This window comes from Dryobates pubescens, chromosome 36 (assembly GCF_014839835.1).
Source record: "Dryobates pubescens isolate bDryPub1 chromosome 36, bDryPub1.pri, whole genome shotgun sequence".
Lineage (NCBI taxonomy): Eukaryota > Metazoa > Chordata > Aves > Piciformes > Picidae > Dryobates > Dryobates pubescens.
Window position 1 is genome coordinate 185,720 of NC_071647.1, and position 222,365 is coordinate 408,084.

At 62.1% G+C, this 222,365-nt stretch overlaps 29 protein-coding genes across 50 annotated transcripts; 11 read left to right on the plus strand and 18 right to left on the minus strand.

The window, feature by feature from the left end:
* The first annotated feature begins 7,100 nt into the window (after positions 1-7,100).
* On the plus strand, positions 7,101-13,515 carry VAT1 (vesicle amine transport 1). The gene is made up of 6 exons (XM_054176857.1): positions 7,101-7,428; positions 8,749-8,956; positions 9,272-9,442; positions 9,521-9,610; positions 10,518-10,759; positions 11,766-13,515. The coding sequence occupies exons 1-6, from the start codon at positions 7,105-7,107 to the stop codon at positions 11,865-11,867; spliced, it is 1,137 nt and encodes a 378-aa protein (XP_054032832.1). The 5' UTR covers positions 7,101-7,104; the 3' UTR covers positions 11,868-13,515.
* Positions 13,516-22,050: 8,535 nt separating this feature from the next.
* Positions 22,051-25,279, minus strand: IFI35 (interferon induced protein 35). Its single transcript, XM_054176586.1, has 10 exons — positions 25,117-25,279; positions 24,985-25,057; positions 24,790-24,931; positions 24,410-24,545; positions 23,964-24,088; positions 23,515-23,659; positions 23,191-23,315; positions 22,810-22,999; positions 22,467-22,573; positions 22,051-22,317 (listed from the first exon to the last, which is right to left on the minus strand). Exons 1-10 carry the CDS (start codon positions 25,277-25,279, stop codon positions 22,126-22,128), a joined length of 1,398 nt encoding a protein of 465 aa, XP_054032561.1. The 3' UTR covers positions 22,051-22,125.
* A 468-nt stretch (positions 25,280-25,747) lies between these two features.
* On the minus strand, positions 25,748-27,580 carry RPL27 (ribosomal protein L27). The gene is made up of 5 exons (XM_054176842.1): positions 27,539-27,580; positions 27,323-27,405; positions 26,990-27,159; positions 26,551-26,661; positions 25,748-25,839 (listed from the first exon to the last, which is right to left on the minus strand). The coding sequence occupies exons 2-5, from the start codon at positions 27,401-27,403 to the stop codon at positions 25,791-25,793; spliced, it is 411 nt and encodes a 136-aa protein (XP_054032817.1). The 5' UTR covers positions 27,404-27,405; positions 27,539-27,580; the 3' UTR covers positions 25,748-25,790.
* A 165-nt stretch (positions 27,581-27,745) lies between these two features.
* RUNDC1 (RUN domain containing 1) lies at positions 27,746-31,929 on the minus strand. Its single transcript, XM_054176971.1, has 5 exons — positions 31,567-31,929; positions 31,006-31,164; positions 30,564-30,762; positions 30,210-30,317; positions 27,746-29,315 (listed from the first exon to the last, which is right to left on the minus strand). The coding sequence occupies exons 1-5, from the start codon at positions 31,873-31,875 to the stop codon at positions 28,450-28,452; spliced, it is 1,641 nt and encodes a 546-aa protein (XP_054032946.1). The 5' UTR covers positions 31,876-31,929; the 3' UTR covers positions 27,746-28,449.
* A 259-nt stretch (positions 31,930-32,188) lies between these two features.
* Positions 32,189-39,578, plus strand: LOC104300572 (putative protein PTGES3L). Of its 3 annotated transcripts, XM_054176935.1 has the most exons (17): positions 32,189-32,250; positions 32,668-32,781; positions 32,899-32,965; positions 33,270-33,368; positions 33,775-33,864; positions 33,958-34,011; positions 34,791-34,913; positions 34,978-35,137; positions 35,609-35,666; positions 36,018-36,174; positions 36,264-36,380; positions 36,984-37,114; positions 37,272-37,338; positions 37,525-37,616; positions 38,552-38,606; positions 39,130-39,224; positions 39,360-39,578. In XM_054176935.1, the coding sequence occupies exons 1-17, from the start codon at positions 32,243-32,245 to the stop codon at positions 39,562-39,564; spliced, it is 1,692 nt and encodes a 563-aa protein (XP_054032910.1). In that variant the 5' UTR covers positions 32,189-32,242; the 3' UTR covers positions 39,565-39,578. The 3 variants fall into 3 exon arrangements, with proteins under 3 accessions (XP_054032910.1, XP_054032909.1, XP_054032911.1); XM_054176936.1 differs by lacking the exons at positions 32,189-32,250; positions 32,668-32,781; positions 32,899-32,965; ... (1 more) ...; positions 33,775-33,864; positions 33,958-34,011 and adding an exon at positions 34,653-34,717; XM_054176934.1 differs by lacking the exons at positions 34,791-34,913; positions 34,978-35,137; positions 35,609-35,666; ... (6 more) ...; positions 39,130-39,224; positions 39,360-39,578 and adding an exon at positions 34,233-34,358.
* Positions 39,579-41,401: 1,823 nt separating this feature from the next.
* G6PC1 (glucose-6-phosphatase catalytic subunit 1) lies at positions 41,402-44,872 on the minus strand. 2 transcript variants are annotated; one of them, XM_009900856.2, is made up of 5 exons: positions 44,606-44,872; positions 43,967-44,076; positions 43,194-43,302; positions 42,910-43,025; positions 41,402-42,430 (listed from the first exon to the last, which is right to left on the minus strand). In XM_009900856.2, the coding sequence occupies exons 1-5, from the start codon at positions 44,833-44,835 to the stop codon at positions 41,919-41,921; spliced, it is 1,077 nt and encodes a 358-aa protein (XP_009899158.2). In that variant the 5' UTR covers positions 44,836-44,872; the 3' UTR covers positions 41,402-41,918. The 2 variants fall into 2 exon arrangements, with proteins under 2 accessions (XP_009899158.2, XP_054032663.1); XM_054176688.1 differs by lacking the exon at positions 43,967-44,076 and having other exon boundaries at positions 44,606-44,870.
* Positions 44,873-48,718: 3,846 nt separating this feature from the next.
* On the minus strand, positions 48,719-52,345 carry LOC104300573 (membrane primary amine oxidase). The gene is made up of 4 exons (XM_009900868.2): positions 50,776-52,345; positions 50,392-50,677; positions 49,569-49,698; positions 48,719-49,408 (listed from the first exon to the last, which is right to left on the minus strand). The coding sequence occupies exons 1-4, from the start codon at positions 52,343-52,345 to the stop codon at positions 49,106-49,108; spliced, it is 2,289 nt and encodes a 762-aa protein (XP_009899170.2). The 3' UTR covers positions 48,719-49,105.
* Positions 52,346-53,751: 1,406 nt separating this feature from the next.
* Positions 53,752-57,265, minus strand: AOC3 (amine oxidase copper containing 3). 2 transcript variants are annotated; one of them, XM_054176868.1, is made up of 4 exons: positions 55,699-57,265; positions 55,003-55,206; positions 54,589-54,719; positions 53,752-54,096 (listed from the first exon to the last, which is right to left on the minus strand). In XM_054176868.1, exons 1-4 carry the CDS (start codon positions 57,263-57,265, stop codon positions 53,812-53,814), a joined length of 2,187 nt encoding a protein of 728 aa, XP_054032843.1. In that variant the 3' UTR covers positions 53,752-53,811. The 2 variants fall into 2 exon arrangements, with proteins under 2 accessions (XP_054032843.1, XP_009899171.2); XM_009900869.2 differs by having other exon boundaries at positions 54,589-54,718; positions 54,921-55,206.
* Positions 57,266-61,098: 3,833 nt separating this feature from the next.
* On the minus strand, positions 61,099-67,209 carry PSME3 (proteasome activator subunit 3). The gene is made up of 11 exons (XM_054176661.1): positions 67,039-67,209; positions 66,437-66,469; positions 66,051-66,113; positions 65,463-65,567; positions 65,112-65,160; positions 64,389-64,501; positions 63,848-63,916; positions 63,555-63,622; positions 63,360-63,414; positions 63,061-63,147; positions 61,099-62,652 (listed from the first exon to the last, which is right to left on the minus strand). Exons 1-11 carry the CDS (start codon positions 67,078-67,080, stop codon positions 62,572-62,574), a joined length of 765 nt encoding a protein of 254 aa, XP_054032636.1. The 5' UTR covers positions 67,081-67,209; the 3' UTR covers positions 61,099-62,571.
* A 67-nt stretch (positions 67,210-67,276) lies between these two features.
* On the plus strand, positions 67,277-71,560 carry BECN1 (beclin 1). The gene is made up of 11 exons (XM_054176660.1): positions 67,277-67,517; positions 67,601-67,668; positions 67,744-67,802; positions 68,146-68,236; positions 68,454-68,590; positions 69,028-69,222; positions 69,387-69,533; positions 70,106-70,255; positions 70,331-70,391; positions 70,714-70,856; positions 71,187-71,560. The coding sequence occupies exons 1-11, from the start codon at positions 67,391-67,393 to the stop codon at positions 71,353-71,355; spliced, it is 1,347 nt and encodes a 448-aa protein (XP_054032635.1). The 5' UTR covers positions 67,277-67,390; the 3' UTR covers positions 71,356-71,560.
* An 854-nt stretch (positions 71,561-72,414) lies between these two features.
* CNTD1 (cyclin N-terminal domain containing 1) lies at positions 72,415-75,327 on the minus strand. The gene is made up of 7 exons (XM_009910901.2): positions 75,156-75,327; positions 74,994-75,069; positions 74,604-74,778; positions 73,968-74,130; positions 73,407-73,551; positions 72,964-73,060; positions 72,415-72,528 (listed from the first exon to the last, which is right to left on the minus strand). The coding sequence occupies exons 1-7, from the start codon at positions 75,325-75,327 to the stop codon at positions 72,415-72,417; spliced, it is 942 nt and encodes a 313-aa protein (XP_009909203.2).
* A 355-nt stretch (positions 75,328-75,682) lies between these two features.
* LOC128899001 (cytochrome c oxidase assembly factor 3 homolog, mitochondrial) lies at positions 75,683-76,488 on the plus strand. The gene is made up of 2 exons (XM_054176928.1): positions 75,683-75,911; positions 76,000-76,488. The coding sequence occupies exons 1-2, from the start codon at positions 75,710-75,712 to the stop codon at positions 76,110-76,112; spliced, it is 315 nt and encodes a 104-aa protein (XP_054032903.1). The 5' UTR covers positions 75,683-75,709; the 3' UTR covers positions 76,113-76,488.
* A 392-nt stretch (positions 76,489-76,880) lies between these two features.
* On the minus strand, positions 76,881-89,114 carry WNK4 (WNK lysine deficient protein kinase 4). The gene is given in 21 exon segments (XM_054176588.1): positions 76,881-77,189; positions 77,191-77,250; positions 77,330-77,424; positions 77,546-77,748; positions 77,873-78,293; positions 78,391-78,481; positions 78,690-79,276; positions 79,413-79,568; positions 79,688-79,748; positions 80,047-80,202; positions 80,271-80,387; positions 80,455-80,596; positions 80,688-80,755; positions 80,826-80,956; positions 81,142-81,427; positions 81,502-81,721; positions 81,796-81,884; positions 82,473-82,630; positions 82,736-82,956; positions 83,477-83,649; positions 88,623-89,114. Coding segments are annotated over 21 exon segments (4,221 nt in total). The 5' UTR covers positions 89,100-89,114.
* A 3,169-nt stretch (positions 89,115-92,283) lies between these two features.
* VPS25 (vacuolar protein sorting 25 homolog) lies at positions 92,284-97,142 on the minus strand. Its single transcript, XM_054176946.1, has 6 exons — positions 97,047-97,142; positions 96,758-96,903; positions 96,609-96,662; positions 96,176-96,264; positions 95,614-95,689; positions 92,284-95,083 (listed from the first exon to the last, which is right to left on the minus strand). Exons 1-6 carry the CDS (start codon positions 97,091-97,093, stop codon positions 94,971-94,973), a joined length of 525 nt encoding a protein of 174 aa, XP_054032921.1. The 5' UTR covers positions 97,094-97,142; the 3' UTR covers positions 92,284-94,970.
* Positions 97,143-97,385: 243 nt separating this feature from the next.
* On the minus strand, positions 97,386-101,255 carry RAMP2 (receptor activity modifying protein 2). Of its 3 annotated transcripts, none has more exons than XM_054176989.1 (5): positions 101,118-101,255; positions 99,599-99,677; positions 98,675-98,791; positions 98,246-98,348; positions 97,386-97,855 (listed from the first exon to the last, which is right to left on the minus strand). In XM_054176989.1, exons 2-5 carry the CDS (start codon positions 99,657-99,659, stop codon positions 97,600-97,602), a joined length of 537 nt encoding a protein of 178 aa, XP_054032964.1. In that variant the 5' UTR covers positions 99,660-99,677; positions 101,118-101,255; the 3' UTR covers positions 97,386-97,599. The 3 variants fall into 3 exon arrangements, with proteins under 3 accessions (XP_054032964.1, XP_054032963.1, XP_054032962.1); XM_054176988.1 differs by lacking the exon at positions 101,118-101,255 and adding an exon at positions 99,870-100,116 and having other exon boundaries at positions 99,599-99,748; XM_054176987.1 differs by lacking the exon at positions 101,118-101,255 and adding an exon at positions 99,865-100,116 and having other exon boundaries at positions 99,599-99,748.
* Positions 101,256-102,054: 799 nt separating this feature from the next.
* Positions 102,055-113,546, plus strand: EZH1 (enhancer of zeste 1 polycomb repressive complex 2 subunit). Its single transcript, XM_054176656.1, has 20 exons — positions 102,055-102,090; positions 102,612-102,732; positions 103,286-103,414; positions 103,717-103,836; positions 104,110-104,230; positions 104,355-104,528; positions 105,283-105,385; positions 105,597-105,760; positions 106,532-106,623; positions 107,336-107,516; positions 108,300-108,496; positions 108,893-108,984; positions 109,526-109,566; positions 109,670-109,795; positions 110,376-110,554; positions 110,791-110,886; positions 111,191-111,272; positions 111,404-111,484; positions 111,854-111,938; positions 112,055-113,546. The coding sequence occupies exons 1-20, from the start codon at positions 102,080-102,082 to the stop codon at positions 112,113-112,115; spliced, it is 2,256 nt and encodes a 751-aa protein (XP_054032631.1). The 5' UTR covers positions 102,055-102,079; the 3' UTR covers positions 112,116-113,546.
* A 632-nt stretch (positions 113,547-114,178) lies between these two features.
* On the minus strand, positions 114,179-122,717 carry CNTNAP1 (contactin associated protein 1). The gene is made up of 24 exons (XM_054176816.1): positions 122,618-122,717; positions 121,405-121,506; positions 120,938-121,131; positions 120,696-120,843; positions 120,322-120,525; positions 120,069-120,253; positions 119,838-119,981; positions 119,250-119,511; positions 119,021-119,170; positions 118,757-118,928; positions 118,562-118,668; positions 118,337-118,456; positions 118,001-118,204; positions 117,753-117,909; positions 117,510-117,637; positions 117,223-117,390; positions 116,924-117,142; positions 116,607-116,846; positions 116,275-116,511; positions 116,004-116,131; positions 115,790-115,883; positions 115,437-115,670; positions 115,275-115,322; positions 114,179-115,189 (listed from the first exon to the last, which is right to left on the minus strand). Exons 1-24 carry the CDS (start codon positions 122,694-122,696, stop codon positions 114,999-115,001), a joined length of 3,915 nt encoding a protein of 1,304 aa, XP_054032791.1. The 5' UTR covers positions 122,697-122,717; the 3' UTR covers positions 114,179-114,998.
* A 1,954-nt stretch (positions 122,718-124,671) lies between these two features.
* On the plus strand, positions 124,672-126,733 carry CCR10 (C-C motif chemokine receptor 10). Its single transcript, XM_054176927.1, has 2 exons — positions 124,672-124,782; positions 125,651-126,733. Exons 1-2 carry the CDS (start codon positions 124,771-124,773, stop codon positions 126,731-126,733), a joined length of 1,095 nt encoding a protein of 364 aa, XP_054032902.1. The 5' UTR covers positions 124,672-124,770.
* Positions 126,734-128,906: 2,173 nt separating this feature from the next.
* Positions 128,907-135,757, plus strand: PLEKHH3 (pleckstrin homology, MyTH4 and FERM domain containing H3). 3 transcript variants are annotated; one of them, XM_054176949.1, is made up of 11 exons: positions 128,907-129,184; positions 131,300-131,355; positions 132,019-132,107; positions 132,289-132,483; positions 132,641-132,798; positions 133,708-133,831; positions 133,974-134,271; positions 134,377-134,584; positions 134,801-134,937; positions 135,063-135,183; positions 135,271-135,757. In XM_054176949.1, the coding sequence occupies exons 1-11, from the start codon at positions 129,035-129,037 to the stop codon at positions 135,733-135,735; spliced, it is 2,001 nt and encodes a 666-aa protein (XP_054032924.1). In that variant the 5' UTR covers positions 128,907-129,034; the 3' UTR covers positions 135,736-135,757. The 3 variants fall into 3 exon arrangements, with proteins under 3 accessions (XP_054032924.1, XP_054032925.1, XP_054032926.1); XM_054176950.1 differs by having other exon boundaries at positions 134,801-134,928; XM_054176951.1 differs by lacking the exons at positions 132,641-132,798; positions 133,708-133,831.
* Positions 135,758-138,438: 2,681 nt separating this feature from the next.
* Positions 138,439-146,226, minus strand: TUBG1 (tubulin gamma 1). The gene is made up of 11 exons (XM_054176952.1): positions 146,080-146,226; positions 145,772-145,884; positions 145,145-145,312; positions 144,874-144,942; positions 143,756-143,835; positions 143,098-143,224; positions 141,332-141,418; positions 140,998-141,147; positions 139,432-139,584; positions 139,053-139,214; positions 138,439-138,664 (listed from the first exon to the last, which is right to left on the minus strand). The coding sequence occupies exons 1-11, from the start codon at positions 146,126-146,128 to the stop codon at positions 138,467-138,469; spliced, it is 1,356 nt and encodes a 451-aa protein (XP_054032927.1). The 5' UTR covers positions 146,129-146,226; the 3' UTR covers positions 138,439-138,466.
* Positions 146,227-146,387: 161 nt separating this feature from the next.
* Positions 146,388-153,440, plus strand: RETREG3 (reticulophagy regulator family member 3). Its single transcript, XM_054176947.1, has 9 exons — positions 146,388-146,609; positions 147,354-147,460; positions 148,540-148,570; positions 149,596-149,722; positions 150,403-150,487; positions 150,842-150,979; positions 151,473-151,552; positions 151,873-152,005; positions 152,418-153,440. The coding sequence occupies exons 1-9, from the start codon at positions 146,428-146,430 to the stop codon at positions 152,840-152,842; spliced, it is 1,308 nt and encodes a 435-aa protein (XP_054032922.1). The 5' UTR covers positions 146,388-146,427; the 3' UTR covers positions 152,843-153,440.
* A 3-nt stretch (positions 153,441-153,443) lies between these two features.
* On the plus strand, positions 153,444-156,242 carry PSMC3IP (PSMC3 interacting protein). Its single transcript, XM_054176589.1, has 9 exons — positions 153,444-153,450; positions 153,927-154,004; positions 154,411-154,625; positions 154,699-154,788; positions 154,854-154,965; positions 155,042-155,187; positions 155,502-155,555; positions 155,753-155,812; positions 155,896-156,242. The coding sequence occupies exons 1-9, from the start codon at positions 153,444-153,446 to the stop codon at positions 155,953-155,955; spliced, it is 822 nt and encodes a 273-aa protein (XP_054032564.1). The 3' UTR covers positions 155,956-156,242.
* Positions 156,243-157,289: 1,047 nt separating this feature from the next.
* Positions 157,290-159,744, minus strand: MLX (MAX dimerization protein MLX). The gene is made up of 8 exons (XM_054176956.1): positions 159,651-159,744; positions 159,312-159,348; positions 159,079-159,168; positions 158,627-158,733; positions 158,361-158,460; positions 158,061-158,160; positions 157,709-157,910; positions 157,290-157,363 (listed from the first exon to the last, which is right to left on the minus strand). Exons 1-8 carry the CDS (start codon positions 159,693-159,695, stop codon positions 157,307-157,309), a joined length of 738 nt encoding a protein of 245 aa, XP_054032931.1. The 5' UTR covers positions 159,696-159,744; the 3' UTR covers positions 157,290-157,306.
* Positions 159,745-161,226: 1,482 nt separating this feature from the next.
* COASY (Coenzyme A synthase) lies at positions 161,227-165,062 on the minus strand. Its single transcript, XM_054176679.1, has 9 exons — positions 164,403-165,062; positions 163,847-164,061; positions 163,559-163,690; positions 163,156-163,345; positions 162,670-162,734; positions 162,112-162,196; positions 161,871-161,968; positions 161,636-161,782; positions 161,227-161,408 (listed from the first exon to the last, which is right to left on the minus strand). Exons 1-9 carry the CDS (start codon positions 165,010-165,012, stop codon positions 161,352-161,354), a joined length of 1,599 nt encoding a protein of 532 aa, XP_054032654.1. The 5' UTR covers positions 165,013-165,062; the 3' UTR covers positions 161,227-161,351.
* A 286-nt stretch (positions 165,063-165,348) lies between these two features.
* HSD17B1 (hydroxysteroid 17-beta dehydrogenase 1) lies at positions 165,349-167,037 on the minus strand. 3 transcript variants are annotated; one of them, XM_054176925.1, is made up of 6 exons: positions 166,889-167,037; positions 166,575-166,736; positions 166,111-166,290; positions 165,943-166,036; positions 165,648-165,831; positions 165,349-165,573 (listed from the first exon to the last, which is right to left on the minus strand). In XM_054176925.1, exons 1-6 carry the CDS (start codon positions 166,983-166,985, stop codon positions 165,412-165,414), a joined length of 879 nt encoding a protein of 292 aa, XP_054032900.1. In that variant the 5' UTR covers positions 166,986-167,037; the 3' UTR covers positions 165,349-165,411. The 3 variants fall into 3 exon arrangements, with proteins under 3 accessions (XP_054032900.1, XP_054032901.1, XP_054032899.1); XM_054176926.1 differs by having other exon boundaries at positions 166,111-166,357; positions 166,889-166,970; XM_054176924.1 differs by having other exon boundaries at positions 166,575-167,002.
* On the minus strand, positions 167,036-170,978 carry NAGLU (N-acetyl-alpha-glucosaminidase). The gene is made up of 6 exons (XM_054176590.1): positions 170,581-170,978; positions 170,234-170,381; positions 170,014-170,160; positions 169,750-169,835; positions 169,267-169,523; positions 167,036-169,042 (listed from the first exon to the last, which is right to left on the minus strand). The coding sequence occupies exons 1-6, from the start codon at positions 170,976-170,978 to the stop codon at positions 167,826-167,828; spliced, it is 2,253 nt and encodes a 750-aa protein (XP_054032565.1). The 3' UTR covers positions 167,036-167,825.
* A 1,961-nt stretch (positions 170,979-172,939) lies between these two features.
* ATP6V0A1 (ATPase H+ transporting V0 subunit a1) lies at positions 172,940-194,061 on the minus strand. Of its 11 annotated transcripts, none has more exons than XM_054176712.1 (22): positions 193,903-194,061; positions 193,676-193,754; positions 193,332-193,429; positions 192,749-192,877; positions 188,532-188,614; positions 187,848-187,974; positions 186,742-186,824; positions 186,099-186,192; positions 184,806-185,018; positions 184,265-184,415; positions 183,895-184,034; positions 183,277-183,434; positions 182,731-182,821; positions 182,177-182,295; positions 181,669-181,885; positions 181,048-181,155; positions 180,274-180,345; positions 178,179-178,286; positions 177,672-177,689; positions 176,093-176,210; positions 175,683-175,854; positions 172,940-173,264 (listed from the first exon to the last, which is right to left on the minus strand). In XM_054176712.1, exons 1-22 carry the CDS (start codon positions 194,017-194,019, stop codon positions 173,171-173,173), a joined length of 2,589 nt encoding a protein of 862 aa, XP_054032687.1. In that variant the 5' UTR covers positions 194,020-194,061; the 3' UTR covers positions 172,940-173,170. The 11 variants fall into 11 exon arrangements, with proteins under 11 accessions (XP_054032687.1, XP_054032686.1, XP_054032685.1 ...); XM_054176711.1 differs by having other exon boundaries at positions 180,274-180,354; XM_054176710.1 differs by having other exon boundaries at positions 180,274-180,354; positions 188,532-188,617.
* A 2,926-nt stretch (positions 194,062-196,987) lies between these two features.
* On the plus strand, positions 196,988-208,693 carry CAVIN1 (caveolae associated protein 1). The gene is made up of 2 exons (XM_009910898.2): positions 196,988-197,690; positions 207,117-208,693. Exons 1-2 carry the CDS (start codon positions 197,271-197,273, stop codon positions 207,780-207,782), a joined length of 1,086 nt encoding a protein of 361 aa, XP_009909200.2. The 5' UTR covers positions 196,988-197,270; the 3' UTR covers positions 207,783-208,693.
* Positions 208,694-210,098: 1,405 nt separating this feature from the next.
* STAT3 (signal transducer and activator of transcription 3) lies at positions 210,099-221,265 on the plus strand. Of its 2 annotated transcripts, XM_054176723.1 has the most exons (24): positions 210,099-210,192; positions 214,042-214,188; positions 214,707-214,851; positions 214,997-215,095; positions 215,441-215,536; positions 215,618-215,699; positions 216,068-216,162; positions 216,329-216,480; positions 216,882-217,040; positions 217,152-217,244; positions 217,519-217,578; positions 217,832-217,861; positions 217,967-218,060; positions 218,144-218,191; positions 218,388-218,471; positions 218,560-218,658; positions 218,786-218,921; positions 219,100-219,152; positions 219,241-219,335; positions 219,574-219,713; positions 220,012-220,227; positions 220,425-220,467; positions 220,756-220,865; positions 220,947-221,265. In XM_054176723.1, exons 2-24 carry the CDS (start codon positions 214,061-214,063, stop codon positions 221,000-221,002), a joined length of 2,313 nt encoding a protein of 770 aa, XP_054032698.1. In that variant the 5' UTR covers positions 210,099-210,192; positions 214,042-214,060; the 3' UTR covers positions 221,003-221,265. The 2 variants fall into 2 exon arrangements, with proteins under 2 accessions (XP_054032698.1, XP_054032699.1); XM_054176724.1 differs by lacking the exon at positions 210,099-210,192 and having other exon boundaries at positions 213,719-214,188; positions 220,012-220,224.
* The last annotated feature ends 1,100 nt before the right edge of the window (positions 221,266-222,365 follow it).

Below are 222,365 nucleotides of genomic sequence, written 5' to 3' on the forward strand. Positions count from 1 at the left end.
CCAGCTCCAGCAATGCTACGGGATCGGGATGTGTTCTCCCGGGGAGACGGGCAGAACCAGGAACACCAAGGACTCCAGATGGGAATCCGGAACCTCCGGTGACCGTGACCAAGTTCGGCCGGTGCGGGAAGCAGACAGGACTTCTGCACAGCCTCCTGCAAAAAGGGCAGCAGCTCCCCGAGCCCTGCCGGGTGCGGGCAGTGCAGCTATAAATGACACGTAGTGATTTTAATTAGCAGAATGATTGAAAAAGGAAAGGCTTCTCCCCCACGAGTGTTTTGCTGGCCACGCTGCAGCAAGATTTACCGTAATGCAAGCTCATTTGTCAGAGACAAGCTGTCACCAAATGCAGCAAAAGACAATGAAGACAAAGCAAGTCTGAGGAAATGGAAATTAAAATGTTTTGGCAGTGAAACAGGATTTATTAATGGGCTGAGGGGGCAGTTTGTTTTTGCTGAAATCACAGTCAGTTTTCATATATAAATATTGGTGCTCTGCATGAAGAGAGAATGACTAGAGAACAGAGACATGATGCAGGGCACTGTGCCATACAGGTGCCCAGATCTTTCCAGTGCTGCCTTGCTTTCTGCTGGCCCTGCCAGCCTGGCACTGACCAGGATGTGCCAACCTTGGTCAGCATGTGCTTTGGAGAGCTGGCTGCCCATGCTCCTCTGCATGCCCTTGGGATGCACCCCCAGGACAGGGGCCAAGTGCAGATGGGGTTGAAGGTATTTCCTTTGCACATTCAGCTGGTCAAGTGACAGTTCAGGTCCCTCTTCAGCATCACACACAGGAAAAGACCTCAGAGCTGAGAGGACAAGGCTGTCCTGGAATCATGGAGTGTAGCTCACATCCTCACCAGGAAGCTGTCAGATGTTCCTCACTCTGCCATGGGAATTGCTGCAGCACCTCCGTGCCTCCCAGTCTTGCCTTAATATGATGAGTAACTGTCACATGCCTGTCTGCTTCCACCCTCCCCAAGGAAAGGAGCTTGTTCAGCATTGTGTCATGTTTTGTAAGCCCTGTAGGGCTTTTTTACCTTCTTACATGTGTGCTTGTTGCTCAGCTTTTATGTGGATGAACGGAAAGAAGAGCTGGTTGTGCTGGTGACTGCAGGTGAAGGAGTGCTGGGTGGCCATAGGAGTCACCTGGAGCAAGCTCTTCCCCAGAACAAGGCCCTTTCTTCTGAAAGCTCTTCACTTTATTTCTTAATAGAACTTTTTTTCTTCCAACCAGCAGATTGACCCTGCTCCAGAGGAAGCTGGAAACTGCAGTGACTACTCGAGACCCTGTTTGACTTCCCCATGGGAGGAAGAGCAGCTGAGAGTGCCTTTTGCTGGGAGCCAATTGAGGCACTGTCCCTGCTAAGCCTTGTGTCCCATTTGGTGCAATGCACCTTTTGGCAGGAAACACGTGCCAAATATGTCAGGCAGCTGAAAGCTACAGTGTGAATCTCCCAAACAGGATGCAGAAACATGCTGTGACTATCACCATGTATGTGAGGTGACAGATGACTCCCACACATTTGCTCCTGAAAATGGCTAGATGCTCTCTTGCTGATCCATGCTCTCAGGGATTTTAACTGCTATTATGAATTAACTTTTTTGTGTTATTTCTTGTACAAAGAAACTAGAGGACATCCTCACAATCTGTATTAGGGAAAGGTACTGGGAGAAATAAACCTTTACCTAGGCATTGTCCCTGAGGCTGGGACATCTTGTTCTTGTGCTGACACAGAACCTCAAGGTCTGGTCCTCTCCTACCAGTCACAGGCTCTGGGCCTGATTTTAGATGTGCTGAAGTGGATGAGTGTGTCAAGTGAGGCATCTCCTGCTCTCTGCCACTTGGCTGTGACCCCTGTGAGACCTGTGGACATGGCATGTGAGAGGTGCATGAGTGTCACCCCTGAGGACACAGACAGAGCTCATGCCCATCCTGTTACACAGTGACACTTTCCTGCATAGTTAGTTTCATACTTACCTTTTCTGTTCCTTTCATCTCTGTCTGCAACATCTTATTTCCACTGGTAAGCCTCTAAACTGGGACAGAAACAAGGGACAGGAACAAGGGATCTAGTCTTAAGTATATTTTTGGACTTGTCAGATATGTAAAAGAGCTAGAAACTTGCCAGACAAGATGCAGACTATTGCTAGCAGTTAACACTCAGCATTTAATCCTGAATGGTGTTTTACTTGATGGCTTCCCCTAAAAGGTGAAGAGGTGGAGAAGCAGTGAAGTTTGAACAAGCTAGCAAAAAGATAAAAATCAACAGCAATTAGGAAGGTTAAAAGAAAGAGAGAAAAAAATCCCTGCCAAATCCGCTTTCATGTGTCCAGCCTGTTTACATTCTGTGCTAGAATAGCACTGATCTGACTCACTGCTGGCATTAATGAAGTTTGCACCGCTGGGTGAGCAATTTAATTTATCTCAGCAAGCCAAAGCTCATTATAACAGTCCGCAAATGCTATCAGATGAAAGCAGCATCCTTCAGCAATCTCGGGGATGAAAGCAAGGAGGCATTCAACTGACAAGGCTTCTGCTGGGAGGACTGCAGTCGGAGCTGGTGTGTTGCAGGCTGAGGCACAGCACCTCCGTTACTGCTGCAAGTTTCTCTGCTTCAGGAAAGTGATCTGGAGCCGCTGCAACTCCTCTGGAGGTGAGCAGTTCCTGTTTTTTTGCTCTCTCAGGACATCTCTCATTAGGATTCATCAGGCCCAGCAGCAGCTGACGAGACATGTGGGGATCGGAGGAACACCACAGGTTGGCTGCGGACTGATTGCTCTCCCGCGGCACCAGGAGGCTCCTCGGAGGGACCGGGATTCGTGGTGCCGAAGGCACACAAAGGGTCAGGGTGGGAGGATGGGAAGGGCTGACTCTGTCCCCTTGGGTGTGGGCGCCTCCTTGCTACACACATCCCCTCCCACGCTGGCCAGCTTCTTGAAATGCAGCTTCCCTCTGCGCTAGCCTCCCCCGTCTCGCTCTGGGTGGAGGCTCTGTCTGGCGGCTCTGGGTGGAGGCCGTACAGCACTCTCTCGTTGTTCCCGGTGGGGCTGCGGCGCCCGGCACCGGCTGTCGGGGTGACAGAGCCAGCCCAGCTGGACGCTGCCTGCCCGATGAAAGCAAGGAGGCAGTTGGTTTTGCAGTTCTTTTCCACGTGGAGAGTAGCAGAAATGGGCAGGGCAAGAAATAAACAGAGACAGGCCTTCAAAATGTCAGTTTCTTTTCCATTGAATTGCAAACACGAATCGCATATCCTGAACACAAATTGGGGGAAACCGGTTTTCTTTCTAGTCTCCCTTGAGCCGGGCCCAGCAGAATGAAGCAGCATCCCACGGGCTGCATGTGTCTGGACTGGACCAGACCCCTCCCTTATACCCGGCAGGGCCGCAGACCGGTGGGAAGGTCCCTCCTGCGATCTGAGGGATGAGGCTTTCCTCGAGAGCTACTCCAGTGGTGCTATCTGCTGATGAGGGTCTCGGGCTCTGATACCCACTGCTGTGTTTCAGTGCCGTGCTTGGTTTTCCTGGCAAAGCAGCTCACATGGCCCGGGGTGAGCCAGGGGAGCGATGAGCAGCTAGCAGTCAGTGCACAGCAGTGTGCACTCCCTGGGAGCCGGGGCCGTCAGCAGCAGAGCATTCAGTGGTGCGGAGGAAACCGTCTTCCACTGCAGCACACACACCATGCTACCCAGTCCTGCCTGTTGTGCGGTTACCTAGTCCCTTGAAGGCCACAGTGAGCATGCTGCGGGGAAGGTGCTGCGTTTGCAGCACATGCTGAGCAAATCGTCGGCTTCTAATGGGTGCACAGGATGTGTGTGTGCTAGCCCTGTAATCTGGGGACTAAATTACTGCTGCTGTGCTGGAAGGTTGAAGTTAAGGGAGATTCTCATGTCACAGGATTTCTCCAAAGGCCACAGTAGAGAAGATGTCTGCCTCCAGAGGACATGATGAGATGCTGCTCTGTGCACACCTGGGAACCAGCTGTGGTGTTTGCTGGTGCTGTGCTTCCTCAGCCTCTGCTGTTTGGGTTCATGCAGGGGAGGATGCTGGAGCTGCCCCATCAATGGCAGGGCTCTTTGTGGGAATCATACCCTGTGCTGGGAGGATTTTTTCAATCTGCTGTCACTGTGAGGAGTAAACCAACTTTTACCAAGCATCAGTTACCACTTGACACTTGCCTCCATTGTCTCTGCTCAAAAGCAGTGCAGGGAACTGTGGCTGTGAGTGGCAGGAATGTCTGAGGAGTTGTGTCAGACCTCTTCCACCCACTGCCCTACCTGTCAAATGTAATTTACTGTGATGTAGGCACGATGTCATCCAGGAGGTGCAGCATTCCTGGTACATGTGATACATCTGCGAGATCTCATCTGTGTCTACCTCTGTGTGCTTCCAACACTCTGCAGACTTAGGTGAGGAACAGGGAGAAGAAAGGCAGGAGGACTCTTTCTCATGAGTTCCAAATGAACTCAGATCACTGTGGGTCCTGGCACCCTGTGGTGTCTGACTTCAGCTCCAGGTGCTTCATCTGTGGCCAGCTGTGGAGATGCCCCATGGTGGGCAGCCAGTCTCCAACCCTGAGCTGGGTCCCAGGCAGCCTCACTGGTTGAGGGAATGCTTTTGTCAGCCTGGCCCTCTGGAGTCCATCCTGAGCAAGCCCTGAGGCCAAGACTGAGCTCCCTTAGGCAGCTGTCTGCTGACTGCTGCCAGGCTTTCTTATCTCCTGCTGTTCATTGTTCCCATGACCTTGAGAGCAGAGAGGGAGGTGGAACAAAGAACCAGGCAGGGCAGGCTGGCACTACTCTTGCTGTGGCACATTCTCCTCCACCCCTGCCAGAGGCTATCGGGGAGCAGTGGGAGCCTGCCAAAAAGCAAGCAGGGGCTTTAGGATGAGGCACAGGGATATTGGAAAGATGAGCACCTGTGAGGGGATAACGAGAACAGTTTCCTCAGTGGCCTGTCCTACCGCTGGCTGTAAATCACAAGTCAGTGCCATTCTGTAGGCCCCAGAACCTTGGCTGCATGCTTCTGTGCAGTGAAAGCCACATCTGGAAAGCTTGCTGAAAAAAGGGCTGGAGGAATGAACACCACTTCCACTAAGAAAACTTGTGTTTTTTTCTGGCTTCCCTTTATGAGCCCACACCAGTGTCCCATCTCAGTTGAGCATCCAGCTACTATGCTGTGTGGGGGCTGGCAGATCTGTGGCACCTCCACATCAACTTCCTGCAAACAGCAGCACTTCACCCACACCCATGCTTTGGCAGAGCTGTGACCAGCTGAAACTAGCCCTCTTAAATCTTCAGCTTAAATATAGCAGAAAAATTACAAGAGAAGAGAATAAACTGAACCAGGTGAAGTAAGATTTACAGGGAAAATGTTCCTAGACTGAGCTGATAAGGAACAATTGACTCAGGAGCACAGAAGAAACAGACTATGCCCCATGCAAAATTCCCCTGCCTAGCCTGTTGTAGAGCTGCATGCAGCTGGAGCAGTAAGGCAGAAGAGGAATTTGACTCCCCAAATCTACTACCTTCATCTACCACTCAGGACCTTTAGAAATCATCCCCTTATCTCAGGTATCCCTAGAGGATCCTTCCTGGCCAGAACATTTAATCCACCACAAGAGCCCTGACAGCTGTGAAAACAAAACACTGGAAGGACAAATGTTAGGAAAGTTCCTAGGAAGAACAGTAGGAGGTAGAGGATTGTTCTTTGACAGCTCCTTTCTAATTCTGGGAATGAGCACATCTGTATTTCTCAGAGCTGAACAGTAGCAGACAAAGGTGTAGACTGTCCATGCTGGACTATGGTCCTATCATGCAACTGGACATGAGCCTTCTCATTGTTCCCACTGCAGCCATCCAAACACCCATAAATATGCCACACTGCAGAGCCAGATGATGTGCAGCCTCTGCCCTCCCATCTGCTTTCCTGCCTTTGTGCTGTGCTTCCTGAGCAGCCCCAGCCCACCCAGCTGCCCAGCAGCAGGGCCAGCCCAACCTGGGGCACAGCTCTGCAGGACAAGGCCACATCCACGCAAAGCTCCCTCGGCCCTGGTCAGCAGAAGGCATTTGTGCAGCCAGCGGCTCTGCTGCCATAAACAAAGGCCCTGGAAACGTTAGGCTACAGCCTGACAGCAAATGCTGCCAGCAGTGCTGCAAGGGCCTACAGCAGGCACTGTGCCAGATTTTGCTTGGCTTGGGAATTCTGAAGCACTGGAATGACACAGAAACTCCCCAGTACATGTTTTGATTATCCTTCAGGTGGCCTTTGCTTTCTCTTTGTGGGTGATGTGCTTTTCCAGGGGCTCTGTGACTAGAGCAGTCACCCTGCCGTGGTTGTGGGGTTATCTGGGATGTGCTGACAAGGGAGCTGTGAATCTTTGCACACCAAGCTGCAGTGAATCAGCAGTAATGACGGCAAGTGTGGCCCACGGGAGCTGGACACAGACCCGAGCAGTGAATCCGTGGAGAGGGCTGCTGTCTGCTGGCAGATGCTTAACAACAAGAAGGGCCGGATCCGTCGATCTGTCTGTGCAGCTTGCCGTATTTACTTGTCTTTAGTTACAGGACCAGAGGTCTACTCCTCCTTTTTCTTGTGAGCCAGTCCATGCCTTGTCTCTGCTGCACGCAGCCATTTCAGGGCTCTGAGCAGAGAGATGTTATTAACTCTCTCTGTGAGTGACATCAGTTACTCATCAATTGTGGCGGTAACTCCGCAAAGCAGCCACGTCAAACGTGTCTCCAGAAGGATGTGTGCAGCTTGTTTGCCAAAAACAAAACAAAAAGAAAGCAAGCGGGAATGGCGCAGAGGAAGGGTTCGGCAGAGCTGCAGCCGCAGCCAGGGGCCGGGAGGACTTTCACTGATTAGGGCCCCGACGGAGGGTGTCGACTCTCCACTGCCTTGGACCTGCCGCGGAAAGCGTCCCCCGGCACGCCGCGCTGCGGAGGTGCAGCAGCGGGCGGGACCGGGAGCCGCGACCGGGAGGCGGCCCCGGGATAGCCCCGCCCGCCGCGGTCGTGCCCCGCCCCCGGCCGCGCCCCGGCCCTTCCCGGCCCGCTGCCGCCCCACTCCTGCAGTCGCCCTCGCTGCTGCAGGCTGCTGCGCCATGTCCACCGAGCTGGCTCCGGCCGCCGCCCCTGAGCAGGCCCCCGGCCCCGAGCCGCCAGCAGGCGGTGGGGAACCGGCCGAGCACCGGGCGCTGGTGCTGACTGGCTTCGGCGGCTACGACAAGCTGAAGGTGCAGGCGCGGCGCGGCGGCGGGCCGGGACCCGGAGAGGTCTCGGTGCGCGTCCGCGCTTGCGGCCTCAACTTCGCCGACCTGATGGCGCGACAGGGGCTGTACGACCGGCTGCCGCCGCCGCCCGTCTGCCCCGGCATGGAGTGCGCCGGCACCGTCCAAGCCCTCGGCGATGGCGTTCGCGACCGACAGGTGAGGGACGGCTCGGGCCGGCCGGCCCCGCCGCACTGCGGAGGTTCCCGCCCCACCGCCCAGCAGGTGCGGCCTCGCCCGGGCCCCGCCGCCGCCCCGTCGTGCACCGAGCCTCCAGAGTCCCGGTGCCGGCAGCTGTGCCTGGGCTCTCCACGGGCGTGAGGCGACGACGCGCTGGCGGCCGTTGCGGTCCCTGCGTGGGAAGCGGCCGCCGTAATGCGTCCCACCACGGCGGGACCGCAGACAAAGCCCCTCGACAAAGGGACTGCGCGGGCAGGACGGGTCTGGCGCGTCCCCTTGGGCCCTGGCCGTCGCTGGACGGCGAGAGCATCGCCGGAGCCCGGGCTCTCCGGGCCGGCTCCGTGGGGCTCGCCGGCTGTGCCTGCGCACCGCGGGTGTTGGGCTGGGCACGCTGGTGAGCGCCCTTTGAATGCCAAGGGCGTGGAAGGAGCCGTCTGAGGTGCTGAGCTGTGGGCAGCACTGGTTTAGTTGCTGCTGTGTCAGTGGCCATAAGCCTGTGCCCACCGAATTCCAGCAACGTGAGGAACAGGAGGAGTTGGTTCTGTGTGTCCTGGACCTTTGGGTCTTGGGACCGTTGAAGTTGCGGTGCTGTAAGATGGTTGTGTGTACGACTGGCAAAACAAAGCATCTCAAGAAAAATCTGGTGTGTCAAAGATGATTCCCTTGCCTCTGGGAAAACATCTTGATGTGCTCAAGTGTAAGTGCCAAACCCACACGCCCAGGAGCCTTTCTGCTTGCTTGCCTTGGCTCTGCCTCTTCTCCACTTGCTGATACAACTGCTTGGTGTTTTGCTGCCTGCTTCCCCTTGCAGAGAGGGAGCAGATATTTCTTGCACAGTGGGATGAGCAGATTTTGGGGGATGTCTGAGGCTTAGACCTGGGAGGTTTACCTAAGGCTGGACATGCTTTTTCCAGTGATGATCCCCTTAAGCCTTGCCCCAAGCCTCCTTCCTGTTGGCAGAATGATCTTTACAAGAGGCAGCAGAAATGCTTCAGGGTGCTCAAACTCCTGCTTCTGTCTTGGACAAAGAGGGCAGGACGCAGCCCCCACCCTTCTTACCTCACTGAGTGTCGTTGATCCGGGTTCCTGCCATGCCTGCAGGTCCATGGTGAGAGGTGCTGGGGTGTGATTTGCCAGTGAATGGAGCATAAGCTGCAGGCTTCTGCCCAGCCCCCAAGGTGCTGAGTCCCTGCACTGAGAACAGTGTATTTGTACCTGGTTCTGGTGTACAGAGGGAAGGGTGTGATGGCTTCTGTTAGCTTGGGCCTTGTTTCAGACTGCCTTGTCCTTTGATCTTAGGTAGGTGATAAGGTAATGGTCCTGGCTAGGTCAGGACTCTGGCAAGAAGTGGTGAATGTGCCGGCCAGTCAGACCTTCCTGATGCCTGAGGGGATGAGCTTTGAGGAAGCAGCTGCTCTTCTTGTCAACTATATCACTGCCTACATGATCCTCTTTGACTTTGGAAACCTGAGACCAAACCAGAGCGTCCTCATCCACATGGCTGCAGGTAAATAGCTTATTGCCAGCCTGAGCTGAGACTCTTGGCCTGAGTGGGTGGCATGGATAAGAAGCAATCAGCATGGGGCTGGACTGGCAAAACCTCACCTGCCAAAGTTGTGGGCTTCACACTGATAAATGCTGAACTCATCTCCCAGCACTGGGGGTCAGCCTGCCCCAGACAAAGCCTTGATTCCATGTGAAACAACTCTGTACCCTCCTAGTCCTGTGCCATTGGTACAAGCAGGGACAGTTTGTCTGGACAGAAGCTCTCCTGACTGCTGGGGCTGTTTGCTTCTAAGTCTTTCTCACTGTTGGCTTTCAGGTGGTGTGGGAACTGCTGCCATCCAGCTGTGCAAGACTGTAGAAAATGTCACCATTTTTGGCACAGCATCTGCCTCCAAGCATGATTCACTCAAGGAGGGTGGAGTCACTCACCCCATCGACTACAGAACCATGGATTATGCAGAGGAGGTCCGGAAAATCTCTCCCAAAGGTAATGTGTGGTGGAGGACTTTACTGCTCTCCATTTCTTTCAAGTGCAAAGCTCCTATTTACATTCCCTTCACTCTAGGTGTTGACATTGTCCTGGACCCCCTGGGAGGGTCTGATACGTCCAAAGCGTTTAACCTGTTGAAGCCGATGGGCAAGCTCATCACTTATGGTAAGTGTGGGCATTGTGCCCAGACTCCAGCCCCTGTGGTGGGACTTTGTGGTGGCAGGGTGGGTGTCGATCTGCACCAGAATGCTCCATGCTGCTCCACACCTGGATGCACAGCTGTGAGGGAGCATTGCTGTTGCCAGGTGCTGTAGTTCTGTTGCTTTATAAAGGTCTCTATGATGCTTCACCTGGGTGAGGCTCTGATGGGAGTGAGATTTGTGCCTTGTCCCAAGCTCTGGTGACAGGCTTCAAGGCTCTTCCATGGTGAGACAAAGTATGAGCTGGTGCCTGCAGGGGAAGCTGGAATGTCCTCACAGAGGAGCACTGCGTAGCTGCTTTGTCCCGGCACAGCACTAATAGAGCTTTGCTTTTCTTCTAGAGGATGTGTGGGTGATGAGGTTTGAGGTTACTGAATGCTTATCTCTCCATTCCCCAGCCTGAAACACTGTGATTTTGTCCCATAGACAAAGCTGGCCCACAGCCTCCAGTGAGATTCCAGACACTTGCACCACTGTGCTGCTTCCCAGCGTGCTCCTCTTGTCCCAGCCCTTGCAGCCTGTGGCTCTCCTGAAGGAGCCTGGCTGTAGGAGACAGGGAGTGCTGTCCTGCCAGCTGGGCTGGTTGTGACTCCATCCTCTCTTGCCTCTGCCAGCACTGCAGTCTAGCTGCACTGCTGCTGCCCTGCTCAGAGGGGAGTTGTTCTCTGCTTGGGAGTTGATAATCCAGATTCTCTCTGCCTTGAGGCTGAGACAGATATCTGTTTCCACTGAAGGTCAACGGGAGACATCCTCTGTCTTCCATCACTCTGTGGGCTGCTGTTGCCCTGCATGTTTCCTGAGCAGCTACACAGGAGCCACTCTCTCTCAGGCTGTGTTGATTCCAGCTCATCTGTGGCTTGCTTGCTTTTTAGGGGTAGCAAACCTGCTCACTGGGCAGAAGAAGAACCTCGTGGCTATGGCTAAAACCTGGTGGAACCAGTTCAGCATCAATGCCTTGCAGCTCCTCCACCAAAACAAGGCTGTGTGTGGCTACCACCTTGGATATATGGATGAAGAATTTGAGCTTGTTGGAGGTGTTGTAGCCAAGCTGATTAACCTCTATAGCCAAGGCAAAATCAAGCCCAGAATAGACTCTGTATGGCCCTTTGATCAGGTGAGTCTGAGCTAATATTCAGTCTGCCAGCACCCAGAAGTCACTGCTGATTGTTTTCTGCATGGTAAGCTCTGGCTCAGTGCAAGCTTCTGGTGTGTGGGCTGAGCTATTGCAAATGTTTAACAACCATCTGTTCCCAGCCACATAGTGTCTTTTTTCCTTTTAAGATATTAAGGGGGGAGTAAAATGGCTGGGCTCTTCTGCCTGAGTGCACAGAGCTAGGCAGTGCCAGACAGTGTCCCTGTGGAGCAGGGCAGGTGCTCAACTGTGCTCCATAGGCAGCAGCAGTCCATGCAGAGGCTGGGTTATGCTTCCAACTAGAGCCTGCCCTCAGTCTGTTCCCTGTCACTACACAGACAGCTGGGAGGGTTGTTGCTGCCCTTCCACTAGAGACAAAGAGCCCAGGCAGTGAAGCAGAACAGGAATGGTGGAAGGGAGCAGCAGGTTTTTCAGCAGCTCTACTCAGTGTTGTACTCATGTGTCCAGGCAGTTTGGTTCTTCCTGTGGAAGTCCTTTGCTAGGATAGGACCAAAGGACTTGGAAATGATCAGGTGAAGTTAGTACTTGAGAACTAGTCTGATGCAAATGCTTAAGGAAAACCTTATTGATTCCATACACTATTTTACTTCAAAATAACGCTAATCAAAGTCTGTGCACAGATTCTTCTGTGGTTATGCAGATGGTTGGAGCATGGTCATTGGCTGGGTTTCTGCAGTGCTTCTCTCTGGAAAGGAAGCTGTGGTGGCTAGCACTTCAGTCTTCCATGGCTTGTGGAGCAGAGCATCCTTGTGTACATTACAGTTGGTTTGTGTGAAGCTTCTGTGCCCAGCTCTGTCCAAAATGCTTCACTGCAGAGGCACACAAATGCTTGGTGCTTGCTTGGACTGGCAGGAAAGCTGCCTCCTGGGTGGCTCTCAGACTAGTCCAGGTGGACCCAGGGGCACAGGAAGGGCATGGCTGCCCTGCATGTTGGGTGTGGGTCTCATGAGATTCCTGTTTCTTGCAGGTGGCAGATGCCATGAGGCAGATGCAAGAGAAGAAGAATGTTGGAAAGGTCATCCTGGTTCCTGAAGCACCCAAGGAAGAATCAAAAAAAGAGCAGAACTAAGAGGAGCTGTGTGCAGGCTGAATTCATGGTTTAACTTCCTGACCTCTTTGGGACCTGGAAATGGACAGATCAGTAGCTTCTGTCTTCTTCAGTACCAAACCAGCGTGGCTAAAGCTCAGATGAGGTTTGCATGCCCTCGTTGTGACTGACCCTTTGCCAGAGATGCTCTCAGCCCAAGTTCTTTTGATTTTGTACCTTTTTCTTGTTTCTGTCACTTGTTTCTCTACTGAGTTTCCAAACTAACCTTACTTTATTCTGGCAGCTGAAGCTTCCAGGCTTCAGCTGGTGACTGCTGGCTGCATGGCTGGTGGCTGCAAAGTCAGGGTGTAACGTGCTGTAGTAACTGCCAAGTATCTCCCCAGAAACTGAGCCCTGCTGAAACATTTGTGCTGTCACCTTTGAGAAGTCTGTTTCAGCAGAAAGGGCCAAGCTCAGGAGCCAGCCAGAGGAGCAGCACAGCTGGCCTTGTCTAGCTCTGGCACAGGCTGCTCCTCTGTTTAACCACACTCTTTCCCTTCTGCTTTTGTAGGCTCTAACAGCAGTCAGTTAGTGGCAGGTTGTGCTGTCTTTGCCTTGCAAATAACCACCCTGGCGTTCTGAGCCTGGCACGTTGCACTTCATCTGCAGTCACTCTCTGCAGCTGCCAAATAACCTGCTGGGCTGGGTCTGAATACAGAAGAAAAGTTTCAGTTAGGTAGCTTGATCTTGTCCATTTTCTGATTCCAAACTGTAGGGAGATCTAAACTGTGTCTGATTTTGAGAGACCATAAGGACTCAACTGTGTCTCAGATGACTGGAACGATTGGTGTTGGCTCTGTGCTTCATTAATGTTGGGCTCCAAGCTGGTATTGTTAAGGCTAAACTTCACCCTCATGTTTGTATTTCCAAGGGCTGCCATGCTGACTGGGAATTCAGCAAGATGGGAACAAAATAAGCCCCTGCTAATGCTTGCTTTGTGCTGTGCCCTGTGTGCTGGGGAGGTGTTGCAGTTCAGGAGGTAACCTGGGGGAGCCAGCTCTGTAAGCCTGCCCAGGAGCCCTTCTGTGGCACACAGTTCCCTAAAGCTATTGCCAAGTTACTGCTGTAGATGGGAACCTGCCCAGCTCTGTCAGGCCTCTTGGCCTGGGCACCTTGAACAATTTAAATCATGCTTTCCATTTTCTTCTAGCTAGCTCCTTAGATACCCACTCAAACCAGGTCTTGCCCTATGGCTCAGTGCTGCAGTAGGGTTTGACTCTTTTTGCCATGAAACTGCAAATCTTGGGACCCTTGGGCTCTCTTCCAGCACTGAACATTCAGGAGCTGCCTGGGGTGCTCCTCCCAGATCAGAACTTGGTCTCTCTTCCTCTGTTCTCCCATGCATCTGGAAATGTGGCAGTGCAGAGACCTAAGACTAGTTCTGTGAGCACTTAATGGTTCCCCTGCTTCCCGCTGGACCCTTTCTTCAGCCGTGAGTGACTGTGGTGCTGTTTGTGCTTGCTTTGAAGCTTCCTCACAGATGTAGGTACAGCAAGCCAAAGGCATCATTTTGGACTCAAAAGGTAAATCTGAGGGTGCCAAGAAGCATTGCCCATCCTGGAAGGGTTCAGGAGCAGAATCTTGCTATGAGGAGTCCTGCTGAACCAAACCCTGCCACTGGAGAGCAGCCAGGGCTGGGAGTTCCTGTGCAGGACAGGAGTGTGGCTTCTTCCTCATCCTGCTCTGTGTCCAGCAGGGCTCCTCTCTGTGCAGCCTGTTGTCAGGCACTTGGGCTCAGCCCTTAGTTCTTCAGAGGTGCATAGGCACAGCCTCCTGGGGGCTTGCCCTGGCTAACTTTAAGTGTTAGAGCAACCCCATTCCCTTTGACCTCAGAGGAGGGCTGGAACCCTTTTACAGATCCTTGTCAGCCCATCTCTTCCACTTGATAAGTGAACTTCATGAACATGATCTGATGAAACTCACAAGCACAACTGTCAAACTTCCTGAATCCAAACTCTTGCTGCTTCCCCTTTCAACCTGCCCTGTCTTGCTAATTTAGATTAAATTCAGGTGTCTACTGCTGCTTTACCAGGTCTGACAACAGAAGGACTGTCTAAATTGCTGAAATGGGAAGTCTGGACCTGTTCCTCCAAGAAACTGGACTTCAGCTTGATGAAAGAGCAGCGTGCTCAAATGACACGTGGCCCTGCACATCTCCAGGCTCTGCAGACTTACAAGGGGGCAAGCTGCCCAGCTCTGCCTCAGGCTGGCATCCTTCCCTCGCTTTGCTCCATGCCTGCCTTGGAGCAGGCAGTGCAGCCAGGCTCTTGTGCTTTGCCTCCTGATGCCATGGGGAGGAGTGGGGAGGACAGGGGCCAGAGTCTTACAGCTTCTCATGGGACACCCCTGATGCGCTGCCTTGTGGTATACCACAAAACCAGTGTCTCAGTGCCTTCTTCTACATGCCTGTACAGACTAGAAAGTCACTGGAGCCTTTTTCATTCTGGCCTTTCAAAGTGTTGCCAAAAACCTGTTTAGGACTCTTGTTCAGTCTGTTGTGAGCAGCAGTTCTGTACTCTGACTTACTGTGAAGGAGACATTTCCTTTCCACATCCTGCAGTCTGTCCAGGGCCCTGCTGGAGGCCCTGTGCTCTCCAGTTGTAGAGCCCTTGTCTCCCCCAGGGCAGCTGTTTGGCTCCAGCCAGTCCTCCAGTGAGGCTTTATCTGCTGTTCCAGCCTTGTCTCTCTGGAAGCAATCCCAGCTCCTGACTCTTGGGCAGCTGCTCATGTGTCTTCTACCTACAAATTCCTGAAGCCTTTATCAGGGCAGGAGCAGTTCCCTTCTGTTAGAGTTTAGCACCGACTGTTTTGTGTCCCTTGGTAGCAACAATGTTTGGGGTTTTGGTTATTTTTGTGTTTGTTTGGTTTTTTAAGGACAAACATTTTAAGGGCCAGTAAGTATAGAACCTATGTAAAACAACTTCAAGTGTCTTAATAAAGTTAACCAGCAGGTTTGTATACTAAGGACCAAAGCAAAACACAAACCATGGGATAAAAAACATTCCACTCAGTGTTGCTCTCACTGTTTAGAGCAAAGTCGTGCTGGTGAGATGGGAGATTCCTGTGCTTGAACTGCATGTGCCATTCCTGCTATCAGAAGTGCAATTCAATGTTTATTGTACTGATTGTCTGATCCAAAGGTTGTGCCATGAGGAGTCCGAGTGGAAAGCGTGAGTGAGGAGTCCATGAGCAGAGAGGTCCCTGGCCCTGCCCTGTGTGAGTGCTGCTCCTGTATTACTGCCATTGCCTTTCCAGACTGGCACTGCTGGGCAGGGGGAAAATGCAGCTCCTTTGCTGTCACCAGGCAGCTTCTGTCATATCTGGATGGGGTTTCTCTCGGTCGTGTTGCACACTGACTGCAGGAGGGAAAGGGCTCAGGAGCAGCCTTGGCTTGTGTGGAGGAGCCTTGACCTTGTTGAGTGCTTTGAGTTAAGGAAGTTCAGCTGCTTCCCTGCAGACACCAGGGAGAAGAAAGAGCTATTGTGGGCTGCAGGCTTTAATGGGTGCAGGATCTTGGCCCAGGAACAGCTGCTGTCAGGGAAGTAAAACCACTCCTGGTGCTTGGTGGAGTCCTAGTGTGCAAAGCCCTGGTGATGGCAAAGTGTGACTGGCAAGCAGTACATGAGCATGATGTGGAGTGTGTCAGACCCTGAGCCTCTTACAACACATGGTTTGGTCTGTGCTGTCTGTGTTGGTTTCAGATGTGTGGTGCTCATCCTACAGCCATGGAGAGTCTTTGTTCAAGTGTTCTGCTTTGTGCATGTAACCAAGTTGGACAGAAGCAAGCGTGCCAGTGCTGTGCAACCTCCTGTCCTACCTTACCACATGCCTTATGTGTCCCAAATGTTCATTAAAAGTGTAATAAAACTCTCAGTGGGATGCAGCTTGATTGCTGGAATGATCCCACTGCCCCCAGCTCAGCCTCTGGGACGCTTCCATTGTTTCTCCGGGTAGTAAGTGGGATGCATTCACCTGATAAATTCAAACCCTCCTAGGGTGAGAGAATTCCTCTGCCTTCAGGACAGCTGTGGATTGTTGCATTGGCTGTTTGCAGTGATCTCCCACCCTGTCCTCAAGGAGAGCTGTGGGGGCTTCTTGTTTGCAAAGCCCTGAGCTGGCCTGCCCACTTTATTCTGTGCCTGTCTTTGTAGCCAGCTGAGATCGAAAGGGGTGGCTGGGGTGCTGGTAAGACAAGGCATGAACAACTACTGCTAAAAATAAGGAGAATACATCTTGTTTATTTGTTTCTCCAATTAAAGGCTGTCCCTGCCTGTACATTGCCGTGGGAGGCAGCAGGAAGCTGTTAATGGTCTCCCCGGGGGTGCCTCAGGTCCCAGAGCAGGTGCTGGGGAGGGGCTGCAGCTCAGGGCTGCCTGCTGCAGGACTGAGGTGTCTTGAGTTAGCTGCTCACATTAATCATAGATCAGCTCTGCCACAGCCTGGGGTGGTGGCTGAGCTGGAAGATGTCTATCGTGGCAGGAGGTGGAAGAGACCTCCAGAAGTGGTGGTCTGCACAGACTGCTGCCCAGTCCTGGCTGCTGAAAGCCATGCTGAGGCTCAGCCTGCAGATGGTTTTGAAACAAGCTGTGTAAGTGGCTGCCGAGGATGTGCATCCAAGAGGAGCTGGAGCTTCAGGGGAACTCGAATGCATGCTGAGGGCAGGGATGGATGCAATAATGTGCCCCTCTGTGGCTGACTGTGAACACAGGAGCAACTTGGGCAAACACCTCCTGCCTCCTGTGCTGTCTCTGCTAAGCTGCAGTGGTTTTCAGACGGGAAGGAAGGTGAACTGAAGGCAGGAGCTGTGGCTGCTCAGGCAGGGACTCAGGCAATGCCCAGGTTCTTCAGCACCATGCAAACCTCATGGAGATACTGTCTGTCTGGATAGCCATTCCTGTGGGCAGAGAGGGAAGCGTTGTGAATGCTGCTGATGGTGTGAAAAGCAGAGGGGAGAAGCACTTTGATTCTGCCCCATCCCTTCAGAAGGAGTGAGGGTGGAATTCCTGCTCCCTGGGACCTGCTGCTGCCCACAGGCACAGCTTGCACCCAGAGCTGGCTGCAGAGCATGGCCATGGGAAAAGTCAGGAAAGCTGCAAGTGAAGAGGGCACAGAATTCAAATCTGTGGCACTTACAGGTGTGGGAGGGGCAAGAGCTTTAGCTGTGGCTGGGTTGCCACACCACAGCTGCCCTGCAAGCTGAAGCAAAGGAAGGCACCAACTCTGCCATTGAGGCAGCCTGGAAAAGCCACCCATGCCGAGAGTTCCTGAGCTGCAGTCTGTGGTTCTCTGCTCCCATTGCTACAAAAAACACCCTTGGAAGCTTGGGAAGAGCTGGGCCATACCTGGCTTTGCCTCCATCCCAGGAGGTCTTGTGTGGGATGAGGCCCCACGTCACCTTCTCTTCTCCATTGCAGGATTTGATCTGGAACGTCAGCCCAAGCTCAAATGCCTTCCTCAGCAGCGCTGCTACCTTCCACCCATCCCTGTTGTCGGGCAGGAAAGCACAGAAGTCCCCTCCTCTGTAAGGCTGTCCTGGGTGGGGGTCACCAACCTTTGAACAGGAGGAAAGGATTTTAAACAGCAGCCTGAGCACAGCACCTCGGTGCTGCCTTCTGAGAGTTCTGTCAAAGTGCACAGAGGGCTGTGCCCACCCCCAGGCTGCCAGTCTGAACTAAAGCCAGAGGTTACACACCCAGCAATAGCAGCAAGCTGCTCCCAGACCTGATGTGGAGCTTTTTGCCTTACCCAGGTCAACACCTCTCCTGCTTCACAGGGAAGGAATGGAGCTGCAGCTGTCCTGACTCCTCCAGTGACAGACCTCACTGCACATCCCACAGTGAAGCCCCCACGGTGGGTACCTACCCCTTGCACACCATCAGGAATGCTGTAGGCCACCTGGAGCATTGGGTCTGAATAGCAGCCAAGCAGATTCTGAGGCAGGGAAGAGATCTTGAACGTCCCGGAGATCTTGTGGCTTGTGGCAACCAAGGAGGAGCTGCAGCAGGCTGGCTGCATGCTGTCTGCTGCAAAGCATGTCCTGCACAAGGCATGCCCACAGGGGGCCTGGCAGGTCACACCTGAGCCCTGGCAAGCATCACATCGGCCCAGAGGGGCCTTACTGCTCCGCTGGCCAAGCCTGGGACCTCCTGCCTGCTGTGGCATGAAGGCAGGCTCCTCCTGACCATTACTCCTGCCTGCAGGGAGTGAGGCCTGCTCCTGGCCCCTGGGCTCTGCTGCAGGTGGCAGCTGGGGTGCACAGGCAGGTGGGCAGCGAGGAACAGCTTCTGCTGCAGGAACCAGTGAGTGCTGCTGTCCCAGCACCTCACTGGGGGCTCCTCTGCTCCTGTCTCTTGCAAACTGGAATTTGTCTGGCAGGACCTGCTTTAGCCGAGCAGCATCAGGCTCCCCCACAGCCAGCTTTCTCTTTGGCTGTTCCTGGGATTCCCTCAGGGCAGCAGGGCTTGGCTTGTCTACCACACTAGGGCTCAGAAGGTTGCCTCCTCCTTGCCCAGACCCAGAATCAATGTGGTCATTGGCATCATGCTGCCCTAGTGCCTGCTGAATCCTCCAAGGACTGGGTGACCTCTTTTCCTCAGCCTGTGGCAGCTGGGCAGCCCTGAGGACATCTGCATGGTTGGCTTTATCGCTGACGTTCAGGTGCTGCAGGTCCATCTGCACAGCCTCCAGCAGCATGTTGGATGGCTGGATGACACCTGAGCTCCCTCTGCTCTTCAGCCCTGAAGACAAGGATGAAGACTTAAGGGCAGAGAGTCTCCTGCAATTAAACACACGGAGGGCCTCAGTGACTCCTGGCAGCATTGCCTTGGGGTAGGCAAAATGCAGCTTGTGCTTGTCCTTGGTGAGCGCAACCTGCAGGGGGTTTGCTCGCAAGAGGCTGCACAGCTCGCTCAGGGCACTGTCATCTGGACCATCTACAGCGAGCTCCGAGTAGCTCATGCTCTGACACACAAGGTCAGGACAGTTCTGCACAAGAGCTTCCACCTTCCACTTAGCCTGGAACAGCTTGATGCTGTCTGCTGCCTGCAGAGTCAGCAGGGTGCTGTCCCCAGCGTGGCGCTCAGAGATCTGCACACCCCCAGCCCTGCACAGCTGATTGATGGCAGCGCAGCAAACATCTTTCAGGTAAGACCACTGCAGAGCGTCCAGGCTCATGTCCTCACTCACCCCACTGCCTGCTGGGCCAGTGACCTGGGGCTCGTCACTCTCCTTTGACCTTGTCAGGGAGAAGCTGTGGGAACGCCGCAGCACAGGCCTGGATTGAAAGTTCTTAGAGTCCAAAGCAGAAGAGGCATTGGCTGTGCCAGTGAGGGACTGCTGCTTGATGAGGCCTGGGCCTCTGGAGTCCCCAGGATGCTGCAAAGTGCTGCTTTCTTTGCCCTCAAAGGGAGACAGTGCCTTGTGTCTTGTAAGCCTGGCACTTCCTTTCATGTATTCCCGTTCTTTGGGGTCCTTCTGCTGAGATTCTGCTACTGACCCCAAACCCACATCTGTTGTGGAGATCTGAGGCTGATACTGCTGGGTCGGCACTGTTGGGGCACTTGGACCTAGAGCATCTGTCTCTGCTAAATGTTGCCCAGGAAGCTGTGCCTGTCCTACCTGATCCCCAGCAGAGCCCTGAGCCCCACTGTCCTGAGCCCTATCAGCTTTCAGAGTGCTAAAGTTGGCAGCTAGCTTGAGCTCAGCTTTCAGCTCTGGTCTGCCTGGGCTGAGCCCTGGGGCTGTGGTGTCTGCAGGTGCTTTGGGCTTGCACTGTGGAGCCTCTGTGGTGCGGGAGGCTGCGGGGTGTGAGGGCAGGGAGCTGCTGAGCATGCCAAGAGCGTGTGTGACACCTCTTCTGGTGCTGAAATTCTGAAGGTGCTGCTTGGCCTGGGACACATCCACAAGGTTTCCAATAAGATAAAGCTGCTTCTCATCCTCATGGCAGAGCAACTGGGGATACAGTTCCTGCAGCTCTTGCATCAGAGCCCTGAGTGCCTGGCAGTCCATATCTAGTCCTCTCTTAGTGATCTTCTCCTTGCGCAAGCTCAGCTCCAGCTGCTGGTAGAGCTGCTGCAGGGCCAGGCAGGCATGCTGCAGGGCCTCGGTGTCCCCAGCCACACCTGCCGGTGGCTGGAGGTACAGTATGGCGATGCCGTCACTGCCCACAGCCACCACGTCCACGTGATGCTGGCGCAGCACACCTTGGTACTGGGCAGCACAGAACCTCTGCATGTACAAGTAAATGTCCAAGTCCATGGCTAGGGAAAAGTCCCCCAGATGCTCCACAGCTTCCCCACCCCCTGGGCCCTGAGCTCGCAGGACTTCAGTTGCCCTGTTGCACACCTGCTGCCAGCTGGGCAGCCTTACTGACTGGGTGGACTCAGGCACTCGCTGGGGATGGTGCACGCTGCTCGCTTTGGCCACAGGGCTGGAACCTGGCAGAAGGATCTCTCCAACAGCTTGGCTCTTGGGGTTCAGGCTGCCCAGCAGGTCTCTGCTGAAGGCCTGCAGCTCAGTGAACGGTCCCTTGACCGTGCAGTGTGCGTTTCTGGAGTCAAAGTCAAACTGCAGGTTGCTGCAGCCTTTAAGCAAGTTCCTCAGGAGGGTTTTGCCAGCAGGAAGCTTGCCATAGTCAACTACCACACAAGCACGTATCAAGATCTGTAAATAAACAGCAAGGGAGTGAGAGCAAGGACCAAAAATAACCCCCCTCCAAGGCACAGGCGGAGGCAAACGCACCTGACATGCCACAGCCCCTGCATTACTACCACAGAAAAGTCAACGTGATCTACCACCTCCCTCAGCATTGTGCTTTCGAAGGAGAGGGGAGGACTGAAGGACTCAGGCAGCCCAAGCAACCTTTGGACCTTGTGCACAGTAAAAAGCTTTCTGCTTCACTTCTACAGAGAGCTCTGCAAACAGCTCGGACCCAAGAAAACCACTCTCCTTTCTGCATCTGAAATGCAGTCGAGCCCTGGGCCTCCCAGAGCTTCAGGCAGTCTGGCACCACGCCCTTGTTTTCCGTGCTCAGGCAGAAAACAAGACACGGCTCCTGCCACACTCTTGAAACAAGAGGGGAAGGCACAAATTCTCCAGTGCCTCCTAGAGAGCAGCATCTCTGTCTCCTAAGCTCTCCTGAGGAGAGGAAAAATACACTGTGCATGTCCAGCTGATGACACGGTACCCAGCTAATGACACAGCAGAGTCATTAACAGGGTCCCCTGTGTGTCAGCAGATGGGCTGCAGAACAATGCCCCTTCGCCTCCGCGTCCTCCTCGCCTGGACGGGCACGGACGCCCCGCAGCCTGCCTGGCTGTCCCTGGGCAAATGACGCATTCCTCATTTGAATACGAACAACCGCGGGGCGCTTTATGTCTAATTAACGCTAAGGAGAGAGTCAGAGCTGCCGGGGCCGTCGGGGGTGGCTGCCCCTCGTACCTCATCGGGGCTGAGCTCCGCGCCGTGCGCCGTTACCTCCAGCGGGTACCGCCGCCCGCCGACCGACAGCACGTGCTCAGCCTGTAGGACCCGTTGGGCGACTGCGGAAAAAAGGCACCGGCACCGTTAGCCGGGTCCGCCCCGACCGCGGGACCGCGGCAGGGGGGCCGGGGGCACGGGTGCGGCCGTTACCTTCCGGCGCCTCGAAGGTGATAAGAGCGCAAGTCCCGGGCAGCACCTGCACGTCGGCGATTTCGCCGCCGCCGTTGCGGGAACGCAGGAAGTGGATGGTCAGCTTGTCGGCCACTCTGTCGGGGGGCAGCTCGGCGGGGAAGCCCCGCACCCGCACCGTGCGGCTCGCCATGCCCGAGAGCCCCGGCGGCAGCGTCCCCCGCCCCGGCTTCCCGCTCACCGTACCGGGCGCTCCCACTCCCCGGTTGCCTCCCCGCGGAGACCTTCCGCTCCGTCCCAGCCCGGCCCGCTACCTGCCCCCAGCTCCGGCCCCGCCGCCGCCGCCACCGCCCCGGGGAAGCGAAAGCGAAACCGGGGCCGCCCCACCTCCGCGGGCACCGCCCCCGGCCCGCCCCGAGCTCCGCTCAGCGCCGCCGGACAGCTCGGCCCGGCCCGGGGACCCGGCGCTCCTGGTCCCCGTGCCCGCGAAGGGCCTAGCCTTGCACACAGGACCCGCTCCCAGCCAGCCCCAGCACGACAGACGCAGCTTTCCCTGCAGATACTTTAATTCTGTTGTGCCAGCGGCCACGCCAAACGCCGCCGCCCCGGGCTGGCCAGGGCTTGGCCAGGGCTAGTCTGCATCCTCCGTGAAAACAGCCACCCCCACTTGTCCCGCCGGGATGTAGTCCAGGGCGTCCACCTCTCCCCCACCACGGCTGCCCTTCTGGAAGTGGATCTCCAGGGCGTCCCTCATGGACTCCTCGTTCAGCACATCTGGGATCCCCGTGAGCAGGACCGTCCGGGGGCAGCGGGAGGGATGGAGCTGGGCAGAGCCAGGAATGAGCTACAGAGGTCCCCGTGGAAGGGGTCCCCTCGGGATGGCACTGCTGCATGGCAGCACAGGAGTGGGGGCTTCAGGAGCTGCCACCACGGGCTAGCAGGCCCTGCTTGGCACAGGGTTTGTGCCCTCACCTGCAGGTTGGTGATACCTCCGCTCATGCATGGTGATATTTTGACCTCGTATTTTCCCTTCCCAAGAAGCACCTGGATGTGTCCTCTCTCAATTAGCTGCTCTGCCACTGATGATGGAAAGGAAAGCCCTGAGCCACCCAGGACTTATGTCCCTGGCATAGGCACCAAGGCTGGCACTGCCCAGCCCCAGCCCACCTGCACCAGCAGTCTCAGGACAGCCTGGACTCACTCTGCCTTCCCCGTGCCCCACAGGCACAGCTCCATCTGCTCTCAGGAGACAACTGGTGCACCCCCAGAGCCAGATGGGCTGACCCCCTTGGTGGCAGCTTGACACCCCACACACCTCCGTCCTCTGCAAAGGTCACCATAACCCGGTCAGAATCGTCCAGGAACTCTATGGTCTCCACCTCACCACCCCCATTCTTTGTCTTGCTGAAGAAGAGCTCCAGCTTGTCCAGCAGTGCGTCCTCAGGGATGCCCAGGCTGGGCAGGCCAGACACGAGCATACTCCTGCTGCTCAGAGTCAGCCCCATCTGTGGGTGGCACAGGCCAGTCAGTGCCAGGGCAGGGCTGGCCCCGGCGCAGTGCAGAGCTGTGGCACTAACAGGCTGAGCTGGGGTGGTACCAGTGACCTGGCAGAGGTCACTGGGTAGCGGTGGAGTGCAGCACAGCAGAGCTGGCACATGCTCAGGTCAGTCTGCAGCTCTGCAGTGCAGGGACCTACCTCCAGGGCAGAGGGCATCAGTAAATCCACGGGCACTGCTCGCACTCGCACCCTGCACCAATCCAGCTCCTCCCCGCAGCTCAGCTCCACCACATGTTCCTTCATCTCTAGGATCCTCTGGGCCACTGCAAGCAGGGAGAGCCCCCACAGGGCATCAGCCACCTGCTGTGAGTGCACAAAGGATGGGACACAGGGCAGCCAGCACTCTGGGGAGGGGCACAACCCCACGCAGCACTGGCAGAGGGGACAGAGCTCTGGCCTGGGGAGGAGACACAGGGCCAGCCCCCAAACCAGTCACCCAGGACACCTGGCTGTGGCTCTTACCCTCTGCCTTCTCAAAGGTGATAAGGGCTGAGCCACCCAGCAGAGGGTAGTGGATCTTTGGGATCAGCATCAGCTTGTTTGTGTCCTCCTTGCTTGTCACAAGTCCCTTAAACACCATGCTCCTCTCTGGCAAGGCTGGCAGCACCTAGGTTGGAGCACAGAGCACCTGGAGGAGACTGGAGCCTGCTCAGGGCCTGTCCCTGACAATCCACAGACTAGAAACAAGCTCATGGCTCAAACAGCTGGAGACCCTCAGCAGACTCTCATGGAGTATGGCTGTGCTTGGAGTCCCAAAGCTGTAATTGGAGCTTCTGGCCCTGGAAGGAGCCACCCAGGAGCAGAAGCTGTGCCAGCCATCACACAGAGCCCAGCTGCAGTCACCTACAGGCTCTCCAGACAGGGTCCTGCACCTTGCCAGCAGACCCAAGTGCCCAGACACACTCTGTTACCCTTGCTGGATCCTCCCAGAGGAGCCTCTTCTTCACTCCTTCCACCTTCTGTTTCAGCACCTGCTTGTCATGCTTCAGTCTGCTCCACTCCTTCTCTGAGAGGAAAATGGCCACCTGGAGAGAAAGAAAGAGAAGAAGAAAGAGGGGGCAGCACAGAACCTCCAGAGCATGAGGGGCCACAGCATGCCATGACTTAAGCACAGCACTGTTCCTGGACATCCAACTACTCTGCTCTTGACTGCCGGCAGCCCTGCCTGGCTCCTTCTGTTGGAGCCCAGCCCTCCCTCCACCCCGCAGCACTGACTGGCTTCGTGGCACAGGCCTGATGTGGTGTCCTGTGAAACTCCTGCTGGGTCCAGACTAGAGTGATCTGCGAGCAGTGAGCCAAGCACGCAGCGCCCCCCGCCCCTTCCCAGCTCAAGTCCTCCACCAGCAGGTTACCTCTTCATGAATGCGTAAAGGTATTTCTTGCTTAAGGTTTTTACAAAGCTCTCCTTCCCTCAGCTCTTGTGTCTTTTGCTCTACAGCTTCCTTGGCCATCTGTAGGTTCACGCGGTCTTGCTCCAGAGCAGCACAAAGCTCCTGTGAGAGGCATCATCAGCCAGTGAGACCGGCGGTGCGGCACCCCACTTGCACACACTGCTTTGGGAAGGATCCCACGCGGGGTGCAGCCCACAGACCCTACTATGGGCTCTCTTAACCCGGGATGCTCCCCCTCTGCCAGGAGAAGTCAAGAACCTCGAGCCCACAGCCGAGGCTGGCCAGAGGATGTGCCTGGGCGGTGCGGACCCCTCTGGCTGCGGCTGTCGGAGGCAGCAGGACGCACCTTGCAGCGCTGGATCTCCTGCCGGACGTGCGCGGAGGTCTCTTCCGGGCTTCCATTCTCTGGGCTTTCCTCCTTCGGGCTCTCGGGCTGAGAAAACTGGATGAAGGAATCCTGGGGACAGGAGTGTCCTGAGCCATGCTGCCTAGCCCCGCGCCGCGCCCCCCGGCCCTCAGTCCCCGGCCCTCAGTCCCTCACCCCGGGCGAGTCCATCTTCGCGGCGCTGGCGGAAGAACGGTGGCAGCCGGGACGGCCCCGCCGGAGGCCCGGCCTCGCAAGGGCAACGGGGAAACCTTAACCGACCGGACCGAGCACCGGGACCACCCCAACCGCCTGCTTGAGCCCCCGCTGCCGGTGAGACCCCTCCGCCGGTAGGACGCCGTCGCCTCCTGCCCTTCGCTTTCGCTTTCCGGCACGGCTCCACCCCCGGCGGCAGCGACGGAAGCAAGGGCAGCCAGCAGCTGTGCTGACCGCCCCCCAAGCCCTTCTCCATTCCCCGCCACCTTCCCGCACCCGCGTCCCCGTGGACGCCGCTTCTCCAAAGCCCCCGCCGGTAAATCACCTTTTGGCCTCTGCAACAGTCAACCCGCAGCCCCTCCCCGCCCCACGGCAGCGGGACCACTGCCACGGTAAGGCACAGAACCCAACGCTGAACCAGCACAGCCAGAGGAGCTGCACCAGTCACCCTGCCTCGTGCTGGGGACGTGGGCAACCGACACGGGAACCGCTCCTCCTCCCTCCCCCTTTTTCTCCCTGGAATTGCTGCAGCTTTGGTAAAGCCAGGACAGGAACACCACCACGCACCCTCCAAGCAGAAGGTGCCCCAGGGCAGTGCCAGTGCAAGCTACACAAAGCTCTGCAGCCACAGACTGTGGTGGCTTCCCCTGCTCTTAGACAAGTGGAGAAGGAGCCTCCCCCCACTGCAGTCCCAGCAACGCCTGGGTTTGTACAACAACACAACACAGGTTGTAGTAAACATTTATTGACACGGCCTCACTGCAGCTTCAGAATCGCAGCTTCTGGAAGAACCACTTATTCTTGCCTGTCTTGTACCTGGAAGAGGAGGAACAGGGCAGTTAGGAGTGCTCTGTGCCAGCACTGGACCTGCAGACAAGCTGCCCATGTAGCCCCCTGAGCATGGGCTGCTACTAGACCCACTTAAAGCATTTCATCTCCCAAGGGAAGCAGGTGTCAGCTTCCTACTGACTTCATGAAGCTGCTTCATGCAGCATCCCCCCACTACAGTGGTTTCCACCCACCACACACTGCAAGAAGTGCCACACAAGTTGGGGGAGAGGCATCAGACAGCCCCAGAGAACACTTCGACACAGCCAGCACCTCAGGCTGCCTGCCAGACACCCCCGTCCTGTCAAGGCTCACAACACGGAACAGGACTCCTGACTGGACACTCTCAAGTGCCCCACCAAGTCCGGTGACAGACAGCAGATAAACTGGCAGCAAGACACCCAGAGATTGTCACCTGGCCTCTGAAAGGTCCCACTGGAGGTGGAGCGAGGCTGCAGCATCATCACAAACACCAGCCCAAGTCTACAGCTGCTGGTGAACCATTTCCCCATCCCAACCCAGCAGCTCCCAGCACACATGGCTGTGTGAACACATGCAGGCCGGGAGGTGAAACACACTCCACTGCAAATGTGTTCAACCAAACTGGGGTACAAGTGGCCCACCTGGCATCGCCTCAGCTGTGGCACACCAAGAGACAGGAGCCAACACCACGGAAAAGATCAGGAACTTCCAACTCACCTCTCCTCAAACTTCACCTTGGCTTCACGCCTTGCTTTGCGTTTCAGCGCGGGGTCCCTGAACACATCCTTATTGACCACGGTTTTGTCCAGGGGGATATCAACAGAGTACCTGGGCAAGAGAGTGACAAGGTTTAGTGCAGCCACGGTGTCTGGATAGGGGTGCCAGTGCAGCAGACAGCCTGAAGCAGCCAAACACAATTAGTGCCACCCGTTGGTACCCCAACATCAAGGGAAAAAATGACTGTGGCTAGACCAAACCTGCCACGTTTCAGGAGTCCACCCCTGTTCCCCCACAGCCTCACACGCTCCAAGCCCCTGTTTTGCAGAGTGTTTGTCCAGCCCCGCCACTAAGCCTCAGTGACCCCAGCAGTTCCGAGATCGCTGCAAGAGGAGGGGACGCCCCGGGCAGCAGAAGCCGGCACACTGCGGACACGCACCGCGTGGGCATCAGATGGTTGTAGTTGTAAACCTTCACGAAGGACTTGATCTTGGACCTCTTGGCGATCTTTTTCTTGCCCATCGCAGCGGTCACCTTCCGCGGGTAGCGGTCGATGCCGGCCACCAAAGCGTGGCTGTACGGCCGGTCCGAGGTACCATCATCGATGTTCTGAAACACACCGACCGTCGCCGGCGATGGCACCGCGGAGCGCCAGCCAGCGCCGCCGGGAATCCCCAGGGGGAGCCCGCCCAGGAACGGGCGGCAGCAAGGCGCCAGGTTCTGCCCCGCCGGGTTCTGCCCCGCCGGGTTCTGCCCCGCCGGCTCTGCTCACCTTCACGATGACAGCCTTGCGCCCCGAGTAGCGGCCGGCCAGCACCAGCACCACCTTCCCCGGCTTCATGAACTTCCCCATCTCTGCAGAGACAGCGCACGGCGGTCACGTCCGGGCCTGCGGCCGCCTCCCGCCCCCGCGGCCGGCCCCGGCTCCCGCCTGATCCCGGCGAATGTCACGGATGGCCCCGGATCCCGCGGCCGGGCCCGCACTCACCAAAGCTCCGCGGCGATGGCGCCCAAACAGGAAAAGGAAGCAGCAGCGGCGCCCCGCCCCCTGCCGCACTTCCGCTGCGCCCCCAAGCACCGGGCCGCGCATGCGTGGGGCGAGCGCCTCCCCGCCGCCCCTGCCCGCCCCTGCGGACCTGCGGAGGCTTTAACCGCGACTGCGGCGAGTCGGCGCAGCCGCTGCGCAAGGCTCGTACCGAACGGCGATCAGACACAGCAGCCAGACGCCTTCTCCACACACGCACTTGCTAAAGCGGTTTAATCATCCCCGGTCCGGCACCGGACGCGGGCGCGCTCACCACTGCACAGAAGCTTCGAACAAAGAGCTCGAGGGCTGCTGGGCAAAGCCCGCCCCCACCCGACTGCTCCCGTGGATCACCGAGCCCCCAGCACTGGAGGAGTGCAGTCCCTGCACCCGCGGGTCAGCCGAATTCATAGCGGGGAGGGCAAGTCCCCTGCCACCAGGCAACCCTCTGATGGGCATCTCGCAGGGGCATAGTTCAGAGCACAGACTAAGAAACAGCCGAGGGAGGGCAGCCCAGGAATCGAGCTGTAGGTTCAACAGGACCTCAGCTGCCTGCAGTCTCCGTGGCCAGGCCCCCACTGCACTCAGGGCTGCCAGCTCCATGCGCTGGAGCACTTTCTGGTTGCTTGTCAACCATGTGGTTCTGCTCCTCAGAGCTGCACAACGGGGCGGGGTGAGGTGTTGCACAGCACCCAACCTCCAGCAGCTTTGCAGTGTCAGCCCTGTAAAACACAGAGTTCCAGCATCAACACGATTGGATTTCCCTAATTGCAATTACCAACTTCAAAGAGCCAAATTTGGTCTTAAAAAAGCCAGGCTACTGGAGCCCAGCAGCTGCCTACACAGGAAAATGTGTGATCTACAATAAAAATACATCAAAAAGCATCTTTGATGTTTTTCAGCTGCCGGACAGCCAGGTCAACTGGGAGGTTGAATTTTAAGTTGCTCAGGCGGCTGAGAACATTGAGGGCACTCTCGAAGCCTGTGTTTGCCATGTAGCTCCAGGGCTGGTAGTGGGACTGCACCAAAGCTCCAGATTTGCAGATCAGGTTGACCCAGGAGACCAGGCGCTGCTCGTTCAGCGCCATGCACACCAGAGCCTTCAGCTCGGAGTCTGCGCTGCGCTTGAAGGGGTCATGCTCCGTCAGCACCGTGTGGATGGCTGTCAGCAGGCTCTGCTTGGGGGTGGTGGCTGCTCCTCCCGTCACAGGCAGGGCGAAAGCCTGGGAGAGCTTGCGGGCTGGGGACTCCACGAAGGCTTGGCCGTTCTTGGTGTTGTAGTACTTCACAAAGAGCTCCCAGGGGTGCATGGCCTGCGGCGCCGAGCTGAACGCAGGAATCAAGCAGGCAATGGGTGCCAGTACCAGGCTCATTCCTTGGGAAGGGGCATAGAGCCCGTGGGCCATCAGGTCTCGCAAAGCTATGGCCAACTCCTTACGCACAGCTAGGGTCAGCTCATCTCTGCCTGCTAAGGGAATGTCCTGCAGATCAGTGGGACTGATGATGTGGTCTTCCTGCTGGTGCTTCATAGCAAGCTGCCTCACCCTCTCTACTGACAATTCCAGTTTCTTAATTAGGGGGGAGTAGTCCTTGCTGGCTTGGTCCTTCTGCCAGAGGGTGCGAGGAATCTGACCAGCAGCACAACCAAACTGACTGACAGCAAATATCTGCAGCACAGCCAGCATGCGACGCATGAGGTGCAGGCCTGCTTCTCGCATCTTCCTGGCATCTTCTGGGCTCACTGATCAGGTTAGAGAAGAGAATAAATACTCTCATTAGGAGTCAGCACTTTCATACACACAAGGAAGTGCAAATATCTGCTCCTCCTCAGGAGGTTTTGTCACCAGGACTGATGCTCCTTTTTAGAGCTTCAAAGCACTGAAGCCAAACAGAAAAGCAAACATTTGCACGGCCTGTCGTCCACTATCTCACAGAGAATGTATCTCACATCTCACTTCACCACCTCCCTTGGCAACCTGGTGGAACAGAGGAACAGGTTGCTCAGGAGGTGGTAGAGGCCTCAACCCTGCAGACATTCAGTCAAGCTTGATGGGGCTCTGAGCAACCCAATCTAGTTGGGGATGTCTCTGCTTACTGCAGGGGAGTTGGACTAGATGACCTTCAAAGGTCCCTCCCAAACCCAGTGTATTCTATGGTTCTGAATCCTACAACAGCTTTCTATGTCCAATGAGCAGGAGATGCCTCACACCACAAAGGCAAAGGTATTTCCTCTAGGGTACTATTCTGGTTCAAACACAACTCTGTGGTAAGTAGACCAGTCTCAGATTACACATCCAGCTCACAGAGCTAAGAGCTGAGTGTTAACTACACTGCACTGTAGCCAAAACATGTACAAGACAAGGCTGCTAAGTCTGACTGCAGTTTGCACCAAGTATCAGAAGCTGCTTCTACTCCAAATCTCCTCTGAGGACCAATCCCACCCTCAGTGTCATGCATTCAGGTTCTGTGACTACTCTAAAGATCCCACAGAAGAAGGGTGACAAAACTGGACACAGAAACTAGCTGCCAGGAAAAAGCAAAGCAGCCTGCTGTGACCAGATGTGGGTTCAGGCTTGGTTATTGAGCATGTTGCTGTAGGATCCATGCTGGAAGCTCCAAGCCGAGCAGTGCCCACCTCTGTTTCCAGAAGGTTGGGTACTTGATTTGAAGGAGCCACCACCATCTTTTCTGCCTGCACATTCACAGTGTCCATCTTCTGCCTTCCCAGAGCTTCCAACTTCATCTAGAACAAGAATTTCACACTGTCATTTCACACCTGTGAATTTAAGCTGCACACCCCAAGTATCAAGGTCAATATCCATTAGACCTCTTTGCATCTTTTCCATTCCCCCACCATCAATTCAGGGAAATCTGTTCTCCCCCAGGACCCAGAACCCCTTCCTACATCCTCTAACATCTGCAACATCTGTCCTCACAATAGGGAATTACAAAACAATTCAATCTGCTCATCCAAAACCCCAGCACTGACCCTGAATGAAGTTGATGAACATTTCAAGGTCCCTTATCTGTGTCTTCAGCTGTTCCACCAGCTGCTCCTTTACCCTGGCTGGGTTAACAATCTGTGCTATGGCAGCATCCACACGCTGTCGCAGTTCCTCTGGAGACAGCGTTGCAATATCTTCACTCAAGTCCATGTCCAGCTTCTTTATCAACTCATTTATAATCATCTGTAAACCACAAGATAGTAGCATGATCTCACTGTGTGGTGCTGCTGCCCACGAGCTTCAAAATGCTCCTTTATCCACACGCTGCACACAAAACACTGCAGCAGACACGGGACAGGTTTACACAGTCAAATTACTGATACTCCATTACAGCTGCTGGCAAGAAACAAGGACTGAGCAACTCCTGCAGTCCATAAGACTACGTAACACTACAAGGTACAGGCAGAAAGGCTTTGTGAGCCTTACCCGTTGTCTTTCCATAACCACAGACTGTGGCAGAGAATCATAGCTGCCCTCTTGGTAAGCAAACGTCTCCAGGTCATCCAGCTGTGTCTTGAGCTGCAGGATCAGCTCCCTCTGCTTCTCCTTCTGGACCTCACTTTGCTGCTGCTTCTCTTGCTCACCCTGAAAAAAGTTGCCAGTAAATAAGTTGAACATTTACCATCATAGCCAAGCCTCAGAGAACAGGACTGTGGTTTGAGAGTTTCTCTCAGCCCGAGACGAAGCCGTGCCTGAAGGCCACGGAGAGGCACGGCTGGAGCTCCACGCCCCAGCCGGGACGCAGGAAGCGGTGCTGCGTCCCGAGTCACCGCCGCGTCTCGGGCGGAGCAGGAAAGGCTCACACGGTGCAAGTCTTTAACGTCTGTTAAAGCCGAGTCCTTCTCGGACCGAGCGCCCCAGCGATAAAACGGACGCGCGCCGCTGTTGACGGGCTTTCGCACGTACCGGTCTCGCGTGGCACGCTACGCCATGCGAAAGCAGACGGTACTCCCTCACCCACCAGAGTCGCGTCCCGCCGGCACTCACCGGCGCGGGCCCGGGGCAGCCGCGGAAGGCGAACTCCTCCAGCTCCCTCAGCAGCCGCTGCTGCTCGCCGGGCCCGGCGCGCGCCACCTGCCGCAGCCGGAACTGAACCTGCGCGAAGTGCGAGGCCAGGGCCAGCAGCGCCCCCTGCAGGCGGCACCGCTCTGCCCGCAGCCGCGGCACCGACTGAGGCGACCCGCCCGCTGTCGCTTCCTCCTCCGTCTCCTCCTCGTCCTCCGCCGCCGCCGCCGACACGGCACCCACCGGCGCCCAGCGCTCCCCCGGGCCCAGCGGGCCACCCTCCGCGTCCATGGCTGCCCCTACCGCCGCCGCGACGCCGCCGCCATCTTGCCGTCACGGCGCGGGGCGGGGGCGGGGCCTGGCGGGGGCGGGGCGTAGTCAGAGCGTCCCCTCGCGGCCCGGCGGGACCGCTGCGGTGGGGCCGGGGGTCCCGGGGTCGCAGGGCTGCGGGTCCCGGGGTCGCAGGGCTGCGGGTCCCGGAGTCGCGGGGCCGGGGCGTGTGGTGTATCCACTGCGGGCAGCGCGAGGAGGGCCAGTGACCGGGCCGCGAACTGGCTGCGCTCTGCCCGGCTGATCCCAACTGCCGGTCCCCGCTGCCGGCCCCCGCCGACAGCCGCGCCCCCGGCCCGAAATAGCGCGGGGCGGGGTCAGCACCGCCATGGCGAGGTGAGCGTGGCCGGACGGGGCTGGCAGCGCCCGGTCCCCGGGGCAGTGTCCAGTCGGGGGTTTCGGACACCCGCTCAGGGCCCGGAGCCTGAGGCTCCACCGGGTAGGACCCCCCGGTTCGGGGCAACGGGGGAACGGCGCCGGGAACGGCAGGGAAAAGCGAGGGCAGGCCAGGCTGCCGGGGCCCACTGGCTGCCGAGGCGAGGGGCCGCGTGAGGAGCGGGAGGGGAGTGCTGTGTGCCCACCGACTGCCACCCACTGCCCACTGCTACCATGCGACCAGCCCTGGGGCTCGGCCCAGGCAGGGGGCACATTTGGGGCACCTTCTTGACCCAGTCCCCACATCACGCCTGGCATGGTCTCATGACACCACTGCTGGGCACCGTGGAACTCCCTGCTGGTCTGTTCATTCCCAAGGCAAGCTGCCAAGACGCTGTGGTACGACCGCCCGCGGTATGTCTACCTCGAGTTCTGTGTCGAGGACAGCAAGGATGTCAAGGTCGTCATTGAGGACCAGCGGCTGGTGTTCAGGTGAGCTGCAACTGCCCTGCCGGCCAGGACACAGCACTGAGCAGGGGCTGGTTCAGGGGACAGGGCTCACGTGGTCTCAGTCCTGCCCTAAGCCAGGCTGTTGCTCTGTTTTGGCAGCTGCAAAAACGCAGATGGTGTGGAGTTCTACAATGAGATCAATCTGTATGCCAGGGTCAACTCCAAGGTGAGGCTTTCCCCCAACAATCTGTTCTCCAGCCTGCATCAGGCAGGGAGTTAAACTCAGCTCATGCAGTCTTGATGACACGACTTAGAGATGAATGCTCTCCGTTTCCCAAGTGGGGTGGGCACAAGGCAGGGAGCCCTGACCCTGGGCCTGGCAACTCACAGTGGGCCAGTAATCACCTGCCTCCAAGCTTCTATATTCCTCACAGCCTGAATGTGGCTGAGCTTTAACCCTGTGCATATCTGCAATGGATTGCAGAGAACAGCCCAGCAGACACGCAACTGAGGCACTGATCTCTTGGCAGGACTCACAGGAGAAGCGCTCTGACCGCTCCATCACGTGTTTTATGAGGAAGTGGAAAGAGAAAGTGGCCTGGCCCCGCATCACCAAGGAGAACATCAAGGTGTGTGTGGGGCCCCAGTGGCCGGGACCAGTCTTGGTGCATATGCTGTCCCCGTATGGCACCCTGTGGTGCTCAGCCTCCCCTCAGACAGACACCAAGTACCCTATGTGGGCATCCCAACAGAGAGGTCCCAAAGAGACCAATCTCATGGTCACTGCCAGTCCATGGACTCTGCCCTCCAGGAGGGATGCAGCACCCTTTCTCTTGGCACGGGCAGGGTCAGGCCCAGCACCAGCAGGCAAGGGGACTCGTTCCCCCTCCTACCCTTCCCCCAGGCTGCCCAGCCCCTCGCTCCTGCGGGAGCAGCCTGTCCTTGCCCCACAGCACAGGCCCTGGGCTGCAAAGACAGGACTGCCTGGTCCCCGCCGTGCTGCTGCCTGTCTCAGAAGATGCTCTTTTCCCACAGCCGGCTTGGCTCTCTGTGGACTTTGACAACTGGCGAGACTGGGAAGGTGATGAGGAGGTGGAGAGGGCCATGGTGGAGCAGTACGCAGAGGTGCGCTGGGCTGCAGGCTTCAGGGTTCTGGGCAGGTGCGAGGTGGGGGAGCTGGGCATTTGGAGTTCCTGCAGCTGCTTCTTTCCCATCCAGCTCCTGGAGAAGGTGACGGACAAAGGGCCTCCCCCCGCCATGGACGACCTGGATGTAAGCACCACCGCCAGACCTCCTTCCCCAGACCCTGCAGCAGATGCCCCCTGCCGAGACGAGCCTCTGGCTCTCCACCCGCTCCGGGATGCCGGCAGCACCTCCAGCGGCTCTCTTCGGGCAGCCCCACCCGAAGCCAGCTGGGACGTGCTCTCTGGGCGACCGGGGGCTGCGTGGCCGATGCCCACCTCCTCCCCGTCACCCTGCTCCTCCTCCCGCAGGATGACCTCTGAAGCCGAGGCCCTGAGGACGCTGCGACCACAGAAAGACTCCCAGTGCGAGCGACGCGGGCAGGGCGCTCCGGGGGAGCATAGCCACCCAGCCCGGTTCCCCGCAGAGCGCAGCGGATCCCAACCCAGGGCGGCGGTAGCCGTCCGGTCTCCCCGTGCCGGTTACCCGCGCGGGGCACGGGGCAATAAACGTGAGCTGTTGTCGTTATCTGCTGTCGGCTCGAGCCGCCGAGAGCCGCCCTCCGCCTGCAGGCCTTGTACCGGGGGCGCGCGCAGTGCGCATGGCCAGGTAGATCCCGCCCAGCGGCGGGACCGAGGCGGCGACCGCCAGCGTCTTGTCCCCTCTCGGCCGCCGTCCCCGCCGGTCCCATGCTCGCTCTCGGCCGCCGTCCTCCCCGTCCCCGCGCCTGCCGCCCCGCGTCGCCCTCGCTGCCGGCATGGTGTTCCAGTGCCAGCGGGACAGCTGGGCCCGGCAGGTAGCGGAGGGGCGGCCGGGGCGGGGGGCGGCGGCGCGGGTCGGTGCTCACGCCGCCGGCGTCTCCGTTGCAGTTCGCCACCAGGGTGGTGTCGTGCCGGGCGGCGGAGCTGCGGCCCGAGGGCGGCGGGGAGCCGCTGCGCGGGTTCCAGGTGGTGCTGGAGGACACTATCCTCTTTCCCGAGGGCGGCGGGCAGGTACGTGCCGGGCCGGGCGGGAGGCCGGGGCCGAGGTGGCGGCACTGACTTCTTGTGTCCGCAGCCCGACGACCGCGGCCTCATCGGCGATGTGCCGGTGCTGCGTGTGACCCGGCGGGGCCCCGAGGCCATCCACTTCGTGCAGGCGCCGCTGGAACCGGGCGCCGAGGTGCTGCTGTCGCTGGACTGGGACCGACGCTTCGACCACATGCAGCAACATTCAGGTCCGTGCTCGGCCTGACCGGCAGCGCCTTGTTGCAGCGATGCGGGCAGTGCCGCAGCCCTGACCGGGACAGCGTCTCCTGGCTTTCACCCTGGCCCCACGTTGGGCGCAGTCAGTGCCCAGCCTGACCCTCCCTGGTCTGGACAGGGGGAAGCCTGACAGCTCTGTACCAGGGTCCCTCCCTGGGCCTCCCCTGTGGGCTCCTCTTGGTCTCTAGACAAATTCACTGTCAAGGGGAAGGAAAAATCCAACCAGCATGCACTGTGGTGTCCTTGGGGTTCAAACCCCATGGGGTGTTGGCTGTGTTTTCTCTCTGCTCCTGTGTGGTAGCATGAGCCCCACAGTGCCAAGCACGTGCCTGGGCATTTGCAAATATCACAGGGAATGTCAGAAGATAAAACACAGTTTGGCCAAAAATCTCTCCCCTGGTGTGCAGTGGCACTCAAAGCTGTTGCCTGCCTCTCTCTTGTAGGACAACATCTCATCACTGCCATTGCAGAACAGATGTTTGGGTTCAAGACAACTTCATGGTGAGCTGGGAAATGGCTTCTTTTGACCCCGGTCTTACCTTGTTTGGTGTTTGCCACCATGCTGGGCAACAAGGAGCTGAATGTTGATAAATCAAAAGTAGTTTGCCCTTGGATGTTTCACTTGGGCTGAGGGGGCCTGGGAGAGGTGACTGACCTGGAGTGAAGCTGTGCAAAGTATTTGTTCTGTCCTCTAAGTGTGTGGTTGGTCTCTGGTACTTTGCAAATAACAGGGAGCAGAGAGGTGTCTTTAGCCTCAGTCACCACATCCTGGCAGTGGGGTGGCACTGAGTGCTGCAGAGGGACCTTGCAGCTGCTCTGAGCTGCAGCAGTGGATGTTCTTCATCGGTGCAGGGAGCTGGGCCGTCAGCGAAGCCTCATTGAGCTGGACACCCCCTCCGTGACTGCAGAGCAAATAGAGGCCCTGGAGAGGAGTGTGAATGAGAAAATCCGGGAGAGGGTGCCCGTGGCAGTGAGGGAACTGGCTGCAGATGACCCTGAGATTGAAACAGTTGAGTGGTGGGGAACTGATGATATCCCTGGGAACAAAGCAGCTGTGGCAGGGATGTCACCAGCTTGCCACTGTCCTGCTGTTGCCAGGTGAGAAGCCGAGGTCTGCCAGATGACCACGTGGGCCCAGTGCGAGTTGTTGACATCAAAGGCATAGACTCCAACATGTGCTGTGGGACTCATGTCTCCAACCTGAGTGACTTGCAGGTGGGGGCTGCTGCTAAGCTGTCTCTGGGAGCCCTGTTTCACACAGTCAGACCCAGCACAGCAGCAGCCCCTGATGGTAAAGGGGTGACAGGAGCAAGGGGCAGAGCAGCAGGCAGGTGCTGATAGTCAGGCTCCATTCCTTCATGATCCAGAGCTCAGCCCTGCCCTGAACTGTGGTGTTTCCCAAGCTGCCCATGCCCCTGTAGAGGGGATGTGGTGGTGCATCGCTGGGTTCTTATCACTGTTCCCTCTGCTAAAGCACCAATTCCTTTGCAACTTCGTCACAAATGAGAAATCCTCTGGCAGGGAGGGGGAGATAAAATTCTAGAGCTGCCTTTAAGTGTTTCTGTGTTTTCAGTCGTGGGTTGGAGCCTGTGTCCCAGCAGAGACAAGGAGATGTACTCAGAGTGCCAGCCCATAAGTAGCAAGTTGTGTTAATTTCACCCTATTGACTCCTTGGCTGTTGTTATGTTGACCTTGTGGCTGATTTCAGTCAGTTCATTGTCACTGATAGCCAAAACACAACAAGGCATAGTCTGGTAGGAGCTGAAGAGCTGTGTGAGTAAAAGCAAACCACTGTGCTGCTCTGATTTTCTTTTTAAGGTGATTAAACTCCTTGGCACAGAAAAGGCAAAAAAGAACAAAACCAACTTGGTTTTCCTGGCAGGAAACAGAGTGCTGAAGTCAGTTGAGCAAAGTCACAGTACTGAGAAGGCTCTAACATCACTGCTCAAGTAATGCCCTTTCCACTTTGTTCCACCTTTGCTGTTCCTCCTGGCAAATACCACAGAAGCATCAGGGTGCAGCTGCCTGGTGCATTTCGTGGTGTATCTGCCTTTGTCCCTTGCTTTGTCCTTCAGAGTGGTGTCCACATTCTCCTTGTTCTTTCAGGAGTGGACCAGGTGAGCATGTAGAGGCAGTGAAGAGGCTTCACAGTTCAGTGAAGCTGCTTCAGAAGGTATGAGGATGGCTGCCAAAAGCAGACTGTGGCTGCCTGCTGTAGACCTCAGCTTTATTCTGATAGCTGGGGCTGGAATTGTAGACATCAGGTTTTGTGGTTATTGTGAGAACTGCTCCTGTCTCTGGGAACAACTTGCTGCCCACACTGCCTCCTGCATCTGCAGCTTATTTGCTTTTCTTTCAGAATAACCTGAACCTGCTCAGAGACTTGGCTGTCTTGATAGCCCAGGACTTCAAGAGCAGAGCTGCTCAGAGTCAGCTGTTTGTGCTACACAGGTATGGTGGAGTTCAGGTGTTTTGCACCTTTTAGGGCAGCTGCACCTCTGACACCTGTTCAGGCTTCCAGGAAGAGTGTAAACAAGGTGAACAGAATATTAAACTGCCTCAGCCTGCTGGAAGGTTCTGTGATCAAAGAATAGAATAGAATAAACCAGGTTGGAAGAGACCTCAGAGATCATCAAGTCCAACCTATCACCCAACGCTATCTAATCAACTAAACCATGGCACCAAGCACCCCATCCAGTCTCCTCCTAAACACCTCCAGTGATGGTGACTCCACCACCTCTCTGGGCAGCACATCCCAGTGGCCAGTCTCTCTTTCTGGGAAGAATTTTTTCCTCACCTCCAGCCTAAACCTCCCTGGCACAGCTTGAGGCTGTGTCCTCTTGTTCTGGTGCTGGTTGCCTGGGAGAAGAGACCAGCCCCTGCCTGTCTACAACCTCCCTTCAGGAAGTTGTAGAGAGCAAGAAGGTCTCCCCTGAGCCTCTTCTTCTCCAGGCTAAGCAACCCCAGCTCCCTCAGCCCCTCCTCCCAGGGCTGTGCTCCAGACCCCTCCCCAGCTTTGTTGCCCTTCTCTGGACACCTTCCAGCATCTCAACATCTTTCCTAAACTGAGGGGCCCAGAACTGGGCACAGTCAAGTCACTGAATCCTTCTGGTCTTACAGCAAAGAAATAGCTGTGTTTGAGCTCTCTCGGCCCTTGGTATTTTCAAGTAAAGCTGAGACATTCTATTTCCTAAACACTCAAATAATTGCTGATGTGCCCCCAGCAGTGCACAGTAAGGATGTAGATGTGTCTGAAAAACTCAGCTGCATCCCAGCAGCAAGAGGGCAAAACCCCAGCCCTGACCAGGCTTTCGATTCCTGATTGGTATTTCGGACTCTGGGGATTTTTGCTTCCTTCTGAAGTGTTTTTTCACCCATCCCTACAGGAAAGAAGGTGACTCTGAGTTTATGAACATCATCGCTAACGAGGTCAGGACAGAGGTGAGCTCCTGCTGAGGACTGACCTGGCAGTGCTGCCTGTTCCCTGCAGGCAGAGCACAGGCAGGGCCAGCAGCTCTCTTGTGTTTGCCCTGGGCAGGTCTGCTTCCTTTCAAAAGTTACATCAGTTTTTTGTCCCCACCAGCCTCAGGCTGCAGGAGAGGGAATCCTCAGCCCTCAGAAAAACAGCAGTGAAAATTCAGAGCACTGTAGATGAGCCTGTCCCCCAAAGAGCCTCACTGGCTGGTTTAACCTAGACTGGACTGTTTCAGTTGGAAGGGAACTACAACAATCCTGCTTACTTAGTATCCTCCTGTGCTCATTCTGTCCCCCACTGAGCATACAAAGTTTGTAAGACACCCCACACATGCTTTTATTTTACTCTCTGCAAGCTGAGCCTGTCTCCGTGATGCACCCAAACTCTTGAACTGTTCAGTGCTTGGATGGGGTTTGTGGTCAGTGCCTGTTCTCTCTCTGACAAGGAGGGCACTGGTGATTCTGGAGCAAGACCCCTTTCTGTCTACAGGAAGCCCTGCTGTTCTTGACTGTGGGGGACGAAAAGGACGCAGGACTCTTTCTTCTAGCTGGCCCTGTTGAAGCAGTTGAGAATCTGGGTCCCAGGTAACACATCCTGTGGTTCCTTTAACAGCATTTCAGATGAAGCATCTGGGCGTGGACCCTGTTTGCTCTCTGGAGCAGGTCAGGCCAGGCCAATCTCTTTTGGGTGGCCTTCACCCTGTACTGTTGTCACTGCAGGGTGGCAGAGCTGCTGGGAGGCAAAGGAGCTGGGAAGCGAGGCCGCTTTCAGGGCAAGGCAAGCAAGATGAGTCGCCGAGGAGAGGTGCAAGCTCTGCTGCAGGAGTTCCTCAGCCAGAGAAGCCCTGAAATGTCAGAATCAGTTCTCCAAAGCAGGGCTCCTCCCTGCTTGGCAGCAGCTGCCCCAGCAGCTCTCTCAGAATAAAGACACAGACTTGGGCAGCTGGTGCAGAGAGGTTCTGTGAGTGCTGTGCTGGTGCCTGCGGCACTTCGCTGAAGGATTCTTTCCTTTCCCCAGACAAATGCTGCACCTCCTTAAGTGACTGCAAGTGGTGGTGAGCTGTCCTCAGAGCGCAGCAAACACTCCTGGCTCAGCCAGGGTGGAGCGAGCTGGAAGGCAGCATGGGTGCCCTGTGGACAGGTCATTGTCCACCTTCGTGTGGCAGCCCTTGCTGGGGTGTGGCTCTTCCCAGCTCTTTTGGAGCATCAGGAGTTTCTCTGGGTGATGCTGGTGTAAACTCTCTTGGGATCAGGCAGTGCTCTTGGCCCTGTTCCCCAGCTTCTCTGCCAGCGTGGGGCCTGGCGCTGTTGCAGTCTCAGCTGCAGAACCTAAAGGGCGCTGTGGAGCCACTGTGGGGACTTGGCTGCAGGGAGATTTTTTTGCCTCTCCTGCTAGGAATGGCAGGAGGGGAGGGCTTTGTTCAGATGTTGATCATAAACAGAAAAGGAAGAAAAGAAACCAATGCCCTAAGGAGGTTTGTCATGAGCCCAGGACAACAGCAACCCCAGGACACAGCATTTCTGCATGTGGCTGATGTGATTCAGCCCAAAGACCTTTGCCAGCTGCTGGGGAGCAGCAGCCACAGCACTGGGTCACAGCTGTGCCACCCGTTCCTACCACTGCCTCTGCTGTCTGAGGCTGCCTGCCCCCAGCCTGCTCCCTGCCCTCTGGTCTGGCTAAGCTTTCCCCAGAGAATTGAGTCCACAGCTTTGTCGTGGAAGGACCTCTAACATGGCTGGTTTTAGCACAGGGAGGGCAGCAGTGCAGTGTGGTCAGAGGGGTGATGCCCTCTCACCTGATGGCTCACAGTGTTTTGGCAGCAGGAGGGCTCTCATCTGTGGGCTGGCAGAGGCGGCAGAGCCTGCCTGCTGCTGCCACGCAGGATAAAGGCCCATCCAAGCCATGGCAAGGCAACAGATGTCACCACAGCTCTGCTGGCCACCACCTCCCAAAGGCACTGCAAGGCCTGTGCAGGGCAGATGGCGTTTCTGAAATGCACACAGCAGAGAACACCACTGGTGCTTACAGCTGGGCCTGGGGCAAACGCTGCAGGAACCAGGGGGGATGCTGCACATGCAGACGCAGGCAGGAAGAAGGTCTCTGCACCTTCATGTCTGTTTTAAACTATCCCAGGCAGAGGCTGTTTACTGAGTTAATTGGCAGCCTGCCTGGCTTTGAAGTCAGTGGGGCCAGCCTGCAGCCAGCTGCCTACTAATGAGGGCTGAGCAGGGCCCTGCAGTGACACAGCTGCTTCCTGTGCCCTGAGCACAGGCTGGAGGCTGGGCAGTGGGGCCTTGACCCCACAGTGCAGCCAGCAAACCCACAGCAGCTCTGTCCCCACACTCTGGGTGCTGGTGCAGTCCCAGGGGATGTGCTGGGTCCCAAAGCTGTGCTTGTCTCTGTGAGCAGCAAGGGGATACGAGTGTGGCTGTTCCTGGCACAAAGTGCAGCCAGAAACCCTGGACCACAGCACAAAAAGCAGTTTGTCCACTCTGCTGTGCCCGATGGCACCTAAGGGTGAAAGGGGGCAAGGCCCAGGGGACCCTGGCACTGCCCCTGCCGGCGGTTTGCCTGTGCCTTGCAGGTGGTGGCAGGGAAGGTGTCCCTCCTTCCCCAGCAGGCCCTGCACCCGAGAGCTGGTCCCCACCCAGCCCCAGCAGTGCCCAGACACAACTCTAAACACACCTGCAGCTTTAATGTCAGGGGTCTGCACACAGTCCTGTGTCCATCTGCACCCCAACAGGCAGGCTGCATGCCCATGGTGCCTGTTGCCCCACACTGCAGTGAGTCCCAGACACCTTGGGGCCAGGGCTTCCCACAAGGTAGCCCTAGAGCTGCAGCTTGCAGTGTCTGCCTGTTGCTTCTGAGCACCCACAGGGCAGCACCCTGCTCCCAGTGATGCCAGCTCCAGCCTGTAGCATGGAGGTGTCCTGTCCCCATGAGCCACAGGAGAGCACAGAGCCTTCTCCCTGCTGATGCTGAGTTCCAGGCTGATGACCTTTACCCGTGGGCACAGGAAGGGCAGCAGGAGAGCCCTGGGGGTGCAGGGCTTGCTGTGCCATCAGCTGGCCACAGACTGCCCAAGTCTACAGCTGGCATTGTGGGTCCGTGCTGTGGGAGCCATCCAGCAGCGCTGCCAGTCCAGCCTCCACAGCTGCTCCTGGTGCAGGCTCAGTCTGTGCAGATTCACAGGGGGCAAACTGTCCCTGTGCAGTGGCCCAGTGCCTGCCCCCGAGCCCAGCACCAGGGTGGCCGCACCGTTACCTGCAAGGACAGCCCTAGACAGACTTCTTGTCCTGTGTGGCCAGCAGCTGGGAGATGCAGTAGGGGATAAGGCTAACGGTGGCCAGTGGCACAGCTGCACTCTTGCAGAAGGAGAGGATGTAGAAGAGCAGCTGCACGTGGGAGGGTGGCTTGAAGGCATCAAAGAGGTGCAGGATGAGAAGGGAGGAGATGATGCAGCCCAGGCGGAAGGGCAGCTGCTGGCTCTGCTTCCCCCGGCAGCTCTCCAGGTACATGTGGGAGTGGAGGGCCAGCCCCAGGCCGAAGAGGATGCCCAGGTTACGGAGGAGACTGGCAAAGGGGGTGGTGTCAATGTGGACCCACTCGGGGCGGGCACACCACCTTTGTGCCTTCTCCAGTGTCCAAAGCAGGTCCACGCCGACCACCCGCAGCAGCAGGTAGAAGCCCAGAGCAAAGCTGAAGAGGAAGAAGGTGATGCCCAGGTACCGGCGGAGGCTGGCACTGTAGATGCAGCGGACGTGCTGGAAGGTCTCAGCCACGGCCATCCCTGCCAGGGACAAAGTGGGAGAGGAGGTGGCACTGATCGGTGAGCAGTCGCTTGCTGTGGCGTGGGGGAGCCGGGCAGAGTGCACTGCCGTGGGCACTCTGGGGGGAGACTTGTGCCAAGGGCTACCAGGTGCTCCTGCACGGTGCCAGTTGCCACAATGGCCATCTCTCTGCCCCATTGCTCACAGACAATTCTGCTTCTTCACCCAGTGAAGACCCTTGCACACCCCAACCCTGCCCTGCCTCTGCCATCAGGCCACATTCACCATCCCTCAGAGCCAAGCAGCAGCCGGCAGTGTCCTGCCTGCCCAGCTGGGACACATGGCTCAGATGCCCTCCAGGGCAGCAATACAGAGCCACGGATGCAGCTTTTGCACCAGAACCCCACAGGTGTCTCAGGCTGTGCACCCTTCTGGCTGCTACTACGATCCAGCAGGGGGGTGCCGCAGGGAAGGGGCTAGGGGGGCCCAGGGCCCTCACCTGAGATGACTCCAGCGATGACCTGGTGGGGGAAGTGGGCGGCAATGAAGACTCGGGACAGGCAGACACAGACTTGAACTGCCCAGAAGCCTGTCCAAAGCACTCCCCAGAGCACCCTGCAAGGGACAGGCATTCATGTCAGCTGCTGCCACCTGCCCAGCCTGTTCCCATGCACTCCCCAGCCGGGTGCCACAGCCTGGCTATGTCTCGGTGGGCTTGGCTGTGCACCCATCAGCACCAGAGCAGCCTCTGCCCAGCACAGATGGTTTTGGGATGCAGCTTACCAGTATTTGAGTGTCCTCAGCTGCTTCTTCCCCATGGCAACAGAGAGGAGGGCTGTCACCATCACGTAGTACACACCTGCTGCACCCATGGCATGGCCAGAGGGGCTCCCTGGGTGAGAAGAGAGCCCCAGGTCAGAGGCCCCCCGCTTCAGAGCCTGCTGTGCACTCATCCCTGGAGAGCTCCCAGGGATCTGCAGTGCCACCTCTATGGAAGGCAGCCAGCTTTGTCCCAGGGTGTAGGCAGTGCCGGAGCAGAGGACAGCATGGCAGGGCAGTGTGAGAGCACAGCACTGACTAAGTGGCTCATCTGCCAGTCAGGAGTGGGCTGAGGGCTCTGACCATCCTCAACAACTTGCTCGAGGCCACCTGCAGCCCTTCCCTGGCTCCCGCAGAAAGCCGTGGGCAGAGTACAGACAGAGCTGCTCCAGAAACAGGCAAGCCCCTTCCCCACGGAGCAGCTGCCCACGTCTGGGGCTGGAGGGCAGAGCACGTCCCTGGCAAGGGCCAAGGCTGTGGCTGAGCACGGGCAGGAGTTTGTGGTGAACTGCCACGTCTGCACCGAGGGTCAAGGTCTGCTCTGCACAGGGGCTGCCCTGCCTCCACCTGCCGCCGGCGTCCCCAGCGGTGCAGCAGGGACCAATGCCGCAGCCTGCTGATAACGGTGCCCCTTCTGCAGGGTCTGAGATCCCGAGTGGGGACCTCGTGTGCAGAAACCCTCGTGCAAGTCCTTGCTGACCCTGGGAGGGCCGGGGGACCCGGCCGGGGAACCCTACCGGGGCCGGTCTCGCAGGTGAGCGGGAACTGCTGGATGGGTGGGGCGGAGATGTTGCTGTAATAATCCGTTTCATGGACCCACCAGTAGGGCCTCTCCCCAAAGAGGATCCTGAAAAGAAAGGAGAATAGGGACTGTAAGGGTCCTGGGCACCAGAGTGGGTGGACACAGCTGTGGTTTCTGCTCTGTAAATGCAGTCCAGGGCATCCCAACAGCCACAGCATCCATGGACAGCTGCTGGCTGGCACCAAACCCTGCCAGGCTGTGGTGCCAGGGTGGATCAGCTCCACATTAGAGCTGAAGCTGTCAATGAGATGCCTCATGGCTGGGGTGGTGGCTGGGTCCCTCGTGTGCTCCCTACCACGTCCCCTCTGTGTCAGAAAGGCATCATCACTGCCGTGGGAAGGGAGGTGCTGGCTGTGCCCCAGCTTCGCCGCAGGAAACGCTCACCTGGGAGATCAGGGGAGCACCAAGGCTGGAGCCCACAGATCAGAGCTGTGCCAGGACTCTCCTGCAGCCCCCCGTGGTGAGGGGCTCTGTGCCAAGCCAAAAGCTAAACCCTGGTCAAGGCTGAGAGCACACACCTGGCCTGGGCTAGCCAAGCTGTGCCACCTGCCCAGAGGCAGCTGGTGCCACTCACCACTTGCAGACGAGGTTGAGCCAATCACCGACCACAGCCACCCAGAGCAGCCGGATGCCCACTGCCTCGCTGCAGTGGAACCAGATGGGGAAGAAGACAAAGAATGTGTTCCTGAGGTCAGCAGCAAAGGAGATGAAGAGGAACCAGTCCTGGGATCCTTGGAAGTGCTGCTGCAGCCAGTGTGTGGCCTCGATGCCTGCATTGTGCAGAAGGTTCATGCTGGACTCCATCCTCCTCAGCAGCGCTGCCCACGGTGCGGCTCAGGCTGTCCCAGGCTCTGCGGTGCCAGGGTTTTATACGCTGCAGGCTCTTGTTTGCCACGGGCAGGTTGCTTGTCCCAGCACTGATCTTTGGACCCAAAACCACTTTTTGCCAAAGGTGCATCACCAGGGGGTGTTACAAACATGTTTGGAACAACTTACGTAAAAGGGGAAAAGAGGCTTCGAGGGCGGGTGCAGCCTGGCTGCTCCAGCACCAGCACCTTAACCCTTCCTGGCACCTCCCCTCCCTGCAGTGTGCCAGGGCTGCTTCACCTGGGGGGCTCCTGCAGGCCCTGCTCCTCCTGGCACCCAGTGCTGCAGCTGCATTGCTCCTACTGCCCCCCAGCGTTTGCTCTGCTGTCAGAAGGAGGTTCAAGCAGCGTGAACGGTGGAGCTGCTGCAGTGCTGAGCTGTGACATCACACCAAGCACCACCAGAGCATCACAGGGATGCCAGCAGCATGGGTTGGGTTGTGTGTGGTGTGTGGGGCTGGCTGCCACTACCCCCACACCCACTGAGACCTCCAGCTGAGGAGAAATCGCCTTGCTGCCAGGCTGATTAATCAGGACTCTGAGCAATGGGAAACTTTCCAAGCCATTTCTGGAGCTCCCTGCAGCCTCAGTCAGGAGCTTGGGCAGCTCCTGGCTGCCAGCAATGTTTCTTTGATCTCTGGTGTGGGGTTAAAGGACCTTTGCAAATGAGGTCCCAGCAAGGGAGGACTTTTCTCCCAGCATGGCTCCCCTGGTCAGCCCTCTTCCTGAACCAAGCTGCCCTCTGAGATGGGAATGAAGCTGAGCACTCTGCTGGTTCTGGCGCTAGGTCCCTGCCCATGGCCTTTCCCTACCCCAGCCATACATTGTTGCTGGCAGCAGTGCCAGCACCACAGCATTACCATTCTGTTCCTCCCCTGGAGGTTACAGTAAACAAGTGGCACAGGAAACTATTTCCAGGAGCCCGAGGACACAAGGTCAGCCTGGCAGCAGGAACCCCCTCCCCAGCTCTGTCCGCCTGTCACGCTGCTGGCGTGTGGGCTCGCAGCCCGGCGGCAGTGGCAGAGGGAGTGGCACAGGATGCACAGCCGGAGTCTGCCGCAGCCGAACGGGCAGCTGCCCGTTGGAGGGGGCTCAGGCAGAGGGTTAATGATTAGCAGCCAGTGAAAATGCATCACTTATCTCCCTCCTCGAGAAAGTTCAGGTCAGGATCCTTGGACTCTTGTGCCACTTGCCATGGTGCAGAGCAGGCAGAGGTCGTGTCCAGCGCCGAGTTCTGCCCACAGCGGTGGGCTCCGTGCAGTGGCATCTGCGGGCAGCATCCTGCCTCTTGCCTGTGCCTAGCCTGGGGAGCCACGGGGTTTGGCAGGGAAAACCACGGAAGCCCCCCTCCTGGGACACAGCCTGGAGAGCGACCGGATCTGCCGGGCCAAGGAAGGGGGATCCTGCCCGCAGCTGCCTGTGCTCCGCTGGCCGTTGGGCAGTTCAGGATCTGCCTCCACCTGCCTGGCAGGGCTGGGGCTACCAGGATAGATCTGGCACCGCAGAGCAGCCACTCACAGGCTCTGCAAGGAGCTCCTCCTCGTCCCCAGGGAGCTGTCCGCCGACTCTCCTGGGCAAAGGGAAACGCGAGCGCATCCAAAGCCTGACCCTGTGCTCAATATCGTTGTCCCTGCTCACTGCAGGGAGGCGACTTTTAAAGGTCCCTTCCCACCCAAACCATTCTGTGACTCTATGAACTCCATCCCGAGGGTCGGAGCGTGGCTGGAGCAGCATCGCCATGCTGGGGAGCAGGAGGGAGACCCAGGGCAGCCAGGGCTGCGTGTGAAGGGAGGCAGCAGCAGGGGCTCACGCCGGCCCTGCCGAGCAGCAACTTCCCTGCTGTGCCACGAACCGGGAACGTGCGGGAAGGGACGCAGAGAGCCCGGGACGGGAGCGCTGCAAGGTCTGCAGGAGCAGCCCTGGCCACGGGCACGCCCCTGCCCAGGGGAGCTGCACCCAGGCATCCCAGCCCCCAGACTCAGCTCCCAACCTTCAAAATAACCCTAACAAAGTAGAACTTTGCACGGAAATGGAATTACTCTTGCAAAACAAATTCCCCAACAGCTCATTCCCAGGATCCTCAACCGAGAGCGGCTTTAGCCAGCATGAAGGAATGCAACAGGCTTGGCTTCCTCGACAGAAACGTTTTGAAACAGTCAGCAATTAATTGTCCCCATGAGATTTTGCAGCAGGAAATGAGGGCAAAAGGTGTTGGGGGGTGGGGATTAGCAGCCTCCAGTCCCCTTGCAATCGCTGCAGGAAAACTGAGGCCACAGGAAGGAGAGGCCATGAAAGAGGCCAGGAGCAGCCACCTCCTCCTCCCCTGCAGCAGGCAGCTGTGCTGGCAGCAGCACCAGGGACATGCACTGAAAACCATCCAGGGTGGCTTTCCCAGGGCAGGAAGTGGGTAAGGGCAGGGTCTGTGTGCAGAGAGCCCGGGACCAGCTGGCAGCCCGGGATCAGCTGGCAGCCCGGGATCAGCTGGCAGCCCAGGATCAGCTGGCAGCCCAGGATCAGCTGGCAGCCCAGGAGCTGTGCACCTGGGCTCACTCTGGGACATGATGTCCCCATGATTCTCCAGGCACCGGATGCAGCTCTGGGAGGTGCAGGGCACATGGGTGCTGTAACACAATGTGCTGCACATGGTGCCAAGGTTTCATCCAGAATGTTCCCAGTATCCTGCAGGGGCTGGGGCTGGGCAGTGAGCTGGGCCCCTGCCAGCATGGGAGCACATCTGGTGTCACCTGAGTCAGCTCACAGGCAGAGTCTGGGCAGCATTGGCATGAGGTGGGGGCAGGAAGCCCCTGGCTGTGACCTTCCCCCCACAGGGAGCATCCCACCTGCTGCTCCAGAGCCTGGCAAGTGTCCCTGGGGTATAGCCCCCCCTGCCAGCCCAGGACACACAGGAACAATTGCAGACTCACACTCAGCCACATCCTTGAGATGCCCACTCCTGCCCAAAATCCCTTCCGCGGTGCAGGGAGCCAAGCTGGCTCCCGGGGTGCCATCATGCCAACACTGGGGTGTCCTGAGTCTATTCCAGCATGGCCCTGGGCAGACCCAGCCCCCATGATGCGGGTTCAGAGCTGGGGGGATGCCAGCCATGCCTCCAGGGACATGCCAGAGGAAGGCAGTGAGGCTGGAGCTGAACCATCCTCAGTGTCCTCAGCCCAGCCTGGCACAGTAGGGATGGGCACTGGAGGCTGTGAGATCCTGCAGCGCAGGGCTCTGGATGCAGCTAGGGGTGCAGGAACAAGGGTCCCTGTGCCGGGGGCGCTGAGTACACCAGGCAGCAGCCAAGGCCAGAGCCAATTAGTGCAGCTCGGTGTGGCTGTTACTCATTAACTCCCTTGTTTGTCCCACATTCCCCAGCAGGAGCCTCCTGCCAGCACCAGGGTCCAAGAGCCAGGGCACGGCTGAGGCACACTCATGCGGCCGTGCTGAGCACTGCCCTGGCCCCGCGGCCCTTGGGCTGTCCCACAGCAGTGCCAGGGCTCTGCACCAGCTGCAGGAGCCACAGCAGCACCCATGAACCATGCAACAGTTGGGTCAGAAAAAGCAGCTGAGTGCCAGTTTATTGGGAAGGTGAAGATGGGACCTCAGCCCGAGGGGTGCCCCTCCTACAGCTGTGCAGTGTGCTGCTCCTGCGGGCTCCTGGTGCAGCCCAGGGCAATGTCCCTGTCCCCAAGGCTTGGATTCACCACAGCAGCCAGCGGCACGTGGGCCCCAGCAGCTCTGGAGCTGCAGTAGCCATGGGCCAGGGTGGATGTTTCAGGCATTTGGAGCTGCTGGTTTGCTGTGGCCCAGCATTCCCACCACCCTTGGCAAAACCTTGGCATTGACTTTGGCAGTGGCAGCACCAAGACCCTGGGTGCACCAACCTACCTTGGGGAAGTGGCAGGAGCCATGGTTCCAGAGCAGGAGAGCAGCCATGGGCACCCCACAGCAGTTTGGGTGGCATCCTGGATGGAGTTTCCAAAACTCTTTCCTAGGGGCTGTTTTCCAGAGGATTTGAGTCCTTCTTGGTAGTATCATGGTGCTGAAATGAGAGCTGAGCCCCGTCAGAGACCTGACTCTGAGCACCAGACACCCCAGCTGTAGGCAGAGCAGGACCTGCTGCAGGAGCAGGGCCCTCTCAGGATGCAGCCAGTGGCTGGACGCAGACTGTCTGCACCAGTGGGGACAGGGCAGCAGTGGCCCCAGCCTGGTCAGAGCCCACCTGGCAGCGGTGCCAGGGTGAGGTTCAGAAAGCCTCTGTAGTGGAATGGGGGCAGCTGGGGGACACAGGCAGCAGTGATGGACAAGCAGGAGAGGGGGTTGGTCCCACACACCCCAGAGTCCTGCTCGCCACTGAAGTAGACCCCATCGGGTGAGTCCACCGAGGGGTCTTCATCGAAGTAGTTGTAGGGCCTCAGGAGGAAGCCAACGCTGTTGCCCACGGTCACTGTGTTGGGGACATCTTCAGCATGGGGGACATGCAGAAACCCCACAGAGATCCAGGCGACCAAGTCCTGGGCAGGAGGGGAGCCAGGCACCCTGTCAGCCTGAGCAGCACCCTTCCAGCCCAGCAGCTATCCAGTTTGGCTGGAAGGGTGAAGCCTCTGGCTGGAGCAAGAGTCAGGGCCATGCCTGCAGTGCTCAGCTCCTCTCTGCCCAGGGGTCCCAGCTCACCTCATTGGTGATGGTCTCATTGTTGACGAAGTCAGCGAAGGCCACAGTGGGTGTCCAGGGGTCATTCTGGTTGTAGATGCTGGTGCTGGAGGGCTCCTCCTCCTTTCGCCGGGTCACAGCCAGCTGGTACCTGCCAGCACCGGGAGCAGAGGGGCTTGTCTGTGCCAGCACAGGGCAGCCACAGCATCACTGCTGGGAGGTGCATTGGCAAACTGGGGCTGGATGCATGCTGGCACATGCCAGGGGACCTGATCTGCCCTGGGTCAGGAAGGGAAAGGGCTGGCAGGGACCAATGTGGCAGCAACAGGCAGCAGCCCCAGCACCCTTGGGATCCTGAGCATGCCCAGGGCTGCTCCAGCCTGGCCAAGAAGCAGGAATGTCCAGGCACGGACACTGCTGCTTGCTGCCCTCAGCCACAGCCACAGTTAGCTCCTGCAGCCAACCCCCAGATGTGAGCCATCAGATCCCACCCCAGCAGAGAGCAGTTCGTGCTTATCTCAGAGACTTCCTGTCCTGACATGAAGATGCCAAGCCCCGAGGACGCCAGCACAGGGAGTTTGTCCTGCAGTCTGGCTACACTCACACCCCAGCTGCTCTGAGTGAACCTTATCTGGAGTCAGATCCCTGCCTGTGACCTGCAGCTTTTCAAGGGATGCTCAGAGCCAAAAGTTCTGCACGGTTACTGCTTAACCCTTCCCAGCAGCCCAGCAGCAGCCTGCTGAGAAGCAGCAGCCTCTCCTCCACCGGGAACAGGGTGCCAGGGTGGGAGGACAGAGGGCTGGGGTGGGGCAGGGTCCACTTGTGCCCCAGCACTGGCACTCACCTGCCCCAGCTGATGGCCCTCTCCATGGGGCTGCTGATGGGCAGGTGCTCCCCGGCCGAGCTGGTGATCTGGATGCGGTAGCTGCGCGGATGGCCCCAGCGGTTGGGGTTGGGGCTGGCAAAGCAGAGGTAGCGAGGCAAGGGCGCGTTGAGCGGAAACGCCGCCTCCTCCTCCGTCTGCAGCCTGGCCCTGCGGAGGTATGGCCGCTCCAGGGTGCTCTGCTTGCTCCAGGGATCCTGCACAAGCTCATACTCCATATCCTGGGTCTCCAGGGAGTTCAGCTGCCCTGGGAAGCAGAAGGGAAAACGCTCTCAAGCTCCACACCCCTGGCAGAGCCGCAGCCCACAGCGAACCGAAGCCATATACAAAGCCTCCCAGACCTACCATCCACGTCCAGGTCCACCTTGTAGTGGATGTGGTGGAGGTGCATCGTCCCCAGTGTGTGGGGCCCGACTCTGTTTCCGTAGTCGGTGCCTCGGCCGTGCAGGAAGGAGGAGCTGATGTAGCCAGTGGCATGCACCCGGACCTCCACAGCGCCGCTGCTGTGGAACATGAAGTCCCAGATGTAGTCGTAGTTGATGAGGGTGGAGATGGTGCGGATCACCAGCACGCCCCGCCGCAGCCCGCCGAAGTACAGCGACTGCGAGTCAGAGAAGTGGCGCCGCAGGGGGATGGCAGCATCGTGCTCAAAAATGCACAGGGAGTTTTGGTTGGTTTTGGGGGTCTCTGACTCCACCAGGTAGTGTTGGTCCACGTAGGTGGCTGTGTAGGGACAGTCGAGGCCCCGGACGAGCTCGTAGGCGAAGCGGCCGATGCCGAAGCTGCCGTCAAGGTACCTGGTTGACATGCCCCCGGGGCAGTTGGAGCCATACAGGGCTAAGGCTTCCTGGAGACTCAGCTCATAGATGATCCTCTTCCCACGGTACCTGATGTCAAAGAGGCGTGGGCCGGAGTTTGGGTTCATGCCGAAGGTCACGCTCCAGCCCTGGAAGGTGACGCGGTTGTGCTTCACACTGTAGCGGGGACCCCGAGGCTCGTAGTGCAGGGGACCAGGCGACGCTGGTTCTTGCCGGGGTCTCATGGAGCCCAGCACCGCTTCAGGCTGGGGCTTCTCCAGCCTGATGACCTCCAGCGTGCCAGTCACAAAAGCATCCTCCAGGTCCTGTGTGCTGGCCAGGTACTGGCCATTGTAGAAGACTTGGCGCAGCTGCCAGTGGGAGACACGGAGGTCCCTGTGCTCCACCAGCACCTCCAGCCCCACTGGTGACAGGTAGTAGCCAGTGCCAGGCGTGTTCTGGAAGAGCACAAACCAGGTGGCACGGTCACCAGACTGGAAGCCCCGCGGGGCCGTAGTGAGGATGGCCAAGTCGGTGCCATCAGACTGACAGCAAGCAGCAAGGAAGCGCGGAGCCTTCCTCAGCTCCTGCCGGATGAGGGCGTTGATGTCTGCGTACTCCCTGCCGGTGACAGGTCTGCGGTGGTACGGCAGCGGCCCCCCGTACCTCCGCACCGTCACATCCCGGTGGTAGGCTGGCATGGGCAGTGGGCCCACCACGTACTCGGTGACGTTGGGCTCTGGCTGGTTCCCAAAGTAGAGCACAGCCAGGGCCTCCCGGGGGGGGCGAGCCCCCCCCCCATCCAGGAACCGCAGCACCTCTGCCTTGGCAGGGACCTGCACGTCGATGGAGGCAATGCAGTTGTCGGAGGGCTTGGCCCTCGAGGCATCAACCAGCTGCACCCCGAGGTTTCCCTGCAGGTACTGCACCACTTGCACCATCTCCTCGGGGCTCAGATCCGCAAAGACCAGGCTCTGGCCACCATCGGTGTCCTCCTGCTCCGGGGGCTGGTGCTGGCAGGTGCTGGGGCCCTTCCCTCTGGTCAGCAGCACACAGACTAAAGCAAAGATCGTGGCCAAGGCCAGAACCAGCAGGATGAGCACAGTTTTCACGTTCATGCCTGCTGGGACACTGGGAGCTCCCGTGCTCGGGCAGGACGGGTGTGCGGCTGCAGAATCCTCCCAGCAAGCTGCCGGCAGAAGGGGCTGGACTGGACTGGGCTGGGCTGGGCTGTGCTGGGCTGGGCTGGGCTGGGCTTGGCCGGGCTCGGATTTTCCCTGTTTTCTCTGCAGGGTACGGCCCAGAGGAGCTTGCAGGGCAGGCGTAGGGGGACGGTCCCAGATGTGCTCAGAATTTGCTGGCAACCATAAAAGGCAGCTTTGCTCTGCTTCCCCAGAGGGTCACCACTTTGCTAACACAGTGCTGCTGCATCTGTCCTTCCCCTCATCCCACACACTGTGCTGCAGGCCTCAGAGTGGAGGATTCACTCAGGGGAAATAAGTGCATCTCCCTGTACTTCCTTCTCTTAACCCCACAGACACAAACAGGCAGGCTGCAGAGACCACAAGGACCACCAACTCCACCAGTACCTCCAGCCTCCCATGTAGAGTACTGTGATGCACAGCACCATGACCCCATCCTGCTGCAGTCCCACCAGCAGCCCCTCTCTAGCCTGTGCAGGGACATTGCAGCATTGCTTTCTGCTGGCCCCGTGTGTGGGAAGGCGCCAGTCCTGCAGCCAGGAGTGAGGGAGGGGACAGCCATTTGTCACTCTCCCAAAGCCTCCTGATCCTGGGCTATGTTCTGGCACCGATGGGATTGTGAGGAGGAGGGCTCCAGCGCCCATCCAGCATCCTGGCCTGGCCACACAGGTCCCACACCCTGGCTCTAGCCCAGAGCAGGGCTGGATCCGGTGTGAGTGTGGCCAGCACAGGGCTGGCCCATGTGGCTGAGGTTCAGCTGTTTTGTCCATGGGCATCCTTGGGGACAGCACACCTCAGCCCTGCAATAGTCCCTTCAGTCCCCTCTCCTGCAGCCAGCAGCAAGTGACCGAGACGTGCAGCCCAGGCCGGTCCTGGCTGTGTCCCCAGCCCAAGCACTTGCAGAGCTTGGTCCTGCCTCCAGCACCCCAGGATCCCCAGCCTGACCCTCTAGCTGAGCCACCCCCATGCCCACTTGCGTGCCCAGAGCCTTGCTACTGGGCTGGTTTGAAGAGGCAGTGGGGACCCAGCATCCCCTCCAGCAGATGCAGGTGTGGGTCATAAGAATGAGACACTCACGAAAGCACTGGGCCAGAACTGTTGTCTTTAACCTGAGACAGGCACTACACAGCTCTTGCTTCTACAGCAGAAGAACAGGGACTTGTCCTCACTTTCCTCCTGCAGCAGACTCAAACTCAGCAACTAACAGAGAGAATGCAGACTCCTGTCTGGCACCATGCCAGGAAGATTATGCTTTCCTTTTAAAGAAAGATAGGAAGTGAAGTCCTTGCACAGCTGGAAAGGAGACAACCTCACTAAAGCCAAACACCTGAGGCAGAGGAGGGACCCTGCTGCCTCAGGGCCCCCCAGCACTCCCTGCGGCGTCACAGCCTGCTGCCGTTTCGGAAGCCGTCGTAGGCGAACGGGGGGAGGTTGGGCAGGCAGGAGGCAGCTGTGGGCAGGCAGGCGATGGGGTTGGTCTCGCATGCCGTGGGGTCCTGCTCGCTGGTGAAGAACACCCCATCGTGGGAGTAGATGGAGGGGTCCAGGTCATAGTAGTTGTAGGGTCTCAAGAGGAAGCCGACTGAGTTTCCCACGGTCACCGTGTTGGGAATGTCCTCAGAATGTGGGATGTGAAGGAAACCAGCAGTTATCCAGGCCACCAGGTCCTGGGCAGGGAAGAGCAACAAGACTGTGGCCATTTCAGAAGCCTGCAGGGACTGAAACCTGCACAGGGGCCACGGGAGTCACAGGAGAGCAGGATGGGACCTCCACAGCACCAGCCTGGCCATATCCCCACACGCTCAGCTCCCCCTCCCCAGGATGATCTCCTCCCTGCCTCAAAGACCTGCCTGCAGCTACAGCCACAGAGGTCACCCAGCAGCAGGGTCCCTGCTCTGAGCCACACAGCCAAGCTCTGGCCTCACAAAGATTTCCCTGATGTTTTCCACCATTTCTCTATAGGGAGAAACAAGCTCCTGCTCCTCCCTGATCTGTGCCCTCTGACCAAGGTGCCAAGTAGGCACAGGAAAAGAGCTGCTCAAGCCCTCTTCCCTCCTGCCCCAGGCCAACTGCCCTGCAGGCTGTGCCAGGGCCACTCTGGGGCTGCCATTCAGCGCAGGGCAGGGTATTACAGCTCCCACCCAGGGGTCCCAGCCCACCTCCTCGGTGATGGTCTCATTGTTGATGAAGTCAGCAAAGGCAACGGTCGGCGTCCAGGGGTCGTTCTGGTTGTAGATGCTGGTGCTGGTAGGCTCCTCCTCCTTCCGCCGAGTGACAGCCAGCTGGTACCTGAGGACAAGAGAAGAGACAGGAGCAGCCCCCTGGGGCATGGCAAAGCTAAAAGCCATCTGCCCAGAGAGTCTGCAGAGCACAAACATGCTCCTAGGGAGCAACTGCAGCCCAGGAGAGTATTTGCCCCGTGATGCCACCCCAGCTGGCAGGGCAGGAGTCCTTCTTTCAGCACCTGCTGTCCCAGTCAGAGCAGCCTAACCTTGCCCAGCTGATGGCCCTCTCCATGGAGCTGGCTTCAGGGATATGGTCCCCTGCAAAACTGGAGATCTGGATCCTGTAGCCACGCTGGTGGCCCCACTTGTTTTTGCTGGGGGCAGCGAAGTAGAGGTATCTGGGCACCTTCGCCTGGAGCCGGAAGGCAGCCTGGTCCTCCGTGTCCAGGACCTTCTTGGTGAGTCGTGGTCGCTCTATCTGCTGCTCTGGGCTCCAGGGAGCCTGTGTCCTCTCAAACACCATGTCATGGGCCACCAGGGAGTTTTTCACCCCTGCAAAAGCAAAAGTAAAGTCACCGAGGAATGTCCAGCCCACCAGGGTTCCTCACAAGAGGTACAGGGACAAAGCTGAACAAGCTGAGCCCTGCAGAGCATCAGCCCAGCTGCCCTGCTCAGGTTGCAAAAAGAGCTTTCCCAAGTTCCAGGGAGCACCAGCAAGAGGAGGCTCACACCTTGGGTACTACAGACAGGGCTGTGCCACGCTGCCTGCCTGGCCATGCCCACAGCAGCACTGCCAAGGCAGGAGGAGCGAGGAAACACAAACATCTTGTGGCTGCCACCTTTCATCCTTCGCTGGGCTGAACACAGAGCCTCAGGCAATTCCCACTGCCTTCAGCTCCGTGACCCTGACAAACTATTTTACACACAGAAAAATAATTCTGCAATTAAAGGAGAGGTTGGGAGAGTCAAAAAGCAGAGTTCTGATGTCAGGTGTCCAGAGTTCCCCAGCATAAGGTCAAACAAAAAAGGAAGACCCAGACCTACCTCCCACATCCAAGTCCACTTTATAGTTGATGGAATGGGTATGGATTGTCCCCAGCGTGTGCTCCCAGACCCTGTTGCCATATCTCAGACCATCCCCATGGAGAAAGGAGGAGCTGGGATACCCAGTGGCCTGCACCTTGCCTTCAAGGGCCCCGTTCTGGTAGAAGATGAAGTCCCACACGTAGTCGTAGTTGCCCACGGTCGCGATTGACCGAATGACCAGGGCAGAGTTGACCAAGCCCCCGTAGTAGAGCGACTGCAAGTTGGAGTAGTGGCGCCTCAGAGGGGAGCCCAGGTTCTGCTCAAAGATGCAGAGGGCTCCTTTAGTGGTTCTGGGGAGCTGTGAGTGGGCGAGGCAGTGAACATCCAGGTAGGTCGCTGAATAGGGGCAGTCGACGCCGCGCACCAAGGGGGAGGTGTAGCGCCCGATGCCAAAGCTGCCGTCCATGTACCTGGTGGACATCCCCCCAGGGCAGTTGGAGCCGTACACCGACAGCGCCTCTTGGACGCTGATCTCGTAGGCAACCCTCTCCCCCTGGTGTCGGATGTCAAACAGGCGCAGGCCCCTGCTCACGCTTATCCCGAAAGCAAAGCTCCAGCCCTGGAACAGGACGCGGTTGTTCCTGACGCTGTAGCGGGGACCCTGGGGCTCGAACTGCAACGGGAAGGGCGCGGCCGGCGGCGCTCGGGGCTTCATGGACGAGAACTCTCCGTCCCGCGGCACTCTCCTCACCTTCTCCACGCGAACGCGACCCTGCACGTAGGCGTTCTCCAGCTGTACCATGTCCCTGTAGTACTGTCCGTTGTAGAAGACCCTGTTCACGGCCCACTGGGACATGTCCAGGCTGCTGTGGTCCACCAGCACCTCCAGCCCCACCGGGTGCAAGAAGAAGCCACTGACGTTCTGGAACAAAGCAAACCAGGTGATGCGATCTCCAGACTGGAACCCCCGGGGAGCAGCTGTCAGGGCTGCCAGGTTGGCTCCATCGTACTCCAGGACCTGGCGCATGAAGGAGGGGGCTGTGGGGAATGCTTGGCCCCTCAGCACCTCTGCGATCTGCTGGTACTCCACAGCCAGCGTCGGTCTGCGGTGGTACGGCAGCGGCCCCCCGTACCTCCGCACCGTCACATCCCGGTGGTAGGCTGGCATGGGCAGTGGGCCCACCACGTACTCGGTGACGTTGGGCTCTGGCTGGTTCCCAAAGTAGAGCACAGCCAGGGCCTCCCGGGGGGGGCGAGCCCCCCCCCCATCCAGGAACCGCAGCACCTCTGCCTTGGCAGGGACCTGCACGTCGATGGAGGCAATGCAGTTGTCGGAGGGCTTGGCCCTCGAGGCATCGACCAGCTGCACCCCGAGGTTTCCCTGCAGGTACTGCACCACTTGCACCATCTCCTCGGGGCTCAGATCCGCAAAGACCAGGCTCTGGCCACCATCGGTGTCCTCCTGCTCCGGGGGCTGGTGCTGGCAGGTGCTGGGGCCCTTCCCTCTGGTCAGCAGCACACAGACTAAAGCAAAGATCGTGGCCAAGGCCAGAACCAGCAGGATGAGCACAGTTTTCACGTTCATGCCTGCTGCTGGGTCCAGAGGCTTTCACTACAGCTTCCAGAGCAGGGTTTCCAGCTGCTGCCCCTGTCAGTTTACACTGCACTGGATGGATTAGCAGGGAAAGCACAAAAGACTGGGAGAGGCTAGGGGAGGAGATCTGAAATTCGTGGTGAAGAGAAAGGGCAGCTCTCCTCTCTCCGCTGCAGCCTTCCCTGTCCTACTCCACCAGCAGTGCCCTGAAAGAACTTGTGGAGATGCAGGGTCAGTGACTCAGACAAGTTCCACATAATTCTGTTGCTTTTTCAGTCCAGCCTAGCTTCCTGAGACTGCCTGTAAAAACGAAGCTCCTGTAGCCAGCCTGAAGTGGCTGGGACCACTGTGAGGCTCTGACAAGCTGGGAATTGTTGCCACACTGCAGAATTTCACCTCTTTGCAACTCACCAAATTTCCCTGTTTATCAAGCTGCTTCCTTGTAAACATTCTCCCTGGCACCTCCATGCCAAGCTTGGAGCTACTTCTTATTTTATGTTTAAATCTTCCACGTGGAAGCCTTTGCTGAAAACACATCTGTGTAGGAGCAGGAAAACTTTGGCAGGCATGGAGAGACGTGGTTCAGGATGGGACTCAGGCTCCAGTGCACAGTGAACAAGCAGCTCTGTCTGCACCTCTGAGCAGCCACAGACTAATTAATCCCCCAACATCCCTCTGAAACAAGACGATGCAGCTTTTGTCTCTGCCTCTGATTCAAAGGTAAACTGAGGTGCAGCTCCCAAGAAGTTCCCTCAAGACCCAAACCAGCCCAGCCTGTAGCAGGACGCCCCAGACAAGGGCAGTTTCTGCGCCACTGTTCCCAGGCACTCCCAGGACTTCCACCAGAGGCTGAGGCAACCTTCTGGCACCTCCATCAAAGGTCTCTGCTGGTCTCAGCCCTGTGGAAAGGGCTCGGTGCTCCACGGTGCCATGCAGCAGATGCCTGTGGGATGCAGTCCCTGCCTGTCCCTGAGCTGGTGCTGAGAAGCATAGGGCTGGGAATTCAACCCAACATTTCCACTCTTGCTGCCAGCCTCACCTCACATCACCCTGGCCTCCTTCCCCTGTAAAAGTTTCCTGGTGGAAGACAGCCCCTCAGATTCAGCACTGCCTCCAGTTCCTCCTCTACAGCAGATCTTGCCCTGGACCAGCTCCTCTGCGGTCTCCTGGACGTGCTTACCAGACACCACACTGGCAGGCAGGAGGCCACGTTGCCATAGGACACACTCCATTATCCTCACCACCAAGGGCAGCCTCAGCCCTCTTTAGCCCAGGCTGCAGCTGTGCAGGCCAGTGCCAGGCACATCATCTGTGTCCCACCAGTCATTGTGCCCATCCATGTGGGTACTGTGCCTGAAGAGGGACTCACTCTGTGGCATGGACATGAGAAACGGGGAGAGGCAGGATGGATGGGAACAGAGCTTTGGCTACACAGGACACAACAGCTACAGGTTTGGGAGGCACCTGGCTGACACAGACTTCCAGGTGGACTCCCATGGCAGAACCAGGAGCCTCTGAGCAGCCTCCAGCTAGGCAAAGCAGCCTGACTCCCAGGGCAGCCTTTCAATCCCCGAGTCAACAAAGGCTTCAAGGATTCCTGAAGATTAGCCTTGACAGAAAACGTCCCCTCTGCACTCTCAGTGGAGGCTCACACCAAAAGGGAAGAGCTGCTACCCAGCTGAGGCTGAGCAGAGCCAGGACCTGCCTCCTGCCCCCCAGGGATTTAAGATGTGTCCTGCTGCAACATGCACTCACACAGCTGAGCCAGGCTGCTGCAGGAGCTCTGGGGCTGCCTGCACAGTGCTCACCATGACCTTGCCTTAAAGCACAGGAACAGCAAACCTCTCAGCTTTGATTTGTCTCTTGGGATTGCAGCCCAAGTCCCCAGGAGCCCAGGCCAGGCTGCAATTGCCAGTGGTGGTTTCCAGCTCAAGAGATAAGGACAAACTCCATGGGCCTCAGAGCCCCACAGATCACAGCTCAACCCTGCAGGCTGCCTGGCAGATGGCTGAAAACACAGCACAGGAGCACTGCTGTGTGCCAGGTGTCTGGGGAAAGAGAAACCCCAGCAAGAGTATTCTATGTTTGTCACAGGTCCTCAGGACAAACCAAGGCTCACCCAAAGTGATGCTTTGGGTGCTGCCTCTGCCCTGCTGCAGGGTAGTGCCATGGATGCTCTGTCCAACACCACCTCTGCTAACTCTGCCCATGGCTGCTGCACTCCTCAGGCTGAGGACTTTCAAAGCCTAGTACAAGCAACACGAGAATTAGCCTGCACATTCTGGGAGCTCTGTTTCAGAGTAAACAGAGCAGCCCTGGATCCATCTCCATCCTGCAGCAGAAACTAACTTCAGGAAGCAAAGTAATTAACTGTGGCTGCAGAGCCAGGAAGCCTGTGTCAGTCCCTTACTGAGGGAAAGCAGTCAGGGATCTTTAAGGGCCACCCCCCCCACACTGAACTGCTTGTGTACCTTCTCCAAAGCAGCTTAAAGCTAACCTAGAATTACAAAACCCCAAATGATGTCTCCCTAGCAGCAGTGCCACTTGTTTGTGACCCTTTTGGTGCATGTGCCTCTTCCCACAGCCCAGCTCCCCAGTCCAGTCAGTCCATCAGCCTGCCCACTTCACATGGGCAATTCACATCCTACCAATGTTTATTTTGGACAGAGCTGATTTAGGTGCTGCCCATCAGTACATCTCCTGTGCCCACCAATGCATCTCCCACGTCCCCCAAACAGAGAAAGGAGGAGAGGAGTTTGCTGGGTTTCACTTGCACGTAAAGGTGGAGTTGGCAAAAAATAGTCTGAAATTTATAGAAACCAGGCGCAGAGACAGCTTTTGTCTCATGGAAACTCAGAGTCAGCAGTTGCCAGACAACTGCTGCCTGCCGTACAGGAAAGCCCTTTGCCAAGTCTCCTGACACAGGCAGGTCTTAAACCCGGCCCAGGCCAGACCTCAGACGATCTGGGAAGCTCCCACCTCACAGGGGCCACTGGGGAAGGAGTGGAATTGCCCGAGCCCTGCCCGCGGCTCCTGCAGCGCTGCAGCCCGCAGCTGCTGCTGCCTCTTCTCAGGGGTGGAAGGGTCGAGAACCCGCGACTCCGAGCCCTGACTGCTGCTTCTCCTGGTCAGCAAAGTGGAAACCACTACCCTGGGACTGAGGCGAGGCTCACGGACCACAAACGCTGCCCACGCTCCCTGCCAGCACCCACCCGGCCGGCAGCCTCCTCCCGCAGCACCGCGAGCACAACTCCTGGGACCTCGGCTCCCTCCGGCACTGCCGAGGAACTCCGAGTCTGCCAGCTGAGCTCTTCCGACGAGCTCCGGCTGCCCCAGTCCCCATCGACCCCTTCTCCAGCTCGCCTCCCACCGCCGGGGAAGCAGAGGAAGGTCCGCCCGCAGCGGCAGCTCCGAGCTCCTAGGGGACGGCTGCCGCCGCTCCGGGGCTGGGCAGGGGCTCCCTCTAGTGGCACGGGGAGCTGGCCGGCGGCTGGGGACGGGCGGGAGCGTCCCGGCAGGAGCCCCCAGCCCGGGCTGCGCTGCGGCGGGCACGGGAAGAGCAACACGAACTGATGAACCCCCCCGCCAATGTCTACCGTGCCTGCTTTAGGGCCAAGGTGGCACAGATCATCCTGAACCCAGCCCAGGGTCCACAGCAAGGAGCACCTGGAAAGCAACGCAGGCCAGCTCACAGCAGAGGGGAAAGAGGAGAAGGCAGGGAAGGAGCAGCTGGATGTGAGAGGCAGGAGCAGGACAGAGGCGAGCACTGTGCAGCCAAGGAGCTCAGCACCACACACAAGGGGCTACCTTAAAAGAATTCCAGGTACCTTGTTTTAATTTCTTGACATGGTAAAGTTTACACACTTTGATCAGGCAGAGCCAAACAGGTTCAAAGGAATCATCAATACAAAGGAGCAGGAGGGGCTGGGCTGCTCCCAGACAGCAGCCAGGACGCAGTTGGTTTGTTACTGAATATTTATTAGCGGGAAGACTAAGAGCTGACTGACTACAAACAACAGAAGAGTCGATAGCAAAGGGCCAGCAGCCCCCCACACTCTTAGGCAAAGGCCTGGGAAACCAGCAAGAGACAAGAGAGCTCCCAGGTGTGGAGGCAGAAGAAACGATGTACAAAAAGGAGGGCAGGGGGAGCTTGCTCCATTTGTCCCCATGGGCACAACGAGGGCAACACTACTGCAAGGTACTGCACAAGGAGGGCATCCAGGTGTGCCAGCAAGGTTCCTGAACAGATCATTCACCCCTCCCCAGCAGAGCACTTCAGCAGAAATAAATAAAACGTCCTGGAGCAGCCTGCAGCCACACACAGGCTGGTGGGACACAGCCAGCCACCCCAGAGGTGGTTTGCAGTGGAGCACCAAACGTCCCAGTGGCTGGCAGTCACTGGGCACACAGCTGTGCCCATGCAGGGAAAGACTGCAAGGTCTGCAGAGGTCCTGGGCAGGCACTGGCCACCTTCACCCCAAGCTGCCTCAGCTGGCCAGCTCTGCCCTGCAGCAGGGAGCTCTGCCAGGAGGCAGCAGCTCTGTCTGTCCAGGTATGGAGACCACCAGGGCTTCAGCATCAGACCTCCAGCCTCTCCATTCCCTCAGCCTGGGCAAGAGCTTCTGCTGAAGGAGCACTAAACCCTATGTGAAGTAACATTGGTTTCAGCCAAGAAAGTAGCTCCAGCTGAATGGCAAAGAGGAGCAGAAGCCACCTGAGCTGCCGAGCAGCAGGGCAGCCCCCAGCCCCCAGCACCACCCAGCACTCTGCACCACAGCCGGCAGGGCAGGAGGCAGCGAGGGCAGAACAGGAGTGCAGAGCCCCGAAGGGGCAGGGTCCCCCCTTGGCAGAGGGGCACAGCTACAGCCAGCAGTGAGGAAGAAGCTTCCCCACACTGCCCCACCACCTGGGCTCACCCTCCTGCTGAACAGCCTGCCCCAGGGACCCCAGTGAAACCTCCAGACAGGAGATGGGACAGGGCAAGGGCTTGGTCTCTACTGTGGTTCCTACTCGGGTAGGAAGCAAGGCATGAAGGAATGTTCCTGCCTGGCTGGTGCTCTCTGCAGCAGCCCCTAGGGCACCCCAAAGCAGCCTTCCCATTACCAGTTACTAGAGGGAGGGAGAGCTCCTGAGGCCTGAACAAAACCAATCACAAAACTAGGCGAGAATTTCTTTAGAGTTTAACTAACAATGCAAGACTATTTCCAGCCAGCTTCCCATCTCCATAGTCACGTAACAAACCAAGGCAATGACGGTCTTCAGTTGACTGAACAGTTCTCAAGTTCAAACATTGACACTTAGTAGAGGGTCTCAGCGTTGCTGCTCCGAGGCCTCTTGATCTTCTCGATGTTTTTAAGGATCATGTCATGCAAAGTGACCTGTGAGAAGAACAGGGACTCAGACAGGAAGGGTGAAGTCACCCAGAGCTCAGCTTTCCCTGTGAGCACTGGTTAAGGGCAGCACAGCTGGCATCAGCACCACCCCCAGCCCTGCTGCAGTCACACCCCCAGCTAAGGGGTGGGCCAGGCTTTGCAGAAGCCACTGCATCCAACACCAAAAGGGTTTCTTTGGAGACACCAGGAAGGGCTTGTACTGCATGAGGAGCTTGGGATCATAGGTTCCCACAGAGGAACCCGTGCTAGGCTCCTGTGAAGGTTCAGCTGCAAACACCTCCACTGCTGGATGGTGGAGAGGTGACAGCTGGCTCTGCTCAGGAGCCAGGGCAGAGCAGCAGGGTCAGAGGGCTCTCCCCAGACGCCCAGGCAGCAGCAGCTGCTGTCACTCACATATTGGTTCCTCAGCTCGGAGATGATGAGGCGCAGGCTGATGTACTCCTTCTCGTCGATCTCGGTCACCGTGCGGCGGTAGTCCTCCTGCGGGCAGGCTCAGCTCAGCCACGCACACAGCAGGGCCCTGGCACCAGGCAACCCCTGCTGGCCTGCCCTCCTCCAACACAGAGCTCCTGCAGCACCCAGTGATCCCCCCTTCTCCCCAGGCCCCCAGCCAAGAAGGGCAGTGACGAAGCAGTCGCAGGAGTCCCCAGAGCAGCAGCATGCACGGGGAGGGTCTGCACCTCCCTACTCACCACGTGAGGGTACTTGGCTATTTTGGAGACCAGCTTTGCTCTTGTGATGTAGTATCTGGCAAGGGAAAGGAAGACTGAAGGTCAAACAGCACCAAGACCTTAAGGCTGAAGCTTCCCTAGAACAGCCAGGGGACCTTCCCCAAAGCTTTCCCTTTTCCCTAGGGGATCCCCAGAGGTCTGTCCTAGGATGCCCACCTAGAAATCTGGTCCAGGTAGGATGCTGCCTCGCTCTCCACAGTTCGAAGCTCAGCCACTGTTTCCTCCTGCAAGGGAGACAAGGAAACTGAGCTTCAGGAGACTGCAGCCACCTATCAGCACTCTGAAAGGAAGGAGTCTCCGCAGTGACAGGTCCTGCTCGGATCTGGGCTTTTAAACTGCACCACTCCTGTGACTGCAGCTCCTGGACACCATCCAATGAAAGACTCCAAGGAACCCAAGAGATCTGTGTCCCTCTCCCACAGCAGGGCACAGAGCCAGTGGGGCCTCACCTGAATAGAGACACCAAAGTTGTTTCCATCTTCTATCCTGGGAATGAGAAGCTGCACCCACATTTTGACCTGCAGTGAGAGATCCCAAGGCTGGTCAATGCCAACACCTCCACAGAGACCCCTCAAAAGCTTGACTAAAAGGCCCCCAGGACTCTGCCTCTGATGTGGCTTTCATGATCAACTCTTGCAGGTGCTGATGCAGCACTTTCTGCTGTGAGACCCCAAAGCCACCACAGGCACAGCTGCCATGGGAAGCTCTCCTGACGGTGCCACAGAGCTCTGAGGTGTCCATGACTGTACAAGAGGAAAAGCCTTCAGAAGGAGGCTGTGTAACAGACACCCTCCTCCTCCTCCAGGTGAACTACGTCTCCTTGAGGGCTCAGAGAAACACTGCTCCCCCACACCTACATCCCAACCATTTTTAGACATTTTAGTCATGCTTCTCCTCATCTACAAAGCAGAGGGGCCCTCTCCCTCCCCTCAGAGCAGCCTTGATGTCCAGAAGCAAAAGCAGCCCACTGCCTCCCTTGCTCACACCCACCGTGTTACACTTCTCAATGAGCAGCCTGATTTCTGGTTTCACTTTCTCAATGATGTCCACCAGCTGCTGGTTGCTCTTCAGCATCCCATTAGGCATCACAAACACTTTGGTACCTGGTGGCAGAGGAGAGAAGCACCTGGATCAGCACCAGATGAAAGGCTGGGCCAGGGAATTGGCCTCAAGGTCCACCTGAGTGTCTTATCTCCCACAGAGGCTTCAGTGGACACTGAGTCAGACTATAGCTGACCTGTGGGGAAAGGGAAATCTCACATGGAACAAGAGCAGCTACCACAAAAGAAGGAAGAGAGAAAACACAGAGCAGAGATGAGAGCTGAAGTGCTCCAGGCTGCTGAGGCTGGGCACAAAGGATTTTCTTGGTGCAGGTGTGAGCTGTTTCTGCTGCAGCTCCATCTGAAGTCTCCAGACACAGAGAGCTTTCAGCACAGAGCCCCTGGGGATCAGCTGCCTCTCCTGGCCAAGCTCAAGCAAGTACTACTTGTGTCTGTCAGGGAAGTGCTAATTATGCTTCCAAGAGCTGGAACCTGACTCCCCCACAGCAGAACACCTGCAGGCCAGGCTCTGAGAGGTTGCAGTGGCAGGCTGCATGAGCAATAGCTGCTGTCAAGACAGGGCAAGTGGGGTTCTTGTGATCTCACCCCCCTGCATCATGGTGCACTGGTTTGGGGGGCAGGCAGCAACACAGGGACTCTTAGGGACTCTTACCCTGAAAGGTCTCTTCGGGGTCTTCCAGCTTCCTCTTTTTCATATTTGGCTAAAATATACAAAATGTTTTACTCACAAACCAGTCTCAAGCTAAGAGAGTGCTGCAAAGGAAATGAGGAGCACTTCAGAGCCTCTGCTGCACTCCTGTTTCTAAGCACCTTTAAAGCACAGGAGGGCTGCAACGCACAGCATCACCTCCAGCAGACTTCCCAGGCTCAAGAGACCAATTCCTAAAAGCCTCTGGCAAAGCCAGAGCCTGTTATTAACCACAACCACCCTGCTGCAGCACAGAGCAAGCCATGCAGTCTCAATTACGAGAGGCAGGGACGAGAGCCAAGAGGGTAACCTTACCCCATCCAGCCCATCATGGCTGTTTGTGAGGAGAATTGGGTCAGGCACCGGGAGGTTCATGTCCGAGTGGATCTGAGTGAGATCGTGGATGTTCAGGATAGGCTCCTGGAAAACAAAGCAGACTTGTTGCTCAATTATGAGCTAGCAAATTCTCTCCCACCAAACACAATGAGAAGACAAAAGATTCAGACCTTCCTCCTACTCAGCTACAAAATAAGGATGAATGAAAAACACCCAGAACAATAGGCCTGGGATCGGACCCCCCTCCACCCAGCAGCATCACGCCAGCTCCAGACTTGTGATCAAAGCTATTAGCTGCCTGCAGCACTGGAGTGGCTGCAGGGTCACATCCTCACGAGGAGCAGCCCAAAGTGGCTCAATGCTGTGGTGATCCCACAGAGAAAGCTGAGAAGGGAAGCAGCCCCCCTGGAGATAACAGCGCTGACGTGCACGCAGGCAGCTGAGCCACAGCTCTGTGTCCCGGTGACACGGTGCAATACACCAGCAAAGACCCAGGCCCAGACCTGTTACATCACTTTCAAAAGGCAGCTTAACAGTGAAGAAGGATCCAAGGAACAAATACCTCACCTTGAGGAACCCATCAAGTTCTAACAGCTTCTTTGGGAAAAAGTTTGCCACCAGGTCTTCAGCCTGGAAAGGAAAGAACAGAAGATGGTGTGAAACACCACCACGAGGCTCCCACCTGCAGACAGAACACCAGGGAAATCCCCTGTCTGAAGGCAGGGAACAGCAGAGCATGTGCGGGGCTGCCAGGCGAGGTGCTGAGCCCAGGCAAGATGCCAGCAGAGCTGTGAGGCAGCCCCACTCCAGCAAGTGACCCGATGCTCCCAGTGCTGCTCCCAGTGCTGCTCCCAGGAACGGCTCAAAGCACAACGAGTTCCATCAGAAGGGTAAGGCCCACAGCCTCCCCCCTGCCCTGCCGCGTTCTGGGGCTGCGGCAGAGGGACACTCACCTCACTTGTGATCCGCTCCCTGAAGGAGTCAACCTGCAGAGGAAAAGCACAGCTCAGAGCCGCTCTCAAAGCTCAGCACAAACCAAGCACCGAGCCCTGCAGCTCTGGAGCTCAGCCGCAGCCGAACCCTGGAGCTCGCCAAGCACCTCTCCCGTGAGAGACCCCCGAGGCCTGGAGGCGCCCCAAGCACGGGGCAGCAGCTGCCAGAGGACGCTGGAAGCGGATGCCTGCCTCGCCTCATCCACACGGGCCGACCTCAACGGGACAGCACGGAGCAAAGGGGGAACGGAGAGCCGATCGGCTCCCGGCCGGCCGAAGCTCCACTGGGCCGCACACACCGGGCCCGTGCCGGAGCCAGCGCCCACCCTTCCGCAGGCACCGCTCGGCAGCGGCCGCAGCGCCGGCCGCATCCCCGCCCTCCCGGCGCCCCCGCGGTGCTGGGGGTGCAGAGCCGGGCGGCTGGACCGGGCGGGCCGCGCTCAGCAGCCGCACAACCAACGGCTGGGCCGAAACGGGCGGGAGGCGGCCCCGCGCCCGCCCCGATCCGGTTCCTCGCAGCGCAGTCCGACCGGCGGGGGGGCGGCGGCGGGAGGGGGGCGCACCTTGAGCTTCACCTCCGGATCCACCTTGAGCAGCGAGGCCATGGCGGCAGCGGGCGGGTCCGGGTCTTGCTCTGGCGCGGGGCCGCGCTACCGCCTGCCCCAACACCGGCGTCGCCGCCACCGGAAGTGACCTCACAACGGCGCGCCCGCCAATGCCGCGCGCGCCCGCCGCCCGCGTGACTGTGCCCCCCGCCCCGCGCGCACGCGCCGCCGGGGCCGGGCCGCTCACGGGGGCGGGCGGGGAGGGAAACGGCCGCGGCCGCCCCGCGCGGCGCCGCCAGGACCCCGTCCGCCGCTCGCGTCACTTCCGTCGCGCGGCGATGGCGGAGCGGGCGCGGGGCTGAGCGGCGGCATGGAGGGGACGCGGCCGGGCGCCTGCACCACGCAGGTCAGCTTCGTGTGCCAGCGCTGCAGCCAGCCGCTGAAGCTCGACACCTCCTTCAAGATCCTCGACCGCCTCACCATCCAGGAGCTCACCGGTACCGGCGGGGCGGGGGGCCGGGGCGGGGGGCCGGGAGTCGCGGCTCGCCACCGGGCCCCGGTGACATCTCCTCTCCCGTAGCCCCGCTGCTGACCACAGCCCCTGCCCGGCCCGGGGACGCGCATGAAGAGGACGGCGTCCTGACGGAGGTACGGCGGGGTCGGGCGCGGTGGGACGCGGCGGCCGCCGCCGGCTTCCCCGGTGACTCTCGCCCTGTTCCCTAGGAGGCCTTCGCGGAGAACCGGCAGGATGGCGTGTCTCGGAGGTTCATCCCGCCAGCCAGGTACGGCCGCCGCTGCGCTGCCGCCGGAACCCTCCCGGCTCGGAGTCCCGGCCGCCCCCCCGGGGGACGGCCCCCCCCGGATATCCCCGCTGCTCGGAGCCGCTCGTTACCGTCGTGTCACCCCCCTAGAGTTTCCCTCGGGCTGCTCTGTGGGCGGCGGTGGGGCTGTGTTCAGGACACTGTCAGTCCGTGGCAGCTCAGCATGATGCATGGCCCAGCAGAGCCCAGTCCCGCCCTTTGCCCTCCTGCTTTCCACTCTGGAACCAGTCTGAGGTCCAAGCCCGGCGCTGGGCCTGCCTGCCCGGGGTCCCTGCACTCAGCTCTCGATAAAATTCTTTCCAAGAATGATGTCCACAGAAAGTGCCAACAGCTTCACGCTGATCGGAGAGGCGTCGGACGGCGGCACCATGGAGAACCTCAGCCGCAGACTGAAGGCAAGTTCAGCAGGCTGGCACCTCGGGGGCGCCGGCACCGAGCATCCCTTCTGCCAGGTGCTCTCCCAGATGAAACCACAAAGCTTCCCGCAGCGCTGGGCTGCTGCTGTCTGTCTGGGTGAGCGGCGCAGAGCCGGCTTGTGTTAAACCGAGACAGGACCTGCAGGCCCATTCTGGCTGGGGCGGCACCAGACCTGAGGGAGAGCTCTTCCTGCAGGTCACTGGCGACCTCTTTGACATCATGTCCGGGCAGACAGACGTGGATCACCCCCTGTGTGAGGAGTGCACAGACACTCTGCTGGACCAGCTGGACACGCAGCTCAACATCACAGAGAATGAGTGCCAGAACTACAAGTGAGTAGCCCAGGGGTCACCTGGGCCTGGGGGCTTACAGTCATGCTTCAGCTTTCCCTGATCAGTAAGACACATCCCTGGCTCCAGCAGCTGAGCTTTTCTTTGTCTAAATGAAATTAAATGAAAGATTGCTTTTGAGAGCTCTTTGGTTCCCAGCTTTGCCAGCTGCAGCCTGTGGACCTTCAAAACACCACCAGCACCTGCCTGTGGTGCCCAAGGGCTGCAAAGGGACAGGCAGTGACAAGCCCTCAGTCACCATCCCCCTTCCCTGCTCTCCTGCCTGCACTTCTGGTTTGCAGTGGAGAGCTCAGGGTCAGCGAGCAGTGAACCCAGAGGCCCTGGCTGTGCTCCTGTTGGCCTGTGCAGGCAGCCATGGAGCTGGGACTTCTGGCAAGGGCTTCCCAGCATTCCTGTTTGGCAACTGTGGCCTCCCTTAGGAGGTGTCTGGAGATACTGGAGCAAATGAACGAGGATGATAAGGAGAAACTGCAGATGGAGCTGAAGGAACTCGCGCTGGAGGAAGAGCAGCTGATCCAGGAGCTGGAGGACGTGGAGAAGAACCGCAGGGTCGTGGCTGAGGATTTTGAGCGAGTCAGGGCAGAGGCAGAGCGACTGGAGCAGGAAGAGGCTCAGTGAGTGAACTGCAGCCATTAGGTAACAGATAAATGAGAGCTGAATGTGGAGAAAGCTGCAGGTAAAGCAGGTTGGCTGCTCTCGGCCAGACCCCTGAGGCTGTGAGCAGCCACAGCCCTGCCAACGCTCTGCTCAGCATTTCTTGTGCTGCTCTCATCACAAGGTATCAGAAGGAGTACTGTGAATTCAAGAGGCAGCAGCTGGAGCTGGATGATGAGCTGAAGAGTGTGGACAACCAGATGCGCTACGCCCAGATGCAGCTGGACAAGCTGAAGAAAACCAACGTGTTCAATGCCACCTTCCATATCTGGTAAGGCTCTGGTCTGCAGCTGCCCGAGGCAGTAAGGCTTGGGCCAAGTCAGCTGCCCACCACAAAGCAGCTGCACGTGGCTCCCAGCAGTGGCACCCGAGAGCGTTCAGTGCTGTGCAGGTACATTGGGCTGTGACATGGTTCTGCAATGCTGGCACCAACCCAGGGCCTGCCAAGGGCTAGGCTCGAGTCAGCACAGGCAGCTCAGGGCCTTTGGGGTTTGTTTATGACTCTGTCATAAGACAAGGTCCTGGAGAAGGGTTCTTTGAAGCAGCTGAGGGAACTGTTTGGTCTGGAGGAGGCTGAGGGGAGACTTTGCTCTCCACAGTTCCCTAAAAGGAGGTTGGAGCCAGGTGTGGGTTTGGTTTCTTCTCCTTAGTATCAAACTAGAGGAGGAGGAGGAGGAGGTTTAGGTTGAGCATTAGAAGAAGCTTCTTCCCTGGTAGGGTTCTCAAAAGACTGGAAGAGGCTTCCCAGGCATTGTGGTCCTTGAGGGTCGGGGGGGGGGTGTGGCAAGCAGGCTGCAGGTTGCTCCTGCCCAGGGCACCCACCTGCAGCTGTCCCTGTTGCAGGCACAGCGGCCAGTTTGGCACCATCAACAACTTCAGGCTGGGCAGGTTGCCCAGCGTGCCCGTGGAGTGGAACGAGATCAACGCTGCCTGGGGGCAGACGGTGCTGCTGCTGCACGCCCTGGCTAACAAGATGGGCCTCAAGTTCCAGAGGTACAGCAGCCCAGACACAGCTCACCTGGGCCTGGGCAGAGCACAGCCTCACCTGCCCCTGCACCTTCCTTCCAGGTACCGCCTGGTTCCCTATGGCAACCACTCCTACCTGGAGTCCCTCACGGACAAGTCGAAGGTGAGGCCCTGCCCAAGGCGGAGCGCACTGGCCAGAGCCTCACTCCATGTCCTGTCAGCCTACTGCTGCCAGCCAGTAGCATTAACAGTGACCATTGACCCATGTGTGGCAGCTGGCCAGGGCAAGATGGCATCACTTGGGGCAATGGGTGGCAGTTAAGAACCCAGGGCTGCAGGTGATAACCCCAAAATGAGTCCCACTTATGTGCCACAAATCACTTTGTCACAGGATGATCAGAAGTTGAGTCTTTGCCTAGGCTGAGGAGCTGTGATGCCCATGTCTAAAAGGAGGCCCAGGGGTGCCTGACATTTCTCTTTTCCAGGAGCTCCCCCTGTACTGCTCTGGAGGCCTCAGGTTCTTCTGGGACAACAAGTTTGACCATGCAATGGTGGCTTTCCTGGACTGCGTGCAGCAGTTTAAAGAAGAAGTGGAGAAAGGTGAAACTCGGTTTTGTTTGCCTTACAGGTGAGTGGTGCTCCCTCAGGTGTCAGATTAACCCCTCCTGTGCTGCCCAAGTGCCCCTGGAGCAGCTCACAGCACTGCTCGCTCATTCCTCTTCCTCTGGAGCGTCCCAGCACGGTCCATAATGTGCAGCATTACCACAGCTGCTCTTAGCTTACCTGACATCTAAAGCTGGTTCCTCGGGTGCAGACCTGGGACCTGCTAGATCTCCCTCAAAGCCAAACTGTTCTTAGATGGAGTAAGAGAAAGAGCAGAGCCCAGGTGTCACAGCTGGCAGCATGCTGAGATGAAAGCCTTGTGCTGGTACTGCCTTAACCACTCTGTGTTCCACAGGATGGACGTGGAGAAAGGCAAGATCGAAGACACAGGGGGCAGCGGGGGCTCCTACTCCATCAAAACTCAGTTTAACTCTGAGGAGCAATGGACAAAGGCACTCAAGTTCATGTTAACCAACCTCAAGTGGGGCCTTGCTTGGGTCTCATCCCAATTCTACAACAAGTAGCCACATCCAGCAGGAGCCAGGCAGCAGAGGAGCAGCTGCACCTCGCTGGGGCAGCTGGAGCTGTCTCCTGCTCCCAAGCAGTACAAGATGTTTACAAGACCAAAAACCCACCAGACACTTTATTTAAAATGCCCTTAGGATGAGTAGTAGGTAGCAAAGCAATATGTAAAGTTGTGTCACTGAGCTGAACAGAATAAAAGTTCATCAGCCAGCCTGTAGCTGTGAGCTGCTGTTTTGGGGCACTTCTGGGGTGTGTGAATCGGTGTCCCGCTTCAGAACCACCCCAGGCTCTGCTGCGGCCACCAGGGCCTGGAGAAGGGAAGCATTCCAGGAAGCATAGTGGGAGAAGGGGCAGAAGCTCTGCTTGGTCACTGAAGGGTAACTACAGCATGAAATAGTTTCTGAGTTGCATCAGCACTTCCTCCTGCCACTGGGGCTGATCTGGTTTGAAGCAGTGCTGTGAACTGTGCCTGTCCTGCAGCCTGCTGTCCCGTGGAGCTGTGCTAAGCAAACAGCCTGCTTGTCTCCAGGGTGTGCTGAGGGCATCATAAAGAGGTGGGCTCTGCCCCCTCCACAGCACTGGCATCGAGCTGCTCTGAGCACTGGCAGGGAAGGCAGGAAAGAGCAGCCCAGCTGCAGCAGCCTGCCCAGTCCTGTTAGAAAGCAGCAAGTGGAGGACAGCCCAGCCCCCTGCTGCTGCTGGCAGTAGTTTCCCAGCAGACCCCCAGGCCTGTCAATGACTCAAAACACAGCTCTGAGTTTTACTTTATTCAAAGGAAGTTTACTCATAGCTTGGAAGATGCAGCTCCTCCAACAAGGCTTTGCTACTGGAAGGAGCATTTCTAATGCTGCTCAGCTCCTTGTGCCTCCCTCCACAGCATTTCTAACACACAACACACAAACCATTACAGAAAACCTGGTGCTCAAAGCCAGGCTGTGCTGGGTGCTCTCTGCAGTGTCACCAGTGGGCCCTTATCAGCAGCAGAGCTGCTGCCTGGCCATGGTAGATAGAGCTGCTGGGGCCACAGCTTTGTGCTCTGCAGCTTTGTTCCGCAGCTCCTAGAAGTGCTGCTGTGGAGTGGGGCTGCCCACAATGTGCTTCAGCACTGCATAGGAGAACTCTGAGATGCTTTGTGAAGTAATGCCAGTGACAGAGCTCAAGTGCTCTACAACCTTAAAGAAACAAGAGCCCAAGAGAAATTAGTTCACAGAGACCCTTAATTCTTACAGCCCAAGGGGAGTTGGTGTTTACTTGATGGGGGCTGGTCTGGGGCGTGGGGGCAGGTTTGTGCTGTTTTAAACTTTCAATGCTTCTACTACAGAGGTGAAGTGCAAAAAGCCACTCTGCAAGGGGCTGCCAGTGGGCAGAGCTGGGATCCCTTCACCTGTCAGTGGTGTCTGGGGGTGTTTGTTCTGGCAGTGAAGGAGCTGCAGTGTGAGATGTTCACGCTGGTGCCAGCAGAAGCCTTCCTGTGGACGTCCCCAAGCACCCTCACAATGCTACCAAGCAGCAATTTCCTGCTGGGAGCCCTGACAGATGTCCCCTCCCTGAGCCTGCCCCAGGAGCACACAGCCAGCCCTCAGTGCCCTGCAGAGCTGCAGCCATACCTGTGCCCAGTGCCTGGGCTCCAGGATGAACATGCTGGTGCTGATGATCCCCACAGCCAGCAGCATGGAATCCTCCTTTACTGCCAGGAACTTTGCCCTACAGGGTAGAAATGTCTTTGAGCTTCACACAAAGCACCTTCCCCTATCTCACCACCCAGCCTATGGCCACACTGGCTTCAGCCCAAAATAAGCCCAGCACCACTAACTTTGATTGGCAGTGCCAGAGCTGGAGTTTTACCACCAAGGTCCACACTCTCCTGGCCTGGCCCTGAGCAAACATGATGCAGCACAAGGCTTTGAACTGATATGTTGAGATCAACAATGCTCAGAGCCCCCAGCCTGGGCCAAAAAACTGCTCTTGGCACATTTCTGTGCTATTTCTCAGCTTGCTTTGAGGTTTTAACTCAAACTGATCTCAAGTTACAGTCACCTGAGCTACTCACACCTGCAGCTGGCTTGGTGTTGAATTTTCGACGGCAATCTCCAGCAGGGTGTTGTAGATGAGCTCCCTGGTGAGATAGGAGAAGTCCAGCAGCTGCACACACATCTGATGCAATGGCTTCACTGGAAGCAGGCACCCATTATATCCTAGCACAGAGACCAGGCATGATCAGCCACACCTTGAGTCACCAAACCCAGCTAGAGGGAAGTGTTCATTACTGTAAGCAAGGGGTGAAGCTGTCTGGGGACAGCTGCCCTCTGTCCCTGCCTGCCAAGGGCCTTCTCAACCCCCGCATGATTTTGCTCAGGCTGTCAAAGCTGGGGCAAAGAAAACTGTAGAGTCTCTGCAGCCAGGGTGGGTTTGGAGGATTTAAACTCTGAGCCTGTCACTGAAGGACTCACAACTGCTGCCCAAAAACATTCATCAGATCCTGCCAAGGGCAAAGTTCTCATCTGAAAAGTAAAGCCCTGGACAATTGGGAACCTGCAGCATGAGATGCTTTGGTTAGGGTCAGCACACTTTGAAACCCTTCCTTCCCATTCTCTGCTGTCACTATTCTCACCTAAGACCTCCAGAAGCAATTCCACATAAGCCAAGGGTGTGGACACATTGATCTGGAAGTGCAGAGTTTTCAGAACAGCCAGCTCTGACTCCAGCAGCTCCTGCTTCGTGTAGGAGTACTTTAAGGACTGCAGAAATTGTAAAGCTGTGTCACTGTTAACTATCTGAGGAGGGAAAAAAGACACAACATCTTCTAGGCAATAAGGCCCAGAACAAAGCACTCCCTTGCTCTACTCCCATGGATTTTAAGCACCAAGCACTGCTCTGAGGGTGCTGAACCAGCTTCTAAATCCAGCTCAGAGCTTCTCGCCCAGTTTTCTTTCCTCTACTCCCATAGACCTCCCTGGGCTGGTAGGACCCCTCTCTGTAGCTGTGCAATTTTCAACAACCACAGGCTGAGCTTTCCAGCTGCTGGAACTTTTTTCCCAGCACTTGGAACATTTCCTGACAAACTGCTACTTCATGACGATTAAGCTGCCCCAAATGGAAGAGATTCAGGTCCCCATTTCAGTACCCTTTGTATTTTGTCATTGCTGCTGCTTTGCAAAGAGGAAGTTTGCTTTTTGAAAGAGATTAACACACTGCAGAATTTACTCTGCTGCTAAAAACTGTTTTAAGAAGGGTTTAGCTGCCTTACATTATAGTGCAAGGAGAGTTTGCTCGCGAGCTGAACGCATGACACCAGTCGCAGCACAAAGGTGTCGCAGATCTGATCCTTCAGAGAGCTCCAGCTGCTCCCTTCTCCTTGTTCGTGGCTTCTGACATTGTCTCTGGAGGACTCACAGATTTGTTCTACTTGCTTGATCATAAACCTACAAAACCCACAATGGCTCAGGAAAGTTATCTTCTCCTAAGAAAAGGGACTCTGCATGTGCTCAGAACACACAGACAGCTCTTGATTTGAATTAAGCAAGAAATAAAGCTCTAGGCACCCTACAGAACATTAGACTTTGTTTGAGAGGGCAGAACAGACTCAGGCAGTGCAATTGTGTGACAGAAACACATCAGCACTGGGAGCATTTGTTACCTTTCAAGCAGCTCCACTGCTCGGTACCTCGCTGGCTGGTCCAGGTGCCACTTCTCAGCCAACAAGAATATGAATTCTGCAATGAAGTGCAGCAGTCACTCTGCTGCAGCCAAGCTCACAGCTGGTACCCAGCCCCGGCTGGAGCTGAGGAAAGAGCCTCACCCACTATCTGCGTCTCTTTGAAGGACCCAGCCTGATCCGACAGCTCGCTCAGGTGTTGCTCATTCTCCATGGCCAGCTGCATCAACGTCTCCTCCACCATCTCCGGAGAGAACTGGCCGAAAACAGGCCCCGGGTGGTGGTGCCGGGACATGGCTCGCATCTGGGACCCCATGTACCGGTTCAGGTCGGAAGCCTCAAAAAAAAATCGCTTCAGAGGCACCACGGCGTCAGCGGGGCTGGGCAACAGGGCCCCAGCAGCGCAGGGTCCAAGGGGCAGCTCCGGGAGGCCGCGGCGCTGGGGTCGCTCTCCGGCTGGGCTGCACCCGAGCTCCCGGCTCCACGTGGAGCCCCGCTTCAGCGCCTTACCGGTCACGTGGCCCGACGCCACCAATCAGAGAGCACCCCCTCCGCGCGCCGGGCTGCAGCCAACCACGCGACGCGCTGCTCCCGCTACTTCTGCGCGTGGCCAGCTCGCACAGCCTGCGCTCTTCCGATTGGCCAAGCTCCGTGCCGGATGTGACGTCGCGCATTGGGCGGAAGCGGCGGTGGGGAACATGGCGGCGCCGCGGGAGCCGATCGGTGAGGCAGAATTCGCGCGGCGAATCGACCCCGCACGGGAGCCGGGGCTCAGCCCTCAGCAGCGCCAGCATATGGCACAAGTGGAGCGCGCCCAGCGGCAGCGCGCTCTGCAGCGGCGGCTCCGCAGCCGAAACTTGCTGCTGGCGCTCGGTATCGGCGCAGTGACGTTGGGCATCTGTATCCTTGGGGAGAGGACCGGGACAGGGCGGGGGGCGCTGCGCCGGGGCTGCGCCTCCTGTTTTCCTTGACAACCTCCCACCTCCAGACGGCTACACTTTCTACTCGGTGTCACAGGAGCGGTTCCTGGACGAGTTGGAGCAGGAGGCGGAGGCGGCGCGGGCGCGGGCCCGGGCGCGGGCCGAGAGCGCAGCGAGCTGAGCACGGAGGGCCCGCCCCAGCCCCGGTAAACCCCGCGAGTGGACTGCAGCCCCCGAGCCTGGAGCATGGAGCAGCTACCCTCGCAGGGGTCTGGGCCTGCACGGCGCTCAGTGCGGTCCGGGGACACGCAGTGGCGGAGCTCCCCTGCAGGCAGAGCTCCCTCTGGTGCAGGCAGCTGCCTTCTGCAGACCTGACGCAGCCGCTGTCAGGGACCTGCCCCTGGAAGGGGCAGGGGTGCCTGTCCCTTCCCACAATAAATGTTCTGTCTGGAGACTGTGTCAGTGCCTGCTCTTAGAGCAGCTAGTTCCAGAGACCAGTTCAGGCCCTCCCCACCACTCAGCTGCCTGCTGAGGTGGAGCAATTCTTCATTTTCACTCTACATCATCTTGCTCAGTTTGTGCTCTCCTCACGAGCCAGCAGCAAAGTCAGTGCCCACGATTCCCACTAGACAGATGCAGACAGAGCCCGTTTGTATTTCGTTTGTATTTAAGAAAACACTTTTCAAACACCAGTTTGTAACAAAGTGCACCCACAGCCCTTCCTGGTGCACCCCCTCCATTGCCTCACAGGGACAAGGGAAGATTCCTGTTCCAGGTGAGGATGGCAAGGAGCAGGGCAGCCCCAGGGCTTCAGGCTCCAACCACACATTGCCCCAGGAGGGCAGCAGGGCTGCAGTGGCCACAGGGCTGAGCTGAGGACAGCAGCACGGGTGAGATGGGATGGGGATGTACCATGACTGGGGTGCAGTCAGGGTGGTTGTGCTTGGGTTCAGCTTGGAGTAAAGTCATGAAGGATGGGGACACCTTGCACTTGTCCTGCAGCTGGGATTGGGCTTGAGCTGGGAACAAGGAGGAGGGAGTTGCCAGGGGCAGAAGAAGGGAAGGTGAGTGTGGGGAAGGTGAGTGTGGGGATGGCTTGCCCTCCCTCCAATACAGAGGCTGCAGGTATCCTGCTGTGGGCAAAGGGCACAAAGGCAAAGGCAGGGATCAGATTCCCCAGGGCAGGCACCAAGGCCTGAGGGCAGTGGCTGCCCCCAGGGCCAGAGGTGCGCTCCCAGGAGGTGCAGAGGCTCTCACCCGCCCCCAGGGCAGCAGGCACTTGGTTGAGGTAGTTCATGAATTCACTCCTGGCCAGCTGGCTACTGGGGAGAGAAGCAGTGGTGAGCTGGGACTTGCTGGGAGCACCCCGAGGCTAGCAGCAGCGGCACCAGCCCTTACCATCCGGCCCAAGTCGTCGGCGAAGGTCACGCCCTTGAGCCGCTGCTCCTGCGAGCCGGTGCTGCTGCCGCTCAGCGAGTTGCGGCGCATGATGCCTGCCGGCACAGACTCGCCTGAGCAGGGGGCGCCGGGCTCGCGCGGCCCCCTGCCCCTTGCAGCCCTGAGGATCCCCCGCCCGCAGCCCCTGCCCAACCCGCGGGGCCCCGGGGGCCTCACCTGGGGGCTGCGCCAGCTCCAGGCGCTGCAGGCTGTTGCGGCGGGAGGGGTTGAAGCTGCCCTTGGAGAGGCGCCGCTGGCGGCTGGAGAGCATCGCGGCGGGCGAGACGATGCCCAGCGGCGGCTGCTTCCCCATCCGCTGGTACAGCTCCTCGATCTCTTTCTTCTGGGTGCTCTGCAGCAGCTGCACCTCAGCCAGGTGCCTGGGGAGGAGATGAGGGCTGTCGGCCGGGCCCTGTGCCGTGCCCAGCCGAGCCAGGGCGGGGGGAGGGGGCAAATCCCTCCCTCCCTGGGCAGGCAGGACCCGCGGGCCGCGGGGCTGCTCACTTCTGGCGCAGGTTCTGCAGCTCCTCCCAGATCTCCTCGTCCTCACTCTCGGTGTCATCGCTGCTCAGGTAGGACAGGCTGCGAGGGTAGCTCAGCCACACCTGGCTCACCACAGCCTGCGGCAGGCTCTCTGTGCCCTCCTCCCCGGGGCCCTCCCGGTCACTCTCTGCCGGTGCCACTGTGCCCTCCTCAGGCAATGCCTGCTCAGCCTGGGGCTCCTGCTCTGCCCTCTCCAGAGCCGACTCTGAGTCGCTGCTTGTGCCGCCAGGGGCCGCGGGTGGGGGGGAGCCACCGGCCAGCGCCTCCGTGCCAGGCTGCTCCCCCTCGCTGCTGCCCTCGCTGCTGCCCGGCGCCGGGGAGGGCACAACCGGCTCCTTGGTTGGTATCACCTGGAACCGTCCCAGGATCTGGGGCTTGGCTTCTGGTGGGGACAGAAGGTGGTTGGTGGGGTCCTGTTCCTGTGGGCAGGCGTGGGCATCATGGTGCCTCAGCACTGGCCTGGCCCTTGCCCACCTCACCTTCGTTGATGGGCGAGAGCCGGGCCTCAGCTGTGCTGGGGGTTGGCGACTCTGAGACGACGAGGCTGGGCTTGGGGGAGTTGGGTGGCACCTGCAGGCACCCAAATGCTGTTAGTTGTCCTTCACTGACATCTCCTGCCCCAAAGCAGTGCTGTTCCCATGTCCTGGGACCCACTCCCCATCAGCCCTCCCTACACGCCAGGGGCTCCCTGTCCCGTCCCATGGCAGCATCTGCAGCAACAACCCCATGCCCCAGTGCCAAGTCCCCACCTCGAGCAGCTCTGCAGCCCTGCACTCACCACACTGCCCTCCAGGCTCCCCCGTGCAGGCCTGTTCTGTGGTAGCAGAGGGGTCCCCATAGCCTCATTGTTTGCAGGGCATGGTGGGGCTGCTGCCCTGGGAGGGAATGGCATGGGCCCCTCAGCAGTGGGGACGTCCGTGCACACCGACTCTCCAGTCCCATCACAGCGCGGGGCTGGCTTGGCCATGCTGGTGGGGTTGGGGTGGACAAAGCGTGGGGGGCCCAGGAGCAGGCTCTGTGGCCTTGGCAGCAGTGGGGGATAGAGATGCCCACCCGAGCTGGCGATGGAGGAGACAGCAGGCAGCAGGGTGTGGGCCACGCTCATCACTGCCAGGGAAAAGACATTGGCCAGGGACAGGAACGGGGCGGTGGGGGACCAGGCTGTGCTGGTCACAGGGGAGGTCAGGGGACTGCTGGGCCCACTGGGGACCGGGGACGTGGGGACCGGCAGTGGGGGCAGGAGGTCTCGGGGCAGGGCTGGTGGGACAGGGTCCACTGGGGGACTCGGGGGGGTCTGCGGGACCACCGGCGATGTTGTCAGCCAGGAGGGAGCCATTGAGCCCAGAGGCCAGGTCTGCACAGAGCCTGCAGAGAGAGCAGCAGCAGAAGTGACTCCGGTGAGCTCCCCCCAGACCCCTGTGAGCACCCCCTGGTCCCTCGGCCAGGCAGCCACCAGGCCAGGAGGCTGCACGGGCGTGCCTGGACCTGCCAGGGCTGGTACCTGTAGGGGAGCCTGGCAGTGGTGCCCACAGCTCCCCGGGTGCTGAGGCTGCCAGCAGCTCCACAGGGCTGGAGGGGTCCTGCTCCAACATGGAGCTGCTGAGTGATGGCAGGACAGGGGACTGGACTGAGAGGCTGGGACTGGTGCAACCCAGATCTGTGGCACAGGGGTGACAGTGGTTCTCACCTGGGTCAGGATGTGCCCACAGGAGCCTGGGCTCAGCCCTGCAGGGGGCTGGGGAGATGGCAAAGGGTCGCAGAGGGGCAGACACATACCACTGAGTGAGGATGAGGAGGAGATGGAGTGAGAGAGGTCCTGCAGCTGCAGGTCCACCTGCTGAGAGGGATGTGGCTGAGCCCAGGTGGGGGCAGAGACCTCAGACAGGCTGAGGCAAGGTCCCACTGCCGTCCCCCTCCCCCTCCCCCCCCAACAGCCCCACTGTGTGCATGGACAGGATCTGGCACTTTGCTGGGCAGGGGTCTGGTGCAGAAGGTGGCAAGTGGCCCCGAGGCGCAGGCCTGTGGCTGCTCCTGCCCGGGGCTAGAGGGACCCTGCACCCTGGCTCCCCCCCAGGCTGGGTCCTTGTGATCTGGGCATCAGTCCCAGCTCTGGTGGGGCCAGGGTGGGCACTCACGGGGCTGCCTGTGCCACGCTCGGCCTCGGGGCTCTCCGGCAGCTCGGCAGCGCCGCGTCCGTCCTTGCGGAGCAGAGTCTCCACACGGTGGATGATGTCCCGGATGCGGTGCACAAAGCCATCCCGCTCCGACTTGAGGATGAACTCGTTGTGGACCTGGGGGCGGAGGAGCTGCTCAGCACCAGCAGGGACAGGCAGACCCCCACCCACCCTGCTCCACACACCATGACGGCTGCGATTTCCTCTGGGTTGTCCCCATCCAGGTCAAACTTGAAGGTCACCATCTTGTTGTTGTAGGTCTGCAGCTGGCACTCCACCACTCGGTCGCTCTTGTCAGAGATCTGCGGGCGGCAGAGGATGCTCAGCCTGGGCAGTGCCCCCTGCGCCCCCCGCGCCCACGGCACTCACGTTGGTGATGCGCAGCCTGGAGCGGGCTCTGCGCCGCAGCAGCTTCCCCGCGGCTCGCTTGGGCGGCGGCTTGGCGCTGCGCTCGCTGGCCGAGAGCCCCTCGTAGCCGTCGCTCATGCCGGACGCCACGTCTGAGGGGTAGCTGCGAGAAACCCCAGCCCCAGAGCGTCAGGGAGGCAGGTCCCGGCCGCCAGGCTTCCCGCCCCGCCCTAGCCTGGCCCCCATGGCCTCACCTGTCCACCGGGGAGGAGAAGCCGCTGGCGGGGGGCAGGCGCTCGGTGGGCAGCTGCACTGCGATGCTCTGTGGAGAGGGAACTGCGTAAGCGGCACCAAGGCGGCACCAACCCCCAGCCCCACTGCACCCTGCTCACAGTAGGGAAGCAGCGCCCAGGGCGGGTGGGGGGTGGGCTGGCAGGGTCCCCCGCCGAGAAGCTGCTACGGGCCAGGTCGGGGGAGTCCAGGAAGCCAGAGGAGCTCAGGTAGCCGTCAGTCTCGCAGTCGGCTGCAGAGGAGCACCTGTGTGAGCACAGCTGGAGCAAGGCCCCCCGGGCCTGTGCCCCCAGGAACAGCTGCGTGGCTGCGTGCAGCCCCAGCTCTGCCTCCTAAGCCCAGGTGCCCCCACTGCCCCCCCACCCCAGTTCCCCCCGCTGTCCTACCCCACTTCCCCCACTCTGTCCCCACACGCACAGGTGGCCGAGGAGTAGCTGGTGTGCCGGTAGGTGAAGTGCTGGTGCTGGTCAGCCTCGGGCTCCTCAGGCTCTGGGGCGAAGGTGCTGCTGAAGATGGAGTCCCCAGAGCCAGCAGTGGCCAGGGCAGGCGTGGGGACACCGGGTGGCAGCTCGGGCTCCACGGGCAGGGGCACCCCCTGGGCACGCCTCAGCTTCTCCCGTTTCCGCTTGATGGCCACCACGCGGTCCCGCACCGCCTTGGCCACCAGCTTGTAGTCGGCCTCGCAGACAAAGCCCAGGACCACCTTCACAGGAGGGGACTTGTCACACGGAGGGCAGGGCCCTGTGGTGCTCAGGGCCCCTCTGCCCCCTTACCCACCATCTCCTGGGCCACCTCTTCTGCCACGTCCTTGTAGAGCTCGAAGAGGAACTCGATGGCATTGTTGTCCTTGTACTTGCCGTGCAGCTTCTTGGTGTCGTCCATGCGCAGCCAGAGCTTGAGCCCAGACTTGATGCCATCATCCTCCTCAGCCAGCTCCACATGCACCCCGGTGTCCTCCTGGAAGAAGGAGTGCTCCAGAAGGTCCTGGATGGTGTATCTGCAGGGAGCAGAGCTCAGCGTGGGGCTGGGGCAGGGAAGAGGCCCTGCCCCCAGCTCCCCTAACCCTCCCACCTCTCGTTCTTGTCCATGCGGATGCAGCCCTCGATGATCTCCTTCAGCTCTGGCACCTTCACCTTGTAGAAGCTGCTGGGCTTCAGGCCCTGGGAGTGACAGACACCAGCACTTCCTGTGACAAACCCTGGCACAGTGACAGGTTTCCAGGGCCAGGTGTTGTACCCAGGCTCTGTGGGGCCACCGTGCTGCCAGACACTCCCCAGGCAGCTGCAGGGAACAGGTGGAGACGGAGCTGCCAGCCCAGGGCCCCACTGGATGGCAGCAGCTCCTGTGGCGGGTCCACGTGTGCTCAGGGTAAGGATGCCCTAGGGCTGTGGGTTTCCACCCCAGCAGGCAGCAGGCAGCCAGGACCAGCTGGGACAGCCACAGTGCCCCAGGCAAGGAGTGGCCAAGCAGACCCACTCCTGTTCCACCCCATTAACATGCTGGCAGTGCCTGGTGCAGGGCAAGGGACAGAAAGGCTGGCCAAGCTGTTGTCCCCGCTGCTCCCCATGGGCCCCATGACCTGGCATGGCACCCTCTTGCCACCCACACTTGCACAGGCTGCACAGTGACATTTTGGGGACCAGTGAGGCCCAACAGCTCCAGCTGACCAGCCCCCCCCAGCCCCCTCTGCCCAGCTCCTGTGCCCGTGGCGGCAGCGTCGCCTCAGCCCGGGGGCCAGGGCCACTCACCGAGGTGACCTTGCGGTAGATCTGGGCAGCGTTCTGGCACTCGGAGTAGGGGTACTCCGAGGTAGCCATCTCCAGCATGCACATCCCAAAGGCATAGACGTCCACGGCCTCGTCGTACTTCTCCTCGTACATCTCTGGAGCCATGAACTCAGGGGTGCCTGGGGATGGCAGTGGGGCTCAGCACCCCCAGGGCACCGACCACCCACAGCCCCTGAGGGGCAGCCACAAGCCTGCCCCACCCCGGGGCTGTGCCAGGACCCCACCTATGACGCTCTTGGCGAAGGAGGCTCTCTTGAGCGTGGCCAGGCCCAGGTCCCCGATCTTGACGGAGCCGGTGGGGCCGGTGATGAAGATGTTGTCACACTTGAGGTCCCGGTGGATGATGGGGGGCGAGCGAGTGTGCAGGAAGTGCAGCCCCTTGAGGATCTGCCGGCTCCAGCGCTGCAGCACCTTCAGCTTCATCTCCTTGAACCGCTTCAGATAGCTGCCAGGGCACCCGCGGGGCTCAGCCCCCTGCCCCAGCCTACCCTCCTCCTGCCCTCACACTGAGCCCATCTGGACACAGGTGCCCATGCAAGCTGAGTGGCAAAGAGCATCTTGGAGCCAGGGACCCCTGATGCCTGCCCTGGCTGGGCTCTGGAGAGGCAGCACCAAAACTACCCAGGAGGAGCTGAGCTCTCTGAGCCCTTGGTGTCAAGGAGCTAGCGAGTGGTGAGCGCTGCCACCAAGCATGGCACTACAATGCCCAGGCCACACTGTGCCCACACAGGACAGTGCCAGTGAAACTCCTGAGTCTCCAAATAACCAGCAGCAAGCCTCTATTTCTGTTGCCAGCTCCCAGCCCTGCCTCACCATCCACCCAGACCCCACAGGAACCCCTCATACTCCCTCATTCCCACCCAAACAGTACCCAGGCGGGGGGAGCAGACCTGTCCCTCAGCTCCCTGTCACCACAGGGACCTCATCCTCTGCCCTGCACACTGCCCCTGGCAGTCCCCACTCACGTTTTCAGGGTGCCAGATGTCATGAGCTCTGTCACCAGCACGATGCAGACCTGGCCTTTGATGGATGACTTCCAGGAGTCGTAGAAGCGGACGATGTTGGGGTGCTGCAGCCCCTTCAGCATCTCCACCTCCTCGCTGAACCGCTGCCGCTCCGTCTTCGACAGCTTCCGCGTCTGCGGGAGCCCGCGGGACCGTGAGGGTGGCACCACACGAGGTCCCCACAAGCACAGAGGGACTGACTCACGAAAGACCTTCAAGTCATCATCCCCACTCCCCACCCTGGCCCTCCACAGCCATGGACCCCGATTTGGGGAGGGTTGGCCAAAGTCTTCCTGCAGCCAGAAGTGTGCTTCCCTGCCGCGGCAGCTGCCCCGTGCCGGGCACACGGCTCCCTGCCGCTGTTGCTCGCAGCCCACGGTCGGTGCCCACCGCCCCAGCACAGCAGGAGAAGCCCCAGCCTGCAGCCATCGGCCGAGAGGATGCAGGGGGCTGTCCAGCTGCCCACCAGCGAGCCGCGTGCAGACACGATGGCTGTGGCCCCTCTGCCCCCCAGGACAGCTTCGTCCCCCCACCGGGACAGCACCGGGCACCGGGGTGGCACGGTGCCGGGCCAGCCTCAATGGGGCCTTTGTTGGGGAAAGCAGGCGGGGGAGGCTCCAGCCCAGGTTTTTCCATGTTCCTCCTGCTCGAGTTAATTAAAGTGGAAACTGAAGCTGAGCGCTGACAGCGCACAGAGCAGAGCTGGGGCCGGGGCCAGCAGGGAGGACACAGACCCCGCATCCTGCAGGAACATGGCCCCGCAGTGCTGCAAGGGGAGAGAGAGGTCCTGTCCTGAGCCCAGGGAGCAGCAGGAGCAGCAACGACTCCACCACATCCCAGGACTCCAAAGGGCTCGGACACTGCGGAGCCTGGGGACCTCCCAGCCGGGACCCCCATCCACAGCCGCGGCAGGCCAAGGGAAGTCGAGCTGCCCCCGCTCCCACCGCGGGGCTCCCGGTGCCCAGCCCGGCGGCCGCCATCCACCAGCCCGAGCAGCTTTCGTAATATTTTGATTGCATCACAGCTGGCCCCGCGGCGGGGCTGGAGCCGCTCCATGATCCCCTCTGCCGTTAACACAGGCTCAGGGACCCGGCGCAGCCCAGAGGAGAACCTGAGCCCTGCTGCAGCCCCATGAATGGGACCTTTCATACCCGAGCAGGCAAACAGCAACCAAAGCCCTTGCGCAGCGCACCGGCTGCCCTGCCCAGCGCCTCGGCCGCCCTCAGTCCCCCTGGCCTCCCACTGCCCACCAGAGAGCCCAGAGACTTCGCTGTGCCTTACAAGGACACAGAGAAGCCAACACAGGCTACAAACAGGGGCAGGGAGGGAGCCACTGGCTGTCATAGCTCTCCCAGCTCAGCAGGAGCAGATCCTGCTTGGAGTGCTTGTGCTGTGCCAGTGCAGCCCCCACCATACCACCTCAACGTTAGGTAGGACCCCCAGCGTGAGACCACCTCTCCTAGGGTGTCTGGAGAAAGATCTGGTGGAGCCAAGGTCATTCCCCAAGCCCATGCCAGGACTACTGGGCTCTCCTGCCACTATTTCTCCTGCACAACCAAAGAGGCAACCAGTCTCATGGCCAAGTGACCAAGACTGCCCACCAAGCACCAGCACTGGGGAGCAGAGCCTGATTTGGCCCCAGCCCAGCCAAAGAAGCTGCTCAGCCTAGGACTGGGTACCAAGGAGGGCAGGGCAGGCAGGGCTGCCAGCAGAGCCCCCATGGCACACAGGGACAATATGTCCTCTCCGGGCAGCACCTCGTGCAGGGCAGAGGAGGACATTGGGCATGGCAGCACAGGGCTGAGTGAGCAGCTGGGTGGCAGTGGTCCAGCCCCAGCCCACAAGCCAGGAGCTGGCTGCTGGGGAGCCTGGCATGGCCAACAGTAGGAGCCAAGGCTATCACAGAAGGGAGGCCCAGGCACAGTGGCCAAGGATGGCTCTTGTTCCTGTGGCATGAGGCTCTCCCAGGGGCTCTCAGGAGCTCTCCCTGAGCCCCTGCAGGGCCCTGGGTCTGTGATGCCCTGGGCAGGGGGTCCCACTGGCCCTGATGGGCACAGCTGAGCTGCACCTGCAATGGGGGCACTAGAAAGGAGTTCACAGGAACACCCATGGAGTGGGCACTGGAGACAGCCCAGCACCCTCCAGCTATGGCCACAGCACCTCCAGCCACAGGGAGGTCAGGAGTTCCCTGGCAGAGGAGTCAACACAATAACAGCAGTGAGTGCCCACAGCCCACTGCCTGGCAGGGGTGACCCCTGCACACTCACAGGTGCACAAGCAGACACGGTGCTCGAGTTCAGGAGCCCACAGTACCCCCCGCCCCGAGCAGTCCCCACAGTGTCCTCAGACCAGCCCCCAGGCAGGCAGAGCTCCTGTGCCTGTGCAGGGCTGAGTCCTGGGCACTGCCCCAGGGCCTCACCAAGCTTGGTCACAGCAAGACTCAAACCACAGCGCAGGCAGGGTGGGCTGGGCATGCGATGGGCAGGATGTTGAGAAGCTGCAGCAGCTTGGGAAGGAAGGTGTCCTGCAGACTGCAGTGCAGCCAGCTGGGGTTACCTGCACGACCTGGGTGTGGGAGCAGGGGGAGGCATGGCAGCACCCGCTGCCCAGGCTGCTCTCGCCTGCAGGGAGCCTCAGAGGACCCACAGGAAAACCACTCCTGGCCAGGTATTTACAGCTCCATCCCTCTCCAGGCCCCTGGCTTCCTCCCTGCTTCCTCCTGCCCCCCCACCCCAGCACCTACCAACAGAAATAGTCCCCAGTCTAAAGCTGGAAAGCACAAACAGGTCACAGCAGGTCTGCGGGATGCAGGCAGGAGGCAGAGACAGACACTGCCTTCAGGACTGGGGGGCAGTGGCACAGGGGACCAGGGACAGGCAGGTCCCCAGAGGGGCCCCACAGGAAGGCAGGGGACGGGCAAAAACAGGCACCGGGGAGGGATGGGCAGGGCAAGGATGGCACTGAGAGCTGGGATTTGGAATCAGGAACATCAGAGCAGCTGGACAAGGCTCTCTGGACCAGAACAGGTCAGGGCTGAGGTTAGGTATTCATTTAGAATCGAAAGGCAATGGGAGGAGAGCTGAGAGACGCAGGACAAAGCTATTTTTGAAAGGGCAGAGCCACAACCGCTTTTACTTGCGGCTCCCAGTCCCATATTTGTGTCACAGTGTCCAATTCTCCCCATTGCTGAAACAAACAGACTTCAAAAAGTCTGCCTCTGTGCTCTCAGCCCCTCATGGGACACGGATTTTGGGACAGGAGACACTGGGAAAAGAGCAGCCATTGGGACAGAGCCAAATACTAGGGGAGAAGGGAGAGAGCTGGGAGGGATGGAGTAGGGGGCACTGAGGAAGCACTGGGAGTGGAGCTGAGGCTACCCACCCTGGCCAGCCCCTGAGGGGCTCTTGCCAGCTCTGCTACATGGGGCCCTGAGTACATGCAGACCCTGCCCTGGGCTGCAGAACAAGCACCGGGGGCCTTATCCAGCCACAGCAGACATGCAGGAGCTGCTCTGACTGTGGGGTGGGGACAGGTGGCCACGGGGCAGCACAGCACAAAGGGACAAGCAGGAGGGCAGGGAGCAAGCCAGCAAAGGGGAGCCGAGGCTGAGGTCTGAAGGGGGGTTGCAGAGGCAGCCAGGGGAGAAGCACCCAGGTTTGTCTGACTCACCTGGAGAGCATCCTGGGCTGGCCAAGGAGAGCCCTTCCTGGCCAGCAGCAGCCTGCTGCTTCCCCACCCCCCGGAGCGATGCAGGGCTCAAGCAGGGCCCGAGAGCTGTGCAAGGCAGGGAGGCCTGAGCCAGCTCTCAGCAGCCAGCTGAAGCTATTGTGCAACCCACGAAGGCACAGGGAGACCCAAGACCTCATCTTCCTCACAAAGAGGCCACAGTCCAGAAATCACCCACTGCTGTCTCAGAGTCTCTTCTTGCACTGCTGGGCTTCAGCCACCCCATGGACCCAGCCCAGGCAGCTGCCTGCAGCTGCAGCAAGGTTTTGGGATCAAGGCAGAGAACTTGCAGGACACGTTTCTCTGTAAACAAGGACTTGGACCTTCCAGCTGCAGCAGCCACCCAAGACAGGGGCCTGTCAGAGACTTTGGACTTCACCAAAGCCCCTCCCCAAGGGGCTCCAAGGAGAAGAGGGAGCCCCAGACACTGCTGCCTGTGGACCTCTGTGAAGATCAGACCCATCAAGAGCACCAAGAGAAAACGTTGTGAGTGCAACACCTTGACTGCTGCCCTCAGCGCCCTGCTGTTAGCATCCCACTGCTGGGCTGCAGGAGTGTGGCGGCAGAGCTGAGGACGCTGCTCAGAGACCTGGAAAACCACCAGCCCAGGTGCTGCCAGCAGAGAGTCCCCAGCAGCACCACAGAAGCCAAATGCAGGTGCCCACAGACACAGCTCCAGCCAAGGACAAGCAGGCAGAGCGCACCAAGGTCACCCCAGGCCCTGCTTCCGACTGATGCCCAGCCCTGGCTCGCTGTAAGTGCCGTGCCCCAGCACACACCGAGGGCTGCCAGAGAAACCTCGGGGCCAGCTCCAGTACTGCCACAGGCAGGCAGAGCCCAGCACCAGGGAGGACACCCCTGCCCTTGCTGTCCTTTCAGAGAGAAACCTGTGAGCTGGTGGGCACTGCAGGAACAGAGGCTGTTCAGCCCTGGCAGCTGGTACTGGATCTACCTGTAAATCCCCAGAGTGGGAACTGGCACTGGGAATGTGGGCAGCGAGGAGGTGATTGTAAAGCAGCATGTGACAGGCAGGACAGCCAGGAGCAGCAGGAGTCTGGGCACAGGCCATGAACCTGAGCAACGATGGGCACAACTCAGGGCCCTGAGAGGAGAGGAGCAACTGTGGGCACACTGCCCTGCTGGGCACGACATGCCTGGCAGAAACGGAGAATCTCACGTTCCTGCACATTCTGGGACAGGCTGCAGCCCCAGGGAGATGCCCGGGCAGGCAGCAGCAGGCAGAGGGGCTCAGGGTTGGGCGTGCTGCCCACACCGGGGAAACCGGATGGAGAAGGGTCCAATTGCCCCTGCCCGACAACCCCGGCCGCGGGGCTCAGGTCTGGGGGAGGAGACAGGGCACAGACAGGGGCAGCAGCCGTACCTGCAACTCGCACCAGGCCACCTCCACTGTGGTCTCCGTGTCCAGCCCCTTGTAGACGGTCTTGAAGGAGCCGCGGCCGATCTCGATGTCGAACTTGAGGAACCGGCCGTCGGGGGAGGTGGCGACCGCCCGCGTCTCCACCTCCTCGCTCTCCGTTTCCTCCGGCTCTCGGCGCCCAGCGGCGCCCGACGGCGGAGGCGGCGGCGACCCCCCGCCCGGTGCCGGGTACCCCAGCAGCTCCAGGTCGGCCGAGCTCCGCCGGTTGAAGCGGGAGGACGCGCGGCGGGAATCGCGTCCTGAGGGCCTCCGGCCGCGGCTGCGGTGCGGGGTCCTCCCGGGTAGCCCCGGCTCCGGCCCCGGCTCCGGCTCCGGCTCCAGCTCCTGCTCCACCTCCGGCTTCGGCGTGGAGCCGCTACCCACCCGCTCCGCCTCGGGCTGGGACATGGCCCCAGCAGCTGCGGGCTCAGCCGCCAGCATCGGCTCGGCCCGACCCGGGGCAGCCGCTCCCTCTTAGCTTCGCACCTGGTGCTGCCGCGGCACCGCAGCCGGGACCGACCGCCGAGCCCCGGCTCCGGACACCGGCCCCGCCACGGCCCCGCCCGGCAGCACCACCCCCGCCCCGCCCGGGCCCGCCCCCACGCGGCCACCGCCCCCCGCCTGCGCTGCGCCACCGGGCACCGAGGCCGGGCACCGAGGCCGGGCACGGGCCCCGGGACGGGCGCCCAGCACTGCAGCTGTAGGCACGGGCTGCGCGCAGCGGGCGAACGCCCCGCGCTCTGGCACCGAGCCCCTGGCACCCCGGCACCAGCCCAGGAGGATGATGGGCACTGCCCAGTTTCCCCCAGTCCTGCCTGTGGCTGGCCAGGTGCTACGAGCAGCCCCTCCCCGCGGTGCAGTCCCCAGGGGGCTCCGGGGCTGACGTGACGGAAACCCCGGGGTGAGGCATAGCCCAGGGGCCGCGTCCGCCTCGAGCATTTCCTCGGAGCTTCTGCCTTCGGGCTCCGGAGCTGCGTCCCCGGGACCAGCAGCGAGCTGCCGTCCCGGGCAGCCGGTCGTCTCCGGGCTTCCTGCGGTCGAGATCCTGAAGTTAGGGTCACGCAAGCGGGAAGATGCAAGCGTGTGTCCGCGCCGCCGAGCCAGAGCCTGGACAAGAGCCGGTTGTCTCCGCAGGTTAAAGGAGGAGGTTGTTCCACCCGAGGAGGTGTTTACACAAAACACAAAGCAGCGGAGGCCAACGCTAATTTATTTTCCCTAAGGTCAGATTGTTTCTACTCAACGATACCGGAAACATTAAGGAGAGGATCGACAGCGGAGTGCGGCCGCGGCCGCCTCGAATGTGAACGCAGCACACGCTGGGTGAAACCAGTGCAGGATCCACAGCACGGCTGCACCCCACAAACGCCGGGCAAGCAGGAGGGCAAAGCAGCATTTAATGAATGCTCCTGCAGGAGCCCTGCTGGGGATGAGGGTCTGGTTTTGATCCCCTACCCAGGCTGCCTCTGCTCTGTTCCTTCCCCATGACCCCTCACTCACCCAGCCCTGTTCTCCAACTCCCCAGGGGGAGCCAGGTGCCACCCCCCAAGGAAGGGCTTTGGCCGACGGCTCCCAGCAGCACGGGCTTGGTGAGCAGGGAGCTGTGACCACATCCTGACCTAGCCCTGTGCTCCCTGAGGCGTGCATGGGGCACAGGCCCAGGAGAAAAACCACCCCCGGCTGAGATGCTTGTCCAGATCCTGCCACCCCACAGGGCTCAGTGGCCACCCCCTCTCGGGGTCCCTGCCAGGCTATGCGCTGTCCAGGCCCGAGGACATGGCCCAGGCTGGCAGGGAGCCCCAGCTCTGCAGCAAGAGACACAGAGCCAGGCAGGGATTTCGTCTTGGTCTCTGGTAGCTCATGTGCCCTTATCGAGCATTTTCATCTTGAAACAAGAAGCCTCAGAAGATCCCAGAGGAGCAGAGGAGTGTCCCTGTCCCAGTGAGGCCCCTGCAGACAGGAGAGGAAATTAAGGGTGAAATTTGCTCCAGGAGCTGCTCTCCCACACCTCCCTGATGAATGCCCTAAGAAGTTGCCTAGTTGCCCCCCCAAATGCCACCTCACATCACAAGCCTGGCAGCATGGAGGTGTCTCAGGCAGGGGGGGTGTATCCCCTCCTGCCTGGCCCAGGACAGCAGCTGGAGCCAGCCTGGCCTGAAATCAGAAGGCTCCTGCTCCACGATCAGCTGCCCGTCACAGCATTCCAACGGTGCCCACAGCTCCCTGCCCCTTATCAGGGTGACATTTCTGGGCTGCGGGTGCCAGTGCCAGCCCTTCCCTTTGAGGAACCGCTGCAATCAGGCAATGTAATCCATTTCTCACTTGCGTTTGCCTGCCAGGAAGAGAACAGGGGACTGTGTAATCGCTCTCCTCAGGATTAGATCATGAATCAAAGCTCAGCTCCTTGCTCCAGCAAGCCCTGCCAGGAATTGTCTGTTCTGATCCCAGAGCTCAGGGCAGGATCATGGAGGGCCCAAGCTGGGTCCAAGCACAGGGGTGCCCTGCCAGTGGGGGCTGTGCAGCAGGGGCTGTGAGGAACACGGTGCCCATCCCAGCAAGGGTCAGAGTGAAGGAAGACTCCACAGTGACCCAGGGCTTGTTTCACAGCTGGCCACAGCACCCTGTGCCCACAGGAGCTCCTGGCCTCGTCTTGCCATGTCCTTCCTTGTTTCAACAGAGCTCAGGGAGGAGATGTCACCCAAACCTGGGCTGTGGCTTTAACCCCAGGCAGGTAGCTTCCTCAGCCCAGTCACAGACCTCTCCTGCCTGCAAGTTAATCCCAACATATAAATTTGTCAAACTGAAACCACTCCTGCTCCCAACTTGCTGCATTAAATGAAAACCATCCTGGCACTTCCCTGACCAGCAGGATCTGCGTGTGCACGGCCTGATAGTGCCTTATCTCGGCACCGGCCCCCCGCGCTCCACCTTGCCCTGGCCAGAGAGCCCTAATCACCAAGGCCAGACGCGGCAGCTGCCTCCGAGCAGCCACGGCTGGAGGCTACCGCAGCTCCCCTGCGGGAATCACCTCCTCCAGCGAGTCCCTCCGAAGTGCCCCTGGGTGCTGGAGCCTGAACCGTGCCCACGGTGGTGCCACACGCCTGGAAGTGCAGAGGTTTGGGTCTGTTTTTTTAACTCTCCAACGCCCAACGTGAGAAGGGACTGACCCTGCTGCAGGGCGAGCGGCAGGCGAGGGGCCGCTGGGAGGGAGGGGAGGGGGCGCTGTCCTGCGTGAGCACAATCTCCAGGACCTCTCACTGTGCAGCTCTCCCCCGAAGCATGGGGACAAGGTGGGAGTGACTGCTCCAGGTCATGGAACACTGTGGCCAGCAGCTGCCACGTTCTCAACAGCCCAATTACATCTCCCCCATCCCAGCCCCTCACTGGTGCACTTCTACAGCAGGGCAACTTCACATCAGCTCTGGGCTGGCTCTGGGGTCCCAACCCCGTGACTACATCATGAAATAGTGAATAAATATAAGGAATATTATGCTGAATAAAGATAAGGAAGCCAGTTTCAGAGGACAGTTAAAAGGCTCTGCTTTACCTGCAGGCAAGAGCTTACATCACCATGAGCTACAAATTACCACCACCCTCCACAGAGGGCACAGCCAGGGAGGATGCGCTCCAGCCCTCCAGGGCAGCAGCTCCAGCCCCAGGGCCTGTCCCATGACTCCAGGCAATCACTGGCAGCATCTGTGGGCACCTCACTGCTGTAGTGCTCACATAGTGCCCAGTGTAGGAACTTGGTCCCATGAGGACTTCACAGGCATGGCTGGATGTGACCTTTCATAACCATCTGAGAGGGTATGGAAAAAGGAATTTTACACCATGTCCCTTCTGCATCAGGAGGACAAACTCTTCTTCTCCTGTGACTAAGTAAGCAACTAAGTGGGAAGCTTAAAAAGGGCAGAGTATGGCTGCCAGGAGCACCTTGGAAAGAAAAAGGCTGGGTTTAGGCTTATCTGATGTCACATCAGCCATTTCCTAAGGAGGGAACAAATTTAATTAAGAACACAGCCTCGCCTCAAGGACAGCCAGGTTACAGCACACAGCTCGGAACACAGCGCAGGGAGGCCGGCACCACGCACACAGAGAGCACCAAACACAAACATCCTGGGGCTGGCTGCTGGAGACTTGCTCTTCGGGATCAAACCCAGCTGCCATCAGGCACACAACAGCCAGCACAGAGCACAGCTCACTGCTGGGGTGTGACAGCAGCAGGAGGGGAAGACACAGCAACCAGAGTGGGAAGGAGTCCCTCGGGTGGCAGGAAGCGTCAGATCTTGGACATCAAAACAAGCCCAGGGCAGAGACTGGTGGTGGACAACTCCTGCAGAGACTTTCCTGGCTGGAAACAGAGGGAGGTTCCTCATCCAACCAGTGAGCCCCGGCTTGAGCAGAGCCTGTGCCAGCTGCAGAGACACAGGCACTGCCTCTGCCAAAACATGCTGTGGAGCTCCCAGCACATGGCATGGCACAGCCTTCCCTTCTGCAGATGTGACTGGCAGCAACCACAGGGAAGCTGGGCTTGCTCTGCCACCATCAGACACTTCCCAGAGACAGTGCAAGATGCCACCAAGCCAGCTCTGCATCACTAGCACCCCTGACCCCAGGGCTGCCACATCCAACCTCTGCCCTCAAACCCCATGACTTGGGTGGGGACTGAGCCCAGGCTGGCAGAACACACCAGAACGGGGCCTCAGAAACCAGCCCAGACTGCCCCTGCAGCTCCAGAGGGAGCAGGCTGGCATGCTCAGGGCTGCCACACTTACCACAGGCTGTGCCAGCCCCTTGGCTCATGGAAGAAATCCCAGTGCTCGCAGGGATAGTGGTGTCCAGGAAGCACTGGAGACTGCAATAGCTCAGCCTGTCAGTGACTAGGCACAAGTTCCACCAGTGCCTTTGTCCAGCAGAGCAGCACTGCTGCACCAGCACAGAGAGCCCTGGGCACCAGCCCTCAGCTCGAGGGATGTGCTCAGATCAAGCCAGCACATCCCACCGAGCTCAAGCCAAAGGGCTCCTGCTCCAAAAAGGAAATCTCCTCATCTCCAGGTGCCACAAACTCAGCCTGGACTCCAACATCTCAACCATTGCCCACAGTTGATAGCAGCTGTCAGCAGCACTGCAGCTGAACCAGTGCCAGGTCATCCCCCAAGGGCAGGAGGATCTGTTCAGCATCGACTGGGTGCAAGCGCAAGGTGCCAAGCAGCAGGCACACCTGCTCTGCTAGATCCTGACAACACCACCACTCAATCTGATCATGAGTTGTCCCAGTAGGACCCCACCTCTGCCTGCAGCAAGCTGAATGCTCAGGCAAAGTGGGAAAGCGGAGTGTGGTCTGTCCCAGCAGGGCCTCCCAGTCAGCAGGCACGGATTGAGAGGGCAAAGAATGCCCCTGGGCTGTGGTTCCTGACAAGTTTTCTGGGCACTTAGCAACCAGTGCTGAGAATCTGAAAACTTAAATGGAAGCCTCTGCCAGCTGCTGCTGCCCAGAGCCTGTGGGCTGTCAGTGGGCTGTATGTGGAAAATGGAAGTGCACAATGCCCTGAAGCCACACCGCAAAGCCCCTCTTGCTCCACAGCTCTGGTGTGTGAAAAGAAGCATTTGTGGTGCCTGTGTCCCACTCAGGGAGCGGCTCAGGAGGACCCCCCAGCTCTGAGCACACTGCCATGATCCCCTGGTGCAGCAGGGAGCCATGGCTGAGGGGAAGGAATGTGGCACACTGCTGGCTTGAAAAACCACAGGTGGATGGGAACAGGCAGACTGCTCTGCAATACAGCTCGTTTTAATTACTCCAAAGTGATTCCTAGCATCCACCTGCCCTGCTGTGCAGCTCTGCATCCCTGACCCTGGGATCTGCCACAGCTCAGCAGCCACAGCGAGCCCTGTGCTGCCTTCCACCTGCCTGCCCACGCTGCGGACGCTCGGTGCCAAAGCCACAGCAGGCAGGAGGAAAGGAGGAGCCTGCTGGGGCCCAGCTCAACCAGCTGCTGAGAGGCTGCCCCGTGGCCCTCACAGGGATGGTGACTGGCAGCAGCAGTCACAACTTTTTACTTCTGGATGGTGCCTCTCAGAGCTGCCTAGAGCAGCTTTAGCCTTCCAAACACAGTCAGCAGGGAGAGAAGACAGATGGATGACCTCTGGATGTTCCTAACAAGTCACATTTTTGGAAGGCTTCATGGATTCTCCTTACCCCAGGAACCCCCCTGAATGTGTGGCTGCTTTGCAGTCACAGCTTGAAGCCCGGCCAGGAGGTGAACCTCCGCAGCGAGAACTGCCTCAGCAGCTGGGGAAGAGGAGAAGGGACTCTGATCAGAAGAACTTGACGCCTCGGCCGTCATCCAGTGTGATAATTTCAGCCTTGTGCTCTTGCTGCAAGGCTTGAAGGGCACGGAGCAGCATGGTCTCATCCAAGCCGTGGAACTCTAGGGAAGAGCAGAGATTCCCATCAATAAGAGAAAATCATCACTCTGGAAACAAACAGGCTCCCAAAGTTCAGGCAGTGGTGGCAGCAGAGCAGGCGGCTCTGAAGAGCACATTTCCGACTCTGCCACCACAACATTATGGCAAACCCAGAGCTGTGGCCACAATAATGAACTCATCCCTATGCTGCTGTGCCAGAAACACAGCCTGAAGGTCACAGCCAGAAGGGAAGGAGTCACAGCAATTTCAAAGGCAGCACAGAAGATGGGCACAAAACCAAAACACTCTGTACCTCACACCAGACAAAGCACTGGGCACCAGAGGGACTTGTGTGGTGCAAGGAGGTTTGAGACACAAAGAGAGATAACAAAGGAAGATGTTGATGCAAAGCCCTTCCAAGGTGTTTGGCAGCAGTGAGCGCTGTGAGCTTCTGCAGGCCACTTCCAGACGTGAGGTACAACACACCAGCTGAGCCTGGCTCAGGCCAAGCGTGCTCTGACAGCCTGCTGCAGAGCCCCAGGGGTGAGGTTACCTTCGTTCTCTGTGTCGTCTCCACTGACCAGCTCATACAGCGTGAACACAGAGTTGGTCAAACCGTTCCTCAGCACCTGCAGGCAGAAAGGCAGCAATGGCAAACCTCAGTCCTGCGGCTTTGTGCCCTGGGCACCACCACTCACACAGCTCAGTGCAAGCAGACAGCACCCAGCAAGCAACAACACTCCAGGATAGTGGAGAGTCAGAAAATGATGCCCAAAGAAACTCAGAGGGTTCCTTCCCCAGCCCCCTTTCTGCCCAAGTGTTTACAATAAGGACTGTGCCAGCCGAAGGCAGCACTGCGCTGTCCTCACTGCAGCCACCTGCAGCAGAGCAGGAGACCACATCCTCGGCTCCAGCTGCACCTTACAGGAATTAAAAGCTGTTAACATCTCTACACTTCTCTGCAACAGAGAGAAATGGAAGAAGAAAGGTAAAAGCAGCAAGGGAACAAGAGAAAAATACTGCAGTGGTCTTTTGTCAGGATCAGAACCAATGGCACCAATCCTGCTGGACAGGTGAAGCCTGAGCTGTAGGCGAGGTGGCTCCTAAGTTCTCACCCACTGATAGATGAGTTTTCCCCACTCTTCAGGTCTCCTCCACATGATCAGAAAACTGGTTTTGTTCTTATCTAACCATTCCAGATTCCCTAAAATCAACAGGGAAAAAGTATTTAGCCACAGCACAGGTCTACAGCAATGATCATACGTGCAGTTCTCATGACAGATTTTATGCCCACAGGTAGCTCCCGGGCCTCACCGTGCAGCTTCTCGCACCAACTTGCTGAGTGTCTCCAGGGGTACCGAAAGAATTCCCCTTTCGACTCCCTCTCTCTCTCCCACCCCAGCTTAACCTGCCCCTAGAGCGCAGGGAAGGCAGCTCCAGGCAGCGGCACCGACCCTGGCCGGTGTCTCCCATCCCTCCTGCCCTGCTAGCTGAGGGTCGGGCACTGGCCGGAGCAGACGGATGAACGTAAGGACAGACGGCACCCACCGTTCTTGCGGAGCTCCTCCAGCACCACCTGGATGGACTCCAGCGGGAGCTTCCCTGGGCGCGTGTTAAGGAGCAGTCACCGAGGGCGGGAGGCGGGTGCGGGCGGCAGGCGGGGGCACGGGGCGGCGGGGCCGGGCCCCAAAGGATACGCTGCAGGCGGTGGTTGGCGAAGAGAGGACTGTCCTGGGCCTCCCGCACCGTCATGGCCGGCAGCCGCTGCTGCTGGCTGTAGGCGAGCGCCAGCGCGCACCAGGCCGAGAGCTGCTTCTGCCGCGTCTCGCCGTTGGGCTGCAGCCTGCGGGGCTCCGCTCAGCGCCGGGCCGCGACCGGGCACAGCCGGCCCCGCCCCGCCCCCCGTGCCCCGCCGCCCCGCCCCGGTTCCCCCGCCCGGCCCCCGCTCCCCCGTCCCGCCCGGTGCCGGTGCCGCCCCGCGCTCACGTGAAGAAGGGAGGGAAGCTGTACTGCCAGGGCCACGCGAAGCTCATCGCCGCCACCGGAATCGCCGCCGCCGCTTTCCGGCCCTCCCACCCCGCTTCCGGCCCGCCCACCCCGGGCTCCCGCCAGGCCCCGCCCCTGCTCGGACCCGCCCCTGCGGAGCCCCGCCCGGCCCGGGGCTTGCTGGTTGCCCGCTGTGGCGTTCCGGTGCCCGGCTGGGCACGTTGCCCGCGGAGCCGCGCGGGGCTTCCGCCGCTCCCGGTGCCGCCCCACGGCGAGGCCATGCCGGGGCGCTACTGGCAGCGGGAGTAGGGCTCGGGGGCGGTGGCGGGAACGGAAGGAAGCGAGGGCAGAAGAACCAGCGCCAAGCGGGGTTTGGAAGCGTTTAATCCCCAGCTGGGGAGGACTGAGTTGCCAAAGCCACAGCAGAACCCGGGAGCTGATGCCGAGAGCCCCCCAGGGTGTCCGGTGGTCCCGGGGCTCGGGGCCCGTGGGGCAGCGCCCGGGCGCAGGACCCGCTGTGCCGGCAGCAGCCGCGGGTGCCCGGGCAGCAGCGTTACGGCTGCGCCTTGCCGTCCTTGCTGCGCCAGATGACCAGGGTGACCAGGAAGGGGATGAGGCAGATGGGGGCGATGATCATGGCCAGCAGCACGTCCTCGGGCGGGTCGAAGTAGACCTGGTGCTGCAGGCTGCAGTTGTGGAAGTAGCGATGGTGGCTCTGGAAGATGTACTGCTCAGCCAGCGCATTGGGGTAGCCATACTGCAGGTGGTCGGCCCAGCCCTCGAGGCAGTGCTGCAGAAAGCTGTAGGGCCTAGGGACATGAACAGGCATGTGCAGGGGCACAGGGTGGCTGTGGGGCACCAGAGCTCTCGAGTGGCCCCAGGCCTCTCTCATCCTAGCAGCACCTCTTAGACTGCCGAGGGCTTGCCCTGCCCCAGCCAGCTCCATGATATTGGGTCCTTCAAGCTGGGGACTGGTGACTCTGCCCAAGCTGGAGCTCTGCCCAAGGCTTCTGCTCCCAGCAAACTCTTTCTGCTACCTTGGAAGCTGCTCTGCTTGCATGGCCCAGGGACAGAGGAGCCACCGAATGCCCCACCAAAAAGTCCCCACATGTGGCTTCCCCAGTGCCAGTCAGAGCTCCTGCCCACCGTGCCCCTGCAGTGCTGCCCAGGAGTGCTCTGGCTCTCCCACTGCCCCATACCTGCTGATGACCTTCCATTCGCACAGCTCCGCCGCTGTCACGTTCCTCATCATGTCAACAAAGTACTCCCAGCACTTGTGTGTCATGTTGGTGTACATCTCCTCTGCAGGGCAACAGTGCTGAGAGCTGGCACCACACCCGTGCTCAGCTCAGGCCAGTGGGGAGAACACAGGCACAGTGTGGGGCCAGACCCCACAGCATCTCTGAGGAGATGCCCTGGAGCACAGCAGGAGGGCAGCCTGCTGCCAGATGCCCCCACTGTGGCCAGTGCCAGGGAAGGCTCTGTGGCACAGGCTGGCTGCTTTGGGGTTGGACAGAAAGCACACAGCTAGGAAAAAGGGGGAGTCACCCTGCAGGGCAGATCTGGTACTGGCAGGGCATTGTGAGCCCCACAGCACTGCCTGGCCCTCATGAAGCCCCAACACTTACCCACGAGCTGGGCAGTCACTGTCCAGTTGAATACAGCCACAGGAGGACTCGTCCTGGCATCCTGGCTGAAGCCCTCCACGTTGGCACCTGTGTGGCAGAGCCCAGTCCCCAGGAGTGCTGGGGAGGGGAGGGAACAGGGTCAGCAGGGGTGGGCACTGGCCAGGCCTCTGCAGAGGCTGGGGTCTGCAGGAGAGAAATAGTTTTAGGTGTCCCTACTGGGTGATGGATCCAGCAGTCAGGGTGCAGGAATTGTGCTGCCTGGACCCCAGGCAGGAGCTATGGGGATGGGGCCAGACAGGCTGTTGGCAGCTGCCCAAGGTGTTGGAGGGACTGTCTGGGGGCTGCGAGCCCTGGGCTGTGGGTCACAGCATGGGGACAAGCTGTGCCCCCAAGCTTTAGGGAGCCAGCAGAGGCTGCCCCCACCCCCACCCCAGCTCCCTGGGCAGCTGCATGGCCACCACCACCACGGAGGGCTGGGGCAGGAAGAGGAAGCACTGGGCATGGCACAGCACTGCCAGAGAGCCCCTCTGCCCACCATCTGTCACACACCCAGCATAGCCCTCCGTGGGCATGGGGTATGTACCTCCTCTGTCCCACCAACCATTTGCCCACTGCCAGAGCCACTGAAGCCCCCATGGCCCAAGGAAACCACCCCGTCTATCTTCTACCCTTGTTTGAGGGTCTGCAACACAGGGCAGAGATGCCAGTGGCATGGTGAACAACCCGGGTGGGCCCTGCCTGGACTGCTCGTGCAGAGCCCTGGCAAAGCCATGCCAGGCTGGCTCCGTGCCGGGCTGGGCTGAACCAAGACCCCGGCCCCGGGCCCCATGCACAGGAGGGCGGCTGTGTGTGGGGGGTGGTGCCAGGCACGGAGCCTCCCGCCACCGGCAGCCGCGGCCCCGGGGCTGCCCCCCGCGCACTTACCCCAGAGCAGCAGCAGCCCTCGGGAGAGGCGGCCGGAGCCCGCCTGCGCGCACGGTGCCATCCTGCGGAATCCTGCCGGCTAAGGACCGGACAAGTATTTCAATGGGAATAACAGGAAGCAACTCCTTTCCTCTGACAGGGGCAGTTTGACTACAGGAGACGCGTGAAAAATGAGAGTGCTCAGCGCGGTTTAAAGCGGCTCTCCGGGCGGGACCCCGGCCCCCGCGGGCATCGCTCCCGCGCCCCGCTGCCCGGGCATCCCGCACCTCACCCGGAGGCTCCGCTCCCCGCACAGCACGTCCAGTTTTACGAGGCCGCTATTTGTTTACTTGTGTATTTCTCTTTAATCCTGTCTGGGCTGGGTTGTGAAATCCCTCGTCTCCTGCGTGGAGGGCAGGCAGCCCGGAGCCGAGGGGAGTGGACGGGGAAGCGTAATGTCCCCGGACAAGCGCTGCCGCCCGGCGCGGGGGCGGCGGGGAGCCCACGGTCCCCACACCACGGCGTGTAGGTCCCCCCGGGCACCTGCCCCCCGGCCGGCATCGTTGGGGCAGCCTCGGCCCCTGACAAGGACCGGAGGGCAGTGGTGTGACCCACCCGCGGGTGCAAGGCCGACGGGCAGGGAGGTCGGGAGCCTTGGCCGGCGCTGCCAGTCCTCAGCCCTCCTCCTGCACTGCCCAGCTGGCAGACTCCCGGCTCTGCTGGAGCCCCTTGCTCCTGGCACAGATCCTACCTGTGGGCCTGCACGCCCCCACCGAGGACCACCTCAGCCCCACGGGTCTGTGGTTTTTATGCCCGAGGACCAAGCTGAGGCTGGGTGAGCTCAGTGCACCTCCGTCCCGGGCACAGTATGAGACCAGCACTTCCCCTTTAACGGCCTGTGCAGTGTGTGAACCGGGGTGGGGTGAAGTCCAGCTCGAAGGGACCCTCCCTGCTGCGGAAAAACGACCTTGCCGGGCTTCCCGCTGCCGGGACACGTCCGGCAGAGCTTCCCTGCATGCGGCAGCTGCAACTCCAGGGCACTGTGGGACCCTTCATGGGCGAGTGGCCACATCTGGAAGCCATCAGGTTCTGGCGTTCTGGGGGCTGCAGGGTCAGAGCCCCCGGTCCGGCTCTTTGGTGGAGTCTCTGGCAAGGCGGTGGGAGCCTCTGCCAGGGAGACACCCAATGATTTCAGAGTGGCCCCTCCTGGGGCATCCGCAGGGGACAGGATGGGCAAGGACAGGACAGTGGTTACCTGCCAAGGCCTGGGGCTTCCCCAGCCTGGTGTGCCCAGTGCTCCCTGCCAGCCCCCGCCCCCGGGTGCTGAGGAAGGTGCTTGGCCCATACAGTGTCACGATCCTAATGCTCCTCCACCTGGGGCAGACTCAGGCATCTGGAGCCCTGAGCACAGGAAGGGCTAGGGAGCTACAACCAAGCAAGACAGGGAAACACGTTCTGGACCCTCTCTGAGGACTCACTGTGCCCGAACTCAGGGATGCCTCCGTGCAGACCCCTGGCCGAGGGTCTCAACTGCTCTTACCCCGCGGGAGCAGACGGAGGAGGCAAGCAGCAAAGCATCCGCACCCCGACGAGCATCCTCCTGCCGCCGAAATCGCTGCGGACAGGCTGGGGCTGCGCCCGGGGATTTATCCCGGTGCCCAGCCTGACCTAGCGCTGCCCGAGCCAGTGCCCGGGGAGATCGGGAGGACGCTGAGCCCTCGCCCCGGCTGACTCAGCGAAGCTCTGAAGGCATCAGATACGGGCCCGAGTGGGCCGAGGGCATGAGCCAGCCCTGTTCGTCCCCAGCAGTCACCCCCGGCCCCCCGACCGCTCAGTGGAATGGAGCCGCCGCCTCGGGACAGCCCTCAGTCCCTGACCGGCGGTGCCTGCTGTGAAAGACGGGGCTCTCTCCAGGACAGGACCCGACGCCGCCCGCTCCCCGCCGACTGGGCCCCCGGAGCAGGAAGGCCGCTTCCTGCCAGGCGCCACCGCAGGAACTCGGGGCCCGCCTGCCCGCGGGGCCCGGCTCCGCCATCGTCTCGCAGCGGCCTATGGGACGGCTCTGCGGGGAACGCGGCACCGGCGGGTCGGTCTCCCCCGGGCCTGGAAGGCGGCAGCACCGGGGTGCTGACAACAACCCCGCCATGCGCTTCCCGTGGGACCCGCCTGTGCCCGCAGCAGGGCCGGAACGGGCTGGGGAGAGCCCGCGGGGAGACGGGGCCGGGTGCACCCGAGTATGGGCGGGCATCGGGGCGGGCATCGGGGCGGGCTGGGCACCGGGCTCGTTCTCCGCAGCCGGTGCGGGAGTTCACTGGGCTGAAACGAGTCTACCCGAGTCCCGCTGGCTCGAGTCCAGGCCCAGCGCTGCCCGACACCCGCTCGCCCCGGCGGGGCAGCGCCGTGAGGTCCCGGCCGGTGCCGGTACCGGCGGGGGGCGGGGCGGGGCGGGGCGGGCGCGAGGCGGCGCAGGCGCAGTGGCGCAGGGGCGCGCGGCCTCCCGCGATGGCCGAGGAGTGAGTGCGGGGCGGGGGGCTGGGGCAGCCCCTGGGGGGCGGTAGGGTTGCCGTGGTACCGGCTGGGGCCAGGGGCGGCTGCAGTTGTGCGGGGTCGCCGGGCTAGGACCCTTCTACCCTGCTCCCCGGCTTCGGCTGGCCCCGGCCCGCTCCGGTGCGCGTCAGCGGCGCAGCCGGGCTGCAGCCCCCGGTAGGAGCCGGTGCTCCGTGCTGTCGCCGTGCCAGCCGTGCGGCTGCGCTCAGGCCCTGCCGGGAGCTCCCGGTGCCGTCACGGTCTGCTCCTGGGCTCTGCCCGCGGTGGGGTCGCGGGGCTTGGCGGGGCGGGAGCGGCTGGGTCCCGGGCACGCCGCGGATGGTGTCTTCCAGCTCCCCGGGCTTCTCGGCGCGCTCGGTGCCGGGGCTGTCCCGTACAGTACGGACGCGTGTTCGCGCATTTGTTTAGCCCTGGTGCCTGTAAATCCCCAGGGACTGTCGGGACTGGAGTCTCCGTTCTGAGGTATTTGTACTTTATGTACTTGTAGAAAAATGGAGATGGCCACTCCTGCCACGTCCAAGTGCATCATGTACTGGAAGAGAAAAGTCAAGTCTGAGTACATGCGGCTGCGGCAGCTCAAGAGGTTCCAGGCGAACATGGGAGCCAAGGTGAGGACAGGACCTGCCAGCCCCAGCTGGGGAGTGTCGGTGTCCTGAAGGCTCTGATGGAGCTGGCAGCTGTCGGCTGGGAGCTTCTGCGAGTGGCTGAGCTGTGCTTTGGGAATTGCTCAGCTGTGTTTGAGTTCAGCCTGGGTGAGCTGCAGGAGATGCTGCTCCTCATGCTGTGTCTGCCCTGTCCCTTGCCGAAGTGCTGGGGTAGCTGCAGCAAGAGGAGTCCTTTCCACTTGTTCTTTCCCTGCCTGGCCTCCTTGGTGCTGGTGGGTCCAGGCCACTGACTCTGACACTGTGCTCCTTGGCAGGCAGGGGTTTGGAAGAGGTCAGCTGAGATCAGGTATTGTCAGGAGCTGCTGGCTGTTGGACACATTTTCAGCACAGTTTTGTACTGAGACTGAATTTAATTAGAAATCTTTCTAATGAGCATCAAGCATTTGAAGTGCTCTGCCCTGCGTGCACTGTGGTACTCGAACAGCCTCCCAGGAGGGGTTTGGTGTTCTCAGAGTGGGATTTGTTAAATCTCGAGTGCTGCTTTCTCTCATTCCAGGCTCTGTTTGTGGCCAACTTTGCAAAGGTTCATGAAAAGACTCAACTGCTGAATGAAGACTGGAAGAAGCTTCGAGTCCAGCCAGTGCAAGTGATGAAGCCAGTCAGCGGGCACCCCTTCCTGAAGCAGGTCTGGGCAGGAAAAGTGCACAGCAGCAGCAGGAAGGGCTAGAGCCAGGGATTTGCAGGGAGCTGTGAGGATGTGAGGTCGATTTTTGTGTGTGCTGTCCTTTGTCAGTGCCAGGCAGTGCCTCTCACTCTTCTGGGCTGCAGAAATGGGCAAAAAACTCAGACCCCAGAGGCTTTTCCTGTGGCAGAGTCCCAGAGAGGGGACACAGGACTTTGCTGTGTTTGTCCTGAAGTGTGATTTCCCCCTGGTTGCAACAACCCCTGGGGTGGTTTCCTCACTGTCCTCTCTGTACTCTATTCCAGTGCACTGTGGAGAGCATTTTCCCAGGGTTCCCAAGCCAGACATTGTACATGAGGACCCTGAACACAGTGGCACTGGTGCCCATTATGTACTCCTGGTCCCCCCTCCAGCAGAACTTCATGGTATGTAGGAGGGCTCTGGCTGGTGCCGCTTGTTACGCAGCTGTTTATTGTTCTTAGTGGCGTGTTCCTGTGAGCCTCGGAGACGCTGCTGCTCTTCTCTAACACAACTTGCACTTTCAGGGGTCAGAGTTATGCTGCTGACGTGGGACAGTGATGAGATGTTGGTGTTGTGACATCTGAGGCTGGGCTTGGCTCTGTGCTGCCTGTGGGTCAATGAGCAGGAGCTGCCCTGGGCCCTCGCCAGCATCCTGAGGCCTGTTGGGTTTCTTCCAGGTGGAGGATGAGACTGTGCTGTGCAATATTCCTTACATGGGGGACGAGGTGAAGGAAGAAGATGAAACTTTCATTGAAGAACTGATTAACAACTATGATGGGAAGGTGCATGGAGAGGAAGGTAACATGGTCCTGCGAAGCAGAGAGAAGGTTCTGGTTGCTCACAGTGCTGCGTGGCTGCTTGTGATTTCCCACCCGGACGGTGGTGGCAGTCCCACGAACTGGCTGACATCTCTGTGTTTTAGAAATGATTTCAGGGTCAGTCCTCATCAGTGATGCTGTGTTCCTGGAGCTGGTGAATGCCCTGAATCAGTACTCAGATGAGGAAGAGGAAGGACACAACGATTCTGAGGTTAAACAGGAGGATGGAAAAGAGGAGCTGCCCATCACAAGGAAAAGAAAGAGAATTGCAGTGGAAGGTGAGTTTGGCCACAGGAGTTGCATCTGTGTTGCTCACATTTCCACCTTGTCCTGCCCACTTAGCTGGGCACACATCTCCTCCCATTGCTTCTGGTTGTGTTGCTGAGGGCAGTGACCAGCCTGGCAAGGTCTGGTAGGTGGTGAAAAGCAGAGGGGACATTGTTCATTCTCACTGTCCCCTGTGGATGAGTCATCTGGGAGAGATTTCCGTGGTAAATGAGCCAAGTGCTGGGCTGTTACCTGAGGTCTTGAAGTGCTGCTCTGACAAGTGCCTGTCAGTGAGGTCTGATTCTGCTGTCAGGCAGAGGCAAACCTCTTGGATGCCTTCCAGCCCCATTCTCCTTGTAGTATTCTCCATCCCCCTCTCCTGTGGCACTTGGAGTTCCTGTTGCATGGGGGATGCCCTGGTTTGTGGCACTTTCCCGTGTCCTGTGTGGCCTGAGGAATGCTGACTGGCAGTTCTTTGTCTTTGCTGCGTGTGGGTATCACAGACCGCAGAGCCTTGTGCGCATGTAGAGCATCACCGGCAGCCCCGAGTGAAAACGAGCAGGGATGGCCCTGGAGGTGTGGTCAGAGCTCCCATCCCTGCCCTGTGCTGCTCAGCAGGCACAGGGAGAGAGCTTTCTCTCTTCTGTGTGGGCCACATTGCTGCCCTTTAAAATCCAGCCCCAGTCTTCAGATCCAGTCCTGCACACTGCTGGAGTGGCTCTCTGTGGAAGGAGGGGTGCTGAGTTCTGCCTCTCCTTCCCTCAGGTACCAAGAAGTGCTCCAAGAAGCGGTTTCCAAACGACATGATCTTCACTGCCATCTCATCCATGTTCCCTGAGTATGGCTTCCCTGATGACATGAAGGAGAGGTAGAGACTCTGCCCAAGTTTCTGGTAGCTTTCCTAGCAGCGGCTGGGCTCTGGGTTTCAGGGAGCAGCGCTGTGCTCTGAGCACCATCAGCAGAGCAGGGCTAGAGTCAGAAACTTCAGCCCCGAGGTGCTGCTGCCAGGGTCCTGCTGGCCAGGTGCCACATCCCCCCTCAGGGACCCACCCCCCATGGGTGCTGTGTGTGTCCAACAGGTACCGGGAGCTGACAGAGGTGTCCGACCCCAACGTGCTGCCACCACAGTGCACGCCCAACATCGACGGCCCCTGCGCCAAGTCGGTGCAGCGGGAGCAGTCCCTGCACTCCTTCCACACCCTGTTCTGCCGGCGCTGCTTCAAGTATGACTGCTTCCTGCACCGTAAGTGCTCGGCAGACCTCCCTGCAGCCCTTCCCTGCTCCCGTGTGCTCCGTGCCCAGTGCCCGAGCTGCACTCTTAGAGGGTGCTGCCTCCCTGGAGTTTGCCGCAGGGCCGTGGCAGCTGGCAGCGGCACAGAAGCCTTCTGCAGAGGTGGCTTCCTCTCTCCCCTCCAATGGGCAGGAGAGTGACCTGTGTGGCCATGCCCTCGCGCACTGCCGTCCAGCACGCTGTGCTTGAGGCTCCTGGCAGGCTGTGCCAGCGCCCTGCCACCATCAGACTTTGCTCTTGCTTTGCAGAAGCTCGTCAGGGAGAGGCATGAATGTTCCACTCCGAAGCCCGGACATGCCCCTGTGTTTTGTTGCCTCACTGGAACTTACAGCTTCATCTTAGTCATGCTGCTGCTGTTTGTGCAGCAAAAGCCTTTTGGACCCCGGTTAGCTGTGGGGGCTGCTGCTTCCCAGGTCCGAGGGCTTCTCTGGAAAGCCACAGGACTCATCCCAGTGAATTATTCTTTAAAAGATACAATATTAAGGCCATGTGGTGGTTTTGTTTCAGTCTGGAAGCAGGGCTTTTCCTTATGGTCTCCCCAGTGTTCTGCCATTGTTGCTGAGTCCTGCCATGGGCCAGGTCCTGCACACTGCTCCCCACTGCCCTGCTGACCACATCAGGGCCCTGCTGCCCTTGGCTGAGCTCCTGCTGCCCCTGGTCCTTGCAGCATGGGGGGAGGCTCCTGGGGGACATAACAATAAAGATAACTTTTTCTTCTTTCAGCTTTTCACGCCACGCCTAACGTGTACAAACGAAAGAACAGAGAGACCAAGATCGAGCCTGACCCGTGCGGCGCCGACTGCTTCCTCTGGCTGGTAGGTCCCTGTGGCGCTGCCTCTGCCACCACCACCTGGCTCTGTAGAGCTCTGGGTCCAGATCACCACTCTGATGAATTTTCAGGATTAGTTCTGATTGCCACCAGATCCAGGGGAGCAGGGATCCAAGTGCAGACCTTCAGATGCCTATTTTAGCAGATCTCCAACAAAGACTGATCTCACAGCCAGCACAGCATCGTGACAGATTATTGCTCTGGAGTCAGACCAGTGTTTGGAGAATGGAGCCCAGTCCAAAGTGCTGGGGAGGGAATCCAGTATTCGTGGGGAAGGCTGTAACTGTGTTAAAGATGGTCCTTGGGTAGTGCAGCCCAAGGCCAGCAGGGTGAGAGCTGGCTGCAGGGGGCAGGGTGTGCTGTGGTTGGTCAGCTGAGGGTGCCCTGGGGAGCTGTGAGACTGCAGCAGAGGCAGGGCCAGGAGAACTTTGTTGCCAGGGCACAAGACAGGGGAGCAGACTGCAGTGCCAGCGTCAGGGAGCCTCTTCCAACCGGACAGTGATGCCGAAGGAAGCAAAGCGGGAATGTATGGCATGGGCAGTGGGCAGGGCCTGAGTGGTTGACGGAGTGACCACGCGTGGGGGATCTTCCACCCTGTCCTGGAGGTGGCAGGGCAGGACTTGTCCTGGGGCCTGTGGAGAAGCCTTTCTTTGTTCCTGGTCGTCTGCCACCAGTGCTGTGTTCTGCTCTGGCTGCAGGAAGGGGCCAAGGAGTTCGCTGCGCTGCACAACCCCCGGTCCAAGTGCTCCGGGCGGCGCCGCCGCAGGCACCACCTGGTGGCAGCTTCCTGCTCCAGCACCGCAGCGTCCGGCGCGGCGGAGACGAGGGAGGGCGACAGCGACCGCGACACGGGCAACGAGTGGGCCTCCAGCTCCTCGGGTACGGTGCCAGCCTAGAGACACCCCGTGCCCTCCAGCGGGGTGAGGACAGTGGCAGCCTGAAGCCGGGGCTCTCCCTGACTCCCCTCTGCTCCCACGCAGGGCTGTGGAGTTGGGGTTGGCAGAGTTGGTGTCCCCAGCTGGGCTTAAACAAACACGAGGGACACGAGGCCCTGCCCTGCTGTGTTTCTCTGCCCTCTCCCAGGAAGGAGAAATGTTGCCAGGCAAAGCGAGAGCTTTGCTGGGACCTGCAAATCCAAGAGCCCTCAGCTCTGGGCACCTTGCCTGCCTGTGTGCCAGGAAAGTGCCTGGGCAGTGCCAGCCCCTGCTGTGGCACAGAACAGTGGGCAGGGAGCTCTTGAGGTTGGGGCTTGTCATGGACCTGCCAGGGACGAGTTGATGCTGCAGAAGAACTGTGAGCTTCCTCCTGCCATGCTGGGGGCAGTGGTGTTGGCCAGGGCAGAGTGAGCTCCTGGGAGGCTGAGGGCTCCCCTGTGCCTGGGTCTCATCTGGCTGGGGTGTCCCTCATCCTCAGGCCTCTCTAGTGCGGGTTGTGGAGCTCAGTCCTGGGCCAGCTGTGCACAGGTGGCACAGGGGCTTTGGTCCTGCCACCCCAGCTGGTACCAGCACTGGGCTGTCTGACTGGAGGCAGAAGCCTGGGGCAGGAACACAGTGTGGGGCTGCTGGCAGGGGGTGAGGTGTCAAGCACTGCAGGGGCCCTCTGCCCTTGTGAGCTGTGATGTGGAGGTGCTGTGTTTGGCCTGACCCCTGCCTTCCCTGCCAGAGGCAAACTCCCGCTGCCAGACCCCCACCAAGCAGAAGCTGATCCCAGCCTCCTCCCAGCTGTTCACGGTGGAGACTCCGCAGGAGCCGGTTGAGTGGACAGGAGCTGAGGAGTCCCTCTTCCGTGTCTTCCATGGGACCTACTTCAACAACTTCTGCTCCATTGCCAGGCTGCTGGGCACCAAGACCTGCAAGCAGGTGGGTGCCTGGAGAGGGCAGGCCCTGCAGCACCCAGCCCGGGGGCAGGAGCAGGGCTTTGGCTGCTGCTTGTCTGTTGTTTTCTCTGCCTCCAGTGGCCTCGGGGAGTGCCTTGCCTCAGCCCTTCTGGGGCTGCTGTCACTTTGCAGGGGTGCTGCTCTTTGCAGAACCAGCTCCTCACCTGCCGCTGCCTCCAGTGCCCGGTCTGAGACTGGACACGCTGGCAGGGCAGCTGCACTTGGCGCCTGTGGCCAGTGAAACTGGGAGCAGAGCTGCCTGCACACTGGCTCCGGGACTGGGACCCCCTTGTGTGCTTGCTGCACTCTATTGGTGCTTGAGAGAAAAGCAACCTGAGTGCAGTGAGCTGGGCTCTGCCCTGGCTCTGTTCCCCGGCAGGTTTTCCAGTTTGCCGTCAAGGAGTCGCTCATAACCAAGCTGCCAACCAATGAGTTAATGAATCCGTCCCAGAAGAAGAAAAGGAAGCACAGGCAAGTGCTGGACAGCCCTGGTTGGTTCTTCAGATGCCACCTGGTCCACTGCTCTGTGCCTGCACATTCCTGGTAATCCCCATCTGGCTCCCATCTGCACACATCCTGCTGTCGCTTGGAGCTGCTGGCTGGGGGCTGGCCCCTGGCCTGGCCCCCAGTGCAGTGGCTCTGCAGCTCTGCACTCCTGCATCTGGGCTCAGCCCCGAGCAGAGGTGCCATGCCTGCAGCAGGGCTGGTGCTGCTGTCTCCATACTCAGTGCAGCCTTGAGCTCAGCTCCCTGGCTTGTAACCTACTGCTTGTGTGCTGATCCCAGTGTGTCCATCATTAGTCTGGCTCTAGCAGCTGCCTTAAATAACTTCTGCTGTAGCTGCTTCATTTTGCCTTTCCCTGCTCTATAGCTGCTGGTTATTAATTCATGGTGCTGCCAGGCAGCCTGGCATCAGCCATCTCCTGCTGCACTGCTTGGTGCTGCTGAGCCATCTGGGCAGCTCTTCTTGGCCAGGCTCGCGTCCCCTCTGACCCTCTCTGCTTCTCTTCCAGGCTGTGGGCTGCGCACTGCAGGAAGATTCAGCTGAAGAAAGGTACTCAGGGAGTTTGCACATTTCCAGCTGCAGAGCCCTGGGCCTGCTGCTGTTAAACCTCTGCAGTGTGCAGCTCCTACCTCAGGCACTTCTCCTGTTGCAGACAATTCACCTACCCAGGTGTACAACTACCAGCCCTGCGACCACCCCGAGCACCCCTGTGACAGCTCCTGCCCTTGCATCATGACCCAGAACTTCTGTGAGAAGTTCTGCCAGTGCAACCCAGACTGTAAGGAGCAACCTGGGGCTCTGGGGTGGGAAAGCAGCCACCAGGGGAGAGTGCAGGGCTGGGGCTCGCTGCTTTATTCTTGCACTCACTGCCCTGTGAGCTGCAGCATAGCAGTCAGTAAAGTCCACAGGGAGGCTGCTCCATGCTGCCTGTGGCTGTGGGCAGCTGGGACATGAGCTGGATGCTCATCCATGTGTCTGCATCCAGCATCAGCAACCATGGGTGATGCCTCTGGGGTCATTGCAGCTCCAGGGTGCCCACGCTGCCCCTCTCACCGTGTCTTGGTGTGCGCTCTCTTGGTGACTTCAGGGGGCAGCAAGTTGGCCTGGGGGCTTCTGTCTGCTGCCCAGAGCAGGGTGGACATAGAACTCTTTGCCAGCACAAAGGCCTCTTGCACTCTCCCTTTGGCAGCAGGCTGGTGAGCAGGCAGCGGGGCCTTGCTCACAGACAGGCTCTGTCCTGTGCCTGTCCAGAGATAAAACCTGGCACAGGAGGAGCCTTGGAAGGGCCAGGACACTGCATGGCTCCCCTGTCCCCTGCAAACCCTGATGGTGCTGAGCCCTGGGCTGTGCTGCTGCAGGTCAGAACCGCTTCCCGGGCTGCCGCTGCAAGACGCAGTGCAACACCAAGCAGTGCCCCTGCTACCTGGCCGTGCGCGAGTGTGACCCAGACCTCTGCCTCACCTGTGGTGCCTCGGAGCACTGGGACTGCAAAGTGGTGTCCTGCAAGAACTGCAGCATCCAGCGAGGCCTCAAAAAGGTACTGACAGTGACTGGGCTCGGGGGCAGCCAGCAAACTGCTCCTGCTGCAGGAGGAGCGGGGAGGCACCGGCAGCTGCATGACTGTGCCCAGGCACTACCCAACCTAAGTGTGTGTGGCTCTGCTGGGAGGTGAAGGGCTCTGCTCTGCTGCCCTCTGCTCTGCCCGTGCCCAGGGTGTGTTGGGAGGCTGTGGGCCTGCTGACCATGACCTCTTCCCTTCCACCTTGGCTCCAGCATCTGTTGCTGGCGCCGTCGGATGTTGCTGGCTGGGGCACCTTCATCAAGGAGTCCGTGCAGAAGAATGAGTTCATCTCCGAGTACTGTGGTGAGGTCAGTGCCCTGCCTGTGCCAGCACTGCAGTGGTGACATCAGTGCCCTGCCCATGCTGCAGTGGTGGGGTCAGTGCCCTGCCTGCACTGGTGCTGCATTCTTGGAAGGCTGCATTTTGGGACCCATCTGGGTACCTCTAGGCCCTCCCCTGTGCGCACAGTGTTGTGTGCATGCTGCTCCCTGGGAGCCCAGCTCTCATCTCTGCTCCTTCCCTGGGAGTCCTGAGGAGCTCTTGTGGGGCAGGAGGGCAGGGGCTGGGTGAGCTGCTGCTGGCCCCACGTGCCTCGTGGCGTTCTCCCTCCAGCTGATCTCGCAGGACGAGGCTGACCGGCGGGGGAAGGTCTATGACAAGTACATGTCCAGCTTCCTCTTCAACCTCAACAATGGTGATTGCCTGCAGCTCTGTGGCGGGGGGAGACTGGGGCTTGGTGATGGGCTGGTGGCCAGGTGGGTGGCCTCAGGCCCCTGGAGCCACAGGCCTGGCCTTACCCCCTACCTTTCTCCTTTTTTCCAATAGATTTTGTGGTTGATGCCACACGCAAGGGAAACAAAATCCGGTTTGCCAATCACTCGGTGAACCCCAACTGCTATGCCAAAGGTGAGGTGCCCTGCCCAGGCAGGCCTCATCGGGGCGTGGCTCTGGGGTCCTGCTCGGCTCTGGGACTGTGAGAGATTTCCTGAGGTCTCTGAGCCTGTGGGAACAGCAGAACTGCCAAGTCCTGGCCAGAGTCTCCTCTCTGCAGCAAATCCTGCCCCTGCTGCTGAGGGTCTCACTCAGCACTGCGGTGACCCTGGCCTTGCGAGGAGGGGCAGCTGCTGGAGAGCAGCTGGGGTTCCCTGGGGAGCACCCCCTTCTGCTGGGCAGGGGCCCAGGTACCCCCTGGGGGTGCTCAGGCAGAGCAAACATGCTGTGAGACCTGGCCTGAGTCAGAGCTGTGTGTCTCTGATGTTGTTTCTCTGGTTGCAGTGGTGATGGTGAATGGAGACCACCGGATAGGGATCTTTGCCAAGAGAGCCATCCAGGCTGGGGAGGAGCTCTTCTTTGACTACAGGTATGCAGGGAGCAGCCAGCTGGGCCTGGGGCACAGGGCAGACCCCACTGCCTGTGCAGACATTTGTGGGGAGCTCAGGAGGTCATTCCAGCAGCCATGGTGCCCCTCTCTTGTAGGTACAGCCAGGCAGATGCCCTGAAGTACGTTGGCATAGAGAGGGAGACAGACATCATCTAGGCTCCATGCGGGGCGGCTCAGCACTCCTCACTGCTGCACCTTGTTAGTGATGCCAGGTTTGCTTCATGCTGCCATGACTGCTGCTGTCCTCTTGCTGTGTGTGTCACAAGTGCTGCTGTCCCTCCAGATGCCCAGAGAGAGGCCTGGGGCAGGAGTGTGAGTGGCTGTTGCCAGGGTGGCACCTCTGCCAGCCCAGGGAGGGCAAGCTCAGAAGTGCTGTACTGCAGGCAGTCTCCTGGGCTGGAGCCTATGGGCCAAGGCAGCTGGGGTTGGAGGAAAGCTGTGGTGCAGGAGGAGAGACAGTCAGACACAAATTCTTAGTCTCCTCCATTGTCTCCTGATTGCTGGAAGAACAAAAATGCACCAAGACCATGGGGCATGGCTGCGGCAGAGGGTCTGGTGGTCCCCTCCAGCCCTGTCCCCTGGCCTTGGCTGTTACCTCCTGCTGTCCTGTCCCGTTGATAAGGATGGTGAAAGGGTTGGAAGCCATAGAGATGTGGATGCAGGGGTCCTTGGGCCCCAGGCTGCTTCACTGAGGCCATTTCCTTTCTGCCCCAGCTGGCTGGGGGAGGGAGATGGCTTGGCCATGGCTGGCCTGGCACGATGCCTGAGGGGGGGAGAGCAGCACTATGCAAAGTCACTTTGGGTAGGGACATCACTGAGCTGCTTACAGATGATGCTGTGGGGCACAAGAGGCGTGGAGGCAGCAGAACCTCGAGAGCCTGAGGAGGTCCTTCCGGCCTGTGACGTCTCTCGGGGCTGTGGGGTGGCTGCTTGGCTGGTGGCTGTGCAGCTGTGTGGCCCTTCTGGGGCTGTGGCCTGGATGCTTCTGCTGGACAGTTTTGGGGCTGTGGCCTGGGGAGCTCCCCTTGTGTGGCTAGGGCTGCACCCAGAGCAGGAGCTAGATCTTGGCTACCTTCTGCTTCCCACCAGGCACTAGCACGAGTGGTCACCTCCATCCTCCTCTGTCAGGACAGTCCCTTGTAGGAGGTACTGAAGACTACAGGAGCCAGCAGTGGGTACCCATGGGGCAAGAGCCTTTGCTTGCACAGGACCATTTGGATGGTGCTGTGCCAAGGTTTGGACAGGGCACAGCAGAGCTGCTGCTGCCTGTGGGGACCCAGGGAAGGCTCTTCAGAAACCTGCCATGGAGGTTCTGATGCTGGCCCTGGAGAGAAAGGGGGAGAGCTCCCTGGCAGGGTGAGGTTCGGCCTTAGCACTCCATGCAAAAAGAAACAGAAGCACTTTAAACTGGTCCTGGTTGGCCAGCAGCTGGGCCCTGTGTGGTGTGCAGGGGGGGCAGTGTTTAGGGGCATTGCACAGAGGTGAGCAGTGCCCTGGCCCAGCTCTGTGGTCCTTGAATGTAGAGAGGTCTGGGTCTGCCCTGCCCTCCCTGGCACAGTCCTGCGCCATGCCTTTCGCAGTCCCCTCCTCCTTGCTGTCTGTGACTCCATCCTGGGGCTTGGGGGTCTGGAGCAGCACTTACAACCCCAGCACCTGCCTGAGCCCTGCTCCCTGGCACCTGGCTTGCCCCAGCCTGCTCTCAGCTCAGTGTCCTCTGCCACTTTGGCCATATCTGCACTATGCCAGGCTTGTGTCTGTGGTTCGGTGATGGTGAAAATGCACTTTACAAATACTGTGGCTTGTAGCCTTTGTCATAATAAAGTGGTAGCAAATATCCTCCCCCGGCTTGCTGACCTCTGTGACCACAGGGAGCAGCTGGCAGCAGCCCTTCCCTGATTGTCCTCTGCCTAGCTGCCCCCTCCCTGGTCATCGGCACCCCGCAGCCCAGCCAGGCTCAGGAGCCGCCCGAACCGGCAGTGGCTGCACGCTGGGAGGGGATAGAGGCGGGCAGTGCAGCGAGCAGGAGGTAGTGTGTGTGTGTACGAGCACCGCTGCAGCTCAGCTGCATCCAGCCCAACTGCGTCCAGCGCTGCCTCCAGCCCTGCCTCTGCATCCCGCTCCAGCCTGGGGGTCGCTGCTGTCCACGCCGGTCCCTGCCCCAGGCCCCAGCGGAGCCGTGGCAGGAGCAGTGCGAGCGGCAGCCGGGGGGGTGTCAAGCGCCTTCATTCTGCCTTTATTGGAGAGTCTTCACATCTCATTCAGCACAACGGGGGGTCAGAAATAAAGTGCCCGGCAGAGCCAGGCCTGTGGGCAGATGAATGCGTTCCTGTAACGTCGCCTGGCTGCAGCACAGCGACAGAGCAGCAGCTTTGCTGGGCTGAGAACCGGCGCTTGGCAAACTGCAGACTACCGGCGCACAGAGCGCGGCGCCCGACAGGAGCTTCCCGTTGGAGTTTTATACAAACCGATAGAATAGAAAACCCAGAGTGTGGTAGAGTGTCCGGCAACAAAAACGTTAGAAAGGATCCGTACCTGATGGTGTGAAAGCAGCATCTCAGCGAAGTGCGGCGGCGTCATGCGCGGCAGCGCCTGGGAGGGCAGGGCGCGCCCAGGGGTGCCCCGGGGCCGGGCACTGCCTGTTCCGTTGTGGCTCTGGCTAAGCGAACAGCAGCGGGGAATCTACGCGCGGGCATTGCGAACAGGCTGGCGACAGCGGGCAGGACTGCCGTGCCCAGGGTGTCCCCGCCGGAGGCAGGGCAGGATTTGGCAGCAGTGGGAGGCAGAAGCCTGCCCCTGGCGCAGGAGCCGCCGGCGTGCCCGGGGCGAGCGGGGCCGGGGCTCGGCAGGTCGTGGCCGCGCTCCGGGGCCAGGTCGGTGGCGGCCGCGGGGGGAATCTGTCGGTCGGTGCGGTGAGGTCCGATTCGGAGGCGGTGTTGGCAGTTCAGGTGTGCCCGGCCCTTTGGTCCCGCGACGCTCGCTCGCACCCAGGCAGCTCCCAGGCCTGCGGGGGCTGTGAGCCCGTCCCACCCCCGGGCCCTGCTAGTCCCCTTTCGGCTCCTCCAGGATCTGGGGCAGGTTCTGGTCCTTGCGCACCGACAGCGGCTTGGCAGCGCTGCCGTAGTCCTGAACCGCCTTGGGCTCGTTGGTGTGGTAGGAGCCCTTGTAGCGGTGGTGGTAGAAGTAGAGCAGCGCCAGCAGCACCCCGAACAGCAGGAGCAGGAAAATCACAACTGCGGGGCAGAGGCAGTGGTGAGGGGCTGGGGGGTGCAAGGCCGAGGCAGAGGTGGGGGGACAGTGGCCAGGGACTTCACTTACACCCGATGATGATGGCGATCCAGCCGTCGTCGTGCACGTGTGGGAACTCTGTGGAGACAGAGGTGGATCAGCCTGGGCTGCAGTGGGGGCTTGTGCTTGTAGCAGAATCTGCACAGCCTGCTGGGGGCTCCCTCTCCACCAGCGTCCCACCATGGCACCTACCTGTGCCCATGTACCAGGGGTCCATCTCAGGAGGTATGAGGATGGTGGTGAGGGGGAGCATGGAGGCACAGCTTGACTCTACCAGCTCTCCCCTGATGCTGTAGGGCTGCAGGACGCTGGTGGGGCGGAAGATGGCTTTGAGTGGGACCAGGGTGTTGAACTTCACCCCCGAGAGGCAGCCTGAGAAGCCAGGCGTGTTGTAGCGCTGGATCTCGGGGTCAATCACGCCGGTCTCTGTGGGGGCACAGAAGGAGAAGGCTCATCCCCTGCGGAGGGCAAGGACAGTGCTGTGCAGAGGAGACCTGAGAGATCCCAGGGTGGGAGGGGGCAGCCAAGGACAGGATCAAGCTCACCCATCACACGGCCCAGGTACAGGTTTTTGGGTGAGTCCAGCTTGCTGTCCACGAACAGGGAGAACTGGTGCTCCACGATGGGGAGATAGTCCACCTGGCAGGCAGGTGCACGGCATCAGCACCCGCTGAACCTCCTCCACCTGCTGCCATCCTGCCTGTGCCCCCTTCCAGCCTGAGCCCAGCCCTGCAGCCCCCCCTGGCTCTGGCCGGGTACCTGTGTGTAGAGCGTGCGGTGCAGACGAGTGATGTTGACGCGGTGTGGCCTCCCGTCTGTCACTGGCTTGGTGGTGAGGGCAAAGACATAGGGGCTGGTGCCCAGCTGGTAGCGCAGCTGCAGGCTCCCTGCAGGCAGAGCAGGACTGACAGTGGGTACTGAGCTCTCGGGGGATAACTCCAGCCTCTCCATGGGGCGTCCCATGTGGCCCCAGCACTCGTGGAGGTCCCCGCAGGCCATGAGGAGCCCTGGGGTGAGGAGCCCTGCTCACCATCATCCTTGATGAGCACAGCCATGTAGTCCCTGACGAAGGTGCTGACGTAGAGCAGCACGGCCGGCGCTGAGGTGGTGCTGAAGCTGAAGCTGACCTCCTCGCTGGTGAGGTTGTAGCCGGGCAGAGGCTGCCAGGGGCTGCTGATAATGCTGGCAAACTCGCGGGCGGCATACAGCGACATGGGCAGGATGTTGTACCGCACCCAGGTGCCCTCCTCGAAGTACCCACCGATATCTGTGGGCAGCCGTGGGGTGACAGGAGCGCTGGCTCCTCTCCCCTCCCCTCCCCACCAGGCTGGGTGCGGGGTGGGGGTGTGTGCAGCTGCTCACCGTGATTGCAGAAGGGACCGTCAAAGGCGGAGACGCTGCAGTTGCAGCTGTAGTGGCTGTAGCGCTCGACACAGAGCCCGCTGTTCTGGCAGGGCACCGGTGGGTCCTGGCAGTGCCCAGTGCAGTTGACCCGCACACCCTCGGTCTCGTTGGCCTTGCCCTCCAGGTTCAGTGTCACCCCGTTCATCCGTAGTGCCCGCAGGCACCCCAGGAATGGGCGCATCTTGTGCTCTGCTGCACCTGCAGCGGGGCCAAGACTGAGTGCCCTGTGGCCCCTGGGCAGCTGGGGGTGCGGGGCCGTGGCCAGGGGCTCTCACCGACGTAGAGGGGTCTGTCAAAGTCCAGGCGGACGAAGCTCTGGGGGGGAGCTGCCCGCACCACCCAGGGCAGCTTGTCCACCCGCAGCCGTGCCAGCTTGACATTGAGCTCAGCCTTCACCTGGTGCCACTCATCGTCGTTCCAGGGCACCTCCCCCCGCACCGTCACGTTCTCGTCCCCGTTCCCGATGTCGTAGGCAAACACCACGTCCCTGGTGGCTGCAGGGATGCGGTGTTGGGGAGAGGTGCCCGGTCCTGCCACCCCGTGTGCCCCACACCCTCCCCCCCCCGCCCCATACTGTTGAGCTCCACGCGGATGTAGTTTCGGGAGCCAGGGTTCTCCAGGAAGACGCCAGACTGGGCGGTGGTCTTGAAGTAGAAGGAGATGTCAAGGCTGTGGTTGGCCTGGAAGGTGGGGAAGAGCAGGGCCGCACCCCTGTTGAAGGAGATGGTGTTCCAGGTGTTGCCTGCAGGGAGCAGGAGGGGCATTGAAGGTTGGGCATCGACCCTGCACGGGCACATTGGCCCCACAGGCATGGGACCTAGGTGGGCACAGGTGCTCTGCAGGCAGGATCAGGTCACTCACGGTCTCCATAGCACCGCAGGGGCCCCAGCAGGAACTGGGCTTCAGAGCCGGTGCGGTTCGTGTCTCCCACCACAACCTGGGTGACAGGCAGGTGGTCCACGAAGGTCAGCAGACCCTTGTCTGTCCTCCTGCAAATGATGTGCATCAGAGGGGCCCTGAGGGGCTTCACCAGCCCAAATTCCCACCTGAACTCCTGCCTGGGCTCCTAGGAGTCTGTCTGCAGCCCCCACCCCCCCAGCTCACCACAGCGCATGGTCAGCATCGCAGTTGCAGAAGTGCTTGGGGTCGACGCAGTTCTTGTCCAGGCCGCAGCCGCAGCGCCGGACGCCCGGCCGTGAGCCCCCCCAGTAGTAGTGCCGCTCGTCGTGCCGGCCCATCCAGAAGCTGAAGGGCGGCCCATCTGCAGGCACAGGGGAGGGTGAGGGCACGGTGCCACAGCACAGCCGCATGGCACAGCCCCGCAGCGTGCCCCTGCTCCCCGTGGCACTCACAGGGGGTGTTGAGCAGCCGGGAGCTGTAGCAGTGGAACTCGATGCGCTGCTCGCAGTACTCAGAGGCGTTGGCCAGAGCTGACACCTCGGCCCAGGACGCGTTCCAGTACTCCACGGCCCCCAGGTAGGGCTGGTCCACGCTGGAGCCTGTCACCCGCGTGGCGTAGTGCCGGTTGTGCCGGATGATGGTCCACGCTCGGTCCTCTGCAGAGGCAGGGGGCAGTTAGCACTGCCTGCCCTGGGGCACCCCTGCTCCCACCATCCTGATCTGGCCCCAGTGCACAGGCAGAGGCTGGTCCGTGGGGGCAGAAGGCAGAGGGACCCCAACACCCCCACCTCGGATATCGCAGTAGACGGTGAAGGGCTTGAGTGGGCCACTGCCATCGGGGTCGATGGTGTAGTTCCCTGAGGTTTTCCCACTGACCCGGTAAGCATCGCATGATTCCTTGTAAAGGGCTGGAAGAGGAAAAACAGGCTGGGGCCAGCTTGAACGGGGTGCCAGGCAGCTGGAAGAGCTGTGGGTGCCTGGCCTGTCCCCCCACCCCAGGGCCCCAGACTCACATTTGTGACAGGTCTCCCCTTTGTAGCCGGTCAGGTCACAGATGCACATGAAGTCATCCCAGGACTGGACGCAGCGGCCGTCGTGTTCACAGAGGTTGGGGGTGCACCTGGGGGCACAGAGAGCTCCTGTCCTGCCGCTGGCACAGTCCCCTGGCCCCCTTCTGTCCCACCCAGTGCTGCTGTCCCACCCAATACCTGTCTGTGATGCCACAGACGTTGAAGTACACATTGTAGTACTGTGCCAGCCGCTGCAGCGCCAGCAGCTCCACGTCCACAGGCTGCATGTCCACATTCAGCATCTGCAGGCAGCCGTGGAAGGCTGTCTGGTTCGACCGGCAGCCAGTGACCGAGGCTGGCTTGGGACAGCCTGCAGAGCACAGCAGAGTGAGCAGCCCTGGGGTGCCCTTTGGCCCTGGCCCCAAGGCAGCCCTGGCCCCAGGCCCTCACCCCACCACCCACCTCCAAAGAAGTACTGGCTGCCGGTGCGGAGCTGGAAGGGATGTGCCACCCGGAACTCGGCGCCGTCATCGTCGTCGATGGTCACCACGGCCGAGCCGTCCCGCGCCACCAGCTGCACCGAGTGCCAGAAGCCATCGTTCAGGCGATGCCCTGCGTGGGAAGAGGAGAGGATGTGGGGTGGCCCTGCCACCAAACCAACCCCTGCTCCTGAGTCTGTTCCACTGCCCACCTGCTGCAAACTCCAGCTTCTTCTTGCCGGGCTGGGCGATGGAGACGTTGATCTGGCCCTCGCTCAGCACCACCTCGAGGGAGCCCAGGTTGTCAGCAAAGCTGGTGTAGAGCAGCAGCCCGGCGGTGTCCCAGGAGCGGAAGCGGAAGCTGACGGCCAGGCGGTTCCGCCGTGGGATCCCTGGCACCCGCACGTAGTTGTTGATGCCAGCAAAGGTGATGGGGTTGTTCAGCTGGTCCTGGCAGTAGTGGCCCACGCTGCCCTGGGGATGACCACAGGAGGCGGTGAGGATGGGGATGCTCCCCCTCCCCCCATTCTCCCATCCCTGGGCCCCTCACTACTGGTCAATGCTGTTGCCTGGCAGCACCAAGCGGGCGCCCCAGGCCAGAAGCAACCTTGCGCGGTCAATGTGGCACCGCTTGGCTGAACATGGCACTGCCCAGCCTCACATCACCCCACAGTTGGGGGAGCAGCCTGACCCCAGGGCACACCCCCACAGTGGGACTAAGGGCTTGGCCCTCCTCCAAGAAAGGGGTCACCCCACAGCAGGGATGGGACCCTGGGGAAAGAGCCACCCCCAGGCAGGACCTCGAAGCGGATGTTGGGTCGGCGGTGCCTGGCCAGGTCAGCAACGTTGACCCCATTGAAGATGATGTTCTCCACACAGCCCCGGAAGTTCTGCCGGTAAGTGAGGTGCTGCTTGTCGTGATCGATCACTCCCCCGAAGAAGACCTGGGCAGGTAGAAGGAGAGTGTCAGCCCCTCTACAGGGCACATTCCAGATCAGTGTCCTGGCAGTTCCCCCCGCTGCTGCACCCACCTCAGTGTCGAGGTCGAGCTGGTCAAAGGTGCCACGGCAGCGGAAGCGTTTGACCTCCCCATCCAGCGTCAGGTTGAGGTGGTGGCCGAGGCGCTCGATGTGCAGCGAGTGCCAGTGTTGGTCATCCAGGAGGCTGCCCACCGCCACCGTCGTGTGGCTCTCGCTGGCGTGCAGTGGGCTGCTGCCTGGGGAGGGGCAGCCTCAGCCTGCACCCTCCGGTCCCTCAACCCCCAGCCCCCCAGCCCCAGCTCACCTAAGCTGATGTGCAGGAGCAGCTGGGCCTGCTTAAGCTCCACTGTGATGTAGTCGCCCTGTGAGCCCTCCCCATGCATCAGCACCCCATCCTGCTCCAGCGTCTTGAAGTTGAAGGAGATGTCATCCTCGAAGGTGCTGATCCTCTTGGCCCGGAAGCGGTAGGAGATGGCATCGTCGCCATCAAAGAAGAGCACATGGGACCCTGGGGGGAGCAGAGCAGCGCCGGGCACATCACTGCCCGCAGCAGCAGGTGGCCCAGCACAGGGACCGCCAGAGCTGGCTGCAGACTGCTTGGACGCAGTCCCCTCTGGGAAGGGTTTTCTGGACATGCTGGGACGCAGGGCTACTGGTGCCCCTGGGCTGGGTACTCACGGTAGGGGCAGCCATAGAGGCCCAGGCGCAGCCCAATCTTGCCCCGCGGGTTCCAGGCCACGGGGATGATGCGGATGTAGCGCGCCAGGATGGGGTAGTGCAGGTCGTGCCGCACCACTCCGCTCTCGTTCACGTTCCCAAAGAACGTCTGCAGGCGACAGGCTGCCGTCAGCACCTTGCTCCAGCCTGCTCTGCTGCCCCTCAGCGACCCCTTCCCACAGAGCCCCCGGGCATGCCCGTACCCAGTTGCTGCCCTGCTGGAAGAAGGGTTTCCAGCTGGTGGGGTGGTCTGCGAAGAGCAGGATGTAGCGCGTCAGCCAGTCGTAGGTGTTGAAGGTTCCCTGCGTGGCCACGGCGTTGATCCGGTGCTTCTGCATCAGGTCGATCTGGAGCCAGGGCTGCTTGTCCCGGGGGTCGGGGGACCAGCCACTGGTGCCTGCGGGGTGGGAGTGGCTCAGCTGGCCCCGCAGCCCAGGGACCCAGCAGCTCCCCTCTGGAGGTGGGGGAGGCTGCCTGCTCAGCCCCACAGCAGCACCCACTGTGGGTGAGAGCTGGAGCGCTTTGGGGCTCTCCCCCACCCCTAAGGGGATGCCGAGGGCTCTGCCATGGGCACCTGGGGATGACTCAGCCCCACACAAGACTTTGTCAGGGGCACCCCCTGCCCATGGTCCCGGCCCCATCTGCAGCCCAGTCCCGCAGGGGGACTCACTGTGCAGCCGGGCAAAGCTGGGCGAGTAGAAGATGTTGTATCTGGAGGAGGCACCGAGGGATGAGGAGTAGAGGGGAGCAACCAGTTCATCGTAGCAGGGTCCTGAGGAGAGAGTGGGGCTGGGACACTGAACCGGGCCGTGTCCCCGTGGCAGCGCCCTCGGGCTCGGGGATCCCCGAGGACTCTGGTGACCCACAGGGTTCTCTGGATCCTGTGGGCTCTGGGGACACCGCGGCCGGGTCCCGCTCTCCCCTCCCACTGCAGCGGAGCGGACACACCTCTGCGGGCCCCGGCGCCCGCTCCAGCCGCCTCCGCACTGACGTGGGCGCCAGGACCCCACCTGCCCCGCCCCGCCCCACCCCTGGCAGAGCCCCTCCGGTCGGGCCAGAGGGAGCCCGGGGGGCCCGGCAGCGTTTGCCGCATCCCAGCCCTCACTACAGGGCCAAGCTGTCCGTGATGCATCACCCCCTGCCTGCATCCCCTCTGCCTGCATCCCCCCTGCCTGCAGCCCTCCCCGCCTGCAGCCTTCCCCGCCTCCATCACCGCAGCCCGCGCGTCCCGGGGCCCTGCGGGGAAGAGGCCGCAAAGAGCTGCTTGGTGAGGCCGGGGTCTTGCCAGTTCTCGTTCACGGGCAACCGCCTCCCGCCCCGGGCCCGTCCCCAGCCCGGTGCAGTCCCGGGAGACCGGACCGCGTCGGCGGCGCTGGCCAAGGTGCTGGCGAAGCCTGGCCGGGTCCCGCGGGGCTGCACTCTCCAGCCGGGATGCCCGGACACGGGATCGGCTCAGCCCGGGGATGCCGGTGCTCGAGCCCACCCCCCCGCGCTATGGACACGGGGCCGCACCGGGCGAGGGAATGCGGCGCAGCGGGACGGGTGCCCAGGGCACCCCTGGGCATCCCCGGGTATCCCGGATTCCCCGGAGACTCCGGCTGGGTGCGGTGTCTCCGCCGGGGGACCTGCGGCGGGGAGACCCCGGGACAGGGCACAAGTGACGGCGCCCGGACGTCCGTGTCCGTCGGTGACCTTGGGGACGGCGCGGACCGGGGCGTCGGGGGATGCCGGGGGATGTCCGGGGTAGAACGAGGGACGCCAGGGAGAACGGGGGCAGCGGGTGAGGCTCAGGGGGCCGGGGTAGGTCGGGGGCGCGGGGCCAGGGCGGCGGGCGCGGTCCCGCAGTGCGGAGCGGCCGCTCCCGGGGCTGCGGCCCCACTTACGTGCGAGGCAGCCGGGGCCGGTGGACAGAAGCCCGGCGCAGGCGGCGAGCAGGAGCCCGAACAGGCGGCGAGGGCCCATGTTGAACCCCGAGCGCCCCGAGCGCCGCTGCTCCCGGTGCTGCAGCCGCACGGCGGAGCGGGGCCGGCGGCTCCGCCCATGGGGCGGTGGCGAGGGAGACGGCGGGGGGGCGGCCCCGGAACCGGGGAGGGGGCGCATGGGCCGGGCTGGGGGCAACTTTAAGCCTCTGCCCCCACAAGCCTCCCCCGGTGCCGCTCCTCCAGGGATGTTCCCTCCGGGCCTCTCGGGTTCCCCGGTCCTCGGCTCAAGGCCCAGTGCAGTTACCGCTCCCCTGGTCTGTGGCCAGTCCTTGTGCGGCGGCTTGCGAGGGCTCAGGGTAGGAGTGCGTGGGCAGCGCGGGGCAGACACGCGTGGGTCTGCTCCTGGGCATTAACTGCAGCCCCCGACCCCTGCCGTGCCCAGCCCTGCCCCGAGCCCTTGCATCGGGCCGCCTGCCGTGCGCCCCCCGCCCTGGCTTCTCCGAGATGTGATCCCCTAGCCGTGGCGCCCCCCAGATGTGATCCCCCAGCCGTGGCCCAGCGCCTGCAGCAGCGGAGGGGCGGAGCGTAGCAGATGTGGCAGCCGTTTGATTGCAGCCGTTTGTAATCAAGCTGCAGATTAAGGGCTGCGGGTTTTGGGGTCACTGTTCTCTCCCGCGGTGAGCTGGGATTTAGCCCCTGTCTGTTCCCAAACATCCCAGACACCCACGGAGGGGGCAGGGGGCTGTCAGCCACATGACCTACATACATTGCCTGCCTCACAGGCCCCACAGTACCCAGTATCCCCCTGGCTCTGTGAGGACTCCTCCTGCTCCCAGGAGCCCCAAGCCCAGCTCCAAGGGATGGGGATGCACTGAGGGTCCAAGCTGGCTCCAAGCAGGTTCCTGGCAGCGTGAGTGTCACCTGCAGGCAGCGGCCGCCAGGGCCGTTTCGTGCTCAGGCAGAACCGAGGTCGGGGTGAAAGAGGGAACAGAAAGCCGCAGGTGTGATGGGGTCATGGAGCAGCCAGGAGCACTTTGGGAGTTCTGCTACTGGGAGCTGGAGACATGTGCCAGGGATGAGGCCAGCAGCCTTCTCATCCCCCAGACTCTCACAGAGCCTCTCAGTCCGTCCCCAGGAGAGCCACAGCCCCACACAGCCTCATCCTGACACCACAGGGAACCAGCCTCTGCCCAGCCCCACTCCACCCAGAGCCCAGCAACTCCACAGCCCGTGGGCACCAACAGCAAGATCCTGGGGCTGGCAGGAACTATGCCTGCTCCCCATGCCTGGCTGGAGGCAGCTGGAGAGGCAAAGACAGAGCTGGGATAAGCCACAGCAAAGTCGGTTGTGGTGGGGAGAAAGGGGGATTGAGGGATTAGTGCTGCAAACAGCACAAACCCATCAAAGCCAGGGATCAATTTGCTGCCCGCCTGGGGAGAGGAACGTGGAGCCTCTGCCCCACAGGAAACAATCTGCTCTTTAATGAGGAATTCCATTGTCAACAGCCAGCAAGATGCCTGCCTGGTGCCACAGGGGTGAGGGGGTAGAGGGGCATGGGGATAGGGGGTGGGTTGTAGGAGTTGCAGGGCAGGGCTGGGACACCTGGATGAGGAAGATGCCCTGCACCAGTGGCCACCCCAGTTCCTGGAAGTGCCATGTTTCCCATCAGGATGAGCCATTCCCAGACCAGACACAGCTCTGCTGGTCCCAGCTTACTGCCAGCCCACAGCAGCCCGTGCTCCACTCTGGCCTCAGAAGCAGCTCCTCAGGAGCCACTAACAGCCCTAGGGTTGGCCGGGGTCTCCTGCATGCGCTGTAGTCCCTCAGTCAGGCCCTGCTCCCCCCAGCAGGGTGCTCTGAGGCTTGGCCCCAGCACGACAAGGGCTGAGCAGAGCTGCTATTTCTGTCCCCAGAACGCAGGTGCTGCTCACCAAGCAGAAGACGCAGGACCGGCTGCGGCGCGGGGTCACACCTGCCCCCTTGCTCCCCTCCCACAGGGCTGGGCTTGCGCTCTGCACAGCTCTCGGTATCGGCAGCAGCGCCGTGGTCAGACCACAACTCCACCACGCCAACGGCTCCAGAGCCACGGGCCAGGGGCAAGGTCTGGCTGCACGATGCAGGAGCAGGTGAGGGGGCTGTGGAGTGGAGGAGTTCGTGGGGGGCCGGGTGGGCACCACCCTCGCTGGCTCTTCTTGTTGCTTGTAAACACTTCTCTTATGGGCTGGCTGGACCCCAGGGAATGCAGGGCAGCACTTGGTGCTGCAGGACCCTGAGGCTTGGAGCAGGGATGGAGCTGGGGGAGCTACTGGGGAGTCAGTGTGCCCCAGAACTGGCTTCAGATCCCACCTGCAGCCCCAGAGTGGGTGGTGGGATGAGGGGAGTCTACCTGGACTAACTGACAGGTTCCAGAGCAAAACTGCTCTGTGGCAGAGCCGTGCTGGATCATGACCTGCGTGGCTGCAATGCTGTCCCTCCATCCCAGAGAAAGATCAAGAGGTTGGGAGCAATGTGCACAGCTGCAAGGCACTAGGACATCCCTGAGTGGGCAGTGTGGGGCTGTGCCAGCACCGGGATCCTCAGGGCCATAAATGGGTGAGTAGTTGCCTTGGACAAGTCCCCATGCACACTGCAGGGATGCATGTGGAAACCCGTCCAAACCACCCACTTGAGGATGCCAGAATGGAGCCCTGAGGGGACATCAGGAGCAGCTCCCCCGTGGTGGGGACACGCTTAGCTGTTGGGGGTGGTGCTGTGCCAGGAACACCGTGGCTGGGGTCACGTCTCCCTGCCCGCTCTGCGCTGCAGGGGAAGCACACAGCTGCTCTCGCAATGACTGAGCACAGCAAACCTGCAGCTGCAAACCTGCAGCTGCCTCGGGCTGAGTGCAAGACAGAAACTGCACTGAGTGCAGGGCCAGAGGTGGTGATGGATCTGGGGGAGGAGGCATCTGGCTGCCACCTCTGAGCATCCCTTGCTCAGTTTTACTCTTCACAGGTGACCCCCAGCCCCATCGTGATGGAGCCAACTGCCACCACTGACTTCTACCCCTGGGAGTACCACAGCTCGTGGGAGGAGGCCATGCTGCCCGAGCTCTGTGAGAAGCAGGCAGTGCAGGACTTCGCCCGTGCCTACCAGCCTGCTGCCTACCTGCTGCTCTCGCTGCTAGGCGCAGTGGGCAATGGGCTGGTGCTGCTCACTCACACTCGCTACCGCCGGGCACACAGTGTGACCGACATCTGCCTGCTGCACCTTGCCCTGTCTGACCTCCTGCTGCTCCTCACCCTGCCCTTTGCCGTCACCAACACGCTGCAGGGCTGGTCCCCAGGCACGGCTGCCTGCAAGGCGCTGCAGGGCCTCTATGCCCTCAACTTTTACAGCGGCTTCCTCTTCCTCACCTGCATCAGTGTGGATCGCTATGTGGCCATCGTGAGGGTGCCAGCTGCATGCCGCCTGCGCCCCAGGGCTCGCCGCCACGGCTGGCTGACAGCAGGACTGGCCTGGCTGCTGGCACTGCTGCTGGCACTGCCCCAGTTTGTCTACGGCCAAGCGGAGCAGCACCAGGGTCTCCAGCTCTGCCGAGTCGTCTTCCCCAGCGCAGTGTCACGGGTGGCCCGGGGGACCACCAACGTGGTGCAGGTGGTGCTGGGCTTCGCAGTGCCCTTCCTAGTGATGGTGAGCTGCTACGCCGCTGTGGCCCGAACGCTGCTGGCAGCTCGTGGTGCCCAGCCTCACCGAGCACTGCGGGTGCTGCTGGCCCTCGTGCTGGTGTTCGTGGCCCTGCAGCTGCCCCACAGCCTGATGGTGCTGCTGGACACAGCTGAGCTGCTGGCCAGCTGGGAGGTGACCTGTGCCCAGAGCCGCCGCAAGGACCTGGCACTGCTGGTGACGGGCGGCCTGGCCTACCTGCGCTGCTGCCTCAACCCCCTGCTCTATGCCTTCCTGGGCCAGCGCTTCCGCCGGGAACTGTGGCTGCTGGCAAGCGATGCTGGCTGCGTGGGGCCCCTCGAGCCACGCTGCCCAGGCTGCCCCAGTCCCCGCCGGCGGGCGTCGCTCTCCACCTGCCAGGACATTATGTAGGGACACAGTGCCCACGGCCGGGGCACGACCCGCACGGTGCCTGCTCACACGTGGGCAAGAGCAGCCCCACAGCGCGCAGGAGCGCTGCCTGGGCCTCTCGGGAGGACCCTGCGATGTCATGCGCGCTGCAGGGGGCTGTGCGATGTCACTGCGCTGCAGGGCACCGTGCGGCGTCACGCGTGCTCTGTGCGGTGTCACGCGTGCTGAGGGGGGGCTCTGTGGTGGCAGTGAGCGCGGGGTGGATGCGCACAGGAGAGACCGAGGGGGCAGCTGGTGCCTCGCTCACAATAAACCCCGGTCGAGCCCCGCTGCCCCAGCGCCGTGTCCGTGCGGACCAGGGCTGTCCCGGGGAAGCGTGGGGCGCTGCTGCGGGGGAGTTTGCTGGGCCGGGGAGCGGGGCGCACCGAGCGGGCGCTGCCCGGGGCGGCCGGCAGGCGGCGGCAAAACGCCGCGCGTCGCGTCCCTGCCTGGTCCCCTCCCCCGCCGCCGGTCCCTCGCCTGTCCCTGCCTGTCCCCGCGGCTGTGCCTGGACACGGAGGAGCCAGGCCGCGGAACGGGGCGAGAAGACAGTGCAGGGACTGGCAGGTGCTCCACGGTGGCTCTGGGGAACTGTAGGGGTATGTTCGGGTCTGGCACACTCATTCCCCTCTGAGCGGAGGTCGTCCGCCAGTACAGCCCACACCATCATCCCTCCAGGCACGGTGCCAGACGGGCTGGGGCTTACTGGGCTGGTGACAATAGAAGCCGCCGTGGAAAGAAAGTATCCTGGGTCCAGCTGGAAGCCCCCTCCAGGGGCTGGAGGCCAGAAGAGCCAGAGGGACTTTCCTCTCCTCCTCCCCCAACTTCCTGCACAAGCTCCTCTGCCTTGGCACAGCCTGGCCCAGTAGCTCCCACCTCCCACAGGACCAGAGCACCGTGGCTGGGGCTGGCATGATTCAGATACCTCCACCCCCACGGGGCTGGCACCATGCCGAATGGCACACGGCCACTGGCCAGCAATACCTAGGGCCATGCAGCAGCCCTGTGCGCTGAGCCCAGCTGAGTGGAATACCAGCTTGGACGTGCAGGGAAGCTCCTCTGGGTCCTGCCCGGGCTCCCCCCCAGGCTCCTGCTCTGGATTAGCTCAGTGCCGGTGGAGAGAAGACATTTCGTGGGCCGGAAGAGTGATTACTGCTGAGTAAGCAGCCGCAGGGCTGGGGTGCTGAGCGCCCGTCCCCCACAGCCTGTGCTGACCCTGCTGCCGGAGGGAGCAAGGGCCGGATTCTGGCAGTCCCTGGCCAACAGCACAGCTGCCCCACTCCCTGCCAAGCCAGCGGCTTCCAACGGCTCTGATCCCTTTCTCTGCTGCCCATGCAGCTGTGCCACCATCTCCCCACATCCCCCACCGTGGCAAGAGGGCACGGTCGCAGTGCCCTGGTCTGCATTGGCGGCCTCAGAGCAGAGCTCAAGCCCCGGCCCAGGCCCGGTGCTGGCTGCGTGGGAGGGAGCTGGCAGCCGGCGCTTCCTGCGTGCGCATCCCAGCACCGCAGGCTCCCAGAGCCGGTGTTGACCCAGCAGCTGTAGCAGAGCCAGGGCTGTAGCCGAGCTGCTTAACCCCTGCTGGGGATCCGGCAGCAGGGCTGGGGCCGGGCACTGCCATGGCATACAGGGCTTGGGGCTGCCGCAGAACTCTGTGCCACCGGGCGAGGCCCAGGCCCAGTTTCAGCTGTGCCACTTCACGGTGGCACCGGGTACGGCCTTGCCACTAGCCCCTTCTGCCAGCTCCTCTCGTGAGAAGGTACTGCGAGGGCCGGTGGCACAGGCCTGCCCGAGCACGGTGACCTCCTGCCCACTGGCATACGGCTGGGCCTCGGCTGCTGTCCCGGCAGAAGCGCCGGTGCCGCAGCACGGAGGGGCTGGCGCCACAAATGACGCCGGTGCCGACGGCAGCTCGACGCCGTGTCCAGTGGAGCCCCGGGGCTGGCCGGTGCCCGGTGGCAGTGCCCACGCCGGGTGCAGACGGTGCCCCTGCCGGCTGTGGCTCCGGCAGCACCGGCCCGCGGCATCCCCCCCCGTGCGGCGCGCGCCCCCGCCCGGCACATGACGCAAGCGGCCGCCCCGCCGCCCCGGGAGCGCTGGCTCCGCCCCGGGCCGCGCGCAGCGATTGGCGGGCGCCGGTGACGCGCCCGGTCCGACCCGCCCGGGGCGGCGGCGGGGCCGGTCGCGGCGGCTGGGGCCGGTGCACGGCGCGACGCGGGAGGGCGGCGGGCCGGACCCGTCCCGTCCCGGTGCCGTCGCGTCCCGTCCGGTGTCGGCGGGGCAATGCCGTTCCCAGGCGGGCTGTGGTGGTTGCTCTGCTGCCGGCAAGGCTTCACCCTGCTGCGGCGGGACTACGGCGAGGCCGATCGGGAAGCGGACGGCGAGGCCGAAGAGGAGGAGGCGTCCTTCGAGCTCCGCGCCCAGGGAGACCAGGTGGGACTGGCACCGGGACGGGCACCGAGACAGGCACCGGGACGGGCACCGGAGCCGCTTCTGAGATCGGCTCTTCCTGGCCCCGGTTCCCTCCACGGTCCCCGCCGCCCCGGTGATCGCGGCCGCCGCCTGCCCGGTCGTAGCCCCGCCGGTCCCCACGCCAGGCTGCCCTCAGCGCGTCCCCGCCGCCATCCCGGGGGTCCTGTCGGGGCGCGGCAGGGGGTCGGCCCGGCGGCTGCGTGGTGTCCCGAAGCTCTCGAGGCAGAGCCGAGGGGTGCTGGGTCCAGCGGAGCTGCGGCCGATGCGGGGCCCTAGCCTTGCCAGGGCGTCCGTCGGGTGCTGGGGTGCAGCCAGGGCCGGGTAGGCAGCGGATCCCGGTGCTGTCCGATGCTGCCTTTCGTTTGCCGTCTCCTCGGGGCAGGGGCCGTGCGGCTGCGGTGGCGGATCCCGCAGCAGCGCCGTACCTGCCCTGAGCCGCTGTCGAGGTCGGTTGTTCAGGGTGCGGAGGGGCCCCGGCGGGCGGGTTCCGCGGGCCTGCCGGAGCAGGCCGGGGCTGTTCCCGGTACGAACGCCCCGGCAGCACGTGCCGGCGCGGGCAGCAGGCCGGGATCTCTCCGCTCCGGCTGCTTCCTCTGTTTGGGGAAGCGAAGCGGCGGAAACCGGCACTTCCTCCAGCCAGGCTGCGTGGGGCACGGCAGATAGTGCTGGGGGACTGCGGCTCCCAGGTCTTCTTTTTGCCTGTCTCGGCTGCCTCCCGCAGCCGGGGCCACGGAACAGTCTCCTTACCTGGAGGAGACATGAGGGTGGTGACGGCCCGGTCCCGCTCGCCGTGGCCCACCGTGGGGTCCTCAGCGCAGCCCTGGGCTGCCCTGGCTGCGCAGGGAGGTGACACCCCCGAGCCCTTCACACCGGCTGTCACCTGGCAGTGAGACTCCTTTTGCAGTGCCAGCCCCACGGGACAGTGGGCACAGGGAACAGGGGCAGGGCTGGAGCTGGGTGCAGACGGCAGTGCCAAGGACATGGCAATGGCAGGAGCTGTCTTTGGGCTTCCCCTGTCCCATGGGCCGTGCCGGCTCCAGAGGTCCAGGCTGGCGTGGGCGGCTGTGACGCCAGCTCCCCCGGGAGCCCTCTGCTGTAGCCAGGGGTCCTCAGCAACCCGCAGTGGCAGCCACCCCTTCCTGGGAGCGTGGGAGCAGCTCTTCTGTCCCTGCCACTGCAGCTCCCTTCCCACTTATTTATATCCCTGAGAAGGAGCCGACCGCCACCACCGCTGCCTGCTCCCGCGGGCAAGGAGCTGGGCGCTGTCTCGGTGCCTGCAGCCACGCAGGAGCATGCGGAACCCTCCCTAGCCTTGGCGGCAGGTGGTCGCTGCAGGAGCTGTCCCTGTGTGTGGGCCGACACTGTGACAGGTGCCTTTAATGCCACGGGTCAGCGGTGCTGGCCTGCCCCACGGCGCAGCCGTACCTGCATCTCTATTTTTAGCAGCCATCTCTTTTTCCTGGCATTCCCTGGTGTGCTCTGGCCTGGCACGCCTCCGGCTGCCCCGCCGGGCCGCGGCTGGCAGCAGCACCAATGCCCCTCCTGGAGCAGTGTGCACCGGTGCTGCACGTGCCTGCACCCCACTCTGCCTGCCCCGGTGCCTGCCTGTGCCTGGGCTCTGCCTCGTGCCCCAGCACGTGTGCCAGGACCGTCACGTGAGTGGCACTGCCTACGTCGAGTGGCGCTGCTCGAGGAGGAACCATCCCCTGCCATCCCCTGTCCCGCTGCAGGGCCAGGGACTTCCCTGTGCCTCGTCCCACCGCCGCGGGCAGGAAGTCAGCCGCATCACAATGGGACTTTGTGCCCTGAGCTATTACTCAGCACTGACCTTGTGCAATTCCGCACGGTACTCAGCCTGCTGGGTCAGCCCAGGACACGCTGCCACTGTGCCACGGCTGCCCCTGCACCCCCGGGGTGCCCCAGCTACGGCCGGGGGGCACCAGGGCTCCCTGCCTCATGGCAGCGGGATGAGCCTCTTCATCTGGGCCCAGAGTGGTGCTGGCAGGGTGGTGAGCAGAGTCTGTTCGGGAGTGCTAGGTGGTGAGCATGGAGCTGAGGTCTCTCCTTCCTCTGCAGGGGTCCCTGGAGGTGAGCCTGAGCCAGCCCACCCGCAGCAGCAGTGGCTCAGAGCGGTGAGTGACCTCCTTCAGCCTGTGGGCATCCCATCACATCTCACATGGTGTTGCTGGGGGTGGGGGCCTGGCACACTGTGGCAGGAGGCACTGGTGCTGGTGTGCACTGCACCGTCTCGCCCAAAAGGGCTGGCACCATGCTGTGCTGGGCTGTTGGGTAGAGCAGAGGATGGCAGAGCTGGGACTGCCATGCTCCATCCCCACCCCTGGTGCATCCTTGGACACGTCTGCATCTCTCTGCCGTGCCAGATGTCTTGGCTGCTGCAGGCTGTCAGGGGCCATTCAAGGCTCCTCCTGTGCCAGAAGGCTCTGCTGGGCTATGTGCACTGGCAGAGGCTGTGCCCTGGGGTGGCATGTGCCCAGAAAGATGGGGTGCTGGGGCACATCAGCCTGCTCGCTCCCCATCCTCCCAGTGCCGACACCGCTGCCAACATTCCTTCCTGGTTGTTCATTTTCCAAATTCCTTGGCAGGGCTGCGACTGCAAACAGCTTATTTTTAGCCAGGGTCATCTGCAGCCCGTGGCTCTGCCGTGTTCCCACCGTGGGGTTGTGGGTGCCTGGAGCCCCTTGGGACCCAGCTCACCTCAGCTTCCAAGCTGGCTCTCCACTCAAGGGCTGTGGTTGGTACCCACAGGCACCTGAGCTCAGCCCTGTCGTCCCCAGGTCCCTGCTCGTTGCGGAGGAGATGCGCAGCCTCATTGCGGAGAAGGGCCCGGGGCCGGTGGAGGATGACTCTGATGCTCTGGTGAAAGGTGACCGCAGCTGGGCTGGGGCACAGCTGGGGTGGGCAGGACTGGGCCCCGGTTGTGGCTGAATCCTGTCACAGAGGACCGGGGGCAGCAGCTGGGCCGATGTCAGGCAGAGCTGGCTCTGTGCTGGGGAGCCGGTGGGGCAGAGGTGCCAGCGGTGGGGGCTGAGGCTTTCCGTCCCCAGGCTGGCTGCAGCGGGAGGTGCGGGGTGGCGTCAAGACCCCTTGGATCCGGCCTCGGAGGTACTGGTTCGTGCTGACGCCTGACTCCCTGGACTACTACAGCAGCAACGAGAAGGGGGCGCGGCGCCTGGGCTCCCTGGTGCTCACCAGCCTCTGCGCCGTGCTCTGGCCGGACAAACAGACCTACAAGGACACAGGTGGGGTGCCTGCACCCCTCGGCCAGGCTGTGCCTTCGCAGCCCCTCGCGTCCCACACCTCTCTCCCAGTCTCGAGGGGCCAAGCGGGGCCGCGGGGTGTCGAGCTGGCCCGTCGGGGGTCCTGCGTGGGCAGTGGGTGAGCTGTGCCCCCTCACAGGCTACTGGAGCGTGACAGTGTTCGGCAGGAAGCACTGCTACCGGCTGTACTCCGAGCAGCTGAGCGAGGCAGTGCGCTGGGTGTGCGCCGTGCAGAAGGTCATCGACAGCAAAGCGCCAGTCCAGACACCCACCCAGCTGCTGATGCGCGACATCGAGGTGGGCCTGCGGCACCGGGCTGCCTGTGGCACCGGGCTGCCTGCGGCACCGGGCTGCCTGTGTCACCGGGCTGCCTGCGGCACCGGGCTGCCTGTGTCACCGGGCTGCCTGCGGCATCGGGCTGCCTGCGGCACCGGGCTGCCTGTGTCACCGGGCTGCCTGCGGTATCGGGCTGCCTGCGGCACCGGGCTGCCTGCGGTATCGGGCTGCCTGTGGCACCGGGCTGCCTGCGGCACCGGGCTGCCTGTGTCACCGGGCTGCCTGCGGCACCGGGCTGCCTGTGGCATCGGGCTGCCTGCGGTATCGGGCTGCCTGCGGCACCGGGCTGCCTGTGTCACCGGGCTGCCTGCGGTATCGGGCTGCCTGCGGCACCGGGCTGCCTGCGGTATCGGGCTGCCTGCGGCACCGGGCTGCCTGCGGTATCGGGCTGCCTGTGGCACCGGGCTGCCTGTGTCACCGGGCTGCCTGCGGCACCGGGCTGCCTGCGTCACCGGGCTGCCTGCGGCACCGGGCTGCCTGCGGCATCGGGCTGCCTGTGTCACCGGGCTGCCTGTGTCACCGGGCTGCCTGCGGCATCGGGCTGCCTGTGGCACCGGGCTGCCTGTGGCATCAGGCTGCCTGCGGCACCGGGCTGCCTGTGGCACCGGGCTGCCTGTGGCATCAGGCTGCCTGCGGCATCGGGCTGCCTGTGGCATCGGGCTGCCTGCGGCACCGGGCTGCCTGCAGCACCGGGCTGCCTGCGGCATCGGGCTGCCTGTGGCATCAGGCTGCCTGTGGCACCGGGCTGCCTGCAGCCAGGCAGGGCTGCGATGGACAGCTGTGGTCTTGTGCCCTGGGCCAGCTGTGGGTGCCTGTGCTGGGCACTCAGCTGGGCCTTCTGCAGCTGCTGCTATTGCTTTGCCCTCTCAGGAGCACTGCAGCAGCCCCGAGGTCCTGGAGCAGATTTACCGCTGCAACCCCATCCTGCGCTACACCAGCAGCCCCCTCTATGCTCCTTTGCTGCCCTTCCCCTACGGCAGCCTGAACCAAAGTGGTGAGGGATGGGCAAGGGGCACAAGGCCTGGGCTGGTGGGAGCAATGGCTGGGGGCTGGGCTGGGCCCCAAGCAGTGTTTGGCTGAGGGCAGGGGAGCCTGCAAAAGCCCCTGGGACCGTTAACCCCCATCCCGTCCCGCAGCCCCTGGGCCCCGCGGCTACAGCACGCTGCGTGACGAGGCCGTGAAGCTCTTCAACTCGCTGCAGCAGCTGGAGTCAGAGCAGGACCCGGTGCCGCTGATGCAGGGCGTCCTGCAGACCTGCCTGGACCTGCCGCCGCTGGTGGATGAGATCTACTGCCAGCTGGTGAAGCAGACCACGGAGCCGCCGGCGCCGGGCGGGCAGGGCGACCTGCACTACTGGCAGCTGCTCACCTGCATGAGCTGCACCTTCCTGCCCTCCCCACCCGTCCTGCGCTTCCTGCGCTTCCACCTGGACAGGCAAGTGCTGGCAAGAGCCGCCGGGCGCCAGCCGCGGCAGGGAGCTGGCCAAGTGCTGGGCTCCGCTGGGTCGGTGCCGCTGTGACCGCCCTGGGTCTCTGGCAGGACGGAGAGCCGGTTCCCCGCCTCGGAGATGGCCAAGTACGCCAGCTTCATCCGGGAGGCGCTGGGGAAGACCAAGGGGCGGCAGTGTGTCCCCTCCCTGGAGGAGATCCTGGTGCTGATGCGGCGGCAGGAGATGATCTGCACCGTGCACTGCCCGGGTGCTGCTGCCTGCCGTGTGGCCATCAGCTCCCACACCACGGCCGAGGAGGTGAGGGTCTACAGCCAGCCTGGGCAGGGGGCTTCGGGTCGGCAACGTGTCGTGGGAGGGGAGGGGCTCTGGTGGGTCTCTCCCGGCTGCACCACGGTGGAGAGGGCCCGGGGGCCGCCTGCCTTTTCCCGCCATGACCTGTCTGTGTCCCTTTACAGCCCTGAGCGCCGTGGCCAGGGATGTGTGGTCACCGTCGGTTGCCTTTGTCTCGCCCAGGTGGCCCAGGAGCTGGTGTCCCGCCTGGGGCTGTCCCAGAGCCCCAACCTCTTTGCGCTCTACGAGCAGTCACGGCGGCGTGAGCAGCCTGTGGGCAACACCACGCTGCTGGCCGACGTCCTCACCAGGTTTGAAAAGTAAATATCCTCTGCTGCTGCCTGGGGGGAGCAGGGCCGGGGGCCATGGTGGGAGGGGTTGGTGTGCGGACACCTTCCCCCTCCGCTTGCCCCCACGCTGATGGGACTGACCCCCTGCGCTGCAGCCTGGCGGGGGAGCAGCGGGAGCAGGACCCTCCGTGCCGGCTCTGCTTCAAGCACTACGGCTTCCTGGACACAGACAACGTCCCGCGGGACAGCCTGGAGTTCGCCCTGCTCTTTGAGCAGGTAAGTGCCATGAGGGGGTGGCTGTGCCCCCATGCTGTGCCGCGCTGGGGTGGCCAGCGCACGCTGCCTCACTCCCCTCTCCCGCAGGCACACGAGATGGTGCTGCGTGGCTATGTGCCCACGTCGGAGGAGACGCTGCAGACGCTGGCGGCCCTGCGCCTGCAGAGCCTCAACAGCGACTTCTCCACCCACGCTCCCTGCCCGCGCCTGGAGGAGCTGTTCCCGCCCCGTGCGCTCCACGCGCGGCTGCCGCCCCCCCGACCCCGCACCGCCAAGTGCCGGGGGGCTCGGCTGCGTGCGGGGCTGCTGGCCGGGGGGCTCTGGGGGCAGGCGCTGGCGAAGCAGAGGGCGGAGCGGGACCAGCGCCTGCGGGGCCGCCTGCGGGAGGAGGGGGCCAGCACCGTGGCCGCCATCGTGGAGAAGTGGAAGCTGCTGCAGGGCATGGGCCGGCCCGAGGCCATGGCTGCCTACGTGGCACTGGTGCGGGAGTGGCCTGGCTTCGGCTCCACGCTCTTCGACGTCGACCTGCGTGCGGTGAGGCCCGGGGGATGACAGGGGGGCGGCGGACGGCGCTGGCAGCGGGCAGCCCTGGCAGCGGGCAGCCCTGGCAGCGGGCAGCCCTGACCCCTCTCTTCGCAGAGCCCCCTGGAGGCCGGGCCGCAGCGGCTGTGGCTGGGCATCGGGGCCAAGGCCGTCTCGCTCTACAAGCCGGGGGAGCTGGAGCCCTTGGACAGCTTCGGCTACGGCCGCATCTCCTCCTTCGGCGCCTCGGACAGCAGCACCTTCCGCCTCTCGGTGGAGGACCGGGACCTGCTCTTCGAGACCTCGCAGGTATGAGGCCGCTGTGCCTCCGTCGCTCCTTGCCCCGGGGGCCTGCAGGGCGCCCAGGGTGACCCAGAGTGTCTCTGCCCGCAGGTGGACGAGATCGCCCAGCTGCTCAACACATACCTCACTTCCACTGGCACCCGGCAGCCCCCCCAGCCCCAGGAGCCGGCCACAAGCCCCCCAGCCTCAGCCCCTGCCATACTGCCCCAGGGGCTCTGCCCCACAGCCGGGCCCTGGCTGCACGGGCCACCCCTGGGCTCCTTCCCCAGGTAGCCCAGTGGCCAGAGTGGCCATGCAGGGTGCTCCTGATGGACAGCGTGGGGAGGGTGGCTGAGCCTGGCAGTCCTGTGCTGGTGCCCAGCCGCTCCCAGAGCAGGGGGCAGAGGCTCACTCCCCACACCGCTGTTGCCTTTTTGGTTACTTCCTTAATTTATTTCGAGGTGTCCGTGCTCCCCACGGCTCCCAGCACTTTCCCTGGAGGGCAGCAGGGCCACCGTGCTGTGGACCCACCCTGTGCCGCCCCCAGGCCCATCCCTGTTCTTTGTGTCCCGGTGCCTTCGCCTGCAGCGCTTGTGCTGCCCAGCTCTGCCCACGCCCCGGCTGCTGCCGCGCCGGGGGCTGTGCCTGGGGCAGGCCACGCTGGGCATTGCTGCTGTGCCATCGTCTGTCTGTCCGTCCTCTGAGCCCCGCCCCCCGTAAAGCTGCAGGCGGCTTTGGCCGAGCCCCCGCTGGGACCAGTGGGCTCCTGTGGCTGCGGCCAGGCTCTGCGCTGCCCCCCAGCCCGCGGGGCTCATGGGGCAGGGGTAGCCAGCGGGGTGGTGGCTGCGGTACGTCTGGGGCTCAGCCCCTCTGTTGCCTCTGTAAAGTTTTGTCGGTTCTGTCTGGGGGGGGGCGGGGGGAGGTTGGTTTGGTTTTCTAAATAAATGCACAAAGGAAAGGCTGTGGCTGGGGTCCTGTGCCAGGCTGGGGTCCTGTGCCAGGCTGGGGTCCTGTGCCTGGCTGGGGTCCTGTGCCAGGCTGGGGTCCTGTGCCTGGCTGGGGTCCTGTGCCAGGCTGGGGTCCTGTGCCTGGCTGGGGTCCTGTGCCAGGCTGGGGTCCTGTGCCTGGCTGGGGTCCTGTGCCTGGCTGGGGTCCTGTGCCAGGCTGGGGTCCTGTGCCTGGCTGGGGTCCTGTGCCTGGCTGGGTCCATGGCAGGAGGCAGGGACAGTCTGGGCACAGCAGGGCTGGGGACAGGCAGCACAGAGTGTCCTTGGGGGCAGGGAGTGCTGTCCCTTTGGCCAGTGTGCTGTGGCCTTTGGCATTTCATCAACAGCACAGGCAGTGCTCAGGCTCTGCTGCCAGCTCCCCGGCACCCCCTGGCACTGGCTGCCCCGGGGGGGGGGAACTGCCCTGTCTGTGGGTGCCTCTGTGGGGCTGGTGCCAAGGAGGATGTGGGAGCCTGGCGCTGCTGTGGCCGCCTGGCATTTTCAGTCTGCTGCTCTGTGGCACAGGGGCAGAGGAAAAGGCAGATTTTCACCTTGGGCTGCCTGGGCTTGGGCCTGTGCCAGCCCCACCCCCCCAGCCCTCCACAGCCTGACCTGGGCAGGCCAGGGCTGGGGCTGCATCCTTCCCCCATCAAAAGGAGCTGGCTCCAAACCTATGTCCTGCGCAGCAGTGCCATCCCCACTGCCACGGATCCAGCACAGCAAGGGCCCCCCCATCCCCTCAGCAGCCTCCCTCCTGACAGGGCACGTCCGCTGGTGCCTCTGTGCTGCCCGCTGGGGCAGTGCTGCCCGCTGTCCCTGGGCAGGGGCAGGGCAGGGCAGGTCCTGCCAGTATTTCTGGCTCTGTCGCAGCAGGCACCCAGCACAGCCTGGGTCCAGACCCAGGCTGCTGGCTGGCTCCTGGCTGTGGCACTGCTGGACATGCAGGTGAGCAGCAGCCCTGGGCCCTGTTCCCACCCTGCCAGGCCCCGGCAGCTGCCTCCTGCCCCGCCGCCGGCTCGGGGGCGTGCAGGCAGCGTCAGTGCAGGAACAGCCTTTATTAAAGCAAAATAACTACAAAAATATAGCTGGAGCCTGTGCCCCAGGCCTCATCTGCTGGAGGAACACAGCTCCTGCCTGGGGCGAGGACTGGCTCAGCCACACAGAGCCTTTGGCCGCAGGGGTCTCGTGCACCTGGCTGGGGGCCGGGCCTGGTCCAAGCCCTCGCGTTTGCTCTCCTCCTCCTCCTCGTGAGCGACACTGCCACGGGCGGAGGCTCCTTACCAGCACCGGGCACGGCTGCCCCAGTCCCAGCCCGGGCCAGGGCAGGTGGTGGAGCGGAGGCTGTCCCCCACCAAGGGTCTGCAGGGGCAGAGCTGCCTCCCGTGAGGAGCGCGGCCTGAGCTCCCCCGCGAGCGGGCGGCGCTGAGGGGCGCCGGGGGCGGGCGCGGCACAGCCCGAGCTCTGCCGGCGAGCGGAGGCGGCCCCGGGGTCCCTCACTGCTCCTGCGTGCCCCAGGAGATGTAGTCGGGGCGCGTGGCCGCGTGGTACTCGTCGATGAGCTGCTGCACGATCTCCCGGGAGTTGTCCAGCTCGTCGAAGTTCTCCTTGAAGATGTCCTCCTTGCGGAACTGCTCCAGGAAGGCCTCGCGCTTGCGCAGCTTGTCGTACTGCCGGCACGTGCGCTCGAACAGCTGCAGCGGGGGCAGGCTCAGCGCGCGGGCAGCGGCCTCAGCGCAAGGCCCGCGCAGGCTGGGCCCTGCTGTGGCTGTAAGGCAGCAGCCCTCGGGGTCCCCTCTTGCGCCAAGGCTGCCTTTGGCCAGGGAGAGGGAGTCCTGCTGCAGGCTGCTCTCGGGAGAGCCACACCAGGGTGCAGCAGAAGTGATGGGACCACAGAGCAGCCCCAAGCCCTGCTGGGCCCCAGCTGGGAGCTGCCCACCCCCGCCCCCATCAGCAGGGCCCGCAGCAGCTATGCAGGAGCCCCAGCACGAGCGGGTTTGCGACTGGCAGCACATCAGAGCCCAAGGACAGCGGAGTGCAGCTGAGGGCCCTGGCAGTGCCCAGGCAGGGGAGGCAGCTCACCGAGGAGATGTTGGTGTGGTTGGCCATCATCAGGCCGCTGACGCGGTGCGCGGACGGCAGGTAGGGCGACTTGCGCGACAGAGCCACCTGGATGCTGGCAGGGCCCCAGGGGATGAAGTTGGCCAACTTCCGCTCCCGGATCCGCTGCAGGCTCTTGTGAACCTGGTGGGGCAAGCAGTGAGCGGCAGCAGGCAGTGGGCACAGCAGCTCAGTCCCAGGAGCTGCTCCTCGCCTCCAGGAGGTGGCAGGGAGGAGGGAGGTCCTCTGCACACAGGAGCAGCCTGGAGCCTGCTCTCAGGCACGACTGGGTCTCACCCCCGTCCCTACACAGCACTGCGCTCTCCCCTGCAGGCTGTGCCTTCGCCGTCTGGGAGCTCACCTGCGTAGGATCCACCTCGCCCTGGATGATGTTGAGGATGGCAATGTAGCAGTGGTTGGTCTGCCTGTCTCGCCCGGTGGACACCATCACGTTCTTAGGCTGCAGCAACCTCCTCATCACATCCAGCACCGTGGTCTTCCTCACGCTGGCCACCTACAAGTGCCAGAAGGGCTCAGGGCGGTGGCCACGCCGCTCCCTCGCCCTCCTGCTGCCCTGCACACGCACACAGGAGCAGAGGGCAGCTGGATGCAGAAGCCCTCGCCCTGGGGATGGAGCCACATGCGGAGCCACATGCAGGGAGATGCCAAAGTCACACCATGGGCACAGCCAGGGTGGGAACCAGAGCGTTGCTGGAGGCTCCAACACAAGGGCAAAGAGCTGCCCCCAGCAGCACAGCTCAGCTGAGAGCAGAGGGCCAGAGATGTGCTTCAGGTTGTTGCTGTCACACCTCTGTCCTGTCCTGCTCCCGAGGTAAGGTGCAGGGCAGGGGGCAGGAGTGGTCACTGCCCTGTGCTGAGCCCATGGGCAGAGCAGCTGCTGCAGTCCCCACGGCTGCCACACACTTGGTCCAGGCCCAGGCTGGCACCCAAAGGGGTGCTCATGGCACAGAGCTTGGTGATGGCAGCCCCGCTCCAGGCACCGGCTGAGCTGCTGGCTGAGCCCCACCACACTCCTCCCAGGACCCTGCACACTCAGTACCCTTTTCAGAGCCAGCAGCTTTTCAGATTTGCTTCTCTGAGCAACATCCTGAGGAAGCACAGGCAGGAGAGGAGAACAGCAGCTGTTAGCTGGGGGGGAGCTATGGCCAGCACGGAGGAGTGCCTCAGAACTGCCCTCTCTGCCCCAGAGGGTGAGTGGGCACTGGCCTGGGGACAAGCTAAGCACAAGCAGCAGCTGAAGAGTGGCGACTCCCTCCCCAAACACAGACTAAGCTCTGGGAAGGGGCTGATGCCTGCAGCCATTGAAATGCCAATGATCCACAGGGCTCTACCCTAAAGGGCCAGGCTGGTGCCCACTGGGGTGGCAGGACTGGCAGGGCTAGCCCTGGGCTCACTCTGATCATTTCCAAGGGCAGCTCTGGTCAGAGCAGGCACTGCCAGCGCCGCCACAGCCACACCAAGGCCTGCAGCAGGCAGCTCAGCACAGGCAGGGCTGACTCATGGCACTGGTGGTGCTGTCACCCGCTGAGGACACGGCCTAGGACGTGCAGCATACAGGGCAGCTGCAGCAGGGCTGTGGGAGGCGAGGTGCAGCTGCCCTGCGGAGGGGCAGCGTGCCTGGGGGCAGAGGTGCCTGGAGGTGTGGGGGCCGCGGGGGGCAGGGCCGCGGGGGGGCAGGGCTGCGGGGGGCAGGGCTGCGGGGGGCAGGGCTGCGGGGGGCAGGGCCGGCCGGCGGGGCAGGGCCGCGGGGGGCAGGGCCGGCCGCGGGGGGGCAGGGCCGCGGTGGGGCAGGGCCGGCCGGCGGGGCAGGGCCGCGGGGGGCAGGGCCGGCCGGCGGGGCAGGGCCGGCCGGGGGGGGGCAGGGCCGCGGGGGGGCAGGGCCACGGGGGGCAGGGCCGGCACTGACCGACTGGTCGGTGGTGAGCGGGGTGTAGCCTGTCATGAGGAAGTGCAGGCGCGGCGTGGGGATGAGGGAGGCGATCAGCCCGATCAGGTCGTTGTTCATGTAGCCAGGGTAGCGCAGCGTGGTGGTGCTGGCAGACATGATGGTGGAGACCTGCAGGGCAGCACGGGCTCAGCGGCCAAAGCCTCTGGCACCCCTGGGCAGGGCACAGCACCCTGGCTCCGGGCTGCCCGCTGCCGTGCACAGCCCGCAGAGCAGGGTCAGCCCAGACTGAGCAGGGTGGGGATGCTCCACAGCAGCTTCCCCAGGGGGCAGGGCAGGGCAGGGCCCTCCTCACCAGCTGGTTGATCTGGGAGAAGGAAGGGTTCTGAATGTGCAGCCGGTCCGTGGCGATCCGGTTCAGGGCTGTGTTGTCCAGGACCACCTGCAGGAGACAACTCAGCTCTGTGGAGAGCCTCGGGGCAGCCCTGGGCACAGGCTCAGCCTGCACAGCCCTGAGTGCCACGGCCTGGCAGAGCCCTCTGCAGCAGGTGGCAGCCCAGGCACTGACTCATGTGTGGGGTGAAAGTGACACTGTCAATGGAGCTGTGCCCCCGGCCCGGCCACGCTGCCCAGTGCCCTGCCCAGAGCTCTGCCTCGGGCCAGCCCCAGCAGCTCTGGCACAGCTCCTGCCAGGCAGGAGGCTGCAGAGCAGAGGACACACAGCCAGCCCCTCCTGCCCTGGGAAGGTCTGCTGGATCCTGAAGGGGAGATGCCAAGCTGGGCAGTTCATCTGGGGGCAGCTCAGAGTCCTTGTCCCCAGCAGCACCACATCTGCTCAGCCCTGGACCAGGGTGCACCCCCTGCTGTGCCTGGGGCTTCACACAGCTGCAGCAGAGGGGGACAGAGCTGCCCGCGGGGCTGGCCGCGGGGCTGGCCGCGGGGCTGGCCGCGGGGCTGGCCGCGGGGCTGGCAGCCGGGCTGGCTGCCGGGCTGGCTGCGGGGCTGGCCGCGGGGCTGGCCGCGGGGCTGGCCGCGGGGCTGGCAGCGGGGCTGGCTGCCGGGCTGGCTGCGGGGCTGGCTGCGGGGCTGGCCGCCGGGCTGGCAGCCGGGCTGGCCGCGGGGCTGGCCGCGGGGCTGGCCGCGGGGCTGGCCGCGGGGCTGGCAGCCGGGCTGGCTGCCGGGCTGGCTGCGGGGCTGGCAGCTGGGCTGGCCGCGGGGCTGGCCGCGGGGCTGGCAGCGGGGCTGGCTGCCGGGCTGGCTGCCGGGCTGGCAGCTGGGCTGGCCGCGGGGCTGGCCGCGGGGCTGGCCGCGGGGCTGGCCGCGGGGCTGGCTGCGGGGCTGGCCGCGGGGCTGGCCGCGGGGCTGGCAGCCGGGCTGGAAGCGGGGCTGGCCGCCGGGCTGGCTGCCGGGCTGGCTGCCGGGCTGGCCGCCGGGCTGGCAGCCGGGCTGGCAGCGGGGCTGGCCGCGGGGCTGGCCGCGGGGCTGGCTGCCGGGCTGGCTGCCGGGCTGGCCGCCGGGCTGGCTGCGGGGCTGGCCGCGGGGCTGGCCGCGGGGCTGGCCGCGGGGCTGGAAGCGGGGCTGGCCGCCGGGCTGGCTGCCGGGCTGGCTGCCGGGCTGGCCGCCGGGCTGGCAGCCGGGCTGGCAGCGGGGCTGGCCGCGGGGCTGGCCGCGGGGCTGGCTGCCGGGCTGGCTGCCGGGCTGGCCGCCGGGCTGGCTGCGGGGCTGGCTGCGGGGCTGGCCGCGGGGCTGGCAGCGGGGCTGGCCGCGGGGCTGGCAGCGGGGCTGGCTGCCGGGCTGGCTGCCGGGCTGGCTGCCGGGCTGGCCGCGGGGCTGGCAGCGGGGCTGCCCGCGGGGCTGGCAGCCGGGCTGGCCGCGGGGCTGGCTGCCGGGCTGGCTGCCGGGCTGGCCGCCGGGCTGGCTGCGGGGCTGGCAGCGGGGCTGGCAGCGGGGCTGGCCGCGGGGCTGGCTGCCGGGCTGGCTGCCGGGCTGGCCGTCGGGCTGGCTGCGGGGCTGGCTGCGGGGCTGGCAGCGGGGCTGGCCGCCGGGCTGGCAGCCGGGCTGGCCGCGGGGCTGGCTGCGGGGCTGCCCGCGGGGCTGGCTGCACCCTGGGTGGGCTCTCACCACGCAGTCAGCATTCTGGGTCAGCCTCTTCAGCGTCAGCAGGGAGTTGTAGGGCTGCACAACGACGTCGCTCATCTCGTCCTGGTTTGGGAACACTGAGTAGGTCTCCACCAGCTTCTTGGGATACCTGAGGAGAGAGTGCAGCCACCAAAGGGTTAACAGCACCGGGCAAGGGCTCTCTCCTCCCACCAGCTCCCTTCACTGCCTCCAGGGCTCAGGACAGCAGTGAGTCACCAGAGTCAGCTCCCAGGGAGAGGATTTGTCCCAGCAGTGCCTGCCCCAGCAGCAGAGGAGCTGCCAGAGCAGCTGTGGGCCAGGCTGAGCCACCCTCTGCAAGAGGCTGCGAGCTGCAGCAGGCAGGGACGGCAGCACAGAGCTCCAGCCCCCCACCCCCAAGCAGCCAGGGTGCCAGAAGGCAGCTGCCAGGGAAGGGTGGCTGAGGAAAGGCAGAGTCTGGACAGCAGAGCCCAGTCCTAGAGCCTCTGAAGTCCCCAGGCATATCAGGAGCCATCCCTTCCCTGGGCAGCGTGCCAGGCATTGCACAAGGCAGTGTTTGGGTGGGGGTGGTGGCTGTGAGTCAGCTCTGCAGCTCCCCTCTGGCAGGGTGCCCGGCAGGGTGCCCAGCAGGGCCAGGCTGTGCCAGAGGGCAGGGCCTCACCTGTCATTCAGCCTCTCCAGCAGGTAGGAGCCCAGCCCGGAGCCTGTGCCACCGGCAATGGAGTGGCAGAGCACAAAGCCCTGGAAGGAAGCAGAAGGCAGGCAGCTGGCAGCCCAGCTCAGCCCAGGAGCTATGCCACTGCCAGCACAGCCTTGGCAGCCGTGGCGAGAACGCTGCTGACAGCAGAGAGCTGGGGCTGGTGGATGCAGAGGGCAGCCCTGGCTCCCCCAGACCATGGCAGCCGTGGGCTCCTCAGCCATTTCTGCTGAGCAGGTGGAATCCACAGCTCTGCACACACCACAGCTGCTGCTCAGGAGCCTCCTGCTCTGCTCCCACCCCAGAGCAGACCTCAGGACAGCTTCAGGGCAGTTCCCACCTGCTGCAGGTCCGGCAGAGGGCTCTGGGACCTTCCCTTCCCTTATTTGACAGGGACATTTTGCTGCCCCGTGTTGCCATGTGACAACCTGACACAAGTGCCAGGGAGCCCAGCTCAGGACATGGAGGTACAGGGGTGGTGGCCAAGGTCCTGCCAGCAGCACAGAGTGAAGCAGCCAAGGAGCTGCTGGTGCCCTGCTGCCCCTTTCCCTCGGCTGGACGAGAAATGAAGCTGCAGCTGCCTGTGCCCATCCCATGGGCTTCAGACCACCCAGCAGCTCTAGGTCTAAACTTCCTGCCGGCAGCCCCAGGCTCCCTGCTCTGCTCCAGCACAGCCCTCCTGACCCACGGGGCCTGCACTGCAGGATGAGCTGAGTGTATCCTGCTGCAGCTGATGGGATGAGAGCCACAGGGGGGCAAGGTGGAGTAGGGCAAAGAAAAAGCATCATAATTCCTGGAACTCTTCCTGTGGACTGCATCCTGTGGGCACAGCCCAAGGCAAGCAGTGTTCTGGGGGAGAGCAACAGTAAGAAGTTTTCTGGGGAGGATGAGCAGATGTGATCCTGCTGGGTAAGGTAAGGTCTCCTTTCCCTAGCTCCCTCTCTACACATCCTCTGCTCAGCACCTAGGAGCAGCCCAAGCACGTCTGCGTGCACCAGGGGCCTAAGCTCAGCCTCAGACATGAGCAGCCCGGCTCAAAGAAACCCCAAGCATGGCAACCAGATCCCAGTCCCAGGACTTACTTCCAAACTGTCGCTGCCATCAGCCTCTCTGTCTATGATATCAAAGATATCTTCATGGATCTTTTCTCCCTGCAAGAGAAACCAGAGCAGACTTTGCTCCTTTCCCACAGAGCTGGAGCAGAGCTGCTCCAGCCCGGCGTGAGGCCAAGCAAAGCCGGCAGCGTGACCCTGCACCCAGGCCGTCACAAAGGGGCAAGCATCAGCCCCTGCCGGCTTTCTGTCTCCTCCAGAGGCCCCCCAGGAGGCCGCCGCAGCTGGGCCCAGGCGGTACCTGGGAGAAGCCGCTGGCCCAGTTGTTGCCGGCTCCGCCGCCGTGCTCCGACAGGTAAATGTTCTCTGGGTTGTAGAGGTTGGCGTAGGGAGAGTTGAGGATGGAGTGGATGACGCGGGGCTCCAGGTCCAGCAGCACGGCGCGGGGGATGTAGTGCTCATCGTCTGCCTGCGGCCAGGGGCAGCCTCAGCAGCGCACGGTGCGGGCAGGGACGCTGCTGCGAGCCCACCCGCTGCAGCGCCCCCTGCTGCAGCGCCCCCTGCTGCAGCCCCTCCGTGCACCCCAGAGCAGAACCCAGGCAGGCAGGCTGGGGGTGGCTCTTCCGTAGCTGCTCACAGCGCTGACGTCAGGTGGTGGCCATGGTAGCCTCAGCCTCCTGCCTGCCTCCACACCCTGCTCCTCTCCAGGAGCGCAGGTGGGTGGCTGGCAGCCTGCTGCCAGGCAGGAGCCCTCAGCAGAGGCTGCCAGGCAGAACAGCCTGGGGCCAGCAACAGCCCAGAGCTCCCTGACCAGGAAGCAGAGCGACAGTGGGCACAGACAGCCCTGCCAGCATTCAGTCGGGCACCCATCGACCAGGCTGTGAGGGCAGGCAGGGGCTGCACGGGAAGGGGCCGAGACTGGTGGTACCTGGTAGAAGAAGACGTCCTTGCGGTCGGTGCCCTCGGTGGCGAATTCCTCCACGATGCCCTCGGGGCTGATGCCATGCTCGGCACAGAGCTGCTTCCAGAACTCGAACCCGACTGCCGGGGGGGAACGGCCAGGCCAGACCGGGTCAGAGCCCGAGGGTATCCCCGGTCTTAAGGCCCCGCCCCGTCTCGGTACGCCCCGCCCCGGTGCGAAAGGCCTCGTCCACGCCTCCTCCAGCATCCTGGCCCCGCCCGGGGCGCGCTCCCTCGACCCGGACCCGCTACCGCCGGCACCGGGCGCCCACTCACTTTGGTTGCCGCACTGGCCCAGCTGGAGGGTGATGATCTCCCGCGGCATGGCGGCCGAGGCTCGGCTGGGCTGGGCTGGGCTGGGCTCGGCCTGTCTCGGCTGGGCTCCGTTCGCCGCCGGCTCCCGCTCCTGGCCGCGTCTCCCGCCCCGCGCCAACCGCAGTGCGCGTGCGAGCGGACCACTTCCGGCAGGCGTCGACCCCCCCCCCCCCCCCCTTCAGGCAGTGCGCATGCGCCCTGGAGGAGGCTCCGGCGGCAAGATGGCGGCGCCCTCATGGGGCCGCGCTTCCGGCGCCCCTGGGGGCTGCCATGTCGGCGGCGGCCGGATGTTGATGTCGTGAAGGAGCGATGGCGGCGGCGGGGTCTGGCGGGCCCGGCGAGCGGCAGCGGAGGGTGCAGGCGCTGAGCGCGGCGCTGCGGGGCCGCCTGGGGCCCTACGAGCCGCTGCTGAGCGCCGCGCAGGCCGCGTTGGTGTGGGAGCGGCCGGGCCGCAGCGCGCTGTGGTGGGCGGTGGCGCACGGCCTCTTCTGGTGAGCGGGCGGCGGGGCCCGAGCGCGGCTGGCGCGGGGGCGGGGGGCGCCGGGGGCGGGGTCCCGCGGGGGTGCCGGGCTGTCGAGCGGTCCTGGTGTCGTCGGGGGTCCCTGGGCTGCGGGAGGGTTGGTTTGCTGCCCTCCCCTCGTGGCCCTGGGTTCGGTGGGCGCAGGCAGCCAAGGCCAGTGCAGTGCCCGGCAGCGCGCTCTGGCCTCCTCGTCCCCTTCTCCGTGCCCTGCTGAGCACGTCCGCTGGGGAGGAGCGCTCCTTCGGGTCGTGCCGGCCAGCCGGGGCCCCTGCTGGCTGCGGGCAGCTCACGGCTGGGGCTGGAGCAGGAGCAGCCGGCCCCACGGCTTGAGAACCTGACCTGTTGCGGTGGACAAAAGGGGACCTGGAAATGCTGATGTCTGCTCCAGCTCTCTCCCTGTCAGCACGTTCATGTTATCTAACCAGCACACCCCAACCCCATCTGTAGGCGGCGGAGGAAGGGCAGCAGATGCTGCTTGCCGCTGACAGGAGAGCTGAGAAGCCCTGCTGGGAGCAGAGCTGTGAGCCAGGGCTGCCTACTGGAAAGGGCAGGAGCAGACACAGGTCCCTAAAGCAGCCCTATGGGTGCTGGCTGCAGGCACTTGCTTGCTTCTGTTGCTCTGTTACCAGTGCCTGATTTGGGGTTACTTTGTGTTGCCCCTTTTGTGTGTGGCACAGACCTGGTCAGTGCTGATCTGTTTGTTTCTTCTCCATAGGTTTTTTGCTCTGACTTCTCTTCGCTTGCTGTTCCTGCTCTCGCTCACCCTCATGGTAGTTGTTTGTCTGGATCAGTGGAAGCACAAAATCTGGCCTGAAATTGGGGGTAAGTCACAGCCTTTGAGCTGATTTCAGCTAATCAGGTACTGGGTTTAGCCCCAGAAGTGCAGGCTCTGCGCTGCCAGGAGTGAAGCAGATAAAATCCTGGGTCTCTGTGAGCCTGGAAGCAGGCTGGAGCACCATAGGTGTGTCCTTGCTGGGGCTGGAAAAGCCTCACCCAGGCCAACCTGAGAAGAGCTTCCTGTGCTGCTGACACGGGGCCAGGAGGAAGCTGTGCTGGTGTGCGTGAGGCAGTGCAGGCTCAGGCAGTGATTCACCACCTGGGCCCTGGGGGCTGGAGCAGGCACTGGGAGCACAGGTGGGGCATGAGTGGATTCCTCCCCAGGCTCTGTGCCTTAGGACCAGGTCCCAGCCGTGCTGTGGAGCAGAGCCTTGGACAGGCTTCGTGGCTCTTCCTGAGGCTCGTCTGAAGCTGTGGCAGACAGAGCAGCTCGTGCTGCTGCTGTGCTCACAGACACTACCCACAGCAGCTCAGGGCTGGCTGTGCCTGGGCAGGCTGCTTTGGAGGCAGTGTGGGTGGCTTGTGTGCTCCCAGGTGGTTCCTGAGCGAGCTCCCAAGGACAGCTCCCAGCTCTCTTTCAGTTCTCTGTCGTTCTCGGGAAGCCTTTAAAGCTTTCCCTGGTTTCTAGCAGCAGCTTGGCTCAGGCTCTGTAGCTGAAATGTTCTGACTTAACCAGGAGGTGTCTGCAGCTCCCTCAGAGCCCTGATTTCACTGTGTCAGGGTAGCTGCTGCATCTTAGGGGCACTCCTCAGAGCCCAGTCTGTCTGGCTGCTGCCTCTCAGTAACGAGCTGTGCTGCCTCCACCAGCTGCAGGCTGCTGCTGGTCGTCAGTGTGGCTGGAGCAGCCTTCCAGGAATGTCCCACAGGCAGTAAGGAGCATCAGGGAGGCTCCAGCAGTCTTACTCTGTCATGTGCCTGTGTTCAGAACATGCTGCAGAGCAGTGCCTCTGCAGTTCTTAGCTTCAGGAGTTCCCCAGCTCATGAAAGCCTCACTGAGCTGCCAGGAGCTCAGCACTCCCCAGCAGGCTCCCCACAACTAACAGTGTTTGTTCTTCATGTTGTAGGGGCAAGACCTGGCGAGGTAGACAGTGAGAGGTAGGAAACTGCTCTGCTGTGTGCCCCTCTGCTGTCACACCTTGTCCTTACTGCCTGCACGTGCTGGTGACCTGGGCTGCTCAGAGAGGGGAGAAGGGAGCTGCTCAGTGGAGGGAGAGAGGAGCCCTGGACTCTGTTGAGCTGCTGGGAGGTTTTTGACTGGCCCCAGCCACTATCAGACACTTGCTGTTTGCCCTCATCCTAGGCTCCAGCGATGCCTGGGCCCTGCAAAACTGCCCCTGCCACTTCCCCCTGCACCCTTAAATTAGAGGTGCAGCTCCTTTTGTAAGGGCCTCCAGGAGCAGCAGAACAGCATTTCTGCTGGGACTAATGAAGTGCTTGAGTCTGGACAGGGAGCATTTAACAAGCCTGCTCCTGAAGCTGTTGCTGCATAGCTATGGTCTGACTGCAGCACTCATCATGGGTTGGGAAATAGCTGGGGTGTTGTCCTGCTAATGGCACCCTCCTGTGCTGGCACACCTTGCTGCTGGCTGCTCAGCTCCTCATTAATCACTTCAGCTCTTGCCAAAAGACAGCTTCTTAAGTCTTGTTTTCAAGAGGCCCAAGTACAAAAGGAGCTGCTGCTAGCCCCAGGTGCTTGTGACTGGCACCCAAGAAGCACCACAGAGCTTGCCAGAGGCTATGCCCCTGGCCTAACCCAGCAGCAAGGTTCCAGGCTGCTTGTAGACCCTGTGTTGAGTCCCTGGGGGCTGCAGCTGACTAAATAAAGGCAGAAAAAGCAAATGGATTCCTTTGCTTTGCTCCTGCACTGCCCTTCCCCTCCAGCAGCGTGGAAGCTGGTCTGAGCCCAAGGCTGGGGGATGAAATCCCTGCTGCTGGGGGCAGCTGGGGCGTGCACAGAGCCTTGGCAGGAGCGCTGCTTGCGGGGAGGTGGTGGGGAAGGGCAGGCTGGGCCTCCTCTCCAGAGCTCAGCACTGGGGGAGGGGAAAGGGAACTGTTGAGAGGAGTTTGTAAGAAATGATCTCTGCACTGATGCCTGCTCTGACCTCTTCCCTTGGCTGCAGCTGGGGCTACGTCCACCCTCGGCTGCTCGGGGTGCCAGAGCTCTGCCACCATCTGGCTGAAGGATGGGTGGCTGGCAGCAGCTTCTTCAGTAATCTCCTGGTTTTCAAGAGGCAAAACCCTGGCAAGGTGAGAATGTGGAGGCCTCAGCTAATGAGAGGTGTGGTGTGGAGCCTCTGCTGAGTGCTGGTGTCCTCCCATGGTGGCACCTGGCACGGGCTGAGCGTGGGGATGTGAGAGGTCACCACGGGAGGGCTCCCACAGCATCGTGGCCGTTAAGTGGAGAGGGGAGGAAAGCAGAAGCAGAAGACTGAGGCTGTGCAGGAGGGAGGAGAAAGCCAGTGTCAGTCTGCCTGCAGCAGTGAGATGAAGCTTAGCTGCTCCACCTGCAGCTTTCTGGCTTTTCCAAGTGTCTGCCAGACTCCTCTGGAGCTGGAGAAAGTGTCTGGCTTGGGTGTTTGTTTTCTCCTTCTCTTTTTGTGAGCCCTGTGCAAAGGGAAGCCTGTAACACATTGGTGCTGTCCTTGTCCTTTTTACCCTGAAGAGTTCTCTCTCCTTTAGCCTCTGCCTTGCTTTTAATGTAGCAGCTCTGGGAAGCTGCTCATCTTCTGAGGTAGGGCCCTGGTCTGCTGCCTGTAGCTCTGATGTCTTGGGAGGTTTCCCACTTCCTGTGTCTGCAGTGGTGCTGCAGAAGGGCAGCTGAGTGCTGGGGAGGCTTCCCTGGCTTGACCCCGAACCTGCAGAGGGGAAGACAGGAACTGGGTGACTGCTGCTGAGCCCTGGGCACTGACTGCCTCCCATGTCTCCAGTTTTGCCTTCTAGCCTGTGGAGTCTTTACTTTCCTGGCTGTCCTGGGCCGGTACATCCCTGGGCTCCTGCTCTCCTACCTGCTGTGTAAGTAGAGCTCTGCCAGGCAGGGCTGCGTCAGGAGGGGCAGAGCTGCGTGGGGTCGGCGGTCCGAGGGCTGGGGCTGCCCTGCTTGGAGGGAAGGCTTCTGTGAATGGCTTCAAAACCGAAATCAGTACATTCTGCCTGGAGTGTGGTGGTTCCTGACCAGGACTCTGAGGTCTGTGGTCCAGAGGGAATGTGTCTGAGTGCTTGATCACCACCGGTCAGAGCACTCGGAGCTGGCCTCCCCATGGGGTGAAACTGGCACCGCACACCTCGGTGTGTGCTGCACTGCGTGGCACAACAGGCAGTGTGTCTGCACCCTGAACAAGCTCCTAACCAGCATTCCCACTCACCCAGTGCTCCTCATCCTGCTGTGGCCCCTTGCTGTGTACCACAGGCTGGGGCAGCGCTTGTACCTGCGGCTGGAGCCAGCTCTGCAGCGGCTGGATTTCAGCGTCCGAGGCTACATCATCTCCAGGCAGCGAGAGAAGCAATGTAAGTCTCTGGGCCCTGGTCCTGACCCTTCCACACCCACCTTGGGCCCTGGGACAGGCTGTGAGTTCAGCCCCTGCTCTTGGAGGGGCTGCATGTCTGGCATGGCTGCCACTCCACTGCCCTTGGCAAATACTTGGTGCTGCTTTGGGAAGGAGACAAAGCAGCTCTGCCTGCACAGGGGCTCCCGAGGAGCAGCTGCCATAAGCTCCTCGTGGTGCTGAGCTGCTCCCCTTCTCTGCTGCCAGAGCTGCCTCTTCCACATGGCAGCTGCACTGACAAGAGGGAGGACTCAGTGCAAGGTGGGTGCTAAACATTCACCTCAGCTGCAGCTCTGCAGCAGCCCAGGTCAGAAATGACCACATTGCTCTGCTGTGGAACAGGGCCTGCTGGGTTGTGTTATGGCCAAGCTTGCCAGCTGAGGTGTCTGCTGATGGGCCCTGGGCTGGTCCCACAGCCCTGTCCTGGGGCAGTAATGAGCTCTGGTTTCTGGCAGTGCGTTGCAGAGCCCTTCACCAGGAGGCTGTGGAGGATGGGAGTGACAGCGAGGAGGAGCTGGCTGCCTTCTGCCCCAAGGTAACCAGAGGAAGGGGAAGAGCTCAGCTGAGCAGGAGCAGCTGGGCCTGGCAGGAGTGTGCTGTGTGTGGCCCTGTGCCCAGCACATCGCAGCAGAGCTGTGGTGGCAGATCAGATGGGGATGGTCTCCATCTGTGGAGGCCTTTGTTGTTCTCACTCCAGCGTGTCCAGAGCTGCTCCTGCCACCTACAGCCTCCTAGGAACGTGTGAAATGAGCCTTGGCTGCCAGCCTCCCACGAGGCAGCCAGTGGATCATATGTTTGGTCTTGAGGCACAGCAGTAAGCTCTGCAGCATTTGATTTGTGTCTGCTGTTCCCCAGCTGGATGACTCTGTGGTTGCCAAGGAGTTAACCATCTCCGACTCGGAGCACTCGGACGCGGAGGTTTCCTACACGGAGAATGGAATCTTCAACCTCTCCCGGGGCCAGACCCCCCTGACCGAGGGCTCCGAGGGTGAGGGCAGCTGGGCAGCTCTGGAGGGTGTGGGACAGGAGCAGGAGCTGCTGTGATGGGCTGGAGGAGGGTCTGGGTGTCTCGCTGTGTGATGTCTGTTGCTGGCTGAGAGAAGCTGGAGCTCCCTCTTTGTTCAGGGCTGATCTTCCTGTGGTGCTTCCCTGGAGCAGTGGCAGGTCCTGCTCTGCTGCTCTCTGGCTGCAGGGAGAGAGGCTGCAGCACCCAGCCTGGGGCAGGGAGTGCTTTGCTTCGGCAGTGTGTCTGGTGCAGCACCTGCACTGCTTGCAGTGGACTGGGAGGTCACTGGCCTGCTGAGTAGCTGTGAGGGGTCTGTCGTGGAGGAGGCGGCCCAACCCCCTGAGCCTGGCTGCAGGGGTTTGCTGTGTGTTCAGAGCACCTTCTCCTTTTCTAGACCTGGATGGACACAGTGACCCAGAGGAATCTTTTGCCAGGGATCTGCCTGACTTCCCTTCCATCAACCCAGAAGCAGCTGGCTTCGACGAGGAGGACGACACCAGCATTGGGCTGCCCAGCCTGGCCTTCCGCTCGCAAGCCACGGAGGCCGCGCCGCCGGAGCAGGAGCTGGGCGCGCTGCCGGCCGTGCAGCACCTCACCAACAACATTGCTGGCTTTGTCACCAGGGGGGTGATCCAGCTGGCACTGTCGGGAGCCCCGCAGGCAGGCTCCGCTCGCAGCCAGCAGCCCCCGAGAGCCGCGAAGCCCCTCCTCCGGGCGGGCAGCTCGGACTTGGACACGGACGCGGAGGGAGATGACTTTGAGCTGCTGGATCAGTCTGAGCTGAGCCAGCTGGACCCTGCTGGCTCACGTGGCCAGTAGACCCCCAGCACCTCCCTCTGGTTTTCTGTTGTGCATCATGGAGGGAGCCCTGGAAGGAGAAGTTTTGCACAGTTCTCTGGATGGTCTCCTGTGTATGAGTGAGGCGACAGCCAGCCCCAGGAGCACCTCTGTGACTCTGTAGCCTTGCTTGGGTTTGAAAATAAACTGCACTGGTAACTCGTAGGGAAAGGCACTGATGTGAGAGCCCCACAATCACCACTGCCCTGCACTGCCTGCTGGATGCTGCTTGCTCCACCTCTCCTCGCCTAAGACAGCAACTCTGGGGTTGCAGCTCTGGAGGCTGCTGCTCAGACCGAGCCGGTGTCACCGAGGACAATCCCAAAGCCAACCTTCCAGGGCTGCTGTGTAACTGACTGGGTGAACAGGATTCCTTTTTCCCTCGGACTGAGAGTCTGGGACTCGATGCTGTTTTGTCTGAGACAACCATTCCTGCTCCTGAGATGTCCACAGAATCCAGGTCTTCTCTCCCAGCACTATCTGGGTAGGAACAGTCCCCCTGCTCCTGCTGTGGGCCCATCAGTGTCTGACCACAGTGTTTGTATTTGCCCTGGCCCCAGCCCTGGGTTCCAGCTTTCCAGTGATGCTCTGTAAGAGACACGATGGCAATAAGACAGCAACTGTGACCAGAGTCCCGTGAAGAACATCACCTGTGGCAGCTGCTCTTCTCTTGCTTTCCTAAGATTGTGGACTAATGCTTTGTGGAGCCCCTCCCCGAGCCCCCCGGCACGCAGGGGCGTGGACAGTGGGGACCCAGCCTCTTGGCTTTTCTGGAGGGGGGGGGGGGGGGGCTGGTTTGCCCAGATCTGCCCTGGCCCTGGGGGGGACCCTGGGGACAGCCACTGCTTCCAGCCTGAGCCACCAGTGACCGAGGAGCTTGTGCCATCGTGGTCACCTAAATAAACCAGCATCTGAGGGGGGAGAGAGGTGCTGCCAGCCGCCCCCGGCCCTGCCCTCGCCCCCTTGCCCTTGCTTTGTCTAAGCCATAGAGCCCGGTTCCGGTCACCTCAGTGCAGTGAAGAATGAAGCTCTTCAGGGAGCCCTTTCTCTGCCTTTTGTGTCTAAGTGCGCCCGCGAGCATCGGCCAGGGCTGGCGTCAGGCGGGAGAAGGGCGTCCTCAGCCCCGGGTACCGGGAGGCTGTCGGTAACGAGTTGTGTTTCGCAAGCACAGCCTCTGCGGCTGGCGGGGAGCGGCGTGTGCGGGGTTGGGGGAGGGGCCTCAGCTGCCGCGGGGGTGCGGAAGCCCTGTCCCGGCGCCCCCCGGCTGCGGCGCCGCCCCGCGGCAGCCAGGCGCGGCCCGGGCCGGGCCGAACGGGGTCCTCCCGCCGGGCGGAGGGGCGGAGCGGGGCCGCCGCCAGGTCTCTTGGGTCCGCCCCTCGGGGCGTGGCTCCGCGGTGCCCGCCAATCGCGGCAGCCGCTCTCCCTCTCTGATTGGCGGGCGCCGTACCGGAAGTGCGTCACGGCGGCGGCCGGGAGCGGGAGACAGCGGTGCGAACGGAGAGGGAGAATGAGCAAAGGCCGTGAGGGCCCCGCAGCGGGCGGTGAGTGAGGGAACGAGTTCCGGGCGGCCGGGGAGGGAGTGCCAGGTGGCCGCCGCCCACTTGGTACCGTCCCGCTGCCTCCGGCGGCACCGGTGACTTGCAGTCTGTCCGCAGGAGGCGGCGCCGCCGCCATCCTGCTGCGGTACCTGCGGGAGCAGAACCGGCCGTACAGCGCCCAGGACGCCTTCGGGAACCTGCAGCGGGAGCACGGGCTGGGCAAGGCGGTGAGCGGGACCGGGCCGGGGGGCGAGGGAAGGGACGGGCGGAGTCCCGGCTGACGGCACCGGTCCGCTGCAGGCCGTGGTGAAGGCGCTGGAGCAGTTAGCGCAGCAGGGTCGCGTCCGTGAGAAGGCCTACGGGAAGCAGAAGATTTACTTCGCTGACCAGGTAAGCCACGGCCTGGGTGCCGTCCTCGCCGGCCCCCGCCCCCCTGACCCGCCGCCTCGCCGTAGGAGCAGCTCCCGGCCGCCAGCGACGCGGAGCTCCGCGGCCTGGACGAGCAGATCGCTGCGCTCTCCGCCAAGCTGCAGGCGCTGCAGCAGAGCTGCCGGCAGATGGAGGCAGGTGAGTGCGTCTGGCCGGGCGCTGGCAGCAGCTGGGGCCCCGCGGGCCCCGTCGGTGACTGGCGCCATCCTTCCAGAGCTGAAGGACCTGAACAGCTCCATGACAACTCCTGAGATGGCCAAAGAGCTTGGGGAGCTGAAGAAGGACTGCAAGAGTTACTCCGAGAAGCTGGAGAGGATTAAATCTGCCACCAACCACGTGTCCCCAGAAGAAAAAGAGAAGGTGAAGAGCTGCCCGGGCCCTAGGGGGGCCAGGGCTGGGCTAGGCCTGCCACACCCTGTCCCCAGCCCAGAGGGTGGGGATCGTGTGTGGCCTGGGATGCTCCCCAGAGCCTGTGCCTGAGTCCAGGGTGGTGACAGCTCCCTGGGTGCTTTAGCCTGAGCTGCCTCTTGCAGACCTTTGCCAGGGGCAGTCACCTGCTACTTGGCCAGTTCACCTTTCCCTGTCTTGGGGGATCCATCCCAAGCAGGGCTCAGATTCCTGCAGGGGCTTCCTGGGCTGCTGCCTGCAGGCTTCTGACGGTGTGGCTGTTGCAGGTCTGCAGCGAGCAGCGGCTGTACTGCAGGGAGTGGCGCAGGCGCAAGCGGATGGTAAGGGTTGTGGGGTGGGTGGGCAGTGCTGGGGTGGTAGCAGTGACAGCCCTGCAGTGACACTGCTGCCCTTGGGGCCTCACAAGTTTGAGGAAGACTCATGGTCACCAGGGTGGTCCCCCAGGAAGAGGCCAAGTTGCTGAGAGCTGTAGTGGTGGTTGCCTGGCACTGCTCTAAGGGCACCTGTGTCTCACCAGGCAACTGAGCTGCTGGATGCCATCCTGGAGGGGTACCCCAAGAGCAAGAAGCAATTCTTTGTGAGTAGAGCTGGGCTGGGCCCCGTGGTGATGGTGACCACGCTGTGGCCACCACCCTGCTGAGCTGCTCTCTACCTGTCCAGGAGGAGGTTGGGATAGAGACAGACGAGGACCACAACGTGAGGCTGCCCACGGCTGTCTGAGCTGCTGCTGGAGCTCAGCTGGGCTCTGCCCTCTGCCTGCAGGCTCAGGCTGGCACTGTCTGGTTGTACATGTTGGGGTTAAAAGGTTTTGCAGCTGGGGTGCAGGGGGTGACAGCACTGGGCCCCTCTGGGCATTTATTTCTGCCTGCCCCTCAGTGCAGTGAGCTGCTTGGGTCGGTGTGAGCACACCAGTGTGGAGCCCCTGCTGCTCCAGTAGGAGGGGAAGGGACTGAGTGGTACCCAGAGGTACAGCCCCACCAACAGGAGGGGTTTGGTTCAGCTCTGCTGTGGTGGTTTGTGCAGAGGGTGCTGGGGAGTGTTTGGGGAAGGCCAGAGCCAGGAGTGAGCAACTCGAGCCACAAGGACCAGACTGGGCTTCCAGAACCTCCCTGTGCCCCAGCTGCTCCAGGGGAAGGCTCCAGGCCTCAGCAGCAGAAGTAGAAGCAGAAGAATCATTAAAACATTCAGCAAAATTTATTTAATTACTTTTCACAATAGAAAAATATTTTGCTTTCTGTGAGGTCTGTAAAGCTCCAGCCCTGCCCAGGGCAGGACACAGCTCCTGGGGCTCAGCCTGGGCCCTGGCTGCCACCCTGCTGCCCCCCAGGGGAGCCCCACCTGCCCTGTCTGCTTCATGGGTGAGGTCCAGCTCTGGGCTCCCAGAGCCTTGCAAAGGGCACAGAAGCACACGGGGGGAGGAGTTGTGTGTAACAATCACCCCCTGGGTGGGTTCTCTGCTGCCAAAGTCGGGCAGAAGCAGCAGCTCAAACACGCTCCTGCTGCTGTAGCACTGCCCTGGGGGGACACAGGGAGCAAACCCTGCTGCTGTGTGTCCCAGGGAGCCTCTGCAGAGCTGCAGAGTACTGCAGGAGGAATTTGGTGATGCACAGAGAGAACAACAAAACCAAATCAAGGCTGGGGGGTGCTGTGAGAGCTGCCTGGGGGGTGCTGTGAGGAAGCTGGGAGATGCCCACCCCTAGTTTGTTTCACCAGAAACCAGCAGTTTCTTTCCTCTTCCCTGGGTCAGAGGAGCTGTGTCTGAGGCCTGTGCTTAGCTCTGCTCCACAGCTGAGTCAGTGGCACAGGCAACCCCCCCAGCTGCCTGAGCTGCAGACACCAGCCCCTCCCAGGACCTCTGCCCCCTTCCAAGTCCCTACAAATACTTGGCAGCATCACCTGTGGCAGGAGCTGTGGAGCTGCCTTTGCACAGCCTTGTTTGGGGTTGTAGTTAATGCAATAAATAATTCAAAGAAGCTCTAAACACAGCCAGGAGGGAGCTGGCCCAGCCCTCCCCCTGCCCAGCACCCAGGCCCTGGGCAGGAGGCGCTGGCCTCGGAGGCCCCGGAGCGGCTCAGTAGAGTTGAGTCTTCAGCTGGTGCAGGACTCCGATCACGATGTCCCGCAGGGTCTGCGGCACAGGAGGTGCTGTCAGCATCCCTCCATGGTGGGCAACTCCCACCCAGCCCGGGACGCCCCCTGGCACTGGCCTGTGTGGTGCCAAACACCACCGCACCCACGTGGGCAGTGCTCCCCCTCCCCTCGGGGGTTTCTTAACACCCAGAGCACCTTCAGCTGTCCCAAGGGCAAAAGGCAACAAGCAGGACGCTCCTCGGCTGCTGCACCTTGGCCAGCTTTATGCCAAACAGCCCAGCAGCTGGAGTGGGAGAGGCCAGAGCCTGATGCTATCTCCTGGCTCCCCTCACAGCCCCATTTCCCCCTGCTCTGACCACAGCCCACCCACAGCCCTGCTCACCTGGGGCTTGCAGTGCTCCTCAATCCAGCTGAAGACACAAGCTGAGAGCTCCTGAAAGCTTGAGACCGAGATGGAGGCGTTGAAGGACTGGAACAAGGAGTCCATAATGCCTTGGAAAACATTGAACTTCACCTCGTCAGAGACCTGGTCCTTGCCCTCACTGGGGTTGTCCTGATGAGCTTTCACGATCTGCTCATAGTTCCTGAAACAAAGCAGCAGCAGAGTGAGCCCCCCCAGGACCATGGGGCACAGCTCCCTGCCTGTGGCTGCCCCTGAGAACTGCAGCAGGAGAGGCAGGGCCAGAAGATCCTGCAGCCAAGCAACTGCTGGGAAGCTGCAGCTGCTGCCTTACACTTTCATGATCTTCAAGGCCATCACATCTTTTCTAAGGGTAGAAACTTCCTCCTCTTGCTTCTTCTTTTCCTTGTGCAGGAACTGGATGTAGTCAATGGCTAAGCATGAAAACGCTGAGTGAGGATCTGGGAGCAGGCAGAAGCCCCTGTGATCCCCACAGGTGTCCCAGTGGAAGTGGCCAGCACCTGGGCTTCCCCAGAGCAGCTCCCAGAGAGCTGAACCTCCAGGCTGCATGGCTCCAGCAAGGCATTCTGGGTGTTGGCATCACCCCTGCCCTCTTCCCAGCCTCAAAACTCACTTTTCTGGAGGACAATGGCCTTGCTCAGCTTCTGGGAGCCTATGGAGAAGTCCTGCTGCTCACAGGTGGGGACGATGGCCTGCAGGTCGTCGTAGCCTTTCTGAAGGGAAGCCACAGTGCAGCTGTCGGAGCTCAGCTTGCTTCAAAGGGGTCAGACCCCAGCTCCTAGCACGCTGCCAGCCAGCGCCAAGGCAGCTGCCAGCAGGCTGTGCTGAGGGCAGATAGGGCAGCAGGAGGAGCCCTGGCACCAGCCAGTCCCTGCTTACCTTGATGGCATCTCGCCGCTTGCGCTCCGCCTGGGTGTGTGCCCTCCGGCGCTGGTCCTTGTAGGACTCCTTGTAGGGCTCCTGGTGGTAGTCGCTGTCCTCATCATCTGTGCCAGCAGCGCTCAGGTCAGTGTGGAGCCCAGGGACTGCCCAGCAGCGTGGGCTGGGGGCTCTCACCGTGCAGCCCTGCAGGCTGCAGCCAGGCCCTGGATGTTTCAATTTCCTAGGACAGTCCTGCTCTGGGGTCCCCAGCGCAGCAGCTGGTCCTGCAGGCTGGGCCAAGGGCAGGCACTGCAGGGGGCTCTGAAAACCCCAACACCCCTACACCCACCCCAGGGGCGCACACCCTGCCAGGCACCCTCAGCACTGAGGGGTGCTGGAGCCCCGCTACCTGCTGGGCACCACCCCAAGCAGAGACCAGAGGTCGCAGGGGATGCTCCCCGCGGGCACACCTGTGTTGGGGACAGAGGAGGCGCTGGTGGAGCCGATGCTGTTGGCTCGGGACACAATGTTCCCCTTCCTCGCGTTCTCCATGAAGAGTGCTGCAAGAGCAGTTCCGCCGTGAGGGGCAGACCCGGATGGGTGACCAGGGCAGGGCAGGTCGCCAGGCGGCCGCTGCCACCGTCCCGCTCACAACGAGCGGCGGCTGTGACCGCGCGGGGGTGGCCCGGGGCCGGAACCCTACCTGAGTCCAGGCCATTGTCGCTGTAGGCTGCGTCCACCTTGCGCGGGGCCGGCGGGAGGAGAGACGTCAGCTGGGCCGGGGCGGCGAACAGCGGCCCCGCGCCCGGCGCCGCTCCCCTCGGAGCTCCGGTTTGCCCAAGCAGCACCCCTCGCCCTTCAGCTCCGGTCCCCGCGCTCCCGGCGCCCCTCGCCTTGACCCTGCCCCCCTCGCTCTCCTTTACCCTCGCCCCGCACTCGGTCTCGCCGCCGCCGCCCCGCCTCAGCCCAGCGCCCGCAGCCCCGCGGCCTTGGCGGGGCCAAACTGCCCGGCCCCGGACCTGGTCCCGCCGACCGGACCCACCTTCCCCCACGAATCCTCGGCGGCGGCGCCGGGCGGCTCCGCCATCTTCCGCCCACCCCGGTCATGTGACGGCCGCAGGGACCGACGGGAAACACAGCCCCCACCGCGGCGCTCCTCCGAGCCGCCAGAGGGCGCCCGCCCCGCGCCGCCCGCTCTGCCCTGCGCCGCTCCGCTCCTCCGAGCCGCCAGAGGGCGCCCGCCCCGCGCCGCCCGCTCTGCCCCGCGCCGCTCCGCTCCTCCGAGCCGCCAGAGGGCGCCCGCCCCGCGCCGCCCGCTCTGCCCCGCGCCGCTCCGCTCCTCCGAGCCGCCAGAGGGCGCCCGCCCCGCGCCGCCCGCTCTGCCCTGCGCCGCTCCGCTCCTCCGAGCCGCCAGAGGGCGCCCGCCCCGCGCCGCCCGCTCTGCCCCGCGCCCGCTCGGTGATGCTGCACGCGCCCAGCGGTGATCTCCGCGGCGCTTATTGCCGGGATCCCGGGCGCGCACCGGCTCCGCCTCTGTCTCCGGCGCTGCGCAGCCACCGGCGGCAGGAGGCAGTGGGAAAATAAATTCCTTTTATTTCGATCAATAGCCAGAAACAGAAGTCCCCGCGCGCCGCTGACTCTCGCCGGAACCGGGACCGAGCGCCGCGGAGCGGCTCCCGCGCCCGGCCCTCGAAGGCCGACACCATCAGCTTCGCCGCCTCGTCCCGGAGGAGCCCGGCCGGGCGCGCAGCGCCGAGCGGTACTCGAAGGAGACCTGGGGTGGAGCGGGGATGTGCTGGGGGGACGCGGCAGCAGGCGGGCAGCCCCCGCCGGTACCCCCCGGAGCCCTGCCTGCCCTCGAGCCCGGCAGCAGCGGGGGCACTCACTGAGAAGTCCAGCGGGCAGGGGTCGGGTCACCCGGGCAGCCCTGGCCCGATGCGCCGCAGCATCCCCGCTGGAGCCGGTGCGCGCCGGGATCAGGAACGACCGCGCCGGCTGCACCGGCAGGAAACGGGGGATGCCAACACAGCTTGGAGGACTTGGGGGGGGTACAGGGGAGAGGGCAAGAATCCGGCTCCGCCGCACCGGCCCCGGTGCAGTACCGCATCAGCTCCACCACCCCCGCGCAGGCTCAGCGGAAGGAGCTCCAGCGCCGCCCGCATCCAGCTACAGCTCAGGTCTGCGCTGCCGGTTGCGGGGCCGAACGGTTTTGTGCACCCGGTGGCATCAAGGCGGGGACGCTGCGGGCAGGACCGGCCCCTCCGCCCGCCCCCGGGACAAACCCGACGGCACCGGGCCCCGGGCGTGGCCATCCCCGGCGGCACCGAGAGCATCGGGCAAGGTGGTGAAGGCAAGGGAAAGAACTTTGGGTCCCCTGGACCCCCACATCCCACAGAGCTGGGGACAATGCCCCACAGTGGGGCTGGGGGCTCCAAAGCAGGCTGCTGGGGCTCAGCCCCGTGCCGGGGGGGGCAGGGTCACACGGGACAGGACCAGGACACAGACACGCAGGGGGAGAAGCTTCTTTACTGTCACAGGGAGGTCTGGGCACCAGTGTCCCCCCCACACCTCCAGGGAGCAGCAGGTCCCCTGACCCCTTCCCAGGGCTGGAGGTGGGTTCAGCCCCCACGCTGTGCTCCTCAGCATGGCACTGCTGGTAGTGCCAGGACAGGGCCCTTCGCTGCCCTTCCCACCTGTGTGGGATCCGTGGGGTTGGGGGTGATGGTCGAGGGGCACGGCCCCCTCAGAGGCTGTGCCCCAAGCCCAGGCGCTGCTGCAGGAGGCCCCAGGCCTTCTCCACCTGCCAGAGAACATGGAGGGCAGCACCTCAGAGCCACAGCCAAGCTGGGGACAAAGCAAGTGCCACCAGACGTGGACAGCAATGTCACACGAGGGTCGCACACTGCACACCCAGACACACTGTGCAAGACCTGGGCACAGCACCGAGCCCTCCGAGCCGCATCGTGGTCTTCCACCTGCCCCACTGCCCCCCAAGGAGCCCTCTGCAGCAGCTGGGCTGGGGCTCACCTGCCTGCGGGTGACATCCTGCTCCCAGAGCGTGCACAGCACCACGTGGGACTGCTGCACCCTCTGGCTGTTGCTCATCTGACTCTGCAGCCGGCTGCGAGCAGCCTCCTCGCTCAGCCCGTCCCGGGCCACGACGCGCCTCACAGCCTGCCAGGGCCGGAGAGGACACTCAGCCGCCTGCAGCGGCCCAGGGTCAGCCCCGGCAGCAAGGGAAGGCCCAAGGGGCACTGCCCACCTCCTCCTCAGGGATGATGGCAGTCCACACCTCGTGGACCATGTCTTGCCAGCTGGCCTCCAGCAGCACCACAGCGTCCAGCACGCACACAGAGCTCCCTGCAGAACGAGGCCCTTGCTCCTTGCTGGGCAGTGGCTCGGCAGCAGAGGGGCTGCCCAGCAGAGGTGGGGTCCTGAGCACTGAAAACACAGAGCTGCCAAAGGCAACAGGCTGAGGGGACTCTGGGTCCAGGTGCTGTTACCTTGAGCAGCTGCCTCCCTGATCTGCTCCTTGACCATCTGAGCCATCTCAGGCCACACAATGTCTGTCAGACTCTTCAGCCGCTCCTGGAAAGGACCACGAGGAGCTTGGTGACCCTCAGAACCCCTGGGCAGCCCAAAGGGGCTCACTGCTGGCAGCAGCAGTCAGAGAGGGCACGAGGGACACCTGGCCCCAGTGTTCAGCTGACACAGCCAGGCATAGAGGGGCAGGTTTGGTTCTGCATCACCAAGTCCCCAGGTACCAGCCCAGAGCAGGCAGGAGACAAAGAGCTCTGCCTGCTGCAGGACTGCTGGGCAAAGGACAAGCTGGGCAGAGAAGGGGATGGGGACAGGGAGGCAGCAGCCGCTGGGGCAGGAGGAGGGTGTCCAGCACAGCTGCCAACTCGGCCACAGGGACAGGAGCTCTGTGTCCTGCCCTGCCAGAGTGCAGCCAGGGAGGCATCACCAGCTCCAAGGGCTGGAAAATAAAAAGCCTGAGCACAGAGGGTGAGCTCCCTGCTCCCGAGAGTAAACACTGCCAGCCTCTGTGCTGCTCTTACCTGGTTTCCAAACACTTTGGCCCCAAGGACTCTCCTGTTAATTGTCCCATCTTGGTTCAGGATTTCTGCAAGACAGCAGAGCAGGCTTGGGAGTGAGCCAACCTTGCTGCCCTGCAGCAAGCCCAGGGCAGAGCAGCAGCATTGCAGCACAGGTGGGGTCAGAAAGAAGCTGCAGGACCTGGCAACTCTGCACCTTACTCCAGAAAAGAACAAGGAAGAGTTTATCCTACAGCAGGAGCAGCCCAGTCCACCCTTCCACACCAGTCTGCAGCTGCTCTGATGGGGGACATGCAGGACGTGGGGGATGCAGCAGGTTTGCCCTGCTGGGGCCTGGCCATCACTGAATCAGCTGCAGAGCTTTGTCTGGGGGGTGTGGAGCCCAAAGCCCTCCTGGGAGGCAAGGGAGCGCAGGCCAGCGTGGTTCTCCGGACGCTGGGATGTTGGCACCCTTCTCCCAGCTTTCCCCACAGCCCTTGGTGGCTCTACCTGCCCCAAAGGTGGCCAGCACCCGCCCGTAGGCAGGGCCACCGGGGCTGTAGACGGCGTGGCCCAGCTTGTCGGCGTCGATGATGAAAGCTCCGAGGCGCCCCAGGCGGCTGGCGATGGAGGTTTTCCCACTCCCGGTCCCTCCGGTCAGGCCAATGACGTACGGGCGCGGGGGCAAGGCAGGGTCTTGCTGAGGGGAGAGGGAAAGGCGTTGCCAGCAGCCGGAGGGCAGAGGCTCTGCTAGAGAAGGATCCCAGCCACCCACCCTGGGGATGGGCACGACGAGTCCTGGCCGTACTGGGCAAGGACTTGCTGCAGCCAGGCCTGAGCCGGCTCCTTGCCAGGCTGCCCCCTCCTCCCAGGCACACAGCACCCAGCACAGCCTGCAGCTGAGCCCCCTCACCCGCGGGGGCCGCAGCAGTGTCCCCAGCAGCCTCTGCCGCAGGCTGGAGGAGCTGATCTTCTCCTCCTCGTTCTGACTGTGGTCAGGGTCCTTCATCAACAGGATCTCGTAGAGAGCCAGCTCGGGGAGCCCCTGCGAGAGAAGGGAGCCCTGAAGGCTGCCATGCTGCCCTCCAGCCCCTGCTGGGGCACCAAGCAGCTGTGGCTGCTCCCCCAGACCCGGCCTGCCCACAGGCTGCGGCGGGCAGGGGGAAGGGGCAGGAAGGGGCAGCCCTGGCATGGGCATTACGTTTTCAAGCCTCTTCCTGTTGACGGCCTCGCCCCCCCTGCGGGTCTCCTCGCTGACCACCAAGCACTGCAGGTTGGGGTCGGTGACCGCGGGGCCGTAGGGGTCAGCCAGCCGCACGATGTCGTAGCGCAGCGAGGGCTGCACGTCCTGCAGGAACTCGAGCAGCTGGGCCGCCCGCAGCTCGTAGGGCTCGATCAGCTCCGCCAGCACCTTGTCTGCGGGCACCAGAGGGCAGGGCGTCGGTGGAGCGGCGGCAGCACGGGGGGCAAGGCAAGATGGGGACAAAACCCACCCGTGGCTTGGGCAGGCTGCCTCCTGCACCTCCCTTCGCCCCCACGGCACCCTCTGCATGCGGCAGGTCCCCACATGTCACCTTGCCCAGGCAGCACCGCGTTGGGTACAGGGCTACCGGTACGCCCTGTGACTGTCACCCCTCTCACCGCCCTGTCCCGGGCAGAACTGGGCGGACCCCTCGGCCCCACACCGGCAGCTGGGCCGGTTGCCCCGGGCTGTCCCCCCGTTCCAGAACGCTGCCGGCGGCCGCCCCGGGACTCACGGCGAAGCAGGTCGCCGTCGGCCACCCCGGCCAGGAGCCGGTGCTGGGCCAGGAGGGCGCAGGCGCTGAGCAGGAACCGGTGGGCGCCGTGCAGGCGGTCGAAGGTGCCCCCGACCGCCACGTCGGAGAAGTTGGGAAGCGCCGCGCCGAGGTCCTCCCCGGGGTCCTCCTCGGGGGTCTCCCCGGGGTCATCCCCGGCGCCATCCAGCAGCAGCGCGGGCAGCTGCGGCGGGCAGCCGTAGGCGGCGGTGGCCAGGTGCTGCAGGCCGAGCTGCACCGGCCCCGGCGGCCCGGGAGCCTCGGCGGCAGGGAGCAGCAGGACGCGGGGCGGGCGGGCGAGGCGGCGACCGGGGGCGAGCAGGACACGTAGGTCCAGGCCCCGCCGCGCCGCCGCCGCGTACAGCGCGTCCAGGGCCCGGAGCAGCGCGGGGCCGGCGGGGGGGGCGGCGGGGCGCGGCGCGGGGGCCGCCAGGCGCAGCCCCGGCTGCAGGTGCACGTACAGCGGCCCCGCCACCAGCCCCGCCGCCGCCGCCACCGCCGCCGCCGCCCGCCGGGGCAGCGCCGCCAACGGCGCCGTCAGCACCAGCAGCCCCGCGCCGAACGGCGGCATGGCCCCGCCGGAAGCCGCCGCCCCGGAACGCGCCTCGAGGCCCGCCCCGGCACCGGGACCGCCTTTCGGAGGGAGCCCGGCCCCGGGGAGGGGAGGTCATCGGGCGCCTCGGTGCGTCGGACCCAGGCCCCGCCCGACGAGGGAGGAGGCGGAGAGACCCGGTCCCCAGCCCGCATCACTGGGGTATCCCCGGGCACGGTCGCATCGCGGTCCCCGCGACCTCCGCTTCCGGAGACCGGACCGAACCCGCGGGGCAGCCCCCAGCCGGGACTGCTCGGCGCGGGGGCCGCGGCGAGAGGGAGGAGCCGGGAGCCGCGCGGCTGTAAAGGCCTTTATTGGTGACACGGTGGCCCCGGGACACCCCGGCACGGCGGGGCCGGGGGCCCCCAGGGGCTCCGCTCAGGGCTGCTCCTCGCCGTGTCCGAACACGAAGTCGTGCATGGCTCGCACGTACGCGGAGCCGTCTGGGCTGCCCAGCCTCAGGCGCCGCAGCGGAGCCAGCAGCTGCGTGGTGCCACAGCGCAGGGGCGGGCAGGGGCTGCCGATAGCCTCCAGGTACACCTGGCACCGCAGGGGGGGTCAGACCCATCCCACGGGCACCCGCCGACCCCCTGCCCCATCCCGCGGGGACTCACCTGCAACACTTCGTCCACCTCCTGGGCCGCGTCGCGGAAGAGCCCTTGGCAGTGCTGCAGGAATCGGCGGTAGAGGCTCCGTGTGCCGGCGTCCAGGTCCCGCAGCTCGCTGCCCTCGGGGTGCGGGCACTGCAGGTTGGCCATGAAGCTGCTCTTGACAGGTCCGCACTCCACCAGCGTCAGGCTGCGGGAAGGAGCCGGGAGGCAGCTCAGCCACCATCGTCTCGTCCTGTCACCGCCACCCCTGTGCCCCGCGGGGCAGGAGCGCAGCCCCTGCGGCCCCGCTGGCACTCACTGGATGTTGAAGGGGCGCAGGACGATGGCCAGGCTCTCACACAGCCCCTCCAGGGCAAACTTGCTGGCGCAGTACACGGCGTTGAAGGGCAGCCCTGGAGCAGAGTTGTACAGTGAGCATCGGGGCTCTGCCCCAGTCTCCCGTGCCCCAGGCTGGCAGGGCCCCCACCTTGCAGCCCCCCAATGCTGCTGGAGACGATGATCCGCCCAGCCCTGCGGCGCTTCATGGCGGGCAGGAACGCGCGGATGGTGCGGATGGCCCCGAAGAGGTTCACGTCAAAGATGTTCTTCATGGCCTGGTCAGAGCAGGTCTCCAGGGGACCCATCAGTCCCACCCCCGCGTTACAGACTGCTGGGCACAGTGGCACTGAGAGGGGCACTGCAGCCCCCTCACACGTCCTGGCACCATAGGGGTGCTAGAAGACAGGAACCTGGGGGGCACTTTCCTGTTGATGAGCCAGTGGCTCTTGGCACCCCCAAACCCAGCTCTGGAACCCCTGCCCCCTGTCCCATTCTAGCCCCAGGACTGCCACCACCTCCTGTGATGTGCCATCTGCTCCCAGTGCTCCAGGGCGCGTCTGTCACCCAGGAAAGTGCCCCCCCCCCAACCAGTGGGGGCCCCAAGAGCCATACCCAGCACGTCCAGCTGCTGCCCCTGCAGCCGCTGCACCGCAGCTGCCAGCGAGCTTGAGTCGGTGACATCGAGCTGCAGCAGCTCCAGGGTGCCAGGGCAGCAGCCCCCGAAGCGCTGCAGCAGCTGCTGGGCCTTGGCCAAGTCGCGCATGGTGGCAAACACTGCGGAGAGAGCGCAGCCGCGGGCAGCGGTGCCACCCAGCTGCTCCACTGCTGCCAGCCCCAGCCCAGGGAGCTGCTGTCTTTGCAGGGCGCTGCCCGGCCCAGCCCACCCCGGGGGTGCCTTCATGCCCCCCGGAGGATGCCCTCTTTACCTTTGAACCTGCGAGCACTGTCGGCTGCCAGCCGCGCGGCCAGCCCCAGGCCGATGCCCGAGGAGCAGCCTGTGATCAGCACCGTGGTTACCTCCATGGGAGCGCTGCCGGCCGAGGGGGCTCTGCTCTTTAAGAGGGCTGGGAGGGAGACCCCCGCCCCTCCCCCGCGGGTGTTGTGTCTGCTGCCTTATCTCAAGGCTCTTCCCTCCCCCGCCCCCGTGCCTTGATGCTTGCGCAGCTGCGACGATAAAGACCCTGCAGAGCCAGGGCTCCCCCACGCAGGAGGCTCTGGTGCACAAAGGGAGCTGCAGCCCCAGGGGCTGCACCAGCCAGCGCCAACACCGGGCACGGTGCCAGCTGCTGGCACACATCTGGCAGCACGTTTCCCCAGCTATGCAGGCTGCAGGCCCAATGCTGCTCCTCTGCCCTGACTCACACAAGTCCCACGCCGGGGTGGGGATGCACACAGGTGGGAGAAGAGAGCACTCTGGGGCCAGGCCTTTAATTGTTCTGCAGTCTGGCAGCATCGTGGCTGGGGGAAAGGCCTCGGAGACCCCATCCCAGGGAGTGTGGCCCCAGAAACACCACAGAAAACTCTGCAGAGTCTCCTTTGATGCAAAAGGCACAAAGTGTGGCCAGGTTCCGGCAGGCACTGAGGTCCATGGAACTGGCAGCACCTGGCACACAGAGGCCCAGGAGCACACCAGGGTCAGGCCAGTTCCCCACTTCCCCTGGCGCAGGGGCAGCTCTTCCTTGGCTGCCTCTCTGCCATCGCAGACCCCCAGCCAGGCTGGGGGCCGACAGGGTCTGCGCCTTCGTTCCAGCGTGACCAGGACACAGCCATCAGGCCAGGAGCTGCGGGGTCCTGGACACAAGAGGACATGGGGTCTCTGCCTGCCCTCCCTCCTGGCAGAGGCTCTGGAGGCACAGCCTAAAGTCACGCGGGCGCAGCCTGGCTGTGCCGCAGGGCCCTGGGATAGTACTTGAGGAACAGCCTCCGGGAGATCTGCAGCGTGTCCCCAGCTGGCACGGCCGGGTAGCGCTTCCTGTTATAGACAAAGCCTCTCTCTACCTGGAACACAGCCTGGTTGAACTGGTCCTGGTGGAAGGGGATGCCCGAATTGAGGCTCTCCACCAGGACAGAGACGAAGAGGCTCCAGCGCACGGCGTAGTAGTCCAGCACCAGCCCCCCCAGCTGCTTGTTGGCATAGTCCAGGATGTTGCCGCTGGGCCCCCAGAGCGTCACCTGGTTCCGGGCATTCAGCTCATACTGCTCAGCCTCCCGGTCGCTGGTGGCCATGGCACGGGCGCTCTCCAGCCAGCGGCCCAGCAGGAAGAGGCTGTGGCTGGAGAGGAGGCTGTCCAGCTCCGGCAGCAGGTCGTAGACCAGCAGCCCGCCGGCCGTCAGCAGGTCGGGCAGCGCCCGGCGCCGGAAGGCGCTGCGGATGCTCTGGTAGTGGTCACTCACCAGCTGCTGCGCCGCCTGCCGGGTGACGTCCACCAGGTCGTAGCGGAAGGTGGGGCTGGAGCCCAGCTGGGCACTGGCGCTCAGCAGCAGGCGCCAGGCCTCGTAGACGTCGCTGGCGTTGTACCAGAGCTCGGTGTCCATGCGCAGGGAGGGGCGGCGCACCAGGGGGCTGCGGTTGTGGTTGACGCAGACTCCGCTGCAGTTGTAAACGCTGCGGAGCAGCAGCCGCCAGGCCGCTGCCGCGGCAGCGTTCGGCACTCCGTAGCGGCGCTCGGCGTAGCGAGTGACCCAGCTGGGCAGGTCGAGGTGCTCCTGGCGCCAGCCCAGCTCATTCATCAGCTCGTACACCATGTCGTTCTGGTCGATGCCCTCGGGCACCACCCCAGTGCCCACCATGGTGGAGTTGGGGAAGCTCCTGGCTGCAAAAGGGCCGCGGTTGATGGCCTCCACAGTGCCAAAGAGGCCATGGTTGCCCCCAAAGTTGTGCAGCATGCACCAGATGAAGGGCTGCCCGTAGAAGGATTCTGTCCACAGGTAGACAGGCTTGGACTCGGCAAAGAGGTCCAGGACGATCATCCTGCCCAGGGGCACAGCGCGCAGCAGGGCTTGCACCTGTGCTGGCTGCCAGAAGTCAGGCTGGTGCTGGAAGAGCCACCCCTGCATCAGCCACACTGCCTCGGGGTCAGCTGGGGACAGAAGGGCACAGAGTCAGGGCCCCTCCAAGCAGGGCCCACAGGCTCAGCTGGCATCCTGCCAGGCCCGAGGGCCACCGAGCGATCCTCTTGGGAGGGGGCTTTGAGAGTCTGGCACCAACAGGGTCTGCAGAGTACAACCACCTCCCATAACCACCCACCCCTGGAGCCTGGCTGTGCCCACCTAGAGCCCCATGCCTGGCACAACACTGACCCACCTCCTGTCATTGACTTGAAGACAGCGCTGCTGACCCTGGCGAGGTAGGCAGGGTCCGAGGAGAGCGGAGTCATCTCGTTGAAGGTGTCGGCGCTGTAGATGTGGTCTGTGCCGAACTCCTTGACCAGCTCCTTCAGGAACAGGGTCCCAATCACCTGGAACATGGGGTCCTCGGGGTCCAGCAGGTAGGTACAGGAGTAGGTACAGTCAAAGTGGCTCCAGCCCCCAAGGCGAGTGGCATTGACATGTGGGAAGACCCTGCAAAGGGCAGAGCAGGGGGCAGGGGTGAGGGGTGGGACAGGACCGTGTGCCCTGCAGGGAAGGGCAGCCTCTGGTGAAGCTGTCAGGGGCACAGGAGAGCCAGGAGCTGTGCTGGCCCCAGGAGTGTCCCATGGAGCTGGCACAGGCCAGAGGAGGGACCTCGGGAGGGGCCCAGGGCTGAGAGATGGGGAAGGGGCTACAGCCAGGGCCGCTGTGCACCCACCGGAGAAGCCCCTGGGGCACGTGGCCCGCGAAGGCCGGCAGCACCGTGGCCATCCCGAGCGAGCGCATCCTCTCCACGATCCGGTACTGAGGGAGAGAAGGGAAGCAGCGGGGGGGGAAGAGCCCCCAGCGCCGCATAAGGGACCCCTGGGCACTGCAGGAGCTTGGGGAAGGGAGCAGGTGCCCCCAGGCCGCCACGAGTGCGGCCTTGGCATGAAGGATTGGGGCAGGGGGTGGTGTGGGTCTGTCCCAGCAGCCCTGGTACCTGCAGGTAGAGCTGTTTGAGGTGCCAGGATGGTGGCAGAGGCCCTGCCCAGCCTCGCAGGTTGCCCATGCGGTTCCAGGCCAGGAAGGCTGGCCCAGTGAAGTAGGCATCGATCTCGGACTGGTTCAGCCCCAGGCTGCGGTAAACCTGCGCGGGGCAGAGCGTCAGCGGCCCCACGGCCCCCCCGCCGCCTGCCCGCTCCCCGGCCCCGGTACTCAACCCGCTGCCAGACGGCCTCCTGCCCCGTGAAGGCCGGTGCCAGGTTGATGCCGCTCAGTGCCATCCAGTCGATCTCTCGCTCCCAGCGCTCCCAGTCCCACCAGGCGAAGGAGTAGCTCTGGGTGCAGACGTTCTGGTAGTAGCGGAACCTGCGGGCAGGTTCGGGAGGCTGCGGGATGGGCACCCCCGCTCCCGGCCCCGCTCCCGGCCCCGCTCCCGGCCCCGCTCCCGTTACGTAAGGCGCCTGTCCCGGGCTAACGAGGCGTGAGCAGCGCCCGGCCCGGCGGCCCGAGCGCCAGTTCGCCGCCGCGGGACGGGTAGGGCCGGCCCCGCCAGGACCCCCGTTACCTGCCGGGGGCGGAGGCGCGGATCTCGGCCGGCAGCCGCGGCAGCGGATCGGGCAGGCGGAGCTGCGCCCCAGACCACGAGAGGTGGCAGCCGCAGAAGTCGCGCAGGTATCGGTAGAGGCCGGCGGCCGCCGCCACGCCGCTAGAGCCCGTCACGGCCACGGCCACGGAGGCGTCGGGCGGCGAGCGCAGTCGGTACGCGTCGGGGCCGCCCGCCGCCAGCGCCGCCTCGACCGACAGCGACACGGCGGCGGCGCGCGGTCCCAGCAGCCTCCGTGCGAGCGCGCGCACCGCCGCCTCCTGCCGCGGGTCCTCCTCCCGCGCCGCCGCCAGCAGCAGCACCGGGAGCGCCAGCAGCAGCACCGGGAGCGCCGGCACCAGCCCCCGCCGCGCCGCCATCGCCGCTCCCAGCCGCAGCGCCGCCGCCAATCAGGAACCGGCGGTGGGCGGGGCTGGGGCGGGACCAAACCGGTACCGGGAGCGGGGCGGAGGCTCGGCTGCTTCCGGGGCCGGGGCCCAGCGCTCGGAGCTGAGCGGACACGGAAATGCTCCTGTCCCGGGAGCACCGAATCCTCCTCCCCTCCCGTCCCCAACAGCTCTCGGTGTCTGGTTAGGGTCGTGCGTGAGCCCCGGGACTCGCCGCGGGGAGCGGGAGCCGCCGGGCTTGTCCGCTGGGGACGACGGCTCCAAGCTGGTTTAGTAAATAAAGCCTCACTTAAGCCTCACTTTATCTGCGGCGGCTCCGCACCCGCGGAGCGACCCGGGCCGCGGCGGCCCCGGAGCATCCCCAGCTCCGAGAACTGGCGGCGCCGTTCTCGCTCATCCCAGGAGCCCGGGACCGGGATAATTCCAAAGCTGCTCCGCCGGGGCTGCTCCAGCCTGAAGGGAGCGCTGCGAGACCGAGCACCGGAGCCCTGCCGGTGCCCTGGGGCGGTGGGAGCCGCCCGGCCGCCCCCAGCAGTGTCCGGAGGAGCTCAGGGACCGGGGTGGGAGCACGAACGTGAACCCTTCCCGGGAGCAGGGGCTTGCCCAGGATGGGCAGGGGCTCTCTCGGCTCCCGGACAGCCCAGGGGCACAGCCGGGGGCAGCCTGGGCTCCTCCCGTGGGACAGAATTAAATTTAGGACCCCGGGGCTCCCCCCACAGCCCACGGAGAGGGCCGCGGGCTCCTGCCGCCGGCCAAGCGGAGCCATGGAGAGAGGCAGGAAGGCGGCGGCTGCAGATGGGAGTGGTGCAAAAGAGCAGGCAGCGGGGGAAAGGGCACAGCAGCCCCTGGGCACAGCTGGCAGCCGCAGGGACCTGGCTCACCCGAGGGGTGCAGAGGACAAGGACTGCAGGAGGACGAGGGCAACGCTGACCCTCTCGTCACCCTCACAGAGGAGGAATCAGGAGATGGAAACAGGATGGGCAATCACCAGGCCCTGCAGCAGCCTCCCTTCCGATCCTCCCACCCGTGGAAAATCCCCCCCGCAGCCTCAGCCCCTCAGGAAAGGGCCTGAGGAAACGCAGCCCTCCGGGGCCGGGAGCAGGGCTGGGGTCGAGTGCAGTTACCCCCTCCCCATCCAAGGTTTGTTGGAGCCGGAGCCTTTCTCCCGCATCAGGGTAAGAAGGGCAAGCGGGGGGGAGCGGGGCGGGGGGGGAGCGGGGCGGGGGAGGAGCAGGAAGGTCCTGGACAGAAGGGTCCCTGCTCAAGATGAGCCTGGACTCGGTCAGTGCAGACCTCTCAGCCCAGCTCTGCCCACCCCCCCGTGCTGCCCCCCCAAGCCAGCAGCTGGGATTCCAGGGCAGCAGAGCTGCAGGTCCCAGTTTCCCCCCCCAGCTTCTGAGGCTCTGCCCAGGACCCCTTTGGGGAGCAGAAGAGAGGCCACAGCCGCTTCTCACGTTCGTTTAATTTATACAGCAGCACACTCGGGTTGTAGAGCAGCGCGGGGAGCCCTGCCCGGGACCCCGCCGGGGGCCCTGCCCGGGCACGGTGCTCGCGTACCATCGCCCCGGGCGCTGCTCTGGGCTGTCACACACGAGAGGGGAGGTGGGCACGGCACGGCACGGCACGGCACGGCACGGCACGACCACAGGCACCTCACGGCTCCTACAGCTACAGCCGAGGGAGGAGGACAAGGAAGGATTCACAGCTTGCACAGGAGACAAAGCAGCAGCTACCAGAGGGCTACACCACGAGCAAGACAGCCTCTGCTCTCCCTGAAGGGGCTGCACAGACCCCGACCACGCAGGACAAGTCACCAGGACCTCCCCCTCTGCAAAACCTCCACCAGTGCCTGGTGGGACCGGGAGTGCTTTGCAGCCTCAGGGCCCAAGCCTGCCCGTGGCAGTGCTCAGCCCCTGAGGGACTCGGGAGCTGTGCCCCAACACACACCACAGCCAGCACAGCACTTGGGAGCTCCAGGGGCAGGCCGGAGGAAGGAGAAGTTTCTTTGATCCAGTGTCACCCAGCACCTGAGCTCTTGGCTTGAACCACCAGGGGCAGCTCGGGGGTGCTGCAATAAGTTAGGGTCACCGCGGGGGGGCTGCATGCAATCAGACACAGGGGAGGGGTCAGCCACAACACCAGGGGAACACTGCTGAGGAGGGTCCTTAGTCGTCGAACCTCCCCTCACGGATGGTGTCGAAGGAGAATGGGAGGAACTTGAACCCAGTGCCGGTGTAGAACTTGTTCTGGAACTCGATCCTGCGAGAAAGGGCAAAGGGAGACTGCTCAGAGCTGGGCAGGAGCCAGCCCCAGCAAGGACTCTGCTGGGAGCACCACCACTGGCTGCACAAAGCCAGGCTGGGCACCCCGTGGCACAAACCCTTCCCAGCTGATGGCTTTGTGGCAGAGCAGCCAGAACTCTCCAGGGCCTTTGAGCCCACCCCAAGTCAAAGGGCCCCAAGCACAGGATGAGGTCCCCAGCCCTGGTGTCCCCTCAGAGCCCCATGGAGCACAGAGCTTCTCCTTGGGGGTCACAAGGTCCTGCTAGAACAAACCTCAGCTTCCTGATGCTGTGCTCAGGCTTCCTCCCTCCAGCAGCTCCTTCTCTTATTCCCCTAAGCACATTTGGCTCATCCCCACGTGATGGCTCTGCAGAGCTGGAGCTGTGCCTGTGGGCTTCAGCTGCACACTCCCTGGGCCTTGGGTCCCTGCTGCCCCTGAGCAACTCAGCTTACAGAAAGACTCATCCCAGAGCTTTGCCCAATGGTCAGCAACAGGGAGGGAAGGGCAGAGTCCCCTGACCCCCAGCACAAACCAGAGCAGAGCCCCTGAGCCTCATCAGAAGCCCTTTCCACTGAACCCACACAGCCTCTGAAGGACTCAGCAGGTCTGAGAATGGTTTTTCCATGTCAGGAATGCTGGCAGACTGCAGAGCTGCTGGCACTGCAGCTGGCACAGAAGTGGCTTCCCAGCAGGGCTCCAGAGAGCCTCCTGCCCTGTCCCTGCAGCAGGCCCTGGGATGAGCAGGACGCTCCAAGTGGGAGGGAGGGCTCCTGGCCAGCCTGCTCCAGTGCCCCAGGAGCTCTGATCAGCTCCACAAGCATCCTGAGGCTGTGACTGCTGTGTGAGCAGAGGGAAGCAGGGAAGGCTGGGTGAGTCACACAGACCTCAAACCCTGAGCTGCTCCAGCTGGCCCCCACAGCTCCTGCTGGACTCCCTCAGTCTCAGCTGGCCACAACTGGGTGCCTGAAGCTGGAGCAGAGGCTGCTGTGAGGTTAGGAACTACTGAAAGCAGCACCAGGAGTTAACAGCAGGCCCTGGGTATAGCTCCCACGCAGGCCTGCAGCCCTGGCAGCACTCCAGTGCTCCTCTCCCCCCACAGCACCCCAGAACCCTCCCTGCTGAAGGAATGCAGCTCTCTGAAATAGCACAAAACAAATCCTCCTCCTGTGGGCCTGGCAGGCAGGGCTCAGGGAACAACCTGTGCTCCCCCCAGAGACACAGCCTGGATTCCTCCTCCCTGCCAGGAAGGCTGAGCCACCACCCACACCTTCGGGATTCCTGGTAGGTGACTCTGCTCCCACAGCCACCAAAGCTGGCCAGCTCCTCCCAGGACAGCTGGGTTTGACCCCCCACACCTCCTCCTGGAACAGCCCCTGGAAACATCCTGGTTTCATTCAGGAGGAGGAGGAATGCTCACAGCTTGTTCTGAGCCCCTGCAGGAGCCTCCCTCCCCACCCCGGGAAGGGAAATGCACAGCCCCAGAATCGCTCCAGCCGGCCCCCACGGCCTGAGGCAGCTGCCCAGGCTCCCAGCTTGCCCAGGGCTGAGAAGTGTGGTTAGGGAAGAGCTGAGCACTGAGAGCTCAGTGCACGGCCACCATGCCCCCCACGCCAGCTGCTGCTGCCCAGATGGTTTCCCTCTCTGCCCTGTCAGTGCCTCCCACCATCCCTGGCACGTTTCCAGCCAGTACTTTAATCTCCCTTTGGCACAGCTGGGCAAAGCCAGCTCCTGGCTGAACTGCAGCCTCCCAGGAGCTGTGTGGGTGCAGCCTGTGGGCACCACCCCAGGTCAGAGACCCTCAGAGGCCTCTTCTCTCAGCCCATGCCCTCGGGTAAGGCAGGACACCTGAGGCCTGCCCAGGGGCTGCTCAGAGCTGTGCCATGCAGCACTGCAGCCAGGGCAGGAGGCTCTGGAAATCCACAGGGAGTCAGAGCCCTGCTGGCAGCAACCAGGCTGGCAGGGCTCCTGCCCTCACCATGCAGTGACAGCAGAGGGTGAGGAAAGAGCAGGCAGCCAGCAGGCAGCTCTCGAGTGGCTGCTGGGAAGCTTTCCAGGCTGGGTGCCAGGGCAGAGTGGCACCACCCAGCAGCCATTTCAGCAGGGCCCCCCCCGGCCAGGCTCCCTGGGCACAAGATGGCCACAGCTCCCAGTCCTGCCTGCAGCCCCAGGGCAGAGGGACAAAGGAGCAGGGGGCAGCAGAAGGCTGATTTGCCTCTGTGAGCCGCCTGGGGCAGGCACTCTCCACAGCCTCTGGCAGGGCAGCAGCAGAGCGGTGGCCAGAGACAGCCTGGAGCCTCCGGCACCGCAGTCTGCCTGCAGCCAGGGCGCAGCACTGCAGGAGCCTGTGGTGCCTCAGCACTGCCAGGGGCAGGGGCAGGGGCTGCCAGGGCTCACCAGTGCAGGCGCAGGGCGTGCAGGAAGGCCGAGAGCCCTTCCATCACCAGCAGGATGGCCACGGTCAGCGTGGCGAAGGCAGCGAAGATGAAGAAGAGGCCAAGGCCTCCCCCCAGGCTCCTCACGCTGAGGCCGATGTGGATCACCATGGTCCAGAGCACCTCCGAGAGCTCTGCCAGGAGAGAGGCAGCAGGAGGCTCAGACCAGTGCCAGGGCAGAGACAGCTCTGGCAGGCAGCCGCCAGGCCCTCGCCTCCCACGGCGTGGGGCAGAGCCCTCGTCCCACAGCCCTGTGCCCCCTCCCTCCCCACAGCACAGCCTCCTCCTGCAGCTCAGGCTGTGGCTGCCAGCTGCCCCACGCAGCTTATCCTTCCCCCTGCAGGGAAGCCCTCGGCCCCAGGGGTCACTCACGCGCGTGCGCCAAGCTGAGCGCCCAGAGCCGCAGGTAGGACGCGGTGTTGGAGATGCAGCCCAGGCAGTACTCGATGGTGTGGATGGCCTGGTACACCACAGTGTCCCCAAAGTCAAACTGCAGAGAGAGCACAGGGCGTGACAGGGCCACTGCTGCCACCCCCACGGCACCAGCCCGGAGGTGAGCTCCCATGGATGGCTCTGGGTGCTGCCCACAGCCGGCCTGGCACACCAGAGGCAGCTTCCAGCTGCAGCTGTGAGCTGAGCCAGGAGAGCACAGGTAGGCAGTGAGATGAGATATGGAACTCATGGTCATGGGAACTCATCAGGTGCTGGCACTGGCGTGTGCCTGTGCCACAGCACCACCAAGAGCCTTTGGCAAGGCACAACCCCACCCCTTTTGCAAGCCAAAACGATGATGCACAAAGCAGCCTTGAAGAAGTCCCATCCTGCCTCTCTGCTTGGTCATCCCTGTGTCCTGCTCAGCCCCTGAACTAGAGCCAGAGCTCAGCAGGGCTCTGCCATGGGGAACAGTTCCTTGTTTTGCAGCTTGGGAAAGCGTTGCCCCCACGGTGGAGCTGCTCCATGCCTCAGAAACTGCTCCCATCTGAGCTCAGTAAACACCAGGTTTGAAATGCATCAAGTGAGTCAGGCTCCAGGCATGCACACACAGCTATTTATAGTCCATTTCTCCCCCAGCAGATCCAGGGCAGCAAACATTTGAAGCACTTCAGTTCAATGAGCTGTCAAAGCCTCCTTCCCCACAGAATGTGAGCTGCAAAGTTCTCCCCCAGAGCTGCCCTGGTGACCCCCCCAGCACAGAGCCAGCCAGGGAGCAGGGCATGGAATGTGGGAAACGCTGAGACAAGGACAGCTCAGAGCCAGCTGCAGCTGCTGGAGAGAGCTCCCAGCAGGCTAGGGAGCGGGGGAGCTGCTGGGTTTGGTGACAGAGCTGCCAGGTTCTGCTCATGGCCAGCAGACAGCGTCCAGCCCTGACACTGCAGGGAGCTGAGCAAAGCCCCCACCCAGCACAGCACCACACTGGGAGCTGCTCTGATCCCCTGGCACTTCTCCTGCTTGCTTGGTGGCACTAAAGCCTCCAATCACCCCTGCAGGAGGCTCCCTAAGCCCTTCCTCTGGCACCCACACTTGGCACCACTGTGGCCCAAGGAGCAGTTTCTCAGGAGCCTCTCTTCTACAGCATGAGGCTGGTGAGGAAAGTGCAGCTGCACAGAGCTGGACTGGTTTGGCTGAGTGGCAACAACCTGCACTGCCCTCAGGATGGCAGAGGGCAAACAGCTGCAAAGAGCCTGTGGCAGTGCAGGGCTGCCCCAGGCGCAGCAGGCAGAGAGACTTCTTCAAAGTGCAACAGCAACAACTTTGCAGCTCAGCCCGGGAGCTGCCTGGGGGAGCTCTGCAGACAGGGGAAGGACACAGAGGCTGTGCAGGTGGAGTGATCACATGGGGATGGGGTCACAGAGGGCCGGGGGCAGGCCAGCTGCTGGGGCTTTGGCAAGCAAGATGTGGTGACAGAGGTGGGACCCGCTCCAGAGACACAGACACGAAGCTGCAGCCTTACCACCTCCTCCTCTGTACGCTTGGAAACACAAAGGGACATTAGTGCAGGGCCTGGCTGCAGCACCCCCCAGCAGCCAGGCAGCAGCACCCCCCCGCAGAAGCAGCCACCTGTGCCATGCACCACAGAGCGGGGCCCAGGGGCACCGCAGTGCTCCCAGGCCACATGAGACCCAGGCCTCCTTCCTCTCTACCAGAGGTGAGGCCAATCTGCGCCGCCCCGGGGGCCGGCCAACGCCAGAGGAACGGCCCCGGGGCCCGGGCCGAGGCGGGGGGAGCCCAGGTGCCCCTCGGCCAGCCTGCAAACCGCACTGCCCCCCGGAGCCACGCTGCCCTGCAACTGCTGTTGCCTTTCTGAGTCCTGGGAACGACCAAGAGAGAGCCTGGTGAGGGCTGCGGCGGAGGCTCTGCGCCGGCCGCGCGGCAGGCGGCAGCTGGGAAGCGCAGCCGCAGCGCTGGCACGTCCTGGGCACCGGCGCTGCCCCGGCAGGGAGGAAGGGTCGGCGCTTACCTCTTCCCCCTCCTCGGAATGGGTGGACAACTGGTCATGTTGGATGATCTCAGCATCCTCCTCCGTAGGGCCATTGCCCACCCGGATCCCACCAAAGTTTTGGGTGCCCTGACACATGCAGAGAGAGAAAGAGCAAAGTGTTTGCGGCTGCCGGCGCTGCCTGCGCCGCCCCGGCAAGGCAGCTGGGCAGGGTGCTGGCTCCTGCTGGGGCTGGGGAAGGAAAGGCTGAGTGAACACTGGAGACATCTCTACAGAGCAGCTGCCACCCTGAGGAGAAGGCACAGCCCTCAGCAGGACACTGCTGGCACCGAGGCGCAGCAGAGCGGTGCTTGGCCCGGAGCTGCCGGACCAGCGCTGGAGCCTCCTGCTGTGCTCCCTGGAGCAGTCAGACAGCAGCAGCCTGGGGCTGGGGGGGACACCCAGGAGCTCCCTGCCAGCCTCAGGCCCCCTGACACCACAGGGCACTCAGACTTGCAGACCTTGCCTTACTTGGCAGCTCTGCGTGGTGCAAACAGTTCCTTTTTTGGCCATTTGTCCTGACCTCAGCTGTGCTGCAGGCAGAGCAGAGCAGCCCAGGGGAGCAGCAGCAGCAGCTGGGATCTCTGCAGCACCAGCGCTTGGTGCATGCAGCCTCCTCCTCCAGCCCAGCCTGCCTCCGAGGAAGGACACACAGACAGTGGGGCACCCGAGGAGCCCTCAGGCAGAACTGCCACAGAGCAAAGGACCCTGAGCTGCGTCTGTGTCCTGGGTTCCCATCTGCCTCCAGCCACAGGAAATGCTCCTGAGGGACCCGAGGGGCTGCAGACCCCCAGAGGGGCAAACTGCAACACCTCGGATGGGAAGAGCCCTGCTGCCAGCCTGAGCACTGTGCAGGCTGCTCTGCCTCGGGGACTGCTGTCTGCCACAGGAGCTGAGGAGTGACAGCACAAACCCAGCAGGGCTGGGGTCCCCTGCCCACACTCACAGCCCTGGCTCTGAGGCTGCTCCATGCTCTGCTGCCTGCCCTGCTCTTAGCCTCCTTCCTTCTAGGCTGAACTGTGACTCCCCAGGTGCCAGATGTGAAGTAGACTCTGCAGTTTCTCAGGACAGATGAGGTGGATATTTGTGCTTTGAAATTAAACAACATGGAACACAGAATCCCTTCCTAGGACCAGGCTGCTGCCAGGGGCCTCAGCACCTCTGGAACAAACCACTGCCAGCCTGCCTCACTCTGCTGTTTCCAGCCCCTCTGGGTCTGCAGCTCTGCCCTTGCTCTGACTTGTGCCTGCTCTGTGAACCCAAGCTGAACACAGCTCCAAAGCTCTGCCACTGACCTGATGCCTCTGACCACACCTCACACAAAGACCTTCCTCCTGTCAGCTGAGCTGCCTACTGTGCTGATGGCTCAGGCTTGAGAGCCACTCCACTTCTGACATTGCTGTGAGGGCATTTCAAATGCCAGGACAGAAACATTGGCCAGCAGCTCAGGAGGGCCCTGGGGCTCCTCTCTTCCTGCTTCCCACAGCTGCTGAGGTTTCTACCCCAGGCAGCACTCAGAGCTCAAAGCACCTGGAACACTCAGCCCTGGGAGCTGCTGCAGCCTGCCCCCTGCCAGAGAGCTTTGGCAGTAGGGGCTCAGACACAAAGCAGGAGCAGGGGCTCTGAGAGGCTCCTTTCTCACCACCAGTCTGTAAGAGCTTCAACCCAGTGGCAAAGCCCCAGGGATCTCCACTCTGGGGCTGCTGGAGGCCATCTCAGAAACCTGGGCCTGGGAGCACACAATGCAGGTGGAAATGTTTCCCTCAGGGGAAGCCTCAGCTGCCTTCAACAAAGGTGCCAGGAGAGGGGCAAAAAGGGGCAGTGAGCCCCGGGGCTGCGGTGGGCAGCGCTGCCCTGCCCCGGGGCCGGGCTGCCAGCAGCGCTGGGCAGAGGCTCTGGGCACCCCCAGCCTGCTCCAGAATGTATCAATTTGCTCAACTTTGCTCTTTCCACAAAGTGGTTTCCACCCTAAAGGTGCAGTTGCCATTCCCTGCTGCAATCAGATACATTCCATGCTCCCTCCACAAGAGCCAGGCAGCAGCTCCCCTCTGCAGCTCCATCAGGTCTCTCCACTCACTGGCGCAGCCGCTGCTGCCTCCAGAGCCTCGCTCGGCACTGTGCTGCCCTGGGCCTCCACGGGCTGCCCCTCCTGAGGGTGCTTGGAGAAAAGAAAGGGAGGAAGAAACAAAAAGAGAAAGGGAGACGGATGGAGGGGGCATGGGAGGATGAAAGGTGGTCAGAGAAGGGAGAGGGAGTGTCTGTAACTGGCAGGTCTTCGACTCTGGTAGCATCCTGCAAGCTCTCTGCCATACATGCAGGGGCAGAGTCTCCTCAGAGCTCCTGTGCCAGGCTCCTGCCTCTCACACTGCAGCTGCAAGCCTAGAGAGCAGCCCAGAAGACCACCTCTCCCATCAGGACTGCTATGGTCTGATTTCTTTCCTCTGAATTGTTGTCTTTTAACATCCAGACTTAGCAGGCAGCTGGCAGCTCTGCCAGCCAGTCAGGCTTCCATCTCTGCTCTCAGGCTGCCAGGCTGGCACAGGCACAGACCTGCAGCCAGCAGGCAGTGAGGTGGAGGTCTCAAACCAGCTGTCAAAGCCCCACCAGATACCTGCTTGGACCTCTGCCAGCACAAAGGGGCTTGAAAAGCAGTCTGGTGTTGGATGCAGGTCTGGGCAGCAGGCAGTGCTTTGTCTCCAGGAAACCCAACCTGCCTCTGTGCCTGGGGCTGTGCAAAACCATTTTGCAGCTCACAGCGCAGCAAGGGCCCACATCCAAGCCCAGGATGGAGAACACAGCTCTGCAACCATCAACAGCTTTGAGACTGAGCAGCTCAGAGGTAGTCACCCACCAAGTGCTTCCTCCACAGGTACTGACGGCGAAGGACCAGGGGCTTGGCTACCAGCATCCAGGGCACACACAGCAATGCCACCACCACGAGGAAACACTGCAGCCCTTTCTGTCAAAGAAACAAGCCTCAGGTGATTCCTGGCAGCCCAGACTCAAACACACCACACAACCCTCTCCTGCACCCCCAAGGGGCTGGATTCCCATCTCTGCCAGGGCCGGCAGGGTGAGCTGTACCCAGGGCCGTGCTGGCGGAAAGCCGAAGGGGTCTGCAGGGGATGGGGATTTGGCAGCTGTGATGGTGCTGGGAGGAAGTGGTGTTAGGGTCTCAGCTAAGCTCAGAGGCACCACACTGCAGGTGCAGGACAGCACTGCTGATCACTTTCTGCTGGAGCCAAATGTCCTGGAGCCAGAGCTGGCTCCAGCTCAGAGTGACCCAAACTCCAGCTCAGGGGATTGTTCCCTTCCACATGACCCAGCCTCAGGCCTTGGCAATGGTGCCACATTTCCTCCCTCACAGCGGGAAATGCTTCCTGCTCGGTTTCCCAGCTCTGAGAAGGCCAAGGACAGGCTCTGGCACCCTGGAGGCTCTGGGCTCAGCCCAGCAGCAGCACCCAGCACCCACCTGCCCGCTGTACAGCATCTTGATGCTGCGGTCACTGTAGGAGAAGAGGAACATGTTGATGAAGTGGATCAGCAGGCTGGGGGCATCCTTTGAGGTGTGAGCATCATAGGCTGTCCACTTGTAGAAAATGAGGATAACCAGGTAGCCAAAGAGGGAGGACATGAAAATCATCTCTGGGATAAATCCAAGGTAGATGTTCAGTGGCTTCCTAAAGTAGCTGCAGGAGAAAGAGGACCCAGGGCTACATGTGGCTGGCATCAGGAAGACATCAGGCAAAAACCAGTGACAGGAACATGAAGAACACCTCTGGGACAGAGCTGCTGGGGCTCAGCATGGCAGCCAGAGCTGGGCTGCAGCCAGAGCTGCCCTGCCAGAGGCACTTCTTGCAGGAGCAGCTGCCCTGCTCCTCCCATCAGAGGCCTGAGGCCTGGCTGGCTCCTGCCTCTTACACACCTTACACCCCAAGAAGTTGCCCCCCACCAGAAGAAAAACAGAGCAGAGCTCTCACATGTGGTTGAGGAGGCTCAGGGTGACTCCAAAGAGCATGTGGATGATGCCAAGGATCACAGACATCTTCATCTTGAAGGAGTTGAGGAAGGCCAGCTTGTTGCTGGCAATGTTCCAGATCTGTGCAAGAGAAGAGAGTCAGACAAGCACCGAGGGGAGCAGAACCAGAGGACAACAAAAGCCTTCCCTTCAAGCTGAGCAGCATCAACCAGCCAGGGAGCAGGACCTTGTGTCTGCCACAAGGGGAAATGAGCTCAGAACCCCTCCTGCAACCCATCCCCTGAGCCAGGAGCTAACCCCACTGCTGCAGCAGGCATCAAACCTTGCCTGTGCTTATGGCAGGCAACAGCTGCAGGAAAGAGAGGCTGCAGCCTGGACAGAGGAATCAAGCAATTCCCTGTGTCCTGGAGCCAGAGGCTCAGCAGCAACTGAATCACTTCTGTCACTGAGGAGCATCTCCAGCATAGCTGAGGAGATGGCCAAGGGAGTGGCTGTGCTGTGGAAACCTCTCAGAGGCACTTGGGTGTCCCCCAGGGCCAAAGGAGGAGCTCGTACCGGGTCAATGCCAAAGGGGTAGGGTCCCCCAAACACCCCTGGGATGGCAGGGTTCAGCTGCAGCAGAGGAGTGGTCTCCAGCAGGGCATCTCTGTTGGCATAAGAGGGTTACACAAACATTAACTCCAGCAGCTGTCCTGTCAGAGCTAGCAGCAGGCCCTCCCTTGTGGCAGCAAGGAGCACCTCAGGTGCAGGGGGTGGTCCTAGAGGTGTCCCCAGATTAGTGACAATCCTGCCTCCTGCCCAGCCCAGTGCCACAGGCAGGGAGATGCAGGGCACAGGACTCTGCTGTCTGTGAGGAGAAGGTGCTAAGCTGCACCCCACAGGCTGGTTTGGACACCCCGCTGCCAGCCCTCTGCTGTCTGCCCTGTGAGCTGGGAGGGCAGTGGGGAAAGTGTCCAGCTGGCCCCTGCCCCCCAGCTCGGCCCCTGCCCCCCAGCCCGGCCCCTGCCCCCCCAGGCCGGCCCCTGCCCCCCCAGCTCGGCCCCTGCCCCCCAGGCCGGCCCCTGCCCCCCAGCTCGGCCCCTGCCCCCCAGCTCTACTCACGACCAGTTGCCCCGGGTGAACATGGGCCGCACGCTCCAGGAGGAGCCGAACATGTTGAGGGCCTTGGAGAAGCAGTCGTTGTAGATGAGGCCGGTGTAGGTGGAGAAGAGCCCCATCAGCAGGATGATGTAGCGCCCACTGAACACCATGTTGAACATCTGGGGCAGCAGAGGCAGCCCTGAGAGACAGCCTGGGGACTGGAAGCCCAAGGGCTCTGCTCCCCCGGGCAGGAGCCAGGCAGCAGGAGGAGGCACTGCCCAGCAGGGTCTGCACGCAGGGGATGTGTCCTGAGGCTCTGGCAGCACAGGCCAGCTCCACAGGCTGGCAGTGGTGGTGCAGGGCTAGACAGCACAGACCCTGCTCAGCTTCCACCACGCTCTGACTATGAGCCTGGCCTGGCCCTTGCTCACTGAAGCCCTGAGCAGCAGCACCCCCCAGAGCAGCCAACAGGAGGGACCCAGGAGGTACAGGGGAGATGTCAGAGCCCCTTTAGGAAGAAGCCAAGCCCAGGGTGATTTGCACCCAGCAGTTTCTGTGCTACACTGACAGACTGTGTGAGCCCAGGGAAGGGGCAGGGGGCACTGCCAGCTCGGGGGGAGGGATGTGAGCTGCACTGACCTCGTTGTCGCTCTTCTGCGAGAGGATGCGGCTCTCCCTCAGCACCATCCAGAGAGCAATCAGAGTCATCAGCACACCGTGGCCAAAGTCCCCAAACATGACAGCAAAGAGGAAGGGGAAGGTGATGATGGTGTAGGGTGCTGCAGGGGCAAGGGGACACCGTGAGTGCTGTACCAGGGTGAGGCCAGAGGGACCAGGCTACAGTTTAGCAGCAGAATTCCCAGCCCCCTGCCCTGCCTCTGGAGGGTGGCAGGTGCTGAAGGTGTCCCAGGAGAGGCAATGCAGGGGCACCAGGGGCAGGGCCAGCAGGCAGGGCCAGGGGCAGGGCCAGCAGGCAGGGCCAGCAGGCAGGGCCAGGGGCAGGGCTCACCTGGGTTGATCTCCCGGTAGGTGCCGATGCCATAAGCGTCGACGATGTTCTGGAAGCCGGAGGTGAACTTGTTGGTTTTGTTGTATGTGGGGGGGGTCTGACTGGTCTGCATCCTGTTCAGGATGGATGGCACTGTGGATCCACTGTGCTCCTGCTCACAGAGAGGGGAGGGGGGTTAGAGACCCTTCCTCTGAGCCCCAGGGGACGGCACAAAGCAGCCCTGCCCGGGAGCGCTCAGGAATGTTCCTGAGCGGCCGAGGACGCCGAGATGCCCAGAGCTGACCCCTGAGGGGACCTTGCTCCTGTCCTGGGGGGCTCCTGTCCACCTCCCCTCTGTCTCCAGCACAGCCAGGGGAGTGGCCCCAGGACCCCTGGTCAGGAGCATGTCTCACACTGCAGTTTGTTATCTGCAGCTGACTCTAAAGGCTGTGCCCCCCCCGCCCCCGGCACTGACTGTGCCCTGCGGGGCTGAGCTCCCAGAGACTGCCCCTGGGACAGCCAAGCCCGGAGCAGCAGCGGGGGGCAGCAGGGGGTCACTCACAGTGCCTCTCCTGAGAGCAAACTGGATGGAGTCCAGGTCAGCCACGGGGCACCAGACCTCGGCAATGAGGCACTTCTGGGTGACGTCGATGTTGCAGAGGTTCAGGGTGTGGTAAATGGCCTTCATCTTGCGCACTTTGATGAACCACACCCGCAGGCTCTTGGCGGCTGCCTGCAGCACTCGCTGCCGGTGGTCCTCCGTCTGGTTCAGCACCTGCCAGCCGCAGGGGGCGCAGTCACCCCGGGCCGAGCGGCTCCAGCCTCACCCGGGCCCGGCGGCAGTGCCCCCGCAGCCTCCTGCCCACGGGGAGGCCTCAGGGCTTCCCAGGGACACCTCCTGAGGCTTCCCTCCCCCAGCTCCAAGGGCAGGGGGTGCTCAATGAACTGCTTAGAGATCACACTGAACGTTTTTGCCTCCACCCAGGTTAAGAGAGCAGAGAGGAGTTCCCCAAGTGGGCTGAGCCCTGCCCTGGGACAGGCAGAGACCACAGCCAGGCCTTCTGCTGAAGGGACGAGGAGAAAGTGTTTGCTGCTGAGGCTGCTTCCAGGAACTCACCCAACCCACGCCAAGATTTCCAGGCTGGAAACTCTTAGACAGGAGGGAAAGTGAGGGCACAGGGCACAAGCAGCTCTGAACCCTGCTGGGTTAACTGCTTCTGGGCTACTTGAAACGTGCTCAGCAGCTGCACCACACAGCCCCCAGCAGCCCAGACTCAATTCAGTTTCCTTTTGCTTCTGAACCTTTCTTTCTTTTGCCTCAGATTACTTTTTTCTGCCCTTCTGCCCTGAAGCAAGCACCAAAGATTTCAGAGCTGGCCCCCAGCAGAGCTGAGTGCAGGGCTCAGGCTGCTGCACAAGAGCTTAGGTGCAGAGCAGCAGCTCTCCAGCACAGCACAGTGTGAAAATGTGAAGACAGGCAGAAAAAAGCACAGGCAGGCTGAGGCCAGAGTCCCTGCAGATGAGAGAGGTCATCAGGCAAGCTGAGGCCTGCCTGCACCTTCCCCTCTGCCCCCTGGTACGCAGGGCCCTGCTGCTGCTGCCCTTCCTGCCTGTGATGAACTGCTCAGCCCCCCAGGGATCAGCCCTCCACCAGCCTGGACCCTGACAGAGAGAACAGCCCAGCAGACATCTCCAAGCATCCCTCCTGCACTGCTGAGCTGCTGCTCTCCTGCTGCCTGGAGCTGAAAGCAGTCCCCTGGCTGGGGCAAAGGCTCTGCTGGCTGTGGGTCTCCAGGGTGCAGCATCTTCAAGGGTCTCACTAGAGCAAGAAGGGCTCTGAGCCCAGCTGGTTTACCATCTGAAGATCATCAATCCTGGTGTTGACACCAGAGGCCATCTCCTTCCGCTCCTGTGGTGTTTCTGGGCAGGGGTAGAGGGAGGCTCTGAACCTGGAAGGCATGGAGAGCACCTCAGTGAGAAAGGCAAACCTGGCAGGGGGGTGAGTGGCTGAGCCTGACAGAACTACAGCCAAGACTGCCAAGCAGAGCCTCAGGCTCCAAATCAAGGCACAGGAGTTTGCTTTAGGCCAAGCCAGAAGCTCAAGAGGGAAAAGGGAGGAAAGCCTCTGTTCCTGCACTGCCTGGGGCTCAGGGGCACTGTCACAAAGCTGGCACCAGCCCAGAGCAGGCTGCTATCAGGCCAATGCAGCTGCTGCTGCAAGCAGTGACAGTTGGTGTCCCCTGGGAGGATATCACCCACTGGCACCCCTGGGCTTGGACCCCCTTGCTCCCAGCCCCCTCCAGCAAAGCTGCAGCCAGTGTGAGAGCCACAGCCTCGGGCAGTGCCCAGCCTGGCTGTGCCATGCTTCAGCTGCTGCTGCTCTGCTGTGCTGCATGCCCCTCCACAGCCACTGAGGAATAAGGAGCTGAAGACCAAGGCCAAGCCCTGTCCCTCTGTTTGAAGCACTGGGGAGAGCTGCCCAGCTGCAGCTTCCATACCCTTCACAGATCTTCTTGACTCTGTTCTTCAGCTGGTCCCCTTGGAAGAAGATGATGAACACTGATTTGTGCACATAGTCCCCCTGGAAGGGAAGGGGGAGAGCAGTGTGAGGGGCAGCCAGGGGCAGAGCAAACTGCAGCAGCATTCTGCCTCTGCCCTGAAGCTGCACAGGGAGGCAGGGCTGCACTCAGCAGCACTGAAGCAGGCAGAGGGGAGGCAGCTCCCCCAGCCCCAGCAGAGAGCAGCTCCATGTTTATGGAAGCAAAATGTTCTGAGTTATCTGTTGCTGTTCTGTGCAACACAATGCAGAGGGGAACCTGGGAAAGCCTCCAAAAGAACAGGGATGTGGTGAAGCTATCAGCACATCCTGCAGCCAGCTCACCCACAGACCCCTGCAGGAGCTGGAGTGGAAACAAGAGCAGGGCAGCCTGAGGGCTCTGACTCTCCAGGGAGCCCAGGGCCACATTCCCTGTCCAGCTGCTTTCCCCCTGGCAGCCAGGGCTCCCTTCCTGCATTTGTTGAGCTGTTATTGTTCCACCTCCCTTAGGAAACTCTAACATCATGCCCCAAGAACGACCACTCTAGGTGTAACCTTGGCCTGAGGAAGTGCTGCACAAGGACAAAGCCTCTCCTAGAAGGCAGCCCCTGGGCAGGCAGCCAGCAGCAGCAAGTCAGAGACCAAGGGGCAGTGACTGAGCTGCAGCTCTGCAGCTGTGCCACTGCAGCCTCTCCTCACTGCCCAGAGCAAGAGCTCCCCACTTCTGGGCACTGGCCTCTGAACATAAACCCAGGCTCAGAACATTGACTACTTATGGTAACAGAGCAGCCCTCAGGTGGGGTTTAAATCCTGAGGGCACTCAGGGAAAACCAAAGGTCCAAGTTCAGAGCCAAAGAGCTGCAGATACTGCTGCTGGTCCAGAGCTGCCCCCAGGTTGTGCCCCAGGAGCAGCTCTGCCCTGCGGCACTCCAAACCCGGAGCCGTTTCCCTCCTCCCCCCCCCGCCGGCTCTGCCTCAGCAGACAGAGCTGCAGGGAGCTGCGGCCAGGGGCCCAGGACAGCTCCCCGCGGGACGCAGGCCCGGGGCTGCGGCTGCGCCGCTGCTCACCGTGACAGGGTCCTCCAGGGGGCTCTCGATGTCGGCCTGCCGCAGGAAGACGTTGCCGCGGCAGACTCGCCACAGCATGCGCTCGAAGGTGGGGATCCGCTCCCGAGAGATGACTCCGGCCACGAACCTGCGGGGGCACAGCACCCCTGGGGCTGCAGCCGCGGTGCCACCCAGACACCCGGGCTGGCAGCCCGCGGCGGTGCCACCCAGCGCCACCCAGCAGCTCATTGCAGGCCGAGAGCTCCAACAGCCTCTGTCTGTGAGCTCTGCAAGCAGAGGGAAGGTTCCCTGGGCACAGGGAGATCAACCCACAGCACCTGGCACGGGCTGGGCACGGGACAGAGAGGAACTGCCCGTCACAACCCAACAAGGCCCTGGGCAGAGGGGGCACAAACACCTCTGGACACAGTCTCTGTGCCTGCTCAGCTCCACAGCAGGCTGCTGCCTCCTGGCACAGCAAGGCCTGCAGCCACTGCAGCCCTGCAGCCCTGCACCCAGGCAAAGCCCCACGGGCACAGCAGGGCAGAGGCAGCGGAGCACACAGAGCTTTGTCCTGCAAAAGCCCCGCAGGGGTGTCCAGGGCACAGACTGGGGCAGGGGTTTGTGCATCATGGACATGAAGGGGGAGCAGAGGGACTGGCAGCTGGCAGCCTGGGCAGGGCAGAGCTGAGCCCTGGCCCTTACCCCAGGCGCAGCGGCGCTCCCCTGCCCATCTCGCTCGGCTCCAGCAGCGAAGAGGACTCCTCCAGCAGGTCTGGATCCGCCATCTGCTGATGATGCAATTCAGCCTGAATTCACAAATCAATTAACAGCTAATGAAACTGGTTAGTGGCATGCAGGGAACCAGGAGGCAGCTCGGGAAGACAGAGAAAGAGACAATGGGAGAGGAAGAGAAAGAAAGAGAAGAGAGCAGGAGGAGGAAGGAGGCGACAGACAGGACAGCAAGGACCACACAGGGGAGGAGAGAAACAAGAGGGCAGGTGGAATGGCTCAGCACAGCTGCCACACAAGACAGGTCTGAGGGCTGCTGCACAGCCCAGGGGCTGTGGCACAGACAAGTGTGAGGAGAGGCAGACTCCACCTCACTGTGCTCCTGAGAGCAGTGCTGAGGGCACAGGCAGAGTGCCATTCCCTTGGCTCTTCAGGGCAGAAGACCCTGCAGGCAGCTGCTGAGTTGCTCTCCCTCTGCTTGTGCATTTCCTGCACCTGACCAAAGGCAAAATGCATCTCCAGGAGATGCCTGGAAAGTGCCTGCAGTGGAGCAGCCTGGGGGCCTCGCTCTGCCCAGCAGGAGGACTCTCAGGAAAGCCTTCCACAGATGGTTTCACTGACCTTGGGCAGCCTACAGCTTCACAGGGCAGCCACTGAGATCTCCACTCCCCACAGGTGCCAGCCCTCTGCCAGGCTCTGAAGCCAAGGCAACAGCTTGGCCACTTTGGGACTCTGTGCCAGCCTGACCAATTCCATGTTGCTGCCACAACAGTGCAGGGAGAGGGACAGGAGCAGTACAGATCCTGGCAGGGCTCATGGTGATTTCCTTGGCTGGCTTTACAGAGCTCATTCTCCAGGGGAGATGCACACTGCTGCAGCTTATAGCCCTGACTGAGCCTCTCAAGAGATTCAGCCTTAGCCACCATCTGTGCTGCTGCCAGACACAGCAGATGCCCTGCCCAGGGCAGCCTGCCTCCTCCCCTGCCCACCCATGGCACTTTTATTCTGGCCCCAATGCAGCTAATTTGCAGGGCAAAGTTCTTGGGAATATGGCTTGGAAGTGTCAGAGTTGGGAGGGAAGCTCACATCAAACTCCATCAGCCTGGCTCAGCCTCCCTCCTGCCTCAGCCTCCCTCCCCCAGTTCTACCTCTGCAGCTCACAGAATGAGCTGAGAGCAATGACAGCTCCTGAACAAGCTCTGTTCTCTGGGGTGCACTGGAGCCTTTCCCCCAGAGCGCTCAGGGGAGAGGCTAAAGCTGCCCTGAAGGTAGAGTTTGGCCCTGCAGAAGCTGCAAGCACACAGCACAGCCTTGCCAAAGCCCAGGGCCAGCTCAGCAGCTCACCCAGAGCCTCTCTGTGCAGGAACTGCAGAGAGAAACTCCACAGGGCTCCACTTGGGAGTCAGATAAAGCTCTGCCCACCCACAGGGGCAGCTTTTGCAAGGCTGACCTCAGGCAGCTCAGCTGCTCCAGCTCTCAGATGTTGCAGAAGTGAGGGCCTGGAAAAGCCAGGGAGGAGAATTCCTGCTCCCTTGGACCTCCAGGCAGCTTCTTGCAACATCAGAAACTGAATGGAAGTTTTGCTACCAAGGGAATCAGGATCAAAAGAAGGCAGGCAGTGCCCCAGCATGAGGAGAGCAAGCAGCAGGACAGTGGTGCCTACAGCTCAGGGTGCTGACAGGCAGCCAGGGGCCAGGGCCAGAGGCTTGTGTTGCATTTGCCAGCAGCCAAAAGAGGCTCTCTGGATGCCTGCTGGGAGCTGCCCCACGCTGAGCATGTGGGGCACGAAATCAGGAGAGCTCAGGTGAAAACTTTGGATCTGCCTCCCCTGGACATCATCCCTGCCCCTGGGGGCTGTGTCCTTGGGGCAGGACACTGATAAAGCACAGAGCAGCCCTGCTCAGGCTGGGCTTACACAAACAAAGCAGCTCAGGATAAACTGGGATTAGAGCAGTGCTGCAAAGAGCTTCCTTGCCTAAGGATTATTTGCAGAACAGTCCCTGGTGCTCCCCAGCTTCACCTCCTCACTGCTCTGCTGAGCACAGCCTTCAGAACAGAAGTGGCTCAGCAGCTCCTGCTCTGCTTCTGGAGGGGGAACCAAAGCAGTGCTGCAGGAGTCCATACAACAAAAACCAGAGAGTGTGGGAAGGAAAGAGGGAGCCAGCTGCAGTGCAGGGGAACAGGGCTGGAGGAGGAGAGCTTTCACCAGCAGTGTGTGAAATCCCACAGTCAGCAGGGAGGATCTTCCCTGCAGCAGGGCACTCAGGATTGGGAGAGGCCAAGTAGCTGCATGCCAGGAGTCAGAGCCCTCACTGCCAGCCATTTTGAATTGCTTGCTGCTCCCCCAGAGCAGCAACTGGAATCTCAAGGCCTGCAGGAAAGGCTTTTCCCTGCCCTGCAGCACTACCCACACCACACAAACCAAGCCCCTTCCAGCTCACAAACAGGACAGAAATCCATTTTCACAAGGACCAGAAAGGATTAATTTCACCACCTAATTACTGACCCAGAGCCCAACAGAAATGACAGATGCAGAAGGAACAGGAGGAAGCAGATGTTGAGAAGGGGGAAGGGGGGGCAGGGAACTGCATGCCATTAACCATTACTTTTCCAGTCTTCTTTTACTCTCACTCTAGGCAAAGCTCTCAGAGAAAGCTCTCCAGCTCTCACTGCTCTTCACAAGCAAGGCCAAGAAGACTGAGAAAAGGAGCAGAGTCATCACCATGGTGTTGAAACAAGAAGTGACTGCTTTGTCTGCAAGGCTCACATGAAGAGCTGCTGACTTCTGCCCCCCTCCCCCCCGCTGCAGAGGACGCCAAGCCCAAGCTGCTCTGGAGCCATTTCTTGTGCACCTCATTACTGTGAGCATCATCATCCTCATTACAAGTCTCTGAGGTCCCCAGGAGCTGAAGGCTCTGTGCAAGTGACAGCAATGGATCCTTCAGCCCCGCAGGGCAAGTGCCTGCAGAAGGCTCAGCAGCACAGCTGCTCTGTGCTGGGACAGCCTCCCACCTGCAGCACCTCTGCCCTGCCCGGCTTTGCCTGCTGCATTGTGGGTTACTGCCACAGAAACCAGCACCAAACAGCAGCAGGACTCCTTTGGAGGGTGGTCTGACACAGACTGCTCAGAGAACTGCTTTTGACCCTGTGGGGCTGTACTGGGAGCTGTGGGCAGTTCTCACAAGGGGACAGTGCCTGTCCCAGCAGAGCACAGCAGTAGCTGTGCTTGGGCTCGCTCGGAGGCAGGCAGTGGCACCTCAGAGCAGCTGTACCAGGCTGCCAGGTTGACTCTGTGCCCAAGATGACACTGCCCCTGAGCATTCAGCACACCAAGGGGAAGGGTTTTGTGCTGAAACAACCCCATGATCAACCAGCTGCCTGCACCAGCAGCAGATCTGTGTCACCAGGACTTGTGCTGGCACAGGAACAACCTCAGTGCCTCAACAGGCAGCGTCCAGTGCCAGAGAACCAACCCCAAGCTGTCAGATAAAAGGCCTGGGGCACAGCTCTGCCTGGGCACATCCAGTGCCAGCCTCAGAGGCTGTGACCCTTACAAACTCTTTGATCAAATCCTGAGGACCTGTCCTCAGCCAAACCACCTCCTGCCTGCTCTGGAAAACGTTCAGGAGCCCTCAGAGAGCTTTGCAAGGATTCTGTCTTCTCCACACAGGCTCCATGTCTGCAGCAGCAGTGGCATCAGAGGCCCCCCCCCGGGGCTGGGGAAAGAGCTGCCCGGCTCTGGCTCAGCTCTGCCCCAGAAGGTACTGCTGAAAACTTCAGGATTTGACCAAAGGCTCTGATAATTACATAATTAATCTATTGCTTCATTGGACTTTGCACTGTGACCCTAAGTGGTCTCCACCTAGCATGCAGCTGGCCTGCAGCTGCCCTGTCAGCGAGCTGCTCCTGCAGCACCAGGGGCTGGGCCTCCTGAGGTGCTCTGAACACCACCAGCACCTTCACCCCTGCAGGCAACTGGAGCAAACCTTTGCTTAACTCAGGCAACCCCAGACCAGCATCCCAAGAGGCAAACCGTGGGTAGCTGTGCATGGAAGATGGAAAATCATCGGAGAAGCTTTCTTAAACAAAGCATAAGAATGACCCTGCTGCCCCAAAGCAGCAGCTGAAAGCAGATTGGAGAGGACAGGCCCCAGCTGCTCCCCAGCTGCTCCCCGCCGCGGGGCTCTGACCTCATCGAAGAACTGCTGGGTTTTACGCAGTATGAACTTCAGCTCTGTCAGCTCCAAGAAGTTTCTCTTCAGGGCTTCCTGGTTTGTGTTGATTTCCTTAAGCTCATTTTCAATTTTCTCAAAGTTTGCCTAGAAAGATGTGAAAAGGAGGAGGGAGTTAAAGCAGTGCCCTGAGCCCCTGCTGCTGGTGGCAGGAGCAAGCATGAAAGGTGCTTCGTGTGCCCATGTGATTGCACACCGCTGCAGATGTGTCACCCACAGAGCCAGCTTGGGGACATTCTCCTCAGGCAAGTCAAAACCCTTCCTGCTCAGCCACCTCTTACCAGCTGGATTTACTCAGCCTTCTTCAAGTCCCTCACCCCCCTCCCACAGCTACCACAGGCTCCCCCCTCCACGCAGCTCCAGCAGGTTTGGGTCCATGGATCTGGGGGAATTTCATTCAGGTCCTTTCCTTTCCAACTGCATTTGGGCTGAGGTGATGCTGGTGACTCCACATCAGCCAGGTGTGAGCTCTGCCACCAAAACCAGCACTAACTTCCTCCCCTCTAGAGTCAAGCCCCAGGTCCCAGCACCTTCTCCTTACCTCCAGGTCAATCATGTCACGAGGGAAGGGCACCTCGGGGTTTTCTCCCGTGTCCATGATTGGAATATTTGCTTTCTTGATCTCCTTCTCCACAAACCCTGCAGAGACACCATCGTCAGTGTGAGCTGCTCCAGGGGGAGCTCTTCCTGTAGCCCCAACCCTGCCCCACCAGCAGCTAGGAACCGTCCCAAGATCTACATTTCGTGAAGGTTCTCTCGAGCAGGAAGGGTCCCTGGGGCAGGGACAGCCCCAGACAGAGGCCAGCAGTGGTCACTCCCCCACCCAGCAGTCAGGTTCCAAGCCCTGTGGAAGCTGCCGAGTCAGCTCAAGCCCGGGGTACGTACGGAGCTTCCTGTCCATCTCCTCGCACCTCCGCACTTCATTCACGAACTTGCGCTGGAACACGTTCACGTCGGGGTTCAGCTGCAGACACAGAGAGGCCTCCTCAGCGACCCCCGGGGGCAGCGGGGCCCGCGGAGCCTTGGAGCGAGGGCCGGGGGTCGCCCGGCCTCTCTCGGCCTTGCTCCGGCGACAGCCGCCGCGGGGATGCCGGGGGGCCGGGGGTACTCACGTCGCGGAACTGGACCTTGCCCAGCTCGCCCAGCTCGCTGACACAGCAGTAGGCAGCCTCGGACTGCAGGAACAGCTGGGCCAGGGTCATCTCCTCGCTGCGGAACAGCTCCCCCATGGCTGCGCCGGCCCCGCCGCGGCCTCTGAGGAGACGGGCCGTAAGAACGGCGCACCGGCACGGAGCACCGGCACGGAGCACCGGCACGGAGCACCGGCACGCAGCCGGGGCCTGCCTGGCGGATGAGGCCTTCCCATCCTCGACCCCAACCCCGCCGCCCCTTCCCGTCCCGAGCCGTGCCCCGCTGCGGGCGGGAGGCAGCTGTCCCTGCGGGCGCTGTCCCTGCCGCGTTACCTGCCGCTGCCGCCGCTGCCGCCGAGCCCGACCCGCCGCGGCCACCCTCGGCTGAGCGGCGGCTCCCGGTGTGACGTCACCGCGCCGCAGCGCCGCGTCACGTGGGCAGTCTCCTAGCGACCGCGCGCCGCCGCCCGGCCCGCACCGGAAGTGCCGCGGGGGGGCGGGGCCCGTCCTGCGCTCCGCCGGGGCGGTGACGTCACTCGCCCGTGTCTGACGTCACCGGTGACGCGAAGGCGGCGCGGAGCGGCGGCGGCCAGAGACAGGGTCCCGAGGGGCGCTGCGGCTCCCCCCTGCCCCAGCTGCCTCCGGCCGCGCTGCTGCCAGGGTCGGTGCCTGCAAAGGGCCCTGCCCGTGGCCTGCACAGCCGATCTCCCCGCAGCGGGATGGGTCTAACGGTGCAGAACGCCGCTGCTGCGCTGCACATTTCTGCCCCCGTGCAGACCCCCAAGCCCCGGGAAACGGCACAAGTCTCTGCCTTTGGCCAGTCCGCATCCTCTGCGCTCTGGGTGAAGGGACAAACTGCACTGCTGGTGGTGAAATGTGGCTGGGAATCTGCGCGGCGAGCCCAGGGCAGTCCTCACTTCGGACAGGCTCTCCGCAGCTGTGCTTTGCCGTTTAAGAAGTGGCTGAGCTGAGCTGAGCCGTTTCCGATCGTCACAGGAACTCCCAGGGCCTGATGTGGAAGCAGATGCTGCCTATTGTCATCCTTTGTTGTCCTGCCTGTGTCAGACAGATTTGCTTTGAAGCTGACTCTCACTGGTTCCTGTTTTGACTGCCTGCTCCACGTCCCTACAAAGAGCTCCGCAGCGGTGCTGGGGAATCTCTGGGACGTGACTGACCCTGGGTAGCTCTGGCTTGTGTTGGGAGAGCCAAACATCGAGTTCTGTCTGCCGCAACAAGGGCAGCAGGAACCTGTTTGCTGCAGAGGAGAGTGGGTCAGGCCTCCGCGGGCTGCTGGCCAGGCGGGGGCGATCCGGGGAGCTGCCGCTGGCTGCCTCTTGGCTTTCCCGGGAACAGCTCCGCGGTGGAAACTGACAGAGAATGACTCACGGCAGGGCGGCCTGGGGTGCGGCTGCTGCGTGCTCAGCGAGCAGCGAGTGAGGCGCTTCAGCTCTGCCGGGCGGCCGGATCCTGTCCTGGTGTTTGATCTGCTTTGATCCGGAGCGAGCTGCTTAGCCTGATGCATTTCAATTGTTCCCAAATGGGGAAGCAGAGCTGCAGAGACTGCTCTGAGGGCACACATTGAATAGGTAGAGAGCTCTGCTTGTGTCCTGTCCTGCCTAGAAAACTCCACAGAGATCTGTGGGAATCCACTCTGAGCAGATCTCCCTGGTGAGAAACAACAGCAGAGCCCTGGAGCTGCCTGCGGGGAGGGTTTGCCATGGAACTGACTCATCAGCAGCAAACACTGGAAATAAATCCTCAGGAAAGAGGTCCCTCCAGGGAAAAACAGGGCACAGAAAAGCAGCCTATTTAAAACTCGTGAGCTCATGGCCATTGTGGAAGTGCAGAGCGTTGCAGGGGTGCATAGAGCCCAGCTCGTGGTGCTGGGGGGGTGCAGCACCAGGGGAGAGCTGTCACATGCTGGAGGCCACAGGCAGGAAAGTGCTGACTCTGGTGGGCATTCAGCGTGCAACAATGTCCTGCACAGCTCTTTGTGCCCCCTGGGCTTCCCAGCTCCGTGCTGGGGATCCAGCGTTTCCCCCAGCAGGGCCTGAGGGAGGCTGTGAGCAGGGGGAGCCCAGTGCTGCCAAGTGTCCCTTCGATGTACCAGCCTGTGGCAAACTGCAGGGGCAGGATGTGCAGAGCCTGAACCACCTCTTGTCCAGGCTGCAGCCTCCCCAGTCTGCCCACAGCCCTGCAGCTGGGCCGGTGGAGCTGCTCTGCAGGGCTCCCTCCAGGAGTCTGGCTCCCTTGGGCTGAGCCAACACCACTGACATGAAATGGATCTCACCCAGGGTCACTCTCAAGTTCTGAACTTTCCTTCTCCACATTCTTGGTCCTGGCCCTGCTGGCTTGTTGCAGTCCTTGGTAGCACCTCCAGATGCCCTGAGGCAGTGAGCTGTCGGTGGCTCCACAAGCCATAGGCTTCTGCCAGCTGGGCAGGACTCTGAACTGCTTCGTGTTGATGCTGAGGTTAGAAGTTAGCAGAAGGACAATTTCTTGCCCATGCTTTGCTGTCCTGAGACAAGCAGGATCTGCTTTCCTGATGGAGCCTTTGGGCAGGCTCAGCCCTGCAGGGCCTGTGCTTGTCCCACACTCAGTGACTCAGTGATGGATGGGGGACTGCAGAGTCCAGAGGGGTTCAGTTTGTTCTTTCTGTGCTCAGACTGCCTGGGGCCGTGGTGCTCACTGCGGGGCCGGTGCCCACCTCCTGTGTGCATCCACACAGGGGCAGGGAGCATCTTTGTGATCCAGAAGTGTTGTGCCCTAACCACCAAATCCAAATGTCTGTGAGGTGTTGAAAATGAGACTCTGAGAGGCCTGAAAAAAAGCACAAACTCTTAACTGCTGGCAGAGGATCTGAACTTTGCAGCTACACCGAGGCGTGTGGCTGGTGGGAGCAGCTCCTTCAGCTCGCAGCCGTGCCCCGGGGTCTCGCCCAGCGCTTCCCCGGCTCCTGCGCAGGGTTTTTGTGTTTTCCTCCCATCCTCTCCCCGCCTCTGGACCGGGCTGGAGCAGGCGGCGATCCCCGGGCTTGCCGGGGCAGCGTTCGCCTCCCCAGCAGCCCTTGGGATCATCTGGCGGAGGGTTGGGTCAGCAGGGGCTTGGCAGCGGTGCTGCAGCCGAGGTGGAGTCAGCCAATGGCCTGAGCCTACGACGCTCCGCGGGGCACTTTTGGTGGCCGGCCCCGCAGGGCTCTGCCATTTGAACTGCGGCGCAGGCACCGCCGCGCTCCGCTCCTGGCGCCGCTCCCAGCGCAGAGCTGAGCCGAGCCTGGGGCTCAGCTTTCCCTGCGCTCTCCCTGCCTGACGGCGTCTGCGGGCTCCGCTGGCCAGGACTCCGGGGCCACCATGGAGGATACCACTCTGCAGATCATCGAACCGCCGACTGCTTCGGAGGCCTCCGAGGAGCAGGCTCCCGAGGAGCCGATCAAGCCCGATCAGATCAACGGCGTGATGGTGCTGACCCTGCTGGACAAGATCATCGGAGCGGTGGATCAGATCCAGCTGACCCAGACACAGCTGGAGGAGAGGCAGCAGGAGATGGACAGCGCAGTGACCAGCATCCAGGGGGAGCTGACCAAGCTGACCAAGGCTCACACCACCACCAGCAACACTGTCAACAAGATGCTGGAGAAGGTTCGCAAGGTGAGCGTCAACGTGAAGAGCGTGCGGCAGAACCTGGAGAAGCAGGCAGGGCAGATCAAGAAGCTGGAGGCCAACGAAGCAGAGCTCCTGAAGCGCAGGAACTTCAAAGTCATGATCTACCAGGTAAGGAGCTGCTGCCTGGCTTGGCTGTGGCCCGCCTGGGGGTGCACTCGTTGCTGAGGGCTTTGTCGCGCTGCGTGGTGGTTCCGCTGCTCACCTGAGCTCCCCTGGCTGTGGCAGCCCAAGCCGGGGTGGTCTGAAGTGGCTCTGTGACCCCCGAAGATGAGGGCTGAGAGCTGCTGCATGGAGCAGGAATTCTGATGGAGGTGGTGAGGGTGGCCTGGGGCCCTTGCTGCGTGGAGCAGCAGTGTCACAGCAGCCTGGCACCAGGCTACAGTAGCCTGACTGTGACGCTGGGCTGCAGAGGCAACAGGGACAGGGGGCTCTGGAAGGGGAGCTGAAGGTCTGCCTGCCAGCACCTCCTGTTGATGGGCAGCCTGAGCCTTGCTGCGTGCAGAGGGACGATCTTCAGGGCTGTGAGGTGCATCTGAGAGCTGTCACCCCAGCTGGGGTGAGCCTCATTGCCCAGGGCAGGCGGGTGGCAGGGCAGGCGCCGCTCCCCCAGCTCCTCAGGCCTGGGGCTGCTGGGGCAGATCCCACCTCTGCCTGCTGCAGCCCGTGGGGCTGGGATCTCCCAGCTGCCTGGTGTCAGTAACAGCTTTGCTTTGCCTGGTGCCCCTCTGCTGAGGTGGATTTTTCCTCTAATGTTAAAGAAGAGAGAGAGAGGACTAAGCTTCTGCCATTGCCCTTACCAGAGCAAGCTGTGCCGTGAGAGAAAAGCAACTCAGTGACTGACTGGGAGAGAAGCCTCTGGGTTAATAATAGACAGCCTCAGGGACAGCCAGAGACATCCAGTGCTGATCACGGGGGAGAGAGAAGAAAGACAGAAAAAAAAGGGACAATTCCTCTTCATAGGAGCTCTGAGGGGAGAGATGATCCTAACAGGCTCAGGAATGCAGTGAGCACAGAGCCCGTGGAACTGATTCACAGCTGAGGCATTTGTGCCTGAGGCTGACACCCTGCAGCCCACCCGCAGCACGGGGGCGACCTGACCACTGCTCTCCGTTTATTGCAAGCTCTTTGCAGGGAGGCTGACTCTGTCCTTGGGAAAACAGAATCACTCTGACTGTGCTGCTGGGGCAGTGAGCACTGCAGGATGAGCAGAGTGAAGGGCAGTGGTCAGCACAATGCTCTGTGGGCTGCAGCAGTGGCAGCCTCTGGGTGCTCTGGAAGCATCCTGACCAGGGGCAGTGTGCATGCTGTGAACTGCCCCTTTTGCTTTGCTGCTGCCTGTGAATGGGGAGCAGAGCCTGTGACAAAGCCAGCCAGGGGCACTGCTCTCCCTGCTGTGAGGACAGAGCAGCCCCTGGGAGCAGCAGCTGGCAGGGGAGCACGGCAGGGAGCTGTGAGTCACGGAGATGTTAGGGGAAAAGAAGTGATCTGTAACTTGGAAGTGTCCCAGCGTGGAGCCCGGCGTGGTCTGACTGCGAGGCCACAGAGCACAGCTGAGAGCTCTCTGGGTTTGCTCCGTGTGAAACAGAGGCTTCTGTGCCCTCAGGACAGCCCTGCTGCTGCTGCAGGACCTGCACAGCCTCGGCCCCAGGGTGGGCAGCAGCAGGCAGGGAGCTTGTGAGGGACACCGCAGAGGCAAGCAAAGGGCTCTCGCTCGTCTCTCAATCGGTGCTTAAGCTGAACCCCCAAACCCATGGCAAGCTTTGGGTGTTTGAGTTTGTCAGGAATGACATTAAAGGGGCTGAGTGAGGAGTGCTCAGCAGGGGCTGTCAGTCCTGACCTGCACGGTGGGAATTCAGCATCCAGGTCTGGATCACAGGGAATGCCCTGGAGGAGCTGGGATGTCCCTGCAGTCCTCTGCAGCTGCCCTCCTGCCTGCCATGGCAGTGGAGAATTTTGGGCCACAGACGTCTCCAGTGGTCCCAGCTGTGTCTCTGAGCTCCCTGGGCTCTCCCTGGGCTGGCAGATGAGGCTGCTCAGTGGCTGCTTTGGTCTGTGGGTTGCCCTGCGGAGAGGCCAACAGAAACCTGAATCCTGTGGCTTGGTGTAGGGAAAATAACCCACGGAGTGCAGGAGTCTCTCAGACTTGTTGCAGACCTTTTGGTCTGAAGCCTCTCAAGGCTCTGGAGGAACTCAGGAGTTTTGCTTTTGGCTTTGGGGGTTCTACTCCCTTTGTGTTTTCCTGGCAGGGGCAGGATTTTGGAGTTGGTGACAGGAGTGGAGCTTCCTCAGGCTGTGCACAGCGGACGACCAAACAGTCCCCTGGGTGCCCCTGCATCACCCCTCTGCTAACATCTCTCTGTGCCAGTGTTGAAGCTGCTGCCCAAACAGCTTCAGGCCTTGGGGCAGGAAGGACAGGGCTGAAAATGTCCTCTGGGGCGAGCCTGGAATGTCTGTGGCCGTTCCTCGCAGTGCCCAGTTTCCATGTGAGCCTCTTGCTCCCTCTCACACACTCTGGGAGCTGCCAGGAGCTGCTCTGGGTCCTGCCCGGGGCAGAGGTTTTTTCACCTCAACAAGGGAATTGGAGCTTAAGGGTAAGACCTGGCAAAGCAGCCCCAGATTCCCACAGCTCTTGGTTGTGAAGCCAAAGCAAAGGCTGCAGGCCTGGCAGCACCGGCTCCGGGATTTGCCTGCCTGGAAAGCCTGATGCCGAGTGGCTCCCTGCCCCCCTCAGCAGCCCTGGGGAACAGAGCTCCACAGTGTCCTTTGTGCTGCTGTCCCAGCTCTGCTCTTTCAGAGAAATTAGGACACCAACAAATCTGTCTGCAGCCTGACAAAACCCCAGCCAGGTGACTTCATCCCAGAGCTCCTGGGCTCGGGGGCAGGAATCTGGGGCTGGTTCCCAGGGCTCAGGATTAACCAGCGGATGTGCCCCGCAGGAGCTGCTGCCAGCCGGGGCAGTGCCAGGCTCGGGGCTGGGCGCGTGGCAGTGCTCACGTCCCCACGGTGCTGCTGCCCCCAGGCTGAGCTGCTCCCTGCCCGTGCTGGGGGCCTGGCACAGCCTGGCAGGCACTGCCAGGCAAGCACCTGCAGCCCCGCGCTGAGGGTGGAGTCCCTGTGGTGCTCTGGGCCTGTCCTGGAGGCTGCTGTGGGCACTGGGCTCAGGGAGGTCTGGCTGGTGGTGCCCAGCTTTGTCTGGTACCAAGAGAGGGCTCTTTGTCGGCAGCCTGCGGCCAGGCTGCTGCCCACACTCCAGCCATGGGGGTCCTGGGGGGCTCCTCTGCTCCTCAGGTGGCTGCTGAAGCCCAAGGAGCTGTGGGAGCTCTCTGGCCAGGGTGAGAGCAGCACAGAGCCTGAGCTCAGGGTGAGAGTGGGCAGGGCTGGGACAGCAGTAGCCCATAAATAGCACAGCTTGGCTGCTGTGCCACTCTGTGCCTTATAGGGACAGAGCCACAGGGTGCTGAGCCCGGGGGGGCTCAGACCCACTCGGGAACGCCGCAGCCTGGGAGGCTGGGCCTTGCACTGCCTCATTTTTAGACCTGTGCCCCTCAGAAGAGAGCCTGGCAAAGCCCAGGAGCTGTGATGGGCAGGGAGCACAGGGCATGCAAGGCAGCCCCAGCCCTGCACCCACCCAGCCGCTCTCCACTTCCCCGAGGCAGCACCAGCTGCCCCGGAGGCAGCCAAGCCCACACTGGAGGAATGTCCCCGGGGGAGGGAGAGGAACAGTGCCCAGCTCAGTTCCTCTGGGCTGCCCTGCTGCACTCAGCTGTTCTCCATCCACTGGCAGGGGCACAGCATTAGCACCCCGCGGTGAGAGCAGCCTCCCTGCGCTCTCCTTGGACTCTTCACAGCAGTCTGAGCCTTGCCAGCTGCAAGGTGAGACGGAGACAAAGCCCAGAGCCGGAGATGCTCTGTGTCAGGGAGGGAAAACCAAATATTTAGGATGAGAAGTCTCAGGATGTTTAGCTTTAGGTAAGGATGCCGAGGTCAGGACCAGCACAGGTCTGTCTGAAGCAAACTCCACGCTCCCTGGAGAGCTGCTCGGAGCTGGCTCAGGGCTGGGACAGCTTCAGCCGGGAGGAGCAGCCCCGAGAGCGAAGCCAGCTGGGAACAGGGCTGTCAGGGGAGGCAACCCCCCCCTGCCCTCTGCAGTCTGTTCCGTTGTTTCCTGCACCTCTGCCTTTCTCTGACTCACTCCCAGGCGAAAGCCCTGTGCCAGACGCAGCCCTGCCCTCCCCTGCTCTTCCCTGCCGGGTTTGGGCCAGCTCCAGCGCGGTGCCAGGCTGCTGGTCCCGGCTGGCTGTGGAGGGGCTGCAGCCTCTCGGGACATAGCTCCCAGGACACAGGGTAAGGGGACACGCCTGGAGCAGGAACGTGCCCAGGAGGCTGTGCCAAGAAGGTTGCACAATACTGAAAGCTGCGGAGGGCAGGGCTGGCCGGGGGGTGCTGCCTGCGAGGGAGCAACTTTATCCTTCCCCGTTACCTAATCCCCAGCTATTGCTTTCCCCCCTCATACTTTAGAGCTTTTCCATTGTCTCAGCAGCATTCTTTGGTGATTTCTTGCTGCAGTCTTCTCTCTAGGACTGGAGGTGTCTCTGTGTGGACCTCCTGGCACTGCTGCAGCTCAGATCTGTCCAGCTTTGGAATGTCGGAGCCGAGGCCGTGCCCAGTTCTGCGCTGAGCTTTGCTGTGCCCCTGGTGCAGCCTCTGCAAGCTGCTGGGTGGTGGCTGCCTCCATCTCTCCAGTTGGTGTGGCAGGAGACATGAAGGGAGGGGTTGAGTCTCTGCTCACAAGCCCACAGGGACCAGCAAGGGCTGCTTTGGGCTGCACACAGACACAGGTGCAGGGCACTCTGTGAGCAGCAGCATGGCTGGAAGCAGGATCTGGCCCTGTGGGGGTGTTTGATGTAACCACAGAAAGGATTCTGCACCTCCTTTAGGGAAGGATTCTTCCTTCTGATGAACCTTCACTGACTCTCTTTTCTCTCCAGTTTTCCTACCTGGCTTCTCCCCTCACTAACTGCTTCCTGTGCCTCTTCTCTCTGCCTGCTCCCACGCTAATCCAGATGACTCTGGGTGCTATTGCTGCTCAGATTCCTGGTGGGACCAGGTGGGTTCTCCCCTGGTGCCTCCTCCCAGGGCCATCCCAACGCCCTTTTCCTCGCCCTAGCCACAGAAGATGCCAGGGGTGCGCTTGGAGGCCTCGCCGGGGACTGCCCTGTGAGCAGCTGGGGAGCTGCCATGGCCCAGACCAGCAGAAGACAGCGAGGAGGCAGCAGTGCAGGGCTCAGCAGGAGTCCCCATGAAGATCATTTGGATCCTCTTCTGGAGCTCTGAGAGCTGATTCTGGAGCCTTTGTCTCTGCCTGCTTGTGGCTGCTGCCAGCCCACAGCTCTGCAGTGCTTCTGCTGCTGCCTGCTGCGGTGCATGGTGCAGAGCTGTGGTTTTGTCTTGGGTGTTACTGGACTTGCCATGTGCTGCCTCTGTGCCCTGGCAGGCAGGAGTTGCTCTGTGGCTTGTGTGAAGGGATGGCAGGCAGGGGCAGGTGGCTCTGCTGGTGCCAGCTGTGGCTGGGCAAATCCTCCCTGTCCTCTGAGCCTCAGTTTCTTCCTCTTCAACAGGGCCTGGTAGCACCTCCCTTGTTGGGCTTCTTGTAGGGTTGAGCTTGTGCTTGTGAAATGGTTTGGAGCTGCTGTTTAAAAGAGTTAAAATAGACAAAAGAGAGGCAGAGAGCAGAGCCTGTGCCCAAACCTGCAGCTGTCTGAGGGGAGCACCTCAGCCCCCAGCCCTGCTCAGCCCCAGTGCTGGTCATGGGGGGCTGGGCTCCTGCACAGGCTGCAGCTGGAGCAGACTTCATCTGACACTTGCCTCATGCCACCAGAGCCCTGTGGCAGCAGGGTGCCAGGTCACCATGTGGCTACTGCAGAAATGTCAGCTGGGCCAGGCAGTGGGAATGGCCTGGCCTGGGAGCTGGGCAGAGGTCATCCAGTTATTCCTTAGCCCAGGAACTGGAGGCTCTGTGGGAAGCTGCCCCAAGGGGAGGGAGTGAGGGGACACTAACAGAGGCAGGTTTGGGTGACAGCAGTGGCATTGTCCACAGCAAAATCTGCTCCCACAAGCCACAGACCCCTGTACCCCAGGGCTCTGCTGGTGCTTGCCAGGGGTGCTGCTGCCCAGGAATAGCTGAATGCTCCCTCTCAGAGCGCTGGGGAGGAGGCAGCACAGAAAAGCACAGCATGGCAACAGAGCAGAGCCTTTGCTCTCCTGGCAGGGCTCAGCCTCACCTGGGAGGCTGCTTGCTGCCCAGGTGCTTCTAATCCTCCCTCAGTCTCCCCTAGGCCAGAGCTTGTCTGCCCTGCCCAGGGCTGGCATGGCACCGGGCATGCTTCCAGCTCCAGCTTGCCTGGCAGCAGCTAGGATCAGCCCTTCTGGGCCAGAGCAGAGCCTGGGGATGTGAGCTGCTGGTGTCCTGCATGTCAGAGCTGCATGTGAGCCAGGCTCAGCTCTGCTGCTGGGATTGTGTTGCAGCAGCTGAAGGAGATGAGCTGCAGCTGTGGCTGGCTCCTGTGTGTGAAACCTTCCATTAAACCTTCAGGCTGGAGGTGGCTGTGGCTGGCAGTCCTGGGGCTCTGGGCTCCCACAGGCTCACGGCAGGAGCCCTGGCAGCAGCCCAGGGACCCTTCCCGAGCTTCAGGAGCGCTCCCCAGGTGCTGCTGGTTCTGCAGCTCCAGAGGAGCTCTGCTGGGCTGGGAATGCCGCTCAGCTTGGTGCCTCCTTGGCCTTTTATAGGGCAGGGGAATGTTTACTTCTGTTGTAGCAACCGACCTGCCCCTGGGGCTGCCTGGGCACTCAGTGCCAGGGAGCTGCGGCTGCAAAACCCTGGCAGAGAAAGAGCCCTTCATGGAGGCCTCTGCCCACAGATCTCACAGCCCAGAGCTGTTTGAAGCAGCAGCACAGAGCAGCCAGCACCTGGCAGCTGGTAGCCAGCTGGGTACAGGCACCGGGGCCCCTGCGGGCACCCACAGGGACTTCAGATGGACTGACCCAGTCCCATTGGCTCTGCCAGCTCAGGGCAGCTCCCCAGAGTCATGAGTTTGTGCCAAGAGGGGTGGCAGGGCTGTGCCAGCCCCGGGGCGGGGGGGGGGCAAATGAGTGATAGAGAAACAGACCCTGGACTGGAGCTGGGCCTTGGGGCACATGGGAGGGCAGCAAGCACAGCCCCAGCACACCCACACTGCCTGCCCTGCTGCTGGGCACAGCTCTGCTTTGGGCACAGAGCAGGAACAAAAACCTCCAGAGCAATCCTGTGTTCCCCTGTCTGTGCCAGCTGGATCTGAGCTGCCCTGGGGAACAGAAGGGGTTTGCATCACTGCCTGGGGCAGGGTTTGGACACCCCGTGGGCAGGAATGCCGAGAGCCAGAGCTCTGGACTCGCCCACTGCCAGGGTCAGTGTTTTCCCAGCACAGCTGGTGGAGTGCCTGGCCTGGTGAGTCACCAGGGGAGGAGAGTGCAGAGCCCATGGGACCTGGCCCCGGGCAAGGGTTTGGGTGGCAGCCGCCCCTGGGCCTGGGATGGGTCCCGATTGTGCCAGCCAGGTCCTGATGTCCCACAGGCAGACCTGCTGTGTCTGCAGGCACGTTCTGCCCACCCTGGGCAGCTTCCCTTCTCCATGGGTGAAACCCTTGGTGGCATTTGGGCCAGGCCTGGGTGCGGGGCCAGGCACAGGGGTACTGAGCACACTCGTCCCCAGCGAGACCTGCCAGGGCTGCTGGAGTGCTCCCAGCGGCGGTGCCCTGCGCCAGCCGGGGCAGGGACAGTCCCCACATGCAGGGGGACTCCATGCAGCAGCCGTGGAGCTCCCGGGGTGGTGTCTCTGCAGACATGTTCTGGGGCGAGGGCTGATCGGTATCTGGGTGTGCAGAATGTGGCCCCCGTCCAGCGGCAGCCGTGCCAGGCAGGGGATGCCTTTGTTCTGGCTCATTGTGTTGACTCCAGGGAAGGAAGTGGACGGAGTTCCTGATGTTCTGGCTGGCGGGGCAGGGTCCCCCGAGCCTCTGGGATTGCTCCAGCAGGTGTTGTTGTGGAGAGCGGGAGCCCGGCCCCGCGTGGGTGTGCTCCGAGCTGGCCTCTGAGCGCTGTGCATTGTTCTGGCCTGCAGTGGCCGACGGAATGAAGAAAACATCTGCCGGCCGCTGGGGACCGGAGCTGCGAGCCCAGGGTGAGGAGCTGCGGAAGGTGGAGCCTGCAGCCCTGCCGGAGACACCCTGCGGGGCCCGGGGCGGCTCTGCGCCTGGCACCCCCGGGCCCGGGGAAGCGGAGTCGCTGCTGGTGTTTGCCACGCTCGGAGCACTGAGGGTGCCCCAGGCTCTGTCCCTGATTCCACTGGGCTGTGCCGCTGCCAGTGCTGCGCTGGGATCCCCCTGCTCCTGCATGGCTCAGGGCTGGCTCCTGCTGCCCAGGCTGCCTCTACACCTCAGCCCAGCAGCTCCGTGGGTTAGCCCACCCGAGCAGCGAATTTCCGAGGCGTGGGCGGCAGCTGTGGCTGGTGCAGTGCTGAGCTATTTCCAGCCTGTCCTGGGGACAGGGAGGTGACTCCTGGCAGCGGGGACGCACGCCCTGTGCTGCCGGCGTGAAAACCAATCCTGCCGCAGAGCCGTGCCTCTCGCTGGGCACATGCTTGTCCTCTGCCCCTGGCATCGGAGACTCGCCTGACCGGGGAGAAGCTGAATGAACTCACCCTGAGCCCGGCCGGCGCAGCCCTGCGGCCGCTGTACCCCCCGCGCTCAGATACAGCCGGGACACATCCCCTGCCGTATTGCCCAGCGGAGAAGTGGCACAGACGGGGCAGCTGCTGCACCCCAGGGAGTGCCCAGCCCCACACCTGCATCCTGCAGGCGCAGAGCAGGGTGGCCACGCCAGCCGGTGCCAGCCTGTGCTGCCATCTGCACCCTGCTGAGCCTCGGGCACGGTGGGCAGGGCCCTGGCCAGGCTGGAGACCTGCGGGTGGCCGGTGGGCTTACAGAGAAAAGCAGAGCGGGAGGAAAGCTGTGGGCTGGAGGCGGGGGGCCCCCGCTGGCACCGGAGGGCGCTGGGGCCACGCCGCTCTGTGGGGTCCCTGTGCCTCGTCACGGCATGGGGGCGGCTGTCCTGGGAGCTGGGGGTGTGTGGTGGCCAGATCCTGGGATGGAGATGGACCCGGAGGGAACAGGAGTGTGACCCGGGCAGGGGAGGGAGGGAAGCCTCCAGCTTCAGGGCCGCTCTGTCGGCACCGCTGGAGCCAGGGGCGGCTTTGGAGCCAGCCCAGAGTGAGCAGAGCTGCTGGAGCTGAGCGCAGACACCGCAGAGCCCCGGGCAGAGCAGAGCCTCCCCGCAGACACTTTTTGGGTGCCCTCCGGGAGGGTGAGCTGAGGGGGCTGAGCCGGGCCCGGCGCCGCCCGAGGCTGTGCCGCCCGGGCTCGGTGCGCGGCTGTGCCGGGCTCGGGGGTGGCTCCCGGGCCAGGCGTTTGTGTCTCACGGGCTCCGCTCTGTGTCTTGCAGGATGAAGTGAAGCTGCCGTCCAAGCTGAGCATCAGCAAGTCTCTGAAGGAGGGTGAGAAGCTGGAGAAGGAGGGTGAGGGCGAGGAGGTGCAGGTGGGTGAGGACCATGCCGAGGAGGACCACATCCAGCTCTCCTCGGATGAAGAGGTGGAGATTGAAGAGATTATTGAGGAGTCCCGGGCGGAGCGCATCAAGAGGAGCGGCATGAAAAGAGTGGATGACTTTAAGAAGGCTTTCTCAAAGGAGAAGATGGAGAAGACTAAGCTAAAGACCAAGGAAAACCTGGAGAAGACCCGGCACAACCTGGAGAAGACTCGCCATAACCTGGAGAAGAGGATGAACAAGCTGGGCACCAAGATTGTGACTAATGAGAGGAGAGAGAAGATGAAGACCTCTCGGGACAAGCTGAGGAAGTCTTTCACTCCTGACCACACCATCTACGCCAGGTCCAAGACAGCTGTCTACAAAGTGCCACCCTTCACTTTCCACGTCAAGAAAATACGAGAGGGCGAGGTGGAAGTGAAGGCCACGGAGCTGGTGGAGGTCGGCGGAGAGGAGGGAGAAAACTCGGATCTGCTGCGCGGGGAGAGCCCCGAGGTGCACACCCTGCTGGAGATCACCGAGGAGTCGGACGCGGTGCTGGTGGACAAGAGCGACAGCGAGTAGAGGCGGGGCCGGGCGGCGTCTGCAGTGCCCTCTGCCCTGCTGCCCCGGGGCACTGCGCACGATGCCTCCCTCCTGCCCCCGGAGCCGCCCCCCGCCCGCTTGGCCGCGGTGGTTTTGTATCTTCGCTTTAGCACACACAGGGCACACAGGACTCTTCCTCACACTGTTGAATCACCCTCGGAGACCATTCCTGCCTGAGAGCCGCCCGGCGCCTGCCCGCGGGCACCCTGCCCAGCTGCAGCGTGCTGAAGGCAAGAGGAGGGCTGCACACCTGCAGAGCTCCAGCGTCCTCCATGTGCAAAGCCCTGGTGTCAAGACAGCTCTGTGCTCTGCACCCCACCCTGCTTCCTGTGCCAGGCAACGTGCCCACCGCTGCAGGCACCTGGCTGGCCTGGCAGCACTTGCAGAGGGCAGAGGAGCTGCCGTGCCCCTGGTGCACGAGGGAAGAGCCCAACGAGTCCTGCTGGTGGACAGAGGGTGGGTGAAGCTGAGCCATCAGCAGCGCCACAGCAGCCACCACCAGCTGTGGCTGGGCTCCCAGTGGGGTGTGGGATGTGCCGAGGCCATGTGAGGCTCTTCACTGTCAGAGCAGCCTTGACACCAGGTCAGCGCCAACCTTGAGTACTTCTGAGCATCTGCTTCCTCCCAAGGCCCCAGCACAGCTCAGGCTCATGCCCATGTCCTGCGCTTTCCTCCCCATTTCTCACGTTCTGCAGCCGTCCCCTGCAGCCAGGCAGCACCAGGGTAGCACACTGCAGCTTCAGGGCACTGCCCTGGCACTGCTCGGGGTGGCCACACTGTGAGGGAGCCGGCAGTGAGGCAGGAGCTGCCTCGGCCGCTTCCCTGGGGGGCTGTGGCTGCGCCCAGGGGGCTGATCCTGGAGGCAGGGAAGGGATGGAGCCCGTGTGCTCACCCCACCTGCGTGCCAGGCTCAGCCCTTGCCTGCTGCGCAGCCACTTTCCTCCCCATCCCGTGCCCCCCAGGGCTGCTCTTGCCAACCTAACTGAACACATAAATTTGCTTTTCCTCGCAGAATTATTTTCCTTTTTATTGTCCAGTGCACCCAGCCTGGCCCCGGCCCGGGGCCGCATCCTGGTGCCCACGCCGCTGGGGCCTGCGTTGGCACCTGGGACACCCCCGGAGAAGGAGCACCCACGCCGGTCCCCTGTGCCAGGCAATGGCAGGCTGGGGGCAGCTGCAGGCAGCCCTGAGACACCAATGACCCTGAGGCTCCTGCTCCGGGACAGGAGGCACCGGCTCTCGGCTGCCCACAGGTCCTGCCAGGCCTCCTGCCGGCGGGCTGGTGGGTCCCAGCCCAACATCAGCCCCAGCCCGTGGGTCACCTCCCCACGGAGCCTCCGACCCGCGGCCGGTTCTCCCGTGATTGTTCCACGTAGGTCGGGGCAGCCGGTGCCGAGGGCGTGGGCCCCGGGGCCGCTCCGCGGCTGCGTCCCGGAGAGCAGCACAGCAAATAAAATCTCTTTTGTAAACCACCAGCGTGCGGCTCCTGCGTGGCGTGTCCGGGTCCTCGTGTCCCGTGGAGCAACTTGAGGCTGTTTGCTCTTGACCTATTGCTTGTTTCGAGGGAGAAAAGACCAACCCCAGCCTGTCTCCTCCCTCCCTCCAGGGAGCTGTAGAGAGCGATGAGGTCTCCCTCAGCCTCCTCAAGACTTAACCCCAGTTCCCTCAGCTGCTCCCAGCTTCGTTGCCCTTCTCTGACACGCTCCAGCCTCCCAATGTCCGTCCCAAAACTGACCCCAGGGTGCGCGGTGTGCCCTCTCCAGTGCCCAGTCCCGAGGGACGATCGCTGCCCCGGTCCCGCTGGCCACACCATTGCTGATCCAACCCGGGATGCTGCTGCCCTTCATACCCGCTCGGGTCACTTCCAGCCGGTGCTGACCACCCCCGCCCGCGCAGTTCTGTTCCGCCGGGTCCTTCCCAGCCCCTCTGCCGCTCCCGCAGCGCTCCCGGTTCGCCGTGTCCCTGGCGCAGGAGCGGGTCCCTGTCCACGCGGGGGCGCTGCGGGGCGCGGTGCGGCGCGGGCGCTGCCCCTTTAAGAGGCGGCGGCGGCGGGCGCTGACGTCAGCCGCTGACGTCAGGCGCTGCCCGGAACTCGGAGCGCTTCCCGCGCGGCGCTTCCCGGCAGCCCCCGCCCCCCCGCGCCCGCCCCCGGCCCCGCAGCGCTCGCGGCGGGAGGCGGCGCCGTCCGGGAACAGCCGGCAGGGGGCAGGCCCCCCCCGCGCCGGCGATTGGCCGCCGGAACCGGTGCCTCGCGGGGCCGCGCCGCCATTGGCTGCGCCGCGCGTGACGCGGGGGCGGGGTCGCGCGCTGCAGGGTTCCCGGCACTCGGGCAGGGTCCGGACGCCAGCGTCGCCGGCACCGGGAGCCGCCGCCCCGCCCCGGATCGTCGGTGAGAGCGGGGGGGACACCGAGAGGCTCGGCCGCGGCTGGGGCCCGTTAGTGCCGGGCCACGGGAGATGGTTGGCACCGGGGCGGTGGGTGACAGGGCTCGGGGCGCGGTGGCAGGGCGCCGGTGTCCCCGGGGGGCCGGCGCTGCTCACCTCGGTGGAGCTCAGCCAGGGGAGGGCGGCCGAGCGGCCGGGGGCAGGGTGGGTACGGCCGCTGCCGCGGCGGGGCCGCTCCCGCAGCGCCTCTGCCCCGTGCTGTGCTCCGGCCGCTCGCGGGGGCCTTTCCGGCAGCCGCCCCGCGGGGCGGGACCGTCCCTGTCGCCGGGCCGGAGCAGCGGGGCGCCGATGGTTTCACTTTCGGCAGCTCAACCCCGCTGTGGCCTGTCCCGGCGGCGGGGCCGAGCCCGGTGCCACCGTGAGCCCGGCAGCAGGTGAGGGCCGCACCCCGTGCTCCCGGAGAGCCCTAATTAGGGAGCCGCTGATTGACCTAATCCCGGGGGTTGGCTGCAGGAAGGATTTCTTTGCTTCCCACTGCTCCCAGCAGGCACAGAGCAAATCCCTGCGGGGCAGGGGCAGCTCCCAGGGGCTGGTAGGGCTCCCCGGGACCCCCAGGCACCGGCGTGGGGCTGAGGCAGGTTCAAGAAGCACCGGAACGCAGCGGGAGCCTGGATGTGCTCCTTGGGCAGCGAGTGGCCGGAACGGCAGGGCCAGAGGAGCTGACGCCCGGCCCAGCCTCAGCGAGGCCCCACACAGGCTGCTCGGGGGGGTGACTGCAGGGTGCCCCCTGGGCCACAGACGTGGGGCTGCCTGAGCAAGGATGCCCTGTGGGGTCGGGCAGCACTGCCCTGTTCCTGCCGTGCTGCCCATCAGCTGCCCCCCTGCAGCACAGTGCACACCGTCCCTGCCCAGCATGGCCACTTCTGCTGTGCACCTGTGGCAGCCACAGGCATGGCTCTGGCTCAGGTCAGGAGGAGCATGAGCTGGGCACGGGTGCCCAGGGTGGTGGTGCCAGTGCCAGGTGTTGGATGGCCCTTGGAGAGTGGCGGAGCGGCGATGCAAAGCAGCCAGCTGTGGGATGCAGGCTGATCGGGGACCTGGCACTGTGGCCGTGAGGTCACCCAGAGCCTGCCCCACGCTGTCCCTGCTGCCTCTGCGAGCCCTGCAGGTCCTGCAGTGCTGCTCCCAGCCACAGGCCTGGCTGTGGAAACGCTGCCAGGGGCCCAGCCAAGCCCTCCCCAGAGCCTTTTCACAACTCACTCTGCCTGCAGCGCTGAAGCTGCTCTGTTGCTGTGGAGCAGGTTTCCACCAGCCTGCTGATGGTTGTGTGGAAGCAGGGCAGCAGCTCCTGTGACTTGCTGGTGGCATCTGCTGTGGTACTCCTGCTGGTGACAGCTCCCTGAACGTCGTGACCTGTGCGACACTGCCGGTACGGGAGCCTCCTGCTGTGGCCTCGCAGGCACGGGAGAGCCACAGGCCGTCCGGGGCTCTCGGGGGTCACTGCTGCTTGTTGTCAGAGCTGTTCCCAGGTGCATCCCAGAAACGGGAAGCAGCCAGGAGGCAGCTGCGGGGTTGCTGCAGGGCAGCAGCCGTTCCCGTGAGTCCAGGGGCTCTGCCGAGCTGCCAGCCCCGCTGCAGAGCTCGCCCGGTTCTCGTGCTCTGCCCTTGCAGGGGAGCTAAAGAAAGATGAACTTTAGCGCTCCAGCTACTTTTAGCAGCTCTGCTCCTAGCGTGTTTACCCCTGGGCTTGCATCATGCAGTGCCTGGCCCTGGCTGCTTCACTTGCTCCCTGGCTGCCTTCCAGCGGCGGCAGGAGGGGCGAACCGCAGCGACGGGCGAGCCCCGCGCCGCCGGAAAGGTTCAGCCCTGAGATCTTTAAACCCAGCTGGAGGAGGACCTTGGCGGCGGGGCCGGCCGGGGGTGAGGAGCCTCCTGTGTGGGGCTTTGGGGCTGGTGAGATCAGAGCGTCCCTAATACGGTGACTGTGACAGCGCAGGGTGTTGGAGGAACCCTTCCCTCCGGGACAGGCATTGCAGGTCCGGTCAGCGGCGTGCGGTGCAGGGGCCCCGCGGGGCGCTGGCTTCCTGCGGCCGTGGAGCATGCGCCGCGCCGGGGAGAGTCTGGGCTGCCACCGTGGCTGTCCCGCAGCTGTTGGAGGCTGCGGCCGGTCCCCGGCCAAGTGCCGTCGCACGGCAGCCTGGGAGCTTCGCCTTCCGCTGCGGGCTTGGCCCCAGCGCTGCCCCGGCGTGCCCGGACTGCGGCTTCCCTGTGGCTCGGATCAGGGGCCAGGGAAGGGGCGTCTGGCTCAGCTGCTGCAGCCCGGTGGGGAACGCCTGTTCCTGAGCCACGCCGCGCTGGTGCCGCAGGCGCTGCCCGGGCGCCGGCTCCGGTGACACCGAAGCAGCGACCTTCCAGCACCAGTCCCTGGCCGCCCGCTCGGGGCTGGGGACGCTGCGCTGGCAGGGGCCGGGGCAGCCGCTGCTGTTTCCGGAGGGGCTGGCGAAGCACCACCCTGGGGCTGCCTTTACGGTGGTGCAAGAGGAAATGAGGTGGCTGAGCTCACCGCAGGCAGAGGACTCTGGTGGCCTGGAGCTTCTCAGCTTCTTGCCTGGCCTGTGTGTTTGTTGGGATTTTCCCCCCAGAAGCAGCAGCTCCACACGGGTCAGGATGCAGCAGCAGCCTCCAGGACCAGGCTGTGGGCACCCTTGCAGCTGCCTGTGTGGAGGGAGGGACCCCTGGGCCACTGCAGCCCAACCCGTGGCTAGCGAAGAGCTGAGGCTGCTGTGAAGTGGGGGCTGTGATGCAATACTCTGAGCTGTGGCTAACAGCCTGGCCTGGCCTGCAGCTGCAGCAAAAGCTCTGAGGGGGCAGTGCCCTTGTCGCAGCCAGCTGGGTCTCACTGCCAGGCTGGGGCAGTGTCTGTTGTTTACAGGCTCTTGGCTGGGCTGTGTCTGCCTCCTCCCTGCCCTGCTGATAGGCTGGGCTCACGTGGTGTCGGAGGGGTGCACCCCGGGGCTGGTGTTCAAGGTTCAGGCCTGGGGATGTTGCTGCTGTCTCTGGGACTATTCAGTGCTGTGAAGGTCTAAAAACCTCCTTAACTCCACCTCAGGTGCCAGTGCCTGTGTCCCAGCCCGCTGCAGGCTGTTGCCCTTTTCCCTCTTACAAAGAGCACCCAGAAACGTGGTGGAGGCTGAGGTGCAGCAGAGCTCAGAAGAGCACAGCACAGAGGGGTCTGAAAGCCTCGGGGGGCAGAGCTCTGCTGCGTGGGGCCACGGTGGAGCAGCTTCTGGTGCTGGCTCCTTGGGGCTGCCCCAGTGATGGTTTGCTCCCCACTGGCTCTGGTACTGGTGCTCTGTGGGATGGAGCCCAGGACCTGGCTGGGGGCTGCTGTCAGCCCCCTTGCCTGCTCCAGAGGCATTGTCTGTGCCAGACACTGGCACCCTGGCTGCCCGCCTGTCCCCACATCCCAGCTGGCACCAGTGCGTCGCTCCCTGCAGTGACCTGCGGGAGAAGCAAAGCTCCCTGCAGGGACTGATTCTGCCGGGGCAGCGCTCTGGGCCTCGCCGCCGCCCCCTCCTCAGCGTCGGGTCGATTCCCATCGGCAGGCCAGGCCTGAGCCCAGACCTGCTCCTTCCTCCTTTCTGCCGCTTCCTGGCAGTCTCCGCCTTCCGCTTCCAGTAAGCTCCGCGCTGCTCCCCTGCCTCCCGCGGCAGAGGTGGGCTGGGGCTGCCTGGCCCGAGGGGGCCTGGAAGACGTCGGCACCAGAGGTCATGGCCGGGTCCTGCTGAGCAGGCAGGAGGGAGCCTGGAGACTGCAGGGTGCCAGCCCTGAGCAGCCCCTTGCCCGTGTGCCAGGTCTCTGGAGCTGGCCAGGATGGCGCAGTGGAACCAGCTGCAGCAGCTCGACACGAGGTACCTGGAGCAGCTCCACCAGCTCTACAGCGACAGCTTCCCCATGGAGCTCCGGCAGTTCCTGGCCCCCTGGATCGAGAGCCAGGACTGGTAAGACCTTGTGAGATGCCAGTGTGGGGGCTTTGCTTGGGACACCCTGGGGGGCAGCAGGTCTGGAGGAGCTCTGCTGTTTCCCTGGGATCTTGGTGCTGTGGGCTGGTCTGCCCCTGGAGCTCCTGTGTCACAAAGGGGAGCAGGGAATGGACTGCTGCGAAGCAGAGGGGTTCCCAGAGGAGTTCCCATCCAGGGCTGCCCCACGCCTGCCTCTGTTGTAGGGGAGGCTGGCACAGAGCCCCAGTTCCTGGATCCTGTCCAGAGAGCACGTGGGGCTGATGAGGTGCTGGTGTGCGCTGCCTGCCTGAGTGCCAGGCTTTGTGCCCGAGTCCCAAACCCCTCTGTGCCCTGCTCCTGTGGGTGCAGTCCAGGAACTCATCCAGAGGCATGAAGCAGGTCAGGCCTGCTCTGGTGCAGGGTAGGAAGGTGGCTGCCACGTTGGGCTGCACAGGGGGGCAGTGGGCACGAGGCACCCTGCCCCGTGCCCGCACCCAGGCCTGTGCCCCTTGGCGCAGGGCGTACGCTGCCAGCAAGGAGTCCCACGCCACGCTGGTGTTCCACAACCTGCTGGGGGAGATCGACCAGCAGTACAGCCGCTTCCTGCAGGAGTCCAACGTCCTCTACCAGCACAACCTGCGCCGCATCAAGCAGTTCCTGCAGGTGAGGCTGGGAGGCGCTGGCGGGGGGGGAGCCTGTGGGGGTCCAGCAGCTCCTGGGCACAGCTTAGGACCCACAGCCCTGTGGGGCGGGCGACCCCCGGAGCCGCCCAGTGCCCGCTGACCGCGGGGCTCTGCACCCCCAACAGAGCAGGTACCTGGAGAAGCCGATGGAGATCGCCAGGATCGTGGCTCGCTGCCTGTGGGAGGAGTCCCGGCTGCTGCAGACGGCTGCCACTGCAGCCCAGGTCAGTACTTTGGGTGCCCTGGGGCCGTGGCTCCCCTGCCCAGCAGCCTGCTGGGGCTGTAGGGCAGCTGCAGTCCCAAGCCCCTCACGTGGGGCCAGCTGCTTTTGCTGCGGTCCACCTGCAGGCTACTCTGGGCAGCAGCTGCTTCCTGCTGCAATGTGGCCTGGGTGCCCCTTGCTCAGGGTGGCATTAGCTTGGAGCATCTGTCCCTCTTACCCCTGCACTGGTGCTGCCAGCAGCTGGCTGCGTGGGTGTTTCTTACTGAGGGGATGAAGACCCTTCCTACCAAATCCCCTCAGGCTGGGTTGTGACCCTGCTCTGATGCCCTCCTTGCCCCCTCTGCAGCAAGGGGGACAGGCCACGCACCCCACAGCAGCTGTGGTGACAGAGAAGCAACAGATGCTGGAGCAGCACCTGCAGGATGTGAGGAAGAGGGTGCAGGTAGGTGTCTGCTGGGCTCCTCTGCCACTCTCCTCCATGCTGATTTGGTGCTGGGGTAGATCCATATCTCTTGCCTTGCAGGATCTGGAGCAGAAGATGAAAGTGGTGGAGAACCTCCAGGATGACTTTGATTTTAACTACAAGACTTTGAAGAGCCAGGGAGGTAATGGCAGCTCGTTAGCACCTGGCAAATAGTCTGTGCCCTCAGGGCATGTTCCTGCCCTGCTGCCTCCTCCCCACCAGCAAGGTGGCTCAGGCTGAGGGCATTGCCTGGCACGTGGAGAAACCTCCAGCAGGTTTCTGCCACTGCTGCTGCCTCCAGGGGAGCTGAAGCAGAGCTCTGCCTGGGACAGGACGGGGGTGGCAGTGCTGGGTACAGGGCAGAGCCAGGCAGGGGCCTAGGGGGCCACGGGAGGCAGTGGCTTTCCAAGGGGGCTGCTGCTTGGCAGAGTTTTGTCTGCACGGTGCTGGGGAGGGTGGGAGGGGCGCAGGGGGTCCCAGTGCGTGGCTGAAGCTCTGCCCTCTGTGCAGACATGCAGGACCTGAATGGGAACAACCAGTCTGTGACCCGGCAGAAGATGCAGCAGCTGGAGCAGATGCTGACCGCGCTGGACCAGATGCGGAGGGTGTGTGGCGGCCACCCCACACCCCTGGGTGCCCCCTGGGCGCGGGTCTGCGGCTCCTGCACGGCCAGAACCCGGAGCAGTGCTGGGGTGACAGCCCTGGGCTGCCTCCCTCGTGAAGGTGGGGTGCAGCTGCCCGAGGGTGACGGCTGCGCTGTGGCTGCGGCAGGGCATCGTCAGCGAGCTGGCAGGGCTGCTCTCCGCCATGGAGTACGTGCAGAAGATGCTGGCAGACGAGGAGCTGGCGGACTGGAAGAGGCGGCAGCAGATCGCCTGCATCGGTGGCCCTCCCAACATCTGCCTGGACCGCCTGGAGAACTGGTAGGGGCTGGCTGGGGGTCACAGCAGTCCCTGGAGAGGAGGCAGCTGGGCACCTGCACTGGGGACGAGCTCTTTGCCTCTGGGAGCCTCCTTGCAGAAGGGCTTCTGGTGCCGGCAAGCGTGAGCAGACCCCGCGAGCTGGGCTGCTGGCACTGGAATGGTTTGCCCCAGGCTGTTGTGAGAAGTTCTTGTTCCTGCTGTCCCTCTGCAGAACCTGCAGGTTTCTAGAATGTGGCCTAGGAAAATGCCCTGGGCCAGGCACCACAGACCTCTTCTGTGCTCTGCCTGTTTGGCATCAAGCAGCCTCCTCTCACACCCACCAGGGCAGAAGAGGGCTCTGCAGGCTGCAGCCATGCTGAGCTCAGCAGGCAGAGCTGACCCTGCCTCTTCTGCTCCCCTAGGATAACCTCCCTGGCTGAATCTCAGCTGCAGACCCGGCAGCAGATCAAGAAGCTGGAGGAGCTGCAGCAGAAGGTGTCCTACAAGGGCGACCCCATCGTGCAGCACCGACCCATGCTGGAGGAGAGGATCGTGGAGCTGTTCCGCAACCTGATGAAAAGGTGCTGAGGGCTGGGAGGGAGCCATGGCACTTCCCTGGGCAGCAGGGTGGGCAGGGAGCGTGCTGGGCCAGGCCTCGGGCTTGACTTTGGTTCTTGTGCCCTTCCCTGCAGCGCTTTCGTGGTGGAGAGGCAGCCCTGCATGCCCATGCACCCCGACCGGCCCCTGGTCATCAAAACCGGCGTCCAGTTCACCACCAAAGTCAGGTGGGTCACTGCCCCCTGGTCCTGCAGCACAGGGTGGCACAGTGGGGTCCTGATCCTGAGGGGTGCTGGTATGGATCCAGCCCCCAGCTTGCCTAGGGAGTCCTGGTGCAGTCCAGCTGGAGGAGCTGGGTGAGGCGACATCCCCTTGGGCTCCATGGTGTGGGGCATGTGGGCAGCACTGCTGTCTCTCCAGCTGTGCTCTGTGCCAGCTGCTGAGCTGGGGGTGCTGGTGAGTGCAGGACCTTCATGCTCTGCATTTGCTGACCCTCTGCAGGCTGTTGGTCAAGTTTCCAGAGCTCAACTACCAGCTGAAAATCAAAGTCTGCATTGACAAGTGAGTGCTGCGCTGTGCCAGCGTGCTGGGGGGCACTGCTGAGGGGCACTGCTGAGGGGCACTGCAGTGGGACTTGTTCCTCAGCTCTTGGCCCAGGCCCCATCCCTGGGGCCAGCCTGACCCCCAGTCCAAGGGGAGGGTGCAAGGGTGATGCTGGCTCCCAAGGGTTCGTTCCCACGGTGGGGACAGCCTCAGGAGCCTGTGGGACTTGATGTTGTGGTGCAGCCATGACCCTGTCTCCCCTCTTCCTTAGGGACTCTGGGGATGTTGCAGCACTTCGGGGGTAAGTGCAGCCTTCTGGAGGGTTCTGCTTTCAGCCCTGGCAAACATCCCACTGCTTGCTGGCTCTGGGAGGGTCCTGTCAGCCTCATCTCTCTGCTCTGCCAAGGTCCCGGAAGTTTAACATCCTGGGGACAAACACCAAGGTGATGAACATGGAGGAGTCAAACAATGGCAGCCTCTCGGCAGAGTTCAAGCACCTGGTAGGTTCCCTGAGCTCTTGGGCTGCTGCTGTTGGGGCTCTGACCCTCGTGGTGTGGCTTCAGCTCCTTCCTTGTCCCTGCAGACCCTGCGGGAGCAGCGCTGCGGCAACGGCGGCAGAGCCAACTGCGATGTGAGTGCTGGGGCCGGGGCTGGCAGAGCCCTTTGGCAGCTCTGCCCCTGTTGAGCCACGAGGGGGCTGGCCAAGGAGCACCCCTGGCATTGCTGGCAGCTGCCAGAGCGGTGCTGGCCATGCAGAGCTGAGCAGCAGTGCTGGGGCTGGTGGCCTTGTGCCTGCTGCCTGCTCACCAGGGTCTGTGCTGCCCCAGGCCTCACTGATTGTCACCGAGGAGCTGCACCTCATCACCTTCGAGACCGAGGTGTACCACCAGGGGCTGAAGATCGACCTGGAGGTGAGCTGTGGCTTAGTCACTGCTGCAGGCCTGGGAGTGGAGGGCCCTGGGAGATGTCCCAGCCTTTGGTCACACCCTGTCTTTGCAGACCCACTCTCTGCCTGTGGTGGTCATCTCCAACATCTGCCAGATGCCCAACGCCTGGGCGTCCATCCTGTGGTACAACATGCTGACCAACAACCCCAAGGTAGGGCCTGGCTGTGGGGCTTGGGCTCTGGGGCCAGGTGGGCAGAAGGGAGCAGGGCTGGGGCAGGGGCTGGCCCTGCTTCTGCCCCACGTGCTGCTCAGGGCTGTGTTTGTTCTCCCTTGTGCAGAATGTGAACTTCTTCACTAAGCCTCCCATCGGGACCTGGGACCAGGTGGCAGAGGTGCTGAGCTGGCAGTTCTCCTCCACCACCAAGCGTGGCCTCAGCATCGAGCAGCTGACAACCCTGGCAGAGAAGCTCCTGGGTAAGCTGGTGCCAGTGTCCTGCCTGTCCCTGCTGTGCCCTGAGCAGGATCCTGTGGTCTGGGAGGGGAGCTGAAGTCTGCAGTCTCTTGGTGGTGCCCCAAGCAACACAAACCTTGGGCTGCCCCTGGGAGTGGCATCTCTGGAAGAAGAGCTCCAAATGTTGATGTCCCCTGCCAGGGCCAGGCGTGAATTACTCCGGCTGCCAGATCACCTGGGCCAAGTTCTGCAAGGTCAGACTCCCACTCTTGCCCCAGCACTCCCCTTGGCTCCTGCCTTCCTCCAAGACATGCTCTCAGCATGTTCCCCCCTCTCCCTCAGGAGAACATGGCTGGCAAAGGCTTCTCCTTCTGGGTCTGGCTGGACAACATCATTGACCTGGTGAAGAAGTACATCCTGGCGCTGTGGAACGAAGGGTGAGCCTCGGCCCGCGGCGCTCCAGGGGCTCCTGCTTGGGCTGGGCCTCACAGGGACCCCCTGAGGCCTGTCCTGATGGGGCAGGTGGTGCCCGGGCCCGGGGCAGGTGGTGCCTGGGATGCTTTTGCTGCCCAGGTCCTGTTGGGTGTTGGGAAACTAAACTGGCAGAGGCTCTGCTGGCAGCCAGGCCAGGCCCTGCTGCAGGTGCCCACGGTGGGCTCTCTGCCCTGCCCCCAGGTACATCATGGGCTTCATCAGCAAGGAGCGGGAGCGTGCCATCCTCAGCACCAAGCCGCCGGGCACCTTCCTGCTGCGCTTCAGCGAGAGCAGCAAGGAGGGTGGCATCACCTTCACCTGGGTGGAGAAGGACATCAGTGGTACGTCCTGTGCCCGCTGCCCTGGCTCCAAAGGGGCTTGGAACCCCCTGCTAGGGCACTTGGTCCTTGTTCTGCCAAGCCCTCTGCCTCTCCGAGCCTGGCTGCCCTTTGCTGGTCCTTGCCCATTGGCTGCCCATGTGGCACTGAAGCCACCTGGCAGGTTCCTGTCCTGCCCCGTGGTCTGCCAGGTGCCTGCTGAGGGACAGCCCCCAGCCAGTCCTGGCCTTGCTGCTGGGGTGCTTGGGGAATGCCTTTGCCTGTGGCTGTCCTGCCCTGGGTCTGAAGCCTCCTTGTACAGGGAAGACCCAGATCCAGTCGGTGGAGCCCTACACCAAGCAGCAGCTGAACAACATGTCCTTTGCTGAGATCATCATGGGCTACAAGATCATGGATGCCACCAACATCCTGGTGTCCCCCCTGGTGTACCTGTACCCAGACATCCCCAAGGAGGAGGCCTTTGGGAAGTACTGCCGCTCCGAGAGCCAGGAGCACTCCGAGGCCACCGACTCAGGTAGTTGTTGGCTTTCTGTGCTGCTGCAGAGCTGTGCCGTGGGGCAGAGCTGGCACCAGGCAGGATCCTGTGCCGGTCCTGGAGTGCACAGGCAGTGTGGGGCTGGTGGTGGGGTTCCATGGGGCTCAGGCAGTAGGGATTGCTGCTGTCTGTGGGGCTCCCCCTCTGCAGCTGGTGACTGGCTGCTCCCTCCCCTGCAGGTGCTGCTCCGTATCTGAAGACCAAGTTCATCTGTGTCACCCCGTGAGTGTCCCTGGGCTGGGGGTGCTGGGGAGGCATCTGTGTGCTCAGCCTCATGTCAAGGGGGGATTCCTTCCCACCACTGCCTGGCCTCGGGGCATGGAGCAGCCATGGGGCTGAGCCAGGCTGCAGCTCCTGCCCTGGCTGCAGCAGCTCTCCCCTTCCTGGGGCCCCTTTCCTCCGGAGAGCTCTCGGGAGGGGCTGTGCCCAGCATGGGGCCCGGCGGGGGGGAGCAGGGGGTGTCTGGCCAGGTCCTGACCCCGGAGGGCTCTGTGCTTCCCCCCTGGACAGCACCACCTTCAGCAGCACCATCGACCTGCCCATGTCCCCACGCACCCTGGACTCGCTCATGCAGTTCGGCAGCGGCGACGGCGCGGAGGCCAAGGCCGGAGGGCAGTTTGGTGAGTCTGGGGGCGCAGCACCGGGGGGGCCTGGCTGTGGCTAGCCCTGGGCCCTGCAACCTCCTCTGTGTCTCCCCACAGAGTCGCTGACCTTCGACATGGAGCAGACCCCGGAGTGTGCCTCGTCCCCCATGTGAGGAGCTCTGCCAGGGCTTGGGCTCCTGAGCCGCGCTGGGCCGGGGTCCCTGCTCCGGTTCTTTGACCCAAACCAACCCTCCTGCTCCAGGGTGCTGCCACTTGGCTCTTGGGGGAGGGGGGATGAACCTTTTTCTATGTCCTTCCATAAGGGTTTTTTATTCTTGTGTTGCTCATCCAAGTGCCTACCGGCTCTGGCTGCAGCCCTGCTTGCTGCCAACGCTGCTGCTGCCCACTGCTGCCTCCCTGCCTGCCAGGGCCCCAGGGCTGCCTCCAGATGCTTGAGGGGTTTGGCTGCTTCTGGCTCTGCACCCTTGCAAGAGGGCTGAGGCCTCTCTTCTGCCTTGGGCCAGGAGGAGTAGGCAGCTTAGAGCTGTGCTGAGGGGTCCTGGGCACTGCCAGGGCTGTGCTGGCAGCAGAGGTTTTGGTGCTGCCTGCTCTTGCTCCCTGCTCCTGCTGTGGGCACAGATCTGGCTGTCCTCGGCAGCCCCAGGGCAGGGACGTGTGCCCACACCAGCATCTGTGCCTTGGGGCTGTTCTGGGACCTAGGTATGGCCATAGAGGCTGCCCAGCCATGTCTTGCCCTGGGGCCAGGCCTGTGCCAGGAGCAGGGCTGTGCCTCCATCTCTGCACAGGTTTTAGACCCCTTGGACCCCACGGGAGGCTGCTGGGTCCTGTGTGACCTGCAGTGGCCTGGCCTGGCCCTTCTTCCTCTGGTGAGGCTGCTGGTGCCCCAGGCAGGGGCTTTGCAGCTTCTGAGGGGCTTTGTGTGGCTCTTTCGTTGGCAGCTGCTGTTGGGGCAGGAGGGGAGCAGGATGCAGGCAGGGAGGGGAAGGGGCTGGTGGCAGCTGTGGGCACTGCAAGGGGCAGGTTTCCTTGTGTGGGGGCAGCAGGGGGGGCAGCTCTGCTGGGCAACGGTTGTGGTTCTGTGTTGACCGAAGCGGGGGGAGCCCCCTGCCTGCTCTGTGCCCGGTGAGGGGAGGGGGGCAGGAGGGGCAGTACTCAGCCAGGGGCAGTGCCAGGGCAGGGTTGTGGGAGCTCTCAGCCCTAAGGCTGTGGGTACCATCAGCACGGAGCCATCTGACTGGGCACCAGCCTGGGGCCCTGTCTCTGATGTCTTGGTTTGGCTTCTGGTGGAGGTTAACCCTCAGGTAGCTGTGCCAGTGACGCTGCCCTGGCACAGGCTGGGCACATGTGGCGCTGGCTTTTCTGCCCAGTAAAGACTGGGGCGTCTCCCCCAGCCCCCCAGCTGTGGGCTGTGCCATCACAGCCTGCTGGCAGGGGGCAGGGCCAGGGGTGGGCTCCCCAGGGGAAGGAAGAGGGGCAGCAGGCTCCCGGCCGTGCCCTTGGCTGCGCCTGGGCAGA

What these genes read in the sequence shown, in the direction of transcription:
- VAT1 (XM_054176857.1), top strand. Translation starts at nt 7,105, where the DNA reads ATGTCCACCGAGCTGGCTCCGGCCGCCGCCCCTGAGCAGGCCCCCGGC. An exon ending in ATGGCGTTCGCGACCGACAG is followed by an intron (nt 7,429 to 8,748) that starts GTGAGGGACGGC and finishes CTTTGATCTTAG; the next exon opens with GTAGGTGATAAGGTAATGGT. An exon ending in CCTCATCCACATGGCTGCAG is followed by an intron (nt 8,957 to 9,271) that starts GTAAATAGCTTA and finishes GTTGGCTTTCAG; the next exon opens with GTGGTGTGGGAACTGCTGCC.
- IFI35 (XM_054176586.1), bottom strand. Translation starts at nt 25,279, where the DNA reads ATGGAGAAGGGCTTGGGGGGCGGTCAGCACAGCTGCTGGCTGCCCTTG. An exon ending in AGGAGATCCAGCGCTGCAAG is followed by an intron (nt 24,546 to 24,789) that starts GTGCGTCCTGCT and finishes TGCCTCTCACAG; the next exon opens with GAGCTTTGTGCTGCTCTGGA. An exon ending in GAGGTATCACCAACCTGCAG is followed by an intron (nt 22,318 to 22,466) that starts GTGAGGGCACAA and finishes GGCTCTGCCCAG; the next exon opens with CTCCATCCCTCCCGCTGCCC.
- RPL27 (XM_054176842.1), bottom strand. Translation starts at nt 27,403, where the DNA reads ATGGGGAAGTTCATGAAGCCGGGGAAGGTGGTGCTGGTGCTGGCCGGC. An exon ending in AACCATCTGATGCCCACGCG is followed by an intron (nt 26,662 to 26,989) that starts GTGCGTGTCCGC and finishes TCTCTTGCCCAG; the next exon opens with GTACTCTGTTGATATCCCCC. An exon ending in AAGGTGAAGTTTGAGGAGAG is followed by an intron (nt 25,840 to 26,550) that starts GTGAGTTGGAAG and finishes CTCCTCTTCCAG; the next exon opens with GTACAAGACAGGCAAGAATA.
- RUNDC1 (XM_054176971.1), bottom strand. Translation starts at nt 31,875, where the DNA reads ATGGACGCGGAGGGTGGCCCGCTGGGCCCGGGGGAGCGCTGGGCGCCG. An exon ending in GCTGCCCCGGGCCCGCGCCG is followed by an intron (nt 31,165 to 31,566) that starts GTGAGTGCCGGC and finishes AACTTTTTTCAG; the next exon opens with GGTGAGCAAGAGAAGCAGCA. An exon ending in TGGTTATGGAAAGACAACGG is followed by an intron (nt 30,763 to 31,005) that starts GTAAGGCTCACA and finishes TGTGGTTTACAG; the next exon opens with ATGATTATAAATGAGTTGAT.
- LOC104300572 (XM_054176935.1), top strand. An exon ending in CCACATGCAGCAACATTCAG is followed by an intron (nt 35,138 to 35,608) that starts GTCCGTGCTCGG and finishes TCTCTCTTGTAG; the next exon opens with GACAACATCTCATCACTGCC. An exon ending in GCTCTAACATCACTGCTCAA is followed by an intron (nt 37,115 to 37,271) that starts GTAATGCCCTTT and finishes TTGTTCTTTCAG; the next exon opens with GAGTGGACCAGGTGAGCATG.
- G6PC1 (XM_009900856.2), bottom strand. Translation starts at nt 44,835, where the DNA reads ATGGAGTCCAGCATGAACCTTCTGCACAATGCAGGCATCGAGGCCACA. An exon ending in CACCTGCGAGACCGGCCCCG is followed by an intron (nt 43,303 to 43,966) that starts GTAGGGTTCCCC and finishes CTTCTCACCCAG; the next exon opens with GGAGCCCCTCTGGCCATGCC. An exon ending in CATCGCTGGAGTCATCTCAG is followed by an intron (nt 42,431 to 42,909) that starts GTGAGGGCCCTG and finishes TGTCCCTGGCAG; the next exon opens with GGATGGCCGTGGCTGAGACC.
- LOC104300573 (XM_009900868.2), bottom strand. Translation starts at nt 52,345, where the DNA reads ATGAACGTGAAAACTGTGCTCATCCTGCTGGTTCTGGCCTTGGCCACG. An exon ending in GGTGGACCTGGACGTGGATG is followed by an intron (nt 50,678 to 50,775) that starts GTAGGTCTGGGA and finishes TCTGCTTCCCAG; the next exon opens with GGCAGCTGAACTCCCTGGAG. An exon ending in AGGGCCATCAGCTGGGGCAG is followed by an intron (nt 49,699 to 50,391) that starts GTGAGTGCCAGT and finishes CGGTGCTGGCAG; the next exon opens with GTACCAGCTGGCTGTGACCC.
- AOC3 (XM_009900869.2), bottom strand. Translation starts at nt 57,265, where the DNA reads ATGAACGTGAAAACTGTGCTCATCCTGCTGGTTCTGGCCTTGGCCACG. An exon ending in AGGGCCATCAGCTGGGCAAG is followed by an intron (nt 54,719 to 54,920) that starts GTTAGGCTGCTC and finishes TCTTGTCCTCAG; the next exon opens with GTACCAGCTGGCTGTCACTC. An exon ending in ATGAGACCATCACCGAGGAG is followed by an intron (nt 54,097 to 54,588) that starts GTGGGCTGGGAC and finishes TTCCCTGCCCAG; the next exon opens with GACCTGGTGGCCTGGATAAC.
- PSME3 (XM_054176661.1), bottom strand. Translation starts at nt 67,080, where the DNA reads ATGGCCTCGCTGCTCAAGGTGGATCCGGAGGTGAAGCTCAAG. An exon ending in GCCATGATGGGCTGGATGGG is followed by an intron (nt 65,161 to 65,462) that starts GTAAGGTTACCC and finishes TGTATATTTTAG; the next exon opens with CCAAATATGAAAAAGAGGAA. An exon ending in TAGCCAAGTACCCTCACGTG is followed by an intron (nt 63,148 to 63,359) that starts GTGAGTAGGGAG and finishes GCCTGCCCGCAG; the next exon opens with GAGGACTACCGCCGCACGGT.
- BECN1 (XM_054176660.1), top strand. Translation starts at nt 67,391, where the DNA reads ATGGAGGGGACGCGGCCGGGCGCCTGCACCACGCAGGTCAGCTTCGTG. An exon ending in CACCATCCAGGAGCTCACCG is followed by an intron (nt 67,518 to 67,600) that starts GTACCGGCGGGG and finishes CCTCTCCCGTAG; the next exon opens with CCCCGCTGCTGACCACAGCC. An exon ending in AATGCCACCTTCCATATCTG is followed by an intron (nt 69,534 to 70,105) that starts GTAAGGCTCTGG and finishes TCCCTGTTGCAG; the next exon opens with GCACAGCGGCCAGTTTGGCA.
- CNTD1 (XM_009910901.2), bottom strand. Translation starts at nt 75,327, where the DNA reads ATGGGGTCCCAGATGCGAGCCATGTCCCGGCACCACCACCCGGGGCCT. An exon ending in CAAAGAGACGCAGATAGTGG is followed by an intron (nt 75,070 to 75,155) that starts GTGAGGCTCTTT and finishes ACTTCATTGCAG; the next exon opens with AATTCATATTCTTGTTGGCT. An exon ending in GCAGTGGAGCTGCTTGAAAG is followed by an intron (nt 74,779 to 74,993) that starts GTAACAAATGCT and finishes TGGGTTTTGTAG; the next exon opens with GTTTATGATCAAGCAAGTAG.
- LOC128899001 (XM_054176928.1), top strand. Translation starts at nt 75,710, where the DNA reads ATGGCGGCGCCGCGGGAGCCGATCGGTGAGGCAGAATTCGCGCGGCGA. An exon ending in CGCAGTGACGTTGGGCATCT is followed by an intron (nt 75,912 to 75,999) that starts GTATCCTTGGGG and finishes TCCCACCTCCAG; the next exon opens with ACGGCTACACTTTCTACTCG.
- VPS25 (XM_054176946.1), bottom strand. Translation starts at nt 97,093, where the DNA reads ATGAGCTTCGCGTGGCCCTGGCAGTACAGCTTCCCTCCCTTCTTCAC. An exon ending in GGAGGAGCTCCGCAAGAACG is followed by an intron (nt 96,265 to 96,608) that starts GTGGGTGCCGTC and finishes TGTTGATTTTAG; the next exon opens with GGAATCTGGAATGGTTAGAT. An exon ending in AGACGACACAGAGAACGAAG is followed by an intron (nt 95,084 to 95,613) that starts GTAACCTCACCC and finishes GCTCTTCCCTAG; the next exon opens with AGTTCCACGGCTTGGATGAG.
- RAMP2 (XM_054176989.1), bottom strand. Translation starts at nt 99,659, where the DNA reads ATGGCACCGTGCGCGCAGGCGGGCTCCGGCCGCCTCTCCCGAGGGCTG. An exon ending in AGTGACTGCCCAGCTCGTGG is followed by an intron (nt 98,349 to 98,674) that starts GTAAGTGTTGGG and finishes GTTGCCCTGCAG; the next exon opens with AGGAGATGTACACCAACATG. An exon ending in GAATGGAAGGTCATCAGCAG is followed by an intron (nt 97,856 to 98,245) that starts GTATGGGGCAGT and finishes TCATGTCCCTAG; the next exon opens with GCCCTACAGCTTTCTGCAGC.
- EZH1 (XM_054176656.1), top strand. An exon ending in CCTGATGACATGAAGGAGAG is followed by an intron (nt 105,386 to 105,596) that starts GTAGAGACTCTG and finishes TGTGTCCAACAG; the next exon opens with GTACCGGGAGCTGACAGAGG. An exon ending in AAGAAGAAAAGGAAGCACAG is followed by an intron (nt 108,985 to 109,525) that starts GCAAGTGCTGGA and finishes CTTCTCTTCCAG; the next exon opens with GCTGTGGGCTGCGCACTGCA.
- CNTNAP1 (XM_054176816.1), bottom strand. Translation starts at nt 122,696, where the DNA reads ATGGGCCCTCGCCGCCTGTTCGGGCTCCTGCTCGCCGCCTGCGCCGGG. An exon ending in CAGCTTTGCCCGGCTGCACA is followed by an intron (nt 121,132 to 121,404) that starts GTGAGTCCCCCT and finishes CCCACCCCGCAG; the next exon opens with GCACCAGTGGCTGGTCCCCC. An exon ending in CCCCTGGTACATGGGCACAG is followed by an intron (nt 115,323 to 115,436) that starts GTAGGTGCCATG and finishes CTGTCTCCACAG; the next exon opens with AGTTCCCACACGTGCACGAC.
- PLEKHH3 (XM_054176949.1), top strand. Translation starts at nt 129,035, where the DNA reads ATGCCGTTCCCAGGCGGGCTGTGGTGGTTGCTCTGCTGCCGGCAAGGC. An exon ending in CCCACACCACGGCCGAGGAG is followed by an intron (nt 134,585 to 134,800) that starts GTGAGGGTCTAC and finishes TGTCTCGCCCAG; the next exon opens with GTGGCCCAGGAGCTGGTGTC. An exon ending in TCGCCCTGCTCTTTGAGCAG is followed by an intron (nt 135,184 to 135,270) that starts GTAAGTGCCATG and finishes CCTCTCCCGCAG; the next exon opens with GCACACGAGATGGTGCTGCG.
- TUBG1 (XM_054176952.1), bottom strand. Translation starts at nt 146,128, where the DNA reads ATGCCGCGGGAGATCATCACCCTCCAGCTGGGCCAGTGCGGCAACCAA. An exon ending in TCTCCCAGATCAACCAGCTG is followed by an intron (nt 141,148 to 141,331) that starts GTGAGGAGGGCC and finishes GCTGCCCTGCAG; the next exon opens with GTCTCCACCATCATGTCTGC. An exon ending in GCGAGGTGGATCCTACGCAG is followed by an intron (nt 139,215 to 139,431) that starts GTGAGCTCCCAG and finishes TTGCCCCACCAG; the next exon opens with GTTCACAAGAGCCTGCAGCG.
- RETREG3 (XM_054176947.1), top strand. Translation starts at nt 146,428, where the DNA reads ATGGCGGCGGCGGGGTCTGGCGGGCCCGGCGAGCGGCAGCGGAGGGTG. An exon ending in GGCGAGGTAGACAGTGAGAG is followed by an intron (nt 148,571 to 149,595) that starts GTAGGAAACTGC and finishes CCTTGGCTGCAG; the next exon opens with CTGGGGCTACGTCCACCCTC. An exon ending in CAGGCAGCGAGAGAAGCAAT is followed by an intron (nt 150,980 to 151,472) that starts GTAAGTCTCTGG and finishes GGTTTCTGGCAG; the next exon opens with TGCGTTGCAGAGCCCTTCAC.
- PSMC3IP (XM_054176589.1), top strand. An exon ending in AGATTTACTTCGCTGACCAG is followed by an intron (nt 154,789 to 154,853) that starts GTAAGCCACGGC and finishes GCCTCGCCGTAG; the next exon opens with GAGCAGCTCCCGGCCGCCAG. An exon ending in CCCCAGAAGAAAAAGAGAAG is followed by an intron (nt 155,188 to 155,501) that starts GTGAAGAGCTGC and finishes TGGCTGTTGCAG; the next exon opens with GTCTGCAGCGAGCAGCGGCT.
- MLX (XM_054176956.1), bottom strand. Translation starts at nt 159,695, where the DNA reads ATGGCGGAGCCGCCCGGCGCCGCCGCCGAGGATTCGTGGGGGAAG. An exon ending in AGCGGCGAGATGCCATCAAG is followed by an intron (nt 158,461 to 158,626) that starts GTAAGCAGGGAC and finishes GCTTCCCTTCAG; the next exon opens with AAAGGCTACGACGACCTGCA. An exon ending in AGGAGCACTGCAAGCCCCAG is followed by an intron (nt 157,364 to 157,708) that starts GTGAGCAGGGCT and finishes CCTGTGCCGCAG; the next exon opens with ACCCTGCGGGACATCGTGAT.
- COASY (XM_054176679.1), bottom strand. Translation starts at nt 165,012, where the DNA reads ATGCCGCCGTTCGGCGCGGGGCTGCTGGTGCTGACGGCGCCGTTGGCG. An exon ending in CGACGGCGACCTGCTTCGCC is followed by an intron (nt 164,062 to 164,402) that starts GTGAGTCCCGGG and finishes TGGTGCCCGCAG; the next exon opens with ACAAGGTGCTGGCGGAGCTG. An exon ending in ACAGGAAGAGGCTTGAAAAC is followed by an intron (nt 163,691 to 163,846) that starts GTAATGCCCATG and finishes CTTCTCTCGCAG; the next exon opens with GGGCTCCCCGAGCTGGCTCT.
- HSD17B1 (XM_054176924.1), bottom strand. Translation starts at nt 166,863, where the DNA reads ATGAAGGCACCCCCGGGGTGGGCTGGGCCGGGCAGCGCCCTGCAAAGA. An exon ending in GCAGCAGCTGGACGTGCTGG is followed by an intron (nt 166,291 to 166,574) that starts GTATGGCTCTTG and finishes TGTGCCCAGCAG; the next exon opens with TCTGTAACGCGGGGGTGGGA. An exon ending in AGGTGGACGAAGTGTTGCAG is followed by an intron (nt 165,574 to 165,647) that starts GTGAGTCCCCGC and finishes CTGCGGTGCCAG; the next exon opens with GTGTACCTGGAGGCTATCGG.
- NAGLU (XM_054176590.1), bottom strand. Translation starts at nt 170,978, where the DNA reads ATGGCGGCGCGGCGGGGGCTGGTGCCGGCGCTCCCGGTGCTGCTGCTG. An exon ending in TCAAACAGCTCTACCTGCAG is followed by an intron (nt 169,836 to 170,013) that starts GTACCAGGGCTG and finishes TCTCTCCCTCAG; the next exon opens with TACCGGATCGTGGAGAGGAT. An exon ending in GTGCCCCAGGGGCTTCTCCG is followed by an intron (nt 169,524 to 169,749) that starts GTGGGTGCACAG and finishes TGCCCTTTGCAG; the next exon opens with GGTCTTCCCACATGTCAATG.
- ATP6V0A1 (XM_054176707.1), bottom strand. Translation starts at nt 194,019, where the DNA reads ATGGGGGAGCTGTTCCGCAGCGAGGAGATGACCCTGGCCCAGCTGTTC. An exon ending in CCCAGCAGTTCTTCGATGAG is followed by an intron (nt 188,636 to 192,748) that starts GTCAGAGCCCCG and finishes TTGTGAATTCAG; the next exon opens with GCTGAATTGCATCATCAGCA. An exon ending in TTCACCCGGGGCAACTGGTC is followed by an intron (nt 182,822 to 183,276) that starts GTGAGTAGAGCT and finishes TTATGCCAACAG; the next exon opens with AGATGCCCTGCTGGAGACCA.
- CAVIN1 (XM_009910898.2), top strand. Translation starts at nt 197,271, where the DNA reads ATGGAGGATACCACTCTGCAGATCATCGAACCGCCGACTGCTTCGGAG. An exon ending in TCAAAGTCATGATCTACCAG is followed by an intron (nt 197,691 to 207,116) that starts GTAAGGAGCTGC and finishes TGTGTCTTGCAG; the next exon opens with GATGAAGTGAAGCTGCCGTC.
- STAT3 (XM_054176723.1), top strand. Translation starts at nt 214,061, where the DNA reads ATGGCGCAGTGGAACCAGCTGCAGCAGCTCGACACGAGGTACCTGGAG. An exon ending in GCATCAAGCAGTTCCTGCAG is followed by an intron (nt 214,852 to 214,996) that starts GTGAGGCTGGGA and finishes CACCCCCAACAG; the next exon opens with AGCAGGTACCTGGAGAAGCC. An exon ending in GACTTTGAAGAGCCAGGGAG is followed by an intron (nt 215,700 to 216,067) that starts GTAATGGCAGCT and finishes CCCTCTGTGCAG; the next exon opens with ACATGCAGGACCTGAATGGG.